The sequence below is a fragment of the Notamacropus eugenii genome, chromosome 3 (assembly GCF_028372415.1).
Source record: "Notamacropus eugenii isolate mMacEug1 chromosome 3, mMacEug1.pri_v2, whole genome shotgun sequence".
Classification (NCBI taxonomy): domain Eukaryota; kingdom Metazoa; phylum Chordata; class Mammalia; order Diprotodontia; family Macropodidae; genus Notamacropus; species Notamacropus eugenii.
Genome location: NC_092874.1, coordinates 204322406 through 204538170, shown reverse-complemented (window position 1 = coordinate 204538170; position 215765 = coordinate 204322406). Strand labels below are relative to the sequence as shown.

The following is a 215765-nucleotide window of genomic DNA, read 5'->3' as shown; positions in this document are numbered from 1 at the left end:
TAAAAGCAAACTGGATATAGTTTGAGATCCACCTTAAATTATATTTTTTTAAAGTTTTTTTATGCCATTTTTAAATACCATGGTCATTTCCTGATCATCCTCTTCTCCCTCTTTCATGAAAAACAGCACCAACACAGAGCATATATAACTTAATGGACTCACCATATTTCACTTCTCTACTAGGGGAGGAAGGTCTGTTTCCTCACTTAAAGGACCATAATTAGTCATTTCAATAAAGAGTTCAGCTGCCTTTTAGCATGGTTTTTATTTTCATTATCATGGTCACCATGGATGTTATGCTTATTTCATTCTGAATTGGATCATACAAGTTTTCCCATGTTTTTACAAATTCCTTGTGCATGTTTTATTTCTGTCTTTGTTTTATATTTTTTATATCACAATTATTTCAAAATGTGTACACTTTTTTTTGCTACTACAAAACCCAACAATCAATAGGCATTTATTAAGTGTCTCTTATGTCCTAGATCCTAAGGATTTTAATTTTTGTCTAGATAGACCTGTGATTTTAGCAGATACAGAAATGAAATGTTTCCTGCCCACATGGAGCTCACATTTTTTCAGGGGAAACAATATGTTTCAATACAAGTAAATATGTATAAATACAAGTAAAACATATACATGATCACCTGCAGGGGCAGACACTAGCCATTTAGGGAATTAGGAAAGGCCCAGGTAGGTGAAGATATTTTAGTTGTATTTGAAGGAAATTAGGAATTCTGAGAAGCAGAGGTGAGGAGGGCATGTACTTGTGTAAAGGTGCAGAGACGGGAGATGCAATATCATCTGTGAGGAATCAGAACAATTTGGCTGATACGTAGAGCACAGTGAGAACAGTTAAGCAAGGGTGTGAGGGCAGTTATGTGTAATAAACTAGGAAAGAAAAGTTGTTTGTCCTTTGGTCTTGAAGAGGACCAATGACATGAGGAAGGTGCCGTTTTGACTTGCAGGTGAATCATATTTCAGTGAGGCAGAGCTGTGCAAAGTTATCAGCCTCACTCTCTCCTCCAAAGTCCAGTGACAAGACATAGGCCAAGATGACTGGCCATCTCCAGTCTCAGTTGAAGAAGTTGGCATCCATAGAAGCCTTCTCTTGTCTATTGGAGTATGTGCTCGGTAGTGAGATTTCTGGGTCAAATAATATGAATTGGAATTATGAGAGAAAAGTTACTAATTGTTTCTCAGAGTATTTGTATCAATCCACAACTTCACCAGAAATTTATTCTCCACCAGAAGTTTATTAGTGAATCTAACTTTCCATTCATTTTTATATTTGTTGCTGATGAGTATGAGGTGAAAATTCAAGTGTCAGTACAGTCCTATAAGTAGTAATTACACCATTTTGTAATTTGGGTTAACTGTTTTTGTACTTAATACTTGGTGATGTGAACCATTTTGAGCCCCCCATCACCTAGATTGGCCAATCAGGAGAAAGACATTTTTGGCTGACTCTGACCTTAACCTACCACAATGCCTTACGTGCTCTGGCACAACAGACATGCTTTTTTTTTCTTTCTGAGTGAACACAAAATGCCCCTTTCTGTGTCAGCACCTCCCAAGCCAGATGAAGCTGGTCAGGAGCATCCTTCTGTTTATGACTGTCTGGAGCAGGATGCCTTGAACCAGACATTGTCTTGAATAATGGGACTTTTTCTTATCTTAGTATTTTGTGGACACATGTTATGCTCTGTTATGCTATATATATATATATATATATATATATATGCATATATATATATAGTCATGTTAATAATAAAAGAAACACAGACATCTTGGATCTATAATTTTAATTGACACCTTGACATTCTCTTATCTTATTGTATTTATAATTTAGCCAATTAAGAAATTCCTTTCTCGTATTATGGTTACCACATATGGAGACTATAATTTTGGCTGATACAGGCATCTTGAGCAAGGAAGGGAGGAAGGGGTGAGAGGGATTACTTTGAAGATATAAGGTCTTCTTTGTCTAGCCATCCTTGGGTTTGTTTCCCACAATGAACTCTCATGCATATCTCTATATGCATGATCTGCCAGTGTTGGGAGAAATAAACATCCACATGCAGCCTAATTTTGTTTGTCTTTCTTAGAATGAACTCAGTAATGGTTGACAGTTGGGAGTTTAAGTATTTATTGGGACATGTCAGAACATATCATTAAAAAAAAGCGTTAGAAGCACTAAAAAGCCCAGAATAAGCTGAGACTGGGAAGGACTGCTAAAGATAACAGGATTTGTCTACTGGGAAAAAAACAAGATGACTGCTTGGGGTGGATGGGATGATAACAATAGAATATGGAGAGAAGATAGAATGAGTGAATTTCTACATTACGTCTATTTCCTCTGCCAAACAGCATAACCTTTAGACTGGAAAGGATAAGGGGAAAAATGGATAAAAGGGAGTAGCAATCCAAGGTAAGCAGGGAGACCACTAGGAAATTTTTAGCTGCCTTTGAAGAGTTCAAATTACCAAGCATAGATCAAGACTTTTCAGGGCAGTCCACTAATTGGCACTGCCGATTGCTAAACTACATTTCATTGATCTTTGAAAGATCACTGACAAAAAGGGACATGGGACTGGCATAATACAGAAGCACCAGTTTTCAAAAATGAATGATTAGAATTTGCAAACTATGTATAGACCAGTGAGTTTTACTTTGACTATTGGAAAACTTCTAGGGCAAATTATTTAAAGGTATTATTAATGAGTATTAAGAAAGGGAGATTTCTTCAGCCCATGTTAACAGTGTTCAAGGATCTGAGGGATTGTCATTTGGATAAATATTTATTCTGCTTGGAGGAAGATAGAACAGAAGTAAATGGCAAAAGGTGCAAAAGCATCAGTTGTGGCTCAAAGTAAGGAAAAACTTCCTAACAATTAGAGCTACCTCTCTCCACCATGGAATGGCTTATCTAATGAGGTAGATCAGTGGGTGTGTGTGTGTGTGTGTGTGTGTGTGTGTGTGTGTGTGTGTGTGTGTGTGTGTGTGTGTGTGTGTGTGTGTGTGTGTGTGTGTGTGTGTGTGTGTGTGTGTGTGTGGACATCGAAGGGAGAATTTGAATTACGGTGCTTGCGGAAGGATTGCAGGGGACAAACAAGACAAATAGTGATAATGCTACAGAATCATTTAGCTGGAGGGGGTCTTCAAATTCCTGATTTCCCTGCTGCGGAATCTAAGACTCAGTGAAATTAAGTGACGTAGGGATCTTGTGACATAGAGCTGGAAGGGGGCCGGAGGTCTTCTAGTTCATTGCCCTTGTATAAAGGAGGTAACTGGGACTTGCCTGAGGCTACAAGCCAGGTTAAAGCTCTCATTTCCACGCCCTAATTCTCCCTAATGTGACAGGAAATAGAACCGCAAAGGCTTCCAGAGGTAAGAGTCCAAGTAATAATATTATTAACAATAATAACACCCTATGATTGATTACCAAGCACTTTATATTCATTGTTTCATTTGATCCCCATAACGGTTATAATGAATAGGTGGCTCAGAGGGGCTGGACTTGGAAGTCAAGAAGACCTGAGTTCAAATTCAGTTACCTGACATCTGTGTGATCCTGGGCAAGGCAAAGCGCTTCACCTCCGCACACCTCAGTCTGCCCATACGTAAAAAGGAGATAACAACAGTACCTGCCTCCCCAAAGGTTTGGGGAGGCTCGAAAGAGACAACACAAATAAAGTGCTTCCAAAGGGCTACAGGAGTGCTAGCCAAGAGCATCCCGACAGCCAGGGAAGCAGGCGCAGACTGAACCCAGACGCAGAAAGGGCTGGGGGCGAGGAGGGCTGGCTCCTCCGGGCACGCAGTCCGCCTGTCCTGCAGGGGGCAGCAGCGGGCGGTGCCCAGACCAGGGAGATCCTCCGCGACGCAGAAAGGTTTTTTTCCCTGTAAGTAGCTCCTCCCACCGGCCTTTGCGGCACTCGCTTTTTCCTCCCTCCCTCTCTTCAGGTTCAGACCTTCTTCCGGAGATGACCCAGAGCCAGCCTCTCCTCCCAGCTTGCATTGCAATTTCCGCCAGGTAGCCCCGCCCTCTCCAACATTTTCGCTTCCGATTAGCTTGAAATTGTTCTCCCTGCATGCACTGGGCGCCTGGGAGGTTGCTATTGGTTGTGGGGCTCGACTTATTCTGGAGGCGGGTAAGTGAGGACTGTGATGAGTCCTGGGGGGTGCGGGAGGGGTGGGTGGCGTGCCGGTGCCTAGTCTCTCCTGCCTCGGATACCGAGAACACGATCTTCGGGCTAGCCCGGCCGTGATCGACCTCCGAGAGCGGGATTTAATTACCGTAATTGCAGCGCGGCCGGCCGAGGGCGCAGGCCCCCCGGGTGGTCCGACGTTGCTGGCCGCGGAGGATGGCCGGGCGCCCGGAGCGGGGGGGTAGCGGCGGGGGAGGGTTGCAGCACGGTGAGGGTGAGGAGGTGACCTTGTTCGGGGCCTAGAGCCGCGACTCTGGAGTCTGGATCTCACTGCGCCAGGCGCTTCACCTCTCCGGGCCTCAGTTTCCTTATCTGTAAAAGGAGTTTAGATTTGGTGACCTTAATGGCCCCTTGCGGTTCCAAATCTATGATCTTAAGGTGCAATTAAAATTAAAAATTCCTTCAGTTAAAAAAAAGGAGCTAAATCTGGTGTAGGGGAACTTATAAAAAGATGTTTGTGATCTCAGAAGTCTACAAGGAAACTATTTTTTGGGGGGGCGTTTACACTACTTTTCTTCCCATGCACATTGGTGTACAGTTGCATTATTAGTGTTAATAATGTTAATGCTGTTCCAAGCATGTTAGCATATCATCCCACAATATTACGGAATAGCGGTAGAGGCAGTTTTGGAATGTGTCTGATAATTGGTGTAATTTCAGGCCCCTTGGATTTCAAGTCCAGAGACCTGAGGGTCCCTGGGGAGCCGGGCTGGGGAGCCGCGCTGGGGAGCCGGGCTGGGGAGCCGGGCTGGGGAGCCGGGCTGCGGAGCCGGGCTGGGGAGCCAGGAAGACCTGAGCTTGGACCCCGCCTCACGCGCTTCCCAGCCCTGTGACCTCGGTGGCAGCACCTGCCTCCCAGAGGGGACTGTCAGGATCAGGGCAGTCAAATAGATTAAAATGCTTTTTAAACCTTACAGGGCCGTAGAAATGCTTGCTAGGATTATTAGTTCTGCCACTAATAGGACTATGCAAGTCACTTTCAGAATCTCATTTTCCTCCTCAGTGAAAATGAAGGTGGACTAAGGTTCCTTCTGATCCTGACTCCTAATGTGACTTTCAATTTTGAAACTTGTGTGGAGGAAGTTGTGAAAGGAAGAGTCTGAAAATTTCATTTCATTTAGTAGCTTCTTTTAGGAGAGAGAAATGATGGTTATTTTAAACTTAAGGTTAAAGTAAGAGGTAGCTGATTATTACTAGGACTGAATTCCATTTGCCCAGGCTTCTTATATACATTTTTTAATAGTCAGGTTCTTTATTTCATAGAAACCGAAGTCATTAATTTAGTAACCATCAACATTAAAAAACTCATACTACATGAAACGGTAAAATTCTGACATTTACAGATTTTTTAAAAAAGTTAATTTTATTTGTGTCTTTTGTTTTCATGCCATTATGTCATTCCTGTATGTATGTCCATCATCCCCAGAATTGCACCCTCCCTTGCAGCAAGGAAATTAATTAAGTAAAAACAACCAAATAAGATGACTTTCTGACAGAGTATATAACCTTCTGTCCCTGTATTCTTCCACCTGGGTCTCAGGAGTAGGGAGGTGTCTTTCATTGTCTGTTCTCTAGGACTAAGATTATTTATTGTAGTCACTCTGCATTTGTTTTCCTTTTAATGTTCTTTTTGTCTTTATTATGATAGTGATTTTTCATAATTTTCTAGTTCTGCTTATTTCACTCTACAAGGGTTCATCTGTTTTCCCACATTTATGAAGGAATCTACATACAATCACTTCCATAAGTTCCAAATTTTCTTCCCCTCCTTCCCCAAGATGATATGCAATCTTACATGAGTTCTACACATACATTCCTATTAAATACATTTTCATATTAGTCATGGTGCATGGAAGAATTAAAACAAATGGGAGAAAGCATGAGAAAAACAAAATACAATAAAAGAGAAAGTAGTCTGCTTCATTCTACATTCTGATCCCCTAGTTCTTTCTCTGGATGTGGATGGTATTTTGCATCACGAGTCCTTTGGAAGTGTTTTAGGTTGCGTTGCTGTGAAGGGCTAAGTCTCGAATGCTGTGGCTGTTACTGTGTGTAATGTTCTCCTGTTTCTGCTCAATTTTCATAGCAATATCTTTATGACTGAGTGGTGTCAAGATTTCATGATCCCATTGTGCTTATAGTTTGATTACAAAAAAAACATTTGACTTGGTAGTAAAAAAAAAAATTCCTTGTGGGCATGTAACAAGTCTCCTATCCCTGTGTTAAAACCATACAAAATTTCTTAGTACTTGCAACCAGAAAGTTATTCAGTGAACCTCTGATTACCAGTGTCATTTGAGGCAAAAAGTGGGGAAATATGTTTGCTAAAAGTGTTGACCATTGTCATGAAAAATGTCCTATCCAAAGTCAAATGAAATGGAATTTTTTAAATAGTAGGTTCTCCAGAGGTTTTTGTTTGTGGATAATATGATGCTGATTACTTGGAGCCATGGAACCCTCTTCATTGAGATCCACAGCCACAAAAATGAGGTTTTCTTGATAATCTATACAGGAAAAGCTAAGTAATTAAAAAACATAATGCTATCCAGATGATCACATGCAGTTGGGTGGTAGTACATTTATTTAGTCCATTAGGACTAATCTTGAATAGGGATTGCAGATGGACAGTGAACGGGCCAGACTTGAACAGGAGGCTATAGTCTAAATTATATTTGAGAAGATGCATAGTGCTCTTAATTATCCCAAGCTTTTCTCTGATTTAAATCAAACATTTGTACGTAAGGAAGAACTTTCTAATAAATAGGTGTGTGCAAAAATGAAATAGGCTGCTTGTGGAGGTAGTATGTTCCTTAGCAGAGGGTGGATTACTTAAAATAGAAGTCGAATTAGATACTTCAAAGGCTCCTTCCAATTCTAAGATGCTGTGGTTCTTTGAAACTGCACACTTAGTGGTACCACATCACACCTATCAGATTGGCTAACATGACAAAACAGGAAAACGATAAATGTTGGAGAAGATGTGGGAAAGTTGGCACACTAATTCTTTGTTGGTGGAACTGTGAGCTGATCCAACCATTCTGGAGAGCAGTTTGGAACTATGCCTAAAGGGCTATAAAAATGTGCATGCCCTTTGACCCAGCAATGCCACTTCTAGGGTTGTATCCCAAAGAGATCATAAAAATGGGAAAAGGTCCCACATGTACAAAAATATAGCAGCTCATTTTGTGGTGGCCAAGAACTGGAAATTGAGGGCATGCGCATCAATTGGTGAATGGCTAAATAAGTTGTAGTATGTGAATGTAATGGAGTACTATTGTGCTGTAAGAAATGATGAACAGGAGGACTTCAGAAAATCCTGGAAAGACTTATATGAACTGATGTTGAGTGAAGTGAGCAGAACCAGGAGAACATTATACACAGTAACAGCCACAATGTGCAATGACCCTTCTCAGCAATGCAAGGACATAAAACATTCCCAGAGGACTCATGATGGAAAATGCCATCCACATCCAAAAAAAGAACTATGGAGTTGGAATGCAGAGCGAAGCAGACTATTTTCTTTTCTGTTTTGATTTTTCCTTTTTCATTTTGATTTTTCCTTTTTCATGGTTTCTCCCATTCGTTATAATTCTTCTATGCAACATGACTAATGTGAAAATGTGTTTGATAGGAATGTATGTGTAGAGCCCATATCAGATTGCATGCCTCCTTGGGGAGGGAAGGGGAGAAAATTGAAAACTTATGGAAGTGAATGTTGAAAACTAAAAATCAATAAGCTAAAAAAAAAAAGAAAAAGAAATTGCACACTCAGTAGGGTTGGTGGGCCCCTCTTTGGTCCTGATCTGTCTTTTATGGGGTCTGCTCCTAGGTCTCCTTTCCACTAGTGTCTGCTCTGCACTTAAGAGGGAGTCACTGGCTCTCCTTTCCCAAGGCTTGAGCTCTTCAAGGCCATCAGGTGAAGTTCATATTCCCTTGTGGAGAGTGTGAAGTGATCACTGATCTCTGGGTAAGAACTTTGTCACTTTTCAGGTTCTAGTCTTCATGTCCTAGATGTGAAGTCCAGAGCCCAGAGGGTGCTGAACCTTCTTGGAACCTCCTTGGTAGAGAACTCTTTGTTTTTCCTTTGGGTTTTGTCAAGTTCTTGACTGCCCTCTAGCTTCCTGGCTGCAATATTCAGATAATTTCCTTGGAATGCTAAATTTCCTCTCTTGGCTCATTTGTCTCAGCCCTGTAGTTTCTGCAGGCTTCTTTGTTTCTCCCTTTGGCTGCCTAGACGGAATAAAGATGCTTACTGTAGTTTCTCTCTTTATTTCTTAATCATTATAAATCTTGCTTATTTTCCGTGGTGTGTATGGGAATTGGGTTGTTCTTTAATATCCATGAAATCTTGAAACAAGGCCTGACTGACTGGTTCTTAATAATACTCTCTATTTAGCTGGACCCATATTTTAACAAAGATAAACAGTTAAAGCCAGTGGATAGAGCAGTGATACCTGACACTACATTCAGCATCGTGGAGCAGTAGTCAGTAGTCTTCTCTACCAAGAAGACAGATCTTATGATAGGACTCAAGGTCACCCCTTCATGTTTTTAGGCAAAGATAGGAGGGTGGTCTACTGTTGTATGTGGTCTGAGGTACTGTGGTAAATAAGATGTGTTATTTGAGCAGTTAAGTAACAACTTTATTTAAAGGGCTAGTTTATATCATCTATATCAGATGATATAAAAGAACACTTAAAATTTGCGCTTCAGATCCAGATCTGGTGCAAGTCTTACCTTCTACAGAGATCTCTTCGTTCCTTTAGGTATATAATTTTTAAAGTGAAAAGTAGAAGCAAAATCCAGAGGACCATTGACTCCTTGATTGGCAGAACCTGACTTCTGAAGGAACCTTAGAGTTATTGATTTGGTAAAGAACTGACTGATAAATGAGTGATGCAAAAGGACTGGAGTATAGGACAGGAGGACATTTTGCTTGGTTTTATAATTTTTTCTTTCCCTTCAGTTTTTGTTGAGTTCTTTGTATTATGCCATCGCTTCCTAGTGAGAAGTCAAAATCAGGATGCCTGAGAATCAGGGAGCAAGCTTTAAAAGCTGTGAGAGCCTTCCTGGCACCCCCAGTGGAAGTACTGTGTTGTCTTTTGGGCAGGTGAGTCTTCAGGTTTCTTCTACTTGGTCTCTACACATCTTTGAGGCTGGTTGGGAGTAGAACTTTATAGTGGCCAAGAATAGTAATTATTTTGGTCCATAACTGTCTTCATGTGTGTTGTGAAAGAAGCCCACATTTCATAATAAATTTGGTAAAAACTTGAGTAATTCAGTAAAATTTTATTGATATTACATCAGGACAGCTTAGCTCACAGAGAAAATCTCTGTCAGTTAAATGAGCTCTAAATGTAAAAACATTGCCAGCCAGTATACATAAATGTGTGTGTGTGTGTGTGTGTGTGTGTGTGTGTGTGTGTGTGTGTGTATATCTTTGTATGTCTGTCTATAAAAAACAAGGGCAGTTATGCTTCATCTCAGACTTGCTAAGTATAATGCAATGATAATCCATATGAGGAGAGAGAAGGAAAGAGTATATAATTTTTAGATACGAATTTGAAACATCTTGCAACTTTGTGGCAGTGAGGAGGCTGGTGATTAGAATGTATTATGAAAGTCTAAGCAAGGGTTTGAGGATGAGGGTTGAAACTTATCCATAGGGAAGTAGATGTGCCTGCTTCATTTATGCTGAAGATCAACCTAATTTGAAAAAGGAGTCATATCAAAAGAGGGAAGAGACAAGGACATTTTCTTCTGTTTTTTCTCATTGCCATAGTTATAATCTAGGCAGCTTTTCTTTCGAAAAGCTTGGACTGAGTCATCAGGGAAGAGGTATAGAAATAAGAACATGGGGCTTTTACTTGCTCAACTTTCTCTGTGTCTCTCTGTCTCTCAGCTGTAGCTCTGATTCTTTTAATCCTTTCTGTCAACATCTTCAGTGACTTCTGATGGCTTGTGGAATGAAATGCACATGTTAAGGATCTGGCACACATCAAGCACTGTTCTTTTATTCTGTATTTCTAGCCATACTGGGTTATTCTGTTCCTCAAACTTGCCCCTCTTTTTCCTACACCTGCCACTGTCTTCATACCTTTCCTTATATTTGCTCTTCCCAAGTTCTTTCCATCTTTCAGTGCTTAGATCAAACAATAGCACTGCCCCAGTCTGCTGGAAATCCTCTCTTCCTCCTCTGAATTCCCTTAACACTTTTTTTTTTTGTATTTCACTTATGGTACTTAAATATTTTATGAAATAATAGGTAGTGAAGTAGATACACAGCGCCAGGCCTGGAGTTTAGGAAGAGCTGTGTTCAAATTCACCCTATTTGATCCTGGGAAAATTACTTGGTCTGCTTGCCTCAGTTTCCTTATCTGTAAAAATGGGGGTGATAACAATAGCACCTCCCTTCCAGGGACAAATGAGATGATATTTGTAAAAAGCACTTAGCAAAGTGCCTGGCACATACTTAGTGCTATGTAAATGTTAGTTGTTGTTGCTGCTGCTGCTGCTGCTGGTGGTGGTGGTGGTGGTAGTAGTAGTAGATGCAATAGTAGTAGTAGTAGTAGTAGTCGTAATGGTAGTAATACTTTGTTAGATTGGCATTTTCTTGAGGGCCCAAGCCACATTTTATTTATTTTTACTTCTCTCATACTGCCTATTAGGAGCTTGCACATAGTATTCAAGGAACTTATGATGAATGAATGAGTTGAATGAGGTTTTTGGGTAGAAAATGTATTTAGGGAGGGAAACAGAAGAAAAAGTTGTGTGCAGTGGAAAGGAAGAACTCCAGATTTCTCTCCTTTATTTCTCAGAGTATTTTTTTCATCTCTGAAGTTTGAGATCTTAGTTCTCCTCTCTTCACTTAAAAGCAATGCATTGGCGAGAATACTGAAAAAAAATTAATTTACCTGCTTTCCCTTTTTAGTACCAGTACACAGCAGATGAGTACCAGGCCATCCAGAATGCTCTGAGACGAAGGCTGGGCCCTGAATACATCAGTAGCCGACAAGCTGGGGGTGGCCAAAAGGTAAAAGAAAATTGTGTCTTGAAAGCTGTCATCTCTGTGGCCTCAGCAGCAAGAACATAGGGATCTCAGAAGCTCCGCTTGCTTTTCTAGTGCCTTCAGTGTCCAGACAGACCCAGATGACCACTTCTCTTCTGATCATAGATATTTTCCAGTCCTTCAGAGAAAGAGGCTTGTGACTGCTGAGACCTGACTGGACGTCTCTTAATTTCTTCCTGTTTCATCTCCTTTAGCTTCTGATATTTAATCTGTCTTCCTGCTAGGTTAGTTCTTCTTTCAGAAGACATGCTCCACTGGCAGTTAAAGGACATGTGATCTCTTTTATTTCTTACTTCTGTACCCCCCCCCTACTTCCCCCAAGGTTATCGTGAGGATCAAATGAAACTTCTGTTCAGTGTACTATTGTTTTATTTAAAACACACGTGTATCCTATTTCAGTGTTTTACATGAAAGCCATAGTCTAATGCCTTGTTATGACTAGGGTGTAACCCTTGTTCTCAAAGCAGAATGAGGTGTGCTATATTCTGCCAGTCAGGAAAGATTTTCAGTACAGGCTTGACAATAGTCTTTGTCATCTGAGGGCCATCCTAACTAAAATGGAAGGAAGCTGCAGTACTTTCTGAAGACCATCTGCTAAGTCATAGAGAGGTTTCAGTCTGTGTTGGAGGAAGGAATAGCTAACTCAACAGAATCACAGATCATTCAGGTATCCCAGTGGATTCTACAGATATACAAAGGTGGGGGAGCCCGGCTGCTGATTTTGAAGGCTACTAAATTAGAGATGCTCTGACTATATCTGTCATCTGAAATTCTAGTTACATTTGCAGATTCGTTACAAGAATGTAATGTATACCAGGTGATGATTTCCTTGGCCACAGCAACTTTGAAGAAGCAAGGGAAAGCAGGACTTTAAAAGATGTGTATTTTCATCAGTTCCCCCTCCACTAATTCAGATTATTACCCTTCTGCAGCTTAGAAGATGACCCTCATCATTTGGTATGGCTAAAACTATTTATTATTAATATTACTATTTACTATTCATCCTGAGGATGAATATTTACAGATTTAATTAGATTGGTCCTCAGATGACATATATATTACAAAGGCAAAGCCTTCAAGAATTGAGGGCTATCTCCTTGCCATGATATACTTTATGCCACTTTTGGGAGATTGTTTGGTGTTAATATTTTCACTGCCACTCTGGCAGACCATTAATTTTGACTGCTTCAGATCAGACAGTTCTTTAAAGTATGCTAGATACAAATTTGTCAGGAATGTTCAGGAGTTAGCTTTTGAGGCATAATTTAGTTTATATTGAAGTATGGCAATGGATTTTCATCAAGTTTTTTCTGCCCTCAGGTCTGTTACATTGAAGGTCATAGAGTCATCAGTCTGGCCAATGAAATGTTTGGCTACAATGGCTGGGCTCATTCCATCACACAGCAAAATGTGGGTGAGTGTGCTTCTTGGCACTGAAGACCTCTGATTCATATTTCATTTATTGGAGTTGGCAAGTTCCTACAGTGTGAGTGTGAATGCAAAGTGGGACCTAGATTCTGGCATTCTGTGTAACCCTGTCTATTTCTTATTCTCAGATTTTGTTGACCTCAATAATGGCAAGTTCTATGTAGGGGTCTGTGCATTTGTGAGGGTCCAGCTAAAGGTGAGGGGAGTTTTGTGACCATGGGTGAGTTACTTAACCTCTCTCAGTTTCAGTACCCTCTTCCATAAAATGGGGATAATAATGTTTACCTCACAGGGTTGTTACAAAGATCTAATGAAATAAGTAAAATATTTTGTAAACCTTAAAGTGTGATATAAATATCAACTAATTAAAAATAAAAATGAAGGAAGTGCTGCATCCATGAACTTTGTGGGTAGGGTTGGAATCAGTGGAAAGATATCTGGATTATTGCACATGATTAAAATCTCAAAGCCTCTTCTAGAGCTCCCAGACTAGGCCTGGTTGCATGACGACAGGCTAATCTGAAGTTTTGGGCTGTGTCCAAGCCAGCATTCCTTAGGACAAGAACAGCTTTGTGGTCCAGTGGGTAGGATACAGTCTCTCATGTTTTAGCTCCTCTCTCCCAGGATGGCTCATATCATGAAGATGTGGGTTATGGTGTTAGCGAAGGCCTGAAGTCAAAGGCTTTGTCTTTGGAGAAGGCGAGAAAGGAGGCAGTGACAGATGGACTGAAGCGAGCACTCAGGTAAGCTACGTGGGTTTTGGTCAAAGATTGCTTACTTGTAACATCTGCCTTCAAAGGTTGACCTTTTGAGCTCAATAGCATAATGGAATTAAAGGGCTTCTTTGAATCCTGGGCCCCAAGTTATAAAATATATAATGGGTCCCTGGCAGTTGACTTCTAGGGTCCAAGTTAAAGCTGCTGGAATTCAGGATCACTTATCTGTAGTAGAGTTATGAATACTTGCATTACCTTCCTTATAGGATGGTTGTGAGAGAAACACTATTATTATTACTGTTCAAAAGTGGTATTCCTACCCTGCAGGCTCACATTCTCCATTTCTCTTTTTATTTCCAGGTGTTTTGGGAATGCTCTTGGGAATTGTATCTTGGACAAGGACTACCTGAAATCTTTAAATGAGCTTCCACGACAGGTGTGTGAGAAATTATACTGTGGACAGGAAAGGGGAAAATGGATATAATTTGGCCTGTTGTAGCAAATTCAGATTCATGACCCAGTCTTTGTATTATTGGGGAGATTTCAAATCCAATTGTTGAGAAAACTAAGAAGGTAAATCTTTACTAAGAACACTCTTAACCATAGTAATGGTTGAAGAAGAGGAAACTCAAAGGAATCCTTGAGCAGCCCTAAGTAATATTTTTAATAGATTGTCTTAACCGGAGACAAGCCCTCTTCCTTTTTCAGTGATAAGTAAAGGGACAGAAAATGAGTAGCAGGAAGGAGGAGAGGAGAGAGCATAATTCATGGTCATCAATACTTCTCTGGTTATAATTTGGACCAGAGAGAAGCTAATGGGAAAACTGAATTTTTTGAGATGACCAGTTTGGATTTTGTGGTACACTCTCTGGAAGCACTGCTGAAATGGAGGAAAAGATTTTCTTGTTATGTAGTTAAAGTAATTCTTCGATGTGATATTTTTTATTCAGGAATTTAATAAACAAAATGTGATGCTCAGCTGGATAACACTAGGAAATTAATCACATTTCATTTTAGAATTAATATTCTTCAGATTACAGTACAAAATTGAAGAAAAACTACTTGATTGCTTTTGAATTAGCAGAATAGTAATGGCCTGTCATTATTTGGCCCATAGCTTCCTCTATGTTTCTATTAAGGAAGATGTTCAACAACTCTTTATTAACCTAGGTGCTCTTGCAAGAAAGATTAAAAATGAGTTAATCTCTGCCCTTAGGAATCTATTCTTCTAGAGTATATAAAGTGTACACAGGCAGGGAAATGTAAGGTAATTTGGGGAGATACCACCTGAGCTGAACCTTGAAGGAAGAGTGATTGTGAAACATGACTATGAGGTGAAAGTACATTGGAAGTATGGGAGACTACATGTAAGAATATGAACAGCAATAGGAAACATAAAATCTGGGAGAGACCATTCCAGCTATCTAGTCCATCCTATACTTGAGATGAGATGTTAAATTAGAGGAATACCTGGCAGTCCATTTTGGCTAGAATTTAACATTAGTGAAAAGGAATGCTATGAAATAAGGCTCGATAGGTAAGTTGGAACCAGACTGTAGAGGATCTGTAAGTGCCAGGTTGAGGATTTGTATTTTTATCCTAGAGACAATAGAGAGCCACTGATAATTGTTGAGGAAGGGAGTGATATCATGAAACCTGTACCTTAAGAAGATTGTTTTGGAAGTTCTTTGGAGAATAGATAAGAGAGAAGAGAGACCAGAAGTAGGGAGACCAGTTCTGAGTCAGTTTTAATGGTCCAGGTAAGATGTGATGAGAGACTCGAATTAGTCTGATCACCATGTAAAGAGAAGTGGAGAGACCGGAGAAACATTATGCCAGCTGAACTGATAGAAATTGGCCATGAATTGGATGATGGGGCTAAGGGGAAAGGAAGAGTTGAGGAAGACTCAGGTTGTTAACCAGGGTAACTTGCAACTGTAACTGTTACTGTGAACCTTGACGAAAATAGGGAAGTTTGGAAGTGTGTGGGTGGTTTTAGGAGGAAAGATGATAAGTTTGGCACATATTGAGGGACCATCCAAAAATCTGCTTGGTTGCTGGTGAGGTAGGGTTGGCATCAGGAGAGAGATTAAGTTGGGATTATATAGATTTAGAAGAGAGAGTAAGAGGATGACCTGCTATCATCCATACTTAGGGATCAGATTGAAAAAGAATGGTCAGACAGGTGGGAGATGCTGGGGAGAGTGATGTTACATAAACCAAGAGAGGAGACAGTATCAAGGAGGAAGAGGTGTGTGTCAGTGTCAGAAGCTGCAGAAAGGCAAGGAGGACTGAGAAAAGGCATCAGAAAACAAAGCAGTGAAGAGATTATTGGTAACCTTTCAGGGAACAGTTTTAGTTGAGTGGTGGAGTCAGAAGTCAGTTTTAGTTGAGTGGTGGAGTCAGAAGTCAGATTGCAAGGGTTTAAGAATGGTCATGAAGAAATAAAGGTAGAGAGTAGACTACTTTTTCTAGTAGGAATTTAGCAGTAAAAGTGTTTAGCTTGAGAAGATGACAGAATCAGGTCAAAGGTTTTTAAGGATAGAGGAACCAGTAGGTAGGGAGTGATTGAAGGTAAGAAAGAGGAAGAGTGAATGATTATTGGGACAAGTTGTCAAGATATAGGAGCATTTGGGACCAAATGAACAAATAAAGGGGCTATCCATGGCAAGGAGAAAAACCTCCTTTTCTTGAGAGACTTGAGGGAAGGAGATGAAGATGGGTGAAAATAAAAAGGGTTTATGGGGCATAGAGTCAAGATGAGGGACCTATTGCCTGAAGGCCTTGTTTTTCTTAATAAAGTCGGAGACAAAGTCATTTTTTTTCTGAGAGCTGGTGGGGAGAGTGGCATGAGGCTTGGTCAGAAGAGGTTTGAGACAACTGGCACTTGCAGTGCTAAAGTCAACCTGAGAGAAAAAGTCAACAGAATTGCCACGCATTGGGGGTGGCCTGGCTGTGGTTAGGAAGCATGAATCTGTAGTGGTCCCTGCAGACAGGGTTGTTTGACTTCCTCTGACAGTGATGAAATCATGTGAGTAGAAGCAAAGAAGATGGTGGGGATGGTGATAGGGAGTTCAAAGTGTTTTGTTTGTGTGTACTTTGTCCTTTGGCAATAGGAGAAACAGATCGGGTCCTTCACAAAATATATGATGAAGCCCTTGGGTTGCTTTAACTTTCTCAACAATTAGAGGAAATATAGTACAGAGGATTGTAAAATTTAGATTGTCATGTTTTTGTTTTTTTAATAGCTCCCATCTGAACTGGACTTAGCAAATATCAAAAAACAAGACTTTGAACCCTCTGTAGAACAGACAAGATATCACAGCTGCCTAAAGAACATGGTTCCTGCACACCCACAGGCGAAGGAGGTGATATCCTCTTGTGGAACAGGCTGCACAGAAGTTCCTGCCATCAAGGCAGAGGGCGAGCCAGGACATGATTTATGGTAGGGGGCCCTCCACTCCCTCGTGTTTCTTCCTCTTCCTGTTATGCATAGTAGGGAGCTTCCAACTCCTAACACCAGAAGTCTTTTAGCTTCTGTAATAGAGAAACAGACTTATGCCTTCCATGTCTGCCTCTTTCTAAAGCAGAAACATCTTGTCCTTTGAGGGGGATGCCACATACCAGCGGAAGCTTCGGCAGAAGCAGCTGCAGCAGGAGTTCCGGAAGCAGATGGAAAAGCAGCAGCGGCAGGATCAAATAGCAGCCCCGGCAGGGGAATTTCAGGGTCATAGTGTATCAGAAAAGCCAGTGACGGAGCCCTCGAGGACGAAGAGAGAAGGTGCACAGGGATCATGGGAGGCCATGTCTCTTCTAGGGAGCACTGCTTAAATGCCTGCTATGTTCCAGGCCCCACACTAAGGGGTACAAAGACTGAGAGGCAAACAATCACTGCTCACAAGGAGTGTTTATACTTTTTTATGGGGAAACAAAAAGTACATATATAAGTATGTGCAGGATAAATATAAAGAGAGTAAACACAAACCAAGCAAGGTAATTGAAGGGGACGTTCATGGAGAAGGTTGTACTTGAACTGTGTCTTGAAGGAAGGGCAGAGGTGAAAAGGCAGGGTACGTGCCAGCCATGGGGAAGAGGTTATGCAAAGGCAGGGACACAGTGCTGTGTGGGAAGAACAGAGGTTTGGAAACAGCGACAGCTGGGGAATGTGAAATGGAAAGCAAAGAATCTTCAGGGGCAGTTTAGGTGGACAAGTAGGAGAGAGCCGTGTCAGGAGAGCCCAGAGAAGAGAGAGAACCCAGAACTATGCAGCAGAGAGGTCAGATAGGCTGAGGAAATATCATCAGATTCAGCAGTTAAGCAATTATTGGTAATATTGGAGAAGACAATTTCATCTGAGTGATAAAGTTGGAAGCCAGATTGCAAAGAGCTGAGAAGGAGGGAGAAGAGAGGCAGGGGATATAGACAGTTTTTTCTAGTAGTTCGCCTGAGAAAGGGAAAAGGAGATAGAGAATCAGTCAATAAACATTTATTAAATGGCTACTGTGTGCCAGGAACTGTGCTATGTGCTGGGGTTATAAGAAGGTAAAAAGATAATCCCTTCCCTCAAGGAATTTATGAATTGGGAAGATAAATATATACAAACAAGCTGTCTACAGGATAAGTAGGAAATTATTAATAGAGGGAAGGCACTGGAATTGAGAGGCTGAAGTAGGTTTCTTGTAGAAGGTAGGATTTTAGTTGGGACTTAAAGGGAAGCCAGGGAGGTCAGTAAGCTGAAAAGAGGAGGGAGAATATTGTAGGCATTGGAGGGCAGCTACAGAAATTGTCCAGAGCAGAGAGATAAGAGTGTCTTGTTTGTAGAGTATCTAGGTCGCCAGTGTCACTAGATTGAAGGAGTAAGTAAGAGACTAAGGTGTAAGAAGATTGGAAAGATAGGAGGGGCCTCTGAATGGAGGAGCATTTTGTATTTGACCCTGGAGGAGATAAGGAGTCACTAAAATTTACTGAGGAGGGTGGAGAAGGTAGCCTTATCCAACTTGTGCTTTGGAACATCACTTTGATGATCAATAACTTGAGGAAGTGATAGAGTCTACTAAAAAATGTTTAAGGATGGTCATGCTTAAAGGTGGAGCGAAGGAAGCACTGAGGAGGAAGAGGCTGAAGGAGAGAGAGAGGAGAGGAATGATTTCTGCTGGAGCAGAAATAAAGAGAACAGAATCACCAGAGACCGGGGAAAGGAATGTAGTTGTGGACGACGTCAAATGAAGGGGAGCAGATCTTATGTTGAAAAGCTCACATTTTTGTAGTAAAATAAGAGGCAGAGTCCTCAGCTGAAAAAGTTGGGGAAGGAGTAGTGGAAGCTTGAGAAGACAAGTTTTAGAATCACTTCTGAGGGAGATGAGCTAGGGAATCAATAAGAAATAAAAGAAAAATAAAAGGAGGCATCTAGGTTGTGCAGTGGATAGAGTTGGGGACTTAAGAGTCAAGAGGATCTGAATTCAAATCTTACCTCAGTCATAAGACCAGGGACAAGACCCTTAACCTCTGTGAGGTTACTTATCCTCAGTTTCCTCATCTGTAAACCAATAGCACAGGGTTGTTGTGAGGACCAAAAGAGACAACAAATGTAAAGCACTTTGCAGATCTTAAAGCGCTAATATAATTATTATTAAAAGAATTGTTTTTCTATAATGAGGGCCCAGTTAAATCCATAACATGGATTTCGAGTGCAGTTTATCAGCATGGTCCAGCTTCACCCAGAAGCCTGTGAGCAGGAACTGAAAAGACAGACAGAGAAGTAAACCAAGGTTGGAGTCTGGCAAAGGATGATCAAAGGACAAGCAGGATGAGGGTTTTGAGAGGTGATGGTAGTAGCTCTGAGATTTCAGATTGGGAAGGAAGAAAAGTAAAATCAGAGGTAATGGTCTGAGAAAGTATGAAGGATAGAGGGTGAATAGGAGGGGTGAAGCGAGAGAGATGGAATGGTAGGAAGCGATGGAATGGTAGGAAGCTATGGTCAGAAAAGGAAGGTATTATATAAAATAAGGTTTCGATTATGTCTTATAGTAATTGATGAACTCAAAACTAGACTTAACTACAATAGATAGGGCAAAGGATGCTGAGAAGGAAGCACAGAATTCTCAAATTTGGAAGAGACCTCTATCTAACTATCTAGTCTAACCTGTATTTGAAAAGAATTTCATCTGAAGAAATTGAAATCCTAAGATGTTATCCTCTTCAGGAGTCACGACTTCTTTCACACAGCAACCAGGAATTTTTTCCGGAATTTAGGGATGCCTTTATTCACTGGGATGGTCTTTAATGTGAAAAGAATCTCACAGTAACAGTGCAAGGTGTGGGGAATGGAGTATTGACTTTCAGTAGATTACATTGTCACCTCAAGATGAAATCTGGTATCACTTTTAACTCAGTTTACTTCTACAGACATTTATCAAACACTATGACAAGTGTTTAGGACACAAAGCCCTCAGTTATGTTCTAAATCATGGGGATAAAATTTGTATATTTGTGTGTGATGCAGGTGTATGTGCATGCAAGTCATGCTAATTGGAGGAGGAGGAGGGGAGCATTAACAGCTGAAGGATCAGGGTGAGAAGTTGCACCTAAGCCAAGCCTTGAAGTCAGGGAAGGATTCTGAAAGGGTGAATTCCTGAAGGTGTACATTCAAGGCACTGGGGGTGGCATGTGCACATATAGACACAGGAGATGGAATGTCTGTGGCTGCAAGGGAGAGTGTGTGAAATGGAGTAATAAGGGAAAAGACTGGAAAGTCCTTTGAAACTAGGTTGTGGAGGGCTTTAAATGTTGAGCTGAGGGGACCATAGAGGTGTCAGACCTGTGCTGTACACAAAATATTTTGGTAGCTCCATGGAAGATGAATTGAAGAAGGAAGAGTTGGAAAGCAGGGAGACTAATTGTAAATGTATATTTATGGCTTATTATAAATAGTTCAAGTAGTGAGAGGTGATGAAGACTTGAACTACTAGGGTGATTGATGACTGTATTTGTGGAGACAAGGGGATAGATGAAAGCCATATGGAGGTAGAATTTATATGAATTTAGCAACTAATTTGGATGGGGGTAAAGTTGAGGCAGAAGAGTAAAGAATGGTTTAGCTGGTCCCATACCAGCTGATTCTTAACTCAGATTTTTGTGAGCTCTTTGTACTCGAGATTCATAGATGAGCTCCATATTTGGGTTTCCTCCTTAAAACTCAAATATTATTTCAGGGGTATTAGGAAGTAGAAGAAGCTTTCCTTCTGAAGTCTCTTTCTGCTCTAAAATTCTTTCTCATTTTATTGCTGAAGGAAGAAATAATTTGATGGTTTCCCTTTTGTGAGGGGAAAAACAAGACTATTAACTATAGACGAGGTGGGTAGAGCAGAGAGAAGAGTGGCCTGGCAGTCAAAGGGATTGGGCTTGTGACCTGGCATGTCCACTAAACTAGCTTGATTACTAACCTCTCTTTCAGTCAGGTTACTAGATTAAAGGTAGGATACTAAATTGCAGGGATTTTTTCCAGCTCTGATTCTGTGTTTTCTCTTTTGTTCAAACCAAAGGATTTGGAGTCCCTCCCTTGAAGCACAGTACTCCTGTGGCTGCTATCCCAGAACCACTCACTGAGGAAGAATTCCTTGAAGGTCAGTAGCTAAATCCTGTTGTGAGGAGACATATTGCTATTTTTAGAAGGTGGGTGGGCAAGTGGAATGAATCAGACTTAGACTTTTAGTAAAGACTGTTTTTCTGTAAGACTTTCAAAAATCCTTTTGTTTTTAGTGACTTTTGGAAATGCCTTGGAAGAGCGGAAAAGGGGGGAGCACCAGATTATGGATGTACAGGAATCCCAGTTTCCAAAAGTAGGCATTCATGTATTCGCCACTTAATGAAAGGGTTAACTTAGTTATAGATAATTGTGGGGGAGATAGAGACTAGTTCTTAGAGTCTGGAAGGCCACGACCAAAATTCAAGTCTTGACTCTGACATACCGTACGTGCGCCATCTCAGTTCTGCACTGGTTGAGTTTCATTCCGGAGAATTCTCTGTAAGTGAAATCACTGCTCTGGCCAAAACTAAAGGCAGAAAAGAAAAGAAATAAGGTAGAAATTTGGTTTAGATGGAAGAGGAAAAAGCAATCTGGCAGAAACTAGGCACAGACCAGCATCTCACACCATATACCAAGAGAAAGTCAAAATGGGTGTGTAATTTAGACATAAAGGGAGATATCATAAAAAATTAGGGGAGCCTGGGAAAAATTACCTGTAAGGTCTATGGATAAGGGAAGATCGTATGACCAAATGAGAGGGGATTGTAGAAGATAAAAAAGGGATAATCTCAATTACATTAAATTAAAAATTAAAAAAGGTTTTGCACAAACAAAACTAATGCAACCAAAATTAGAAGGAAAATGGGGAACTGGGGAAAAATTTACATCAGATTTCTCTGTTAAAGACCTCATTTATCAAATATATAAGGAACTGAGCCAAATTTATTAAACTAAGAGCCATTCCAAATGGTCATAGGATAAAGATGGGCAATTTTTAGCAGAAGAAATCAAAGCTATGTATAGTGATAAAAAAATGGTCTAATAACTGCTAATTGGAAAAATGCAAATTAAAACAGTTCTGAGGTACCACCGCACACCTGTCAGATTGGGTAACATGACAGAAAAGGAAAATAACAAATGCTGGAGTGAGGGTGAAAAAGGTAGGGACACTAATGTACTAATGGTAGAGCTGTGAGCTGATCCAATCTAGAGAACAATTTGGAACTATGCCCAAAGGGCTGTAAAACTGTGCATACCTTTTGACCTAGCTATACTACTTCTAGGGTTGTATCCCAAAGAGATTTTAAAAAGGAAAAGGACCTATATATATGCAAAAATATTTGAAGCAACTTTGTTTGTGGTGGCAAAGAATGCCCATCAGTTGGGGAATGGCTGTGAACAAGTTGTGGTATATGATTGCAATAGAATATTATTGTGCTATGAGAAATGACAAGGGGGATGATTTCAGAAAACCCTGGAAGTCCTGAATGTGAACAGAACCAGAAGACCACTGTACACAGTTAACAGCAATAGTGAGGATGATCAACTGTGAAGAACTTAGATATTCTGTTCAATACAATGATCCAAGAGAATTCCATAAGACTCATGAAAAATGCTATCTACCTCCAGAGAGAGAATTGATCAACTCTGAGTGAAGGCATATATTTTTTCACTTTCTTTATTGTTTTATTTTTTTTGCAACGTGGCTAATAGGGAATTCTGTTTTGCACAATTTCACACTGTATAATGGGTATCACATTACATGTCTTCTCATTGGTTGGGCTGGAGAGAGGGAGAGAATTTGACACTTGAAATTAAAAAAAAATGAATGTTTAAGAAAAAGAGAGAGATGAATTCATGCTGCTCTGGTTCCTAAAAGTTACCAGACTCCACGATAGGGAAATTGCTTTCTGTCACCTGACATTTACCCTAATAAAAGCAGATAGACACTTCATCTGCATGATCAATACATATTGATAGGCCCTCCTTTTCTCTCTGTATTTCCTGTCAGTGTGGCTTAGAGTGTTAGTTCTTCTGGGAGAAGCATAATTAACTGATCAAAAGCAGCAGCAGCTGAGAGTTTAGCTTCTGTGTGCTGGATGTGTGAAACCTACTTCCTGTGAATGTATTTTGTGTATCTACAGATGACCCCGAAACGTGGGATGTCCCTTTGGATGCAGCAGACATCAATGAGGTCAAGCCTGTGCAGAGCACAGGTCCCACTTCACCCCACCCCCCTGCCACGCCGGGTTTAAAGAATCACATGACAGCCTGGGGCAAGATACCTGCCAACCTGAGCTACCCAAAGCCCTCCTTTTCAGGTACCAGAGCATGCAGAATAGGGAAGATCTAGGCTTCAGTCCCAAGGTCAGCAAAGACTCATGCTAGTCCATGATAGAAGCTGCCCAAGAGGGGAAGACAATGTTGGTCTGATTTGTCTGACTAGGATCCTGGTTCAAGGCAGACTTACTCTTCCTCAGGGTAATGTGTAACAGAATCTGTATCTTCTTTTCAGGCCTCCTAGGGCAGGGTATGTGTTACTGTCTCTGTGCCCATGATGTCTACTTACCATTTAATACCGTATTTAGAGTTCTGGTGGAATGTAAGCTCCTTGAGAGCAAGACTTTAATTTTTGGCTTTATGTCCTTAGCACCTCTGTAAGTGCTTTGCACTAAGTAGATGCTTAATATTTGCCTAACTGAATAGGCATTTTATTCCCCTCCAATACTGTGCTTCATGAAGCTCTCAACTAAACTTTGGATCTTCTCTTACACAGGATTCTGCACAGTCAGCGTTGTTAGCCTTTGATTACTTGAGAATAACTGTGGGTGGGTGTGAACCTGATGTATTTTTTTTCTGTTCATTTAGTTTCTTAACACTGGGTTCTTAGAGTCAGAATATTATTGAGGGGGAGTCAAAGATTGTTTATTTCTTTGTGTATTTAACATATTATTTTCAGATCATAGCATTTGATCAGTTTTTAAAAATTTTCCACAGGGAACTGTAGCCCTTACAGGAAGAACCAGGGCCTGAAGAAAAGAAAATTGGATCCCCATTAACTGGAGCCTGGAATCCTTACAATAGTGGGCCATATAAAGATGTAGGAAGATCCTAGGAGGCCACGCAGAAGAGCTTTACCTTCCCTTGGACTTACCAGACCTTAGTCAAAGCATTTTCCCAAAGTGATTGTTTCAAGGGACCTTCTTGTGAGCCTTGATATGTTTTTTAATCCAACAGATTTCAGTGCCTGTCTTCTAAGTAGACTGCAGATAAAACAACCAAGAGCTGTGGAAGGAGTGCCAGTCAATCAGAGCTTGTAAATACACACAGCTTGTAAATGCTTGGTTAAGTCCAGCAGAGCCACCCAGAAAAGTGGTCCTTAGGCGTGAAGGTAAATACCTCTCCTTTTGCTATTGGTCTGCGAGTCTTTTGCCTTTCTTAAAGGCTACAAACTTGTTAATAAAATATGGGTTTTATGAGTTGCTAGTTGGCAACTTCCAGCCGTACCTATTTTCTGTTAGTAGTAAGCACATTCTCTGAATTAAGAATGAAAGACCAAGCCAATGGGTAAAAAACATCTTGAGAACAAAGATAACCCAGCTTTGCTGTTTAATACTTCTGCTCTCCTTAGGCCATTCTCTTTTCTTCATTTTTAACCTTTTTAATGGCACCCTCAACCTGCATTTATTTCCTTTAATAGCTTGAAGATCAAAAACTCCCTGCATAAAGGTTACAGACCAACCTCTTTGTAACAGCTCAGGCTCCGGTAGAAATCTTTGGGTCTCTAATAAAGTAAAGCACAGTTACCTCCTACAGAGCCAGCAACAACTACTAAAACCTGCACTTCTCACATTTGGAATTAGTGTAACAACCTTCTTTTAAAGCTTGACATTCACTGGAATCTGTACTTCTTGACTCTTCTTTTGTCTCCCTCTCCCTTCCACTGAAGAATCATTCGTTAGGTTCACTCGTGTCTTGGGAACCATAATTAGCATTTTTCAAGGGATAAATGTGCTGCCTGTGAAGTACTAGGGTGCTGAGGAGTTCATTTTGAGGATCAAGTCAAACCTCAACCAATATTCTGTATAAATGTTAATGAGGATTATGATGGTAGAGACTTTAATATCTCCCAGTGACTAGCACATAGTCTATGGGAGAAAGCTTGACCCTGCAAGAGCTTTTTAAAAACATATCATCTACTTATCATGCAATATTGTATCTAGCTGTTTTGATCCCTTTTCAATATTGAGTCTAGACTTGCTCAATTAATAGAGCAAGACTCCCCTCCCCTGTAGGTTAAGTGTGAGGATTTTGCCTTAGTCTATTCCATTGGAGAAATTAACTGTCGGATACTTTCTTGGACTGTATTCGCCATTTGGCTGTCATACAATAATATATTGTTAGCCAAGACACAAGTGCGTACACCATGAAAATAGCTCTTTGAGAAAGCTTAGGACATGGATATTATCCTAATCATTCCTTTCACTCTTCCCCCAATGGCAGGGTCTTGATGGGAGTCCTTCATCAATAGTTTGTCACTGTTTACATGTCTGACAACCTGTGCCTGAAAGGGAAAAAAGATATCCTGTATCTCCAATGTAATCTTAGCCAAGGGCTCAATTTGCTGTAAGTAGAGATTTTTATTAGTTAGGGGTCTTAGGACTCAGGCCACCAGGGCTCTGGCAAATTGAAAAAAAGGCTGCAAATGAAACCCCACAGCTCAACAAAAGCAAGTTCGGTTTATTTGAATGGTTTCATTAAATAAGTCTACAAAGGTAACAAACTGCAGCGCAAAGCGCAATCTTACAAGAAGCGCGACGGCCAGTTAGTGCAAAATGTACAATTAACGGCTGCTCAGAAACCCCCAAGGTTTGAATTTATTTTATTTTATTTTTTTACAGTGTACATTGTTAAATAATGTAAAGAAAACATTTGTAATTAAGAAACAAGTTTTTTTCTAAAATGTGGAAAAAGATACTCAAAGTGTACTATTAACACAAAATAATTTAAACAGTTCAGTAGCATTAGTTTATTCCTCTAGGTTTCAGTTATTTCATCCACAGGTGGGAAATCAATAGTAAATAAAAACCAGTCCTTTGTAAATGTTTAACCTGGTAAATGTTTTTTGTAAGTGAAAAGCCCCTCAAACTTTTAAACCAAAATAGTTAATGTGCTGCATTTGGCTGCCCGGTTCTTCTGGCAGAATGTTGTCACCTCTCCTATTTCTGTCCTATTAGATGGCTCATTTCTCAGTTATTGGGATCTTTTTTATTCCATCCTTACCCAAACATCTTCCCCATCCTTTCCATTTTAGGCATGGCCTTTTCCTCAAAATTGGAAAAAAAAAAAAAAAAAGCAAAATGTTTATATGGTTATCAAAGTTCACATCCCTCCCACCCTCTTCTGTTTCCCTAAAACCATTCAGCTGTTTCATTTGCAGCTTTAGAGCCTTATACCATTTAACTCAGAAAATAGACCATTCAAAGAACATGCAGGATAGCCACCTTTGCCACTACTTGTGACCAAGTTTTTGTTTTGCAAGGTGTCCTCTGCTGTAAATCAAAACTGGATTGGGGTTGGAAATGTTTCTCTCCCTTTTATTATGTGAACAGAGAAGCAACCACAGAAATAGAAGTCCAAGTACCTTCCATATTTCTATAGACAGCAGAAATACCAAATAATTAGGCAAGTCTTTTTTTCCTTGGAGCTTTTCTGGAGTTTCACAAGATCAGGACATGTGACTCAACCCCAACATAGCTAGATGCAGCACTGAGTAATACTGATTGGTTGCAGTATTATTCAGGGAATTCTTATTTCTGAATGATAAGATGAGAGGAAATTGCAAGTAGATGTAGAAATGTATAAAAGGTGGCACAATAAGTTATGTTTTTGATAGCACTTGGGCATCTCAGAGAAAGGAGGAATGGAAAAATTAGTTTTTTCATAAGTAGAAGTGGCTTAGATACCAGTGGTTTCAGGGCCTCCAATGGCAGCAATGGTTATTGTTTCAGGTTGAGAGGCCCCTGGTGTACAGGAAAGGAAAACAATCCCAGCAGCTATCCCTCAAGCAGTTTTCCTCCTCATGTTATTCTGCCCCTTCAGGACCACTTGATAGCTTAAGAACCAACTTTTTTCAGACAATACTCTCTCCATCTGGTGCCTTCTCTGCTCTTACTCTGGAACAATAAGTAAGGCTTCTGGAAGTAATGAGCTTGGCTAGCAGATGTCACTATCATAAACAAGCTTCCTCTTCATCCTTCAACCTTTTCTTTCTACTACTTAATACATACCACTCCCTAGGACCTCAACCTAACTGCTCAATATAGTTAAAATCACTTTTCCCCCTATACTCCTGCCTCCAACCAACTTTCTCAACATAACCCCTCCCACCCTCTTTCAAGACCTCCTTTGGGCTAAGTTTACTGGATGGTTTGCCCTGTAGTATACCTAATCCTGGATCACACAGACCTAAAGGTTCTTTCAGCCTGTCCTCTGGCTGGGGTCTGCTGGGAAGATGATGCTAACTGCAGAAGCAATAGAAGTCCAAGGCACTAAAATGTCCAGCAAGCAATACTTGGAGAACAGACAAGTATTCAAGTACAGTAATTTTACAATTTTACATTCACATTTATTTATCTAATACAATGGAAATACAAAGGAAAAAGTTAAAGTGTCTCCAATAAGTGTATGGATATAGCTAGCTTTTTTTGGAACTTTTTTTTAACCCTCTATATTCCACTCTTAACTACTGTTGTCCAACAACATTTATATATCACAGTGTTTCCACATCAAAACTGATGGCAAAGTTACATGTCCGCAGGGAACTTTAAAAAAACAATTTAAATGGCTAATGCTGCAGTCAAAGCTATTAATATTGTTTACTTAAAAGCAGTATGACCTATTTTAAAGCAAGAGCTGCAACTCCATTCTGCTTGAGCTCCCCAGTACCTGGGCTCCAAGGAAGGTGAGCTGAAAGGGAACCATGGGAAAGAAAGATCCCAACAAATTTTTATCCTGTGGTCTGGACTCTTGGGGTGGAGGGCAGGTCTCTGTAGGGAAGGGATTTAGGGCAAGACATGAAGTGTGCTGTTATTAAGCCTCATGCTAGGACTTTGACCCTCAGAGCACAGGTGGGTTTGCTTTGATAATGAGATCTCCAGTGGCTGTCCCAATGACTTCTCTTTCATTGCCCTGGCTGTTGGATAGAGAAGCAGGGAAGCTTAAATAAGAAGCTGACCTTTCATAAGAAACTGCTTTTCCCCTGTCCTTCCAAGAGAAGGGGAAAGAAAGGAGATTCTCCATCCTGAGGGTTAAGTATGGTGGTTATAAACATTCTCCTGGCAAGAAACAACCAGTTATATGCAGCATAGTAGTTAGCATATAGGCTACCTCCCTTCCCCCACAGTCTACCCAGTCCTGTCTATAGGTCTCGCTAAGTTGTCCTCAGGTTTGAACCTGGGGGATTGCTGATGGATTTCTGCAAATTGCTGATGTTGAAATTCTGCAAAGATGTAGTCCCCACAGGCTGGAACTGGCTGAGGGGTGGTGGTGCTGGGCCAGTTGTCCCACTCCACTGAGTGCTGAAAGGGGCAGCTGGGAAGCTGTACTGCTGTGGGGGGCACATAGCCTTGGTGAAGTGACCTAGAGAGGTAGCTGATGCTGCAGATATGGGGGCAGAGCCACCCAGGTTAGAGGTCATGGAGATGCAGAGCTGTCCAGGTGCTGAAAATTTCCTTGCCATTCCAGGGCCCTGAAATAAAGCCCAAGAGGTAATATTAGAAAGTTTCGAGAAAAATGCCTTTCCATTCAGAAAGAAATATGTCATTACAAGACAACGATGAGCAATTTTTCCTCCTTTGTTAGTCATTTAAAGTGGTGAATGCTTGAAGTTACCACTCATGCAAAAGTTAGGTTGGACTAACGGAGGGATAAAGAAGAAAACTTGATACACCAAGGAGAAGAAATGGGGAGCTGTCATTCTGGTTCTTAAAAAAAATAACAATGGCAAGATTAAGTTGATGATGAAAAAGTTCATATCAGAAAACATGTGGGAACTGCTGCTACCCAGCAAAAATTTGGGTGTTTAGTAAGTAGTCTCTTTCAGTATTTGAAATAGGTTAGGAAGGAAAAGAGAAAGTCTCACCTCATAGTTCATGTGTCCCTTGCTTCCTCTCCTGCCTGAGAGATTCATGGCATCTCGGGCCCAGTTGTCTACCAACTTGTGTAGATCATCTGTAAATGTGCCCTTTCTGCTGGGTGGCTGGGCCTGTGGGGCTTGACTATTGACTGCTCCCCCCACTGTATTTGTACTGCTGGTCCCTAGTTAGAAGGGAAAAAACACAGGCTTTACAAAAGCTTATTTGGGTTTCAATTTCAGGAGACGGTCAAAGATCACAGAATGATGAAATGGAGGGCAGAGGGAAGGGATGAGTTAGGGAAGCCATGCAGAAAGAAAGGCAAGTGGTTAAGATTCCTGGGTGTTATTTAAGCCATATGCTTTAGCTAAAAAGAATTATAAGCAAGGATTTTCCTCAGGAACTATTAAAGTGCCTGTAGTGATTCTAGATAACAGTGTTTGCCTAGGCCAGGCCTCGGAGCATTGAGGGCACAACAGGCAAATGGAACAGGTGTTTCGTTATTCATATGACCCAAGGGCAATCAAGGCCAGTGACTACTGGTACCCTGCTCCTAGCCCCCATGCTGTGAAAGGAGAGGAATGGTGCAGTCTCTGGGGCCAGCTGCTCTGGTTTCTAATCACCCTGAAGAGGGGAAAGCAGGAGAGGACTTCTTAATGCATTCACATCAAGGGCAAGGCTGGAGGAGGAGGAAGGAGGGAATGACTTGGTCTCAGAGAGGACAAGGTAACCCATGTAGATACTGCCACACATCTTCAACATTAGGCTCACGGGAGCATTTCAGAGCTGAACTAAGACGCTAATTAAGTAGTGGTTTATCAAATACAACTTTCACTTGGGCCCATAAATATGGATTTGTAAAGACACCATTGTTGGGAGAGACTGAACTTTCATTTGTCTTTCCTGGTATGAGTCAGACCCTGAGTCAGGGTTTGAAACTATTGTGGGCTTGGGTCATTTAGGTTCTGTAAAGGCTCTGTTCTGAAGTAGTTAAAGGCCTTCTTCTTCCCCAAACCAGAGCAGCAAGCACTTCAACATAGAAGCAGCAGGAACATTCAGCTTGGGGCGGAAATGCACAAGGGGCGGGGAAGCTTTGAGGCTATGGAGAAGGTAATTTTATTTGTATGGTTGATGAAAAAGAAGGAGTGCGTGTCCTGCCTGATTTCGGCTCTGCTGGAGGGCACACTGAAGAGTATTCGAAGAGGCAAGTGTTAGGGAAGAGGGAGAGAAGAGTCACTGTCTCATTCACTCTTATCAGATCTCACATTTGCAACTGCAGGATAAATAAAAGCTATGTAAAGTACAGGGATGTGATTCCAAGTCACCAGGCTGCCAAGGTACCCAAACGCTAGAGGCCAGTGTCCGGCCTTTGCTTCCTTGTCATGGGCATTCACAAATGCATGCAACCTTCCTGCTGCATGAAAACAGATGTTGAAAGGCACCTTCTGAAGCTGTCGAGAAAAGGGCCCTTCTAACAGGGACTGGCCTTGAGCCCAGTCTGAGAATAAGGCTCACAAGCATTGCTGAGAAAGGATCAGAGTTGACCTTTCAGAGAAGCTTCTGAGGAAGGCGTCATACTTCATAGGGCTGTGACAACATAGGGAGAACAACAGAGGGCTTTTTGCCCTTGTAAAGAATATAGGCCCTAAGGTGACCTGTTGCTTGAACCATGTGAAGGGAAGGGTGGTATTTTCCTTGAAGTGAAGTGAATCTGAACAGAAAACAAGAGGATTTTGGTCAACTTTCTCTCGAAGGGCAAATGTAAGATAGGGCTAGAGTAGAAGTCACATGCAGTGAGGATGAGTGGACATGGTAATATGGAAATTCAAGAGGTCACATGCATGAGGGTTGACATATTGAAGGGGAAAATATTTGGAGGGGCCCTGGTCAGTAAATAAGGCAAGCACAACACAGATAAAAGTTCATTTAGAGGTAAGGGAACTATCAAAAGCCAAAATGTTTTAACAGGAAAGTGCAACAGACAGAAGAGTCTTATTCACATTAAGAAATTCCTTACTTTACACATGCTGGGTGTGATACCTCTTCATTAATTATGGTGGCTATAACCCCTTGGAAACATGCAATCTCCTTTTACAGAAGGTTGATTTCATCTTCTTTCACTCTGAATCTACACTGGGATCTAGAATACTGGCTTGCGACACAGGGAAGAACCAGGCACACAGTAATTCCCTTTGAATTGGCTGCTGAAGACCACCTATTCACATATAGTCCCAATTCTGACTACTGGGGACTAATGAGGTTCACTCTAGCTCATGTAGATATTTTTTTTCTGTTGTGAGTCAATTCCAGCCAATTTGTTGCTGGAAATAGGTAAGTGTTCGGATCTGTGGTGTTCCCTCTTTGCCTTGTTCTAATCCTGGGGGAGAAGGGGAGCAGAGTGCTCATAATCTTATTTATCTTTGTTCCCCATTATCTAAGTACTTCTTACCAAATCCTAATAACCATAATCTTTCTTGTGATTCTAGTTAAAATCTCATACTGGTCCATATTCGTAATCTTTAAACCCAAACAGAACTAGCTGTGAAATAACTAAATCTACATATAACCTTACGCACTGAAGTCAAACCCTACAGGGTGGACTGTATTCTACCTCCCCACCGTGGCAGAGATCTTTCCTGAACATCAGTCAGGTCCCTCTGATCTTGCATAATTTCCTGGTTACTGCCAATCCATGATTTGCCTCAGGGATAGGCTCAGATGGGAACAGTCTAGAACTTGAGGTGAGTTTTCAGTCTCAATGATTAAATTACCTGCTAGCACTTAGGCATATTAATAAACACATCATAAAAGGGGACAGAAAGATAAACAGATGCAAGACAAATCAGATCCAGGGAGATACTTCAGGGTTTGGAAAATTAATGGATAATAGCATTACAATCAAAAGACTAAAAATAACAGAAAAGAGATAATTACTACAGAGCTGGTTGCAAGGACAGACTTTTTTCACCATCTTCCCTGAAGCACAAAGAAAGAGCAATGTGTTAAAGAAACATCAGTGCAAAATATTTAGTATCGGCAAATAGCATTAAAAGGCCCAGCAAGAGAAACCAGGAGTAGAGAAGGGGCAGTAGGACCCAGGGATCCTTGGTGTCCGGGGGGCACTGAGCAAACCCTTAACAGCTTTAGGGTTAGAAAATTGTGGTATCTGGAAAGCAAGACAGAAACCTACGTATTACAGACTGTCCCAAATCAAGTTAATCTCCTGGTCGCCCACTCCAGAAAGGCTTCCCTCTCGAGTGGCTCTCTGACAGACTTGGGAACCTTGGTGAAGTGGAAGGCACACTTTTTGGGAACTGAGAGATGGGAATCTGTCAAGGCCTCACTGCTTAAGGTTCAAACACCCAAAGCAGAGAGTTTTCCCCACTGATCCGGTCCCACCCTGTTTCTCCTGCTGAGTAGTTAAAATGTAGGCAATTAAATATATTAGCAATCAAGAATCTGCAAAGCCTTTCAGAGCAGCCTTACTGTCCCAGTTTCATTATTAATTCACTTTAACTTGCTTTCGCCCACCCTCACTATTGCAATCTTTAAGATTATGCTAGAAGGGAAGGTTAGAGGATTCTGGGAAACCAACCATCTATGTATCAAGCCAAGCCGTGCTTTCAATAAACTATCTATTCTTAGAGAACAAAAAAAAGGAGCAAAGATTCTCATGCACTCCCCTAGCTATTCCCCATCTTTCCTGTAACCTTAGCTTCCTGGCCTCTTGGGACCTGCCCATGAGGAGTCATTTCATGCACAACGATGCATCTTCCATTGACTTAGGCCCACTCCTTTATCTTCCAAGGGAAGTGCTAAGAATGGAATGTATTTAAAATGATCCCAAAGTAACAGAAATGGACCCTCCCTGTGATTTTATGATATATTAGGATATATGAATCTTTTCCATATTTCCCTCCAAAGTATTCAACTTTAGGTCTTTATGCTTCTCTATTTATGGGTAGAAACATAGATTACGTGGGTATTGCCTAGCCAAGCTTACTACCTCCTGGTTTGGGTGGATAAGAAATGTGGTATAAAAGGAAGTGCTTAACTTCAAGCTAGGGGAAATCTGGGTTCAAATTATTACCACCTACAAGTTGATACTGCATGTCTTTGGGCAAATCATTTAACCTCTATGGATCCTCAGTTTCCCTTACTAATAAAATACAAATAATACTTGTAGACCAAATCTCACAAAGATTTTGTGAAGATCAAGTTAAACACATAAAGAGTGCTTTGTAAACCTTAAAGTACTATATTAATATCCAGCTTTTCCAGTGAAATTACTGCTCTGAGATCCTGAATCAAAGTACTTTATCAAAGCATTGTTAAAATATTCTGTCCCCGAAGTCAAATAACTTTGGAATCACCATCTGTTGTAGAAGGAGGAATCTAGAGAACTCCCTAACATGGCTATCATCCTATTGCTAAAATAAAGGGAAAAGAAAGGTTGGGGAGTTGGAGGAGACAGGCTACAAGATGCAAGGGAATGAGGTTAAATGGAGATAGGGAAAGGATGCAGGGAATGAAGTTAAACGTGATGCATGAAGGTGAATCAAAGCACTTCCCTTACATACCCTGTCATTACAGAGAACGGAGGAGCAATGACACTTCCATCCAGGAGGGTCTGTCAACCTTTGAAGCACACTCAGAAGCATTATGTTGGCAGCCTTAGCACATGCATTTAAAAACACCTCAATAACCACATCAGAAGTTTGAGATCTTAAGAAACAAGACCTTTCCTTATCTCGTGAGCTTATGTTACTTCTGGGATAGCCAGAAAATACCAAAAAGCATCTTATAAGGCTATTCTCAATTTCTGCAATAACCTTGCCATCATAAGTGAAGACAACTTCCCTTTCTTTGTTGGGAGGTCTCCAACTAATGAAACACTTTTAGTAAAGGAGCTATAACAAATATATGTATACGCTGGTTTCCCTTAGAAAAGAGAGTCTTATAATTAGAATTATCTATGAATTATTATTGGTGTAAAAAGTAAAGTAGTTACCTGGAGGACTATGAAAGAATTAAATAGGATCCAGGAGCTACGAAAAGGAAGTTTTTATGTTTCTTGGAGGTTCTATACATGGTATCTAGTATTTTATGATTATTTAATCAGAACTGAAATTAAGGCTTATTATGAGTACTTCAATATGCTATGAAACAGAAGACAGAATAAACAGGGAAAAACTACATCATGTTCCTATGACAGATTTAACCTAATTATATCTATATGCGCTGCCAAAACCTATCTTTCTGGTACCTTCAATGTCAAAGCCATGGAGTTTGAAGTTAGCCTCTAAGATCCAACAGCCCTCTATATACTAGCTAAATTTACTATGAAAAAATCCTTCAGCATCCAGATAAATTCATCTCCAAGTTCAAAGGAATATGATCTATTTCTATAGAATTGTGTTTCACACTAACAAATGGACCCAAACTTCTGAGTGTAATAATAGTTCAGCCAAGCCACTGAGTACACGGGATACAAAGAGACAAATGAGAATGAGCTGCATGAAATATCAAATCCAAGCAGCAGAAAAACAAAAATAAGGAAGGAGTAAAGGTGTTACACACAAAGAGCCAAGCAGGGCGTACTCAGAAATCGGGTCCTCCTGCCACCAGGTTTGAACGTCACCCGCTCAGATGCACAGTTAAACTTCGCACAGCCTGTGAGAAGGTGGGGAAAAAGAGGGAAGAACAGAGAGGAAGAGAAACACAGAACACAACTACAAGATGTTAGAAACTTGAGGTTGGAGTGGTGAAATGTACTAAGATGGCACAAAGAAGAACAAGCTTCAGGAGAAGGGCACCTAAATAGAATAGGAATTAGGAATTCCATTCCCTCCACCTGTAAAAACCCAAAGCTCTTCACTGGAATAATGCTAGTTGATTTTGCTCCTTCAGAATAGAGTACAATCACCTTGATAAGATATGGTACTCAGTTCAAAGGTTTCTTTTAATTCTCCTGAAAATGTTCTTAGAGAAGAAAGGGCGTGGTGATTCTTGCTTCTGAGTTCTCTGGAAGCAAGTCTATTATCTTTTGTCCCTTTCTTCCTCCTTAGACACCCCACAATTGAATTTTATATCTTTTATTTCTATTATTAGTGGAGACCCTTTTGATGGAAATGTTTTGTCTAGTAAAACAAGATCGTTGTGGCAAAGTGGGCTGTGGACAGAAAGCAAAATGACTAGACTGTTCAAATACTGAACAGCTCCTCTGGTATACTTCCCCTACCCCAGCAGAGGGAAAAAAAATCTGCCCTGACCAGGCTATGCATCATCTTCCAGGAAACTATATTTTATTCCCTGGTAGTGACTACTGAATTTTGGGGGATGACCACTTTCCCAGTCTACTTTCTGATATGTCTTCAAGGGTTAAGGCCTGGCTCCCAATCCCTCACGTGCTTGCAGTGACATCTCCTCACAAAGGTCTCAGACGTGTGAAATTTCATGTTGGTCACTACATGGCCTTCTCTGAAGAGGCTCTTTGACCAGATGGTAGCAACAAGCCTAACTTAACATGCTGACTTATCTCTCTGTAATAAGTCTATCTCATCATCTGTCTATCACCTCAAACTGTTCTAGGACTAAGACTCCTGAGCAGGTTATACATAGACTGTGTACTGGCCAGGTGGTCTTTTGCTTTCAGGTTCCTCAGTCCAAGCTGTGACCTGAAGTCTTCTGGAGCATTTGGTCCATCACCAAGGTTATGGAAATTCCTCCACCTTAGTGCTGTCAGAAGATGGTGGTTGCCATCTGATTTCTTACCTTGGCCTGGAGCAGAAAGACTAGGTACTGAAATGGCACCATCACTGGTAAAAGCTGAATAGAGGTTCTCGCTGGAGGGAGATGGTTTAAGGGGCTGTAACAGCTGATTCTGCCCAGTCTCTGGGATGCTGCCAGGAGGGTGGAGTGTCTGCTGGGGGTGCAAGACTGAAGTTGCACTCTGAGCAGACAGGTTTCCTGTGAAAAGAGAGAGTGGCATCAGGAAACAAGGGGAAGTTTCTAAGTAGTTCAGTCTTCCCACTGTACTCCATAGACACTGAATAGGTAGGCTACAAAAAGGCAAGTGAGAATGGACTGCACAAAATATTCAACCAAGCAGCAGAAAACCAAAACAAGAAATCTTGTGTTTTGACTAGGGGTGGGGTATCAGGGAGAGATGCGGACGGGAGAGATGCTATAGAATAAGAAAGAACAAAAGTTTTATTGACTGGAAGAAAAGCCAGGAGTGAAGTGGGAAGTAACTCCTGCCCTTCCTCCAATGCTGACATTAAGGCAGAAGGTTCCTTTCATAAAACTACCTAAGAAAGCTTTTAAGACAGTTTGCTCAGAGTGGTTCACATGTCAAGTAAGAAAGGGCAGTTGCAGGACAAGGGGAACATGAGGTTTTCTAACTAATAATAACTCTGACTCTAAACAGCTTTTGAAAAGAAGATTCTGTTTTTCCCTACTGAGAAAGACACTGAAATATGAGACAATTAGATTTCCAAGGCAGGCTCTGCCTAGCTTTCCTACTAAGGTAAGCATATGCCAGGTCGGATGTAAAACTGTATGGCAAAAGGTATGGGTGGTCACTGAATGCAGAGAGTGTTTGGCACCCAATTTCTTGGCAGATGTCACACAAGTGCTGGGTCCAGTATCCTGGAAGTGACCTCCTTTTCTCATCCCTGGATATTCATTTCCTATTCAACAAGTTTGTCAAGGATGAGCTGGTTTACTTGGAGTGCAGGTAAGGTGAGCAGATGGCATTATGTAAGTATTTTTCTATTTTTCTGCAAGCTGACCCTGTGATGTTGAAGAAATGGGTTAGAACTGTCCTATTAGCTTTCAACACTGTCTTAACATGCCACACCCGCAGGGCAGACCTCTAAGGGAGAATGTCTATGAGAAAGGTGGAAAAGAAACAGAATTGTTTTTACTAGCATGATCCTTTAAAACTAGATAATCCTCTTAGAAATTTTACTAAGATTAGCTCTCACTACAGGGAATCATCAATGAACATTGTTGAGACAAACAAGTTAGTTCACCCAGAGCATGTACAACCATCACACTTAATGTAAAGCAATAACTATCCAGCAGGAAAAGAGCTATGCTACTAAATGGCTTTGTATGCACCACTTTATGATACATATTCTGTTATTATTTGTATGTGGTATTTTAATACATGTCATGTTAACTTCTGCACACATATCTAACATGTAAGTATTAATAAAGTTCATTCTCAAGATATGCTTTTAACTATTTCCTTTGAATAATGTCATCAGTAGCTCACTCCAAATGATGTCCCCAAAAGACAGTTATATAACTTATATACCTACCCAAAGTTGGCCTTCTGTGAAATGCCAATCAAATTTCCATTACATGCAATCATATGGGAGTTTCTGCTCAACACTTAGTGAAAAGAAAGGCACTTTTTAAAAAAACCTCATTGAACCAAGGGTTTGGGTAAACATAAATAACACTTCAGTTGGTGGCAAAGCTGAGGATTGTTCTCAAGTAGACTTTTCACTGGAGACTGTAAAATGGTTTCAACGTGAATTATGCTAAAAGGGCCATTCGCCAGGACCACTTCCAAGGGTAAAATGAAGGCAGGGAAGAGGGAGTTGAGAATAAGATGTAAAAGTTAGTTTTAGAAAATCAGCAAAAATATTGAAGTGATATATCCATTTCTACAGCTCAACAGCTTCCATACTGGAAAAAAAGTAAAGAACTAAAGGGAAACTAAAAGAAAAAAGGAGGAAAAAACTATGGTGAAAGACCCTGTTCCATGGCTCCTTACCTGAAAGTTGAGGGCTCTTATTCCCTAAAGAACTGCTGCGGCTGGACTTGCTGCCTTTGCTCTTAGTGGGCCTCCTTCTTCTCCCTGAGAGCGGAGCAGCCGGGGGAATGATGACTGCAGGAGGGACTTTGCCCAGTTTGGTGTACAGAGATTCGATTTCATGTTTCTGCCGACTCTGTAGGTCCTGGATCTCTTTAAGGTGCCTACGAGTACAGGCCAGACTTAAGAACATACTCAACAGCAAACTTGCCAAATATAACAACTTCAATTTGACAACAAATGGCAATTTCATTAACATTTGTGAATCTAGGCCCTTACATTTATCCTGAATGTAAATACTTAACTTGCTCTCAATACTTGAGTACTCACCTTTTCCCTATTTCCACTATTATGAAAACTTCAATTTTTCTTCCCCATTTCCTCCCACCTCCATTTAAAATTCTTTAAGTTTCCAGCAAAAAAGAAAATGTGGTTTTTCCTGATTCCTGAGACAAAAGAAGGCAAATAGAGGCCAATTACTACATAGAGAGCACTCGCTATAGACATTCACCCAACAAAGGGTAATTTCAGAGTGTTTGATAAAGCATGTGGGTTAGTCAGGATGATCTGAATTGAAATTTTGCCTTAGCTACTTACTAGGTATGTGATCCTGGGTCTCTGTTAATTAGCCTCTGTCTGCCTCAGTTTCCTCAATTGAAAATATGGGGATAAAAATAGCACCTATCTCCCAAGGTTGTTGTGAGGATCATATGAAATAATATTTGCAAAGCACTTTGCTATCTTAAAGCACTATATAAAAGCTAACTATTATACAGGCAGCTAGGAGGCACAGAGGATAGAGCGCTGGACCTGGAGTCAAGAAGACCTGAGTTCAAATCTAGCCTCAGACACTAACTAGTGTCTGAACAAGTCACTTAACAGGTCTGCCTCACTTTCCCCAACTGTGAAATGGGGAACTACCTCCCAGGGTGATGGTGGGGATCAAACAGGAAAATATTTGTAAAATACTCAGCATAGTGCTTGGCTACATAGCAACTGCTTAAATAAATGCCTCTGTACCCTTTTTACAATGCATAAGGTAGGCTGGTGGTAGTTAAAACAAGTGTATGTAATAAATGCTCAAAGTGACAGTATTTATGATCTCAAAAAAGCATACCTGTGAAAAGAGTGGTAAAGATATGTCTCAACAAGAGAGAGTTTGATGAAAAATCTTCCGACAACTTTCTATATTCTAAATACTTTATATATATTTGGGTAATGTTTATTCTCATATGCATAAATCCTTATCTTTCGATAGAAAAGAGATTCCCTACACTTATGCTATAGTAGAAAGAGCTGTAGATATGTCATCTGAAAATTTAATCTTGAATTTCTACCTACTACTTCGTAGTTATGTGACCTTGACAAGTCATTAAACTCTGCGGTTCCAAAAATCTAGATTAGATTATTTCTAAAGTCCTTCCCAGTTCTGAGCCTCTGATTCTATAATCTATATGAAAAGCATAAGGGAAGAAAAGTCTTACTTTTCTCGTAACCGACGTAGTTCTGACTTCAAGTCTTCATCTTCAATGTCTGACTCATTGTCACTGCTCATGTAAGAGGAGTTGAATGAATTACTAAGGCTCTGGCTAAGGCTCTGGATGGGAAGGCTGCCTTTTGAGCCCAAATGGTGAGTAGAATGTGGGCTACCCGAACCATCATCCATATTCCTACTTAGGAAGGCAGCTTCCAGGTCACAAGATGGCCCATTAAGATGGCTTGGCTCTGATAATGCAGGCATTTCTTTCTTTGGTGCTACAGCAGAAGGAACAGCCTGTTCAGAATCCAATAAAGGGTGTGCCATGGGTGGCTCTTTTTCTACCACAGTGGTGACCTTGTCTTCAGTTTTTGACACAGAGAACCGGCCAACTTTGTCTGTAGTAGTTGTCACCTGAAAACGGCCAACTGTGGTAGGCTGCTCAGCTTCTGGCTTTGTCTGTGTGGCAGAAGTTTTCTGAGAAGGAACACCATCGACTGTATCCAAGGAGGTGCCATGCAGACCTGTGGCAATTCCACCAGGCTCCTGCTTCACCAGAGTGTTCTCTGGGCTGCTACTTGACAACACTGAGGACTCCGAAGTGCTCGATTCAAAATGTACAGACTTTACTTCTTCTGACTTACTTCTGCTGTCCTTCAAGGAGTCATCTACTGCAACTGATACCTGGTAATTTAAAAAAAGAAAAAGACTAACCTTCAGGATAGCCTAAAAAACCAAAAAACCCCAAAACAAACCCAAAACCAGAGTTGCATACTCTGTGTGGTAGGAAATTCCATTTCCCAGCCAACTGTATCCAATCCCTTCATTTTGGGAAAAGAAAGCTTTAAATCTCCTCCTTACATACTTCCAACCTAATCCTTCCTCTTATTATCTGAAGTAAAGTGGCTTTCTTTTTTTTAATGAAGAAATATCCAGAGTAGCAGGGCAATTTTAAACTAAGATTTAAGACAAAACCTTTTAGGAACTCAACTAAATTATTATTAATTACTTACTAGTACAACGCACTCACTATAGTAGATTCAGGGAATGATTTCAAGGAGCCCTAATGAATGATGGAAAGGAGATGCTGAGAGGGAGGAAATTTAACATGTGCTCAGATGAGGAAGTACATGATAATCTGAGGCAAAAGGGACCATAACCAGGCAGAGGAGGAAAGACTTCCCATAGAAAGTGGTACTTGAGAGTTGAGCCCTGAAAGAAGACAAAGATGCCTCCTTCAGAGGCAAAGTGAACAGGGAATGCACTCCAGACATGGACACAGAGTGTGTATAAAGGTAGGAGACAGAATATCAGACTCGGGGAACAGCTTGGCTAGAATATATTAAGTGTGGGAAGGAGACTAATGTGAAAAATTTAGAAAGGTATTCTAGAGCTAGGTTGTGAAGAGCAAGGTGAGGAGTCTGTATTGGTTTCTAGTCCTAGTTCTAAATCTTATTAGAGAAGTGATTCTTTAGAAATTAAAAAAAAAAAAATCTGTTAGTCATTGTAGTCCCTTGATAGATCGTCAAGAACATTTCTGGTCATTTGCAAAGAGCTAACTCTGGATTCCTGAAGATTAAGATTATGCCAGTAGAATTTTCGTATCAGTTTATTTAAGTCTGTAACTGGCAATCACATCATTTACACAATCTATGTGACAAAGTTCCCGAAAACCTTACCTGAAACCGGCCCATCTTAAGAACACTGGCCTCTGAGTTGGTCGTTATGACGTTATCCTCTACGGTCTGAGCTGCTGAAAGAAGTATGGAAATAAAGATGACAAAAAAGTTTAAATTATCTTTTTCTCTCTTTAATCATATCTAAGAGGATGAATCTAAACAATCTATTTTCTTTTTCAATGATGTATTCTTAAGTTAGGTGCTCACAATGTAGTTACAGGATTCACGAAACAAGAATTTTCTTCTGGACTAGATTTATTTTGAAGTTGTTCTATTGCTTTATGTCTTCTTAGACTTAGAGAAGATTTAAGTGCAGTTTTAGAAGGCCTTCTAAGGTGGTCACAGCAGTACCTGAAACATCGGATAGGCTTAAAGCTGGTTGAATTCAAAGAATTTAATTATTTCTGGGGACCAATCACAGTGATCATTTTGTTGGAGACAGCTATTAATGTTATTCTGATCCTTTTGTTAGTTTTCTTAGCCGCAATTTCCAATTGTTCAAGCTTTTTCTGGAATATATTACTAATCTGCTCCCAATCTCACTGGGGGATCAAATACCTAAATAGGAGCCTGCTTTTGAATTGTGCTACATGCTCAAGGTGCCATACACTTTACCTCTTTGAGCTGGCACTACCGCTGGCACTGCTCCGGCAACTGATGTTGGAGCTGCAAGTGACGTGGGCTACAAGACAAAATTTAAATAAAAAAAAACACAAATTTTAGGTTTTTGGTTGAAATACAGTCCAACTTTCATTCCAGTTTAGAAGATATATTGTAACTATGAGGAACAGCTAAGTTTTGTCATTACAGATGACAGGATGACTTTTAAAAACTTCTAATGCAGTAGATTCAGTCTACTAACTATAATCAGTACCTTCTTTTTTTTGCAAAAGATAAAACTCGTGTGTGTGTGTGTGTGTGTGTGTGTGTGTGTGATATGGAGGATCCAAATGTACCACAAAACCTGATCTTGCCATTATATCAACCTAGAAAGCTAATATATCTTTCTTATTAACTGATCTCAATTTCACTTTTTGGAGAAGTAATGAGCTTTGAAAACTCTTTTTACGACATTCTTTCTTCAGAATGATTTCAGAAGTATCTCAGACATTCATTCAAAGGGAAGTATTTTCCTTAAGGACATTTTTATCTCCTCCAAATGTAAGCAAATGGAAGTTAAAACTTCAATTTAAAATGTGACACACACACACCTCCAAATGCAAACAAATAGAAGTTAAAACTTCAATTTAATATGTGACACAGACAAAACACAGACACCGCCCCCCCCCCCCATGATACCCCTGATATTTCAGTATTAAAATCAGAGAAACTAGATATGTCTAAGGATTATTCTCTAATCTAAGCTTTTCTTCTGGAATTAACTCATGAAGTAGCTGGTGAAATGAATAGCTTAGCTCACTAAACAGTATAAATAAACATCATAGATTTCCATTCATTTGTCCCATCATTATGGCCATGTATCACACTTAGATGGAGTTATAGTCTGCCAAAATCTTCTTCTTAAGAGTATTTCTAAATGTTTGAATTACATTTCTGGGAGCGTATCCTGGGAGGGAAGGAGACAGGCTACTTTGGAGCTCTTTCAACTTACAGCAACTGAAGATGTGACAGGGACAGTCTCTGGACTAAGGGCTCTTCTTAACTGAGCATCAAGATCTTCTAGAGGTTGCTGAGACTGAAGCAAAAATACCCACTAATAAGAATGTCTTAGGCACATTAGCAAAGTTAACAGCTAATTTATAAGGCCTATTTACTTTGTAAGACTGATACAGCTACCTTATAATCTAGATTTAATATAGGTTTTGGAAATGAAAGGCAACATTTCTTTATTCATAGAAATGAAAATAAAGACTTCATGTTCATATTGTAAGGCTATTTCAAAATTCACTAAATTTCTGTCACCTTTTCAATAAATCAGATTATATGCATTATTTTTTCTGTTCTACCATCTTCTTTCTTCTGCACCCTGAAGATGGATTGTGTAACTCTTCCCCTCTCTAGGAAGCTTTATGAAATGTACACAGAACTGTAGTTAGCTATCTTTATAACATCTTACCTATTTCCATTTACTTTTTCCTTCAGTTTTATAAAACTCCAGCTACAGGGTGAAATGTATTGTCAATTGCACATCATTTTTGAAAAATGATTTTTGATGTTTTTTTTTTGACATGACTGTCACTTGCCAGTATCACTCCCCCCACCTTGTAACAAGTTACAGTTTAAGCAAAAACAAAAACCAACCCTGACACAGTTATTATGTCTGAGAACATATATGTCCATAAAGGCCACTTTTCTTCTGAGGGAAGAATTACTTAAGACTTGTCAATCTGATAAGGCTGAATATTAATGACACATTATTCAGAAGATCATGATCAAGGAAATCAAGGTTGAAACAACCACTACTTCTCCACAAACAAGAAGCTCTATTTGCCAACCTGCTTTCATCTATAATATTTGGTTTAAGAAAGTTTTAACCCTCTTTCCCTTTTCTGTGAGAAAATGACAGTTTTTATAGAAAAGCTATAGACCTGCAAACTGGCTTCAAAACCTCATCTTTACTTTTACTAGTTACGTAATTTTAGATCACAAACTCAGTTTCCCCATATTTTAGGTGAAGATAGCATCTGTGCTACTCAACTCACAATGCTGCTGTGCAAGGAAAGCACTATACAAATGTGAGCTATTACTACCACTGTCACCACGGAGGACTTGCTTCAAAAAGGCTGGAGCAGCCTGGGGAATAGAAGTCATCTTAGATACAACAATTCAGTATAACTGAAACCAGAAATATAACTTAAGGCTAAGCTGCCTACAGTATCCAAATTATAAATACTAAACTTATGACTGAATGGACTGAAAGGAATTCCTTCAGAATTTTCCTCTTCTTTTCCTCGGATACTAGAAAACCCGTCCTATTTGGGACTCCTAATGCTCTTCTTTATCTTGCTACTCAGTTCTCTCACCTTTCAAATACAGACACTGAATCTCAATTCTCATCCAACACTATCACCAAAGAGGAATAGAAGGAACAAAGGGAAAATCTCTTATGCTGGTATTTTCTCACAATTTTTCTTCCCACTCTTAATTCTCCAACCTCCCACTCTACACCTTCAGATCCTTCCCAGTTCATTAACCACCACGATTCTCAGCCCCTTGGTGCCTGGTCCTGGCTGCCCTCAGTTCTCTGCCTTATTCCACTCTCCCCTCTGCAAGAGGCCCCAGCTCTTGTTTTCAGTTATCCCCTCCTCTACCCTCCTCTGGTAAATATGCCTGGAATTCCAAACTGAGTCTCTTAAGACTTGGAACACTTTCTTATTAAATTTGGTGATGGCTAGAAATTTTGGATTTTCTCTTATTTTATAGTTCAACATTTCACAAGTATACGCATCATAAAATTAGAATTAGAGCAACATGTTTATTAAATTCAAAAGACCTTCACAACTACATCTAATTGATGCATCAAATAAAGCTTGTATGTCATCATCTTCGAGGTAAAATACTCATTTAGTTCAATTTAAATAACTATGAACTTATTTAGAAAATATTGCCAAAGGTGAGGTTGGTATTTTTTTTTTTTAAGTCATACCCAGTTAGACACATAATTTTGCCTTGTTACTTCCTTTGTATCACAGGATGGTATATCAAAGTAGAAGTTTCCATATGATCTACTGGATATATGCAGCAATATCCTAAATATATTTTAGAACTTAAATCACCTTTTAATAATATCATTAAACAGTTTCAGTTTCTTCCTAATATACAAGTCCGAAAAGCTTTGTAGCACTGCTGCTACAGAGCAGGGGTCAGAGTAAACTCTGGGAGCTAAGGATGGTTTTTACATTTAAAAATAAAGGTTTATGGTATATAAAAATTGATCATAGCTTTCATAACATATAAGAACAGAAGGGCTGAATTTGGCCTATTAAGTTTGCCAACCCCTGTTCTACAGAATAAAAACTATAGAACTTTTCAAAGAGTGAATATCCTTAACTTTGGTTGTGTGGTGGGAGATAATTTGCTGGTAAAACTTTCAGCTGTGAGATAGTTTTTCAGAATAGACTCAGCTATTGAAATAAATATCTCAGATTCGTCTTCCTTGTTAGCATCTATTTCTAATACCCCAAACAGAAGAACTGTACACCTTCTCAGTTTAAATGGGATCTAGACCACTAGGCTTAGGAACTATTCCAAAAACCTTCAGTGGAAGGGGGTTACTTAGTCAAGAGAGAAAGACAAACAGAGAAGCTAAAACCATGCAATGAAGAATTTAACCATGTATTTTGAAAGACAAAAAGCAAGAGAAACAGCAAGAATTCTGCCAAGTCATGGAGCACCTGGGTTAGTGAAGGTCCTGGAAAAGGTGGCAGCTGCTCACTGGGTGGGGTACCAGATGGAAGTTCAGTACCTACCGGCAGCACCTATGGACAATGGATGGCAATTTTAATGCATCAGACATGAAGAGAAGAAGGCTCAGAGGAGGTTACAACTACTACATATTAAGAAATAACACACCAAATCCAGCCAGGTTATATGAAAACTGTCCAAAGAGACTGCAGATGCCAGAATGAGGAAAACCCATAATAGCAGAATCAGAAAGTATATTATAGTTAGTAATTTTCTTACTAGTACTGGGGCTCTGACTCTTGTACTAATTTGATCACTAACATTCAATTATTTTAGAACTCTAAATCTTAAATCTTGATTTTATAACAGTGGAAAAAAAATGTGCTGCTTTAGTAACTGGCTTCATGGACTAGTGATCTGCCCTTTCTCTATACTGTAGATGACGAGAAGAGTTTCTTTTTGGGGGTAAATGTTACTTTCATCCAAACCAAATGGGACAAATGTGAGTGTGGTATCTAACATCAATATATTTTTTATATACTTATAAAACTTCAAGGTACAATTCCTAAAAGTTAATAAATTTCAATCTAATCAAATATACGTACACACACATACACACACACACTTTTAATGAAATCTAAACATATAAACTGAGTTCTGTCAGTCAGCAGAACTTCTATAAGCCTCTGAATCTGTTTTCATAAACATATTTCTATTTTGTTGGGACCTAGGGTTATTACGCATAAAATTTTTAAACTTTACCCTTGAGAGAAAATCCATTATTTCAGTGCAATAAGAGAAGCTATGTAAAATGAATCCCTAAAAATCTTACCGGTACCCTGGTAAGAGGTGGCTTTGAGGGAGGGGTTCCAGGTTTCACCCCTACTGCAATGCTGGCTGGGGCTGGAGCATGGCTGACTGGGGTGGCAGCTTGCCCAGGTGTGACCACTGGTGTAACAACTGACAAACCAGTAGTTGTTCCTAAAGGCAAACTGCTTGGTGGTAAGCAAGTACTTGTGGTGGAAGTCATAAGCTTGCTTGGTGCGACAGCGGTGGTTGGGATGCCTGGCATGACTGTGGTCTCCACTACCAATGATGTCTCCAGTGAGACAGGGGCATGCTGTGCTCCGACAGAACTGTGTTCACTGAAGAGAGACCGCAGTTTTTCTTCCAGAGTCTTTATATCATCAATACCAGGGGCCTTGGGTTGTGTCTCTGTATCTATTTCTGTGCAGTGGGTGTGGGGCTGGTTGGGAAGTGAAGCTGGTTGAGGCTGACTATGGATTAGTGTCTGCTGTACAGCAGGTACATTGCTAACAGGCTGTGCTAGGGGTGGGATACCAGGTAAAGGTACCTGAGGCAATACTGGGGTGGAGATGGCCCCTGTTGCCTGCGAAAGGACAGGAGGAGAAGCAACAGCAGATGGGACTTGCAAAGGATGCACTGCACTGGGCTGACTAGTTGAATCGGATATCCCAGCTCCAGAGGAAGATGAAGCTACGGAGAGGGGCAGGGATAGCCCCACTACACTGCTAAGGGGTGGCTTGTCTGATAAATGTGTGCCATCATGCCTGGGATGGAGTGCACTAACCACCACTGTTTCAGCTAGACTAGGGACAGAGTTGCTGCTACTGAGCTGAAGGGGTGGCTGTGAAGCCAGGCTGGGGAATGGAGTGGTGGTAGATGCGGAAGCCAGGGTGGCTGCTACAGCTATACTTGCTGCAATCTGGGCAGGCTGAGAAGTCATAGCTGGGGTGACAGCACCTGGGGCAACAGCACTGCCTATTCCAGGAACTGGAGCTACTGATACTGCTGCAGGAGGAAAAGTGCCAGCATTAGACATAACGGCCCCAACTGGTGGGGCCTGAATTGACTCAGTTGTGGTAGACAGTGACACAGATGCAGGAATGGTAATGCTGGAAACCACACTGGTAACTAATGGTGGTCCAGATACGTGTGGTACAGGGAAAGAACTTGAAGTTAACACAACTGCACTGGAAGCAACTCCGGCAATGACTTTTTCAGTAGGCATGGTGACCACAGATTGAATAACTGGTGCAGAAACACTATTAAAAGGACTACTTGTTGCAGGAACTGATACTGAAGGCACAGCTGTTGCCGTAGGAGGGAAGACTACAGCCATGCCAGTCATGGTGGGAGGTACAGTTGGAAAGGTTGGTCCCGCATGGCTGAAATTTGGGGGAGCTGTACTGGGTCCTTCTGCCATTTGAGCATGCCTAAGTTCAGAGAATGCCTGTTGCAAACTAAGGGATGAAGCAGAATGAGACAGATTCATTACAGGGCCATGGGACGGAGCAACAGCAGCTGTAAAGGAAAACAAACAAAACACAAAAAATGAAGTTAGTTCATTTTTGTTTTTAAAAAAGATTAGGAATACAACATGGCCCCAAACTCTTATTAAGTTCATCAACATGAAAATAAAATAGCACTCTGCTAAGGGGACAGATATTAAAATAGGAGACATTTAGTACACAAGCCAACTGACCTGAGCACCTAATCCTAAATAAGGATAGAGGAATTCAGGTTATGGAAGAACTATCTACTCACAATTCACTCTACGTACTATGATCACTGAAGTTACTCTTTTTTGCGCTGCTTCAGCCTCCTGTACTTACCTGGTACTCATTACCCTTCCCACTTTAATTCTGCCTCATGTTTATCTGCTAGTCTTACTTCAAGGTTCCTAACTGTGGACTCACCTGGGTCTGACATCTCACTGGATGGGGCAGTGAAAAATACTGACTCTCGTAACCGACTCTCTGGTACAGGACTCACTATGAACCGCCGTCCAGCTGAATGTACGACTTGAGTTAGGGAATTAGAGGAAACACCTAAATAAGAAAAAAACCCGTACATTACTCTTCATCCAGCTTCAGGCCTGACTCAAAGGAAGCTCATAACTTCATTATTAGAGCACAGAGAGAGCATCTAGGGAGCTGACTGCTATTTGTTTTCTAAGAAGTTAAATGCTGAAAGGAGACAATGTGGAAAACTGAAAGGAAGCTTACCTGCTCTCTGAGGTATAGAAGATGCAGGATTTGGTTGCTTGAATTCTCCCTCCAATTTCTGCAACAAACAAAAATGTGGTCACTTGTGGACCACAGCTCTCAAGTCCTACACAGTGACTGTGTTCATTAAATCCAATTAGGGCTTCAGTTGGATATCTCTGGATATTAAGGGCTGATTAAGTGTCAGGCACTGTGCTAAGTGCTGAGGATATGAAAAAAGGTAAAAAGGACGGTCCTTGCTCTCATGAAAAATTACATTGTAATGGGGAGACAACATGCAAACAACTGTGTACAAACAAGATATATACAGGATAAAATGGAGATTATCAACACAGGAAAGTCACTAGCATTAAAAGGGATCAGAGAAAAGGCTTCTTGAAGACGAGACTTTAGTTGAATTCAAAGAAGCCAGGAAAGCTAGGGCATAGAGATGAGGAAGGAGAGAATTCCAGGCATAAGGGACAGTCAGAAAAAATGCCAAGAGGCAAGAGATGGAGAGTCTTGTGTGAGGAGCATGTAGGAGGCACTAGAGAAGCAGCAGAGTAAGATAAGGGAAGGTGGCATGTAGGAAGGGGCCAGCTTGTGAAGGGCTTCAAAAGCCAAACCAAAGCTCTTAGAGGTTCCAGTTGAGTTGACTGAATGGTGCTGCCACCATGGTGTGTGTGTGTGTGTGTGTGTGTGTGTGTGCGTGCGTGCGTGTGTGTGGTCTGTCTGTCTGTCTGTCTGTCTGTCTCTGTCATCAGGGCCTGCACCAGGGTGGTGCCACTGTCACTCAACAGAAGGGGATTTCTGTTATTTATGTTACAAAAGTAGAAACAACAAGTCTTAATAAATTCTTCCAGATGGCAAATCACAGGGAATTCAGTCCACAGATGATACCTGGATTGTGAGCCTAGGTGAGGATGCAGGTACTTTCCATAGTAATAGGGAACTTAAGAAGAGGAGAGGGTTTGGAGCAAAAGATAATGATAAGAACATTTTTGGAAATGTTGACTTCAAGACGTTATCAATGACAAATCCAATCCGAGACATTTGTAATAGGTAGTTGGAGATGTGAGACTGGATGTCAGGAGCAAGGTTAGGGCTGGACAAGTAAATCAGAAAATCATCTGAATAGAGATGAAAATTATATCCATGGGAGTTGATGAGATCACCAAGTAAAATAGTAATAGACATAGAAGAAGATCCAGGATAGAGCCTTGGGGGATACCCACAGAAATATGACCTGGATAAAGATCCAGCAAGGGAGATGGAGGAGTAGTCAAATAAATATTAGAAGTAGGACAGAACAGGGTCATGAAAACCTAGAGAGAACAGAGTGTCTAGGAGAAGAGAATGATGGACAGTGGCAAAAGCTGCCGAAGTTAAGAAGGATGAGGACTCAGAAAAGGTCACTAAATTGGGTAATTAAGATATTGTTGGTAACTTTGGAGAGAACAGTTTTGGTGGAGTGATCATGTCAGAAGTCAGACTACAGAGTGAAAGGAGTGAGAGGAAAGGAAGTGGAGACATCAAATTGTAGATGGTCTTCTCAAGAAGTTTAGTCAGAAAATAGAGAGAAGATACAGGATGATAGCTAGAAGGGATGGATAGGTCAGCTGAAGGTTTTTTGAGGATGGGAGAGACATGGTAGTAGTGAAGTAGCCGGTAGAAAGGGAGTGAAGATAAGAGGGAGTGGTGTCATGGGGGTGAGACTCTATTAATGAAGATGGGATAGAATGAAATCACTCTGTACACGTAAAAGAGTTTGCCTTGGCAAGAACCTCTTCTCCTCATGCGAGACTGGGGTGAAAAAGAAGAAAGTAGTGGAAAGCATCTTAGTGATGTGAGATGAGGAAGAAGGGAGAGGCAGGAACTCAGTGAATGGCCTCTTTTTTTTTTTTTTTTTGAGTGAAATATGAGGCAAGGTTGTCAGCTGAGAGTACTGAGGGGTTTTGGAGAGGAAGAGAGCCTTGGGTGCTTAAAGAAGGCACAAAAAGGTTTGTAAAAGCTGCTGTGTAGAGTTAATTAGGAAGGTGTAAAAAAATGCCCTGCTGGGTCCAGTTGAGATTGTATAAGTAATAATCTCAGAAAGTATGAAAACAGAAAGATCAATTCCTAGATTTACATTATTGTTCCTAGGTTGTCAAAGATACCAAATACCTGTCCCTGCAATATTTTAAAAATGTAGGCTTTACAGAACCCTCATAGAGTGACCCTACCTGAGATCCTGAAAAGCCATAGTCATCCTTGGCTTGTAAGCTCTCTGATCCTTGGTCGCCTTCTGGTTCCACACTAACGTCCTCACTGAGCATTTCGTCAGCCTTTTCAATGATTTCTCGCACCTGATCCACAAATGAGTCTCTCTCTGTTGCTAGAATAAAATCATTGTTCACCTGTAAAAGAAACAACTGTTGAATGTTCTTGGCACATGAGGCCAATGGTTCTTGTGTATCTAACCAAACAAATCTCTTTAAATGTTCATTTGGAATTCCTGGATTTAAGAACATTCTATCTCTGAAAAAGGAATAACTCTCAAATCTAAGACAAGTGTAAACAGGTGAGAGGAAGAAGACTCATTATCAAGAGGTCAAAAAGATAGCAAGCACAAGTTATTTAAGTGAAGTATGAATTCCAATTCTAATCTCTAGGAGAAAAAATCATATGCAGTTTAAATAGAACTTTCAGCTTCATGGAAAATTAAACCAAGAGTCCTTAACTATGGGCAGCTTGTACTTGCTTTGGTTTAATAAAACAGTCATATGCAGATAAACCTTTGACTTCTCCACATATTCCACTATTTCTAAAACATATTTCTGTTTGCTTCTACTAAGAAAGCAATACAAATATTTAAAAGGTCAATGTTTATTCTAAAAAGAAGAGGTTTAGTTTCTTAATTTATTGCCTATGAAAATTACTTTTTTAAAATATAGTCTTTGTAGTGCCACAGAATTTCACTACAAAGTGTCCAAAAATGGTACAATGGCAGGTTATAGGTTAGTAACTGATAGTTAAGTGAACACTATACTTATTCTGGGGAATAGCCGTTCTCCATTTCCACTGAGAAGAGAATTAAAGGGTAAGGAAATTAGGCTAGGTATAAAAGTAAGAATACTTTGAGTCATTAGAACAGGTTACAACAAAGAAAACTTCCAAATTATCTCCAGGAAGGGAAAAATCATAATTCCACCCCTACTCCAAATAAATTAGTGCTTAAATAGTGCTTAAAATTAGTGGTAAAATATTTGTAAACTAACCACATACAAGCCTACATAAGACAATGTAAAAAATCAAACTAAGGTCTTAAAGAATGCAATAAGCACATAATGAAAATGGAAGAAGGCCTTTCATTACATTCTTGAGGATAAGGATCCTGAAGCAGAGACAAAAATCTGAGGAACAACACATAATGACTGACTGTACTGGTACCTGGTTTTTCTCTCAAGGGAGTTCTGTATTAGGTTTTAAATAACAAGGTAAGGATCTGAACATCAACCAATGTTACTATACCATAATTGATGCTATCTCCTCGGGATTATCACCATCCAGGTCAAATTTGAATGTAACCATTTTCCGATTGTGAGTCTCTAACTGGCATTCCACTACTCTGTCTCCTTTGTTTGACACCTGAAAGAATAAGAACATCTTATGGGATGACGTACTATTTTGTTAACAGAACTTGAGGTCTAAAAGGTAATCTACTCCAACCCCTATGTTTTACATTTACAGAAACTGAGGCATTTTGTCTAAGATCACACAGGAGAGAGAATGCTTTTAGGGGAATAGCTACTAGTTCAATTTGGTGAGAACAAAGAATAGAAGTAATGTTGAACAGACTGGAAAAGAGGCAGATCTGGAGGGACCCTATATATTTGGTCAAAGAATTTGTAATCCAATCTAGAGAAAATGGACAGCCACCAAAATTTCTGAATAAAGATAATATGTGATCAAAGCCGGAACAATGTAGTTGGAACATTATTCTGACATTAGTGTGCAAGATGGGGGAAAAACAGTATAGATGATCATTTGGTTTCAAAGTTGAAATATAGTGTGGCCATTATTCATCAAAGCCAGAGCAGACATTCCTTTTTTGTGGCATGAGCAGCAGCATGATTGCCAAGCACAGGGTGATTACGCTGGTCCTCATACTACTCACTAGTCTTCCATTGAATGGTTTGGAAGGAATGAATAGTTAAGGCCACTAGCTTCTTTTAAAATGAGGGCTCTGAGCTATTGTCTGTATGCATTGTTAAGAAAAAGAAGTACTTTTCTCTAGAAATTTGGTCAAAGGAAACGTAATTTGGACAAAACAAAGGATTTTAAGCTTTCTTACTTTGATACGTCAAAGGTCTCTAATGTCACCAGTGTGGGTTCTGCATCTTAGCAGGTGATTTTGGTTCTGTCATCTTTCAGTCACGTCTGATTCAACACAACCCCATTTGGGATTTTTTGGCAAAGATACTGGAGTGGTTTATCATTTGCTTCTTCAGCTCATGTTACAGATGAGGAACTGAGGGTAAACAGGGTTAAGAGACTTGCCCAGGGTCACACAACTACTAAGTTTCTGAGGGCTCGTTTGAACTCACAAAGATAAGTCTTCCCGGCTCCAGGTCCACTGCACCACCTAACTGCCCCACTCCTGAGGGTTACCATATTCAAACAATTTATTATCCAACCTGTGACTAAGCTGGTGAAGAGCTTTCCATAAATGCATTTTAATTTTAGGCCAGTCTTTCAAATAAAAATCTCACTGCTTGCTTGTATATTCTTTTTAGAGATGGGAAACCAAAGAAGAAAGTCTAACAAGGTATCGCTGGTATTGTACTGTTCTTGAAATACTTTGATAATACTAAAAGTATAGCTATAGGAAAGGGACACAGTCACCCTTTAGGACTTCTGTAGGGTGGTATGATAATTCAGCTTGCCTACAGAACAAAGAAAAGGAGGGGAAGCAGTTAAACTATGTATTGCCCTAAAACTCAAGAAGGCAGCAGGGGAGAGTGATAAGCACTGGGAATCAGGAGACTTGATTCTACTTTGGCCTCTACTATTAAAAAATATGTGACCTTGGGCAAGCCATTTAATATCTCTGGGCCTCAGTTTCCTCAATTATAATATGAAGAAGTAGAATTAGATAATCTGTAAAGTTCTTTTTAGCCGTAATTTCTTATAATATAAAATGAAGTCTGAGAAGCTTATACTTACATTAAGAATTCTCAATTTGGGGCGAGTAGTCTTCTCATGACGAGAACGACTCCGTACAGACTTCCGATAATGACGTTTTGTAGTTCTCCCTTCATGTCTCCCACTGGATGATGGAACATTCTCATTCCCATCACTCAGACCTGAAGCAACATCTGAATGTGCACTAGAAAAGGAATAAAAACTTAGTTTCTATGTTTAGATCTTACGAATGACATAATTTCAAGATAAAAAATGGCTTCATAGATCTGAGTCCCTCCCAGCCACAGTTCAAGAAAGGAGAATTTTAGTTGCATACTTACCTATCTATAGAGGAGACCAATGTGGTGGTCTGTGGCTGTGCTGATGGCATTGGTTCTGGAGGACTGGACTGAGAAATACCTTGAGTACTCTGTGAAAAGAAAGCATGATTAGAGCACCACAAGTCAAAATTTTATTTCTCTTTCATCACCCACTAAACTACCCTTAAGAATTCTTCTATTTCTCCCCCTAATCCCTAAAAGCACTATCTCATTAGGAAAGTCTTCGACATTCAGCATCTAGATAGTTGTCTTACAACTCCAAAGGAGGATTCTACTGGCCAGTCTCTGGTATAGACTGCACAGTGAGATCAGCCATCATGTCCACTAGACAGTGTGACACTACAACTTGCCATGCAGCCAGCATCTTACCAGAAGAATGTGCAACAGGGCAGGCAGAGCAAAGTGCAAAGATGATTCAGATCTCTCTCCCAGCAGGGCAAAGGGGCTGCTGGGAGCACAGCAGGATGAGATACTCTCAGGACTGCCAACGGCAAGAGAGTTGGTGAGAAGACAAGAGTAAGATCTACAGAACTAGCCAGAAGTGAAGTGCTAACAGGGCTAAGCCTTTTGGAGGCACACTCACTTCCCAACAGAACAGCCAGTGGCAACAAGGCCCCCACATTGGCATGTCATTCTGCTGTAAGAGAAAGTCATTCAGGAGTTAGTTGGTAATGGTGTCCAAATGAATTCCAAGAAAGGAGAACCCAAATTTACAGTGGCCTATAAATTTTATCCCCTCAGATTTATGCTTCACACACACACATGCAGAGATTTCATTTACCTCCAGAGCTGCTTGCTGGGAGGGTGCAGCAGAGGGGGCCTGCTGTGCTAAGCTCACTGCTGAATGGGGTACTTGAACCTGTCCTCCTAGACCACCCACTGGAACTAAAACACTTGGCTCCACATAAGGCTGTACAACTGCAGGAAGGTACCCTGGAGGAGCCAATGCTTCCGTAGGCAAGGGAGGGGACAGAACTGTAGAAGGGACGCAAACAGAAGCCACGGTGGAAGAGGGAATAATATTTGAGTCTCCTGGGTACTGAGGTGGCAGTCGAGGTGGGAAGCCCTGCGACAGAAATGAGGGAGCTGAGTTAGTGCAGGCTGGGTCACCAAATAAGCAAACCAGGAACAGACATAAAACAATCACATATAGCAGGGAGGAGTTAAAAGCACAATCCCTTCTTCTATTTTCACCACATCCAAGGACCATATTTGAGGGTAATGTTATGTGACTGGACAAACATGAATTTTTGGAAGAGAAAGGATAGCTCTTTAGATTCCCTGCAGAAAAGCAATAGTGGGTACATCTTGTGATGATCTCAAATAGAAGACCATCCAGGTTGTTATGGTTACTTGATTAGCCTTCCAGAAGTTAAATAATTGGCTTCCTTCTATCCCTGGGAAGTTTCTTATCAACTTTGGAAATAGGTTATGGTAATCTTTATCTACTCAGGCAATATTTTATTTCAAAGAAAAAGAACACAAACTCAGTTTTAGCTGTTAGACTAGACAGACACAAGATTAAATGTTGAAATTTTATTCTCATTATCATGTTGACTGTTCCACTTACAGATTATAAAACCTAATACTGAAACAGCCAGAGGCTAGTGAATTCTCACATTCAGAATACCAGTTTATCCATTTCTCACAACTGTATAACCTAAGTTACATGCTGAAGCTATTGCCTTGCTTTCTTAAATAGCTGGGGTAAGACACGCTGATAGAAACATCCAGGATGCCCCCCTCTCCTTCCCAGAAAATGGTTCAGGAAATGGCCATGTTGTTTGGTACTGCTGAACTCTTCTAGTTTTACAACTGGAATCAATACATCTTCGCTAATATGTTACACTGCATGCAACAAAAAGTTAAAATTTTCTGGTGTTTGATTACTGCAGTCAAATCTTTGTACCATCTGCTTTTAGTTCTTTGAAGGAAGGGCTCATGAACATCTTTTCTTCTAGGTGGATCTCCACATATAACTATAATCCTGAGGTCAGGCCTGGCCTCTAGAAGATCTGACCCTGGATTTTTGCTTACTCTAGCACAATACCTGGTATAGAGATTCTCCAGAGGGAAGTGAAGCCTCAGCAGCTTGTCCAAGGTTAGCTGGTATTCCTATGGACTGAATTGCTGGCTGAAGGAGCTGTGGGTGAGCCTGACTTGGCAGCTGAGTCACAGGCTGCAGAAGGGTGGGAAGCTGACTAGGGACCACAGTTGATCCCACAGGGATAGCAGCTGCTGCAGCAGATGAGGCCAAAGTGAGCAGAGGCTGGTTAATGCCAGATGCCATAGAGTTTGGGAGGGATGAGAAACCAGTCTGAGCCACAGAGACATGAGGAGTTGATATAGGAATCTGAGAGACTGAGAACTGAGGGAGTAAGGATGCTGGAAGTGGCTGGCCCATGGGAAGGAAGTGAGCACCAGAAAGAGATGGGGTAACTGAGGGCTGTGGAAGGGAAGGTGCTGCAACTGGTATCTGAGGTTCGCCTTGGATGGTCGATATTGGCTGGGAAACAGGAAGCTGAGAAAGTAAAGAAAAAATAGACTTTTTTTTTTTAAGGAAGCAAAGTAGCCAAAAGCAAGATTTACTTATTAGCCAAAAGAAGAAAATAACTTTAAAAACCCTAGAACCAATGTCACTAAAGAACAGAATGGGGATTGCTATTAGAAAAATAGCTGGCAGAGTGACTATTGTCCCAAATGGTTACAATTTTGGGGAATTTTGTTATTGTTTTCATGCTAGGCACTAAAAATAGGACTATTTCACAAATAGGTTTGTTGACATTGACCAGATTTGTAAATAAAATCAGACTGATTATAAAAAAATTGTATATATATTCCAAATCAAAACTTCTTGTAAGCAAACAAAACATTCTCTAGTGAGAAGTCACTGACTTTGTTCACATTGCTTTCAGGATCTTTGTTCTAATACTGATAGTGCCTTGCACTTTTTTTTTCAATATCTGTTAATGAACAAACTGGTGACAAACCACTGTGCCAACATACAGTAAAAGGAATTGTCACAAAGCATAGCAAACATTAATGAAATTTGAAAAAAAAAACAACTCCACATGCAACAAAAGTAACTTCAGCTTCTTTAGTGTGATCCTTAAGATGGCATGCACAGAAGCAATTAGAAAAAAACAAGCAAAGGACAAATGCAGTATGCACACTATGGTCCTGGAAATGGAATATCAGGAAGGAAGTAGATTAACTTCTAGATATGAAAATTCCCATGTAGTTTATAACCTAGAGCCCTGGATATTTCAGCTACTAACATACAGAATAAATGTAATATTACACAAGAAATGAATTCCAGGTTCAGATAAATAAAAATACCGTCAAACAATCTTACAGAAGCTCCACCACCCTATTTCCTTCTTTACCAAGAGGCCGGCTATCCCATTTACTTTAGGCAGACAGTTCTAAAAGTCCTAGAAGTCTCCTTTTTGCTCCGGCTATCAGCATATTCTGACTTAAACGAATGATGCACAAAGGAAGCAAATTCCACTTTACTTTGGGATGAAAACATTCTCTTTAGCTGGCATTTCGTCATGAGGGAAGAACACACAAATCCTTAAAAGCCCCAGGTACATGCAGATAATTGCTTTCACTAAGAATTTAATGATTTACCTGCTTCCCAACTGATACTTGAGGCACTGGTAAGACCTGTGGAAGCTGAGGCTGAGTCATTGGCTGTGCAGTTGTAGCCACACCAGATGTGGCTGACTGGGAAAGAAGATACTGTCCCGTCTGCTGAGAAGGGGCTGCTTGTTGTACACTCTATTGTTGAAAAGGGAAAGAAAGAGCTTTAATCTGGGTCATTATTTACATATCTTCAAGGAAATGTGCGAGTCTCTAAGGCCTTTAGAGAAGTTTTATGCATAAAGATAATTTTCAATTCTCTTTAAAAAGCAAGAATGACTGGCAAGTGAAGCACACATGATCAACAGTGTCCTGCTCAAAATAACACAGAAGTTGATGTGTGACCTTCAATCTTTTTACTCTTCTGTATTTTCTCAAGACATCATCCCAGCTCCAGGTACATTCTCCTTCCCTTCATAACTCCTATCCTTCAGCTAACCAGTTCAACTCTGTACTATCAATTTTCTTGCTCCTTTATCCTAATGCTACTTATGTCATGCTAAACCCTAAATCTGAATTATTCACATTATCTGTCTTTTCTACTCCTAAACATTTACTGCTAAATAGAGCTAGAAGAGGTTACAAAACTGGGCTATCCCCAACAAATATGTTACTTAATCTCCACAAGATCCTCATTGCAGCAAAGCAATTCTTTTATTTCATCCTAATTGGTACTTCATCCTCTTCACCACAGCAACTGATTAAAACTTTTCCACATCAGGACCTCACTTCATATTTTAATGAGAAAACAGAGACCATTCATTATGGGCTTCTTCTCCCTTTCCCCTTATCTCAGAACCTCTTGACATTCTCAACTTTTATATTTCTTTTACTCCAGCATCTAATGAAGAGGTACCTCTTTGTGAAGGTCAACATCTTTTAACACATACCTTTGGATCCCTTTTCTTTCATTATTCTCCAGAAGATTGCCCCTACTATTATTTCCATCCCCTCTTTAATGTTCAATCTCTCCCTATCTATTGATTCCTTCTCTGATGCCTACAAAATCACTCTCCCCCCACCAAAAAACCTTGAAAACTTGTCCTTCATACTGCTTTCCTTTAAGTTAAATTTTTTTAATGAACAAAAACCTATTTTCTCTCCTAACCATTTTGTTCCCTTCTTAGTAAAGCTCCTAGAAAAGCTGTCTACAAGTTGCTGCCTCTACCTCTTCTCTCTGCAATGTGGCTTCTCTAACTTCACTGCTCAACTGAAGCTTCTTTCTTCCAAGTTAACAATAATCTTTTAACTGCCCTAAGGCCTTTCCTCAAACCTCATCTCTCTATGTGACAATATCTCTTCCGAGGTACTCTTTCCTCCTTAGGTTTTTGTAACGCTGCTCTCTTTTTTCCCCTCTCCTATCTGTCTGACCATTCCTTCTCAGCCTCCTGTGCTGAATTATTAATCAAATCATGTCTCCTGTGGTTATACTCCAAGGCACTGTCCTGAGTGCTCTTCTCTTTCTTCATTATAGTCTCTCATGTGCTGACATCATCAGCTCCCATGAGCTTCATGACCATCTCTATGTAGATGGTACTCATATCTGTATTTCTGGCCCTACACTCCCTATTCTGAGTTCTAGTACCAACTCACCAATTGCCTAGTAGAGGTTTTAAACTGGGTATTTCAAAAGCATTTAAAATTCAGCATGTCCAAATACTCCCCTTACCCTCTACCCAAGGTTTCCTTGTATTAAGTTTTTTATGTGTTCTGTTTATACGTACATATGAGCATGCTGCCTACTCTATTAAAATACAAGTTCTTTGAAGAAAGGAGCTATTTATTGTCCTTCTATTCCCCAAACCTAGTAGGTGTTCAATAAATGCAGGGTCAAATAAAAAGAGACATATACACACATATGCAATACACACTTCTATGTATGTATAAAACTAATCACAACACCAAGAAGCAAAACACTTGGATGATTCTAGGAAGATGGTACTATATATTTTGATCTGTCTTTGAATCTGGGTGATAGGAAGGATGGTGGTTTTCTAGACTGAAACAGGGGAATTTGGAAGAGGGACAGTCGACCTTAAATTAAAATGCCTCGGGCTCATCCAGGTAGAATTATTCAGTAGGCGGTTGGTGGTGTGAGACTGAAACCCGGGAAAGATGACTGGAGAGAGAACCCTGGATTATGTAGGTGTGCTAGTCTTCTGCATAGAAACAAATACATGAACTTCTATGAAAAAGAGATCATCAGGAGAATGTGTCAAAGAGAAGTGAAGAGGGCGCTACATGGTGTCCTGGCATACATGCAAGCACAGAGGAAAGGACATGGAATAATGATCCTACAAAGGAGATCGAAAAGGAGTGACTGGACATGTAACAAGAAATCAGAACGGTGCCACAAAAACTAAGATATTCAAAAAGATCTTGACACACTAGATGAAATCTAACAAGGATGAATACAAAGCATTATATTAAATTTTTAAAAATCAAATTTACAAGTACAAAATGAGGAAGTTATGGTTAGATAAATTTCTGAAAAATAGTTCTAGGCATTTGAGTGAACTGCATGCTCAATATGAATCAATAGAAGAAAGTTTAAAGAAAACCAAACTAATATTATTTGAGGATAAACTGAGAAAGATGATCGTTTTGCTGGGAGACCTCTGGTTACTTGCGGGCATCAAATTTCAGGAATATCACGGATAAACAGGAGAATTATTCAGAGGAAGATTACCAACTATGACAGCAAAATGCAAGAAGATAGCATCTGAGATTTAGCTAAAGGGATTTTGGTGGCTTAGCTTGGAGAGGACTTGGTGGAAGACATGAATTATGATAGCTGTCTTCAAATATTTTAAAGGTTTTTTTGTTCTTTTTGTACACAGAGGACAGAAGCAGGAATAACAGATAGACGGTATAAAGGCAAATTTTGACTTCATTTAAGGAAAGATTTACAAACAATCTAAACAGTCCAAAAACTGGACTATCCTCTCCTTAAGATTTTAATTTAGAAGCTGGACTGACCACTTTTGACAATGGTAGAGAGGGTATAGCCTCTGGGATCCCTTCAAAATGTGCGATTCAGTGTGGCATGGTGGTACATGCCAGAAACCCCTGACTGTGGGGAAGCTGAGGCTGGTGCTCAGGTATTCTAAGCCAATTGGGTGTCCACACTAAGTCAGGTACCAGTATAATGAGCTTTGAATACTAAGGGGTTATACGACTGCCTAAAGAAGACTAAAATGACCCAGGTTGGAAACAGAGCACATCAAAGCTCTTACTTCTATCAGTAGTTCAACTGGGCCTATGAGAGACTATTCACTTCTACCCTAGGAGTGTCAAAAAAATGAAAACAAAACAAGAAAAACCCTCGAACACACTGTACGATTCCGTATATTACATGTGGACTATTATTAAGTCTTTTGAAACATAAGTATATGTAGATTACAGAGCTGTTAATGAAAAATATTAGTTGTACTGGAGCCAGACTAGATTATTGTAAACCATTATCAGTATTATGAATAATGATTAATCATAGATATTTACTTTAAACATTAACAACTTATACTATTCTTTAACATTAACATCCCATTTATCCAAGTTTTGGAACAATGCACTAAACCTGAAAGTGAGTGAGGGCTCTCACAAAAAGGATCTTTAGCACTCAGAGCCTTATTCTAACTATTGACCTTAGTTATATTGTTTCCTATCATTATTAGAAGGAAATGAGGAAGGAGTTAGAGTAAAAAGAAACATATGTAGTGACAGTAATGAGATATAACAACAGATAGGAGACACAAAAATTTGAAAAGATTGAAAATGACATTTCTTTAAAAAATATACTAGTGTATGATACAAGAGGACAAATTTCTTTGACTCTCACTGTTATTGCTGCAAAGGGTGCTATAAACTTGAGAAAGAAAAAAACCCCCAGGAATTATTTATTACAGAAGGTGAAGTTAATTTCTTCAAAGACTTGGGACAGTCCCAGCCTTGACTCTGGCTTTATTTTCTAAAGTTAGTCTAATGGACTTCAGCTCCTGAAAAATCAGTGCTGGATTATTATCCTAAATATACCTAGCATGCATGTGTCCATTCTGTTTAAAGCTATGGATAATCCTGCCCAAAGCTCTTCCGGTGTACTTCCTATAATGATTCCAAAGTGGATGGCTTTGACCTCTGAGTCTGAGCCTTACTGACCCCAGTCTACCATTCCTGGGTCTTGCTGATCTTTCAAATCTTCAATTTGCTGAATTTCAGGGCCTACATGTCCTGCTTCAGGTATGGCATCCTTCTGGTGCCTTGTGGGATAAACTTCAACTATTTGGAAAAATCATTTATACGGAATAACAAATGACAGATATAATGAAGTATTAACTAGAATTTCACAAATTATTTTGCAAGTTGCTTCTGACTACTTTTAAGTTATATAAGAGTAAAATGATATTATAATTATTACTTTCCTTTCTAAGTTTGTCACTTGAAAAAAGGAACGCAACTCATTAAAGTTTTTCAGGAATTTGTATAAAACTGTAGTCTCATTTGCTGTCTATTCATAATTCTGAAATAAATATTATGTATCAAAAGGACACTCATACCTGCTGAGCATGTTGTGCTGTTTGGGAAGATGGAATCCCAGTTAAGTTACTTGCAGCCAGATGACTCTGGCTTTGTGCCTGTGTCTGGAGGACAGAAGTAGATAAAAATGAAAATGAGAAAAATCTTAAGGAAAAATTTGTTTTTGTAACAAATATCTAAGTTTATGTGGATAGCTAAGAAAAATGGAATATTTCCAACTGCTTATTTAAGGTGTAGAGTCTTCTGGGGGAAAATTACACTGTATAAGTTTTTTAGGGTAAAGAAAATGTGGAGACAGAGAAGGTTTATTACCTTCTGGAATATATATTGACATTATACAATTAATCTATGGCTGAAAAGTTAACTTATCAGTATTTTCTATGATTTTGATCTATACCTTATAATGCTATCGAGTAATGGTAATAGAACTATAAAACAGAATTCCTATGAAAAAATGTTGGGCAGTTTTTTTAAAGCAAGAAGTAGAAGACTAGATTAAGAAACCAAGTCAAGAAAAAAAAGAGTAGGCGAAAATCACTAAGCTGGTTCTTTTTGCTATTCAGGAAACGGTAACTAGGTGACAAGTACCTAGCATTAAATCAAAAATGTCATTAGTTTATCAATGTAATCAGCTGCTGTGGATATATGAAATATCTCGGTCTTTAAAAAGTCTCAAGTTAAAGTAAGGATGAGAAGTTTGAATGAGGAGGCAAGAGATAAATGGACGACTATACAAAGGAGACTAAAGAAAGGTAATGGCATTCATAACTTTTAGGAAGCCAGTCCCATTTTTCTTTTGGTGTTCCTCTTTTGAGTGTGTGACATTAAACTTCTCTGCAATACAAGTACTTAGTATTACAACCCTTCTGACTAACCTTCTACCTTCAAAACTATAATCCTGAAAATTATTAAGAATTAAAAGAATTATGATGATGAAACAAACAGTTTTTATATCAGCTCTCCTGAGTCATCTGGCACATATAGGGCTGTCATAAAAGTCAAGACTTCCCTATATGTTTTTTTCCATGAGTATTTTCCAAGATGTAACCAAGGAGTAGGAAATATTGCTTTAGTACACTATGATTTTCTGACTTTAACTTTTTTTACCTTTTAAAATGTCGTAAGTCATATGGATATGCAAGTTTCCCTGGCTTACTCATACTGAAACTATATCTGTATTACTAGATTTGGGGGAACTTAAAGAAATACAAGAATCATGGCGTAGATTCTTTAAAAGGGTAGTATTTAAGAGAAAATCCAAGATATGTTTCTAGAGTGTCCCAAGATGTGATATATTTTATCAAGGGGATCTATTGGCTGTGCAATACTAACCAGTTTCTCCCCATTTTGGATTACCTTGGTATTATATGTAAGAGCATAATATATAATCATAATATGATTTTGTGAAATTCATGAAAATATGACCTCGTTTGTCTTTAAGAGTTGAACACGGAATAATCATATACTATTTATAGCTCCCAAATTCTTTGTAACCCAGCACCACTAAGTACTGGCTTAGTGCTAAAAATGTCCCTTCATTTCAAAGTATGATCTGGATATAGTATACTGATTTGCTTTGTTGATGTTTTTTTTTTAAAAAGTTCATTTATTAATTGGTTGTACATTAAAAAATATGCTATGTTGGTTTCACATAATTAATTCCTGTCCTTGAAAAAAACGTCCCTCTAAAGTATATGTACAGGAAAGTGTAAAGCTATAATTAGTATTTTTTTCTGTGATACAAACAAAATTCTCCATTATTTCTGTATTACATGAGCACCGTTAAGAAATATTTCATCATCAGACAGCTCTAATGGTACACTTAACCAATTCTTCCAGGTTGCAGTTGAATTCTTAATTGCAGCAACTTGCATTTTTCCACTCTAAACAAGAGTTTTCAGTGGGCATAGATATAAGATAATGGATTTGACCAAGTGGATCACTAGAAAGAAATGTTAGTCTATTGCTCAGTTTATGTGCTTCCATCTCCAAAGATTTGCTATAGGTTATATTTAGTAGCTTTTCATGTTTCATTCTTATACAGGGGGTGGGGTGGGCTGAAGGTGAGGATTTTGCCTTATAAACCTACTCAATTACAAATGCCAACATGCTATTGAAAAACAAGCAAAAGTTTTTCAACTCCAGGATTCAACTTTCCTTGAATAAAAGAAACTTTAAGAATGATAATGGTATTTAATAGAGTAGTAAAACATTATTAAAGAAAAAATTCTGCAACAGTTTGTCCTATAACCTGAGGATAGAGTGTAGATCCTCCTGAAGAGAGTGAAGCTGATAAGGCTTGCTGAGCTGTGGTACCCTGGGGAAAGCAGAGGAAAAGTGGGGACTCTTGTAATACTGTCTGAGGCAGGTGGATATAGGGCAATGAGAAGTCAGAGCCAAAAGGTGCAGCTGTTCCCCCTGTAGGGGGAGGTGACTGGAAATCTCCTGTATCAGAAGATGTCAATTGTGAAGAATCACTGGAGTACTCTGGACTCCCAACTGGCCAATTCTGTCTACTGGGTTCCACGGTGGAAACAGTCAATTCTGGACCATGGTAATTACACTGCTCTTCAGTCACAGGCTGTAGACGACCATGCAATCCAACTGGCTGAAGAGGTGGCCCTTCCTGATTAAAGTCAATGGTCCCCTGAAGACTCCGGTAAACACGTTGAGACAAAGCATCACTTCCTTCTCCTGAAGAGGAGCCTGGTGTGTGAACATGAAATTCAAATACACAGCCAGTTCTTCCTTCATTGCTCTGAGTTAACACAGCAGGTGCAGAATGCGGAACAAAAATTGGATGAAATTTCAAACATGTAGCATCTGCACTGATAGGTGCAGAGACACTTGACAGGGGAGAAGCTGGATTTATTCCAGAATCTAACCTCAGGCTCTGAAGGTGTCCTACCAGGAAAGCTTGACCAGTTGGAAATTCAAAGACAGAACTGGAGGGAGGAACACTTTGTATTAGTTTCTGTTCAGGAGTCTGCTTTGCAGGATTTGATAGCACTGGGGAATTGTATGCTATGCCATCATAGTGTTCTACTCCCTGGGGCTGGTAATGTACCCCTGTTAGATATATTGTTTCCTGAGGCGTCAAATAGTGAGCTTCTTCTGGAGGTGCTAGTCCAGGTCTACAGTCACTATAAATTTGAGTTGGTTCAAATACAGGATGAATTTGTACCTCATGTGGCTCTCCAGTAACCCTAGTGGCTGAAGTACCCAACATAACCATTGCCTCTGCTGTCCAATTAGATAGGCTACTACTGGTAGGGCGAAGGTTTTGGCCAAGAGTCCTTAGCAGGGGCTGAGAGTGACGGGTTTGGGATTCCAGGAAAGAGGTGCTCTTGCGACGCTGAGAAATGGCCACCTTTGGTGGGCAGGTAGGAGGAGGTGAAAAAGAGACGGGACGCTCATGAATGGTTGGGAAAAATATCTGTGGTTCTGAGAATGTTGGGGTCGCCCCACACGGATGCACCATGGACTGAGGCTGTATCAACATGAATAAGACAAGTAATTCATACATTTAGACAGGAAATTACATTAAACATGTATAGCTTGCTTAAGAGCAGCTCTACATAACCTTTTGAGATCACTGCTCAAAATTAAGATTAGCAAGACAAAATTTTTGAAAGTTATAGAAATGGTGTTAAATATCTATTAAATACATCCAGGGCAAAAATGGATAAATGGAAGTCTTTGCTTTGGTAAGATATTGCTTTTTTAAATTACAACCTCCCTTTCATGAAAAAAAAAAACCCAACCCAAACATGGAGATTATAGGATCATAGTTTTAAAGTTCTATTTACAAATGATCATTTTGTTTACTACTCACTGGTATTCTGTAAGCTTTAATAATTAATGGAACAAGAATATTCCCAATGGAGAACAAATGAAAGCTACTCTAAAGGATAATATGGAAAGTGTGCTTCAATTCTATCTACTGTATTTAATCTTCCTACATTTCCAATTTTCTATTATTATCCTACCCTACCTTACAGGTTTCAATGTATGTTATTATCTTATGAAGCAATGGAATATACATTTAATTGAATTGCAGGGAAGGGAGTCTATACAGGTTGTAAAGGAAACCGAGAGTATGATGTTACTGCCTGAAAATAATAGTGAAATATCATAAGAATTGATTTTCCTGTGTCTGGTGCCTATATTATATATGAAAAAATGAAAAAAGCATTTTGAATGTTTACTACATGCAAAGTACTACACCAAGAGTTGGGGATATAGATAGAAGAGGCAGCACCTATTCTCAGGGAGCTCATATTCTAACATTTTTGGTGGAGAGAAAGGAAAATGGAAGATAGCCTACTGCTCTACATTTTTCCTTTCTAATCTTCCTTATCCATCCCTCAATAAGAATGAACTGGTTCTGATTCTTTCTCCCTTACAGAGAACATTATATTTTCCGTTAAAAAGCTAAATTGATTAACTAATATGTGGCAATATTAATGGTTATGAAATCAGTTAATAGAGGCCATAATCCTAAAGGAGGGGCCCCAACAGTGGCAATTTCAGTCATTGTAGTGGGCCTTAAATTGGTGGAAGGTACTAATAGTTTTGGATTAAGTGAGCCTTTTTGGCAGATATAAAATCCGCAACACTGACTAGATTTTTTTCTTCCGTTTCAGCTGAGGATGGAAGATAAATAGGGTTCCCATATGATCTCCATTGTTAATCACATTATTAAGTCTTCAGAGTTTCACTGCAACTAAATTATGACCCCAGTAACAAACTTACTATAAAAGCAACAGAAACTCCAGAAATACAATGGTATATTTCTGTCTACTCCAGTCTCTGCTCCATTTTTATTAAAATTCTAAAAGCCTGGATGTATTTAATAGGGACTTATCTTCATTTTTCCAGGAAGTATAGTAAACATTCAGAACTGACAAAGAGGGAGGGCAGGCTGGAGCGTCGGTGCTTGCGTGGAGAGGCAGAGTGCATAGGCAGGATATCCTCCAATGCCTTAGAAAGTTTTCCAGCAAATGTTTCTTCTGGGGCAGTCCGAAGGTAGGAAGGAGAAAAAGGTGCAGACAGCACTGGTGGTAGGGTAGAAGGAACACTGGGAGAGATGCGGGACATAAAAGGAACAGCAGAAAGATGGGGAACACAAACCAACATGCTACGATCATGATGAGGCTAAACAGAAAACAAAAAAATGAAGATAAATACAGTATTCTGGGGAAAAAAAATAACAACCAAATGAGTAACAGAAATGGGGCATAGTTGGGATGAGAAGATAACAATCCCCACTCAGATCAATGTTGGTTGGACTACTCATGAAGTAGGCTAGGTAAATTCACTTGACAATAAATCACTGGGGTGACAACTCACTGCTGCTCCCTTTCCATCCAAAAAGGTTCATAAAGTTTGTTGCCTCATATGCTACTAGGCAAATACTCAATTACCTCTAGGATATTCTGATTCTACTATCCTATTGCTTGTGAATTCATAGGAATGATTTTAATTGATAGAAAGATGTAGTAAAGACAAGGAACATAGTGTGTATGCACATTTGAGGGGTCTGCAGGTTTGTTTCAAGAACATGTAAGAAAAAAACACCTGGCACTGCATTATCCATAAGTCTGCAATGATGCTGGATACACTGGGAGAAACTTATGTGTATTAGGAAGCAACAGACTTACAAATATATTATTTTTATTGTATATATGCTGGGAGGAAAAGAAAGTTGTCTCATACTAGGAAAATTTTAGATTTAAGAAGTACACAACTAAATACAAGCAGAATGTTTTACTGGTTTAACAAAATGGTCACTTCATCTTCAAAGAGAAACATTTGTCTTTTCCACACTTCACAGGCTAAGTGGTAAGAATCAGTAATTTAATTTGTATGAGCCTCTTGGGGAAAAATGTACTATACAAATCTAAAGTAGTTAAAAGACAAATAGTGAAGTTCTTTTTGTTTTAAACAAATACTTCAGAGATGTCAAATTCTTACTACATTACCATAAACTGTTAGAAGGCAAAGAGATTCCTGCCTAAAAATCACAACTACCACAGCTATTGTTTATGAATCAAAAGTTAAAAGATTAACGATTATTTCTTCTAAACTCAACTCCCAATGTTTCACAATCCTGTGGCAAATGAAGCCAGTAGGTTAGAAGTTTAACTGTTAAGAAAAATTAATTAGAATAAAATTGGAAATATGAGAATAACAGCCATGTGATTTTTTCAAATTAATTTTTTCTATGTAGACTACAGACTATTTATAGCCAAGAACTTTTCCCTTACATTTCTCAACAAAAACTAAAACAATTCAATAAATACTTAAATGTTTTCCATGTGCAAAGCACTGTGATAAATACTTGGGATACAAAGACAAAAATTAAACAGTTCCTGCCCTCAAGGAGCTTACATTCTACAAGATGTTAAAGTTAAATTTTAACATCCAAAAAAGTTCAGACAAAAAAACGTTGAGTGCACCCTGTGGAAACTAGAAATGTCTTCAAGGGCATAGGAACAATTTTCAAACAGCTTTTCTAGAGCTCTTCCAACCAACTTATTTTCTTTTTTCCCTCAAGTTTAAAACCAAACTGTTCAAAATCAGAAGGTTAGTATTTTCCCTTTTATTACTGTGGCCATAAAACGTGGAAGTCAATCAAGTCAAAACTGTTTGAAAAGATTATGATACAAGCCATCTCTCTCCTACCCCGCACGCTTTGGAATAAGAAGCTATAGCAAACAAAAGAACTTTCTACAACTTAATGAAAAACACATTTAATGAAGGTCAAGATTACCACAAACTTGAACATTAATAGCCTTCTGAAAAAAACTGGAGAGACTGACTGTGCTTATAGATGCAAATAAAGGAGTAACCAATGGCTCTTTTAAGGCAGATGACAGGATAATACCATTTATGATCATTTTTTTTTTGTACAATAACATATAACTGCTAAAATCCATAGAAAAATCTAAGGACTCATGAAATGTGCCAATATCTTAAAATATATCTCAAAATAGTCTCTACATTAGAAGAAAGGGGCTAAGAGAGATAGTGACCCCAGGGATAATAATGTGTCTATAAGATATACATATATGTATGTACATACGATATTTTAGAAAATAGCCCCCATGAACCAATTCTGAAAATGAACAATTCGTAAAAAGGATAACAAATAAAGGGGGAAAATAGGCAAATATACAGTAGGGAAGGAATTTGTGCCCAACAGACTTTCTAAGGAAGAAATATGCATAGCAATTTATGATAAACTAAATACAAGCACTAAATAAAATAAAAATGCAAACATGGGATCTGTTCATTCTGGAGTGCTCACATGCAGCATTCTATATAAGTCACTTACCTGTGACTTCCACAATAAGAAATCTAACAAAAAAATGCTTAAGAAATAACACTTCTGAAAAAAGCTCTTTTTTTTTCAAATCAACTGCTTTCACAGTTCCTGATTCTTAAAACTATTTGGATTAGACTTTACCAGCAAAAGCACCATATTACTGTGATTAGAGCTTGGTCATATATTTATTCAGGTATTGTTAACAAAGCTGGAGGGTATAAGCTGATGAAGTAATCTGTTCAATCATCACTATAATCATATTAAGCACCAAAAAGTTTTATCTTCTTTAGGGTATGTGACAGTTGATGTACATCATGGCTCATTTTTCTACTGCAATATAATTACATAGTTTCTTACACTTTTACTTACCACTGTGGAGGAAGGGTATACACCATGGGGCTGGGATTGTGCTTGAACAACAGAAGCTGTATAGCTTGGGATCGTGCCTGTTGAAAGTGCCTGCTCATGTTGAGACCCATATGAAACAGTCTGCTGGCTGCTTACTCGAGATTCTGTGAAGACTGAAGACCCCTGACCACTGTCAACTGTTCCATCAGCTTAGGGGAATAACAAGAAATTTCACACACAGATAAAAAAGTTCAGAAAACTCCTAAAACTCCTAAATAATTTAATGTTGTCCTGTTATAATGTCAGTAATTACCTTCTATCACAAGAGGCAACTTTAAGAAATTGATTGACTTGGGAGTCAAAAAACCTAGATTTGAACCCTGATTCTAAGGACAAACTATGCCCACAAGCAAGTCACTTTAGTCCTCTGTACTCCTGTTTATTGATGTATAATACTCCTGACCTCATAAGAGTATTTTAAAGTTGTTCATAATAATAACTCACATTTACAAAGCACGTTGAAGATTTTTAAAGCCAGGATCGTCTAGAAACGTATAGACACCAATATGTAAGACTGTTCCATAAAATGAATTAGTAGTGGCAGTGTGAAAAAAGCATTCTGGAGTCATGAGGGCTCGAGCTCAAATTCTGGCACTTCCACTTACTACCTAAACAACTACTGACAAGTTATTTCCTCTGTCAAATTCAGTTTCCTCATCTGTACAGACCTCACAAGATAGGGAGGAAAGTACTTTGTAAACCATATAGCACCACAGAATGTGAGTTCAAGTTTGTATTATTATAGTACTGGCTTCTCACAGTGTTCAGCACAACTGTTAACACTGCCTTAAACTGGGTCAAAATGGAAAATTTCCTCTAATGATTAAGCTTACTATCCTCTTTAAATCAGCTATGAGGAAAAAGCAAAACTTTCATTCCAACTACTCACTCTCTCTTCGTCTGGATTGGGTTACAGAACAGCATTTAGTAGGTTTTCTTATTTTATTTGGTCTGAACCTATGATTTTATCTTGTGAAGAACAATTCCTCTACCAATTGAGTTCTGCACCTTCTTTGCCACTCTGAGTCTTATAGAGATATCTGGGATGGGATACTGATAAGTTTAATAAATTGCCCAGTTTCACATAGCTAGTATGTATATGAGACAGGACTTGAGCCCAAGTTTTTATGACTCTGGGGCTGGCTCTTTATCCATTACCCCACACTGCCCTTCTATCTAGTTAACTTCAATTTGAACTTACATAATTTACAAAGTCTCCCAGCAACTGATGTTTTATAGGGAGTGCACTGTTTGCTAGTGCTTCAATTAAAAAACTAGAGCTGTTACTAGTTCCTGGTCAAATTATTTCCAGGTAACAGATTGAGTCTAAACATGTTAAATGGAACAGTTAGCAGATTAATAGGTTCAATTTCATGATAGTAGGAAAGGAAAGCTAGATCCAATTCATTTCAACTTTTATTTTAGAATCAGAAACCAATGTTTTTAAATTCCATCTGAAATTAAAAAGATTACTGAAGAGGAAACAAAAAAATGGTACTGTGCTATATCACTGGCTTAACTACTCTGTTATAAAAATACTTACATAACACAGATATACTAGGTTGTTGATACTGTAATTGTTGGTGTTGATCTGCCTCTGGTTCCTCAGGTTCCACTTGGGTGGAAACTGAGGCTGATGTGGTAGAGACAGTAACTGTGCCAGTAGCAGAAGGAACTGGTTTGATCCCAATCTGAGAAACAGTTGTTGGTTGTTCAACTTGCTCCTTTAGACTGATCTCTTCTTGCTTTCTCTTCTCCTGTTCTTCCCTTACCAATTGCCGCTGCTCTCGTTTTCTCTTTATCAGGGATACTCTGTCTTTGATGGCTTTGGCCATGGTCTTGTGATCTCCTTCACAGACATACCCTGACTCTACCTACAGGAGAACACCATACATTAGGAAGAATCAAAGGGAGAAAAGGATTAGATCTGGAAAGAAACTGCTCTAAATACTAGTCTTAGGGAAAATTGTGATTGTAGCAGAGGTTGCCTTAGGCACTCAACTCAGAAGCACATACAAAGTACTTGCTAGGGCACTCCACTGCAACACCTAAAGAGGTTTATTCTTCGGAACACACTGCCTTAAATTCTTCCTTTGTACTCCTCTCTCATTAAAAATAGCCTGCCCTATGTCTCATTTCCATTGGAAATGGTCTCTCTGAAAACCATTTATCAAGCAAGCAAGGATCAAGTACTTACTACATGCCAGGTGCTGGAGATACAAAGACTAAAAAAAACCAAAACCAGTTCTTGACCTAAAAAGGTGCTTATATTCTTTGAGAAAAAAACAACACATATGTATGCGTGTGCATACAAAATATATACAAGGTTTTATTTGGGAGGATGCTAGCCACTTGAAACAATTAGAAAATGCCTTATATGGATGGTGGCACTTGAGCTGAGTCTTGAAGAAAATCAGGAATTCCAAGAAGTGGAGGTGAGGAGATAGTACATTTCAGGCACGTAAGACAGCCAGCACAAAAGTACAGACAGGAAATGGAGAGCTGTGTATGAGGTACAGTGAGAAGACCAATTTGACTTACAAACTCATCCGTAGAAACATGCTAAGGGTTATTAGGAGGGTTAACATGTGATTGCTCCAATGTATCACAGCTTTACATCTTTTTTTTTTTCCATAGCTTTACATCTTAGTAAGGTTATTAGTCTAAAGGAAGGATTTCAAAGTTGGCAATTTCAAGCACTGTGGAAGCCTTGTTGTTGCCTGGGAGAGATATTTTTGGATAAATGGGGGTTTTGGTACCATTCAAATCTATGTGGCTAACTAGGTAATCTGAACGTTTCTCCCAGCTCAAAAACCTTGTGACTCTACAATATAAAAGTATGGGTATGTTTTAAGTGTGTAGGAATATATAAAACTGGCCCTAGCCTTTCTAATCAAAAACTACTGCTCCTTTATTTGTGTTTGTCCTTAAGAGTGCTTAAGTATTTCTATTCTTGCTTTTACACATTTACTAAATGAACAAAAAGAACCATTTCAAAAGGAAATACTTACAACATAATAGAAAAGTGGTCATTCAGCCTTTGCCCTAAGACCTCTAGTAAAGAGGAATTAACTGCCTTCTAAGGTAAATGATTTCATTTCTGGATAACTGCAACTGTTAGGAAGATTTTTCTTATGTCAAGCCTAAATTTGGCTCTGCACCTTCCACCAATTACTCTAGTTCTAGTTCCTGGAGCTAGCTCCCAAGTGACTCAAATCTTCTCTTATTATTAAACATTCTTAATTTCTTCAACTGATATTAACATGGCACAATTTTGAGACCTTTACCATTCTAGCTGCTCTGCTTTGAACACACCACAACTTATCAATGACCCTTCTAAAATGTGACACTTAGAACTGAACCCAATATTCCAGACATGGTCTGCTGAGGGCAGAATATTAACAGTGCTCTTACCTCACTAATCTTAAAGACTGTGCATCTCAATGCAACCTAAGATTGTACCAGCTTTCTTAGCTATCGTCCGACACTGCTGATTCATACTGAGCTTGCAAGGCCACTCAATATGCCTAAATCTTTTTTGAATGAAATACTGTTTAGTCATGACTTTATATTGTACTTGACTATGCATTTATCCCTGTCAATTTTGTTACTCCAATTTTCTGGCCTGTCAGGATCTTTTTTGAATCTCAACTCTCATTTAGTATATTACTTACCTTCTCAATTTTGTGTCATTTGAGCAATTTTATACAGACTTTTGCAATGACTGCAGAAAGAACACTATTTACCATTTCTTGAGCTACATCTTCTGGGACATCTCTCTCCAAATCAAAGGAAAATTCAATAGCTTCATTGTCCTTGTACTTCCCCTTTAACTTCTTAATATCTTCAATTCTTAACCATAGCTTAATGGCTATCTTTTCACCATCATCTTCTTCAGCTAGTTCTACTCGAACCCCTGTTTCCTCCTGGAAGAAGGCATGGTTCAAAAGGTCTTTGATAGCATATCTAGAGAGAAGGAAGGGAATAATAGCATTAAAAGCAAAACAATCTCTCAAAGTGACAGAATCCTTTATTCCTTCTACCAAACAGCAATTCAGTTTCCAACTCAAATCAATAAATATTAAGTACCTATTATGTTCAAGGAACTGGCAATGCAAAGATATAAACGACAAATTTGCTCTCAAAGAATCTTGCATTTTACTAACATAGCTTCCCTTAAATTTTCTCCAAACATAAACACAATTAGTTCACCAATTTACTAACATGGGGCTTCTTTTGACTAGTAAAATATGATTAACTCTCAAACTATATGAAATTATCATTCAACTTCAATTACTAAATAATCAATAATGTAAATCTACATTTATATTGGTTTGCAATGCACTTTACAAATATTATCTCATTTAATCCTCACAATAACCCTGAGGAGTAGTTGTTATTATTATCCCCATTCTATAAATGAGGAAACTAAGGCAGACAGAGGTTAAGTGACTTGCCCAAAATCACAGACGGTAAGTGTCTGAGGCTGGATTTGAACTCAGTTTTTCCTGGCTCCAGGTCCAGAACTCTATCCATCTGTGTCACCTGGCTGCCTCCTACATATATTTAGTCCAATGACATTTCATATCAATAATAAATTATTATTGCTGAATGAAATCTATAAACCTATAAATCTTCAATGTTCCACGTTCCAACACAATTTTATTAACATTTTATTTTATATATTATTAACATTATATATACATATATAGATATAAATATCTATATCAGTTTGGAATGAATAAAAAACAATCCTTAAATTAGAGTAAGAATCCATTCTTCTTACAGCTCTCTTCTATGTATAAGCTCTTTTAAAAACTGGAACATAACTTTTAAAAATTCTTAGTAGTTTGAAAGGTCTTGATGTTAGAGGATCTTAGAATATGAGAATGGGAAACTGAAGATATTAAATTCCTCTACAGCATATCAGATCCCCTCAATCTTCACAAAAATGACAAACATTATTATATAATGGCTACAACAACGTAAAAGAACCACCATAAAACAATCTAAAGTGAATATTCACAATTACAAAGAACGGGCATGTTCTCAAAAAAGAGGTATGAGAAAACAACCCCCAGCCCAGTATTTAACAGAGGTTGGGAGTGGCAGGGGCAGAGACACACATCCAGTAGATGTGGAACACTGAATATGAATTCAGATTTTTTAAAATTTATTGGTCAGTTTTGCTCATTCCCCTCCACCTCATTCTTCTTTTCTTTAAAAAAAAAAATTATTTTCTACATAGGATGTCCTTGTGAGAAGGATAGGGAGAGGGATACTAGAAGAAGTTTAGTGATATAAAAACAAAAGTTATATGATACAAAAACAAAAATGTATTTTTTTTTAAAAGATAAAAATTTAAATTTAATCTGTCATGTCTGGACCACTGTCAGACTGATCAAGATCAACAAATAATTTAACTGACTCAAGAACAGACACTGGATCTTAGCCAGACCCCAAATACTGATGAGTCAGTCATATGGCAGATATATTTGCCACTCCTCTGAGTTAGAACAAGTGACTAAGCTAGATCTCCTCCTAAGCCTTAGGCAGACTCCTCCCTTTTATTTTTTTAAATGGAAGGAAACTGGATGTTTTATTCCTTTTTGCTCTGACAAAGTGGCAGTAATGATTCAATACCTGTAAATTTCAGTTTAAAGAGCCAAAAGATTATTTTATCCATCAGAATTCAGTATCTGAGTGAAATGTCATAAATGTCATAAAACATTCAGTTTTGAACTTAACAAATAGAACTCCTCTGCATATTTATTTTGGGGAGATGAAATCCCCTTTTGTTTTATCTTCGAAGCATATTATATAGTTAGCAGTGGGATAAAAATGTGGGAGAAGAGGGGAAAAGGAGATAGGCAGGGGTATACTACTTTGTTATACTACAGTGGTATAAAAGTCAAGAGTATAATAGAATCTTCTTGTGTCAATTTGCATAACAATGGGCAGGACCTATAATTTACTGAATTATTCAATAACAAACTCCAAATAATGATGAGTAATTTGTCTTTGATAGTAGGTGAATGATGTGAAATGGTTTTTTTTTGAGCCGAGGCATTATTAAGCTGAAAAATTTTTTTGTGCTTTGTCTATAATACAAATATCTTTGTCTCAAAGAAAATCACTTACCTTTCATCTTTGTTTTGGCGAATGCATCCTTCAATAATTTCCTTTACTTCAGGAATTGCTACTTTGTCAAAGCTGGCTGGCTTCACTCCCTGAAATACATATGAATATGAACAGAGTCAAATTCAGATAGCATTTTTAGAACCAAGACAACTTTTCAAATATTATCAGTTCGTTTTTTCACGCAAACACATGTAGCTGGTTTGGTTTCTTCGTACAACCCTATGTCTTGCCTTCTTTAGAAAAATCTACCTCAGAAGCAAATTATGGTGTTGGAAGGGGAAAACACAAACTGTACCTTCCTGGCTTTCTTCTGCTATGCCTGCGGGGGTTAAGCCATGCAGGGTCAGAGCTCCAGCTCTTCCCTAGAAAACAACCATGAAGAATTAGATAGTAGGGTCACCTACCGCCATGTGGCTCTTGCTACTAATGACGAGGCACCATCCTCTCTAGGTGATTATGGAAGAGTTCAAGAGTAGCTGTATTAACAGTATCTCTTTTGTGCTTTCGTTAAGGAAGTAATTGGGAAGAAGAGTACAAAGATTTCATTGGTTGGAAAAGTCTTGTTTACTAGTACATTAGTCACCAGAGAACTTAACTTTGAATAGCTAACCCATACGTAGGCATGAAGTTACATGTTCAATTTTGCAGACAACGGTAAGGGGATTCTATTACAATGATTAGTAACATGTAGCAGGCTAAAGGATTTAGGTTCAAAATGACAGCTTAAGAATAAAAAATATTTAGTATGGGTAAATAAACTACAAACCTAAAGGGGGTACATTGTTCAGCCTATTTTAAGAGGAAAATCCATCTAGTTAGTTGAATGTAGTGATCTAAGGATACAACAAATCGGTGGTGGAAATGTGCAATCTCCATAGAAATCTTTCAATTATGAATGTAAGGGCACCTAGGTGGCACAGTCAATAAAGTGCCAGGGCTGGAGTCAAGAAGACTTGAGTTCAAATCTGGCCTCAGACACTTACTAGCTGTGTGACCCTGGGCAAGTCACTTAACCCTGTATGCCTCAGTTTCCTCATCTGTAAAATGACCTGGAGAAGGAAATGGCTAACCAGTATCTCTGCCAAGAAAACCCTAAATGGGGTCAGGAAGAGTGAACAAGTGGACAAGACTGAAACAACTAAAACAACAACAATGAATGTAGAATTTATACTCCAAATAGGAAGCAATGTCAGAAAGTCATCTGATCCAACCCATACATGAACAAGAATTCTTTCAACAATATTCCATATGCAATAAAGGTATATCTAACCTATTTAAAATTTTTTTATGATACTCAGAATTTTAATTATTCTGAACTTGACAAACGCAAAAAGTGTATACGAAATCACAAATCTCCATTCTGTATAGCTTATATTTTTAAAATATGTAATAAATTCTATGTTTGTTATACAAAACTATCTTGCTTGTGTTCCCTTCTGAATTTCGTTCTGTTTTGTGAATTAAAAAAATGTTTACTGATTTTTTTCTTCTTTTGATGTCACTATGATTACCTACCCTTAAAAAAAAAGCATAGTCAAGCAAAACAAATATACACATTGAAGAATATCTTAAAATGTTATTTCCCTCTGTTAAAAGAGAGAAACATCCTTCATTATTGGTCTTCTGGAATCATGACCGTTCACTGAATTGATCAAAGTTCCTAAGTCTTCCAAAGTTGTTTTTCTTTACAATGTTACATGGTCCCGTTTATTTCATGCAGCTCTTCACAGGCTTCTCCATTCTACGATAGAATAATATTCATTACATTCCCAGAATATAATTTGTTCACATGTTCCCCTCTTTGTTGCCAGTTCTTTACATCAACTTCAACAAAAGGTGCTGCTATATTTTCTGTACATATGCCTTTTTGTTGTTTAGTTGTATCTGGCTCTTAGTGACTCCACTTGGGATTCTCTTATCAAAAACACAGGAATGGTTTGCTATTTCCTTCTCTAGCTCATTTTAGAGATGAGGAACTTAGACAAACAGGGTAAAGTTGTGATGTGACTTGCCCAGGGTCACACAGCTAGTAAGCATCTGAGGCTGCATTTGAACTCACAGAGATAAGTTTTATATAAACTCCCAACCAGCTTCAGTGTATATGACTACTTTTCCTTTAAAAAAAAAAAAGTGTTTTGGGAGTATATACCAAGGGATAACTTTTTTCTTTTGGATAAATTCACAGCTTTATTAACAATCCATTAGGCATGACTGTTTGTCCCCTCCAACAACTGTTATTTTCCTTTTTTCCCCTTATCTTTACCAATATGGGGAGGAACCTCAGAGTTGTTTTAATTTGCATTTTTCTTATAAATTATTTAGAAAATTTTTTCATATAGTTGTTGATGGTTTTATTTTTTTTTTGTATGTTCATATCCTTTACTATTTAGGGGAATAGTTCTTGTTCTTATATATTCAAATTGGGCTTTTATCAGAGAAACTTATGGCAAAAACTTTATTCCAATTAACTGTTTTCCTTTCTAATATGAATTATACTGGGGTTTATGAAAAACCTTTTCCATATTATTTAATCAAGATTGCCCATTTTTATCTCTATGGTTAAGAAACTCTTCCTGTATCCACTTTTGTGAGTTATCTCCTCTCTAATTATTTTTAATGTAACCTTTTGTACCTACGTTCTGTATCATTTGCAGGTCATTACAGTATACATTAAGAAATTTTGGTCTAAAATCATTTTTTACCAGACTGTCTCCAAGTTTCCCTAGCAGTTTTTTGTTGAATGATTCCTAATCCTAGTATTTGGGGTCTTCTGGGTTTATGGGTTTACTATGGTACTAAAACCTAGTCTCTTCTTGATCACTATGGCCAAGTAGAACAATCTAATCCCTCATCCATATGAGAGACCTACAACTACTTGAACACAGATTATCATGTTTCTCCTGAATTATCTTTTTTTCAGGCTAAACATATTAAGTTCTTTTTAACCAATTCTTATGGACTGACTTAAAGGTTCTTCAGCATTCTGGTTTCCCTCCTCTGAATATTCTTTGGTCCTCAAAGCTATTGGCAGAACTGAACACAATAATCCAAGTGTGGTCTAAAAATCTTGCTGTACTCTGATTTGATCACTTCTCCAACTCTAGATACTATTAATTTCTTAATGTGGCTTGTGTCTATTAAACTTCCCTGGCTATCTTTTTTTGTGTGTGTGCAAAAGAAAAAAATGAGCAACAAAAATAGTAATACAATGTATACTGTGGGGATGGCAGATGGTATAGGGGGGTAGTGTTCTACTTTCTATCTACCTTCTTCTCCTTAATAAAGTTACCTTTTTTTGGGGGGGGGGGGGCAGATCTATAAGTTAATTGCTATTAATTAATTGTTAATTTGTAAATTAATTTTTTTGGGCCCAGATCAGTACTTAATCTGTAAATTACTCTCTTGCTCATACAAATTAGTAAGTGGTCTATATGGTCTTGGAGAAGTTTAAGTCATCTGAGTGGTTAAATGACTTGGCCTATAGTCATACAGTTTGTATGTAACAGAGATATAACTTGAATTTAGGTGTCCTTGACTCTAAGGTTAGCCTCGAGACAGATGCCTTTCATTAAAATGATATTGCCTAGTTTTCAGAGGAAGAAATTAAAGCTACCTATAGTTATATGAAAAAATGCTCTAAATCACTATTGATTAGAGATGCAAATCAAAACAATTCTGAGGTACCACATCACAACTATTAGATTGGCTAACATGACAAAATGAGAAAATGATAAATGTTGGAGATGTGAGAGAGTTGGAACACTCAGCAATTTGGAACTATGCCCAAAGGGCTATAAAAATACGCATACCCTTTGACTCAACAATACCACTTCTAGGACTGTAACCCAAAGAGATCGTAAAAATGGGAAAAGGCCCCACATATACAAAAATATTTATAGCAGCTCTTTTTGTGATGGCCAGGAACTGGAAATCGAGGGAATGCCCATCAATTGGGGAATGGCTTAACAAGTTGTGGTATATGAATGTAATGGAATACTATTGTGCTATAACAAATGATGAACAGGAAGAGATCAGACAGGCCTGGAAGGACTTATATGAACTGATGCTGAGTGAAAGGAGCAGAACCAGGAGAACGTTATACACAGTAACAGCCACAGTGTGAGAGGACTGTTTTTGATAGATTTAATCCTCTACCGCAAGGCAAGGACCTAAAACATTTCCAAAGGACTCATGATGCAAAATGCTATCCACATTCAGATAAAGAACTATGGAGTCGGAATGCAGAAGGTAGTAGAACATTTTCTCTTTTGTCATGTTTTGTTAAGTTTTACTCATTCTTTCATTCATTTTAATTCTTCTATGCAATGTGACATGTGAAAATATGTTTAATAAGAATGTATGTGTAGAACCCATATAAGACTGCATGCTGCCTTGGGGGGGAGGAGCAGGGGAAACTGAAAACTTATGGACTTGTTGAAAACAAATAAATTTGGGGAAAAAATGATATTGTCTCATAACTGAAGTAGAATGATAGCCCAAATCATGTCTTAGCCATAACATAATGTCTTGAATATGAAACAAGAACATGCTTAGAAGTAAAAAACTATATAAAAATAATTTATACTTCATTTGTCTATGGTATGAGAATAAAATACATTAAGCCTCTAATACTTATTTACATAATGTGTATCTAGCACTGAAAAAGCACTTCAAAACACTAGTATCAAAGTCAGATAAATATTCAATAAATTGATTCTCATCAATCACTGACTCAATTTTTCATTAAATTTGACATTTTCTTACTGTGACTATATCTCATTGAAGTAAAAAACTGTTACAAAAAAAGTAAGTCTTGCAACACAACTAATCTCAAAATCTATGCCTCTAAATATTTGCTAAGTTTGATCAGAGGATTTCTACTTTCCTAGACAGTCTAAGTCAAATCTCTCTCTCTCAATTTATTTATTTTCGCATAACTTAACTCCTGTCAAGATTAGATTAATAATCATGCCTAAACCAAAAAGGCCACTTGATGGCATCTTGACATTTGAGAAATATAAAGTAACTCATGATTGGAGGCTCTCCCTCAAAAAGACAGAATAGAATTAGATTCATATTAAAAAAATCACTATAAGTAGCCAAGGACTATTAAATGTTAGAAGAACTTCTGAGAAACATTAAAATTAATATACAATTGCATTTTGTACTTAAAGGCACTTCCTGGGTACACAGAACAGTGTCTGAAATAGTTCATTTTTAATAGTTTTCTTGAATCATGGCTCCCAATTATTGCCTAAAGGGCTCTTAACTATTCATAGTTCTGATTTATCAATATATAAAAGAAAATTTAACTTTAATAACACATTAAGGTAGCATAAATGACAACCCAAAAAAGTGAAACCAAGTATAACCTTATATAAGCTAGGTATGAAGACTGCATGAGAAAGGGAATTACCTTCACTCAGCTACCATAATGACTAGCCTAGGTAATATATGGGATGGTTAGACAGCACAGCTGATAAGAGCACCACGACTGAAGTCAGGAGAACCTGAGTTTAAATCTGGCCTCAGACATGTATTAGCTGTGTGACCCTGAACAAGTCACTTAATCCTGTTTGCCTGTTTCCTCATCTGTAAAATAAATTGAAGAAGGAAATGGCAGTATCTTTGCCAAGAAAACCCCAAATGGGGTCATGAAGAGTTGCTCACAACTGAAAGGCCTAAACAACAAGCCATCTTTGAGTTCACAAAAGCTGCTAAACAAAAGTGAAGGATACTATTGAAGACAGCCATGAAAATCCAAAGGTCACTAATTTTTAAGTGATACTTGTCATTCATAATTCACCACTCAATTTATATGGCATCAGCAAAATTTGTAAAGTTTGCAATACACATACCTTTTCTCCATTAACATCTTGTTGGAATATGAAGGCAATCTTGGGTTCTCAATGTTGTATCAGAGCACAAACTCTTATAATAGTTCTACCAAATTGGAAAAGTTTCTATGAGTACCAGTGTGGTGTCCAACTCTATAACTGTCACCCAAGGACCAGTCTAAGTAAGTACAGCAAGGCCTTTCATCTGGATGTCACTAGTGTGATGAATTTTTTAACCAAGTTGACTACTGCTTACTATATACTAAGTCATAGAGGGGTTGCTATCTATAATGGTGAAGAGCCCTGACACCGACAAAAGCAAATATTTAAATATGGAAAAACATATATACTTTTTTCAATCCTATTATTCTCAAATGAGGTTAAGAACACCTCAACTTTAAAAATGGGCAAACAACAGTGTAACATATTCAAGGTCATATAGCAAATTAGTGGCTAAATCAGAAATCACAACCTATGTTCAAATTCTTTAGGTTGTGCTGCTTTGCTTCCAGAAATGAAAATTACTTTTATAAAGTCCCATAGCATGTTGGCATTACTTTTGTTCTTAAGGTATTCTACAGGCTCCAAAGAAGACAATAAACTTTTAAGATGTATCTTATTGGTCAAATAGGTCAGATACTTAAGTGTGCAAATCTGAAGAGATTAAGACTGCTTACAATAATATACTTAAATATGATGGAAGTGTCCATTCTATCCAAATATTTAATAAAAGGGTGGTCTTATTACTTTTAAAACACTTATTGAGTAGCAAAAATATACAGACTGTATATTGAAGAACATGACACTAGAAAAAATGCAAGAAGAATATGGAAAGAATCCACTGAATTTGACGTCAACTATTGGAAAGCTGATCTATACAGTTGTCAAAACTCGGAAATGGTTTGATAAAATCCTACTGAAGCAATCACAGATCTATACAGACTAACATGAAGTTAGTGAAGAACATATCAAACAGAGTGCTGACTCCAAGAACAACGAGCTTTGCTGTATTTTCAAGAGCAAATTGTCTGCATTAAATCTACAAGTAATCACTTCTAAAATGAAAAGGGACTTTGACTAAGAGTTTTCAATTAACTAATTTAATGACAAATAAGACAATATATATCTCTAACTAGAAAGTGCCTCCCCTCCCCCATTTTATTCTATCCAGAGACCACTACAGGCAACCAGAAAATTTGTTTTTAAAGAAATGCAAGCAAGCACTCTTATGAAAGAGAACAGAATCCAAGTTGGATTAAGAGAGTACCTTTCACATAACAAAAGCAAAACTATGTAAAAGGGTCCAACCACCTAACTAGAACCCTCCTCCCTTGCTACTCACCCTAAAACATTATAGCCAATTTAAAAATATTTTAGGTTTGCTTGGGCAATTGTTTTACCTATACTTCTTTGTACAAAAACTCAGGTAGCAACTGAGATTTTCCTGCATTAATCAAAATAAGGTCCTGAATACCATTTTATGTATTTAGTTAAATCTCATATTCTAAGACAACTAGGTTACTTCTTTAATATATACATTCTGGATTCCCTCAGGAAAGGGTCAATACATTAAACATTTCACAGAACAAATCTGAGCAATTTCAGCTGCTCAAGGATTTGGCAGACAAACAAATCAAGAGCTGACACAAATATAAACATATTTACACATAATGCTTTATTTGGATAAAAAATTGACTCACTTTGCTTTGTATCCCATGTAGTTAGGGGCCCTTTGGGCAGAGCATCCCAAGCAGACGCAAAATGACCAAGCAGAAAAACAAAAGTGCTTCCTAATGGATAATCTCCAATGGCTCAATCTAGAATTTTCAGCCTCATTTATTTTAAGCTTAAGGTTCAAATCTGTTATCCCAACAGTTTAAACTTTATCCTGATGGAAAAAAACATAACGCCTTTTCTTGACCATTCAGAATAGAGGAAACCTTCCCTCCCTACACAAAATACAACTACTTCAAATATTTGCTCACCTTTGTTGGTTTTGCCTACCAATTATCCCTAGGAAATTTTCCTATTAAAAAACAACAACGAGCAATTTTGGAATAGGAATCAAATCATGTAAACTAAAGTTTAACCAAATTGTATTAGTTTATTTTATAAATATTTTATAAACCCAACAAATTCAACAGTACTTTATACATACTCCCAAGTGGCTTCAAACAAACCTTTACCCACCTCATTTGCACAATCCTTTCCAGAGCAGCAGCAGCAATGGGAATTAAAGATGACCAACACAGAACAAAAATCTCTCTTTGTAAAATCCATCAGAAAAGACAAGGTAGGTAAGTTACCTTATAGTAACTGAAGGGAATAGGGTGGGGGTATGTGGACAATGAGTGAGTTAGTGGTCTATTAAGATAAAAGACTAAATTAACCCACAGCACAAGGAAGGCAGATTTCTAAGTTGGAAGAAAGCATAGTTTCCTGTTTAACATTAGCCATGCTTCCCCAACTCTCAGACATCAGTTTGCCCTGCTTTGGAATCTGGTTGTTCTCTTTTAGCCTCAAGAACGGTATTACATGCTAAGCAACAAATAAACTACTCTGCTTCACTGATCCTCTTCCAACAGCAAAAGTTCCCAAGGGCAGGTAAAATGAGATTTTTATTTAATCAAAGCTCCACCTCCTAACCCATGGGATCAGCCCCTTCTTCTTACAGGTGATTATCTCAATGGCTAGTAAGTACATCAAAGAAGAAATCCATTTAACTAAATACTCTAAAAAGAAAAAAAGGGCAGAATTTAATGGTAAAAAAGGACATATAAGGTAGTAATAATAACAATGATATGATGATGATAAAAGCAACTAACATTTATATAATTCATAGTAGGTGCCAGGCACTGTGCTAAGCACTTTACAAATATAATCTCATTTTATCCTGACAACAACCCTGGGAGACAGGTGCTATTATTATCCCCATTTTACAGATGAAAAAATTAAGACAGTTACAAAGGACCTCTGCAGTCATTCTAGTCCAACTTACACAAGTACATCTCCTTTCTACTACAAATTCTACAATAGTAAAATAGTCTTTGAAGACATTCAGTGAAGCAAAACAAAAGCTTTTTTTTAAAAATCAGTTAAGTCAATAAGTATTTAGAAAGTACCTACAACGTGATAAGACACTGTAGTCAGTGCTGGGGATACAAAAAAATTTAATAGACAACCTCTTGGCCCTCAAGGTATTACAGCCTAACAGGGAAAAACATGCAAACAACTATACACAAATAAATGGGGAGAGTTTACAGTTATTAGTAAATCTGGTACAGTAGAAAATATTATCTTAGCTAATATTAAACTGGAAGAAGTAATTATAACAGACATATGAAGTGCACTTCACATGCCTGTTATAATTTCTTCCTTCCCTTTACTATTGAAGCAGTAAATTGAGCACCCTGGAGCAGTAGAGAGTTGGCTTTAAGGTGAAAAAGACCTAGGTTCAAGTCCTTTGACTCTGGGCAAGGCACTAAACCTCTAAGCATTCTAAGTAACTCTTGAGACTATATGTTAATGACTAAGTGATAATTTGCACAGAAAGAGGGAAGGGAGCATCTTCACCTGAGAGTTCCCTAAATCACAGGTCCAATCTCCTATCCCTATTTAACATTATTTAATGAACTATAGAATAAGGGTCTTATTAGATTCCAAATCAAGGGTTTTTTGTTTTTAACCACACCAATGATTTAACTGAATAAAAACTCCCAGTGAAATAACTTCCTCTACCAATGCAGATTATTACTTGCTCTGCAATTTATAGTCTTAGAGTTGCCTCTAAAAACTGGATTTACTAAGAATAATTCCGAGTCCTTTTGGGTTTTATGGAGCAACTTTAGGAACTTATATAGTACCTGTCTCCAGCTTCAATAGTTTTATATTTACTAACCGAACAGAGTTCTATAATAAATACCTTTAAAAGGAACCTACCATAAATACCTCTCAGACAGGTTCTAGGCCACTCTTATAAGTTTTCTTTTACTTTAAGAGCCCAAACTAACTGTCTGTTATAGGAGACCGGGAAAAAAAAAATCATTATTATGACTCAAAAGAGTTCATTACCACTACTGGAAAAACTTGAATACATGTTATATAGAGAAGGGGAAACTCCAAACAAAGCCTATGCACATTGGCATACTGGTTCATCTACACAGGATTTAAGAAGAAAGGTATTCTATATTTATTTACATCAAAGCATAATATATTTCCTACCTCAACAAGGATCATATGAGAAAAATATTTTACATCTAACATAGAAAAATTAAAAGCAAATATTAGAGATGGAATGATTTCTTCTGAATAAGCATTATTAAGGCTCTACCATCCATGACAGGAATACAACTTATAGTCTATTCCTTTATTAAGTGGAAGCTTGTTCCAATGGATCTGAGACAGTATAAGCAATTCACAAACTCTTTAACCCCCTATCTAATCAGAGATCAGCTTCAATGTTTCTGTAAAAGAGCAGGGTGAATTATACACTTAGCTATGCAAAAACTAAAAGGAATTTTACCCTAACTGCTTTAATCCTTTTTTTTTTCCCCTCAGAGAGAACATTCAGACCTTGAAATCTAGGGGCTAATGGAATTAGTGACAAAGTCAAATTACACAAACAAAGTAATTAAGATCTCCACATTTCTTGCTTGGTTGTTAAGGGGCTGGATTCAGCCAGATACTTATTGGTATGAACCATTAGTTTACAGGAATTTGAACAGACCCTATGATCCTGATGGAAAACAAGCCTCCTCCAATTTCCCCACCAAACCTTGCTAAGTAATACTGTTAGAGGAAATTAGTTTGTCTCATGATTCCCATAACATACCAAGGCTCATTACTCTTTAGACAAAAAAATATGTGTGCTACTGCAACCTCAAAAGTGCTGTCCTTCATATATAAAACAATGTGACTGATAACTGTACATATTTAAGGGATTCTTCTAGAAGCAACACTGGGTTGCACAAAAAACATTCACCCATACACTGTCGTTGAGTTGTTCTGGAAATCAATGGTATGCAGGTAGGCAGGTAACTCAAGATCCAAAATAAAGTATTACAGTTATGAAATAGTTTTTCTTTATTCAAAGCTGACTGTTGCTGTGTTCGTCCTTCATTTTTGACTGGCTAATATAATATTTAGTTCATTGTCATAACAAGTCATTGTTACTGGCTAAAAGTTATTCTCTCACCAATTGAACTCTCTTGGTTGGATGTCCTGGAATTATTACCCCAAGAAATGAGTTTAGGTCTGGAAATAAAGGCAAAAGTTAGCAATAAAAAAAAGGTTAATTTCTCTCCTACCCTAAGTCTTTGTTTTGACCTATTACTATTAGATTATTAACACAAAAATTTTTTAATGTCTGATTTTTACTTAATTATTACATTTAGTATCTGACTTTAACAAATGCTTATACACAAATTTTTTGCTAGGTTGCTGAATGTAACTGGTTACATTCAGAACAAAATAAGCTTGGATAAGTGACTTATGACAGAAGAAAGTACATTCTGTAGTGACTTGTCCTCTCTATATAATACATGCTATAAAAGGAAGGGTTACCAAGTTGATCTGTCTCTAAGAGACAAAGGGGGACTCGTCCATGAGTATTCTTGACTGCTGAAGGGATCTCAAGGCTTCAAATAAGGAAAAGAATAGTATTCACATAAATATGGAAAGCAAAACTAATGGTTCCCCAAACTACCTATGTTTTCAGGATGATTCTTGAGAATCAAACCAAAGAACTAAGTTAGAGAATTTGCAACTATGGGATTGGAGCTCCTCATAGTTAGGGTCTTTTGCCTTTACTAACAGAACTCCCACATTTGTTAAGTCATGCAGGTACAACTAAGTGGAAAAACAGTAACATATACTTCTGCTCTTTCTTTATTGCAATACCAATAACTAGCATTTATATGACACCTTAAGGTTTGCAAAGTGCTTTACAAATATTATTTTATCCTTATAACAATCCTGGGAGGGTAGGTGATATTATTGTCATCATTTGTTACAGAGAAGGATACTGAGGGCAAGCAGAGGTTAAGTTAAATGACTTTTTCAGACTGACACAACTAGTAAGTATTTGAGATCAGATTTCAACTCAAATCTAAGTTCAAAACTCTATCCACTAAGCTACTTAAGCTGCCCTTAGTATTGCTGATGCTTAGCATATCATCTGGCAATTACTAAGTATTTACTATGCTTGTTGACTGACTGCTATTTTCTTCTTTTGTAAAACGGGGGAAATACTTGTATTAACTCAGAATACTTGTGAGGAAAATGATTTTTAAAATCTTTAAAGATTATATAAATGAAGTGGTAAAGATGATTTCTCAAATCATTACACACATTATCTTTCACATTTTCCAATCTAATTCAAAATTAAGTGTCAATTCAATATTTAGTGTCAAAGCAATATGGCAGAGTCAGGGGGTAACCATTCATTTTGTTCACTAATTTTTTTCCTGAAAGGGTTACTGAGTGTTGTTATTTAAAAAGCCAAACAAATGCAATTCAGTTGAAGCAAGAATTTTGGTTGTGTATAAATTACTGTCACTCTGATAAAATACAGCATAGCTCTTGAGGAAAGTGATAGCATCACTATTCTTTAGTTTATTCAAGAAGAAATAGACAACTAGTCATCTACCCTGAATTATTAGATTAGATAGGTTCCTTCCAGCTCTGTGAGAAATGAGAAGTAGGAGCTATCTTTAATTCCAGTGAAGTTTTAGAATTTATAATTGTATTGCCTTTTCCCAGAAAATAATTTTCTATAACTACAAATAAGTAGAGGGATTAATTCATATGAATGTCAGCTTCATCTTCTTTTGAAATGCTAAATAAATGAAAATAACCAAGATTTAAACCACAGGAAGAATAGAAGGAAACAAAGAACAAGAATAATCTGTCCTTGATCGCCCTAGCTATCAGTACTCTCTCCCTCAAATATTGTATCCCTTCCCTAGCAGAATATAAATTCCCTGGAAGTAGAGAATATTTTTATTTTCTATTTGTACTGATAGCCCTTAGCATAGTGCCTCATACATAGTAGATACTTCATAAACATTTGTTGGATTGAACTGGATATGAATTGGAATTCTTACAGTTTATACTATACAACAGGCAGTAGCTTGTGTTTTTATTCTCTGAGCCCTGAGAGTTTTCAGTTACATGTCATCTTCACACATATTGCACATTCTTCATCGAGTGGCATGGTCATTTTATGTTAGAATGTAAGTAGAAAGAACAATGTATATCCTTTGGATTAGTGTTAGTGTTCAATAACTTGACTGAGTTAAATTTTTTCTAAAATCTTGTTTGGTTCACTCATTTATGAAACTGAAAAGGATAATAGGATCATAAATACAGAGTGGGAAAAGACTTACTTCTAGAGGCCATCCAGCCTAACCCCCTCTCCTTTTATAAAAGAAGAAACTAAAGCCCAGGGAGGTTGACTTTCTAAGGTCACATAGATGATACATAAATCTTTTGACTCTAAAGACAAGATTTCTTACGAATACAGCAATGATGACAATTTATGAGCTTTCATAGCCTTTGCATTTCTAATGCAACAAAGTAGACAAAAGCATCAGCTTTGAAGTCAGTGTATGTGGGTGTGGAATTCTGCACTTGCTACATTGGTTAGACCTTGTGCATGCCACATAACCTATTTTTAACTATGAAATAATGGGGAAGTAGGATTAGATTATGTCTAAGGATTCTTCCATTTCTACTTCTTATGGTACAATGAATGTCACACTTGATTCTGTATTTTATTTTCTTGTGAAAACATCAGTCTCTCCTGTTGGACTGTAACTTGTTAAGGCAGAGATTTCCTTAGGGCTAGTGCAAAACAGGTGCTCAACCTGAACTATGTACAATCCAGGTTTATCAGCCACACAACCCAGGTTTATGTGAAGCTGGAAATATGGAAAGTACATTTCAAATAAGGATAACAGTCATCCTGTGACAACTAAATTCCAGTTCCTGCACAATGACTCACCACTGAACATAGCTAACAGACATTTATGGACTTGGAAAATGAAAGAAGCAATTAGAGGTAATTGGGGATACAACATTGTAAAGTAAGTGGAAAGAGATCTAGGTCTTGGTGCCAGGTCCTAATGGCCATGTAACTAAAAGCAAGTCATTTCACCCTTGTGAGCCCTCACTTTCTTTATCTGTAGAGATGAACATGTTTTCATTGATTCATTTCACAGGGATACAAGTAAAAGTGCTTTGCAAAACACTATATAAATATAAACTATTACTGATAACTTACTTTAAACCAATTTTAGTATAAAAAATAAGATCTACACATGAAAGTAATCAAAGCAATGACTATTTGATTAATAATGGAATTTGGGTAGGTGAAGTTCTCTAGTGTTTTTCAAAATGATTCAATTAAAATTTTTTTTTTTTACATACAATTTATCCGAAATACCTACTTTTATAAAATCAGAAATCCTACAGTTTGCTACCCTCTTTGAACTCACCAAAGGCTTTAAAGTTCAAACAGATCCAGACACTCTGCAACTAACATGTATATACTTCTCCCTTTACTAGTAACACAAAGTTCAGAACTAAAAGAGGAGAAAACCAAAGACCACTGCAGGTTATAATGTTAGCAGCTTTGCATAAAAACATCACTGTGTGCAACAGCTAAGGATTGTTGTATTCTTTTACAAATTTTACAAAAAGCATCCTATCCTGCATCCTACCTGGCCATTTATAAAAAGAAAGTTTTAAAATGTATCTTTAATTCCTCATAACAGTGTATATATTTTTAAAGTTCATGTTATAAAAATAAATTGCATGTTCCTTTGAGATATTCAGGGGCAAATCTTATTTCTGTAGAGAAATAATAAGGAGTTGGGTTCCTTAAGATTAACTAGACACATTTAAAACTAAAAGATAGCCCAGCTAAAGAATCTCCAATAGCAGCCTGCAAAACAGCAGCACTATTGTCTGTGAGGTATGATGAAATCCACACCAGTTTCAAAATAGGAATATTGCAACATCAAAAGTGGCTGGTGGCCAAGAGATAGATAGCACACAATGTCTCAGTATATAGCTCCCACATGCACTGTTCATTTTCCCTGTTTGGTATTTGAACACCCAGTAGGACATAGTTAGAAATGAATGAAGATACTGGTCCACAAACTCCTTTCAGCAGAAACCAGAGCAATAGGACTTTTGTTGTGCTGTGCTGTGTGGCTGGAGCTACTTGAAAAAGGGCAATTTCTATTAGGTGCATACATGGATGACTATGCTGAAAACAAACATTAATATCACACCTTAATTCTGCTCTTAAAAACATGGAAAGAGTGAAGACCTCTGTTCTTCATAGCAGAATGAATGCTGTCATAGACTCAGATCTAGGGACTAGAGGATTGCCTACCTGATAGTAAAACATCTATCTAAATAATGTAGGTCAACAGACTCCTGGTGGTCTTTACATTGCAGTTTCTGTGTGTTTATAAATCTCAAATGTATTGTCTTCATTAGTTTTTACCCTTTCATTTAGTATTTTATTTTTCTCCAGTTACATGAAAAAAACAATCTTTTAATATTCATTTTTAAAACTCTGAGTAGGCAAGCAATTCAATATAAGTTATACCTGTGTAGTCATGCAAAACATATCAATAATAGTCATGTGGAGAAAGAAAAGAGATAAAAAAATACCCAAGAAAAATTAAGTTAAAAAAGTATGCTTCGATCTGTACTTAGGCTTTATCAGTACTTTCTCTGAGGATGGACAGCATTTTTCATCACAAGTCCTTCAGACTTATCTTGAATTGTCGAGAAAACCTAAGTCATTCCCAGCTGATCATCCGACAATATCACTGTTACTTTGTACATACTACATTTCACTTTGCATCAGCCCATGCAAGTCTTTCCAGGTTTTTCTGAGAGCATCTTGCTCATCATTTCTTACAGTACAAAACAGTATTCCATCATAATTACATACTAATAAGTCATTCCAATTGATAAATGATCAAAAGATATGACTAGTTTTCATGAAATAATCAAAGCTATCTACAGCCATATGAAAAAATACCCTAACTCACTACTGAATGGAGAAATGCAAACTAAGACAATTCTGAGGTACTATCTCATATCTATTAGATTGGCTTTTAGATTGGAAAGAAAAGGTAAATGACAAAAGTTGGAAGGGATGTGGCAAAATGAGACATTAAGGCAATATTGGTGGAGCTGTGAAATGATTCAACCATTTTGTAGAGCAATTTGGAACTCTGCCCAAAGGGCTATAAAACCATGCATACCCTTTGACCCAACAATACTACTAGATCTGTATCCCAAAAAAGATTAAAAACAAAAAGGGAAAGGATACATATGTACAAAAATATTTGCAATAGCAGATCTTTTCTAGGAAAAAAAGAATTAGAAATTGAGGGAATACCCATCAATTGGGGAATGGCTGAACAAGCTCATTAAAGTTTGGAAAACGGTTGTGGAAAGACATGATTAAAAAATTTGCATTTGTAACTTCTATATCACTACTGTACTATAGGCTGAAGGAGTGAAGTCTCTTTCATTTGTAAAGCCAACAGTCATGAAACATTATGATACCTATTATGGAACCTAGTTCTATAACTCAATTAAGCATCTACTGAATGAAGAGGAAGCTGACCCTGCAGTTATGAAGATCTAGACTCAAGTTCTGCCTTTGACATATACAGTGTGAACAGTCCAGTCATTTAAACTCAACCCCCTCAGCAACTCTGTAAAACCAAACTATAGATCTTCATCAGGTTGGGGGAGTTTCGAAACTGAGTTCTTCAAATTGATTAATTTAGATTTCTGGGACAGAAAAACAAAACAAAACACCTGCCATGTTTAAAGCACAATGACAGACATTGTGGATACAAATACAAAACAAAACAAAACAAAATCCCAGTACCTTCAAGAAAGTATTAAAAAATGTGGCATTTGAACTAAGCCTTGAAGGAAGACAAGGATTTTGAAAGGTCAGCATTCTAAGCATAATGGATTACCTGAGCAAATACACTGAGTGTAACTTAGAAGGAGGTTTCCAGTGCAGTACCTCCCCAGGGATCTATTTGGCCTTCTATTGTTTAAAATTTTTTTTTAAAAACAATGAACTGGATAAAGGCAGAGATGGCATATCAAATCTAATCAGACACAAAGCTGGGAAAGGCTAGCTAACACGGGACCTGTCAGAGTCATGACCCAAAAAACCCCTGCCAGGCCAGATTCTAGCTGCTAGAACATGGTCTTTGAATAAAGTGTGGATAAACACTTGTCAGGGATGTTGCAGAGAGGCTTCTTGTTCAACTGTAGGTTGAATTAGATGACCTTTAGGGTCTCTCCACCTTCTGTGATTCTATGCAGCTAAGAAGGTCTGAGAAAAAGTGGGGAAATGATCATAGAACCACAATTCTCTTTCCTTTCACAGGAAGATTATTTAATAGCATAACATTTTATAAGAAACAAGTTGGAAAATTTCATTAGTAAAACATCTATAACAAGTTTTCTTTCAGGTTTGAATCTATTTGCACACTGGGTCCAGGAACTATTTGCTCATTTGATAATATATCATGATTTAATAAATAACAGAATTAGTCAATAAAGAAATTATAAAGAAAAGCAAGTGTAAGAAAGAGGTAAAGGATGAATATTAGATTTCATCCTTCTCTCTTAGATTAGACGTCAGAGAGAATGATGTTACCACTGGAAAAAATGGGGGCATTTGAGAAAAGGAGATTTTTAAAATGGTATATTTGATTTTAGCTAGAAATAAGGAACAAAGGTTTATAGATGAAGATCTGGAATTCACCGATTCAAGTTCAGGAGACAGCCTTACCAAGCCATTAAGAGAAGAGATTTTAATACTGAGCCCTGTGGTTAACTACTTAGCTAGGAATTAACCTAACGAAATAGTATTATAAATTCACATGATGAGACAAAACCTTAAGAAAACCTTTTAACGTAAATGCTAAGAACTTACAAGATGTTTATTGTTGAACCTCTGAATAATAATGAATTGAAAAATATTTAGATGGTAAATGGTGGGGAGATGGAGATCAACCTACGCTACTATTCTTTGAACCTAAATGCAGCAACCTATTTACAAGACTTATCTTGTTCTATACTCAAGTATATACTGCAACAGTTAAAATCTGAATTATGGAACACTAGATACTAATATGTAATTATGTTACATGAAAAATGAAAAAAATCAAATATTCACAGGGCACACATCTTGTTTCCCAGCAAATTCATACATCAAAATGATCATGGTCCTCTAAAATTTTCCTGTTCCCAATCTTTTTTGAAAAATAAAAAAATAATACATACAGCCCATATATGGAAAAGTTTTTTCTTTCTCATTAAAGATGTATAAGAATATTGCTCTCACTAGCTAAAAAATCTAAATGTTGATCATTATCACAGTTACCATTTTTTAGTATCTTAAAAGTTCAGTAGAATCACTTGGTTTAATTTTGATGCTTTCTATCATACATTTATTATAGTACCTCTTTAATAACACCTTCACCTGTTTTGTAATTATTTACCTAATGATTTTGTTAAATGTTTCAACTGGACAGAACTGGACAGCCTGCCAGCAGACTACTGTAGTCAAGGGCAATTTAAATACTAGTCACTTATTAACTTATGATCACTAGGATCTAGCACCCTAACTCAATAAATGTTTATGGAGTGAATTAAACTAAATCACTGATGATGAACTGGACAAGCAAATCTCGGGGAGAACATCCTGAATTTAAAACCCTAAACATTTGCTATTTTTCAAAAGATCTAATTAAAAAAACTAAAAAGATTAAATATAAATTTCAATTTAAAATGATTAAATAAAAATAAATAAAAAGTACTTTTAAAAAATTGTCAAACTGAATTTCCTGGGTGAGGAATGGGGTATTATAAAAGACAGGATGTTTGCATAGTTATATTCCTAAACAATTTAGAAAAGTGATGATCTTTCTGTAAGTTTTTGATGTTTTCCAAATGATACTATACCTTCTATCAGGATTTACCTGCAGGGCCCAGCATAAAATGGGCAAAGTAAGAATTCAGTAGGAGCTAGGTTTTTTTGCGGGGCGGGGGGGGGGGGGGGGGGGGGGGAGGGGAAAACCATTCACCCACTTTTATCTTATACTGTTCTAGCAGCCGAGTGGAGCCAAGATGGCAGAGTAGAAGAGGGACCTGCTCTAGGCTCTCCTCCCCATAGCCTATAAAATAACTGTAAAAAATGACTAAACAAATTCTAGAGAAGCAGAAGCCACAAAATGAAAGGGTGAAAGAGATTTCCAGCCCAAGACAGCCTGGAAGGCCGGCCAATAGGAAAGGTCTATCACACCAGGCTTGGAGTGGAGCACAGTCCAGCCTTGGCCACAAGGTATAGCAGGGACATGACCAGAGCAGGCTTCAGGGCATGGAATCATGGGCAGCAGCTGCAGTTCCCAGATTTCTCAACCCATCAATACCAAACACAGTTTCAAAGGTCAGTGAGAAAGCTCTTTCACCTGGGTAAGAAAGGAGCAGAGTCCAGCCCTGGCCCCAGGGCTGTGGTGGTCCCTGCAGCATGGGGGAAGGGAGGGGGCCCCCCCCCACGCACAACTGATTGCCTCATCTGAATCTCAGTTCTGAGTGGCAGCCCTGGGGTGAGGAAGAGCACTGGCTTGGTGGAGCTGGTGAAGGCTCTGGAGAAGAAATTCTACTCGCAGATCCTGGCCAGAAAAGCTTGTGGTTGCTTTCAGACCAGAGTGCAGGCCAGGAGAGAAGTAAACTCCTCTCCCTTGACTGTGCTACCTTGGAGGAACTGAGAACTTACAGTTCCCTAGACTATATCCTCCACTTGACAAAGGACTCAAAAGTCAAATAATTGGCTGGGAAAATGCCCCAAAAAGGGGAAAAAATAAAACACTATAGAATGTTACTTTTTTAGTGAACAGGTATTTTCTTCCATCCTTTCGGATGAGGTAGAACAAAGTATACCATCAGAGGAAGACGTCAAAGTCAAGGCTTCTGCATCCAAAACCTCCAAAATAAATATGCAATGATCTCAGGTCATGGAAGAGCTCAAAAAGGATTTTAAAAATCAAGTTAAGAGAGGTGGAGGAAAAATTGGGAAGAGAAAGAGAGCCATGCAAGATAATCATGAGAAACGAGTCAAGAGTTTGCTAAAGGAGACCCAAAAAAATGCTGAAGAAAATAACACCTTTAAAAATAGACTAACTCAAATGGGAGAAGAGGTCCAAAAAGTCAATGAGAAGAATACTTTAAAAAGCAAAATTAGCCAAATGAAAAAGGATGTTCAAAAGCTCACTGAAGAAAATATTTCTTTAGAAGCAAAAGCTTCAATATTTTTCCCCTAAACTTTTCAGCATCTTACTTTTTTCCTTACTGTACCGAACTATATTGTCCACCCCTGAGATGCTGGGTTATATGCATGGCAAAAGCTCAAAAACTGGTCAAAATTTAGGGGAAAACTTACACTGGTCACTCGACGGTAGATCTGCGCAGCATTTTGGCACTCAGAATAAGGGTATTCGGATGTAGCCATCTCAAGCATGCACATTCCAAAAGCATATACGTCAACGGACTCATCATATTTTTCCTCGTACATCTCAGGGGCCATGAACTCTGGGGTACCTTAAATTAAAAGAACGATTCAGTCTCAATTCGAGCAGAGCAGCAGACGTTACTCACCGCAGGGAGAAGCAGAGGGGGCCACCTGTGAGAGAAAAGAGAAAGTAGAAGCAAAAAATGAGGGAGGAACCCTACTTAAGGCTGTTGCATCAATGTAACTAATAGGTGTCTTCCACTGCAAGGCCTTTATTGAGAAATAAGAACAGAGTGGGAACATACTTGCTGATTTACTGCTTCATAACTGAGTTTACTGAACAAGAAAAATCAAAATAAAGCCCATGGCTGTAACTGAATATAAAGTCAGACTGATAAATAGAGAGGAAAAAAAAAGAGACTAGCAAGGCTACAAATGAAGCATAACACCTACCTGGAGTTTAAGATGGATGTACTGAAAATTTCTAAATACCTGCTGCCCTCTGCTGCCAAGCAGTAGTACTGATTAAAATTCCCAGCTAGTCTCTAACCATTTACATGTTCCATCTGTTCAGTTCTACTTTACAAAGGCCTTGCAAAGAAAAACCCAGTGTTCAATAAAGATTTGCAAGGAATAAATTAAAATATAATCGTCCACAAAGGCCACTCACCAGAGCCCTTTTCTTCACGTACTTACCATCACACCTGCAGTACACATTATAAGCCTACTGCAGATACAGGAAATATAGTGAAGGGCATCCTACAGGTAAAAAAAATACTCAGAAATACAGAGAGATTGAGTTATAAGCAGAGAGTTTAAGGAAGGTTAATCCTAGACTCTTTAAATTATAGTGCATTCCCACAGGGAATTGTACACTATATGAATGAGGCCAAAGATTTGAAGATGTCAAACACAATATTCTTCTGGTCAATTTTAGAAAAGTAATAGGAGAATCTTAAATTGATTATTAGCAATGAAACAAATGACAGAATAACAAATACAATCTAATATTCCAATGGTGACATCTGCAAATGTAAAAAAAATCTATATGGTCTACTTGTCCTTTTCCAAGAACATCTAAAAATCTGATCTAACTGGGAAATTGTTATTTTTAAAGGTGTCTGCTTTGACAGCATTTCAAAATCTATAGCAACCTTCTTTATAAGAGAATGCCTTTATGAGAGAATGATCATAGAGAGCAGAGCACTTTTTCCTCCTTTTTCTTGCTCCAAAAGACTGATAAGGTACAGTTTAGTTTCTTTTTCAGACTCTTAATTCCTTCCAGAGATCAGGAGTAAAACCAGTTAACAAAACCACTGGTCAATGATTTTAAAATTTCCTAACCAGGTTGCAATCACAGCAACTGATGAATGTATCAAATGCTATTTAGATGAATAGTAAAAAAAAAAAAAAAAAAAAAAAACTCAATTTAAATTCCATTTCTTTAATATCACTTTATACTTCCCCCAACATACAAATATTGCTGAAATGCCAAATGAATGCTCAACAAAATTAACAGCACAAAAAGTTCAATGTACTTGATTACCACCGAAAATTTTGAAATTATCATTATCAAAATGTTTTTCATTATATAAAAGCTTCTACTTCTAGCAGCACAATTACCAGGAGTTCCACTCCTCATAAGCAGAAATAATTATTTTTATACCCAAGTCATAAATTTCTTTTAAAAAAACTGACTTCAATTAATGAAAAATATACCAAGAAGGCCAAGCCTCCAGATCAAAGACTGCCAGAAGGGCCAGCTAGACTCCAAAGTACACTAGAAACATACCTATCACACTCTTGGCAAAAGAAGCCCGCTTCAGAGTTGCCAGACCCAGGTCTCCAATCTTGACTGATCCTGTTGGGCCAGTGATAAAGATGTTATCACACTTAAGGTCCCGATGAATGATAGGTGGTGTTCGGGTATGAAGAAACTGAAGCCCTTTCAGAATTTGACGGCACCAGCTTCTCAGAACTTTGATCTTCATCACCTTAAACCTTTTCAGGTACCTGGAAGAAAAAGCAAACACCAAAGAGGTTGTCGATGATAAAAAAGTTCATTGCTTTGAAGTATTCCATTAAATTCTAACGTAACAGAGATAACATTTTGAATATGATATTTCTAAGATACAGTGGCTTTAAAAGTTGGTGTGACTTTAATAAAAAGGCTTTAGACACTGATAGTTTAAAATTTAATTTCATTATAAAATGTCCAATTTTTTTTCTTTTTTCCTTTTAATGTTCTACAATCACTACCATAAAACTTAAGATTTTTCTCCCCTACCTACTCTCCCCAACTTTTCTTACAAGCATAATATGAAGTTGTCAAAAAGACTCTTAAAAGAATCAGATGCCCAGTAGGTAAGTGATTCAAAACTGGCAATATTTCAAGTGGAAAGAATGGATGGTTAGTTAATGAGAGTTCTGAAACAACTCCCAATTGCAAAGCTATCAATTCACATATGTGATGAGCTCTGGCATGAACATGACAGGAGATATCATGTACCAGGTCAGTCAAACCACCTTGGCTACACCCACACCTTATTCCCTAGTTGGAGACAATTCAGTACCCTAAGTCAAGTAACGCCAAGAAGAGCAGTGCCCCTCTGACCACTGGCCTTGCTTCCAGCTTGGCCCTCATAGACATTACTGAGAACAGCAAACCTTGCAAAGAAGTTGTCTATTATACCTACCACTATCAAGACCAACAGATGAACTGTTGTGAACTGATACAACCATTCTGGAGAACAATTTGGAAGTATGCCCAAAGTAAGAGCTATAAAGTATACAAACCCTTTGATCTAGCAATACTTCTACTAGGTCCATTTCCCAAAGAGATCAAAGAAAAAGGAAAAGGACTTATATATATATATACAAAAATATTTATAGCAGCTCTTTTTGTGGTGGCAAAGATTTGGAAACTGAGGGGATGCCCATCAATTGGGGAATGGCCAAACAAGTTATAGCATACGATTGTAATGCTATACTACTGTGCTATAAGAAATGATAGTAGGATGATTTCAGAGAAACTTGGAAAGACTAACATGAAGTAGTGCAGAGTGAAGTGAGCAGAATCAGGAGATCACCATACACAACAGTAGTAATACTATATAAGAACAACTGTTAATGATTTAGCTCTTCTCAGAGATACAACGATCCAAGACAACCCTAAAGGGCTCATGATGAAAAATACTATCCCCTTAAAGAACTAATGGAGTCTGAGTGTAGGCTGAAAAATACTATTTTTCACTCTCTATTTCTTTATTTCTTTGGTTTGAACTTTCTTCCACAAACAACAATTTGGAAATGTTTTACATGATTGCACATGTATAACCTTTAGCTTACCATCTTAGAGAGGTGGAAGAGAGGGAAACAGAGAAAATTTAGAATCCAAATTAAAAACAAACAAATGAATGTTAACAGGGAATGGGGGGGGCGGGGAGGAATAAAATATATATTTTTTAGAAGTTACCAAAAAAAAAAAAGGGGGGGTAACACTTAACTAACTCTCCTAGGAACGGTGCCCCCTGCTTCTAGAATGGACCCTATAGATGTAGGGCAAAGGAGCAACCTTTGTGAAGGGGAAATTTCCTCTGCAAATGCTCCAATAGCTCTAGCTACTAAAGGTTTGGAAAAGAAAGTTTTAACCACTAGAGTTCTTTGCCACTGTCAAATGGTTCAACATTAGGAACCAATATGGTATTATTAATAGAAATGACATTAGAGAAGATGCATCATCATCTGTTTTCCTTTCCTTCTGACCTGAGGTAGAAATCTATATATACTTTCTCCCCCTTTTTAGAATGTGAGCTCACTGACAGAATAGACAGTCTTGCTTTTTCTCTTTGCATTCCTAGAACACAGCACGGTGCTTGCACAAGTTAATAAATGCTTTTTAATTATTCATTCTTTATACTGCTGCAATAATTTATGAGTTAAGGGATAAGTTCAACCCCCCTTCAATAAGGAAAGATAGGATTAAATTCACTTGTCTGCACATTAAATAGCACACCCTAAAATGCCCTGTAATAAAGGTTTTACTTTCCAGTCTTTTCTTTCTTCTAAGAAGAAAAAAAAATACCACCAACGTATTTCTAAAGCAGATCTTAATCACTGAGAACATGAAAATGAGATGAAGAGAAGTAGCATTAGAAGGGTGCCTTCTAAAGTTGTGAAGTGGTAATAATTATCTTTAAATGAATGGCTACAGATATCTAGATCTAGGGGCTATATCTATATCTACATATAAGTTAAAAGTTGAGTTCTACTCTAATTTGTAAAGTGAGCAACAAAGTCTTCCACATACTTCTGCTAGCCATCTCTAGGACAGTGGGGGTGAGCGGTGGGATGGGAGATATATTATCTACACAATAACTCTGTTGTATATCTTGTGGAAATAGCAAGTTGTATGTGGTTGTATACAGTTTCATGTGCAATCATCTTTTTTATTGTACTGTGCTATGGAAATGCTTTAAATTAAAAACAAAAAAAGTCATCATCAAGGTCTTATTGAGGTTATATTTAACTAGATTAAATAAAATGCAACATTCACAAACCAACAGCCCAGGAAAGGACAGATTATTTCTTTATGTAACAAAAGACTAATGATAAATAGCAACTGACTTAGCCATCAAAACTAGTAAGCACTTGGGTTTCTTTACTATGCTGGGCAAGCTTATGGTGGTAAGAAGCAATGTGGTCATTGGAAAGAATGCCATACATGGAACCAAGAGGTGTCTAGGTTTGAATCACATGTTTAGTAGCTGTATAACCATGGGCGAAATCATTTAACTTCTCTGTTGATCTTCAGTTTCCTCATCTGTAAAATGAGGTTTCTATTATCTACCTCAATAAAGATGTAGGGAGGATCAGATAGATAACATATACAGTACTTTATATTGTACAATGAATGTCAGCCATGAGATGTCCTATTTTAAAAATGACATGGGAGAAGCATTCAATTTTTTTGTTTTGTTAAATCTAAAAGGGATTCAATTGAAATGTCAAATTTAGAATTTAGAGAGTTCTGCAAACTACATGGTGACCCTAAGTCATTTGTTTTGTGTTTCTACATGTCCTCTTGTTTCTCTACCTTATTTCTTACTTGAGATTTCTGTTGGCTGTTAGCTTAACAGTGTGATACATATAGCAACAAAACAAAGCAACAAAACAAAAATAATGATGGTAGGTTACATTAATATGTAAAATCCAGAATAGTTGATCCTACTGTACACTGCAACTGTCATCTAATGCTCAAATAATTACAACTTAAGAACACAAAAATAGACTATAGCCACCAGACACAGACTAAGCAAGAAGAGAACAATGATCACATCCACTCCTACATTCTCAAAACTTTTTGGACCCCTTTACACACTTAAAAAATTATTAAGGATCCCTAAAAGTCTAGGAGCATATGGAGACATATCTAATGATGTTTAGTATACTAAAAAATAAAACTGATAACATTTTGGGAAATGTTGCCCTAGCCTATCTATATTATCTACAAGGAAAATACCCCAAGTGAGAAGAGATCAGCAACAACTGCTGGTCCCCAGTCTGATATGTCCCTTCATAGAGGTGAGAGGGTCAGGAACTGATATCATATAAGGAATATTACTTGAAAAGGCCAAGAAAAGGAAGGCTTAGAGATCTAGGAATGAATAGTTCTAAAGAACTTAAGCCCACTGAGGGTGAGAAAGAAGCAGGTTTAGCCTTTGCAAAAATAAATAAATTAATAAAGGAATGCAAGAATTGAAGGATGAGGGGGGAGAACTTCTGAGGAACTAGAAGTGGAAATAAGGTAGGCTCTTATATGGTAGTGTTACTGGAAGGGTTCAGGGAAATACTAGATAATTCAACCAGTCTAAAACTGAGAAGAATTCTCTCATATCAATTTAACCAAATACAAGTATTTATCAAGTATCAGGCACTGTGTTAGCTCTGAGGATGAAAAAAACAAAAATGAAATTATACCCAAACTCAGGGAACTCCTTCTATACAGGAGTGCAATGGATTTGGAAGAAAAGAAATTGATTGGTCAGCAAGCTTGAGCCTCATGGTCTGGGCCCTCACCCCTACTGAAGGGGCCCATCATTTGAACAGACTACCAATGGGAACTCTGGAGCTGCCCCTCTCCTATTATTTTCCGGGGAAAGAATAAAACACCCAGGGCACAAATAGTAGAGGGTCACTCCTCATCTACAAGCAACCTGATTGCTAGATGCACATGGCAAGAAGGCTACGTAAGGCATAGTGAGGGTGAACATTACCCTTTTCTCTCCGTATATACCACTACTTCTTTCATTCTTCCCCTTTACGCGTGCCTGTGCATGTGTGCATGTGTGTGTGTACCTGGCTACACCACTGGACAGGACTGCCCAGTTGTTCCCATCCCTGCAACTCCCCTAATCAGGCTAATAAACATTTGTAATGATGGGCATTCCAGGTGTCTCTCCTTCTTGGCAGAATTTGGAATCTGAACCCACTGGCTAGTTCAGTTAGCTCAGAAATATTCTCACAGATGAGAAAATGAAAATACAGAATAAATACGAACTGAGTTTTGGAGGGGGGCACTGACAAGTAGGGAAATGGGGAAAGTCCTCTTGTAGGAAGCAGCATTTGAGTGGAGACCTGAAGGGATCTAACTAGGAGGTATAAGAAGCAGAGACGAAGTGGAAGAATACTCCAGATATGGTCTTGGCTTGGAGAAGAGAGATATGCTATGAATTGGGAGCAGCTGCAAGTAGGCCAGTTTTCTGAAGTGAAGTCAGTAAGGAGAAATAATATGTTATCAAAATGGAAAGATAAGGTAGAGCTAGATTATGAAAGTCTTTAATTGCCAGAGGGGTTTGTATTTTGGAGTCAATTAAGAATGGAATTTCTTGAATAGGGCAGAAACATGGTCAGACATGCTATGTTGAGGATGTATTGGAGAGGGAGGAAGAGCTTGAGTGCGGGGAGACTAATTACAAATAAGAGAAGAGGGCCTCAAAGAGGCCAGGTTAAGCAACTATTTGTATAAACAGAGAGAAAGGGTCACATGGAGATTAAGTTGTCTATAAAAAAATAATAAACTCACTCCCTCTCCTCTCCATTCCAAATCATTTGAATTTATTATTTCCTATGTTTACTTACCTGAGAACATAATTGAGTTCTTCCTCCCCCAGTAGAATGTAAGCTCCTTGATAGCAGAAACTACCCTATTTTTGTCTGTGTGCTTTCAGAGCTGAGCACTAGTACCTGGCATATAGCTGGTATTTAACAAATGCTTGTTGACTGATAAAAATGATAAATCATGATTACAGAGAACTGAGATAATAGACTTCCCTCCTCTCAATAGAGAGACAGTATGTATGTTACAGGTGCAGAATGAGGAATACATTGTTAGACACGGTTAATGTTTCAGTTTATTTTGTTTAACCATAGTTTTTTGTTAAATTGGTTCTTTTAGGAGGCAGAGCCAAGATGGGAGAGTAAAAGCAGGGACTTGCTAGAGCTCTCCCCACAAACCTAGTCAAATACCTGTAAAAATGACTGTAAACAAATTCAGGCTGCAAGGTTGATGGTAAGAGATTATTGCACTGGGCTGGGAGCAGAGTGCAAACTAGTGTGGGCCATGCTGACACAGACCGGACCTGAGCAGGCCTCAGGCGACTGAATCACTGGCACCTGTGGTGCTCTCCAGATTTCTTGACCCAAAAATGCTGTGGAAGGTTAATGGAAAAAAACTGTTGGACCTGTGTGACAGAGTGGTCCAGCCCTACCTAGTCCCACGGAGGGGGAGGAGCCTGTAGCAGGGGCAGCAGCAGCAGCAGCTGTTTCTGAAGCTCTAGGCCCACAGGTTGTGAGGGGGATCAAGAAGCTGACAAGTAGGCTACCCTTACTGGAAGCAGAGAACTACCTTGACAATGAGTTCAAAAGTCAAATAATTGACTGGGGAAATGAAGAAAAATAAAAATCAGAGTACAGAATCTTACTTTGGTGACAAAGAAGATCAAAACATGCAACCAGAAGAGGCAATAAAGTCAAAGCTCCTACATCCAAAGCCTCCAAGAAAAATATGAATTGGTCTTAGGCCATGGTACAGCTCAAAAAGGATTTTGAAAATCAAATAAGAGAAGTAGAGCAAAAATTGGGAAAAAAAATGAGACTGATGCAAGAAAATCATGAAAAACATATCAACAGCTTGCTAAAGACCCAAAAAATGCTGAAGAAAATAACACCTTAAAAAATAGACTAACACAAATGGCAAGAGATCCAAAAAGTCAATAAGGAGAAGAATGTCTTAAAAGCAGAATTGGCCAAATGGAAAAGGAGGTCCAAAAGCTTACTGCACAAATTCCTTAAATATTAAAAATAATTCCTTAAATATTAGAATGGAGCAGTTGGAAACTAATGACTTTATGAAAAAATCAAGAAATTATCAAATAAAACCAAGAGAATGAAAAAAATAGAAGACAACGCGAAATATCTCACTGGAAAAACAACTGACCTGGAAAATAGATCCAGGAGAGACAATTTTAAAATCACTGGACTATCTGAAAGCCATAATCAAAAAAAGAGCCTAGACATCATCCTTCAAGAAATTATCAAGGAAAACTGCCCTGATATTCTAGAACCAGAGGGTAAAATAGATATTGAAAAAATCCACAGATTGCCTCCTGAAAGAGATCTCAAAAGGAAAACTCTTAGGAATATCGTAGCCAAATTCCAGAGCTCCCATGTCAAGGAGAAAATGTTGCAAGTGGCCAGAAAGAAACAATTCAATTATTGTGGAAACACAATCAGGATAACACAAGATCTAGCAGCTTCTACATGAAGGTAATGAAAGGCTTGGAATATGATATTCCAGAGGTCAAGGGAGCTAGGATTCAAACCAAGAATTCGCCTACCCAGCAAAACTGAGTATAATACTTCAGGGGGAAAAAATGGTCATTCAATGAAATAAAGTACTTTCATCAAGTATTCTTGATGAAAAGACCAGAGCTGAATAGAAAATTTAACTTTCAAATACAAGAATCAAGAGAAGCATGAAAAAGTAAACATGAAAGAAAAATTATAAGGGACTTACTAAAGTTGAACTGTTTACATTTCTACATAGAAAGATAATATTTGTAATTCTTGAGACTGTTCTCAGTATATATTGACAGAGTACACAGGGTGAGCTGAATATGAAGGGATATCCAAAAAAAATAAAATTGAGGAGTGAAAGAGGAGTATTTTGGGAGCAGGACAAAGGGAGAATTAGAATGGAGTAAATTATCTCACATAAAAGAGTCAAGAGAAAGCTTTTTCAATGAAGGGGAAGAAGGGGGAGGTAAGAGAGAAAGAGTGAACCTTACTCTCATCAGATGTGGCTTAAGGAGGGAATAATATGCACACTCAATTTGGTATGAAAATCTATCCTACACTATAGGAAAGTACAGGGGAAGGGGAAAAGAGGGAGGGTATGATGATAGAAGGGAGGGCAAATGGGTGGAGGAGGTAATTAGAAGTAAACATTTTTGAGGAGGGACAGGGTCAAAAAGAGAGAATAGAATAAATGGGGGGCAGGATAGGATGGAGGGAAATATAGTTAGTCTTTCACAACATGACTGATATGGAAGTGTTTTGCATCACTACACATGTATAATCTATACCAAAATGCTTGCCTTCTCAATGGTGGTGGGTGGGGAGAGAGAGAGAGAAGTTGGAATTTATTTTAAAAACAAATGTTAAAAATTATTTTTATATGCAACTGGGAAACAAGACATACAGGTAATGGGGTATAGAAATCTATCTTGTCCTACAAGAAAATACAGGGGAAGGGGATAAGAGAAGGGGGTTTGGGTAACAGAAGGAAGGGGTAGGTAATCAAAATGCACACTATCTTGGGGTGGGCAGAGGAGAGAAAGGGAGAAAATCTGGAACTCAAAATGATGCGGAAGTGAATGTTAAAAACTAAAAATAAATTAATTAAAACAATAAATTGGTTCTTTTAAGGGGAAGTGATATTTCTTGAAGTTCTTTTTCAAAAGGCATCAATAAATGCATCAAAAAAAATTTCTTTTCTTTCCTTTTTTACCAAAGACACATACCATTCAGAAAAATGGGGGTAAAATTCTGCTGAACTGTGTATCAAGTCAGACCACAGTTGAAGTACCCTATCTTTAGTCATTGGAACTATAGGAAAGGGCCTTAAATTCATGCTATATGAAGACAGATGGAAAGAACTAAAGAGAGGGAAGAAGACTCAGGTTGAGCATGACACTATTCAGTTCAAGTAACCAAAGGTCTACCATGTAGAAGAGGGTTAGATTTATGGACAGAGGGGAAAAGTGTACTGAGAAGGCAGTAGGAATAATGTGTATTAGCTACTGATGGAATCCTAATAAAGCTGCCCCCAGCTCCAATATTCTAACTTCCTTACAGGCCCCACTAAACAGCGGGCCCACCACCCCTACCTAGCCACTCACCTCCCCCTCAATATCCTAGCTTCTTCATATATGCCTCATTGCTCACTAGAACAATAGGTATGTCCATGAACTCATATTTTGCACAGAACATCAGGCATGTCCATGTGATGGGATCCCAGTAACCACCTCTAGCTAGCCACTGCCCCCAGACTCATTCCTCATATTTCTCACAGAAACAGCAGATGTGTCCACGCACTCAACCACAACCACATCCATCTAGTCTCAGACAGGACCACAATGCTCAGCCAATCAGAAAGTAGCACCATCAGGATTCCTGAGCAGGATGTGGACCCCACAACAACGGAAAGGACTTTCCCCAAGTAGGCACTTGAACAGTAATAGCTTAGAAAGGTTTATTATAATATCATTATCATACATACATACCCCCCCGAATGGATTTTTCTGTATGTATTATGAAAAGTCACATGCTGAAATGGAACCCCTCCTCATTACCTAATTACTTAGCAAACCTCTCCTGCCTTCTTAATATTCATAATGTCTGTTATATAATTGCATCTTCACCCTGTAAAAATCTATCTTGCTTTCTCTTAAATTGCTGGTTCCTCTTGGAACTTAAACTAAACCCACTTCATGAGAAATGTCAGTCTAAATAAACGCCTTGGATTAGAGGTGAGGGTTCCATCACAACACATCACAAAACTTCAATAGTTACAGAGAGGAAAATTTAGGCTTGATGAAAGGAAAAACTTTCTAACACTGATAGCTCTACAAAAATGGAACTGGGTTACTGAGGGAGGCAATGAATCCCCACCCCCCCACACTGGAGGTCTTCAAGCAGAGGTTGAATGGCTACTTCTGTTATAGTGGTGGAATTCTGAGGGATATGATTTGGACTCAATGGCCACCAAGGGCCCTTCTAACTCCTAAAAATAAGGGATACTATGATTTTAAGGATACTGATGCTAAGCATAAGGCAGAATAAAACAAGCAGAACCAGAAAAACAATTTATACTAAAAAAAAAAAAAACCAAGTATCCGTTTTATTTTCTCTGATTCTTTCTATTCCTTATTGGGTCATGAGCTTATTCCTATCAATAAATCTGATGGATAATATTCCCCTGACATTTCTCAAATTTGCTTATGATATGACCTTTTATGGAGAGATGTGCTGTTCTAAATTTAATTTCTTACCTACTGCTATCTAATTTTTCCAGTCCGTATCACTGTAGTTGGGGTCTTTATGTTTAAGTAGTCTTTGTACTAATACAAAGAGTTCTAAAAACACATGTTTTTGCATATTTATGCTATACCTAAAATGTTCCACTAACTGATATCTATTTTTTAACTACCAAATTATTGAGAATTATCTCATTATACCATATAGCTTGGCATCTGGCACTGTTGGATCCCCTTTATTCCCATTACTTCCATTGAGGTTCTCTACTTTTTGTTCTGCCTCCATGTGAATTTCATTATTATTTTTTTCTAGTTCTACAAAGTAATCCTTTCGTAGTTTTATTGGTATAGCATTAAATAAATTTATTTAGGTACTACTGTTATTTTTATCATATTGTCTTATACTACCCATAAGCAACAAATACTTTTTTTGCCAATTATTTAGTTCTGCCTTTATTTTTGTAAATAAAATATACCATAAGTATTATTTATAAATAATAAAATAAAAAACAATATTCCTAAAGCACTTTAGCAGGTTGCCTGACACATACCAGGCACTGTATAAATGGTAGCTAATCTAAAGAGTAATTTGTAGTTATATTTATGTGTTCTTGTGTGTATCTTAGAAGGCAGACTTCCAAGTATTTTATACATACTGTAGAGAGATGGGCTGAACACTTCCATAGTGTTCTAAAAAGACCATCATCAATCAATGCTGAGGCCATTGACTGTTTACCTCAGGTTGAAGTCAATCTCTCCTTAGCTGAACTTCCAACTGAAAAAGAGGTTTCAAGGGCCATCAGGCTCCTTTCATGTGTAAAAGCACCTGGTGCTGATTCTATTCTAGCTGAGATTTACAAGGTAGAGGGACAATTGCTCATACAAGAGCTGACTGAAATTTTCCAGGTTATATGGCAAGAGGAGGTTATTCCCCCAGGATTTCAAGGATGTCTCCATTGTCCATCTCTATAAGGGTAAAGGGAATGGGTTATCCTGCGACAATCACAGGGGGATCTCTCTCTTAGTCACTGCTGGCAAAATTCTTGCTGGAGTCCTCCTTAACAGGCTGATCCTTCACCTGGAAGATGATCATATATATATACCTGAGGGCCAGTGTGGCTTCAAAAAGGGCCAAGGGACGGTGTTTGCTGCCCAACAACTCCAGGAGAAATGCCAGGAGCAGAACAGAAGTCTGTACACAATGTTTGTAGATCTGACCAAGGCCTGTGACACTGTTAGTCACGAGGGCTTATAGAAAATTATGTCAAAATTTGGTTGCCTGGAGAAGTTCATCAGCATTGTATGTCAATTTCATGGTGGCATATTTGCCTGGGTTCTGGATAATGGGCAATGCTCTTGTGCCTTCCCAGTCACCAATGGAGTGAAACAGGGCTGTGTGCTTGCTCCTGTGCTTTTTAGCATGATATTTTCAGCCATGTTGACAAATGCTCTCAATGAGGTTGAACATGGCATCAAGGTTAACTACCTTACTGATGGTAAGTTCTTCAATTTGAAAAGGCTACAAAAGCCAAGACCAAAGTGGAGGGAGTGTTGGTGCATGATTTTCTGTTTGCAGATGATTGTTCACTCAATGCAGCCTCTGAAGCTGAGATGCAACAAAGTATAGATCAATTCTCTGCTGCCCATGCTAATTTTGGCCTAATAATTAACACTAAGAAAACACAGGTGCTCCATCAGCCACCACCACACCATCCATATGTGGAACCATCAGTTACAACAAATGGAGAAGTTCTGAATGCTGCGGATAAGTTCACTTACCTTGGTAGTGTACTTTCCAGGGATGTACACATTGACAATGAGGTTGATGCACGCATTGCCAGAGCTAGCTCAGTGTTTGGGAGGCTCCAAAGAAAAGTTTGGGAGAGAAGAGGTATTAGACTGACTACCAGATTGAAGGTCCACAGAGCCACTGTGCTGACCTCATTGCTGCATGCCTGTGAAACATGGACAGTCTACCAGCACCATGCCAGGAAACTGAATCGTTTCCATCTGAACTGTCTTAGGAAGATTCTGAGGATCACCTGGCAGGATAAAGGTACTAGACACTGAAGTCCTTGCTCAAGCTGAACTGCCAAGTATTCAAACTATGCTTCAGAGAGCTCAACTCTGATGGGCTGGCCACGCTGTTTGAATGCAAAAATGGATGCTTGCCAAAAAGATTATTTTATGGAGAACTTGCATGGGGCAGACGATCACATGGTGGCCAGAAGAAATGATACAAGGATACTCTCAAGAACTTTGGATTTGACTGTGCAACATAGGAGACACTGGCTCAGGACCACTCAGCATGGTGTGCCCACATAAGAAAAGGGGCTGTGCTCTTTGAGCAAAGCAGAATTGAGACAGCACGAAGCAAACACAGGATGTGCACATTTGGGATATTCACCCCAAATATTCACATGGACTACCTGTGCCCAACCTGTGGTAGAGCATTCTGAGCCCCTATTGGTCTGATCAGCCACAGTTGGACACCCTGAAATTTCACTTTACAATGATGATTTCATTTTAGTCCTCTTCGAAGATGAAGGACAACCATGACCACCACTACCACATACTGTAGTAATTTTAAATGTTATTCTCTATTTCTTTCTGCAGGCTTTAATTGATCTTATATAGGCAATTCACAGTTCACCAACTTGGGGTAAGACCTTGGGGCAAGGTCTCTGCCCCAAGTAACTTTTGAAGGGAAAGCGTGATAATTGAGCTCTTCCCCTCAGGCCTAGCAGAGGGCAACACCTCCACCCCAGAGGTTTCCTGTCTTGTTCCTTTTATTCCTCAGTTTTCTGGCCCAGCACTGGTGGTTCAAGACAACTACCACACTGGTGCTATGGCAGTCCAAGCCCATGTATTGGGCCCCTGAGTGGGCAACTGTAGCCTTGCTACTAGTAGCTCAGTGAGTAATAGGGAAGGGTTTAGTGATTAGTTGAGTGAGCTTAGGAGAGACATCAGTTCACTGGTGTCCTAGACCATGGAGACAATTAAAGTTGTTTTACTTATGATGCGTAATTTTTGTTTTGGAGAGGTCTGAAAAGTCATGGGGATGAGAGAAAATGTCTAGTTTTCCATCTTATCAGTCATGTAACCCTATCAGCTAAGGTCTTAAAAGAAGATCTCAGGGAATTTTAGAGACATTGATAGTAACACTATAACAGTAAGAGAATTGAATATTCCTCTTGTGGAGTTGGATAAATCCAATGGAAAGGTAAACATGAAGGCAAATGTGAAGCAGAACAAATTATTGGAAAAATCAGAAGTAACTAACCTTTGACAACTTGTAAATGAGAAAATTATATTCTCATTATACTAATGTACCTCATATCACCTAAAATCCCAGAGTGCTTTTATGAAAATGAACTGTGTGTTAAGATCAAGAGGAATCATGCTCAAATACTCAAATGGATCTAAAATCTTATTGATTCACAAGATCCCTCCAATGATGCAGATCATATCTTATTCATCCATTTTTGCCTGTGTCTGAAGAGAGACAAATAGGGAACCTACTTGATACGTTTAAGGCTACCACACACAATAAAAAAAATAATAATAATAAATGCATCAAATGACCATTGTGCTACTGGAGCTTCTTGAAGGTAGAGCTAGACAGAGAAAGGTCTCTTATCCAACTCTTTCCTCATCATCTATTCTGCCAAAAGAGTGGCTGACCTTGAAGCTCAGTTCAAACTTGTGGTTAATGAACTAATCTAGAACCATAGTAAAGACAATTAGTAATGATGACCCCTAATACTTGACCTCAATGAAACCACAGACTATGGGGATTTACAGCTAGTTCCATGTCCATCTTCTCCTCCCATGTTTTGAAAAGAAGATTCTCATCACCTGGATGAAATAGGACTCACCAACTCTATTTCTTCTGGCAAAGTGGAGGACCATCACGCTTTATCTTCTGCCCTGACTCTTTACCTGTGAGATCTCCAAAACTGTTATCTAGCTTACTGATATAACCTAATCTCAGAGTCCTGCTTTTGGCTCCACCACTGGAATCTTAATAGGTCTTTCCATCTGCCCTGCAGCTGACTTATTGCCAATAAAATTGTAGATTAATTTTTCTCCCCAGAAATCTTCCAGGACACAATAAAAGTTACAAAGGTAATTAAACCTCTTGGTTCAATTTCCTTGCTGGGTATATGCCCTGAATTTATTTTTGCTTATAAAGTAGAATCTATTCAAATATTTTAATAGCAGCATTAATATAACTGAGAAAAGCTATACTTCTGATTGCAAAAAAAATGAAAATAATCTATAAGCCCATCAACAGGAGAACAGAATAGTTTGGTTGTGGTACATTAATAATAAGTAAATTAATGTAATGAGAGAATATAATGCAATAAAGCAGGATAGACAATTTATGAAAAGAGTATATACTATGAACCATAAGAGGAAAAATAAATGAGAATCAACAAAGAATCCCAGTAGTAACTTAGAATGAGTCACTCACAAATGTTTAAAATATTCATTTAAATTAATTAATTTAAACATAGTTATAAAGCACATTTAATTATTATTATATTGATATAATATCAACAATTTGCCTTACATCTTTTCCTGCAAGTAAGGTCAATATCTCCAGAACCGTTTAACAGTTTCCTGAATGTGACATGCCATCAAATATATATTGAAGAAACTAAGAATGAAATAATTCCAAACTTCTTTTTGTGCTTGTCCCTGATTCACAGTGATAATTTATATATTCGCTGACATACTCAACAAAACTGAAAGTGATTCCTATAACAAAAATCAATGAGATATAATGTCACAAAAATTAACTGAATATAATTTTTTTTTTTTTTAGGGATTTTCATGTTCAGTAAGACATATTTGACAATGTGGTTAAATGTCTGAGGAAAAAAAACAAGGAGGTAGCTAAATGGCACAGTGGATAGAGTACTGACCCTGGAGCCAGGAGGAACTGAGTTCAAATTCAACCTCAGACATATGACACTTAGTAGCTATGTAACCCTGAGAAAGTCACTTAACCCCAACTGCCTCACCACAAAAACCCAAAACCAAACCAAACCATGTTTGTTTCTTTAAAACAGACTTCTCCTTTTCAGAAGCTGCATTTTTTATTATAAGCAAAAGTAGAGGTCATCAAATCTAGTCAAGAGTATCTCAACAAAGGTTCCAAAAAACTTAATTTTAAAAACTGTGTTTACTACATTAGGGTTTAAATTACTGAATCATTAGTACATTATTCAAATGGCTGAAGAAATAATTTCTAATCAGCTAAAAATCTCCTCCGAAGTCAGAAATTAACAGTGATATATTATTGTTTAAATTTACATTTTTTTTTTGAAGGTAACGTGATGAATTTATTATATCCTTTTTTTTTATTTTGTAATGTTTAACAATCACTGCCAAACAATTGTGATTTTATCCCCCCCACCTACCCCCCACTCCCCCCTCCCTCCCCACGACTGCATACAATTCTGTATAGATTCTACATATACTTTCCTATTGAGTATATTTTCACTATAGTCATGCTATGTAGTCAGACTAAGATAAATGAAAGAAATCGTATAACAAATCAGAACATGATACACAAACACATACACATACACAAACATGATCTGCTACAATATGTGAGTGACTTCCATATTTCTCTCTCTGAGTGTGGCAGGCATTTTGCCTTGAGATCCTCCATTGGGATTTTTTTTTTTTTTTGGTAAGAAGTTCTTGTGTTATTACAAAAATCTAAGTCTACCAGAAAAAACTCTCACACACTGTGGTTGTTGCTGTGCATAAAGTTCTCCTGGTTCTGCTCCTTTCACTCAGCATCAGGTCATATAAGTCCTTCCAGGCCTCTCTGAAGTCTTCTTGTTCATCATTTCTTATGGCACAATAGTACTCCATTACATTCATATACCATAATTTATTCAGCCATTCCCCAATTGATGGACATCCCCTTGACTTCCAGTTCTTGGCCACTACAAAGAGTGCTGCTATAAATATTTTTGTACATGTGGGACCCTTTCCCATTTTTATGATCTCTTGGGGATATAGTCCTAGTAGCGATATTGCTGGGTCAAAGGGTATGCACATTTTTGTAGCCCTTTGGGCATAGTTCCAAATTGCTCTCCAGAATGGTTGGATGCGCTCGCAGCTCCACCAACAATGAATTAGTGTTCCAACTCTCCCACATCCTCTCCAGCATTTATCATTTTCTTGTTCTGTCATGTTTGCCAATCTTATAGGTGTGATGTGGTACCTCAGAGTTGTTTTGATTTGCATCTCTCTAACCAATAGTGATTTAGAGCATTTTTTCATATGATTATAGATAGCTTTAATTTCTTCCTCTGAAAATTGCCTGTTCATATCCTTTGACCATTTATCAATTGGGGAAAAAATTTACATTTCTTTTATTAGTAATTTGGAACATTTTTTCACAGAGTTGTTGGCAGCTTGAACTTCTTCCTGTAAGAAATGACTATTCAGAAGGGTGGAGCCAAGATGGGGGAGTAGAAAGATATACATATACTACTTCTTCCCCCACAGCCCACAAAATACCTGTAAAGAAAGACTCTTGACAAATCCTCGAGCAGCAGAAGCCACAGAACAACAGAGTGGAGGAGATTTCCAGACCAGGGTGACCTGGAAGGCTGAGAGAAATGTCTGTTGCACAGGATGCGGAACAGAGGGCGGCCCAGCCTTGGCCGCGCACATGGCTCCAGGAGGAGGCCACAAGCAGGCCTCGGGGGCAGACTCCCCTGTCACAGTAGCAGCAGTTTACAGATCCCTCAAACCATAGGCTCCAAAGGTCAGTGACAGTGTCTTATCAGCTGGTCGAGAAGGGAGAAGGGTCTTCCCATAGCTCTGGCCTCTGATGGCAGCAGTAGCCACATCAGGCAGGTAGCAGCAGTTTCCACAGCAGCCTGCATCCACTGTTGGATCGTAAAACCCCTGGGGGTGCTGAGCTGCTGATTCTTAGCTCAGTCCTGTGTAGAGGCCCTGCCCCCATCTAATACTTCTGAGGGATATGAGCAGCTGACCTTTATCTCACACTGAATGGTGGCCCTGCTTATCTGAATCTCAGCCCCCAGTGCTGGCTTGGTAGAACTGGAGGCGAGGTGGTTGCGAAGAGGAAACTCTATTACTCAGATTCTGGGCACAAAAATTTTTACTTGCTCCCAGACCAGTGTACATGCTTGATTGTATGACCTCAGAGGAACTGAGATCTTACAGACTCCCAGAGTATACCCTATTCTTGACAAAGGACCCAAAAGTCAAGTAACTGGTTGGGAATATGCCCAAAAAAGGGGGGGTGGGGTGGAAATAAGACTACAGAAGGTTACCTTCTTGGTGAAGAAATATCTTCTCCCATCCTTTCAGATGAGGAAGAACAATGCTTACCATCAGGGACATAAAAGTCAAGGCTTCTGTATCCCAAACATCTAAAATAAATATTCAATGGTCTCAGGCCATGGAAGAGCTCAAAAAGGATTTTGAAAATCAAATAAGAAAGGTGGAGGAAAAATTGGGAAGAGAAAGGGGAGAGATGCAAGAAAATCATGAAAAGCGGGTCAACAACTTGCTAAAGGAGACCCAAAAAAATGCTGAAGAAAATAATACCTTTAAAAATGGGCTAACTCAATTGGCAAAAGAAGTTCAAAAAGCCAATGAGGAGAAGAATGCTTTAAAAAGCAGAATTAGCCAAATGGAAAAGGAGGTTCAAAAGCTCACTCAAGAAAATAGTTCTTTCAAAATTAGAATGGAACAGATGGAGGCTAATGACTTTATGAGAAACCAAGAAATCACAAAACAAAACCAAAAGAATGAAAAAATGGAAGATCATGTGAAATATCTCATTGAAAAAACAACTGACCTAGAAAATAGATCCAGGAGAGACAATTTAAAAATTATGGGACTACCTGAAAGCCATGATCAAAAAAAAGAGCTTAGACATCATCTTCCATGAAATTATCAAGGAAAACTGCCCTGATATTCTAGAACCAGGGGGCAAAAGAAATATTGAAAGAATCCACGGATCATCTTCTGAAAGAGATCCCAAAAGAAAAACTCCTAGGAACATCGTAGTCAAATTCCAGAGTTCCCAGGTCAAGGAGAAAATATTGCAAGCAGCTAGGAAGAAACAATTTGAATACTGTGGAAATACAATCAGGATAACGCAAGATCTAGCACCTTCTACATTAAGGGATCAAAGGGTGTGGAATATGATATTCCAGAAGTCAAAGGAACTAGAACTAAAACCAAGAACCACCTACCCAGCAAAACTGAGTATAACACTTCAGGGGGAAAAATGGTCATTCAATGAAATAGAGGACTTTCAAGCATTCCTGATGAAAAGACCAGAGCTGAAAAGAAAATTTGACTTTCAAACACAAGAATCAAGAGAAGCATGAAAAAATAAACAGGAAAGAGAAATCTTAAGGGACTTACTAAAGTTGAACTGTTTACATTCCTACATGGAAAGACAATATTTGTAACTCTTGAAATTTGTTTTTCAGTATCTGGGTAGTTGGTGGGATCACACACACACACACACACACACACACACACACACACAGAGGCACACAGAGGCACACAGAGAGAGAGAGAGACAGAGAGAGAGAGAGAGCACAGGGTGAGTTGAATAGGATGGGATCATATCTAAAAAATGAAATTAAGGGGTGAGAGAGGAATATATTGGGAGGAGAAAGGAAGAAATGGAATGGGGCAAATTATCAAAGAGGGAAGAAAAAGACTTTTCAATGGAGGGAAAATGGGGGGAAGTGAGAGGGAAAATGTGAAGCTTACTCTCATCACATCTGACTCAAGGAAGGAATAAAATGCACACTCATTTTGGTATGAAAATCTATCTTACAATACAAGAAATTGAGGGAGAAGGGGATATGCAGGGGGCAGGGGGGGATGATGGAAGAGAGGGCAATGGGAGGAGGGAGCAATTAGAAGTCAACACTCTAGGGGAGGGACAAGGTCAAAACAGAAAATAGAAGAAATGGGGGGCAGGATAGGATGAAGGGAAATATAGTTAGTCTTATACAACACGAATATTATGGAAGCAAAACTACACAGATATGGCCTATATTGAATTGCTTGCTTTCCCAATGGGGATGAGTGGGGAGGGAGGGAGGAAGAGAAGTTGGAATTCAAAATTTTAGGAACAACTGTTGAATACTGTTCTTTCATACAACTAGGAAATAAGAAATACAGGTAATGGGGTATAAAAATTTATCTTGCCCTACAGAACAAAAGAGAAGATGGGGATAAGGGAAGGGAGGGATGTTAGAAGGGAGGGCAGATTGGTGATAGGAATAATTAGAATGCTCAGCATTTTGGGGTGAGGGAGGGGAGAAATGGGGAGAAAATTTGAAACTCAAAATTTTGTGGAAAGGAATGTTGAAAACAAATAAATAATTAAAAAAAAGAAATACCTACTCATATTCTTTGATCATTTATCTTTTGGGGAAAGGCTCTTGTTACATATTTGTAACAGTTCCCAATAACATCTTATATAACAGAATTTTATCAGGGAATTTGATGCAAAGGTTTTTTTTTTACTCCCAGCTAATTGTTTCTCTTCTAATTTTAACTGCACTGAAATTACTCAGGAAAACCCAATAACAATTTTATGTAATTGAAACTGTCTATTTTATCTCTTGTGATCATCTCCATCCTGTGTCAAGAATTCTTCCCCTAACCATTGTGTGAAAGTATATCTTTCTCTGCTCCTCTAAATTTTTTATGATATGACCCTTTATATCTAGGTCATACAACCACTTAGAGATTATACCATATGATATAAGGTATTGATGTGAATCTAATTTTTGCTCCACCACTTTCCAATATTTTGAACCATTTTGGTCAAATAGTTAAGACAGCAGCTGTTGTGCTTAGGCTTACTGAACACTAAACTACTATATTCAGATACTTCTGTATCTTTTAAACCTATTTATTCTAGTGATCAAATTTTCTATGGTTTTAAACTAATGTCACATTTTTGGGGGGATTACTCCTTTTTAATACAATTTGAAATTTAGTACTGTAAGGTTCCTAAATTTTGCTATACTTTTGTTTAGTAAGCTGATTAATGTGCACTAAAACAATATTAATTTAAGTAGCAGTGTCATTTTTATATTAGCCCAAACCAATGATGAGCAATAAATCTCTGAAATTATTTAAGCTTATTTTTTTTAAAGAGTGCTTTGTAGCACTCTTTGAAATTAATTAATTTAAACACAGTCTATCTTATGTCTTTCTTAGCAGGGAGACTGACTCCCAAATATTTTATATTTTCTATATTAGCTTTGAAAAGAATTTCTTTAAGTTAAAGGTTTCTGTGGGCTTGTTTTAATATCACATTACTGAAGTTTTTATCCCAACTAATTTTAAAATTGAATTTCTATTGTTCTATGAATATTATGTCATTTGCAAACAGCAATAACTGTTTACTCCCTCAATTCTTTGTGTTATCTTATTACACTAAGCACATATTTCTAGAAGTATATCAAATAATCATCCTGATAATGGATATCATTGCTTTATACATTATCTTACAAGAAAAACTTCTACCATGTCTTCACTATAAAAAAAACTAGTTATTGGTGTTGGATAAGTTTTACCAAAAAGGAAAAGTCCACTACTTCTATGCTTTTTGATAAAAGTAGGTATTGTATTTTGTCCAAAGAATTTTCTGCATTTTATTGTTATGATCATGTTATTTTAAACTATTTATATTACTAAGAAAATTATTGTGTTTATGGTTTCCCGAACTTAACTTTCCTTTTCTGGTATAAATCCAACCTGGTCATAATAGTATATAAGCTATTATACTATTCCTTATACATATGGTTGTAATATCTTATACATATAGCCTCACATAGCCTATAACCTATTTGTTAATATTTTATTCAACATTTTTACATTATTGTTCATTTGATATATTCATTTATAATTATCTTTTTCTGTTTTACCTCTCTATAGTTTGGTTATCAGGTTCATATTTGTGTCATGAAAGGTATTTGGTAGAATGCCACCCTTCCCTATTTTTGCCAATAATTTACTTGAGTAAAACTGCTCTTTGTATGTTTGACAGAATTCTTTATCTGATTATGCTTTTTTTCCTTTGGGAGATAATTTATGACTTTTTCAATTTTGTTTCCTGATAATGGATTATTAAAAGACCTATTTTGTCTTCTGATCATCTGTGTGTTTAAATTTTTAAAAAATTCTGAGAAATCTCCATTGGGAAAGAAGTGAACAAAATAGTTTCTACTAATTTCCTTTAATCATGATGTAATTTCTATTTTTACTGTTGCCTTATGTGAGGTCATGACTGCTATGCCCCTACTTTTTTTGTATTCATCTGAAGCATTAGAAATTTTGCTGGTACTTGTACTTCCTTTCTCTCCTTTTGATCTTCTCTTCATGATCCACCCTCTGAAGTTAAAATTTACCTGTGACTATTCTACTCCTACCTTCTGCCTCAAACACTCCCTCTCCCTCTCCTTTTCTATTTCCCTACTGAATTTAATTTATTGCTATACTATCTCTTTATGTTCAACCCACCTTTGCCAAGGTAGAGAGAAGAGTAACATTCATGAGATATACTATTTCCCCACTCGATTCCTCTATGTATATTATTGTGCACTTGATTTTACATTACTGTGTTTTCTCTGTGACCCTAGAAGGTAGTGGGATTCTGAAATTATCCACTAGAATAGAAGAACTTCCATCATCATTCAGTCCCTTGCAATTGCTCAAATCAGGCAGTCAGAAAGCATTTACTATGTGCCAGGTGATTCAGACTGCAAAGAGAGATTGCAAAGAAAGGCAAAAAATGATCTCTGCTCTCAAAGAGCATATATTCTAATGGGGGAGACAGCATGTAAATAATAGCTAGGCACATACAAAATATGCAGAGTAGATAGAAGGTAATCTAAAAGTGTGTAGCACCTAGGGAACGTCTAGGAAACGTCTCTTGCGGAAGGTGAGATTTCAGTTGAATCTTGAAGGAAGCTAAGGAAACTAAGAGGTGGAAGTAAGGGGTCAGAGCATTCCATGCATAGGGAAGAACCAGTGAATAGGCATGGATAAAGGAGAGAGTATATCATGTTAAGGGACCAAAACTAAAACAAAAGTACATGGAAGGATATTAAATGTAAGATGACTGGAAAAGTAGGAAGAGGCCAGGTAGCAAAGCTTTAAATGACAAAGAAATTACTTTATATTTGATCCTAGGGGGTCACCGTAGCTTATAAGCAGGGGGCTGACATGATCAGACTTTAGAAAAATCACCTTGGCAGCTAAGCTGAGGGTGGACTGGAATAAGGAAGGATTTAAGCAGGAAGGCTATTTTACAGCAAAAGTCCAGGTAAGAAGTGATAAGAAACTGAACTAAGGTCATCACTGCCTGACTAGAGAGAAGGGAACATACAGGAGAGATGTCGCAGGGAAAGAAATAACCATGGGCTGAGTGAGAAGAGTTAAGTGAAGATGTTGTGAACCTGAGTGGGAGAATGTGCCACCAGCCCAACCACTCAACTCCCTCACACATACACAACCCCCTGCCAATCAGAAAAGGGTGGAAAGAAAAGTAGGATTAGCAAGAAAGATAATTCTGTTTTGAATATGCTGAATTTGAGTCACCTACAGGCACCTAGTTCAAAATAGGCAGTTGGTGATGTGGGACTGGAACTCAAGAAAGTGACTAGGACTGGATATGTAAATCTGGGAATTGTTTCACTGGAGTTAACTGATAAGATCACCAATTAAGATAGGATAGAATGAAAACAGAAGGGGACCCAGGTCAGTATTAGGGGATAACCATGGTTAGAAGTTATGACATAGATTGTCCTCAGCAAAAGAGACCGAGGAGTATTCAGGCAGATAGGAAGCCTGGAAAGAACAATGTCACAAAAACCCAGAAAGGAGAGAGCGTTCAAGGGGAGATGGTGATCAATAATATCACATGCTGAAGAGAAAGAGAATGAAGACAGAAAAGGCATCAGATTTGGCAGTTAATAGTTAAGAGATCATTGTTAACTTCTGATATGGCAATTTCAGTTGAATGCTGAGGTCACAAAACAAACTGCAGAGTGTTTAGAAGAATGACAAAGAACACAGAGGCTTTTGTCAAGGATGTTAGCCATGAAAAGGAGCAGACATACAGGACAACAGCTAATCTCAGAACAAGTGAAATTTTTTTTTTAAGGATGGGGGAGTCGCAGAAATGTCTGGAGGCAGCAGGGAATGAGCCTATTATAGGTATTACGAGATTAAAGAGAAGAGGTTTTATTGCTGTTGTTTTGTTGTTTCAGTCACGTCGAACTCTCCATAATCCTTTCTTTTGTACTCATGGTAAACAGAATAGAGTGGTTTGCCATTTCCTTCCCTAGTTCATTTTATAGATGTGGAAATTGAGGCAGATACAATTAAGTGACTTTCCTAGGGTCACAGAGCTAGTAAATGTCTGAGGCCAGATTTAAACTTCGATTTTCCTGACTCCTAGCCCAGCACTCTATCCACTTCACCACCTCCATGCTCCCACAGTGGGAGAGGCCATGAGAGAATGCCAACAAGAAGACTTTATGCTTGATCCTGGAAGTAATAGGGGACCATTGGGGCTCACTGAGTGGGGGTGGGGTGTGTGTGTGACATGGTCAGATCTACACTTTAGAAAAACTTTGGCAGCTAAGTGGAGGAAAGAATGGAGTGGGTAGAGACTGGAGTCAAGGACGCTATAGTTAGAAGGCTTTTATTGCAAAAGTCCAGATGAGAGGTGCTAAGGACGTGAATTAGGATTGTGGCTGTTTGACTGTAGAGCAGGGGACATATGGAAGACATGCTGTGGAGGAAAACTATACTTGATAGATGATTAGATATGCTGACTGAATTATAGATAATGAAGAGTTAAGGATAAAGTGAAGCTGAGAACCTGAGTAACTGAGAATGGTAGGTTCTTTGACACTAACAGGAAAGCTGGGAAGAAGGTAGGGTTTGGAAAAGATCACAAGCTCTGTTTTGGACATTTTGAGTTTGAGATTACTATGGGATATCCAAATGAGATATCCAAAAGACAGTAGATGAGATGGGGACCAGAGCTGGATATGTTGACTTGGGGATCACCTACACTGACATGACACCTTTTGAATTCATGGATGCTGATAAGATAACCAAGCAAGATAGAGGGGAAAAAAAAGGCTCAGGATAGAGCCTTGGGAGATACTCAAGGCTAGTGGGCACAACATGAAGATCCAGCAAATGAAACTAAGAATTATCATTCAGACAGACAGAAGCAGAGCCAGAATACAGTCACGAAAACTTAGAATGGGGTGGTAATCCACAATGTTAAAGGTTGTAGAGAAGTCAAGAAGTATGAGGACTAAGAAAAGGCCTTATTAGATTTTCCTTAGCAGCAACTCATAAGCAGAATTTATTCTTTGTCTCTTTTCTTCTCAGCAGCAAGTGGTGGCAGAGAGCACTGCAACTTTAAATAGCCAACAAAAAATGACTGAAAGAGCAAGTTATGTTCCTTCTGTCACAGCCCCAAAATCTTCCTTAATACCTATTTCTTGTCTCCTTCATAAAAGTCTTAGTTCAGTAGCAAGGTCTTCTATGTCATTGACTTTATCTTAATTTATAGTTACTAACCAAATTTGTTTTTGTCTACAATCAGGTAAATTATATCTGTCCTATAATTACAGAACAGTTCTGATGTTCATATTTCCCCAGTTTTTAATCTAAAAGTACTTCAATTCTTCAACTGTAAATTATTAAAACAGGCCATGTTCTCTACTTGTTCCAATGTTCTACAGTCTGTCATATGAAAATAAGCAAAAGCTATCTTAGAACAGAGCTCTACATCAGACAACTTTCTCTTAGAACCCTACAGCTGACCTATGCCCCAGACAAGAAAACTGTCAAGACAGACTTAATTCATCAACTATTCTTCTCAGAAGGAGAAAAGTCCTAGCAATACTAATATAATAAAAAATATAATACCCTCAAAATGAATGTACATATTTAGTGCTATACCAAACTACCAACAGGCCACGTTACATAGATAAAATAAAAACAACAATCATTAAGGAAGAGAAAAATCAAGAATTTCAATTAAAAAAAAGGAATGAAGTAAGGTGAGCTGTGCAATGTCTCATACCACGTTTTAAAGATGATAATCATCAGGTACTTCGCACAGTGCCTGACACATAGTAGGCACTTAACAAATGTCTATTGATTGATAAATGCTTGAATTGGGAGGGTAAGAAAAGGTAGGGGGAGAGGCAGGAAGAAGAGGGGAGGGAGAGAGAGAGACAGACAGAGACAGAAGAGAGACAGAGAGAGAAAGACAGACAGACAGAGGAAAGAGGGAGGAGATGTGGGGGAGAGCCAGAAGGGACCTCAGAATCCATTTAGACCAACTAGCACATTTTACAGATGAAGAAACAGAGCCCCAGGAATGCTAATTGACTTGTCCAAAGTTATATAGGTACAGTGGTGAAATTTTTACCCAGGTTGATCTTTCCACTGTCATACCCTCAACTCATCCACCTGGTCATCAATGAACCCCTTGCGATGGATGTCACCCCAATTCTCCTTTATCCCTCTCTGGTGGCGTTAGTACACTTCATTTTGGAATTCCTGCTTTGGGGTTAAGCTGTACTGCCACTGGTAAGTGAGTGTAAACTCACCTAACCTACTATATCTAATCAGACCCAGACCAGGATTCACATCCCTGGAATACACATCCCAGGTAACTCATCATCTGCCCTGCTGCCCTGTCTCCATGTCCCCTCAAGCCCTTTACCCCTTGCAACTTGCTATCTATCCCTCACTTCTCTAATGAAATTACACTTTGGTAAGGTCCTTGATAGCCTCCTAATTTTTTTTTTTAAAGCCTTTGTCTGTCATCTTTCTTATTCTTTCATAAAGAGTTCACACTGCTGACGAATCCTTCTACTTCCCTGATTCTTGATACTCCAGTTTTGGCCTTTCTGAGACTTCACTTTTGCTTCTTTTCTTAGCTGTGTGTGTATGCATGTACATAGATGCAGTAGTTTACATGTTAGAAGCAGTATTCTAACTCTTTCTTCATAGAAGAAGGTATTGAGACCTGAAGGTTCAGAAAGCTGATGTCATTATTCATCACCTGAGTACGAAGCAGTCACCAGAACCTTCAGGGACACTTGGAGAATGAGCTGGCAGATCACAAATAGTAATTCAGGCAAAGGAGTGTTATTCAGCTAACTTAAGGGGTCCTAAATGCTTATCATTGTTAAATATCCTCCTATTATGACTAAATAAATCTTTCTGTTAACTGTTGAATGATTTGAGGGTCTGGTTTTGTTCCAGTATCAAATTCAAATTACTAAAGGATTAGTCTGAGTTAGAGCCAGCTCAGAACAGTGTGCTTTGTCTTATCTGCCACCTTATTTACCTCATACCTCCTCCTTGCTATATTATCTACCTATATAGACTCTGAACTTTGGCTTCTTCTCTATAGATTCTTCCTTCTCTTCTACTCCCAAAGCTTCAATTACCACTACTATGCAAATTAATCCTGCATGTTACCACAAGTCTCAAGCTCCAGATTTTTTGTTTTTTAAATTTATAGTTTATTTTTTAAAGCAAAGACTTTATTCTTTTTTTTTTTTTTTTTAGTTCTAATCACTCTCCCTCCCCCCTACACATTTCCAGAACCAATGAGAAGGCAAGAAAAACAAAACCTACTACACAAATAAGTATAATAATATAAAACAAAATCCCATAGGACTCTCCCATAAAGCACGCACGCACGCACACACACACACTCACACATACACACACGGAAAAAGAGAAAAAAACTGAGCTTCAACCTGTACTCAGAATACATTGGTACTCTACCTGAAGGTGGGTATAGAATGTTTCATCCTAAGTCCTTTAGAACTGTGGGGGGGTCAGTGCGTTGATCATAGCAAGTAAGTCTTTCAAAGATGATTACCCAGATTCATTAAAAAAATTTTTTTTCATGAACAAAAAAAAATTCTCTCCTACTCCATTTCCAGGAGGGGAGGGTTTGGTTGGGTTGTTGGGGCTGGGGGCGAGGCAAGGAAAAGAGGAGGAGAGGGAGGATGACAAACAAAACTTTAGTAAAAAATATATACAGTAAAAACAAAACTAATTCCTGCATTGGCTATGATATCTCTGTGTATATGTGGGTGCATTCATATGTGTATACGTATATGCATAAGTATGTGCAACCTGGATCTGTCAGTTCTTTCTTTGGAGATACGTAACATGTTTAATCACGGCATCATGGTTGGTCACAGCGTTAGAGTTTTTAAGTCTTTCAAGGTTGTTAATCTTCACAATGCTGTAACTATCTGAACCATTGTTCTTCCTTAACTCTGCATCACTTTACAAAAGACTTCTCAGATTTCTTTGAAATTGTTCCTTTCATCATTTCTTATAGCACAATAGTATTCCAATTATTATCATACCAAATAACCTGTTCAGACATTTCCCCAACTGATGGTCACTCCTTTAGTGTCTAGTTCTTACATTACAAAAAGAGCCTCTATAAATATTTTTGTACATACGGGGTCCTTTTCCTGTCATCTCTTTGAGGTATAGGCTTTATTGTGGTATTACTGGGTCAGAGGGAAATGCACAGTTTAGTGATCTTTTAGGTATAGCTCCAAATTTTCTACAGAATGACTGGTCCCCAATTCACAGCTCTACCAACAGTTACATTTTATCATTTTCCATTTTAGTCAAGTTTGTTAATCTGATAGATATGAGGTCGAGCTTCAAAGTTCATTTAATTGGCCTTTCTCTACTGGAGCAATTTTTCACATGGCTTGGATTTTATCCTCGGAAACTATCTATCTGTACATAAGAGTTTTATTTTTTAGAACATCTACTTAACAGGTCACATGCATATGGATGTCTCCTCAGCACCTCATACTCAACATATCTAAAACTGAAATCTTTCCGCTAAATTCTCTCAATTCCCAAACTTTCGTAAATGGTGCCAGCATTCTTCACACAAACATGCTCATAAACATAGCTATGTTTTACTCATTTTTTCTTTGAAACCCCCCAATCCAACTGTCCTTTGATTCTTTTATCATCATTTACATTTTTCCCACTCCTTACTATTTCCACTGTCACCATTATAATTCAGACCCACATTAACTCTTCACTGAACTACTGTAATGTAGCCTTCAGCATTATTTTTTCCTTCTATCCAACCTACAGAATGATGCTCAATGTACAGCTCTTACCAAATCTTTCTACTGCTTTTTTAACCTAATTTTCAAGACCTCTTCCATAAGCTGGCTCCAACTTTTTCAGTCTTAGTTCAAACTATTCTTTGCATATTTGATTTTCGTAACTGCCATTCTCCTCATAGGACAAAATTCTTTCTTGGAGTAGTCTAAATGGTCTTAAGGCCTTACCTCTAGAAATATTTAGAGAAAACATGTAAGAGCACAAAGACAAAATAGGATTTAATTTCAGTTAAATAATGTTCAATATGCTTTGAACTTATTCTAGCCACTAGAGGGCTATCTTGCTACATAACTTTAGTTGCCTCTTGATTTCTTTGGTTCTACCAAAGGAAAACACTTTCAATTACAGCTTGGAAAGTCTATACCAACTCTCTTGTTCTTACTGTTCCAATAAATTACCATTAAATTAAGCCCAAACAACTCTATAAATAAAATTAAGTTTTTATAATTCAAAATAGATTAACACTTTGAAAACCTTAAGGTACTATATAATTTGTAAGTGATTACTACAGGGAGCTAGGCGGTAAAATGCATAGGGGAGTAGGCCTGGAGTCTAGAAGAACTGAGTTAAGCCTCAGACTTAGCTGTATGCGCCTGGGCAAGTAACTTAATCTTCGTCTACCTCAGTTTACACAACTATATAATGGGGTTGAAAACAGTACCTACTTTACAGGGTTGTTGTGAGGATAAAATGAGATAATATCTGAAGATTACTTAATGCAGTGCTTGGCAGCTGTACTGACAGAATGGATATTATTAGCCAGAACTGAAAAGGATCTTGACAAATTATTGGGATGAATCTAATAAGTTGAAATTCAATTGGGATAAATCAGTCCGTCAAAAAATATCTGGTAAGTGCCAACTATGTGTCAGGCACGGTGTGAAGAACTGGGGATACAGACAAAGAGAAAAGATAGTCCCTGGTCTCAAGAAGCTCACAGCCTAATGTGAATAACCATGTACAAATTAACTATATGCAGGATAAATTTTAAATAATCAACAGAGCTAGGTAGGAAAGGCTTCCTGTAGAACATAGGATTTCAGCAGAGATTTGAAGAAAGCCAGGGAAACCAGATGATAAAGATGAGGACAGAGAATATTCTAAGCACAGAAGACAGACTGAAAATGCACAGGGTTAGAAAATGGAGTGTGTGGTTTAAGGAACAACATAAGGCGGCCAGGGTCACTGGACTGCAGGATATGGAGATTGGGAGTTTAGGGTGAAAAAAGAAAGGAACAGAGGAAGGGACTGGTTAAAAAGGGTTTTCAGTGCCAAATAGAGAGTTTTATAGATGATCCTAGAAATGACAGGGAGGTCAGTGGAGTTTACTGAGTAGGATGGTATAAGGATAGATCTGAGCTTTAGGAAGAACACTGATAACTGAGTGGAGGATATACTGGAGTGGCAAGAAACTTGAGACAGGATGACCAATTATCAGGTTATTACAATAATCCAGGCATGAGGTGATGAGGGCCTACACCAGGGTGTTGGAATTGTCAGAGGAAAGAAGGGGGTGTATACAAGAGATGTTATAAATATGAAGTTGATAGGCTTTCTCAATGAATTGAATTTAAAGAATAAAAGAAAGTAAGGAGTTCAGGCTGACACCAAGGTTATGCATGCATCTGGAAGAACTGTGAGAGTAGGATGGTGGTACTCTTGACAATAATAGGGCAATCTGAAGAGGGAGGAGGGGAAGGTTTAGCAGAAAAGATAACAAGTTTGGTTTTGGATATGTTGAATTTAAGAAATCTATAGGACATCCAGTTTGAGATATCTGAAAGACAGTTGGAGATATAAAATTGGAGGTCAGCAGAGGTGAGGGCTGGACAAATAAATCTGAGTATATTTGCATAAAGAAACCATGAGAGCTGATGAGATCACCAAGTGAATAACAGAGGGAGAAGAAAAGATGGCCAGAGTTAATGGGCATGACCTGGATGAAGATCCAGCAAAGGAGACTAAGGAGACCTCAGAAAAGATAAGAGAAGAACCAGAATACAATTGGATCACCGAAGAGAATATCAAGAAGACGATCAACAGTGTCAAAGTCTGCAGAGAGGTCAAGAAGAATGAGGGTGGGGGGTTGGGGGATGGGGGTGGGCAAGCCTTTAGATTTGGCAATTAAGAGATTATTAATAACTTTGAACAAGAAGAAAACAGTTTCTGTTGAGTAATGAAGTTGGAAAGAGAAAGCTAAAAGAGAATGAGAGGAAAGGAATTGGAGACACCTATTATAGAGGGCCTTCTCAAGGAGTTTAGTCAGAAAAGGGAGAAAAGACACAGGATGAGAGCTAGCAAGCAAGGACAGATCAAGGAAGGTTTTTTGAGGATAAGGGAGACATGGAAATATTTGTAGATATCAGGGAAGCATCAGAAGAGATGGAGAAAATGAAGGTAAAGTGAGAGAGGGAGCAATCTAGGGCAATTTGCTAAAGACAGGGTGAAATCAATTCATTTGTGCATGTAGAGGAGTTTGCCTTGGCCAGAAGGACAGCTACCTCTTAATGTGACGTAGAAGTAAAAGAAAAGAAAGTGGTGGAAGACATTTTAGTGATGTAAGATGAGGAGGAATGGAGAAAAGGTTTAGAAAACAAGCAGGGAAGGACTAATCATCCAAAAGCAGGTAGGTTACCTCCTAACTATTAGTAACACTTGGTAAGATAAATCGTATGATTGGAATAGTCTCTGCATGGGTATACCTTATACAAAAGAGGACAGATAAAGGGTAACAGAGTGGTGGAGGATGGTATACTCACATTAGGAAATTTAGGAACATGAGGGGTTGGCGGGAAACATAATGGAAAACATTCAGGTAACAACCATAAGTAAGAAAAGCAAGTGAATTTTGAAAATACAAAGGAAACAATTTTGATGCAGCATGTATCTAATGCGGAACTCACCAATCAACTTTAATGAATTCACTGAATTCAGGCTAGATGCTCTCTTACTACCTTTGTGATCCTAGGCTCATGACATCATAGATTTAGAGCTGGAAAGAATCTTAGAGGTAATTAAAGCTCAATATCACCACCCCTCATTCAAGTCATCTGGCTCAGATGAACTACATTTTCAAGTACTAAAAGATTTATCAGACATGATTATTAAAGTATTAAAAGAAATGTTAAGTTACTGTTAAGGTAAGGTACCTGAAGAATCATGGAATGACTTCATATATATAAGAGGCATCATATTTTTCACCATCTCAATTATAAGGGAGGGGGTAGGATGAAGGAAAGAATTTGTAACTTAAAATGAAATGAAATTTTAAAAATAAAAAATAAATTTTCTAAAGGAATAATCATGGAAAATGGGAAAGGAACCAAAGAGATTGGTAGACAAGAAGGTCATAAATTTCAAAAAAAGGGAAGTTGATAGTCTACAAATTATAGGACAGTGAGTATGACCTTGATTCCTAAGAATATCCTACAGTGGATGGACTGAGCATTTCATATCAACGTCTTGCTTTCTACTTGTATCCTCAGTGCTTTGCACATGCTGGGTACATAGTAAGTACTTAAATGGTTTTTCTTTTATTCATTCAATTAGAGGCTGCGTGACACTGTGGACAGGGAACAGGCTGGAAGCCAGGAAGACCTAGGTTCAAATCCTGCAAATAACACAAACTAGATGTGGCACCCTGGGTAAGTCATCTAATCTCTCAGTGCCCTAGGAAGCTCTTTCAGACTATAGTAGCAAAGGTGATAACCTGAATTGGTAGAAAGAGTTTCCTTTCCCAGAAGTCCCTTAAAACAATGAAATCACAGGCCCAGCCCCTATCCTTATCCCTAGTGAGTATCTAACAGAGGAAGTGGTGATTACAAAGAGGAAGCATGACTTTCTCAAGGAAAGGTCATATCAGACAGCTTTATTTTACTTTCAGACAGGGAAACTAAAACGATAGTTCAGGAGAATGCTATAGATATAGTTTACCCAAATTTTAGCAAAGCATTTAATACAATTCTAGTAGAAAAGATAGAGATTTGAATTCAAAACTGGCTGGATATTTAAAGACTAGACAACATCAAATTGGCAGAAATTCAAGGATCAGATAAAGTCTCCAGAGATATCTCCAGATATCTCCAAAGATATCTGTTGGAATTCGAGCTGACTAAATTTTCATTAATTTTATTTATTAATTTATTAAATTTATTATTAATTTACTAATTTATCAAATTTTTATTAATGATGTGGATAAAAGCAGAGTCTGCTAACTTTGAGCATACTTGCTTGCTCATCAAATCTGCAAGTAACACAAAGCTGGGATGGACAGCTAGCACACTAAATGATAAAGGTCAGAACCCAAGATAAGCTAGAGCACTGAGTTGAATCTAATTAAAATCAAATTCAATAGAGATAAACATAAAGTCTTACCCTTAGGTTCAAAAAAATCTACTTCTTATGTACAAGATAGGGAAACACAATTAAACTGTCTCAAAAAAAGATCTGGGGGTTTTAGTGGATTACAAATTCACTATGAAGTAATAGCTGAAAAAAATATAATTATGATCTTGACTTCATTACAAGAACAATGTCTAAGAATAAGTTGGTGGGAGTCCTCCTTTCCTTCTTTGGTTCATTTTACAGAAAAGGAAATGAGGCAAACAGGGTTAGGTGACTTGCGGAGGGTCATACAGCTAGCAGGTGTTTAAGGTCAGATTTTAACTCACGAAGATGAGTCTTCCTGACTCTGAGCTCTATGCACTGACCAACTAGCTAACCATTAAAGCTATATAAAAAGGAAAATAGGCTCCCCAATATAAGACTTCAAAAACACCTTTCATTTCATTTTTGTATCTGCCACAGTTAAGTGATACATAGTAAGCAGTGGTTAATTCATGGTTATTTGTTGGACTGATTGGTGCATCCCCCCCCCCATCTCAGACCAACAAGCAGAGGCTGAGTATGTATGGATCAAGTATGTAATAGTGGAGATTCTATGTGAATATGGAGGTATATGAGCAATGAAAGCCAAATACTTTTGAACTCTCATGATTAAAATATTGTGATTTACATATTCCTTTATGATGTTCTCTTACTTACGTTTTAAGGGTTCCAGATGTCATAAGTTCAGTCACCAGAACAATACATTTCTTTCCCTTTACTGTAGACTCCCAAGAATCATAGAAACGAACAATATTTGGGTGTTGAAGGCCCTTCAACATTTCAGCCTCCTCTTTAAATCTTTGCCGCTCTGACTTTGTCAATTTTCTATCCTGAAAAGTAAATAAATAAAATGTGGTTAAAATAAACTGTGATTTTACTATCTAAGATGTTAACCATGGTGTTGAATCTTAGTAATGAATAACCACTTCAGACAGAAAAGGACAATGAAACTCATCCAGAATATTTTTACTAAAATGCATGAGTCTAAGTCTGTTAGAGGGTATTTTGTCAGTAAATAAACTGAATAAGTTTCAATTCATATCAACTCAAATATTTTCTTTTATGATCTTTTAAAGATTTCTGAAACCACAGCCTTATAACTTACTTTCAGTCCAAATTAAGTGAATATGATCAATACCCCACCAAAAAAGGGGCACAGATGCTTCTTTTTTTCCAAGCATTCAAAACACTTTTATTCTTCTGCCTACTGCAAGCCAAAAGCATCCAAGTAAAATAAACTCTTAACCCTTATTTTTTTCCAATTCAAACATCTATTGTCTAGCATGTACATCTGTGCTTACATACAATTGTTGTGTGAAAAACATATAATGTTTAAAAAAACTAATTCCACCTAGGAAATTCACCTAGTATGTAGAGAAATATTTAAGGATTATTTTAACGAAGGAGGAGAAAGGAAGAATCAGCTAACTGGTAAGACTTTTCTTAAGATGTGTCCAAATAACTCAATACCAATAGGCATTTCCCACATCAACTAACAATCAATAAATAAACATTTATGAAAGTACCCTATTACAACCCAGGCACTTAACCAGGTAGAATACACATAGACAAAAATAAAACAGTCCCTATGATCAAGGAATTTACATATTATTGGGGGAGAAATATGTACCAAGCAAGGACATAATAAAATAAGAAGAACTGGAAACTTCAGGGATAGTGAAGTAAAAGAAAATCAGGAAAGGCCCCATGTAGAAGATTATACTTGAATTTTTAAAGAAAACTCAAGATTCTAAGGGACCAGAGTATATTACAGTGACGGAGAGGTAAGGTGGGAGACAGCCTGTACAAAGGCATGGAGATGGGGAAATATGATGTCATGCATAAATTATAACAAGTAGGCCAGTCACAGTTTGGATAGTCTGTAAAGTGTATTCAAGCAGGAAAGCACATAATATGTATGTGTTTGTCCTTCATTGCCAAAGAAGACCTTGTCATCAGAAAAATGACATGACTTGCACTTGACTTTGTTTTGAGTGAGGGAGGGCTGTGCAGGTCACCAGCCTCACTTCTCCTCCACAGTCATCTGAATCCAGTAACCAGATATTCATCAGGATGACTGGAGACGACCCAGGATGAGGCAATTGAGGTTAAGTGACTTGCTCAAGGTCACACAGCCAGTGAGTATCAAGTGTCTGAGGTGACATCTGAACTCAGGTCCTCCTGACTCCTGCACTGGTGCTCTATCCACTGCATTACCTAGCTGCCCCAGCAGGAAAGGCAGGCTGGGGTCAGATTGTGGTAAGTTTTAAATGGTCAAGAGAAGAGTCAGAATTTTATCCTAGAAGCAACAGGAAGCCACTGAAGCTTTCTGAGTATGGGAGTGAGCACCAGAGTTAGATCAGTTCTTTAGGAATGTTACTTCAACAGTTTGTACAGATGATCAGAGAGAAGAGAGACTCAAGGAAAGGTGACCAATTTTGGCTATTGTACTCATCTAGATTAGAAGTTATAAGGATGAGTTAGGACAATGGCTGAATAAATGAAAAGAAATTGATGGATATGAAAGATTGTGTGGAGGCAGAATTGAAGAAACTTGGCAAGTGATTGAATACACTAATGAGGAAGATTTAAAGGAATTGAGTATAACAACACTGATGTTGTGAATCTAGGTAACTAGGAAAATGGCAGTGTCTGTGGGAGAAATAAGGAAATTCAGAAGAGTAGATTTAGGGGGAAAGATAATGAATTCTACTTTGGACAAGTTGAATTTGAGATATTTCTTCAACATTCATTTTGAAATGCCTAAAGCATGATACATGACCTGAGTTCAGGAGAGTGATTAGGGCTGAATATAATGATTTGGCAGTCATTTGTATAAATATGAAAATTAAGCCTGTGAAAACCGATAAGATGACCAAGAAAAGAATGTAGACAACGAACAAAAGGAGAACCTGGATAGAGCCTTGGGGTGCACAAACATGAAAAAGTGGTGGAAGAACATAATTAGGAAAAATGAAAAATAATACCTAACAATGGAAACAATAATGAAAATGACAACAAAATAATTACACTTGAACAAAGATCAATAGCTGACAAAAATAAGACAAAAAAAATAGCGAAGAATGTAAAAACTTGAAAAAAATCATACATATGCAGGATAGAATAATCAATTTGAAAGATTACATTGAGAAATGGAAATTTCAGTTTACTTTAGGAGACACTAAACAATTGAAAAAAGAGATTATGCTTGACACCTAGTTAGAGAAAATGCTACAGAGTAAAAGTGCCAATATTCCTCAAGTGGAAAGGGGCCAGAGGACTCTAGCATAGAAAAATTCCAAATATTTTAAGAAAAAAAATTATCCAAAAAATCTAAGGCACAAAATTGTTAAATTTGAGAATTATGAAGAAAAATAATTTCCATTGTGAAAGAAAAAAGTCACGTATGAAAATAAAGGATAGGCTTTTAGCAAAAGTTATAAATCTGTTACTACTGATGTGTTATTTTCTTAAAAAGGTATAAAGTTAGAAATAGTTCCATTTAGACTGTGGTTTTGCAATGAACGGAATATGTGTCACACACATATTAATAAAAAGGTGTTTAAACACATGAGAAAATACAGTCAGAAGAGGGGAAGGCCAGTCAGGCAATAAACATTTCTAAAGCATCTACTACATCCCAGGCACCGTGCTAAATTCAAGGGATACAAAGAAAGGTTAAGAGATAGCTCCTGCTTTCCAGGACATCACAACCTAATGGAAGGGAAAGGATCAGGCTAGTCCAAGAACAAAACTACTTTTTAAAAAAAAGGATAGGAGTAGGGTCAAAACTTTAAAGAATATGGAAATAACGTAGAAAATTGTTGAGATTGGTCTAGAATATCATAACTGATTTTGTATTATTTTAAAAATAATTTTTTGTTTTTTTACAATACCAGAATTTCTCCTAATATCCCTCTCCTACGTAAGATTATCTCTCTTCTCCCATGTAATAAATGGCATCTTTAAAAAACAAAAGAGAAAAAAAATTAACAAAATTATCAAATTACCAATTAATTTTCCATACCTCCGGAACTACCAATTTCTGCAAAAATAAGTGGGGAATTGGGGATGGGAGCTTTTCATATCTCTTCTTTAAAGCCATGCTTGTTCTTCATAATTTGGTTACCATCACTTTTTTTGAGGGGTTGAGAGAATGGCTATTCTTTCCATTTACATTGTTATAATCACCGTACATACTGCTTTCCTGTTTCAGCTTACTTCATTCTGCATTTATTTAAATCTTTCTGTGCTTCTCTATATTTGTCACATGCATTGTTTCTTACAGCACAATAATATATGCCACAATGCATTTAGCCATTTCCCAACTGTTTCCAATTATCTGATGTGAGAAGTGAGCCCTTTTAACAAGCCCCCACAGTGAGAAACCTGCTTACCTTAAATAAAGAACAATACCTGTTGTGAAATCAGGAAGGCCTTTGTTAATCTTTACGTCCATTCCTCCTGAATGGACAGGTAGCCTCTCCCAGTAAGGCTACAGAAAGATAACAGGAAGACTACAACATGTGCAGGAAGATGGGGGCTTCTTATACTGTTTTCTGAACTTTGGCCATGTGACTCCATGTTCTCCTCTCTGATAGGCCCTTCCTCACACAGTTCCTTGGGCCCGAGCCTTACTTTCTGACCTCTAACCTGTCCATGCTAGGTCACAACCCCTATCACCCAGGAAAGTGGACAACAGAACTTTACTTCCCACATCTGATAACACAAAAAGTTCTGCTATAAATATTTTGGCATATATAGGAACTTTCTTACCTACGTTACTCCTTGGGTTTATGTCTAACTAGTAATGGCAGCTCTAGGTCAAAAGGTATGGATATTTTAGTCATTTAACTTGCATAACTCTATGGTTGTTGGTGGTTATTGTCCTTTGTCTTCCAAGAGGACCAAACTGAAATCATCATTGTAAAATGAAATTTCAGGGTGTCCAACTGTGGCTGATCAGACCAATAGGGGCTCAGAATGCTCTACCACAGGTTGGGCACAGGTAGTCCATGTGAATATTTGGGGTGAATATCCCAAATGTGCACATCCTGTGTTTGCTTCGTGCTGTCTCAATTCTGCTTTGCTCAAAGAGCACAGCCCCTTTTCTTATGTGGGCACACCATGCTGAGTGGTCCTGAGCCAGTGTCTCCTATGTTGCACAGTCAAATCCAAAGTTCTTGAGAGTATCCTTGTATCATTTCTTCTGGCCACCATGTGATCGTCTGCCCCATGCAAGTTCTCCATAAAATAATCTTTTTGGCAAGCATCCATTTTTGCATTCAAACAGCATGGCCAGCCCATCAGAGTTGAGCTCTCTGAAGCATAGTTTGAATACTTGGCAGTTCAGCTTGAGCAAGGACTTCAGTGTCTGGTACCTTTATCCTGCCAGGTGATCCTCAGAATCTTCCTAAGACAGTTCAGATGGAAACGATTCAGTTTCCTGGCATGGTGCTGGTAGACTGTCCATGTTTCACAGGCATGCAGCAATGAGGTCAGCACAGTGGCTCTGTGGACCTTCAATCTGGTAGTCAGTCTAATACCTCTTCTCTCCCAAACTTTTCTTTGGAGCCTCCCAAACACTGAGCTAGCTCTGGCAATGCGTGCATCAACCTCATTGTCAATGTGTACATCCCTGGAAAGTACACTACCAAGGTAAGTGAACTTATCCGCAGCATTCAGAACTTCTCCATTTGTTGTAACTGATGGTTCCACATATGGATGGTGTGGTGGTGGCTGATGGAGCACCTGTGTTTTCTTAGTGTTAATTATTAGGCCAAAATTAGCATGGGCAGCAGAGAATTGATCTATACTTTGTTGCATCTCAGCTTCAGAGGCTGCATTGAGTGAACAATCATCTGCAAACAGAAAATCATGCACCAACACTCCCTCCACTTTGGTCTTGGCTTTTGTAGCCTTTTCAAATTGAAGAACTTACCATCAGTAAGGTAGTTAACCTTGATGCTATGTTCAACCTCATTGAGAGCATTTGTCAACATGGCTGAAAATATCATGCTAAAAAGCACAGGAGCAAGCACATAGCCCTGTTTCACTCCATTGGTGACTGGGAAGGCACAAGAGCATTGCCCATTATCCAGAACCCAGGCAAATATGCCACCATTGAAATTGACATACAATACTGATGAACTTCTCCAGGCAACCGAATTTTGACATAATTTTCTATAAGCCCTCGTGACTAACAGTGTCACAGGCCTTGGTCAGATCTACAAACATTGTGTACACAACGTTTGTAGATCTGACCAAGGCATAACACTATACTACTTTTCAGTATGGTTATATTGAACCCCTTCAACACTGAATACATCCATCTATCATCATCTTTACCAATTTGCAGGGTTTGAGGTAAAAATTTGCATTTCTTTTATTATTAGTGATTTGGAACATTCTTTCATATGTTTGTTAATAGTTTGCAATTATTGTTTTGAAAACTTACGTCCATGCCCCTTCCACCATGTATTCTACTGAGGACAGGATATCTGTTAGTTACCTATATATCTTGGAAACCAAATCCTAATCTAAAAAATTTAATACAGAGATTTTTCCCCCCCATCAACCACTTCCCATCTTGTCATAGATACATTAGTTTTGCTTATTTAGAAGTTTTTGGGTACAATTTAAATCAGAACACACTGAAGGAGGCAGTTAAGTTCATTACATAACAATGAAAGAAGTAATGAACAATAAATATTGAACAATTCTTCACTTACACACACCAAACAATTCAACAGTTAAATTCACAAAAGAAAGTTTGTCTATAAAAAGTCAGTCTCTAAAATGGGATGTGGAGAACTCTCAGTGCAAAGAACAACCCTTACTTTGACTTCAGGTCTCCTACTTCAGGGTTTGGATGATGATCCATAGGTATTCTGAGTCACTGCTATATGAAGGGTATGGTATGAGAGTGTTCATCACTGAATGGAGGGTGCCACTCCTCTACCCGCAAAGGACAGGCACAGCAAGAAATGGGAGGCCTGAAGTCAAAGTAAGGATTGTTCTTTGCACTGAGGGTTCTTCACATCCCATTTTAGACACTGACCTGGCAAAAGGAGGTGAAAGATGCCTTGTGTTGGTACAGATGGAAGTGGTGGTTGTGGGGCAGAAGGAAGATTCATAGCAGTCTTTCCTCAGGAGGCATGCTGGACCCAGAAGATAGAAGGCTCAAAGCACTTTTACACCCATGGTCTAAGGTCCTCTCACCTGAGGAGGCTACCTATGAGGTAGCAGCAGAAGACATCAGAGTAAGTCTTTCTACTAGGTTCTGTCATGCTGGAAAATCTTAAGATGTGGGCCCAGGAACAGACCTAGTCTTTTCCAAGGAGGAGTCTAATGAAATATGGAGAGGGCATATCACCAATAGGCTTGGAATTTAGTGATGAAATTTTTTTGGCTACTGCAACTCACAAAATAAACGAAAGTGAATTATTCTCCTCAGATTTATGTAGTCCCCTTCCACTTCAGCAAAGGGGGTAGAAGGCTGGTTCCAAGGAGAGTTTTTATACTGTCAGCAAACTAATTTGACTGTTGGTACATGAAATATGAAATCTCTGTCCAGTAATCAACTAATGGTCCTATTTTGTGGAGGAACTAAATCCTATCAACCTCAATGTTAGTATAAATAAAATCTTAAGAAATAAGCAAGTTGCAGCTAAATGAAAGGATGATTCAAAGCTTCTCCTTAGAGAGATAAGAAAAGAATTTGGTGAAGGGGGTTAAAAAAATTATTTCATGGACCATTTGGTTATATTATAGGACTAAAGACAAGAATCTGCCAAAGGACCACCATGAAAATAAGTATAGTTTATGTACCAGTATCAACTCCTGAGAACCAAGTCATCAAGAAATCCTATAAAGAACTTGAGAAGACACAACAAATCAATCAACGTATTCTCTATTACGTGGCAGCTTCAATGCAAAAGTGGAAAAAGGTAAGGAGGGGGTGAAACATACAGGAAAAAGAAATGAGAAAGGCCAAAGACTTGCAGATTATATAGAAACCTCGCAACTTTCTCTCTAACATGAACATTTCTTTCAAAAGATGAATAGTAGACATTGGATATGGTGAGTACCAAAGAATAAAATTGTCATTTTAACAGATGAGAAAGGGCTCATTATTGGATGTGGGTGTTATTCCTGAATGAGGTGTCCATGTGCTTTCTTATATAATCGATAGATCTAATATAAAAATTTATAATAAATAAGGGTAGTAATGAGAAAGTTATAACACGCAATTAAGATTTAATCTTGTAGTTAAATATACTGAAAATAAAAAAATGGGAAATGAACTACAGAAATGATACTAACACTATAATCATTTCCTCGAAAGTTAAACGAATGTAAATTAATTGCTTAAAACAAGGAGACTAAATAACCCAAAAAAGCATCTTAGTCAGCAAACATCTCACTTAGTTGCCAAACAGAGCAAAATAGCTACCATGGGCAAAGCCAGGTAAGAAGAAAAACTTATCTATAAAGTCTATAATGAATGATGATGGAAAAGTATTTCAAACTTGTCTAAAGAAAGTCTAACAAGATACTCAAGTAAGCAAACTCATCCCAGGATGAAAAGGGAGAGAACCACAAACAAGAAAAATGGGAAATGATTACAAATATTGTTTCAACAAACTGTTTTCACCATTAAGGTTAGGAGAATCATCACACTTGGACCCTGTTTCAAGGAGGTAGAAATGGCATTAGAGAGAAGAAAAGATAGGAAAAGTAGCCAGATCAACAAGTATATAAAAAGGAGATCTGTGATGAGGCAACTGAACTAGATGGAGGGCACTGAAGGACCAATTTACACATTACTTAAAGGAAGAGAAGGAACACTACTAATATGGTATGTGTAGAACAATGAATTGGGTGCATTGATTTTTGAAAGCAGTTTGGAACTAGGCACCCAAAGTTGCTAGATTAGGCCCACAATGAGAACAAAGAAAGAGAAGACCCCTTATGTTTATTTTTATAGCAGCTCTTTTTGTAGTATCAAAGAACTGGAAACTAAGAGGGTGCAAATCAATTGAGGAACGGCTGAACAAATTGTGGTATATGAATGCACTATAAGAAATGACTAAAGGGACAGACATTTATGAAGAAAAACATTTATGAACAGACATTATGAAGACCGAAATGAGAAGAACCAGGAAAACAATACTAAAAACACTGTAAAGAAAAACAGGTTTGAAAGACTTCAGAAATCTGATCAATGCAATGACTAACAATTCCAGAGTACCTTTGGAAAAACATGAAAAAACCCACCTCTTGGTAGATATAGTACTATATGTAGCCTTGATTTCTTCTTCCAAAAACTGCCTGTTTGTATACTTTGATCTTTTATCAACTGGGGGCAAAAACCTGTTTTTCAAATTCACTGTGAGCTCCAAGCCTTTCACCTTTCAATTGAGACAGGGTAGGTGGTAACAGTGGATAAACTACTGTGCCTTAAGTCAGAAAGACCAGAGTTCAAACACCAGCCTCAGACACTTACGTGACCCTGGGTAAATCACTTAACCTCAGTTTTCTCATCTGTAAAATGAGGATGATAATAATAGCACCTACTTCCCACAGTTATTTTGATGAAATGAGGTATTTGTATAGTATTTTGAAAACCTTAAAGTGGCATACAAATGCTAGCTATATTATTATGTATAATATAATTATACAATATGTAATTACATATTAAATAACAATGACAATATGTTCCCAGACCATCATCCCTGTATTGGTTACTCTTTCATTCCCTCCTCATCTGGACAGCTTGGTGAATCAGTTCAACTCTACATTATCATCTTCTCTGGAGTCCTGTGACCCTTTATCCAGTTGAAGCTCTTGTCCCACCAAGTCTCAGCCCTGGATCACTCCCACCGTCTTTTGCCTTTACTTCTACATAAAAATATTGCTAAACAAAGCTAGAGATTAAAAGAAAAACAAACAACCCCCCCACCAAAAACTCTCTGCTAACTGGGTTCACTACAAAATTTGTTACATAATTGCAATTGGGCCCTCATTGCTGAAAGGCAATATCCTTTTGCAATTCCCTAATTATCTCACTTATCCCATTTAACACGGCATCTCTTCCAAACATCCTTCCTTAAATCCCTCATTAAACTTCCTCTGGCTTCCAAATGAGTGGGGTAGGTTTAGTGAAGACTTCTCAGATTGTAATTCTTCTCCCAGGGGTGAGGTAAGACCTAAAGGCTCAAGGTTACAATATTTTTAGAATAGAATAGTTCCATATAAGGATATAAAACTGTGTAGTGTATTAGGGTCTCAATGATTGGACAAAACTCACATAATTCCTCGATGTCTTCATTTCAAAAAGGATTGGCTAGATTTCATGTCTAGAATGTAAGATCATATTCTCAGCTAATGAGGATAATGGTCAGTGGGGGGAGGAGGGACTTTCGTTAGGGTCTATATAAATCACTGCCCTTTTCTTTGTCTTCGGCTTTCCTACTCCTACAGGTTAGCCCCGTTTCTCGAGAATCAAATAAATCTCTTTTCTGTCATCACTTTGAGAGGCCTCTGAGTAACTGATTTATGTAGGGACCTGAGCCACCCCACACACAAGGCACTTACCCTCTCAGATGAGAACCTTGCCTCATACTTTACTGAAAAACTTGAGGCCTTTAGCCAAGAGCTTCCGCTTTTCTCATCCTCCTCAACTCCCATCTCCCAAAAGCCATCCACAATACTCTTCTCCTTCACGGCCATCTCACATAATGAGATGGCTCTTATTCTTGCCCCAACAAACACCTCTTCATGCACAAGTGAATCCATTTCATCCTTTCTTCTCTCTATCATCCCTACTTTCTCACTTATTATCAACTTCTCCCAGTCTACTGGTGGCTTCCCTACTGCCTAAAAAGACATCATCCTTCCAGTCCCACAACCTAAATACCATCCTCAATTTCTCATTATGTCTCTTACCCTTCCACCCCTACATCCAATCTGTTGCCAAAGCCTGTGGATTTCACCTTTGCAACATCTCTCAAATACATCTCGCTACCCTAACTCTAGTACTGCCATCACCTTGGTGGTGACCAAAAGGCTCTAATCACCTATTTCAACAGCCTGCTGGTGAGTCTGTCTGCCATAAATCTCTCCCCACTCCAATCCTTTCTTCATTCAGTCACCAAAGTAATTTTCCTAAAGTGCAGGTATGATCATGTCACCCTCCCAACTCAATAAATTCCAGTGGCTGCCTGTCACCTAAAGGATCCAATAAAAAAAAATTCTGTTTGACATTCACAGTCCTTTAAAACCTATCCCCACCCTTTCACCACTTTCAGTCTTCTTACTACTTACTCCCCACCATGTACTCTTTTGATCTAGTGATACTGGCCTTTAATGGTTCCATTAAAACAATACACTTCACCTCTTGACTACAGGCATTTTCTTTCCCTCGTGCCTGGAATGCTCTGCCTCATGACTTCTCTGGCTTTGTTTAAGCCCTAACTAAAATCCCATGTTCTACAGGAAGCCTTTCCCAACCTCTCAATTCTGATGCCTTCCTTCTTTTAATCATTTCCTATTAATCCCGTACATAACTTATTTGTGTATGTGTTTGCTCTTCATCTCCCTCCATTGGACTGTAAGCTCCTTGAGGGCAGGGGCTGGTTTTGGGGGTTTTTTTCTGCCTCTTTTTGAATCCCAGTGCTTAGCATAGTGCCTAACAAGTAGTAGGCACTTCAAAATGTTTACTGACTGACAAACATGCTTGTGTCTCCCCCTCCTCAAAAAAAACCCCCTCACTTTATCCATCCATCCCTGCTATCATCCAACTGCTCTCCAGCCTTCTGAGCTTTAACTCCTTAAGAATGCCAGCAGAGCTGTCTCCACTTCCTCTTCTCTGACCCTCTTCTTAAGTCTCTACAATCTGGCTTCTAACCTCATCACTCAATTGAAACTGTTCTCTCCAAAGTCAGCAAATGATCAATCCCTCTAGTCATCCATAATGGCCTTTCTCAGTCCTCACCCTTCCTGAACTCTCTTGTGGTCTTTACTCTCTTCTCTCTTGGTTTCCAAACTGCTCTCCTGTGGTTCTCCTACTTTTTTTAACTATTCAATCAGGGTCTCCTTTGCTGGTTCATCATCCAAATCACACCTGTTAGCTATGGGTGACCTCACAAGTCTCTGTCCTGTAGCCTCTTTTCTTCTCTTTTTATACCATTTCACTTGGAGATCACATTAGTTTCCATAGATCCAACTACAGTTTTTGCTTTACATAAATCTACATTACACAAATTCAATTTTATGTGAAGAATTGTGAAAGAAAGTCACATTCCAAAACCAAACCAAACCAACTACCTATGTTAACTTTACTGTATAGAGCTATGTAGTCTCTCACTCTCCTCCTGCCTCTTGTAGCAGCAAGCACCCTGGCATACACAGGAGGACCTACTGCACAGGTTGTTAGATCTGCTTTTCTAAAAAGAAAGCAAATTTTGAGGGGTCAACAATCTTCTTTAATCACACACACTAACAGAGAAAATACAAGCAAAGAAATAAAGACCAACAGACGGGATTCTGTCTGACCAAAAACACACATCACAGATCAACAGGCAGATCCAACTGACTATTATATACATACATAGTTACCAGAGAGAGAAGCAACATCTGTGTTTTCAAAGCCAGGTGGGGGTAGGGGTGCTCCTTAATGGCTACCCAGAGTCTCATCTGGAACATGAACCTTCTTCTGAACAGTAAGCTCCCAAAGCAAAACCTTACCTCAGAGTATATATTCATTTTTCAAAATTGGAGGGCATGACCCTCAACCCAGTGTCTCATTAGCAATTAACAAAAGGTGTGGGCCGTCCTACAAAACAAGCCTCCCCTAATTAAGATTCCCTTAATGAAAACCTCCCATTACCCCAAACTCTCCCTTTTTTTCTAACTTTCCTGTTTTCCTGTTACTACTATCTTCTCAGTCTCCCAGACTTGCAACCTAGGTGTCATTATGACTCTTCATTTCTTCTAACCCCTTATATCCAATTCATTGCCAAGGCCTATCAATTTTCCCTTTGTAACATCTCTTGTATATACTCCCTTCCTCTTCTGACACTGCTGTGGCACCCTGGTATAGGTCCTTATAACCTTATGCCTGGACAACAACAACATGTTGATTGGTGTCCCTACCTTAAGTCACTCTTCACTACAATACATTCTCCACTCACTTGTCAAGTTATAAAGCACAAGTTTGACCATGTCACCTCCTCTATTCAATCAACTCCAGTGCCTCCCTATACCCTTAAGGATCAAATATAAAACCACTGGTTTAGCTGTGGAAGTCCCCCACAACTTGGCCACTCCCAACCTTTCCAATCTTACTCCTCACACTGTCCTCCTTTTCCCATGTACTCTGCAACAATGACACTGTGGTTCCTATAACTAGGTAATCCATCTTCCAATTGCAGGCATTTTCACTTGCTTTTCCCCATGCCCAGATTACTCTCCTTTCTCATCCTCATCTCTTAACTTTCCTGGATTTAAATCTCAGCTAAAATCCTACCTTCTGCAAGATGTCCCTAGTAACCTCTGTGGATTATTTCAAATTTATCCTGAGAAGAACTTGGGGCAGGAGGAACGATCAGAATGCTAATGAAATATATCCCAGATGAGAAATTATGAGACTCCAAACTAGGGTGGTGTTTACATGAGTAAAAAAAGGAGGAAAAATGAGGGGCTGTCTATGTATGTAAAACTGACAAGACTTAACAAATGAATGGAAATAGAAGCATGAGAGAATGTATCAAGGATAATATAGATGTTATGAATCTAAGGGGATTAAAAGGATAGTGATAACACCAACAGAAATAAGAAAATCTTGACTAAGAAGTCTACATGAAAGAAAAAAATTCTTTTAAGATAACCAGTAATTTGACACATGATCAACATTTCTTGAAAAATTCTAAGCTGAAAGTTGTTTTCTTAGTACTTAAAATATTAAGCAATCTGCTCAATCATTAATTCATCTGCCTCCACGACCAAATCTGAAGTAGGTAAAAATAACTAGGGTAAAGAAAGTATAGGTATAACTCATATTTAAGTTTGACATAGGGACCTAATAAAATAGGACATTAACCAGAGTTATATATTTTTAGGTGGGAGTATAGTTGTAAGATGGTGGTATTGTTGGTAAAATAGAATACTTCAGTTCTGTTATTAATTAGTAAATATACAGATTGGAGAGAAGGAAATTGCAGATGAGGAGTTAAGGTATATACCCTCAGGGACTTAAGATACACCTGTACATATGGGTGGAGCCAAGATGGCAGAGTAGAAAGATGAACATACACTAGCTTTTCCCCCACAGCCCATAAAATACCTATAAAGAAAGACTTTCAACAAATTCTAGAGCAGCAGAAGCCACAGAACAACGGAGTGGAGATTTCCAGCCCAGGGTGACCTGAAAGGTCGACAGGAAAGGTCTGTCGCACTGGATGCGGAGCAGAGCCCAGCCCAGCCTTCGCCACCCAGCAAGGCATGTAAACCCCAGTGGCAGTAATGGCAGTTTGCAGATCCTTCAACCCACAGGCACCAAAGGTCAGTGAGAAGGCTTTTTCTGGTGGCAGAGAAGGGAGTAGGGCCTTCCCATAGCTCCAGCCTCAGGAAGAGGGGCAGCAGCAGAGGCCACATTGGTGGGTGGCAGTAGCTCCCACAGCAGCAGCATCCACTGTCAGATCGTAAAACCCCTGGGGGCACTGGGAAGCTGATCCTTACTGCAGCCCTGCCCCCACCTGATGCTCCTATAGGAATTGAACAGCTGATCTTTATCTCACACCTAATGACCTAAAGCCCCTGGGGCAATTGAGCAGCTTATTTGAATCTCAGCCCCCAGTGCTGGCTTGGTGGAACTGGAGGAGAGGTGGTCGTGTAGAGGAAACTAATACTCATTGATTCTGGGCACCAAAGTTTCTGGTTGCTCTCAAACCCACGTACATGCTTGATTGTGCCACCTTGGAGGAACCGAGATCTTACAGATACCCAGAGTATACCCTACTCTTGACAAAGAACCCAAAAGTCAAGTAAATGGTTGGGAAAATGCCCAAAAAAGGGAAAAAAAGTAAGACTATAGAAGGTTACTTTCTTGGTGAACAGATATCTTCTCCCATCCTTTCAGATGAGGAAGAAAGACATAAAAGTCAAGGCTTCTATATCCTAAACATCCAAAATAAATATTCAATGGCCTCAGGCCATGGAAGAGCTCAAAAAGGATTTTGAAAATCAAATAAGAAAGGTGGAGGAAACTGGGAAGAGAAAGGAGAGAGATGCAAGAAAATCATGAAAAGCGGGTCAACAACTTGCTAAAGGAGACCCAAAAAAATGCTGAAGAAAATAATACCTTTAAAAATGGGCTAACTCAATTGGCAAAAGAAGTTCAAAAAGCCAATGAGGAGAAGAATGCTTTAAAAAGCAGAATTAGCCAAATGGAAAAGGAGGTCCAAAAGCTCACTCAAGAAAATAGTTCTTTCAAAATTAGAATGGAACACTTGGAGGCTAATGACTTTATAGGAAACCAAGAAATCACAAAACAAAATCAAAAGAATGAAAAAATGGAAGATAATGTGAAATATCTCATTGGAAAAACAACTGACCTAGAAAATAGATCCAGGAGAGACAATTTAAAAATTATGGGACTACCTGAAAGCCATGATCAAAAAAAGAGCTTAGACATCATCTTCCATGAAATTATCAAGGAAAACTGCCCTGATATTCTAGAACCAGGGGGCAAAAGAAATATTGAAAGAATCCACTGATCACCTCCTGAAAGAAATCCCAAAAGAAAAACTCCTAGGAACATTGTAGCCAAATTCCAGAGTTCCCAGATTAAGGAGAAAATATTGCAAGCAGCTAGGAAGAAACAATTTGAATACTGTGGAAATACAATCAGGATAACGCAAGACCTAGCAGCTTCTACATTAAGGGATTAAAGGGTGTGGAATATGATATTCCAGAAGTCAAAGGAACTAGGACTAAAACCAAGAATCACCTACCCAGCAAAACTGAGTATAATACTTCAGGGGGAAAAAAAGGTCATTCAATGAAATAGAGGACTTTCAAGCATTCCTGATGAAAAGACCAGAGCTGAAAAGAAAATCTGACTTTCAAACACAAGAATGAAGAGAACATGAAAAGGTAAACAGGAAAGAGAAATCTTAAGGGACTTACTAAAGTTGAACTGTTTACATTTGAGTGGGATAGGTTTAGTGAAGACTTCTCAGGTTGTAATTCTTCTCCCAGGGGTGAGGTAAGACCTAGAGGCTCAAGGTTACAATATTTTTAGAATAGAATAGTTTCATATAAGGATATAAAACTGTGTAGTGTATTAGGATCTCAATGATTGGATAAAACTTACATAATTCCTCAATGTCTTCATTTCAAAAGGGATTGGTTAGATTTCGTGTCTAGAATGTAAGATCATTATCTCAGCTAATGAGGATAATGGTCAGTGGGGGAGGAGGAACTTTCGTTAGGGTCTACATAAATCACTGCCTTTCTTTGTCTTTGTCTTTCCTACTCCAGATGAACTGGTATAGGATTGTCCCAATTCTTGAGATCTAGTAAATAAACTTTCTGTCATCACTTTGAGAGGCCTTTGAGTAATTAATTTAAGTAGGGACCCCAGCCATCCCACACACATTCCTACATGGAAAGACAATATTTGTAACTCTTGAAACTTTTTTTTCAGTATTTGGGCAGTTGGTGGGATTACACACACACACACACACACACACACACACACACACACACACACACACACACACACACACACACACACACACACACACACAGAAACAGAGAGCACAGGGTGAGTTGAATAGGATGGGATCATATCTAAAAAATGAAATTAAGGGGTGAGAGAGGAACATATTGAGAGGAGAAAGGAAGAAATGGAATGGGGCAAATTATCAAAGAGGGAAGAAAAAGACTTTTCAATAGAGGGAAAAAGGGGGGAAGTGAGAGGGAAAATGTGAAGCTTACTCTCATCACATTTGACTCAAGGAAGGAATAAAATGCACACTCATTTTGGTATATAAAAAAAAGATACACCTGTACACAAAGAAGAACAAGGAAGCAGTAACTGTTCCAATGCAAAGATCACTGAAATTGAGTAGATTAAGATATGAATCCTGGCTCTGCTACTTACTAGCTCTGTTACAGTGGATAAATCACTTGCTTTTTCAGAGTTTAAATTTCTTTGTATGTAAAGTACCAGCACTCATAGGGTTAAGGAAAATGCCTTACAAAGCTTATTAGTAAATATGATTCTCAGTAGACAAAACATTTCATTAACTCCAATTTGCAAAACAGAATCTTAGAATATCAGATTTATAATGGACTTGATATATATTAGTTCAATAATTTTTTTCTCCTCTTCAGGTTTGGAATCAATTTTACTCCTTTTTCTCTTGAAAATTAAATAATCTTATTTCATAAAAGGGTATTCACTCAAACACTCTTTCCCAATCCTTTAAAAAAAACCCAACGATTTCACTTACTCTACAGCCTCTCTAGCTAACATCCTGTTTTTGTCTTCCCTCTCTCAGTCAACTCCTAGAAAAAGTTGTCTATCTTTTTTTGTATTTTTGTTTCTTTCACTTATTTTTCCACCCTTTGCCAAGAAGCAATTGAAAGCCAAATAGCTTCCAACCTCACCCCTTAAGTGAAACTGTTCTAAGGTACTAACGATCTCTTTAACTGGCAAATCTGATGATCTTTTCTTATTCCTCATTTTTCATGACCTCTCTGCTGTATTTGATACTGTTGACCTCTCCTCTTGCACACTTCCTCTTCTGTGGGTTTTCTCAGACATTACTCTCTCCTGCTTCTCCTACCTGTCTGACTACTCTTTCTCAGCCTTTCATCATTGAAATAATGTCCCCAACTGTGGGTGTTCCCCGAAGGCTCAGTCTTGGGCCTTTTTCTCTCCTCTCGACTCTATTGGTAACCTGAACCCCTTTCCTTGATTTAATTATCATCTCTACACAGATAGATAACTCACAAATGTATATATGGAGCCCGACTCTTTCCCCTAATCACTGTCTATTGGACATTTTCCAGAGATATTCAGAATCAACAATCTTCCAAATTGAACTTATCTTTCCCCTCATACCTGAGGCTGGTGACTCTGCACAGCTTTGCCTCACTTAAATCCAATTCACTTGCAGGTCATAAAATTACACTCCTGATGTCACTGGTCCTCTTCAGGAATGTCAAAAGCAACAACTCATCTTCCAAACTTTCCTCTTTCTGCTGAAGGCACCACCATTTTCTTAGTCTCCCAGGTTTATACCTTTGCATTATCCTCTACTCCTCATCTTCCTCACCCACATATCCATATATCTTGCCATTTCTAACTCCACAACTTGATTTCTCACATCCATCCCTCTTTCATCACTCAACTACTGAGGACCCTGTCAGTCAATAAGCATTTTATTACTAAATGCCTGTTATATGCCAGACACCATGCTAAGCCCTGGGGATTCAAAAAGATAGTCAGCCCCTGCCCTCATGGAGTTCACAATCAAATGGGGAGAGGCTACACACACATACACACTCTATAGAGGATATAGATAGGACAGATAGAAAATAATTAGAGAAGGTACTAAAGTAAGAGGAGTTGGGAAAAGCTTCCTGTAGAACATGGGATTTTCGTTGGGATTTGAAGGTCAGGGAAGCTACACTACTACAAAGTCTTCTAATTGGTCCCCCACCTTAAGTTTCTCCCCAGTCTGGTCCATCCTCTACACTCCCCCATGTAGTGATTCCCTATGGCTTCCAGGACAAAATATAAACTTCTGTTTAATTCTAAAGCCATAGAATACAACCTAGCACCAACTATCTTCCCCAGACTCATTGAACATTACCTGCACCCAAGATTCAGCCAAATCAGCTTTCTCTCTATTTCTCACACAAGGCAATATACTTTCCATTTCAAGGCACTTCACATTCTTTTCAGATGTGGAGGGCTACGGGTGTGGAACACTATACCATATGTACAGTGGGCCTTTATATATGGGCCTTTTTTAATGTACTCATCTATTTTGCCCCCTCTTAAATTTTTTGCTATAGAAGAGAAGCTGAGGTAAAGGAGAAAGGATATCTTAGAAAATAAAGTTGATATAAAGACAAAATTTATCAACAATCAACTGATCATTTGTAAAAATCCATGGTTTTATATTTAGCTTAGTAATGACAAAGTCTTGAACCAGTAGGGTTCCTCAAATAACATTTACTTTTATAACTTTTATCTTTTGCCTTTGTATTGCCTTCACTTCCACATATAACCCCCTCCTACACAGAAAGCCTTTTAATGTAACACTTTTTTTAAAAGAGGGGTTCAGAAAAACCAACCAATAAATCAGCAGTTTAAAAGTATTTCCAATTTTGCACATCTACTCTCTCCCACTTCAGCAAAGAGGAAGATATTTTTTTCATCTTTCTCCTTAAAATCAAGTTTGGTCATTATGATTACAGTGTACAGTTTCTTTTTTGTTGCTACTCTTTCCACTTTGTTATACTCACTATGTATACTGTCTTACTAATTCTACTTCACTATTCATACATGTCTTTTTGATGCTTCTCTGTATCCTTCACAGACAAATGTTTACTATGACACAGCAATTAATTTTCCATTACATTAATATACCACAATATCTTCAACCATTCCTCAATCAATGTGCACTAACTTTGTTTCAAGTTCTTTACTACCACAAAAAGTGCTGGTAGATAAATATTTTGGTGTGTATGGGACCTTTCTTTTGGTCTTTGATCTCCTAGTAGAGGGATCCTTGGTTCAACAGGTATAGACACGCTGGTCACTTTCTTGGCAAAATTCCCAACTACTTTGCAGAATGTTGAATCAATCCACACCTTCACTAGCAACATATCAATCTTTTCACAGTTCATCATATCTTTTGCTACTGTTGTCAATTTTGCTGGGTGGGATATAAAACACTGGCTCAATCTCCTTATTTCACAACTGAGGAAGCTGAAGGCACCCAAAATTATGAAACCAAAGGCACCCAAAGATATGAAATGGATGGTCTGAGGCCTATGAGTAGTCAGTGGCAGAAGGAACAGAAAAACAGGTCTCCTGACTCAGGTTAGTTACCATCCTTACGCCATAAGAAGTTTCCAGTTAATTCTTTCCTCTAAGAAGATGATAATATATAGGTATACCCCTGTATCATGCTGTCCAGTATTTCTTTGTTTCATAATAACATTATAATACAACATAAGAAAAACATGATTTAGGAGAAACCCAGTATTTCAGTAATATTAGACACTAATAAATTCTTGTACATTTAACGTTGATTTTTGTTTCTAGATGATAGGTTTATATTAAATATAGGTAGAATTTAAATGGATTACTAATTAGGATTAACTGAGAGAAGAATTTGGGATGAAAGACCTGAAGCGAAAAAAAACTAATGTTGGAGTATTTTTTGAGAACATAGAAGTTTAAAGCAAATCTGAATCCTACAGAACATCTACCAGATAAATTAGTTAAATTAGCAAAGGAAAAATTGTCACTAAAATTACCATAAGTACACAGATCAATAAGAAAAGTTATAACAAAGGTTAGTAATATAAAGAAAATTTGTGAATTTTACATATTATTTTCTCCCAGAAAACACTACATATCTCACTACATCTAAACATGTTATGGTGCTGTCAGTTCTACAATAACAACTGTTATGAAAACAAAAATTTGTTCCAACATGAAAAATATATTAGGGAACAATTTTTCCACAAGAAACAGTAAGAACACAGAAAACTGTACCACTTCACAATAACTCACAAGTTGCAACTATTCTGACCCCCCTCTTCCACAAGGAAACTTCAGGTCATTTTCCAAGGTAAAGTGTCATATTTACTGGTAGTATTAATATGAAATCTAAATAATTTCTTAAATTATATTAAATTTCAATATAAAAGAAATGCCAAGAATAACTTCATTTTAGAAAGGAAGTTTACAAGAGAGTTAGAGGATCAATACATTTTTTTTATTCAATCCATAAAAATGAAAATCAGTGAATTGATGGCTATTTCAAGAGGTTTGATGTCACCTCAATTTGAGAATCACCTTCAGAATAAACTAGAGTAGATGTAGCAAAAACTTTGTTCATTGATTTTTTTTTTCTACCTACATTGTTTTGACAAGTCAGAGCAATAAGCTACTTAGGCTCACCATACATTACACACATACAAGAAGACTGTAGGAATATGAATAAACAACAACTGAAGCAACTGTTCACCTTTGAGTATTACCCAAATAACTTGGTTATTATTATGGTATGATTTTTTTCCTTTTGGAACAAGAATTCTTTTGAAACATGGCTTTATGGTGTCATTTCCCATCATACAAACATGGTTAATTTACACTGATTATATACACTGATCCATTAAACTCTTTTTTCCTCCATTGATACTATGTTATGTTTCTAGAAATAAGCCCCATCTTTTTCATCACTCCTTTCTTCACCTTCTGTTTCAAGAAACCCAAAAATCTTTAGGTAGACATATGGTCACACATGTGTAGATCAAGTCTTTTAGCTTACTGTCAGCTGTTTTCCTTGAGAAGCCATTCATTTTTGGCAATATTAAAAATCTGCTGCTAAAACTAAAGCCCTAAGTGGTACTTTCACATGTAGGCATATGAGAAAAGGAGTACCTGGAATTTCTTGATTGCAAGTATTTTAGGTCAGTAAGGAAATATTTCCACTTTGTCATTCTCTGTAACATGTCGTGTGTTGCATGTTATGTCCATCTTCAAAAGATGGGAGGATATGGACGAGGTCATACAAAGTAAGGCACGGAAAAGCTTTAATCGGTACTGCTAGAAGAAAAACTCATAGCAGATTCATTGAAGTGCTGGCATGGTTTACATCTAACAGAACATCTATACTGATATAATTTCTAACCTTGTTGAATAAAAATGCTTATAAACAACAATGGTATGTGACATCTCTTAGGAGTGGGCTTACCTCTCACACCATGTTTAGGTGTGATGTTGGGATGAAATGAGGGGCTTAAAGATACTGAACAGTTAACAAAAGGAGATCTTAATTATCCTATCACAGCAAGGGTATGTGATATCTGACAAGAATTTAGTGGCCTTTAGCTTCTCAGTATTTGCACCCTCTCTCCCCTTGTCTCCAAATAGAAACTCATCTGGTCAGCATGGAAGGATATAGCAAATTGTACAGTCTTCAGAAATCCATCAAGTTGGAGGGGTGCCAATGCCACATAAGTAGGACTTTTTATGCTCTTGGTTGACCAAGAAGCTGCATCAAGGTAGGGAGAATGAAACCATGAAGTTCCAAAGCCATCCAGTATTGCTGCCTTTGGTTTTTACTATAACAGCCCCTTAATAAAAGGCAGAAAATCACAAGTGGGGTAGTGGAAAGGGCCCTGGATTTGCAATTGAGAGGATCTGAATTCGAATCCTGTCTTAGACATTTATCAGTTGTGTGGTGCTAGGAAAGTCACAATCTCTTTATGCTGCAGTTTTCTCATTTGCAAAATGAAGGATGGAGGAACTGGACTTACTGGTCTCTAAGGTCACTTAAAGCTCTAAATCTATGATCCTATAATTACACCTTATACTAAAAATGACAAAAAAAAAATGTTGGTTCCCATGGGAAAGTTTTAAAAATATTAAAAAGTACCTCAAAAGAAAACAAACTGGTCCTCAAATAGCAAAGTCAAAAGGAGATCCAACTTCAGCTAGAGGTTCCTATATTTGTAATGTACCAATTAACAAAACTTTTGCATGGAGAAAAGTCTATGCGTAGAAAGCTCTATTGCTGGGTTCTTCTAGCATTTAGGTAATTCAATATACTAATAGGGGCGTTCCTCTTATATAAGGTCTCTGATTAAAGGAGTTTCCCTGAAATATTTTCAATAATAAAAAAGGGAACCAGAGATTATGAAAGAACTTCACGATCACTCCTACTGCCTCTCTTCACCACCTGGTTTGATTCTTTCCAACTTAACTCACATCCAATTTCCATAAACTCAGTCCTTTAATGTTCCAGTTCTCTATGAGAATAATCTAATCAGAAATAGAATCAAGATAGTGGAGTGAGGCTCAGCATTTTTGCCCAGCTCACCTCCTGCACAACAACCTAGAAAACAGCTATAGTCAATTCTGACCAAGAAAACCTAGAAAATGTTAAGAGTCATTTTTTTAGCCCAGGGCAGCTTAGAAAGATGGACAGAGGAGTCTATGGACATTTGGCTGACCAAAAGCACAGGGCACCAGCACTGGTAGGGAGCATTCCAGAGTCCAGAAACAGTAACGGAGCTAAGAATGAACATCAGGGCTGGAAGCACCAAGGCAGAAAGAGATCAAGGGACCCCTGAAATAGCACTAGGATTAGAAATGGGTGCTAGCTGGCAGCTCTATCACCTATTACCCAGTTCTTAGTCACAGTTCCAGGGCAGAGAGGAGCACCTGCAGTAGTGAGCAAGAGGGGCCCCTAGCTGAGTACTGAGCAAGTAAAAAGTTTTAAAATTTTAGCTGTGTGGCTCTGAGCTCAAAAGCAGAGGGGGGACTGAGGTCTAACCTTTAGCCCTGCACATTTGCCTACAGTGGAATAACTAGAGCAAACCAAGACCAAAGGACAGCTCTAGCAGTTTAGTCACTGTAAACCTGCAGAACGTCCCAGAGGGCTACTAAGTCCAGCAACAACCTAAAGAAATTCAATTATACACAATCCAAAAGACCCAAACCTAGGTCAGGAATTTGCAGAGCTCAATGGCAAGATGGCACTGAACAAATCTGTCCCCAGAACAGACCACCTTGGAAACACCATACTGGCCCTCAGACAGCTGTGGAAAGAGCATAAGGTCATAAAGACAAAAGTTCAGGCCAGAAATTCCCTCCCAGAAGTGAGCAAAGCCCAAAACTAACAGAGTCCATAATCAAGAAACAGGTTGGAAAGAATGAGCAAACAAAAAAAGAATTTGACCACAGAACAACTATGGTGACAAGGAAACTCAGGACACAAGCAAAGAAAAAGATAATGACTTGAAAATATCTATAAGCAAAGCCCAACAAAAATTTAGATGTTTTTTTTAAAAAAACAAAAAAAGAATTTTAAAAAATAAAGGAAAAAATGAGAAATGAAATGAGAGCTATGCAACAGTCATGAAAGAGAACTGTAAAAGTACAAAACCTTACTGAAGAAAATGACTTCTTAAAAATTAGAATCGGCCCAGTAGAAGAAGCTAATAGCTCCATGAGACATCAAGAAATTGTAAAACAAAGTCAAACGATTGAAAAAAATAGAAGAATGTGTGAAATATGTAACAGGAAAAAGGACTGACCTGGAAAATACACCAGAGAGAGATAATTTAAGAACCAATGTATATCTGAACAAAACCATGAACAACAAAAAGCCTAGAAATCATATTTCAAAAAAATTACTAAGAAAAAAATGACTACATATCTTATAATGAGAGCAAAGTAGAAATCTGGAGAATAATCCAGTTGGTCAATAAGCATCTGTGAAGCACCTACTATGTGCTAGCACTGTGATAAGCCCTGGGAATAGAAAGAAAGACAAAAAAATAGTCTCCAACCCTCAAGAACTTAGAATCTGTTAGGAGAGACAATAAGCAAACAAGTATATATTGGAAATGACTAACCAAGGGAAGGTATGAGAATTAACAGGAACTGAGAAGGCTGCCTGTAGAAGGTAGGATGTTAGCTAGGACTTCAAGGAAGCCAGGGAAGATAGGAGATAGAGATGAGGATGGAGAATATTTCAGGCATGGGAGAAAGCCTCAGAAAATGCCTGTAGGTAAGATATGGAGGGTCTTCTTTGTGGCACAGCATGGAGTCACTGAATGAAAGGGTACATGTGGGGAGTAATAGGTAAGAGGACGGGAAAGGTGAAAGGCAGGGAGAGGGAGTTTCAGGGTGCCTTACAAAGGAACACCTAACATGACTTTGTATTTTAATACTGGAGGTGATAGGAGAGCCACTGGAGTTTACTGAATGGGTGAGGATAGTCCAACTTCTGCTTTAGAAAAATTTGGTGGCTAAATTGAGGATGGATTAGAGTGGGGATATTCGTGGCACGTAGACCCACCAGTAGCCTATAGCAATAGTCCAGGAGTGAGGGGATGTGTGCTTATACCAGAGTGTGGCAGTATCAGAGAGAAGGGGGTGTTTGAGAGATGTTGCAAAAGCAAAATCAACAGGTCACTGACTGGATATGAAGGGTGAAAGAGATAGTGTAAAATTGAGAATGGCAACATATTTGCAATTCTGAGGGACTTGAGGATGATGGTGCCCTTGACAGTAATGAAAAAGTTTGGAAAGGGGGAGAGTCTTTGTGGAAAGATAATGAGTTCATCCTTGGATGAGCTGAGTTTAAGATACCTGACAGGGAGTATGAGATAGGAAAAGAGAGGTCAACAGAGAAGTTAGAACAAGACAGGTAAACTGAAAATTAGCATAGAGATGATAATTAAATGTATAAGAGCAGATGAGACCACCAAGTGAAGAAGCAGAGAAAGAAAAGAGAAGAGGGCGCAGGGCAAAGGCCCGAGGAACACCTATGGTTAGAAGGTGTGGTATGGAGAGACAGAGATAGACAGAGAGGGGGGGAGGAGAGACAGGGGAGAGGGGGGGAGAGAGGGGGAGAGAGAGAGAGAGAGAGAGAGAGAGAGAGAGAGAGAGAGAGAGAGAGAGAGAGAGAGAGAAGGAGAGAGAGAGAGAATGAAAATATTAAGGAAAAGAGGGTGACCAACAGTGTCAAAGGTTAACAGGTCATGAAGAATGAGGACTGAGAAAAACGCTATTCATGGGATTTTAATTAAGAGATCATTGGTAATATTGAAGAAAGCAGTTCCAGTAGAATGATAAGGTTGTACGTTGGATTATAGAGGGCTAAGCAGAAAATAAGACAGAAAGTTATAGATTGCCTTCTTAAGGAATTTAGCCACAAAAACAAATAAGATATAGGTTAAATTAGTGGAGATGCAAGGATCACATGAGTGATGTTTGAAAGAGACCCAAGACCTGCAGATGTTATGAACTATACTAGATGTCAACTTAAAATTCCCTGTTCTCCAATCACCTCTTATTTCTCAAATTTAGAAGAATTATTTTTTCTTCAAATTTACTACTTAAACTGTAGAGATAGGTCCCAGTAATCTCAATTTTAATGGTCATTCTTTAACACTAAGAAATTCCCATATATTCACTGCTTTCCATTAGAAAACTGAAGATTAATAATGCTGAAAAACTTCTAAGTTTTTAACAAACAGGAAAGAAGAAATGAACAACCATGATTAAGTGGGGAAAATAACATACTAACTTCTAATAAAACAAACCCCCAACATAATTATGTCCTTTGGTAATTAAGAACAACTACATAACTTTTAAGGTGAATGACTGAGGACACTTATCTTAAAAAGACAAGATAAAAGTGCACTGGGGCTTACTAAAAAAAAAAAAGCAAAAAATTAAGGAGTCTACGACTAGCAAAAGAATGGTAGGAATTGAGAAGGAAGGGAAGGGATCTCTTGTCCGTTATTTGAAGGAAGAAATTTTATACTACTGACAGACACAAACATTGCTCTGTGTGCTTGTATATAAGTAGATAAAAGATTTCTGAGGTTTTTCAGCTGGGTTAATGAGGGGTCACTAAGGAAGAGGCTAGTAAGGCAGAGCTCAAAAATTCAAAGGGAGTCTGTCAGGGGCAATGAATCTCAGTGGGTCACAGTGTTCTCATCTTGTAAGAATCTAGCACCACAGGGAAGGAAATGTGGTATATGCTACAGAAAACTAGATGAGCAAGCATTTGAACAAAGAATCCACTGAGCCTGACATATCGAAAGCTGCTCAGTTTTCTTTTATGAAGAAAAGTAGAGATCTGCTATAATCCCTTCACAAATTTATTTACCCATTTATATGTTGCATTCAGTCAGTATAACATATAAACTCTTCCAGGGCAGGGACCATTTTGGATTTATACTTCTCTTAACTCCCACCTTTATCACAATAGGTATTAAGTTGTTGTGTTCGTCCTTCATTTTCAAAGACCATGACATCCAAGAAATGATGACATGACTTGCACTTGACTTTGTTTTGAGTGAGGGAAGGCTGTGTAAGGTCATCAGCCTCACTTTCTCCTCCTGAGCCATCTGGATCTAGTGACCAGATGGATATTCATCAGGATGACTGGAGATGGCCCAGGATGCAATAGGAGACCTTAGCCTTTTCAGGTACTCACTTAGAGGGAGGTAACACCCACTGAGTGAATAGGCCTCTTTAAGAAGTAGTCAGGGAGTTTGATAAATCCAAGGACCCCAGCTTCTAGGATAAGAAGTGAGTTCTTATCCTAGAAGAACTCACTGTTTGACAAAAATTGCTGGGAAAACTGTTTAACAGTGTGGTGGAAACGAGGCATAGAACTATGCCTGACACTGTACACAAGAATAAAGTCCAAATGGGTACACAATCTAGGTATAAAGATTGATACCATGCACAAACTGGAGGAGAAAGGAATAGTGTATTTATCAGATATATGGAATAGGGAAGAATTTTTGACTAAAGAAGCGATACAAAAGCATTATGAAATGCAAGATTGATAATTCTGATTACATTAACCTGAAAAGTTTTTGCACAACCAAACCCAATGCAATCAAAATTCGAGGAATGTAGTAAATTGGGAAAGAATTTGAAAGGCCTCATTTCTAGAATATATGGAGAACTGAGTCAAATGTACAATACAAGTCATTCCCCAATTGATAAATGGTCAAAGGATATGAACAGGCAATTTTCAGAGGAAGAAATTAAAGATATCTATAATCATATGAAAAAATGCCCTAAATCACTTTTGATTAGAGAGATGCAAATCAAAACAACTCTGAGGTACCACATCACATCTATTAGATTGGCAAACATAACAGAACAGGAAAATGATAAATGTTGGAGAGGATGTGGGAGAGTTGGAACACTAATTCCTTGTTGGTGGAGCTGTGAGCTCATCCAACTATTCTGGAGAGCGGTTTGGAACTATGCCCAAAGGGCTACAAAAATGTGCATACCCTTTGACCCAGCAATATCGCTTCTAGGACTGTATCCCCAAGAGATTGTAAAAATGGGAAAGGGTTTCACATGTACAAAAATATTTATAGCAGCACTATTTGTAGTTGCCAAAAACTGGAAATCAAGGGGATGCCCATCAATTGGGGAACGGCTGAATAAATTATGGTATATGAATGTAATGGAGTACTATTGCGCCATAAGAAATGATGAACAAGAAGACTTCAGAGAGGCCTGGAAGGACTTATATGATCTGATGCTGAGTGAAAGGAGCAGAACTAGGAGAACTTTGGGCACAGCAACAACCACAGTGTGCAAGAGTTTTTTCTGGTAGACTTGGAACTTCGTAATAATGCAAGAACTTAAAAAAAAAAATTCCCAATGGTCTTCTATAAGGCAAAATGCCTTCCACACTCAGAGAAGAAACTATGGAATTCATTCGCAGAATGTAGCAGATCACTTGTGTGTGTGTGTTATGCTTTGATTTGTTACATGATTTCTTCCATTTATTTTAGTTCGTATACACAGCATGACTACAGTGAAAACGTATTCAACAGGAAAGTATGTGTAGATCCTATATAGAACTGTATGCCGTCTTTGGGAGGGAGGGGGGTGGTCAGGAGTAAGTAGGGGGGAAATAATCTAAGTTTTATGGTAGTGATTATAGTACATTAAAAATAAAAAAAAATAAAAAAAGTAGTCAGTGAATGACCCTTTATGTTGAATAGAAGAACCAAGATGCAGTAAATACCACCAATACCACCAGTTGCATCAATATTGACCATTTCTGTCCCTTATCATCTTTGTGACTGCAAAATGAGATAAAACCTCAGAGTTGTTGTTTTTCATTTATCTTATTGTTATTTAGAAAATTTTTCATATGTTTATTGATCCTATATTTGCATTTCTTCTGAAGACTGCTCAAAATCTCTGACTATGTATCTATTGGGGAATTGCTTTTAGTCACATATTTCTATCAATTTCAGGTGGATAGACAGACAGCATATCAAGGTTTTCTTATATCTCCAATCATTTTCTTCATTCACATAGACATCAGACTAATTTTCCAAAAAACAACGATTTAATCACGTCACTAAAGCACAACAAAAAAAAATTTTAAACCCTAAATCTTCCATATTATGTCAACATATGAGTAAAATTCTGCATAGAGGGGTACTGTTTCTAGACAGAGAGACTAGCTGGACCAGGAGAAGAAGATTCTTCATCATCAAAATTTGGCTGTTTGTCCTGAGCCATTTGCCTAGAACCCCAAATAAGTCATCATTTTTAAACTCGCCTTGGGTGTACTTCCATTCAGGAACTCCATCGTTTCTTTCTGGTTTACATTAAATATTCTCTGTCTTTCTCAGCAATAGACTACTACAATAGTTCAAGGCCTGAGACTATGAGGGCTTTGTGATTAGAAAAAAGGAAACTTATCTGAGAGATGTTATGAAGAAAAGACTTGACAATAGATTGTATGTGTGCACACATGCATATGTATATAAACATATAATATACATACATGTGTACACACATTTGTATGCAATCTCCCATCCACAGATTTGCACTCCATCCCTACTTCCACCCCTGCAAAATCCAGCCTCTCAAGACAATCAATCATTTAGCTCTATTTCTCTAGCAAAATATTACTTGCCAGGATATAAATCAATCTCTCAAACTTCTGGGATTAACTTTTTCTAGATGTCACAGACTAAGCTATATACCAATCAAGAATGTTTTTTTAACACATTTGCATTAAGAACCATTTCTACAAGTCTCCTAGGCTTCCCTTTTAAATTAGAAATATCAGCAGAAGTAACAAAATGATGACATGTAACACTATGAAAATGTTTTGAGCTCATTTATAAATGAAATGAGCAACCCCATACCATTCTATCACACAAAGGGCCTAAAGTAAGCACTCCCCTCAAAGTCTTGCTTATCAAAACATGTCACTAAAAGTTTGAAATGTTAATTCTGTCTTAGCCCTAGTATCCCCTTGTCAGGGGGAAATGAAAGGAGAATTACTGGAGTAGTTACAACCATGAACTACAGGACAATAGATTCTAAAGCTAATCTTAACTGCACACAAATTTTGAAGGAAGAATTTCAAAACAGACAAGTAGACAAGAAAATGCTACATTGAAAAATACTATCCCTTTTTTTAACTGTAAAAGTTCTGTATTTCTACTGCTAAGGTAAAAAAATATAAACCTGAATGAGGAAAAAAATCTAGCAAAAGAAAACTGAACATCTTATTCAATTTTTTCATTTACAAGCCAGAATTCACATTTTATCTGGCCTGTCATTCTCTTTCAGATCTAAAAAGAACAATACAAAAACAGATAACCTAGCAATGTCTATTTATTTAATGGAACAATTGCTCTTAAATATTAAAGGAAAAGTCTATTCACATAGTGAATACCACTACAAGTTATTTCCTTGTTACAATCATAGATTTGAAAAAACATTTCACAGATTTAAGGCTGGAAGGCACCTTAGAGGTCATCATGTCCAGCTCCTTCATTTTAATTTGGTGATAATAAAAGAAAAATTACATCAAGAAAAGAATTTTAAAGGGCATCAGAAAAAACAATGATTAAGAGGACCAAAAAGAAAGGGAGGAAAAAAACAACAGCAAAATTGATCAATAGATAGGAAAGGTCTGAAAAATATGTAATGCACCACTTGTGGACCTCCCAACTCTGCAAAGGAACAAGGTGGGAGTGTCTTCTCCTGTGTCCTTTTTCAAGCCATGCTCAATCTGGTGTCCTCTTATGCTTATTTGCTGGAGTATATGTGTTAGAGCTGGACTCCTAAGATATCTTAATTTGAAGTCTTTTGTACTTAAGTACTAAAAGGAACAGCAAGAACACTAGTACAGTTGACTCAGGCAAATCATAAACCAGTTATTGAATTCCTTTAGACTCTTAAATCAGCTAGGTGGGCTCCTAGGTGTGATGCAGTGGAATTAGGAAGACTCATCTTCATGAGTTCAAATCTGGTCTCAAACATTTATTAGCTGTGTGACCCTGAGCAAGTCACTTGACCTTGTTTGTCTCAGTTCCTCATCAGTAAAATGAGCTGGAGGAAAAATGGCAAATGACTCTTAATATCTTTGCCAAGAAAAGCCTAAATGAGGTCAGTCAGACATGACTGAAATGACTCAACAACAACAAAGATTTTCAATCAATCCATCCAGGATTTGTTTGTTTTTACCTTAAGACTAGCTATTCAATTTACCTTGGGAGAACTTTGCAGCAAAAGTTTCATAAAATTTTACTATATGATGAATTACTGTGTTGAACTTTTCCTGCCTGAGGGTGGGAGGAAAAGTCGGGAAGAAAACCTTGGAATATTACCTAGAACATTAAGAGTTTAAGTAATTTGCCAGGATAGTATGTATCAGAGACAGAATTTGAATTCAGATCTTCCTGATTCCAATGCCAACCTTATAGGTACTACATCTCACATAAAATCTTGCCACAGACCATAAAATTAACAGAGCTCTTTTTAGAAATCTACTCTTCAAGTCTACAAAAAACAGAGCCTTCTCATAATTTCTTCAGTTGCCTTGTACCATGGTTCAACACTTAAAATAGGTAGAAGCAGCAACAGAAAGAACTTCTATTTAAGAACAAATTCTAAGTAAAGAGAGATTGTTCAGTGATTCTAATCAAAGCAACTATTGTTAACTAAGTCAATTAAGAAAAGGATCATCAAGTGTAGTCAGACAAACAAATTTTAAAAAGATCCAACAAGAAATATGACCTTATGGCTTCTAAAAAGGAAGACTGCCTTAGGATGATTAGAAGGCTTTTAATGAAATTCTGCTTATCATGATAAAGGGGGACAGTATCAATAGAAATCAAAGTGGCTGCACAGTGAGCTCCCCAATGATCTCAATTTAAAGCGACACATATCACCTAACAAAATGCCATAAAAATCTAACTCACTATGTCCAAAACAGAATTCATATTTTCCCCTCAAAACCTTCCTTTCCCTCTTCCCAACTTTTCTATTACTACTGAGGGCACCACCACCTTGGCTCCCAATCTCAGTCTGCACAATCACAATCACCCTTTTAAAATTTTTATTCTCAGCACTTGGAACAGTTCTTTACATATATGATAATCATTTAATAAATGTCTTTTTCATTCATTTATTTGTCCTTGACTTCACACTTGCACTCACCTCCTTCATATCCCCTATACCCAATCTGCTGCCAACTCTGAAATTTTCAATTCTACCTCCACAACATCTCTCTTATAAATCCAGCTCTCTCCACTCAAAGAGCCAACACTCTGTTCGTAGGCCCTTACCATTCACAGATCTAAGCTACTCCCAATCCCCAAGTTTCTCTCCACTCCAATCCATATTCTACTCAGTGGCCAAAGTAATTTTCCTAAAGCTTAAGTATGATCATGTCGTTTTTCTATTCATTAAACTCCAGTGGCTCCCTATTACTTCCAGGATCAAATGTAAACTTCTCTGCTTGGTTTTTAAAACCCTTCACAACCCAGTCCCTTCTTATATTTTACTCCTATCTTCACATACTCTACACTACCACCACCACCACCACCGCCACCACTACTGGCATTGAGCACATTTACATGGTGTTTTTAAGGTCTGCAAAATGCTTTACAAACATGATTTCATCTGATCCTCACAACAACCTTGGGAGATAGGTAGGTGCTATTATCCCCATTTTACAGATGAGAAAAACTAAACCACAGGTTAAATGATTTACTCAGTTTCACACAGCTAGTTTTTGTTGTTTCTCCCACCATAGGACACTGTCTCCTGATTTGGTCTTTTTTCACTGGTCATCCCCCATGCCTGGAATACTTTCCCTCCTAATCTCATTCTCCTAGCTTTTCTAGCTTCCTTCAAGACAGCTCAAATTCAAACTATTACAAAAGGCCTTTTCTGGCTTGCTTTTCTTCCTCCCCTGTAAGATTACCTGCCATTTATATTATATCTATTATGTACATAGTTGTTTGCATATTCTCTTACTCATCAGAATGTGAGTTCTTTGAAAACAGAGACAGTATTTTTGCCCCATTTTTTACTCCCAGAGCTTAGCACAGTACCTGGCATATAATAAGTACATAAATGCTTATTATTATTAATGGTGATGATCGAAGTTAACAGAAGCTAATAGAAGTAAATGAAGTTTTATAAATTTAGGTTAACATAATTATTGATGCAATTTACCTGTGTCTAAAGAGAGCACTATCAACTTCATTCACTAGGGTCAAGCCAGACTCTTCTTTCTTCATTATACTCTTGTCACATCTTTATCATCTACTCCTAATTCTCCACTCATATGTTCTCAAATCAGTCCCTCATCACCTTTTACCCTAGCAATGACCTTGGAATTGGTTCCCTTGCTTCTCTATTCTCTACCTTCTCCCATCCAATCTCCACACAGCTGTACAAAATAATAAAACCTGCTCAAAAACCTTCAGTGGCTTCTTAATTTCTCTGGGACAAAATAAAACTTCTTACAAGTTCTTTAAGGGTTAGGATTGAGGTGGATGGGGATAAAAGAACGAATAGCAGAAACTGTGGACTGAGGAAGTTTTTTCTTAGGCGGTCAGGACATCAGTGTCCCAGGGATTAGGAAAATAAGAAGGGATAGAGTTTGCTTTTTGTAGGAAGAGTTTGGGCAGAGAAATCACAGCTGCATCTTGGGGAGTTGGGGGAAGGGAGAAGGAGGGACTTCTTACAAGGCCTTGGCTTAAGGCCTTTTACTATCAAGTCCCAAGTCTATTCAAGGTTTAATTGTTCTCCTCTGGTCACATTCTCTAATTTCTGTCACACTGAGCAATTATACGTTTTCTGCTAATCACCATTTCACCTTCCCATTTCTGTGTATTCATACAAGTTATTCCCTATGCCTAGAAAGTCACCAGTCACCTTGAGTAGGGACTTTTAAAATCTTTTAGTCCAAAACTCTTACCTTAAGATAAGGAAACAAAGATCTAGGAAGAGAAAGTAATTTGGCTTGCCCAAGATCATACAGATAATTGACTAGCATAGTGACTTGCAGATGGATACAGAAGATCACATGACCACCAGGCACAAAGGAAACGGGGAAAATATATGGTGCCTACTATATGCCAGGCACTGTGCTAATACATGTTTTCTCATTTGAGAGGTCAAATACAGCCAGGCACCATGACAACCAAACAGAGGCTCAACCTTTCCCTCTCCCTACTCCCCAAGATGCAGCTGTGATTTCTCTGCCCAGACTCTTCCTACAAGAAGCAAACTCTATCCCTTCTTATTTTCCTAATCCCTGGGATACTGAATTCCTGACCACCTAAGAAAAAACTACCTCAATCCACAACTTCTGCTACTTGTTCTTTTATTCCCCATCCACCTCAACCCTACCCCTTCAATGAGTATTACTACAGATCTGCCTGATTTTTCACTGTCCTCTGGAATTCCTGCTTCATACCAACTTCCTTTCATTTAGACCAATTTGTTTCTCTTAGGCTCATCAACTTTGGGCCTTTATTGAGACCTGGCTCTTTTCCAAAAAAAAAAACAAAAAACCCCAAACTAAAAACCACTGAATCCCTAGCCCTCACTTCCAAAACTGGTTGTATCTTCTTTCATACTTAAGATACTTGTCCTGAAAAGGGAGCTGGAATACTCTCTAGTTCAATACAGCCATTTCCTGATCTTCCTCTGCAACATCACTCAGCAACCTCTCCTTGGCTATTCATTCTATCCAAATTAATCACCCAATCCTGAATGGCTATTATCTAGGGCCTCTAAGTCAGGTCATTCTCCCTCTTTTCTCAAGGAGTTAAGCACCTAGCTCACAGTCTTCCTTGCCACCCTTAACTTCTGCCTTACATGAGGAGTTTTATATTTATATGTGTGTGATGTCTCCTTAAATACCCTCACACCTCACAGTTCTTCAAGTTCTCCAACCCCCAGGACCTACATCCTCATCCTCCCCCACAGTAACACCAAGGGGTGGTGTAGCTGATCTCAACACAAGTAGTAGGTGATCATTTCCATAATTAAAAACTCTGAAATTCTTCTATCTGATGATAATCTCTTGTCATTCGACCTCTCTATGACGTATCTCCTATATCTATTCTTCATATCCCCACAAACTTCTCTGTTCCTCCATAATTTCCCAGATTTTTCTGTTTTTGTTTTTACTTTCCTTCCTTTTCTAGTATCAATTCTGTATCTGACTAGTTCAACTTCATATTATCATTCTACTTCTCCATTGTCTCACTGCCAAACCCCAACCCTAGATTATTTCTACCATCTACCAACTCAGCTCGCGCTCTCTCTCTCTCCCATGTTGATGAATAAAGCTAGATAAAAGTCCTGTAGCTACGCACACTGGGTTCACTACAAATTTATGTTAACTAATCTCAAAAGGGCCCTTCTCTCCCTCTTCCCAGATTCTCTGCACCACTGTACATAGAAAATATTTCAAACTATCTTCTCTAGTAAAATTTCCCACACTATCTCCTATCTCTTATCCCCAACCTCATAGCTGACTTTTCAGGGGAAAGAGAGGACATTTGCATCTCATCTCAGGCTTCGTAAGCTGGATTTCCAAGTCACATTCACAAACTATGAGAGATACACCCCTGACCCCCCACGCCCCAAGCTCTATGCTGGGCCTTCTTTTCTTTCTTTACTCTTTCACTTGGTGATTTCATCTTGTTGAGTCATTTCAGTCATGGCCAACTCTTCATGACTGACACCATTTGGATTTTCTTGGCAAAGATACTAGAGTGATTTGCCATTTCCTTCTCCAGCTCATTTTACCGATAAGGAACTGAGGCAAATAAGGTTAAGTGATTTGCCTAGGGTCACATAGCTAGTAACTGTCTGAGGTCACATTTGAATTCAGGTCTTCCTGGTTCCAGGACTGGAGGTCTATCCATAGCACCACTGAGATCTCATTATCATTTTGAATTTATATGCCAAATTTATTCACAATGCACTTTCTGGTCCCTAATCTTCCTAGTAGATGATCAATCAACTAGCATTTATTAAGTTCTACACCCTGAGGATTTTTTTTTAAAAGGACAAAAAAATCAAAACAAAACAAACAACCTCCATCCAAAACCAGAAAACCCCCAGTCCCTGCTTTCAAAGAGCTCACAGTCTAAAACCTAAGGTTGGCTAAGAAAGGCTTCTTGCTAAAGGTGGAACTTTAAAACTTGAATATAAACAGGGGCATCTATATTATTTTACAGAAGGAAATAATGAAGCAAAAAAAATGAAGCTATATGATTAACCCAAATATAAGCAAAGATGCAATACTTGATGGAACACTGATCTCTTGCTCTTGATTCACTGGCCAATCCCTTTTTCTTTTTTTATGAAATTCTTTTTTTATAAAATTTAACTATGTAAGTTCATTACATACATTCATTCATACATTAACTATGTACCTTTAGATACGTTGAAAAAGGAACCAATAAAACATACTAAATATTCATTCAGAATTAAACTGAACTATGGTAAGAATGGAAAAATATCAGTATATTACCACAGAATCTCAGAACCTTAAGAGGCAATACGAATGGTGAAAAAAAATCTTGAATTTGAAGTCAGACACCACTTTTGCCAAAGTGCTTTGAATCCACTTTTGAGTCTTTCAAGACTTGTTAGTAGTTCTTTCTTATTTTGAGCCAGTCTTCTGCCACCCTGTAACTTTGACTGAGTGTTTAAAGACAACTACCACGATAGTCCATTATAAGTCTTCTCTTTTGCAAACCAAATACCCACCATTTCCTCAGACCCTTTTTCCACATTTTGTGAAGCAGGAATAAAATGACCTAAAGCTCAAAACTCAGCTCAGTCACTTACTACTCAGAGGGCATTGAGTAAAACACTTCACCTCTCTGAGCCTCAATATCCTTATCTGTAAAATTGGGGATTGGACTTGATTCCTCTAAAAAGTTCCACTAAATCCTAAAGCTATGATCGTATGATATGCCTGTTTATTTCTCTTTTAAAATGAACACGAAGTTGCCATTTTAACCGTGAGAATATTACTTCCTTGTTCTGAATCATACTTAATTGTGACAAAAGTACAACACCTTTTTAGGCAGTCACATTTATTCAGCAGTGACATCAGCATGTTCAACTACACTAGCACTGAATTTCTTTTCTTAGTTTTCACCCTGCATTTAGTTTATGACTTTAATTTACTTATTATAATTTTGTGTTGTAATTTAATTGTGTCAAGTTGGTATGTGCAAGGAGTTTAAAATCAAGAGACATAAAACATGCTAACCAATAGGAATTTATTAATTACCTACTGTGTGCTAGGCATTGGAGATGAAAGTACAAAAAAGTAAACTATTCCTACTCATAAGGAATCTACATTATACTGGGTAAGACAAGTCTTATCTAAAAATATAGACATCATAAATACAATAAATGTAAATATATAGGAGGCAGCTAGATGACACAGTGATAAGAGTGCTTAGTTTGTAGCAAGAAGAAAAAAATGTAAGAAGAGTTCAAATCCCATCTCAGACACTCAGAGCTGTGTTACTCTGGGCAAGTCACTTCACCTCTGTCTCATCTAAAATGAAAATAATGACACCTTTCTCATATGGCTGTTTTGAGGATCAAATGAGTATGTGCAATGCTTTGCAAACTTCAAAACTCTATAATACATGCTATTATTATCATCATTATTATTACCAAGTAGTTAAATTCAAGGTAGGTACTAGCAGCTGAACAGAGAAAAATTTCACACAGAAGATGGTGCTTGAGCTGTGTCTATGAAGCAAAACTAAGGAAGTACATTCATGGTATGGGCAGAGTCATTACAAAGGCACAGAGATACGAGATATGAATGTTGTTATGTGAATAGAAAGAAGGCCAGTTTGTAGACCGTAGGCAGTGGTGGTGGTGGTCGTTGTGGTGGTGGCAGTAATGGTAGATACAGGAGGAAAGAGAAGCTCATACACAAATAACTAATGCAAGCTAGAATATGATTGTATATCACTATATAAATAGAAACAAAGTATTACAAGAATTCAGAAAGGAATCTCTCCTTTTCACTTAATACATTTATGGGGACAGGAAGAACTCATGAAAGATTCTCAAGAGAGAATGTTTAATTTGTGCCTTGAACCTTTATCTCTTTAGGAAGATATGGTTTCAGAAAGGTAAAAGTATATATACCTATCTCTATTTTTATCTCTATAGGTGGAGATAAAAGTCTGATTCCCTATGAAGCTCTCATCTAGTGCAATTAGAGAAATTAGATATCCAGAAGAGGATCAGAAAAATGAGATCACATAAATACATGTAATATTTCAATTGTTAAATTTGTATTTAAATGTAGTTCTTGCTTAATTTTAGTATTTGTCACTTATCTCATTAACCAAACCTGGTTCTATCAGATCTGATTCATCTTACCTGAAACTAATGCCTCTATACACGTCTCTTTTCCTTCTGTCCCAGGTAAGTAAGCCCCATGTATAAGACATATATTTGACATTCTGCTCCCTGCCTTTTCTCAAGATCTCTTACCTGCTTGGAATGTCCTTCTCTGCTTCCTTGCCAAATCCTACCTATTTTTCAAGACATAACAAGTCCCACACCTCAATTCATTAACAATTATGACAACTTCAGCCTAAAAAGTCAGTCAGACTGTAAACATTTATTAAATGCCTATGTGCCAGGTACTGTGCTAAGAGCTGGGTACACCAAGACAGGCAAAAGTCCCTGTGTTCAAGGAGCTCACAGTCTAATGGGGGAGATAACATGCACACAACTATGTACAAATAAGGATAGGTAGTAAATTAACATACATTTATTAAACGCCTACTATGTGCTGGGCATTGTGCTGAGAACTAAAGGGAGAGCACTAGCATTAAATGGATATGGAAAAGCCTTCTTAGAGAAGGTGGGATTTTAGCTGGGATTTGAGAGAAGCTAGACTGGAAGAGATGAGGGAAAGAATTTAAGGTATAGGGATAGAAAATGCATGTAGTAAGGAAATGGAAGCTTGTGTATAGAATATCAAGGAGAATAGTGTCAGTTTATTAAAAAGTATGCACTAAGTAAGCTGCTGGAAGACTGGAAAGGTAGGACAGAGTACCATGGACCTATTGTGCTGAAACCTTGAGATCAAAATAAATTTTTTTTTTCTGTTTGGGGATTTGGGACTGAGACCAGTAGGCAGTAAAGAGCCTATCAAATGACATCTATTAAGCAAAGGGCTATAGTTATGGAAACAGCCTAGAAGCCCTTCATCATCCTGGTCACTTTGGCTCTGAATATTCTCCAAGTTTACCAATGTCTATACTAAAACATGATAGTCAAAATTGAATGAAGCACTGTAGATGCAGATAACCAAAATAGATTAGGCTATTTCTATCCTTTCTATCTAATACAGAATACTACTTCTCTCTTGATTCAGCTGAAGACCGAATTTTTTTTATTGCTGACTCATATTGTGCCTGCAGTCCACTAAAACCTTTATAGCAAGCTAGCTAGCTAGGTAGCACACTAGACAAGAGCATTACACTTGAAGTCTGGAAGACCTGAGTTCTAATCAAGTCTGATATTTAATAACCTGTTAATCATTAACCTGTTAATCTGATTCAGTTTCCTCATTTGTCAAATCTTCCTTCCAAAATTGTTGTGAGGCTCACATCAGTTAATATATATGTAAAGTGCTTTGTAACCCTTAATGCACTATACAAATACTAGCTGTACCTAGACAAGGAGTCAGCTAGGTGGCTTAGTGTGTAGAGCACTGGGCCTGGAGTCAGGAAGACCTGAGTTCAAATCAGGACTCAAAACATTTACTAGCTGTACAACCCTGGGCAAGTCACTTAAACCTCTATTTGTCTTAATGCACTGGAGAAGAAAATGGCAAACCACTCAAATATCTTTGCCAAAAAAACACCAAAAAACCAAAACCCATACACAGGATGGTACACAGGGTTCACAGAGTCAAATACAACTCAACAACACAAAAACAAATAATTAAGATAAAATGGATCTGGAATGTCCTTTCTCACATTAGCAATCCCTGTTACCTTTCTGTTGTTTGCAGATCTGGTATGATTTTTCTCTAAGTCACTGGAAAAAAAAAAGTTAAATAGTCGTACATCAAGCATGGATCCTTACAGGTGTTCTACTAGAGACTAGAGACTCCTTCAAAGTTGAAAGTAAAAAACTGACAGTTATTCTTTAGATCCAAACATTCAGTCACTTTTTAACTCCCCTCCCCTCCCTTCCTCTCCTTTCCCAAAACCTTAAAACTACTGCACTCTGAAGCTGGGAAGCCAATGGGCCCTGCCTAAGACCTCATCTGGGCCCTCCTAGCTTTAGAGTCATTATCAATAGTAACTGTTGCTGTTTCCCTCCCAGCCTGATGTCTTTCTTTTCTTGGCCTCATCAAAGGACCATGTCCTGGCTACCTCTTAAACAGCCCTATTCAATGAATGGGCATCGCCTAAAAGGCCAAGGTCGCCCAGTGCATCCTGGGTCATCTCCAGTCATCCTGATGAATATCTGGCCACTGGATTCAGATGCTCTGGAGAAGTGAGGCTGGTCACCGTGCATAGCCCTCCCTCACTCAAAACAAAGTCAAGTGCAAGTCACGTCATCATTTCTCTGATGTCATGGTCTTCTTCAGCAACGAAGGATGAACACAAACACATTTAATTGTACTGTCTAGCTCACAACTTTCCACCTATTCAATAAGATTCCTGAGACATTTTTGTCAAATGTTTTGCTACTTTTTGGGATCATTCCTTTCTCCAATTCAGTTTAACAAATATTTGTTCAACTGTTACTTAGGTTTAAGGCATTTTGCTAAGAACTAGGGATACTATGGGAACGTTCCCTCAAAGGACTTTCACTTCTACACAAAGGATACAAATAAATTATTAAGACAAAAATTATCTAGAAAAATATAATAAGGAAAAAAATAACGTTCAGGACCTGGCAATTAATATGAAGATGAAGGAAAGAAAAAAGGTAAAAAGACTAATGCTTTATGCCTAGGTGACAAGAATGATAATTATGTCATTTAAAGAATGATGGTTATGTCATCAACATTTAAGGGTAGGGTCCCATTGATTATTCTGCATCACTTACAAGTAATTACCTTTGTTATACAAGAACACTTCTTGAGTGAACCAATCAATCAGAGCTGAGAGTGGACTGGGGTGTGTAGTTTCTTTGAATCAATAAAAGCAATTGCCAGAGAAACCTGGTTAGCTACCTCAGAACCCGAAAAGATTTTTTTGGTGTCTTGGGTCACCCCTTTGGCACTATGATGAAGGCTATGGATCCATTCTCAGAATAATGTTTTTAAATGCATAAAATAAAGTATATAGGATTACAAAGAAAACCATTTATATTAAAATGTAATCAAAACACTAAAAAAAAAGTTTACAGACCCCAAGGTAAGAACCACTATAATAGAGAGTCTAAGAATATGGAAGCAAAGAAGAAGGAATGAAGTCACATGGAGTTGAATCAAAAGAAAGAAATGGATTGAGATGTGAAAGAAAAGAAATATCAATAAAGGCCAATGGTCTTATAGGCATCTCAAAAAAGAAGACTAAGGCTGATACAACCAATAGTACTCTACTACTCAAACTTAAAGACTAAGGGATGTTCCAAGAAAAAAGTCTGCTCTTTCCCAACTTCGCCTGGTTCCTCTCTATTACACAGATACTCTAATATAATTTTTTGCTTCATCAATCGTAATTAATGCTAATTAGTAATTATTAGCTACCTAGAGGCAGCTAGATGGTAGAATAAGTAACAATGCTGAGTCTGGAATCAGGCAGACCCGAGTTCAAGTCTGTCTCCAAGACACTAGTTGTGCGACCCTGGGAAAGTCACTTCACCTCTGTCTGCCTCAGTTTCCTCAACTGGAAAATGAGAATCATAATAGCACCTACAGGGTTGCTGTTAAAGATCAAATGATAAAATATTTGTAAAGTACTTTGCACAGTGTCTGGCATATCCTACTTTCTATATAAATGCTTATTATTCGCTTTTCCCTCCTATCCCATTACCCAAAACTTTCCAACAACTTGATTTTAACACTCCTATTCTTAAGATGAGCTACTTATTCTGACAGAGTGTTACAAACAGAATTATGGCAACTAGAAAGGGCAGAGGGAGAGATTAAGAGTTCAGTTTTGGAACCACAGAACACAAATGGAAGGAGATACTTTTCCCTACTAAGGATAGGAGATTCAAGTTTTTAAACAAGGGACAGAGGGATATAACAGGAGATAAAAATGAACAATTTTGATTATGTAAAGTTGTAAAATATTTTGTACACAAAATGAATGCAGCTAAATTATAAAAGCAATCAACAAGTACTGATTAAGTGCTACCCTGTGTTAGTCATTGTGCCCAGAACTACGGATATAAGTAAAAGAAAGAAAAATACTTAGGGAAATGTTAAGTTGGTAAAATAATCTCTGTAGCACATTTCTCTAATAAACGTTTGATATCCAAGACCCAAATATTATAATTCTACACAAAACCAGATCAGTAGAATCAGAAGAACAAACATGGGAAGTAAATAGGCAAAAAAAAAAATTCAATAATTTTAAAAGTATGAATTTTGGAAGTTTTCTAGTATTTGCAAGAGCAAACAGCAAAAACTTTTTTTCCTGTTTCTATGTATGGTAATCTTGGTAGTGGGGAAGGATTCCTACTATCTGATCAAGACAAAATAAACAGTTCAAAAATGAGGTTTCATTTTTTGAGATCCATTCCATGTTTGGCTCACCAGTTTATTGCTATTGTTGTAAATTTGTTTTTACTAGAACTTCATTTCCCACTATATACCATCCCCCATCCCCTCAAGGGGTCTTACAATAAAAAAAATAAGTTCAGGAAAAATAAGCAACATATCCAAAAAGCAGCAGAGTCTCTCATTCCAGCAAAGAAACAAGGAATGAAGAGGGGGAGAGAGGAGGAGGTCTTCTAATAATTCTTCCTTAACCCAAACTTGGTCATTATAATTTCAAAGCATTTAATTTTGATTGTTCTGTTGTTATTTTTTCCATTTACATCATTTTCCTGGTTTTACTTACTTCTATCAATTTGCTTCAGGTTACCTAAGTCTTTTTATGCTTCTCTGTATTCATCATACTCACCACACAGTAACATCCATTACATCATGTATCACAATTTGTTTAGCCATTTCCAGTCAATGGGTGTGTACTTTGGTTTCAGTTTTTTGCTACCATAGAAAGTTCTAATATGAAAATTCTGATATACATGAAAAACCTATGTTTCAACCCTTTGGGGGCAAATGCCAAGCAATGGAATCTCTGTGTCAAATTGTATGGACATTTTAATTATCTGGTTTGCATAATTCTAAATTGTTTTCCAGAATGTTTGGACCAAATCACCAGTACTACACCAAGCAATCCATTAGTATACTCATTTTCCCATAACCACTCCAACACTATTCCCATCTTTTGTCATCTTTACTAATTTGCTAAGTGGAAAGTGAAACCTCAAGGTTGTTTATTTCTCTTATTATTAAAGATCCATAGCAGTCTTTTCCATCATTATTAATAGTTTGCCACTCCTGTTAGATGATTTCTCCATGTCATCTGACTGCTTATTTTGGAAGGAATAATTCTGGGTCTTCCATTGTCTATTATCAGAGATACTTGATGAAAAGTTTTTTTCCCAAGTTGGCTATTTCCCATCTTAACCTAGTTGCAATAATTTTGTTCATGAAAAAACTTTTTAATTTCATTTAATTAAAATCATTCATTTTAACTTTTCTTATCTTTCTATGGTTAAAAATTCACATCTTTCAGTCATTGTTGCAAACTATAAAAATCTGTTGCTCTTCTAATTTTTTTTTTTTATAGTACTCAGTTCATATATCCATTTTGAATTTATTGCAGTATGTCGTGTAAGTTGTTGGTCTAAATCTAATTTCCAGTTTTCTCAGAAATTCTTGTCAAATAGTTAGTTTTCAGGTTTGTTGAACTATGATTTAACTTCAATTATTTCTGATTCTTCCTCATCAAGTCTATTCTACTAGTCTACTTTTCAATTTTTTTAAATAGTACACCAAATGCTGCTGACAATAACTGCTTTGTTATATAGTTGGAGCTCTAGAAATGCTATTCCCCCCATATTCCTGCCTTTTAAAATTATTTCCCTGGATATTCTAGATTTTTTTTTGTCCTTCAAAAAGAGTTATTTTTTTCCACCTCTATAAAGTATCTCTTTGAAGTTTGGTATTAAACACTCAATCTGTAAATTAACTTTGATAGTATTGTAATTTTGATTATATTGTCACAAACCACGGTCATAAGTACTGAATATTCTTCCAACTATGTCAATGCTGCATTTAAGTCTTAGTCTAATCAATTGTTTACAAGAAAGTAATAATTGCCTGCTTTCAAAATTTTGAAACACTTATAAATTATACAATATCCATTCCTATTAAAAACACTAGAAAGCATAGGAATGAATGGACTTTCTTAAGAAGGAAAAAATAGTATCTCTAAAACCATTAGCAAGTATTATCTGTAATGGGAAGAAACTAGAAATCTTCCCAGTTAAGATTAGGGATGACCCAGGGATGTGCATTATCCACCACTATTGTTCAATATAGTACTAGAAATGTTAGCTGTAGCAGAAAGAGAAAAAAAATTGAGGGAATGAAAATAGATAATGAGAAAACACAACTATTGTTCTTTGTGGATGATATGTGTACTTAAGAGAATCCAAGAGAATCACTAAAAAAAATTAGCTGACACAATTAACAACTTTAGCAAAGCTGTAGCATATAAAACAAACTCACATAGACCATTAGCATTTCTATAAGCTACCAACAAAATCCAGAAGGAATAAATAGGAAGAGAAATTCCATTTAAAATAACTGCAGATAATATAAAATACTTTTCTACCTGCCATAACAAACCGAGAGACTATATGAACACAATTATAAAACACTTTTTACACAAATAAAGGCAGATCTAAACAGATGGAAAAATATTATTCATGGGTAGACTGAGCCAATAAAATACTGAGCTATCTCCACAGCCAGAGAAAGAACTTGATGGAGTCTGAATGCAGATCAAAGCATACTATTTTCACTTTTCTTTGTTTTTTTAGAGGTTTTCCCTTTTGTGCTAAGTCTTCTCTTATATGACAATGTGGAACTATATTTAACATGATTGTACATGTATAATCTATATCAGATTGCTTACTGTCTTAGGGAAGGGGAGAGGGAGAAAAATTTGGAACTAAAAGATTAATGTTGAAAATTACACATGTAATTGGAAAAAATAAAATACTATTTACATAAAAATAAAACAAAATACAAAAAAGATATTAGTGGCATTAGCAAGAATTTGCACTTTATTCACTTTTATATGGAATATTTGATGAGACACTTATATAATTACCAAACTATGTAATCTATTAATTAACTATCATAGTAACGATAAGCTAACAGGTATGTAGTTTGTGGTGTCAAGTGTTCTTATCAGAAGAAAACAGTAGTATGTTATGGAAAAAAGAATGAAAAATACTAAAAATAATAAAGAGCTACTTTAAGGAATCTGACATTTTATCACTAATAAATTATTTAATTTTGAATTTCCTATTTCACTTACCAAAGGGTCAGTGCAGCTTAACGCACATAACCATCTGAACAGGAACTACTCTACCAGATTAATGACCACAGTTGCTCTCCCATTAAAGCCTTTTTCCACTTAGTTACTTGGTACTTAACTTTTTATGGCACTTTTTTTTTCACATTATGCTCAGCAGTGCATGCAACAGTGCATTAGGGAATGCACAGTACACATTCTGATTAGGTTTTTCGTAACTACTAGTCTGGATTTAAATATCTTATTAACTTTAAAAGAATAAATTTTGTTTTCTAGAGTAAAAAAACTGAGTTTAAGTCACAAGATTAATAGTAAGCAACCTGTCAGACAAAAATGGAACTTACTAGGTATGCAAAAATGGCTTAAATATTTGTATTCTAAAAACCAAGAGTAGTAATTGGGGAGAACATTTTCAGAACTTAAGATGAAAATTAAGATAAAAAAAAAAATCTTGTCTTCTAAAAAGGTCCTGATTTAATAATCATTGTTCAGGAGTTATTCTAATATAACTTGTTAAGAATTCAACTATAACTTTCTTCAAATCATCTTCTAGAAAACATGGTGATTATTTACATTAAAATGATGCTGTTAATATTTGGAAACAAAAAGTGTTGAGAAAAGTAAAATCACAGGTATAGCCACCACTTGTGACCCTTCAGTTCAGATTAGTAAATAAAATGTCACTTCCAGAAAAAACCCAAAGGAGAAGAAAAGGACCCTGCCAGACAGTAGATTATCCTCTATAATTATATAAAGGAAGGAAAATTTCTCTCAGCTACTTTTTGCTTACAAATGATAATAAATACTAATATTTCTGCTCAGTTGTCAGCTTTGATTTTCCTTCTTTCTAGGAAATTCAGTGAGAGAATTTATGGGAAAAAATATTCACAACTAAATCAATTATATTACAGGCAGACTGACTTAATTACCCTATTTCCAGGTATCTGAAATGCTCCAATAACAAGGTAAACTAAAAATTCTTTCTCCTCTAGCTGCCACCCAAGTTCCCCCTTGATTCCACACACCAAGTCACAGTTTCTGCTTTTACCCCAATACCATTATAGGATGGGGGTCTAAAGCATTACTGTCAAACTCAAGGAGAACCTGGGGCCACTGAACCATACTATATATAAGGATTCTTGTGGTCACATAGTGACTTAGAAAACTACATATTAATATCATTTGTCTTACTGTTTTTTATTTATTTTGTTAAACATATCCCAATTACATTTTAATCTAGTTTGGGTCACATTCAAGAGTGGAGAACTGTGTATTTAACATCTCTGGTCTACAGTTTCAGAATAAAACATACCAAGGAAGAAAGGAAAGAATAGGTTCTAAGGTGTCTCTTCTTTTTCCCAACTACTGGCACTCCCTCACCTAGTCTCAAGTCTCTTTAATCTCCCTTTTCCCACTACAGAAATCTATCCAGCTCCAAAGAGGAACTGTTAGGAAGTCCAAAGAATTTATATTAGCCTCTAAAATGAAAACAAATCTTATTTCAGGCTTTCTAATATGTAAAATACCTATTATCACTTACTTGTGAGCTTCTGCTTCCTTCTAAGGTCTAAATGAAAAAAAGGGTAACATTTTCATCTCATGTACCCAAGACTATGAATTTTAAAAATTCTTAGGTGGCACAAAGGATTATTATCCTTGTTTCAGAAACAGGAGGAAAAGAACAATAAATCTGGTCAGTCAACAAGCATTTATTAATTGCCATACATTGTGCTAACTGCTTCAGATACAGAGAAAGGCCAATTAAAATAAAACAACAAAAAATAGTTCTTGCCCTCAAGAAGATAACTTTCCCAAAGTGGACATTTACTTGCTTGGTCAGTTGTTTCAGTCCTGTCCAACGCTTTATGACCCCATTCTGGATTTTGTTAGCAAAGATACTAGAGTGGTTTGCCATTTCCTTCTCCAGTTCATTTTACAGATAAGAAACTGAGGCAAACAAGGTTAAGTGACTTGCCCAGGGTCACACAATTAGTAAGTGTCTGAGGCCAGATCTGAACTCAAAATGATTAATCTTCCTGACTCTAGGCTCTGTGCCATCTAATGCCCACGTCTACAATTGGTAAATAAATAAGTAGGTACATAAAGAAGTTATAGAGAGCAGATGGAAGACAATATTAGAGTGCAAACCACTAGCAGCTGACAGTGAATGACCAAGAAATGCCACCTGCAGAAGCTGAGATTTGAGTTAGGTCTTGAAGGAAGTCAGGGAATCTAAGAGATAGGGAGGGATGAGGGAAGATTCCAGGTATGGGCAGAGTCACTGCAAGGGCAGAGTCACTGGAGATAAGAATGTTGTGGGTGACCAATAGCAACCACTCCAATGCAGTTGCATCACAGACACCATGGAGAGGAGTAAATTTGTAACACTGGAAAGGAAAACGCCAGGTTATGAAGACTTTTAAATGCCAAATAGAGGAGTTTATGTTTGATCTTGGATATAACAAAGAGATATTGGAACTTACTGAGTGGAAAGATGGTGACAAGGTCATACCTGCACTTAAAAAAAAATCACTTTTGGGAGGTGAGTGGAAGATTGATTGGAATGGAGAAAGATTTCAGGCAGGAAGATCAATAGTCTAGGTGAGAGGTAATGAAGACCTGTATTAGGATGGTGGCTACATGAGTAGAGAGGAGATATATACAACAAATGCTTAGGACGAAAGGATTTGTCAATTGGATTGGATATGTGGGGTACGGGTGAGGGGTTAAGGATGACACAGGTTGTGAGTAGGAGGATAGCAGGACCTTCAACAGTATAGGAAAGTTGAAAAGAAGGGTGAATTTTGGGGTAAAGACAATGAGTTTTGCTTTAGGCACTTTGAGTTTAAGATGCCTATGAGACATTCAGTTCATAATATCCAAAAGATAGTCTGGATGCACAGTACTTGGGTCCTAACCCCAGTTCTGTCACTTATTGATAAACAGCACTCTGGTCCTAACTGCTGCTCTGCCACTTACTACCTGCACAAACCAAAACAAATCATTTGGCTTCTTTAGGCTTTAGTTTCCTTGTGTGTAAAACAAAAGAGCTGAACTAGATGCCTTCCATGGTCTCTTCTAGTTCTGAGGCTATGGATCTAATGTCAATAGGAAAAAAATTATGAGATTACATACAATTTATTTTCCAGTTGACCAAGGAAGGAGAGATACTCTGGTCAAAGCACATCTGGTAGTAGCTGATAAGCAAGCAGGCAACTGAACCCTTCCACTCTACCTATCCAAGCCTTCAAAGGACAGTTCAAAGCCTTTCTTACGTTTGAAAATATCTGATTCCTACATGTACTTTCCCTCATCTACCTTAGAAGGCTGTTGGGAGGATTAAATAAGATATTTTTCAAGCAAATAGTGTCTGGCATATAGTAGACACTTGTTCTCTAGTTGTTTCGTGTGTAAAAGTCTTCATCTCCCACAAAGGCTATATTTACATATCATCCAGAGCAACTGGAACAATTTTAACTTATGTATTCCATTCTCAAACTCTGAAAATTCATTGATATTACTTTCACGTACTTTGTATCTAACTCTTCTTAAGCAAATGTCAACATATAACTGTTACACACACACACACACACACTGTGCCACCACTTGACGAGAGTCTTCCAATTTTAACCGTTAGCACGACCACCTAGCGATTAGAAATTAAAAAGCCCTCTGTAAAACAGCTATCATAAAGCTTATATGTACTCTAGATAAAGTTGGACTCATCCTTAAGAAAAGTATCTCATTTTTATCCAGAGGACAATCCCTTATGACCCAGACAACTGTGTCTAAGAAGTTAGGCAGCAGATTAGCTATATTACAATCAAAGTATTTAAAAAGTGACATCTGATAGCAAGAGGGAAGAGACCAATGATCTACTGGAAAGAGAAAATAATTAGAAATTCTGAGGTTACTCTTAGAAAAACAAAGGAGAGGATACAAAATAATAATTCTTCCTAATCAAAGTTGCCTGTACCCCAATCCTTCTTTTACTCTCCAGGCAGAATGCAGACTATGCCCCAAGACCCTGAGGTCTGATAAGTGAGCTTTCAGCTAGTATTCCCAGAATCAGGCTACCATTCCCCTTCAAGGCCACTTCCAAATCACAATTTGCAATCTCCCCTCCACCTGTTTTACAACTATCTCTCCTTTATGTGTTGTCTTCTTCTCTTAGAATGCAAGCTACCTGAAGGCAGGGACTATCTTGCTTGCTTTTACCTGTATCCTAAGTACTTAGCACCATGCTTGGAACATAGCAAATGCTTAATAATTTTTGTTGTTCATTCACTCAAAATAGCCACAGTTCTTTCATAACCAAATTTTGTTTTTGGGGTGTGTGTGATATGAGGACATCTGCTAAAAGAGGGTAAGAGCAGAGACAAAAGTTTTAAGATTTCAAATAGGTGCTTGGGAGATGGCAGGGTGGGGAAGAGGATGAAAAATGCAGCAGACAGTATCAATTTTTCATGTCTGTTGTAGAGATTGTAGCATGAATTTAGTCGGAAACCTATAGATTTGTCTATTAGTCCATCAGAATATATAGCTAGGCGAGACAATAAATGATCAACAAACTGGACCCCAAGTTAACATGGATGTGAGCAGGCTTGACTGCCATTAGGAAATTGCAAAGCTTCTTTAATGACCCCAAGTTTCCCATGAAAAGAAAGGTCCATCTTTTTAATATCATTCTATAAGTTTTCTATATGACAGTGATGCATGAAATGCAAGTCTCCAACAATGAGAATCCCTGAACAAGAACTAGAATAAAAATGCCATCCAGAAAATGTATAGTAAGATAGGCTGGTCCATGGTGAGAGATGTCAGATGGACAGTTAAGAGTTTTCTACTAATACACTCAAAATCTCAGAAGTAATTGAGGAAAACCCCTGGCAAGTTAGGAAGACTCTTGTGACAACTTTATGGAAGGACATGGACAAAAACCAGATGAGTAGGCAATGATGGGTTGCAATCTTCACAGATAGAAGGAATTCTCAAATTGATGAAATCACAGATCCATGACTATTTTTGTACTGACAACTCCATTTTTTCTTATGTTCTCAAATACATCATAACATGATTTCTATCTCTGGTAAAAAAAAAAAATACGAAAATAAATTCAATTTGACAGATTTCTTTCAAGAGTTTTATTGTAACAGTTTATACAACAATGACTGTGAGATCTGAAAAGGTTAAAATTAATTCTCTGCTTAAGGGGGGAAGAAAATACTAAATTTTAGAAAGATTCTTATCAAAAACTTTTTTAAAAAACTGGCACTTTGTATATTTCCAAGAAAAAAGTTTGTTACTAGAATTGGAAATTTACTACAGTTCATAAAGATTTTTTAGATCCAACTATTACTGAGAATGACAATTACCTTTAAGATCAACTATTCTCTAAGGCATAAGTCTGATGTCTAAACAGAAGCTCTATTTTCTCTTGGATGAGGTTGGCATGTCTCCACTAAAGTGTACCCTACACAGAAACCTTTCAATATTTTAAAGTGAGTTTCTTTTAATCCTAAGAAAGTTTCTCTTAGGAACCTAGCCAAAAATAAATGAGGTTCAACAATTTACTTTTAGTGCTTGATTCTTCATCAACATTTCTAAAACTGAATTCATTATCTTCTCAAAACCAATACGTTTTAAAACTTCACTGTTTCTCTTAAGGAGCACCACTATCAATCAGTCAGGTTGGCAACATCAATTTTATTCTTGACTTCGTATTCTCTTTTACCTCACATATCGAATCAGATGTCAAATCTTACAGCTTCTACGTTCATAGTGATTCCTGAATCTATTGCTTTCTACTTACATAGCCATTACCCTGTTAATTATCTTACCACTTCTCATAGGGACTGGGGCAGCTAGGTGGTACAGTGGATAGAGCACCAGGGCAGGAGTCAGGGGGACCTGAGTTCAAATCTCACCTCAGACACTTGACACTCAATAGCTGTATGACCTTGGCCAAGTCACTAAACCCCAACTGCCTCATCCTAGGTCGTCTCCAGTCATCCTGATGAATATCTGGTCACTGGATTCAGATGGCTCTGGAGGAGAAGTAAGGCTGGTGACCTGCACAGCCCTCCCTCCCTCACTGAAAACAAAGTCAAGTGCAAGTCATGTCAGAACACACACACACTCTCTCTCTCTCTCTCTCTCTCTCATAGGGACCACAATAGCCTAATTCATCCCAGTCTTAAATCTTTCTGTATTCCATCCTCCACATAGCTGCACAGATTTTCCTAAAATGCAGGTCTGACCATACTACTAACCCTTTACTTATTATTAAACTCCAAGGGCTCACTCTGTTGCCTCTGGGATCAAATGTAAGTTCCTCTGCTCAGCCTTTTGAAGCCTTTTACAACCTAGCCCCAAACTACCCTTTCAACATTATTCATTATTTCCCTTCTTGCCTTCACTGCATTCCCACCTTATCTCAACTCTGCTCAAGCAATACCTTTTACATGAAGACATTCCTAATCTACTCAGCTGCTAGCTAGTGCTATTCCAATTTACCCCTACTGATTTTGTATATATTGCATATCGTACACGTCACTTCTCCTAATAAAATATAAGCTCTTTGAGGGCAGATAATTCTCCCTCTTGGCTTTATCTCTCTAGCGCCTAGCTCATGATAGGCATTTAATCAATGCTTGTTTATTAATTTAAGTATTTAAAATGTAGTCTTTAGATTTTATTTCTGTATTCTATTTCCTGGATGTTTCAAGAGAAGAGCTCCTTCCAAAATACAATAAAAGAGTTTAAACAAGTTTTTGCTAAATTTTAGATGAACTTATCCCCAAATAACAAGCATTCCAAGGCAAGGAATAACTTAGAATTCTTTCTCATAAAAAATGATCTGTAAAAGTAAAGCAAGTAGAGTCAAGTGAAACAAAGAAAGCAAACTATACTTCTGAAATCATTAAAAACAAAAGAAACAAGAGATCAAAGTAGAGTCAAGTGAAACAAAGAAAGCAAACTATATTTCTGAAATCATTAAAAACAAAAGAAACAAGAGATCAAAATGCCAGGAAAATCAGAAATCATCTGACGAACTTAGATGAGACACTGAAAAAGAAGAGGTGTAGCTTCAGTTTTCTTCAAGTAACTGCTGTAAATAAAATAAGCACAAAGATCAATCAATGACAGATTATTTCAGTGGTTCACGAAGAGCCAGTTAATAAACGCCACTCTGAGACATAGAGTCAGCAGTGCAATTTTGCAACATTAAAACAGAGAAAAAAGTAGCTGACAACTGCCAAATGTTGGAAACCATATGTTCTAATTAAGATTCTCTGAGCCTACAGCACATTGAATTTGGCATTTTGTACAAGTATCCAGGTTAAATACACTCACTACTTTAAAAAGGTAAACCTATCAGGATATCTTTACTACTATATATCTTCATTGAGCATCCATGTGTACAGTATTTTTGTAATAGAAAGGCATTTTTTTTTTTTGCCAGTTCTCATCTTTTAGTATTTCAATGGATCTGTGATCTCAACAGTGAGGGCACTCAGTTCTCAATACATTGAGAAATTACATAGTTCAATGACAGTTCTATAACTCATGCACAGCTATATTTCAGTTGATGTCATACACAACTCAAGGTAATATAAGTATCTAACACTGTGCACATTTTTCTCCTGATCAAAATTTAAAATCCATATTGAAAAGCACAGTTGTGATCTGTACATGTAACAGAATAATAGTACTGTTTATAGTACTATAAAAAACCTTCAGTTCTCTGCCTTCAAGTAGGCTAAGACAAAATTCTAGTCTACAACTTTTATGATATTATCTGAAAGTAACTGATTTCTCTCCTCTCCTTCCCTCCCCACCACTTGTACATCTCATCTCTTTCAATCTTCCTTCTTCCCCACCTCCTTCTCCCTAGAAAACATCGCATCTTTCAGGAAGAAAACTTTATAGTCCCACATGAAATGACAAGTGGGAAAGCAATATGTAAACATCTATTTCCTTCAAAGCCTGGAATCTGATACGACTTGATAAAAAATTAAATGAAGTTGAAAAACCACTTGTAGTTTGATCAACATTTTTATCTAGCACTCAGAATAGTCCCTGGCACATAGTAAGCAATTAATAAACGCATGCTTCATCAACTTGGTTAAGAGGAACACTGGGCATAGTAGACAGAAAGCTGGCTTCAGTCTCAGAGGAAGTAATACTTGGATTCAAGTTTTGGCCTAGCCTTTTAGACATTCTAGTTATCACATAATGTCTCAGAACCCCAGTGACCCTGTAAGACAGGGGTTCTTAACCACTTTTGTGTCAAGGGTCCCTTTTGGCAATCTGATGAAGTTTATGGACATCTCTCAGAACAATGTTTATAAATGCATAAAATAAAATACATGAGTTTACAAAGGAAACAAATTTTATTGAAATAGTTATTAAAATATTAAGTTCATAGGGTTTAGGTTAAGAACCCCTGTTCTAAGACTAAGTTGCAAAATAACTGCCTATTTGCATTAATTGAGGGAGCTCTCAAACAACAAAAAACAGAACAAAAAAAATTTAGCTTAGTGTGAGTAAAAGTAAAAACCAATGATTAAAACAGAGGAACTTCTGAGTTGAATATGTACTAAAAGTTTTCTTAAAAAAAAAAAAAGAATAAGCATATTAAGAAATGACCTAATTATTTTTTCAGCAAACCATGTCCTTTGATGTTTTGAGTGATCTGCTGCTATATCACATCACGTTTTTGAAAAATGCTTGTCCTACGCACTTAAAAAAAAAAAAGGAACCTGTATCAACTGATGTAAAATCATCTTGGGGCCTACCAAATAGGAAAAGTTTAATTTTACATTTAATAAAGCATTCAACAGTGAAAACTTTGTTCTAAATGTAATTATATTTTTATTGTTTTTTAAATATTCTAGATTTGCCTAAAAACTGTAATTACTATATTTTTGGATGAGTAGAAGTCTTTGAAAAAGTATCCTTCCCCTCCCCAAAAGCTCTAGCTTCGTCACAGTATTAAGCCCCTTCTACCTGTCCAGGTGGATACCTTCTCTGCAAGTCTTACAGTTCCTAAGATCCCTGAGAGGTGACGTGACTTGCCCAGGGTCATTCAATATGTGTCAGAGGCAGGACTTGAATCTAGGATGGCTATCCACTTTGGCATACTGGCTGTCAGATCAAATAAACTAACCTTTATTGGTAACCAACTAATAGGATCATGAAATTGAGTTACACATCAGGGGCAATCCAGTCTAACTTGGTCCTAATATCACCAAGCGCGACATCCAGCATCTATTTTTAAAAACCTCCTGTGGTGCAGCTAGGTGTCACGATGGCTAGAGCACCAGTGCTGTAGTCAAGAGGACCTGAGTTCAAACTTGGCCTCAGATACTTGCTAGCTGTGTCAATCTGGGCAAATCACTTAACCCTGATTGCCTCAAAAAAATTTTTAAAAAAATTAAAAACTTCTTGTGAGAAGGTACTCACCACATGCCAGGGAAGCCTATTCCACTTTAGAACAGTTATTAAGTATTAAAAACTGTTTTCTTTCCTCCTTCACATCAAGTAGATATACCTTTCTGAAATTTTTATTTTGCCTTCTGGGGTTAAACTGAATTAAGTCTAAGATAATGCCTCTTCAGATAATGGTCTTTTCCCACCCTCCAAGTACACAGTTCCTCTCTGGGCTAAACATACTAACTTCCTTCAAATGATCCTCTCACCATGCTTCTTCATCTTCCTCTGAATATCTACTGGCACATGCTGCTTTTTAACTCCTCAGTCATGAGACCATGAATTTGATAAGAAGTGCCAAACCATCTCTATGACAGTCAAAAAGCACATGCTTATTCAATCACTTATGTGATTATTATGTGCTTAATATGTACCAAGCCTTTTGATTCAGTGACGTTATACTAAGGAAAGTACAATACACAAACACAATTTTTGCCCTTAGTAGATTATGGTCTAGAATTCCAGGGTACTGAGACATTTCCAAGATCAATCAAAGGGAACAAAGTAAATAAGATTTCCAAGACTAAATCTTCCAGTAGTTTCCACCAAAAAGGGAGCTTGAAACTCCAGACAAAGACCAGACTGGACTTCCTAGGGCTTTTTGGACTAGGTATGACCTATAACCTGACTGAAATCCTAGGCCTGTCCTGGCTCCAGGTTATCATTACCAAGGTCTTAATAAGATTCTACAAGAGGAAAGAAAGATCTGAATATTTTACTTTCTTAAATCTTTCTAAAAACTGGTTCAAGAGGTGAACAGAAGGATATTGTCTTTCAGATTTACTAATCAAAAAGTATTTATTGAGTGCCTTCTATGTGTTCAGCATTTGCTGTGTGGAATAAAAAAAAATAGTACAAACTCAGCTATAAGTTCATCTAATTGAGGCAGAATTTTATGGAATATGCATTAACTAACATACACTGCAGCATTCATTTTTGCATGTGGTGCTCTGCCTATTTTTTGTACATCTCACTCTCCATTGTCAATGTAAACATTTCCTTGTATGAATTAGGTTGAATGCTCCCTACGAGCAGGGCTCTGTTCATATCTCTCTTAATGTCTCCAGTCAAATGTTTACTGTATAGTATATACTTGGGTGAATGTGCATCATGTGAAACAGCTAGCACTTTCTTTACAATCTTAAAAAGTATGTAGTGCATGTATATCATCCTTATTTTCTCCCCCTATAGAATATAAACTTTAAGGCAGAGATTTTTATTTTTGTCCCAGAATCCCCAAAGCCTTGCACATTGTAAACTCTTAATAAATATTTATTGATTGATTTCTGTTTTATGGATGAAAAAGACATGGTTCTGAAAGGCTAAGTTCAGAAAAGCCCAAGGTCATAGCTAATATGTGGTAAGTTGGGTCTGTCTCCAATGCATACATATACATATGGAAGACACATACACATACACACACATGCTGTGTGCTGCTAACATGTGTCCTCATAGCTATTACAAACATCAAGACCTATTTGGAGCCTGAGTGTTGTGCTCCTTAGTGTTTTCTTGACTTTCACACCATGCCTCAGTTAAAGTACCCTGCTACCTTCTTAAAGGAGAAGATCTTTAGATTTTCACAGTCCAGCAGAAATACAGACTAAGAGATGATAATGGCTATTAATACTAAAATCTGTAAGAAAGAAAAAGAGCTAATACTAGTAAATAACCATAAGAATATTTATTGCCTTCAAGAAGAACTGACAGATGGAATTTTATGGTGCCTTTAAAAAGAAGATAAAATACACAACCAAGCAAAGACCTATGGAAAAGTGATACAAAATGAAAAAAAAATCACTAAAACCACAAATGTACATATTGACTACAATTGTATAGAAAGAAAGAAAAGGCAGAAGTAGAACTTCAGACAAGTTTGGAAGAGGACATAGAACAAAAACTTTTTTTGGCTTTTTTGTTATTTCATTTGGCTCTACTCTGTCAAACTCTTAAGATTTTTCTATAATATTTTTACCCCAATTGTTAACTGATTTTTTTTTTAGTTTAAAAATAAGTAAAATTCAAAGTTTATTCCTATGTAATATTGTATTTTGTTTTATTTTAAATTTTTTTAATGGCCAGCTAGTAAAGTATTGCTGGACATTCCTTTTCACCCTCAAATACATGTAACTAAAACTAATGATATTCTATTTCATGTGTAGTAGGAACAGGCTGTATCAAAAGTAGAAATGTGAGTATAATAGATTTTCTCTCATGACTTATAGTAATCTCAAACCTAAGGATAGTAAGAAGTGCTTGAGAATGTAGAGGAATAAATGAGGTGTGGTACATGACTATAATGTTCATGACTCAGATAACATTCTTCTCCCTTAAGTCAGAACTAAAACAGCATACTGCTGAAAGCAATTCAGCTGTCAATGGTCTTTTTACAGGGGGGAAAAAAGATGTTTTAAAGAATTTATAATTAAAATGAGAATATGACTTGAAATATCAATTTGGTATCCTATCTAAATTATAATAAAAATTTTAAAATTCTTTCTATATTGAGATCAAGCACTGCTCTTTCGATCCTTACTAAAATACTGTACAATATAGCTTTATTTATCATAAAAACAACTATTTTGGTAGCAGGTAAAGCAAAAGAACAGACTGTCTATTATTTACTTCCCCAATAATCTGTCATTAGGTCACAACAAAGGCCACTAAATAATTTGGCAGGTTAAAAAAGTAGATAAGATCTGCTAAGTTAAAGAAAAAAATTTTTTTTACCTTTAATAGGTTATCACAACTTACATTAATACTTCAACTAGAAGAAAATTAATATTTGAAGATATACTTTTTTAATCTTCAATAGAATTCCTCTAAAATGCTTACTGCATTAATAACTTAGGTAGTTGTATAAACAGGACTATGAGGCATACCTACCCTAAAATTTTGATAAACATCCACCACACAAAATCTAAGAATTATAGCTGCCAATTAAAGGGACAAAAGGCAGTTCATTAAGCTTCAAAAGTCAAAGGCTGAATTGATTAGATGTGAACTAGCACATGATAAGAAAGGTGCTTAATGAAAGTAACCACAAAAAGGAAGGTATTAAAATTTTAAAGGAAGTCAAGTTCAGCATTTAGAGTTAGCAGAATAGTCTCTCTAAATGCTACATACATCTGATAAAATGACAAACTTAATAACTAGATATAATTCCAATGAAAAATTAACATGCATAAACAGGATGGAACTTTCTTCTGAAGTTTGCTTTTCATATGTCCAATGTGCTCAGAGAAAAAAATGCTAATTAAAAAATTAAACTCCACAAAGCTAGAGTGTATTTTAGCTGTTGTGACTGACTTCCTTAAGTGCAAGTACATACTATGTACAAGGAAAGCACTCAAAATTTATTTTAAAAATGGGCAGACTCTGAAGAAATTGAAGAAACATATATGGAAGAGTGAAGATCAACCATAAGGGAAATATTTACATATTTCTATTAAAGCTCTGTCTCCATAGAGATATATCTCCAGATCTACCTCACAGTGTTGTTCTCAGTATCAAATGAGATAGTATTTGTAAAAGTGCTCAGCATAGGATAACATATAGTAGGCCCAAGGCTCGATCCAGTGTATCACACCTAGCTGCCTGTGAGGGGAGAGAATACATCTTATATATGAGAGATGTTGTAAAGGTAGAAAAGATAAGATTTGGTAATGGATTAGAAATGTGGGGTAACAGTGAGAAGTAGAAAAATAACACCAAAGTTGTGAGCCAGGGAAGATGGTGGAACCCTTAATAGTAATGAGAAGATACAGAAGGTCAATAATGACTTCAGTTTTGTCTAGGCTGAATTTGAGAAGGGATATCCAGTTTGAGAAAACTAAAGTGTGAACTGCAGTTCAGAAGGGAGACAAGGACAGAATACAGAGATCTATTTACAGGAATCATCTGCAGAAAGATGAGGGTCCAAGACAGAGTCTTGGAGATACCCACAGGTAGTGGGTGAAACAATGATGAAGAACCAATCAAAGAAGAGTCAAACAGAAATGACAACTGAGAGAAACGTCACAAAATTCTAGAGGAGAGACTGACTGACTAAGAAGAGGTGATTGTGTCAAATGCTGCAAAGTCCAGAAGGATCAGGATTGAGAAAAGGTTATTATATTTGTCAATGAAGTGGTAATTCATAATTTTGAAGAGGTCAGTTTCAATTGAATGATAAGGTCAGAATTCAAACTGCATGTTTTAGAAGACTGAGCTTTCTCAAGGAGTTTATCCACCAAAAAGAAGAGAATTTTAGGATGAAAGTTGGCAGACAATTTAAGTGACAGTTTTTGAGGAAGACAAGAGCATGAAGGGAACAGGGAAGAAGCCAGTATAGTAAAAAGGAACATGATGATACTAAACTGTATTCATTTAAACTTGAAATTTTTCAGTGTCATTATTACAAAACAACCTCTAAGATTTCCAGCTGTCACAACTGCCAGGCCAACATTATTTCTCCAGAGTTGATTCCAATTCTTATACCATAACTATTTCTGCTTATCTCTTCCTTTCATACCTTAAAAAAGAAAAAAAAGAGGAAGATTTTATACCAGGGAGTCAAACCAGAGCACAATAAAAACAGCCTTTTTATTGGATGATTCTGTCTAACCTCATTTTCATTTCCACTCATTATTCTCCACCTATTTATCGTTATATTTTGTTTCATACGCAGAAATTTAATTTGAATGAAATATGTGTCTAAGTAATTTGTCACACAGTTCCTAATAGATTCCTAGCAGTCGATTAAGCCAGGACACCTCCAATAATATCCCCAAGATTCAGTCATGCCCAATCCTGTTTGCTGTCATGGTACTGAGTAGAAAAAGAAGAGATTTAATAGTAAGCAAAGTTGAAAATTTTGGCCGAGTCCTTATAATGGATGAAACTGGACTACATTTTTTCTACTACCCAATTTTTTTCAAACTGAAATGTTCAAAGATTAAGTTAAATACTGTGAGAAGGTGCCAAGTGATGAACAAAGGAGAGTACATATTGTTCATGGCTGTCATGTCCGGCAAAAAAAAGGGGGGGAGGGAGTATGACAAAACTACTGGAGCTTGTTATTTTTGCTCTTCAGATCTTTTTTTAAAATGGAATTATTTTTCATTAATTTTAATTTGACCTCTAAAAACCATTTAGCCTTTTTTTAAAGTTTCCTGAAAGGAATGTACAATTTTGCACCCCTATAATCCCCAATCTCTGAAAGAAGAAAAAAAGTCTATTATTATCATTATTAGTCTATGGCTAAATGTAGCCATTATAATTACAAAGCACTTAGTTTCCTGGGGTTTTTAAAAAATTCTTTAAAATTAAAATTTAACTGTTGCCATCACTGTGTATATTGTTTTCTTGACTGTGCCAACTTTACTCCATGTCAATTCAACTAAATCTTCCAGTAATTCTCTGAATTCTTCATTTTGGTCATTTCTTTTGGTGCAGTAATACTGCTTTTTTTTTTTTTTTTTGCCATTCTTCAATTAATGAACATTTTTTCACAGTACCTTAACTACCAGAAAAACAATGTTGCTACGAATATTTGAGGTTATATGAAGTATTACTTCTACTTTTGATTGTTAGGGTACATGCTTAGCAGTGAGATCATTTGGTCAAAGAGTATGGGCATTTATTTAGTCTTTTTTTAGCATAATTTCAAATTGGTTTCCAGAATGATCAGATCAACGGTCAGTGTACTTTTTCTTTTTGCTCCATCCCCCCAAAATGATTATTCCTATCTTCTTTCATATTTGCCAGCTTGTTGGACATGAGATGAAATTTCAGAGTTGTTTTGATTTATGCATAACCTTTTGCTGGAAGAGCTCAATTAAGCATTTTATTGGATAGGTTTCTGCCTCATTGTATTTGAATATACATATGGCATAATGTTTTTGACACAGAAACCTTTCTGTACAAGGAAATGTAAGGATAAAAAAGTTAAAACTAATCTCTGCTCCTTAGGAATTGGATGTTTGTAGATACCTGAGATCTCCCTATTACACCACTCTGTAAATTAAAACTAAATGAAAAAAGTGTTTCTTCAATTTAAACTTGAACTTTCAAGTAAGTTCGTAATTTCGTACACTGATATAATATGAAAAGACCTGGGTTTTTTTTTACTAGAAATTCCATTCCTACCTAACAGACTGGTTATCCTATGGTCCAGAGAAGCTTTTCCCTTCAGCTACCCAGAGAGCACCTTCTCCACCTGCCCCCCTCAGCTGAGGACCTCACCTCAAACTTCGTTGAAAAAAACTGAGACTATTCACTGAAAGCTCTCCCTTCTCCCCTCTTCCTGATTTCTTATCATTTAGGAAAAACTATTCATAATTCCTAAGAGGTCTACATCTTGCTTTCAAGCTACAATCTTAATGTAAAGTCAAATAAGCCAACTAAGTTATCCTAAAGAGAAAACCTTTCCAAATTGTAAACATATTACAAAATAGATGTCAGGATTAATCAGGGGCTAAGGACAGCTTCGGAATTAACCAGATACATAGCAAATAACATTGGTCTTCACCAAAAAGGAATCTTTGTTGGAAGGCTTAATTAAGATAATATTATCAAGAGTTATAATAGCATGAAAGCACCATGGCAGAGTGGAAAGAGCACCCAACTCTGGAGTCAGAGGATCTGGACTTAAAATCCCACCTCTGACCCTACCTCTAGAACCTTGAGCAAGTTACTTAACCCCCCTCAGTTTCCTTACTTATAAAATGAGGGGGTTGGATTAAATGGCTCCTAAGGTCTCCTCCAATTGCACTTATACAATAGTATGGGTTAAAAGCACTAAAAGGCACTATAAAAGAAGACAAAGCCTAGAATCACTAAAGTTATCTCTAACATTTTGAACATTCTAAAGAAAATTGCAGACTGATCCTCCTTTTAATTCAACACAAAGGAGAAACACCTGTGTGAGGACCATTAAAGATTGGGAACTGAGTAATAAGTGAGGCTCTTTGTCCCTAAGGAGTAATTAGTGAAAAAATACCCAAGAAGAGAGGGAAGGGACATGTAGAGGTGCCTGGTGATGTGCTGCTAAAGGGTACTTGACAATATAAAAAGAGCCCTGTCATATATCCAAGAACCTTTCAGTACTTGCCAAACCTCATGATTCCTACCACATTCCTGGTACTTTATTGCCACAAAAGATGCTTAAAAAAATATTCTAGAAATTACTACTAAAGATTAAGAAGTTTAGGGCACGAAACTCAAGAACTGCCAATCAAAAGCAGAGGCTTCAGATGAGAAGGGTAAAACTGGTAAATGAATAAATAGTTTAACAGATTTTATCTGTGAAGACAATTTGGAATTCTACATCACAACTTAAATTATAGGAATAATGGTTCTCTGGCTAAGATTAATTAATAAATATGCATTTGATCAGATTTACTAGGCTTTAGGTAAAAAGTATTTTAAACTAAAAAGGATGAAGGGAGGGAGTAAAATGCCTTCATGTAGCCCTTCCAGCTAGATTGTGCAGTAGTTAAATTGTTGGAAGAAAAATAGCAATAGCAATGGCCAGAAATTCTCAGGAGGCCAAAATCCAAGAAGGCAGCCATCAATAAGACCGATAGCCTCAAAGGCTTTTATATAAATACATACTATATCTGTGATTAAAAAGAAAAAAGAAACTTTTTCTTCTAAAAAATAAAACAGAAACAGAAGCTAGATTGTTAGGGCAATGTATGCTACCGACCACCTGAACACAGAAAAAGGAAGTAAATGAAGAATTTAGGAGATATCAAAAGGTTAGTACGAAAGCATAAAATAGTGGACGGGGAGACAGGGACACAACACTTTAGTTATCTGTCTCTGTCAAAATCAGGGAAATTAATATTATCCTTCAAAAGCTGGAGGAAGTACTGGGAGAATTGCTATACTAGATTTAAATCTCATAAACAAGGAAAAATTTGTTTTTGTAGTGAAAATAATGGGAACCTTTGTGGCAAGTGTGGGTTGGGGGGAAGAAAGTGGCCATTCTAACTTGTAATTTGTGATAAAGTATATATATGTTGGGCATAGTCCTACATAAATCCTAGATTTGAGGAAAGCAAGTCAAGAAGCATTTATTAAGTTCCGAAGTGCCAGGTAATGTGCCAAGCACTTAGGGTTACAAAGAAAGGGAAAAACAGTTCCTGATCTCAAAAAGCCCACAGTCTAATGGAGAAGACAACATGCAAACAAGTATGTGTACACACACACACACTCTCTCTCTCTCTTTCAATAAATAAATTAGATTTTAACTTGACTTGAAGGTATCCAAGACATGCAACTAGCCAGTAAAAATGACAGTAAAAAAAATAAAGTCAGGGGATGTGCATCTTGTTCAAAAAAGATTGAGGAGGCCAGTGTCAATGGCTCACAGAACAGGCAGAGGGGATTAAGAAGAACTGGAAAGGTAGGTAAGGGCCAAGTTATGAAGGGCTTTGAATATCCCACAGAGGATTTTATACTGGAGTCAATATACTCAATCTTATATCCACTAGAGTTAACTACCTGAGAGGTGGGGAAAAAGGGTAATGGAGAATAGGGGAAAGGAAAGAAAAGGGAAGGGGAAGGGGAAAAATATGGTTAGTCCTGTCCTTTAGAAAGATCAATTTGGCAAAGGAGTGGAAGATGAGCTGTAGTGGGGAGAAACATATTTCAAAGGGTTCAGAGAAAGGATAAGTAGGAATCCATGTCTAAAAAAAATTATAAAGAAGGAGTCAGCTGAGAAGGGATGGGAAATTAAGAGTGAAATTTTGAAGATAAAAATAATTCCAAAGAAGAGCTAGAGACCGATGCAGCCACACATGAACGAACTTAAAATTTTAAAAAGAAATGTGCAAAAGATGAAAGCAAGGGTAGGTATTAGAGGAGGAATACAAAAGCCCAGCACGGCCCTAAAAGATCACCAGTAATGCTATGAGATGAGCTTCACATGGAATTCTAAAAACAAAGTTGTGGGTTTGTTTGTTTGTTTGTTAACAGAAACTCAAAGGTATAGTTCTGTTGCTAGGAATAGATGGGACAAGATAACAGACAGAAGTGAAGGTAAAACTCCTTAACTTTTATTTTGCTTCTTTTTTCTCTGCCAGTAAAAATTAATTTTTTAAATACAAGCGTAAAACAATAAAGGGTTAACAGGCAGTTGAAATCCTAGATAAAAGGGAGAAGTTAAAAAAGCAAGTACCTTGCTGTCCCTGAAAAGCTCATGAGGCCTGCTCCTCTCTCCTGAGCATCAATACTGTTAAAATACTCCAACTGCTCACTAGATATCTCCATCTGAAAGTTCCATATACATCTCAAAATCAAGTAAACTCATTATCTTTTCCTGTAAATTCACCCTTTCTGCTAATTTACTGACTTTATTCAGGTTTGCAAACCTAGGAAACATCCCTGACTCTTCATTTTCCTTTACTATTCCCCATCTCCCCTGTTCTCCAAACCCAAGGCACCTCCAATCAGTTCTGTGGATTATACCTCTTGAACATCTCTCCTATTCATACTCTTCTCTCTACTTACCACATTTCCCCTAACATCATCACCTCTTGCCTGCACAGACAACCCTAAGAGGTCTCTTTCTGACTCGTCAATGCTTTTCTACAATCCATCCTTCACACACAGCTGTCAAATTGATAGTCCTAAAGCACAAGTCTGACGATGCCACTCTTTTGTTCAAGAAGCTTTAGGGACTCTCCACTGTCTTTAGAATAAAATACAAATTCCTACGTCTAAAATTTACAGCGCTTTATCACCGAATTCCAGACTATCTTTGCAGGCTTGATTATCCATCACTCTCCCTTATTCACAATTCACTCCAAACCAACTGTCCTACTTGCTACTCCTCTGCATACAACATTCCATCTCTGAGTCTTTGCACAAGCACCTTGACCTCTTGGAATCCCAAGAGTCTATTAAGGCTTAGCTCAAATTCCAAATCCTTCAAGGGGCCCTTCCTTGATTGCACTCAGTCGTTACTGCTCCCTCCCATCAAATCACTATATTTACTTGATGTATCCCCAATATTTACTTATTTATGAACATATTGATTCCCCCTACTAGAAAAGAAGTTCCTATATGGCAGGAACTATCTTATAATTTTATTTTCAGCACATTATCTGACACACAGTAACAAATATTTAGAGCAGGACATTAATGCCTGATTCAACTACCACCCAATGAACTCCAAAAACTGGACATTTCTGAGCAGAAAGAACTGAAAGGTCACTAGAAGACTAGAGAAGGGCAAGTATTACACTGATGTGTATAGAAAAAGAACAGAATAGAGCCTGGAAATCATAGTCCAGTAAATTGAATTTTAATTCCTGGGAAAACAGTATGACATTACCAAAAGGGATGATTAGTGAATATCTAGAAAAAGAAAAGTGATCACAAAGAGCCAGCACCACTTCATCAAGAATAGATCACACCAAACTAAATTCACATCCTTTTTTTCTGACAAGATTGATAAATTGGTAAAACAAAAGAATGCTATAGATACAGCTTACCTAGAAGTAACAGTCTCTTACACTTTTCCTGTGAAGCTAGACATTGTGAGATGAATTAAAATCTGCTTTAATGATCAGAGAGAAAAGGTCATCAGTAATGACTAGATATCTAGCACATAGTTCTTAATAAATGTTTAATGACTTACTAATGTCAACATGAAATTAGGTCTCTAGTTGAGTGCCCTAGGGATCTGTGCTTAGCTTTATACCATTTAATATTTTTCACAATGTCTTGGACAAAGACCAGATGGCATGTTTATCGAAATTTGCAGATGATACAAAGCTCTTAGGAATAATTAATACACTGGGTGAGAGTAAGGATCCAAAAAGATCTTGTGTTCAGAATCTAAGATGATAAAACTGAACAGGGACAAGTATAATAAAACTTTCTGAGCTTTAGAAGGAGTATTCTTATCTATGAGACCAAAGATCCAAAGTATATGTAAGAGTACTATCCAGGACAGTAGTGTGGGGAAAAGAAAAAAAAAAAAGCTTAATAAGTTGACTGTGTTATACGGCAACCAAAAAGAGTTAAAAGGTAAACTAAATTTGCATTAAGAGAGGCATAGTATCCAGAGCTAAGGAGGTGATAGTCCTACTGTGCTATAATTATACCATATCTGGAGAACTATGTTCACCCCTGGACACAACATTTTAAAAAGACCATTGATAAGATGGAGAGAGGATGGCAAATTGAAGAAACTGGGAAAGCTTAGCCTTTGAACAGAAGGCTGGGGTCTGGGAGACTACGACAGTCCTCAGGTATTTAAAGAGTTTTCAGGGGAAAGACGGGTTATATTTCTTCTGTGTGGCCCAAAAGTGCACAGTCAGCAACAGATAAATGCTTCAGAGAGAAATTCAGACTTAAAGTAAGGAAAAATTTAGAGTATTTTGAGAGTAAAGAAAAATAGAGCTGTTGAAAAAAAACTGAATGAACTGCCAATGGAATTACTGAGCATCCTCTCACTAGATCTTCAAGCAGAGAGTAGATAGCAATTTGTCAGTTTATAGAAAGGGAATTGTTTCTCAAGTACAGGATAATTAACAGAATGCTGGACCCAGCATCAGAAAGACAGTGGTTGAAATTCTTACTCTGACATATATTAACTATCATGAATAAGTTTTAATATCTCTTGAGCTTTAAGCAGCTCTCTCAGGGTTAGAGACAGGGTTCAATCTGCACTGATTAACTGAATAGTTAATTATTAGGTAATTAGATAGTTTATCATTATAAGTTCAATATCATTTATAGTAAATTCAGTTTATGTCTTAATGAGTACACCCTCCTGAAACATTAGTTTATAATGAACGTCTCTATAGTTAGGAATTAACTTCCATTTACTATATGATAATTTTTCACTCATTTATCTTGTGGCTTTAGCATTTTGCCAAGAGTAGTTTCAATATTTAAATAGAAGAACTTCATTCACAAACTGTTGTTAACTAATGGTTAAGTGATTTTCTTATTCTACCCATTTTACTATTTCATTAAGATTTGAAAGACCAATATCGCACTTTTCATAAGTACTTTGGATAATATGATTCAACAAAGCTTCAAGTTTCTTTTGGCAACTTATAGTACCTTCAGAACATCTGGTAAAGACAGAACTAGTCAGTTAAGCTGTGCACCATTTAAGACAACAATACTAAAATTATAGTTGTCTATACTGGTGACAATCTTAAAGGAGCTTTTAAAAGGGTGTAATACTATGTTGTAGATTTGGGGGGAGTGTGGCTTAGTGAACTCTTCTAACAAACATAAGACAATGAAGACTACAACGCTAAAAGGCGCCCCCCCCCCGCCTTTTTTGAGAAAACTGGCACAGAACATGTTCCGAAAACTAATAGGAGTTTTAAGTAATGGTATCAGATCAATGTTGGCAACTACATGGCTTAAACATTATTAAACGTACATTTTTCTGTATCCTTGCTAGTTTGGGGGGCACTTAACTGGGAGAGAGGGGAGTGACAGGTGGAGGAAACTTTTAAAGTTAATTACAACTTTCGTAGTAAGTTCAAGTTAAGATACGAAGTACCGTAGCCATTAAGTAGCATTCTGGTTTAGGATACCGACTAGGAATCCAAATATAAAGACATAGTAAGCTCTATGTCTTTGGAATTAAGACCTAATCTTGAGGTGGAAAAATTAATCTGGAAACCTTGAGCTCATCGGTGGTAAAAGGCTAGTACTGTAGAGTTAAATTAGAAGGTCAAAAGGTTTTGAAGAAAGATCCTGTACTTTCCAGTGATGCATCTATCTTTTTATTCCTAAAAAAAACTGGGACTCTTCACTAACTCACCAAAAAGTCCCTGCCACGAATACCAGCATCACCAATAATACAAGTCAGGTTCCTGTACACCCCATATAGATGTGGCACTCCCTCACTATTTTCAAACCTTTCAGTTACCAATATGTCTCTTCTCTCCAAGCACCCTTAACTAGTTTTAATTCACACCACTTCGAAGCCCAGCCCCCTCTCATCTACAGCGATCTAGAAACTCTACTGGGAGAAGGGGACAATGAACAAGAGGTGTGCAAAGGACCCAACTTCTTCACAAGTTGGCACGATCGCTTTCAAAATATTAAACTCGTACAGTTTCTTCGCCCTGTCCTCTCTTCCCCAACCCTACCAACCCTCTCTCCACCAGATAAATAAAAAACAAGCGGGTCATTACCTGCAGTTCGCACCAGGCTACTTCAACGGTGGTTTCCGTGTCCAGGCCTTTGTAGACCGTCTTAAAGGACCCTCGGCCGATCTCAATGTCGAACTTCAGAAAGCGGCCGTCGTTGGAGATGCCCACGGCCTTGGTCTCCAACTCCTCGTTGTCGTCCTGCGGCTGGCTCCGCTCCTCGGGCTCCCGGGCGCTGCTGCTGCTGGCGGCCGCAGCCTCCTCTTTGCCGCTCACATGGCTGGAGGCGGCAGGAGTCGGGGCGTGCTGGACGGTGGGGTCGCGGCCGGCGGCGGGTGCTGGGCCGCCGTTGGGATGGTCCGCGGGGGCAGCGGGGGCCGGAGGCGGCGGGGCCGCCGGAGACAGGACCGGGACGGCCGAGGGCTCCTCCCGGGGGGGCTCCGGGGCGACACTGGGCTGGGGGGCGGCGGCGGCGGCTGCGGCGGCCCCGGGCGGGGGCAGAGACAGAGGGAGGCCGGGCAGCTCCAAGGCCGTGGCATTGGAATCGCAGATCACGCTCCGCCGGAAGAAGCGGTGCTCCGTGGTGGTGGGGGTGGCGGCCGCCCCTCGGCTGTCCTTGTCCATCGTGTGGCGGCGGCGCCGGTACTCCTCAGTCCTGCCGGCTCCGGGGTCGGCCCCGGCCGCCCCCAGCTTCTCCCCGACTGAAGTATCCGAACTCGAGCCGTTTTTCGGGGGCACGGCCGGTGGCGAGAGGAAGCGGGGCCCCGCAGGACCGGTCTGCTTCTCGACAGAGCCCCCCGACATGGTCAGTCCGCCAGCGAGGGGCGCACGGGACCGAGAATTGAATGGAACGGGTGGGGGAGGGGGCGAGGGGCAATCCAAAAGGATGGAGGAAGACGGAAGACCGGTACGAGGCGGCGACCGCAGCTGGTCCTTCCGACCAGGAACGGCTGCTCCCGCTCAGCACCGACAAGTCTCCGGAGTGGCGAGAGGAGCCTCTGGGCCCGACTGCGGGAGGTGGGGCCGCCGCCGCCGCCGCTGCTGGAGGGGGCTCGCTGGCTGGGGCTCCAGGCGCTGGTCCGGGGGAGTTAGCGCCTCACGCTCCGCATCCATCCTGCGGCTGGAGGCGGCCGGGCGGGAACGAGGAGCTGAGGCACCGCAGTCATCAGAGAGGGCAGGACGACAGCGACGAGTGGAAGCGGATGCGGCTGCGGCGGCGGCTCCGGCTCCCTACAACCACCACACTCCGGCCCCCCCCCCCAGCGGGGCGGGCTGCTAGGCCCCGAGGGCGGCGGCGGCCACGAGCGGCCGGAGGAACGCCTCCTCCGACTCCACCGGCGGGCGGCGGCGTCTCCTCGCCCAGAGCCCGGGCAAAAGTGTGGGGAGGGGCCAAGGAAGGCGGAGGGGAGCGAACGGGGTCGAAAGCTCCCGGCGGTTCAGTCAGTCGCGCCCCTCTTCCTCCCACACACGCCCCCGCCGGGGGGTGGGGTGGCCAGAAGCGGCTCCCGCTTCACTGGGTGCCCATCAGGCCCCCAGGACGGGAAAAATCGAAGTCACGGCCGCGGTGGCGCCGACCCCACCTTCCCAGAGGCCTGCCAGTCAGCCTTGGGCCCAGCCAAACCCCTTCGCTCCCCGGGCCGGTGCCGGGCGCCTCGGGGCTGGAGGGGGAGGGGTTGGCGGGGAGGGGATTCGCGCTCCGCCGCTCCCCCGGCTCGGGGAGTTGAGGAGGCGAAGGGGATGGGGGGGGGGGGAAGGAGAGAAGGAATCGTCACCCCCCACCTGGCGCCTTCTGTCACCGGGAAAGGTGGGGCTGGGCGGAGGGAAGACAAGCGGCGCGTCCGCCTGAGAAACTCCGCGCTAAATGGCGCCGGGAGCCAGAAGCCTCCACACAGTCCCCCTCGGGCCCCGCCCCCCACCTGGGGCGGTACTGCCCCGCCCCTCACGACCCCAACTCCCTCCCTCCGTTTCCTGCGCAGGCGTGCAAGCACCAGGCCTCCCTGGGATTTGTGGTTTTCTCCAACCCGTACTTCGAAGGGAACGCGGGGCAGGTGGCCTACTACGCCCGTGGTGCTCTGCGACAGTTTGAAGCCCAGTGTCTCCTAGGAGTTGTAGTTTGTTCCGGAAACCGCCCCGCTTTATGCTTCGGGTTGGCTGGTCGAGCCTTACTGTGGATTCTAATGTCCATCCGGGAGCCTGCGCTACCTAAGAAATACATTATTAAGGAATTAATTCTGGAGGAGGGGAAGAAAAAGAAATGGGGGTAGGGAGGAAGGGAATGAGTGAGTGTTAAAAGAGACTCCCATCATGCTCTGCTGAGGCTAGAGCCCTCTTGGGGTTGCCATGCAATGGAAAATGATCTGTTGTTCGGTTTTAATGGAGAGAGCAGAAGTAGATAGTGAGTGACTGTCGGGGCGTGAGGGTGGAGGAAAGAGGGCAGACACAGAAGGATAGATGGCCAGAGCCCATGCTTACAAAGCCGGGGACGCCGCAGACTCCTTCCGGAGGACACGAAGATTGCACAAGCGGTCTAATAAGGACCAGTGGAGCTTGAATGACTGGGGAGAGAGAGGAAAGGGCCGTGAAAATGATCCCCCCCTCCACCCCAGTTCCACTTAAAGGCCATTTCTCAGCTCCTTTTCTAGATCCCACGATAGAAAAAAATGTTTCTGAGAGGCTAGGGTCCAGAGAATAATCAACAAGTTTCCCTTATTTTAGAAGCAAAACAGATTGAGTTGAAGTCTGCCAGTAAGCGCGGGGGGCTGGGAGAGATTCACGTCTTTTCCCTCTGCACCAACTACTGTCTGGAGTTTGTTTCCACCTTCGCTGCTTTTGGGGGGGCCGCTGCTCTTATTTCCTTCCATGTGTGCACATCACTTACAGCTAGGCTGGGTTTTTTGTTCTTGATTTTGGGGGAGTTTAGTGGGGGTTTTGGTGTTTTCTTTCATACTGGATCCGGACAAAATCCGGCCTCGTAAAGTTCAAACAGGAAATGTTTAACTCCGCTAGCATCCTCGGAGTCTGTGGGCCCCCGCTGGTCCACGCTCTCGTGCGAGGTTATACCAGCTGAGAGCGCCAGGGGTCACCAGATAAAGAGATGAAGCCCGGGGCGCAGAGCCCACCGCATTGTTTAAAGCCGTGCCTTGCCTGACCTTCCATCTTCCCACCAAATGCTCCTTCGCCAGCCAACTCCGAATCGGACTTCTTAGTGTATGTTGCTTACGTACGATCTGCTTGGAGTGGATTTTTCCAGAAGACTATACAGGAGATCTGAAAAAGTACTTCCAGGCAACAAGCCCAACTGCCTTTTTCCTTGAAAATGTCTCTTTGGATCTTTAGGATCCTTTCCCCACAATTGTTTTAAAATTCATTTTCTCTGACACACTTTGGACAAAGGTAAAAAAAAATTATTCATCTTAGAGGTGAATGGCTAAAAATACAATACATGCAGAACTCAAAAATAATTTTATTTGTATTTATTCATCTTTACTAAAACCCCTTGCAGGAAAATGATAACAAATATTTATTAAATGCCAGCGATGTACTTTTTGCTCGACACCTAAAAGATACAAAGTTAGATGAAGTTTCTCCTCAAGAGCTACACTAGAAGTTGACTCATGAATTCCAAGCTCTGCTGCTACCTTGTTGCAAATTCAATGAATCTCTCTGGGCCAAGTTTCTTCAGCTATAAAATGAGGGCGTGGGATGGATGATCTCTAAGGTCCCTACCAGGTTTAACATGCTGTAATTCTATGATGAGAGCCTACATAGCATAGTGGAAAAAACAATGAACTGAAGCCAGAAGATTCTTAACTCTGGGACTTAACTAAGTCAACCCATCCGAGCCTCAGTTATTTCCTTCTTAAAATGGTGATGATATTTGCCCTAACTACTTCATGAAGTTATTGTGAGGAAAGCACTTTACCCCATTTAAATGTGAACTATTATTATAATGATGATTCAAGTCATGAAACTTTTAAACTTCCTGTACTCTAAATGGGGAACTACTGTATTAGGGCTCCACTGTTAAAACAATCAGTTTTTACTTTTTAAGCTGCCTACTATTACATGTTTTTAATGCTTGCTTTGTGCTTAAGATCTGTTGTGATTTTAATATTATTGTTAATAGTAACAGTGACCTCTCTTCAGTCCTGATATTTCAGGGAAGAAGAGGACTTAAAAAAAAAGATTTTAGATAGAGAGTTAATTATAGTTCTTCAAGCCAAGTCTTCCTTTGCTTGAACTGGTATTGCTTTGAAAAGTTACCATTCTTTTTTAAAAAATGTTTTTAAGTAAAGTGACCTTTCTACACAGTGGTTGTTCAGTTGTGTCCAACTCTTCATGACCCCATTCAGGGTTTTCTCAGCAAAAGATGCTGGAGTGGTTCTTCGTTTCCTTCTTTAATTCATTTTACAGATGAGGAACTGAGACAAATAGGGTTAAGTGACTTCCTCAGGGTCACACAGCTAGTAAGTGTTTGAGGCTAGATTTAAACTAGGGAAGATGAATCCTTCTGATTCCAGGCACCGGCCACTGCACTGCCTACTGCACCACCTAGTTGCCCCTTTACTCCTATACAAGAGTAAGGTTACTAAACTGCTCATAACTTTGCCCCAGCAGTACTACTATTGCGGTAAATTCTCTTTTGGTGCTCTGATCTCACATCATGAATTGTCTCTAGGACTTCTTGAACTGGTTTGAATTTCAATAGCTCCCCACTCATCTGACAAATTGATCTTCCTAAAGCCGAGATCTGACCCCCTATTCAATATACTCCAATATCTCCCTATTACCAACAGGACCCAAATATAAAATCATTTTTTTGGCTGATAAAGCAGTTGATAACCTGGTCCCTTCCTATCTTCACAATATTTTTACACTTTTCTCTATGTACTCTTAGATTCAGTATCATGTCAAATAGAACATTTGGTCTCCTAACTGGGCATTTTCACTGGCTGTTCCCTATTGCTGGAATGCTGTCCCTACCTCTCTCTACCTCCTGGTTTCTCTGATTTTCTTTGAGCTCCAGCTCAGCTTTCAACATCAGGAAGTCTTTTCCAAGTCCTCTCCCCTCCCTAACTGAAGAACAGGGGAAACCAAGTCAGGTTTGTTGGCAGCAGGGAAAGGGTCAATTGTTAAGAAATGGAAGAGAAGAGAAAAAGTGAGTATAATCTTAAGAATAAATTCCTAGAGGAAGAGTTTATAATGGAATCTCCATGAGGACAGAGACAGTTTTCACATATTGTGTGGTTATGTGGTTGGATGTCCTGCCATTAGCACAGAGCTTGGCACATAGTATTCACCTCATGAATTCTTGTTGATATAGTGATTGGTAAGAGATAGGAAGGAATGAAATCAATGCTAACAGAGAAATTGGCCTTACAAAGAAGAAAAAGACATGATGTAAGAGTTTTAATGCATGTAATAGGGAGAAGAGGGAGTTCATTGTAAATGGCCTGAATTTTCTCAGTGAAGAAGGTAAGGTTTTCTGTTGAGAGGGAGAATAGAAGGGATACTATAGATACTTGAAAAGAAAAAAATGGTTTGCATCAGCTGCTATGGGGAGTGCAAAAGAGGGAGAAATAAGTTTCTGTGCAGCATTGAGGTCCCAGTTGAGATTATTAATTAGATAATATTTGTTGATCTATTTATTACAATTGTATGACTTCCCTTCTTTACATTTACTGTTTCTGCTGTCATGGATATTCAGCTCAATTTGTTAATAAGTTCCACCAACATGTTCAGTTAACCAATAGCTCTTAAATCGATTGAAATAAATTTAAATGAATTGTTTCCCTGTTAAGAGACTTGTCCATATAATAACACTCCCCACCCCACCCCACGCCTGCATGTGTAGTGACATTTTACTAAAACAGACCCATTTTAAGTTGTGATCCTAACGTACTAAATGACTCTGATAATTGCAATGTGCTGCACAGATGTCAGATATTTATTTTAAGTGATCAGTTGCCACCTTCAGCAAGTGAACCATTCTGACCACAAAAAATAAATCCACAAAAATCATCACCATTTCATATATCATATGAACAAAAATCAAGAAGAAGAGATAAAAAGAAAACACCATTTTAAAAAAAGAACAAAATGCCTGGACACATTAGAGTTAATTTACCAAGACACACATAGGACTTAAGTGAATATAAAATTATTTTCCAAAATATGTTTTTCATAACATATAATAATGATAGTTCTTTTTAAGAAATAAAGAACTAGATAAGTGGTGACATGTTCAATGTTCAAATAAATATACACCAAAATAGTGATGATGATGATGATGGTGCTACTGATAATCAGATAACACATTATTATTGAACAAACCATCTCAAAATACCATATTATCTGCACTGTTCTTATTGATCATTGTAAAGCCTTTGACTCAATCCATCCTTATGAGTTGTTTATATACTACAAATACATAAAATAGATCCGAGTATAATGAAAAAGTTGGAATATTTGATGTGCATATGGAAAATATCTATATAAAATACACTACCAATGTAATGTTGAGAATAATTGATATTAAATGTGACATTTTCAGGGTGACAATTTAACCCTGTTATGTTTCTGCTTAACCTTAAACTCATTATCATTTTTCCTAACTAGAAATAGTTATGGTTTGGAAGTCAAAGAGTGAATTAAGCAAAACATATTAATCACTTAATATACATATAAAAATATACTGGTAAACATTTAACAGCTAGATCTTCTAAACACACACACCACACTTTTAAGTTGGTTGCTGTTCAGTTCTATCTTACTCATTGTGAGCCCATATAGAGTTTTCTTGGCAAAGATACTAGTGATTTGCCATTTCCTTCTCCAATGGATCAAGACAGAGAGGTTAAGTGACTTGCCTAGGGTCACACAACTAGTGAGTGTCTGAGGCCAAATTTGAATTCAGATCTTCCTGACTCCAGGCCTTTCACTCTCCGTACTATGCGACCAGCTGCCTTCACTTTTAAGTTTGATCTGCATTATTAACATTTTTTCATTACTTACATCTAGATAATAAATAAAACAACACATCAAGCTATGATTTTTTTTTTTTGCCAATTTCTGACTTATAAATTCTCATACTGAAAATTTCATGAGCCTATAGGACCTGGTTTTAGCACTGTCCTCTAAATTACATGGATGATATCAAGTTATATGATTTCCACAAAAAAATTAAATGTTCCTTTTATCTAATGGAATATTTGTACAAATTATATCAAAATGCCTTTTGAATATACACTAAGGAAAGAGAGACACTGCAGAATTCAAACTTGAATCTGGAGTTGATTTTGAACCAATGGATGAAGGTGATATCTACAAAGACCATGACAGACACCCTGAACATAAAGACTTCAAGCAAAAACTCTGTGTCTGAATACATGAAGAAACTGCCATCCTGAAATAAAAACTAAAGTAAACCAAATAAAAGCTGAAATAAAATAAAAACTACATAAAGCAATAACATAATAGTCTCAGAGCACACTTTTGAAACTGTAAAATAGGCAATGTTAGATTTATGCTGTATTGTTGTTGAGTTGTTTTGGTTGTGTCCGATGCTTCGTGACCCCATTTTGGGATGCTCATGGTAGAGATCCTGGAGTGCTTTGCCATTTCTTTCTTCAGCTCATTTTACAGATGAGGAATTGAGGCAAACAGGGTGAAATGATTTCCACAGGGTTGCACAGTTAGTGAGTGTCTGGGGCCAGATTTGAATTCATGAAGGTAAGTCTTTCTGACTTCAAGCCTAGCACTCTGTCCACTTGCTTAGACTTAGAAAGCATGAAAAACACATTTACATACATACACACACACACACACACACACACACACACACATTTCTTTTTTAATGGAAAGACTAGTCTATGAGGGCCCTGTGGTCAGAAAATACTTAGGTTTACCCTTTCTGGTAGGTTATTCATAGCATGAATAATGTTTCCCGCCTGGTTCCAATCCAGGTGAACCTAATTCTGGTCATGAATGACCTGTACTATGTGGTACAAAAGGCCTTCTAATTGGCTCCATTTTAACGTTTTATGTATCAAACATCTGGTAGAGCATAAAAGTAGCTTTAAATTATTACTTCATGCTTAAGATTTTGCTAATGTTCACTTGTGACTCTTTTGTGTTTAATAATGAATAATTTAACAATAATAATTTCTTTGATGTGAAGGAAATAAATAGCTGTCCTATACCTAATTTATATTGTACATTTAGGACAATTCTACTCCCTTTTTAGAGAGACTGTACACATGATCTAAACCTAAGTTTTAAGTTATCTTCTCTGGAGCTCTGTGGTGATAAAGAACCAAAGTGTTTGAGAAAAAGCTCAACTTCCCTCTTTAGGAATAAGCTTTCCCAGGCCTGAACCCAGTCTACATACTTGAATTCAGAGTAACAGGCTCTTTAAAGGAGAGAGGATGAGTGCAGCAGGCCCCATGGACCTAGAAACAATTCAGTGCTGATGTTCATGCCTTATTAGGCACTTCTGATCCATCACCTCTGCCAAGAGATAGAATTGTACCTCATCTTGAGTCTTCTGAAGTCACAACTGGCCACTACATTTCAACCAGGTATGACAGAAAGTTTATTTGGATTGCTTATAGGACGTTGTCATGCCCCATGGAGTTTGTCTGGAATCAGAGACATGACTGATAATGGAAAGGAGAAAAAAGGCTTGGAGTCAAACCCTTTAGAAAGAATTGCTTAAGGAGGAGGGAAGAGTAATAAAGTCTTGGTCTCAGTCCTAGCTTCCTCTTCAAACCCTGTCCCCCCCATCTTTAGACAAGGAGGACCCTATGAATTTTAGAGAAGCAGAAGACTATAGACTTTTCCTTTGGCAGGCTACTCCTAGCAGCATTTCAGGGATTGCTAACACAGTGTCTGTATGGTGAGCTGAGCACTAACTAGCTATACTAAGGAAAGGCAGTTTCAAGACTCTACAAAGAACCCAGAAGACAAGCTATAATATACTTATGGGAACTTTGTGAGTACTCCCACAAAGGGGAAAATTTATTTCCAGTAACCAAAAACTGAGGATTACTCTTTTATAACATATGTTCTTTAAATGAGCAAACTTTCTGCTGGACTCTCCATACTGGTAAATGTGTGTGTCAAACTTTTCAAGGATGTTTTATACCAACTATTCCTGCTATATTACCTTAGTAAATACCTCTCTTTAAAAACTAAATCTGCTCAGTAATTGATATTAACTCATGATCATGGAGGAAAACACCCTGATGAGGGCTCATGAATTAAAGTATTAGAAAACTATTCCTTAGGTTCTAGGATACCCGGAAGAGGGATGTAGTCACCCATACTCTGGAGGTCCAACCTGCTAGTGTGAGTGGGGGTTGGGAGAGTAGATTCAGAAGCTGCTACACTGTAATCAAAGCTTTGAAGTCTTTCAAACCGTTATCCTTTACATGAATATAGTCATTGTTCTCCTAGTTGTTTTCACTTCTGTCTGTATCAATTCACACCCAACTTCCCAAGTTTGTCGAATTGGTTCCTTTTATGATTTATATGACACAATAACATTCTATTATATCCATATACCATAATATATTCAGTCATTTCTGAGCTGATGGGCACTCACTTTATTTCCAGTCCTATGCTTCAACAAAAGGTTCTGCTATAAACATTTTTATGCATATCCTTTTTGTCTATCTTTAAGCTAGGGTACATGTGAGGCTGCTACATAGGCTAGTGACTTTTGGGGTATAGGTCCAAACTGTTTTCCAGCATGGTTGAACCAGTTCTCAACTCTTTTAACAATTCATTAATCTGTTTGTCTTCCCACAGACTCTCCAGCAGTTGTCATTTTTTTTTTATCATCTTTGTCAGTCTGATGGGAATAAGATAGAAGATCAGAGTGGTTTTAAATTTAATTTCACTTATAATTAGTGATTTCAAGCATTTTCTTCTCATGGTTGTTGGTAGCTTGCATTTCACTTTTGAAAACTGCTAGTTTGGCATATATAGTGGTATATAACTATAATTCCTACCTTTGTGGAGCCTGAGGCTGGTGCATAACTTGAGCTCAAGAGTTCTGAATTGCAGTAGTGACAAAGCCAATCAAGTATCTACATTAAGTTCAGCACTAATATGAGTGATGATGCCACCAGATTGCCTAAGGGATGAACTGATCAGGAGTAAGTAGGATCAGGCCATGATCAGGCCCATAGGGTCTGTTTCCAACAAGAGGGAGATAAGGAGACAAAGACAACAAAAAAGAGAGACAGAGAGGAAGGAGGAGGAAGGAAGGAAGGAAGGAAGGAAGGAAGGAAGGAAGGAAGGAAGGAAGGAAGGAAGGAAGGAAGGAAGGAAGGAAGGAAGGAAGGACAGATTAAGCTTCTGGTTTATATATTTTGAAAATATATCATAATATCTTTACAAGAGAAATTTGCTTTGAAGATTTTTTTCACAGTTGTTTCCCTTTTGATTCTAAAGGCATTGAATTTGTTATACAAAAGCTTTTCAATTTTATGTAATCAAAATTTTAGATTTTATCTTTTGTGATCATCTCTATTCATTTTCAAGAGCTCTTCCCCCCATCCATAGTTGTAAAAGATATCTCCATTCCTTCTGTGATCATTTTTTTTAATGATATAATATTTTATATCTAGGTCATATATTCATTTAGAACTTACTGTGGTATGCAGTATTAGGTATTAGTATCAAAATCCCATTTCTACCTGTTAGAAACACTCTTGACACTAACAAGATATCAATGAAAATTTATTACAGCAGAGTTCAAAGGAATTGAACACTTTGGCCAAAGCGGTCCCCACCCTCTTTTCAGAGGAGAGAGAACTGAATACAGAAGTTAGATGACCCATATACTGTTAGTTCAAGACAGATCCTTCTACCAAGAGATAGATTGGTCCATTCTCCATTAGGTCACCATCTTCTCCACATGCCCATTACGTAACCCACCCCTCCCTTACTGTGATTCCCCCTCCCAAACATGTTTTAGCATAGGACCCATGATCAGAAAATGGAGGGATAATTTTAAGTGGGTGTGTCTGCTTACATGCATGAAGTTCATTAAGCAAGCGGAGTGAAGAAAAGCCTTCTCCAAGTAACTTTAGGTCATTTTTCTTGGCTAGTTCCAGTTAGCTATAGATTGGGTTCCTTTGTCAAAAACTTTGTAATTTTCTGAAGGCCACTGTCTGCCTTTTGATTGATTGAGTCCACCTGCAGTCTGCTAGCCTTCTTATCATCCCACTTATTCTCAATGACTTCATCAATTAATGATAACTTACTGTGGAAACTTAACTTTTGCTGTCTCTTACGTACCAGGCTATTTTCAAATTTTCCCAGGAGTTTTTGCCAAATAGTGAAAGTCTACCCCAATAGTTAGTATATTTAGGTTTATTGAACACTATGCTTCTATGTTTGCTTCTAAGTTTTGTTTACTTTATCTGATCTGGTGAACAACTTTTCTTTTAACCAAGTAGTTTTGATGATGATTGGTACTGCTAGATGTCCCCCTTTCTCGTTTTTTCCATTATTTCCCTGAGGATTCTTGACTTTTTGCATTTCCTGATGAATTTTGATATAATTTTGTATACTTACATAAAATGATCCTCTCGTAGATTGATTGGGATGACATTAAATCTGTAAATTAACTTAGGTAGTGGTGTCATTTTTATTACAGTAACCCTGGCCAACCTTAAGCAATTAATTTGTAATTATTTAAGTGTTCCTTTATTTTTATAAAATGTTTTCTAGTTGAACTCTTAGAAAATCCTATGTGTGTCTTGGTAGGTGGACTCTCAGATGTTTTGTGTATTGTGCAGTTATTTTGAATGAAATTTCTTCATCTCTTCTTGCTAGATTTTGGTGGTAATATGCAGAAAGGCCAGTGGTTTTCGTGGGTTTGTTTTATACCTTGCTATTTAAATAAAGCTACTAATTATTTGTTAGTTCTCTAAAAAAGTTTTCTAAATAAAATATTATATCATCTGTAAAGCACAGCCTTCATTTATTCCCCCAATTTATCTTTCTTATTGTAATAATTAGCATTTCTAGAACTATATCAAATAATAGTGGGAACAGTGGACAGCTTTGTTTTACCTCATTCTTATAAGATTTATGGCTTTTGTTCCTTTTATTTAAATATTTTTGGCATATAATCAAGCAAAATAATTTCTAACAAAGTCTTTTATTTCCTCATTTTTGTGGACAATTCCTTTTCCGTATTGATTTTGGGTTTCCCCTTTCTCTCTTCAATCAAATTAGCAAACAATTTGTCTACTTTAAAAAAAAAAGGCTTCTGGTTTTATTTGTCAATTCAGTGGTTTTCTTTTTAGGCTTTATCTTTTTTGTGATTTTCAGAATTTTTATTTTGTGTTTACTTGTAATTTTTTTCTTTCTAGTTTTTTTCAATTGCTTGCTCAATTCTTTGCTCTGTTCAGCTTTTTTTTTTGTTTGTGATAGTATTTAGACATTTATATATTTTTTTCTGCTTTGGCTACACCACAAAAGTTTTGACACCAACATTATCTCATTGTTATTTTAAAAATAGAATTATTGTTTCTATGATTTGTTCTTTGATGTTTACATTTTTTAGAACTATATCATTTAGTTTTCATTTAAGTTGAATTCTTCTTCAAATGACCTTTATTGGTTATATTTGTATGGCTCTGTGGTCAGGAAAGGATGTGTTTAATATTTCTGCTTTTTTATGTTTGTTCAAGAGGGTGTATGCATTAGTATGATTTTTGTCAATTTTTATAGTGATAAATATGCAGCACTGAGAATATATAGATTTCTTTCTAGTCTCATTCATTAATCACTGGAGATGTGATTAAATTGTCTAAAATTCTATTTGTGTCCTTAGCTTTTTTATTGTTATCTTTTTTTGTTTGATGTGTATGTCTGAGAAAGGCTCAGTGGGGTAGGTCCCCATGATTATAGTTTTATTGTATATTTCTCCTTGAAATTCAATTAGCTTTTCCTTTAAGTATGTAGATACTATGCTATTTGGTGCATACATACTAAGTACTGAAATTATTTTATCATTTCTGGTGCTTATAAGCATAATATAGTCTCCCTGCTTATTTTTTAAGCTATATCTATTTTTTTTTTTTTTACTGTTGCTTTGTTTGAGACTATGATTTCTACCCTTGGTTTTTTGTTGTTTTTTTTTTTCCTCAGACATAACAAATTCTGCTCCAATCTCTAATTTTAATTCTGTGTGAATTTTCATATTTCAAGCATATTTTTTGTGAAAAAAAGGTGTTGGGACTGGAAGCTCAATTCCGTGTGGACAGTCTCGGGCAGGTAAAAGTGGGACTTCTAAATCTTAGAGTCTTACGAGGCCCTCCATGAACAGCGGGGGTTCGAGAAGGTCAGACCGAGCTAGCTCGGCTAGCTCGGGTATTTCCGCCTCTCCCCCGGAGATACCTGATGGGTGGAGTCTCCCTGCCCTCGAGGTCGTCCCGGATTGGAGCACACCTAGTTACCTAACAGCATGGTATTGAGATGCAAACTGTGTGGCTGAAGATTAAGTAGGATTGAGGAAGCCAGAAAGCTCTTAGCACGTGTGGAGCCAAAGAGAAAAGTAGGGCTCCGCTTCTTTTCTTTCCTCTCTCCCCTCCCCCTCTCTCCCCCGCTTGTACTTCTACTTCCATTCCCTTAAGCTTAGCCTTCTTAGGAAATCTCCCCCTCTTCGTCCTAAGAAAGAAGAGCCCCTGCACTTGTAACTGAAACCCTGTAATAAAGCTCAACCCCTGTTTGACTCTGGAACGTCCTTTCTCTCATACGTGCATCCGGCGTGGCCAGCCGAAGACCTCGGGAGGTGAGGTAAGAAAGACTCGGGTAGCCCAATACAGGCCTCTAGGCTTGGCAGTTGGCGTCCCAACAGGGATTGGGAGCGTAGATAATCCTGGGTGCTTTTGGGGTACACCCGGAAGGGGCTGTGAAAGAAGCGAGTCCCGAATCCTAGATTCGGAAGGAGAGAAAGGGGAGAGAAGCTTCCCAAACCCCTGGGAAAAGGGCAGGGATGAGGAATCAATTGCCAGTAATAAAGCCAGAGGAACAGGAGGTCTGGGCTGAGAAACTTCACAGGGAAGGCAGGGAGGCGGGGGTCACAATAGAGTTAAACGACCTCCGAGAATTTTGTAAGGAAGGGCCGGAGAGGCCAGGGCGGGATTGGAATAAGAGTGGAAGCGGAGAGAGGGGAGGGGAGGACCTTGGCGAGCAGAACCCTGGCGAGCAGAAAGTTAAGGAATGTAGAGAAAAAATAGGTTCGGAGCTCCATCTAGAGGATGGGAAAGGCGAGGCAGGGGAGAATACGCCGTGCCTTCCCTCCGCGCCTCCTTATAACCTGCTCCATTGGTCAGACAGTTCAGGGCCACAGTCCAGTTTGGAAAAAGGAATAAGAAAGGCTATAGAGAATGGAGAAGATGTAGGGACATTTCCTGTGTTAGAAATAGCGGACCCCAGTGTCCCCGGTGGGGTTCGGAGGAGCCACATACCCATAGAGTGGAAGAGAGTGGCGACTCTTAAAGAGGCTTGTACCAAGCATGGCCCTAATTCACCCTTTGTTATAGCCATGCTTGAAACTCTCAGCGGTCAGTTCATTCTGACTCCTAATGACTGGAAGAGCTTAGCTAGAGCCTGCCTTACCCCTGGGCAGAAAGAAATAAGTACAGGGAGGGGTCAGGATCAGCTTCCCATAGCTATTGCCCTTCCCTTAAGGCACTGGAAGCTTAAAGAAAGCCAGAGACCAGTGTGGGGAATAGGAGGGTGCCAAAATACCTTAGAGACAATGCACCCAGTAAAGTGGGAGGCAGAGGATCGCCAAAGGACCGTATGGCCGTTGGTGATTCCAGGACTTAGTTTTAACATCTGGGGCAGGGACATTATGAGCCGCCTTCGGGATGAAGCTATCAAATTTTTAGTAAGGGCCATTGCAGTTGCACTGGAGTCCCCACCCTTGAATTGGAAGTCAGACACCCCGATTTGGGTGGAGCAATGGTCTCTGACTTCAGAAAAACTCCAGGCATTACAAATACTGGTTAAGGAGCAATTAGCACCCTGGAATGCTTCTGTGTTTGTTATAAAGAAAAAATCAGTAAAGTTCAGGTTCCTTACAGATGTTAATCAAGCATTTGTAAGCACCTGGCAGCAGCTATACCTAAGTAAAGAGCCACTATGCATTCTTATCATCTTTACCTTAAAGGCGATCCTCGCTAAACAAAGAAGGGGAAAAGGTCGCCTAATACAATCAGAGCTAAGATCAAGAGGCCTAATACAATCAGAGCTTGATACAGCTGTCTCAAAAAACTCACATAATACTCCAGCTATGAGACATTTTAAGATACTAATAGGGGGTCCAGGGTATGTTTGTGCCTCCACAGGAAAAGGTGATGCGTGGATTCCCATTAGAAGGATCCGTAGGTGGGAACCGAGGTCGGAGACGACGGAGACGCAGGAGGCGGAGACCCCGGAGAGCCCAGAGACCCCGGAGAAGGATCATACACCACCTGAGCCTGCTGCTGACAGCTTTAACCTTGCTGCCCAGAGAGGAAGCAGCCCTCATCACAACCGCAGACACTGCTGCTGACAGTTTCCCATCTAGGCATCCTTTTTTCGCCAGCTGAATGAGGACTTTGATATCACAAACCCAGGACACTTGGGTGGGGAGGAGGTGACCAATTTTCCACCTGTATAGATCCATTTGCAAGATTAAGGGAGTGGTGACGTGTAAGGCGCCTACACCAGCTGCTTCTCTTAAAATATGCTTTGGGATTTTAGTTGATTGCACTTCCTCTGTTGTAACTCAGCCATTTAGTTTCATCTTTGTTTTATTTGATGCCTCCCTTTGTCAGTTGTGCTAGCTGCAGATTTCTGTGTGAATGAAGTCTTGTTGTAAGGTACTCATATGCTAAAGGCCTTCCTAATCCACTCAGCCTCCAGCCACTGTTTGCTCTAGAGCCAGGTGCGCTCCGCGCATAACAAAGAAGGGGATATGTTGGGACTGGAAGCTCAATTCCGTGTGGACAGTCTCGGGCAGGTAAAAGTGGGACTTCTAAATCTTAGAGTCTTACGAGGCCCTCCATGAACAGCGGGGGTTCGAGAAGGTCAGACCGAGCTAGCTCGGCTAGCTCGGGTATTTCCGCCTCTCCCCCGGAGATACCTGATGGGTGGAGTCTCCCTGCCCTCGAGGTCGTCCCGGATTGGAGCACACCTAGTTACCTAACAGCATGGTATTGAGATGCAAACTGTGTGGCTGAAGATTAAGTAGGATTGAGGAAGCCAGAAAGCTCTTAGCACGTGTGGAGCCAAAGAGAAAAGTAGGGCTCCGCTTCTTTTCTTTCCTCTCTCCCCTCCCCCTCTCTCCCCCGCTTGTACTTCTACTTCCATTCCCTTAAGCTTAGCCTTCTTAGGAAATCTCCCCCTCTTCGTCCTAAGAAAGAAGAGCCCCTGCACTTGTAACTGAAACCCTGTAATAAAGCTCAACCCCTGTTTGACTCTGGAACGTCCTTTCTCTCATACGTGCATCCGGCGTGGCCAGCCGAAGACCTCGGGAGGTGAGGTAAGAAAGACTCGGGTAGCCCAATACAGGCCTCTAGGCTTGGCAAAAAGGTACAATTAAATTCTACTTTCTGATTCATTCTACTGCCTACATTTCTTGCCAGAGTTTGTCCCAATCACATTCAATTATAATTATTACTTGTGTTTTCCTCTCCATCTTATCCTCTTATAATTATACTACTCTTTGATTCTCTCTCCCTCTT

The 215765-nt window shown here is 38.2% G+C and overlaps 2 protein-coding genes and 1 long non-coding RNA gene across 25 annotated transcripts; 2 read left to right on the top strand and 1 right to left on the bottom strand.

Annotated features, from left to right (window-relative positions):
• Positions 1 to 4063: 4063 nt before the first annotated feature.
• On the top strand, positions 4064 to 26056 carry RAD52 (RAD52 homolog, DNA repair protein). 5 transcript variants are annotated; one of them, XM_072654112.1, is made up of 13 exons: positions 4064 to 4151; positions 8038 to 8175; positions 9214 to 9318; positions 11140 to 11241; positions 12598 to 12691; positions 12834 to 12901; positions 13330 to 13448; positions 13782 to 13857; positions 16670 to 16866; positions 17009 to 17202; positions 20963 to 21043; positions 23091 to 23267; positions 23944 to 26056. In XM_072654112.1, exons 3-13 carry the CDS (start codon positions 9232 to 9234, stop codon positions 24003 to 24005), a joined length of 1257 nt encoding a protein of 418 aa, XP_072510213.1. In that variant the 5' UTR covers positions 4064 to 4151; positions 8038 to 8175; positions 9214 to 9231; the 3' UTR covers positions 24006 to 26056. The 5 variants fall into 5 exon arrangements, 4 of the variants coding, with proteins under 4 accessions (XP_072510213.1, XP_072510215.1, XP_072510214.1 ...); XR_011977070.1 differs by lacking the exon at positions 4064 to 4151 and adding an exon at positions 21180 to 21259 and having other exon boundaries at positions 8060 to 8175; positions 23944 to 24074; XM_072654114.1 differs by lacking the exon at positions 9214 to 9318.
• Positions 25667 to 199953, bottom strand: WNK1 (WNK lysine deficient protein kinase 1). Of its 19 annotated transcripts, none has more exons than XM_072654100.1 (29): positions 199054 to 199953; positions 131315 to 131487; positions 98197 to 98417; positions 96336 to 96493; positions 75999 to 76087; positions 73604 to 73823; positions 71401 to 71731; positions 69819 to 70006; positions 62140 to 62223; positions 57575 to 57724; positions 55992 to 56462; positions 54723 to 55007; positions 54525 to 54578; positions 53942 to 54030; positions 53643 to 53805; positions 51948 to 52064; positions 50660 to 50833; positions 48459 to 48516; positions 48150 to 48281; positions 46262 to 47754; positions 45420 to 45503; positions 42677 to 42760; positions 41680 to 41746; positions 41065 to 41138; positions 39393 to 40069; positions 37870 to 38072; positions 35856 to 36050; positions 29090 to 29265; positions 25667 to 28696 (listed from the first exon to the last, which is right to left on the bottom strand). In XM_072654100.1, exons 1-29 carry the CDS (start codon positions 199810 to 199812, stop codon positions 28379 to 28381), a joined length of 7287 nt encoding a protein of 2428 aa, XP_072510201.1. In that variant the 5' UTR covers positions 199813 to 199953; the 3' UTR covers positions 25667 to 28378. The 19 variants fall into 19 exon arrangements, with proteins under 19 accessions (XP_072510201.1, XP_072510192.1, XP_072510196.1 ...); XM_072654091.1 differs by having other exon boundaries at positions 41065 to 41135; positions 199054 to 199919; XM_072654095.1 differs by lacking the exon at positions 42677 to 42760 and having other exon boundaries at positions 199054 to 199919.
• Positions 178863 to 185250, top strand: LOC140533826 (uncharacterized). Its single transcript, XR_011977071.1, has 2 exons — positions 178863 to 178940; positions 185067 to 185250. It is a non-coding gene; the product is annotated as an uncharacterized lncRNA (long non-coding RNA).
• Positions 199954 to 215765: the final 15812 nt, after the last annotated feature.

Bases quoted from the DNA above. Each gene is read 5' to 3' on its own strand.
- WNK1 (XM_072654109.1), bottom strand. From the start codon at position 199,812: ATGTCGGGGGGCTCTGTCGAGAAGCAGACCGGTCCTGCGGGGCCCCGC. The intron at 50,834-51,947 runs GTATAGTAACAT...TTTCTTTTACAG, and splicing joins AGGAGATAGCATCAATTATG to GTGAACAATGATTTTATTCT. The intron at 40,070-41,064 runs GTAAGGTTTTCG...TTAAATTACCAG, and splicing joins TTAAGATGGGCCGGTTTCAG to GTATCAGTTGCAGTAGATGA.
- RAD52 (XM_072654112.1), top strand. From the start codon at position 9,232: ATGCCTGAGAATCAGGGAGCAAGCTTTAAAAGCTGTGAGAGCCTTCCT. The intron at 16,867-17,008 runs GTAGGGGGCCCT...CTCTTTCTAAAG, and splicing joins GAGCCAGGACATGATTTATG to CAGAAACATCTTGTCCTTTG. The intron at 23,268-23,943 runs GTACCAGAGCAT...AATTTTCCACAG, and splicing joins CCCAAAGCCCTCCTTTTCAG to GGAACTGTAGCCCTTACAGG.